General features: G+C 35.2%; 3 protein-coding genes across 13 annotated transcripts; 2 read left to right on the plus strand and 1 right to left on the minus strand.

Annotated features, from left to right (window-relative positions):
- Window positions 1–6950: 6950 nt before the first annotated feature.
- LOC123557830 (lymphocyte-specific helicase-like) lies at window positions 6951–38839 on the plus strand. 2 transcript variants are annotated; one of them, XM_045349549.2, is made up of 25 exons: window positions 6951–7059; window positions 7894–8013; window positions 9427–9578; window positions 16451–16603; window positions 17043–17114; window positions 17543–17620; window positions 17877–18177; window positions 19119–19214; window positions 19698–19789; window positions 20187–20240; window positions 20739–20876; window positions 21341–21523; window positions 22311–22534; window positions 23633–23758; window positions 24376–24478; window positions 25115–25276; window positions 25522–25592; window positions 26576–26708; window positions 27593–27676; window positions 28116–28235; window positions 29033–29149; window positions 29681–29840; window positions 30357–30469; window positions 31132–31228; window positions 32295–38839. In XM_045349549.2, exons 2-25 carry the CDS (start codon window positions 7902–7904, stop codon window positions 32330–32332), a joined length of 2979 nt encoding a protein of 992 aa, XP_045205484.2. In that variant the 5' UTR covers window positions 6951–7059; window positions 7894–7901; the 3' UTR covers window positions 32333–38839. The 2 variants fall into 2 exon arrangements, with proteins under 2 accessions (XP_045205484.2, XP_045205485.2); XM_045349550.2 differs by lacking the exon at window positions 19119–19214.
- Window positions 38840–42341: 3502 nt separating this feature from the next.
- LOC123558608 (F-BAR and double SH3 domains protein 2-like) lies at window positions 42342–158299 on the minus strand. Of its 10 annotated transcripts, none has more exons than XR_008371103.1 (25): window positions 158182–158299; window positions 157990–158087; window positions 153384–153429; window positions 131770–131855; window positions 119009–119023; window positions 115570–115714; window positions 113979–114115; window positions 110240–110303; window positions 107393–107521; window positions 106511–106633; window positions 102782–102877; window positions 101948–102088; window positions 99887–99973; window positions 80208–80259; window positions 74521–74633; window positions 72468–72617; window positions 70091–70174; window positions 69615–69729; window positions 66957–67178; window positions 66138–66340; window positions 65262–65394; window positions 58186–58213; window positions 56522–56565; window positions 52151–52191; window positions 48961–49053 (listed from the first exon to the last, which is right to left on the minus strand). XR_008371103.1 is itself a non-coding variant. In XM_053544184.1 (24 exons), exons 1-23 carry the CDS (start codon window positions 158203–158205, stop codon window positions 52159–52161), a joined length of 2340 nt encoding a protein of 779 aa, XP_053400159.1. In that variant the 5' UTR covers window positions 158206–158299; the 3' UTR covers window positions 48918–49053; window positions 52151–52158. The 10 variants fall into 10 exon arrangements, 6 of the variants coding, with proteins under 6 accessions (XP_053400155.1, XP_053400156.1, XP_053400161.1 ...); XR_008371101.1 differs by lacking the exon at window positions 52151–52191 and adding an exon at window positions 61421–61521 and having other exon boundaries at window positions 48990–49053; XM_053544184.1 differs by lacking the exon at window positions 58186–58213 and having other exon boundaries at window positions 48918–49053.
- Window positions 158300–167993: 9694 nt separating this feature from the next.
- Window positions 167994–181525, plus strand: LOC123557832 (E3 ubiquitin-protein ligase RBX1). The gene is made up of 6 exons (XM_045349551.2): window positions 167994–168129; window positions 174750–174777; window positions 176001–176051; window positions 178437–178507; window positions 179445–179530; window positions 180174–181525. Exons 1-6 carry the CDS (start codon window positions 168043–168045, stop codon window positions 180184–180186), a joined length of 336 nt encoding a protein of 111 aa, XP_045205486.1. The 5' UTR covers window positions 167994–168042; the 3' UTR covers window positions 180187–181525.
- Window positions 181526–227576: the final 46051 nt, after the last annotated feature.

Genomic DNA, 227576 nt, shown 5'->3' on the forward strand with positions numbered 1-227576 from the left:
AACAAAACTTAAGATGTAAATGACCCTAAATCTTTAGAAAAAGGAGGTTCGTACCCCTAGAAAACCCCTAACTGGCTTGTCTAGAGGTACGGATCCGTACCCGGGTCATTCAATTTTTTTTTTAGGAACTCCTGTTCCCCTATTGTTTTTTCTACTTTAGATGACAAAAATGAATATAAAGCATGTTAGTTACCTTTAGTAATACATATGTGACAAATATCAGTTGTTTATTTTAATTTTTTATTGCAATTCTAATAAAAAAATTCTTTTATCATGACCAGGGATAAGGAAACCTATGTGCCCTCAACTGGGCGTGACTTCAATAAACCGATTTAATGCAGACAGGCAATACTTATTAGCTAATTTCAGTGGACTTGTTTGCTTGAAATAAATTTATTAGCTACTTGCAAGTAACATCATATTTATTATCTTTCAAAGGGGTTTCATAGAAGAATATTATGTTGTTTTCATTTTAAGAACTTTGTCTTTTACAAAATAAAATGGAATATGTATATTCTAATGGTCAACATGTTTTATTTTTAGTGAGTATACTTTTTGTTTGTCATTACCGTAACTCTTATTTTAGCTTAATTGTTGTATAAAGATTTAAGAGCATTACACCCACTTGTAGATTTTGCGTACATGGTTCCACACCTTGAATTTAAAATACTTATTTAGACTAAATAAAGTAGTGATGTGACAAAATGTAAACAATTTGTCATTTCCGTAACTGTCATTTCCATAACGTGGTTGTTACGGAAATGACATTTTGTTATTAAAAACAGAAATTTCATTACAGAAAACAATTCTTCAATTTATGTTTTATAAAATTGTTAAAAAGTGTTTTTGGAAACCTTGCTTTAAAACGGAATGTTAACGTGAAAATATAGCGCCTGTTAACCGTGTTATGTCAGTTCCGTAACTCTGATTGCGAGCAGATCTCTCATTATCTGTGTAGAAATATTTTTCATTTTACAAAGTCTTTTAAGAGACACGTTTATTTTGCAAAATAATGTTTTCAATGATGTTGACAAATTAAAGTGTGTTCTAGTTAGAGGAAATTGTATCTGTGGTTACGGTAATGACAAAGTGTTTGGAAAAGGCAAACAAGAAACATATTTAAAATAATGTTAAAACGCTATTTTCCCACTATGGATTAGTTTTCTACTTAAGAATAACCATCTGTACGTGGCTAAACCAAAAGTTTCTAAATTCTATAGCTTAAAAATTTATCATTTTTTATCCCTAAAAGATAAAGAATTAATAAAATGACCCACACCTAAACACTTCCAATTGAGTTAGATGTTAGTCAAAATAATTCGACGTCCAGATTGTTTTATATATTTGTGACGGGGCAATCTGAGTGGGTAGCCTATATTGCCCATATGAAAAAAATATCTCAATACGGTGCTTTAGGGTATAGGCGGAGTTTAGTGTATAGGGGATAGGTTAATAAATTTTGGATTTAGACTTGAATTATTGTAGGCCTATAAGTTTTCATAACATTCTTTTAAAAGTCCGAGTAAAGTGAATTTATATCATTCCGCAATGTCTTGGACATGTTAAAATTATGATATTTTGAAAAGAATAGTTGTTTTCCTGTCTGATATACAGAAAAAACTACTAACTTATGTTTCTTTGAATTAGAATGCAGGAAAAATTAGTTAGCTATCCACTAAACCCTAAAGCACTGTATTTCCTAGGATCGCGTCAAATTTGTTGGACTAAGTTAGATACAGATGTAAGAATTATTGGTTATTGGTACAGTCAACTCTCCAATAAAGAATCACTGCCAATAGCGGATCACTTGAAAATAAAATATGAATCTCTCTTAAACATATTAGAGTATACAATGTTTTAGTATCCAGTAATATAAACTTATCCCTTAGCAATTATTACACAAAAGAAGATGGATCTAATCTAATGAGTTTGAGTTCCATGAGTAGATAACTCTTGCAATCATGTTTCCTGACTTTGATTTTAGCACTCTTGAATTCTTCGAAGTAGAATAATTTTGAGCATACCTCACAGTTTCTTAGATAAAACCACACAAATTTGGTACCATTTTGAAGAGTGAAACACACACTTTCATAGGAATAATATGATTATGAAATTTAGATTGACTTTGATGAAAAAAAGTGTCATCAAGCAGAGGTGGCCATTCAGCCAATAGAGGGTCACCCATATAAGGGATTATCCGAAGGATATTTATTCTGCTTAAAAATACAAATCGATGGTTGATTTGGTGTAATAATGGTTTGAACTGGCAAATTTAGATAAATGAATAAGGTTCTGTGCATCAATATTTTGATTTTAGAATTAGATATAGGGGGCCTAGTTGGTGCTAATTATGCTTAGAAATACAGCTGTGAAAACTAGCGCTATATTCCTTTTACCTAGTAACTCCCATTTGAAATGTAAATGTTGAGCGCAAATAACCAATCTGCGCTATTTACCAAACGCGCAGCGCATATAACAAATTTTTGTACGTTGGTTATATGCGCAACGATTTACCAATCGTTGCGCAGGATAAATTTAATCTGCGCGATTTACCAAATGCGCAGCGCAAATAACAAATGTAACTTTATATATCAGAAATTTGCATATCATGCAGTTGGTCAATTTATTAATAAATATAGATGTCAAATGCTGAATATCTTGGTACTTAAATTATGTGTCATAAATTTGTTTCTACATCAGTAAGTTCACGGCAGTCGGTCACCAGGTTTCAATACCTCCGATCTTATACAAGATGCAATAAAACCCAAACATGCGTGAAGGTGTGATTTCCTCCAGCTTGCACACGTCGTCCTCTGGTATGTTTTAGGCTATTTTTATAATTTTCTACTTCACCCGAGCACACACTTAGCAAAATATCGTTTTTATTATATTGAAATATCTTGAAATTTCACAATAATATTCTTTTTACCAACGGGAGCATATCTCTCAACATGTCTAAGATAAAAGATGAAATAAAAAAGTCACAGAATTAAAAGAAAAGTCTTACAGATCTTATCTATATTATTATTATTATTTTATAGTATAAAATCGATTGAATAAAGAGTAGGCCTAATTTTCATAAAAACGTAAACGAAATTTTATATTTTGTAGCTGCACAAGATATGTGTTCGGTGCCCTGCGCTAAATGAAAATCTGGAAATTACTCCGATAATTTAAATATCTTTTATAAATCATATTAACTTTTACTTAGATTTACGATTACAGACTAAAACTATAGTTTTTTTTACAAATCTAAATGGATCTATAATGTTACACCTGTAACTTGCGTGGGAGGTCGGTCCTGCGCTAATAGCAAAGTTTGAAATTACACTGTATTTCAAATATATTTCATTCATAAAACATACTATTTATGTAACTTTTAAATGAATACTGTAAAAGAATTATTAGAAAAAGAGTGATTTCTGTCATAACGAGAACGAAATATTACATTTTTTATCCGCACAAGATGTGTGTCTGCGCTAATAATAAATCTGGAAATTACTCTGATAACTTGAATATCTTTTATAAATCATATGAACTTTGATTTACGATTACAGACTAAAACTATAGTTTTTTTTACAATTCTTAATGGATCTATAATGTTACACCTGTAACTTGCGTGGGAGGTCGGTTCTGCGCTAATAGCAAAGTTTGAAATTACACTGTATATCAAATATATTTCATTCATTAAACATACTATTTATGTAACTTTCAAATGAATACTGTAAAAAAATGATTAGAAAAAGAGTGATTTCTGTCATAACGAGAACGAAATATTACATTTTTTATCTGCGCAAGATGTGAGTCTGCGCTAATAATAAATCTGGAAATTACTCTGATAACTTGAATATCTTTTATAAATCATATGAACTTTTACTTAGATTTACGATTACAGACTAAAACTATAGTTTTTTTTACAAATCTAAATGGATCTATAATGTTACACCTGTAACTTGCGTGGGAGGTCGGTCCTGCGCTAATAGCAAAGTTTGAAATTGCACTGTATTTCAAATATATTTCATTCATAAAACATACTATTTATGTAACTTTTAAATGAATACTGTAAAAGAATGATTAGAAAAAGAATGATTTCTGTCATAACGAGAACGAAATATTACATTTTTTATCCGCGCAAGATGTGTGTCTGCGCTAATAATAAATCTGGAAATTACTCTGATAACTTGAATATCTTTTATAAATCATATGAATATTTACTTTGATTTACGATTACCGACTAAAACTATAGTTTTTTTACAATTCTTAATGGATCTATAATGTTACACCTGTAACTTGCGTGGGAGGTCGGTTCTGCGCTAATAGCAAAGTTTGAAATTACACTGTATTTCAAATATATTTCATTCATAAAACATACTACTTATGTAACTTTCAAATGAATACTGTAAAAAAAATGAATAGAAAAAGAGTGATATCTGTCATAACCGCGCGGGTTACAGAATTAAAATTACATTTGTCTTTGCAAAAGCTACAACTTTAGTCTGTAACCATAAAACAAAATTAAATTTAGCATGGTTTATGAAAGATATCCAAGTTATCAGGATTATTTCCAGATTTTTTATTAGCGCAGGGCCGATATCCCGCGCAGGATACAGATGTAACAAAATATTTATTTGGCAAAATCTACAATTTCAGCCTGTAATCACAAAACAATGATAAAGTTAGTATGGTTTATAAAAGATATCCAAGTTATCAGAATTATTTCCAGATTTTTTATTAGCGCCGGGCAAACACATCTTGTGCAGATAACAAATGTAATATTTCGTTCTCGTTATGACGGAAATCACGCTTCTTTCTATTTTTTTTTCTACTCCCAAAACATATTATGAAGTTACATAAATAGTATCTTTTAGAATTGAAATATGTTTGAAATATCGGCGTCAGTTCATAATTTGCTATTAGCGCAGGAACAACATCCCACGCAGGCTACGGATGAAACATTATATTCAGATTTTCAAAAGCTACATTTTTAGATTGTAATCGAAAAACGAAATAAAAGTTAAAATGGTTTATAAAAGATATTCAAGTTATTGGAGTAATTTTCAGAGTTCTATTAACGCAGGACACACATCTTGCGCACCTACAAAATGTAAAATTTCGTTCACATTTTGACGAAACTAATAAGTTATTCTACCTGTCTCACTATAAAACATTAAAAAATGATATAAGTATAAAAGATCTGTAAGAATCGTCTTTTAATTCTACTTATTTTTGTTTTGTTTTTAATCTTGGTCATGTCAAGAGATACGCTCACGTTGGTAAAAAAGAATTGCGCTTTTTCAATATGATGAAAAAAGCGATATGGTGAATTGTGGTAAGTGTGTGGCAATTCAGTCTTTTATGTAAGTCTCCTTTATGTTCTATATCCGGTATAAAATGACTGCGTGTGATCGAATGAAATAAAAATACTTTAGTTATAAAAAGAATAGAGAGGACGATGTGGCTATCTGAAGGAAATCACACCTTCACGCATGTTTGAGCTTTATAGCATATTGTATCATACTGCAGATATTGAAACCTGGTGACCGACTCCCGTGAATGTACTGATGTTGAAATAAATTTATGACACATTTTTAAAACCTAGATTTGCAATATCAGTCTGTAATGGTTAAACAATGTAAAAGTTAGCATGGTTTATGGCAGTTATTCATATTATCAGAGTAATTTCCAGATTTTCTGTTAGCGCAGGACACATCTTACGCAGCAACAAAATTTCGTTCACGTTCTGGCGAAAATTACTCTTTTGTACTACAAAACATTAAAAAAGTATCAATACGATCTGTAAGAAATTATCAATATATATTTGAAATATCGGTGACATTTCAGGATTTGATATTAGCGCTGGATCGACATCCCGCACAGGCTACGGCGTTTAAAAGTTAAGAAAAATAAATAAAAAAATAAATGAAAAAACTTGTGTTATTAAATATACTTTGGAAATTTTGTATCATTTTAAAGTTTTTTAACATCTATGACAAATGACTCTTAATACCGTCGTCAACAGAAATTTTTAGTCCATAAACTACCAGGGACGTGAGTATCTCATTGAAATTACCGCATAAATACGCTCATTTACTTTAAGAAATGTTTTTCTTGTTCTTTATAAATTAAGCACAGTCAATTCACACCTTTACGCGTGCCTGATCACCGTCAGTTTTAAAATTAAACTGTTTTATGTAGGCCTACAAGTCTAACCCTCTAATGGTATTCAATTTTATCGGGAGATATCATCCATATGTTAAAAGCGCAGACTCATTTACCAAACGCGCAAGACAGTTACCCTGCGCATATAAGAAATATATAAGGTTGCCCGATTTACAAATCGTTGCGCAGATAACAAATTTGTTATTTGCGCTGCGCGATTTACCAAATGCGCAGATTGGCTATATGCGCTTAACATAAACATTCTGATTCTCATTATATTCTGCCTTGAAATGTTTATTTCCAATACCACAGTCATGCTTTGTCAAATAAAATACTATTTTAAATGAATAGAAAATATAATAAACTAGGTGACCCTCTATTGGCAAAAGTGACCCCCTATTGGTGAATCGGACAGGTTTAAATATTTCATCATAACTTCAGACGTAAAAGATAGATTCAAATAAATCAAACATTTAAATGAATGTGAGCAATAGTTTTAAGTGTTAGTAAGTTTAGATATCATGAAAGTCTAAACATTCTTCACCACATGCTATAGCCAAAGTGTTGATAGTGACCCGCTATTGGCGAGTTATCTGTACTAAAGACATTATTTTGTGCATTTTGTTTTTGAAGAAAATATCGAACAAAATGCACTGAAACGCAACCCCGGCAATATAGGTAAGGGGAGCATGCTCCCGGGTCCGTGTTCAGCTACGCCCCGCTTTTAGGCCTACGGAAACTGCCGACTGTCGGTATCGGTTGCTTACGTATCATGACGAAAATTGGCGCGCCGCCGATAGCGCGTTGAGGTGAGCCCGTTTCATAACCTCGCAGTTTCATAACAGATACACCGATTTCAGAGTCTGTGTTTTCTTTGCAAAGGAGAGGGAAGTTGCATATGTAAGTTTGATCAAAATATTATATATGCATGTCATGAAATAATTTTAATTCCTTCATGTCTTTGCAGGAAGATGATGTTTACAAAAGGTGTCATTAGAATTCGCGACCTTTACCAGGATAGTTGTTTGTATTTAATGCAGTTACTGGTACTGATGATAAACCCGAACAGAAAATGAGTTTTTTTTTTACCTGTAACTTCTTTTATTTTTTGCAAATTGACATCAATGATTGGTATCGAATAAAGCTTAACATTTGCTGAAAGGCAGTGGCTAGAGAACAGGAATCTGTTCACTAGACAGCGAACTTATTCGTCCCGAACCGGTTCTCTAGTCAAAGTACCGTGCATAGGCTAGGGAACCGGAATTTTATTTCTATGCATAAAACTGTCGAAATTCACTTTGTTTCTTTTGGTAAGTATCATGTGCATATTCTTATCTTAATAAGTTAATTATTTTTACCATTTCAGCAAGCTATGCCCTTTTATTTATTTGAAACAGCTGCTAAAGAAATGATATAATGATAATGAAGTTTTATCGGCATTTTCCGTCAGTCACTTTTATTGGCTTTAGCAAGTCAAGGAACTCAGCAATTTGCAAGTACAATCCAGTTCTGAAATACAAAAGAAAAGCATAAGTTTTGTTTTTAAGAGTTTGCCTGCGGTGTTTCTGGTTGTCAGATTGGTAAAGACCACTTTTCACTATATCGATCAGTGTTAATATATTTCAGTCTCTTACTATTTTTAAGTTTATTAATTTGAAAATTATGGTATTAAAACTAATATTGATATCTTATTGTAACTTTTCAAGACTTTACTCTGACTGAATTGCATTTCAGACTGAAACATGAGTACACTTTGTGAGGTTAGTAAGGAGTCCCCATGTAAGCCTAGTTTGGAAGAGGCAGCTGTTCCAGACGAAGATGCTCATAGCAGGGTTGGCTCGGAAACCGATCTAGGTATGAAGTATATGAGTTTAAACATTAGCCAGCATGCCCACAGGATTTTTAAAAAGTGGGTACCTGTACCCACTACTTTTGGAAAAAGTGGGTACAGGCTTAAAAAATCTGGGTACACTGAATTTTCCCAAAACATGAACATATGTACTGGTATGAAAACTAAAAGCAACAGATATTAGATAATGTTTACAATATTTATTCAGTAAACTCAGTCATACTGTATTTATATAGGCCTAGCCTGTTTACTATATGCTGCTAAGGCATATTAAAGAACAGTATTTAACTGTTACGAATGTCTAAGGCCTAAATGCTTCAGCAGCTTTTTCTCTGGCTTAGGCATTTGCTTACAGTAGTACTCGATGACCATTCTGTTGTGCACATTATCAACAGTACGCCTGCAGGAACTAATGCTGTATGATGCCTATTTTGTAGTGAAAACCCGGCCTTTCATATGGCACTGAGGTCAATTTAATATTTCCACCCAGAATGAAGTTTTTCATGCTCGTCTGCCATTTTTGTTAGTGATGTATTTGGAGTAATCTAGATTGCGCAGATGTTTGCCGCTGGAAGCTTATTGGTTTTCTGTTCAAAAGCAAGCGTTTCCCGGGTTTTAGGTTAGCGGCCACCAATTTTTGAGCCGAATTCGTTTATTTGCCGGCCACAACAAATATGCGTTCCTGCACGCACGGCCATCGAAAAATTTGCGTGCACATTGTGTTTTCTGCGTGAAAAATGCAGGATTCTGCGTGACTGGGCATGCTGATTAGCCTCGATAACAGTGCAAGCTTCCTTTGACTAGTTGAAGGCCTGCAACTCAGTGCAGTGTAACTTTCTTTTATCATTGAGACAATTCCAGCAAAAAGTAGTTTTTCTAAGGCCACATTTAAAAGTCTGTTTGCTGTCTCCTGACCCTACTTTTTAAAGTTGGGTAGGTAGGTAGGCAATTCTTTTTTTTTTTTTTTTTTTGGTGAGGGGATTATACTTTTACCAGAATATAATTATGATCATTTCTTACAGAATATTTCTTCTGTAAAAATAAGACAAATCTGTATATGTTGAATAAAAGGATGAAATTCATTTAAACTTTCTTACTTATTATTTTATTATTTTGCTTACTTGAAATATAATTGTGGCAATTGTCATATCGCAACTTAAAAAAAATTTGATCAGCATTGTCCAATAAAAATTTTTGGGGCGCCGCATTGTATGCGGGTAGGTAGGGAGACAGCAAACAAACATATTTTTAATTTTGGCCTAAGTATTACTTACATTGTATTTGAGCCTTGATACTTCATAGTACATGTTTCGTTTGTGTAAATCATTTCAAAAATTTCAGTCAGTGACAGTCCTATAATTGAGTCTTTGTTTAATACAGTGATAGAGATTAATTCAAAAGTTGTTGATTAATTTCAGAAATTTTAACAACGCGAGATGGAGAATCTCCCTTGACAGTATCATCTTTCCCGGCCAGTGAGATGATCACACAGAGTGTGATGGAGGAGGAGGGCAAACTGGAGAAAGAGGGAGAGGCAGAGGAGGAAGAAGAGTTAAGAAAAAGGAAAGAGGTGTGTAATAAACTTTAAAGTGTGATAAGAGATTCAAAATGAAGTAATATCAAAGGCCTGTTATATGACTACCTCTTAAATTCAGTGTTTCAGTCTCGGTAATAAAGGTAAAACCAGTAAGAACTACTTGTATTTATTTAAAATTTTAGCAAAACTGCAGGAGTCGCATTGTACCCCCCGACAACAAAGTTGTAAGTGGGGGTATACTGGTTTCAGGTTGTCTGTCTGTCTGTCCATCCGTCTGTCTGTCCGTAGACACAGTCTTGTGCGCACCAACTCTCATCCCCTTGACACAATTTAATGAAACTTCACAAAAGTGATCAGTAACAACAGTAGTTGTGCATGATGCATGTTAGGTTCTTTCAGAATTTTTTTTTTGCAGAGTTATGGGACTTTGTTTTTTGTTACTATACTATATACATAGACACAATCTTGTGCACACCAACTCTCCTCATCCCCGTGACACAATTTAATGAAACTTCACACAAGTATTCAGTAACAATAGTAGTTGTGCATGGTGCACGTTAGGTTCTTTCAGAAATTTGCAGAGTTACGGGACTTTGATTTTTGTTACTTTACTATATACATACAGTCTGCATATGAAATCTTGTGCACGCGTAATCTCCTGAACCCATGCACACAATTTAATGAAACTTAACACAAGTGATCAGTAGTAACCCTAGTTGTGCATGGTGCATATTAGGTTCTTTCAGAAAAAAATTCTGCACAGTTACAGGACTTTTGTATTTTCTTAATATACAATATACATACAGTCTGCATATGCAATCTTGTGCACGCATAATCTCCTGAACCCCATGCACACAATTTAATGAAACTTAACACAAGTGATCAGTAGTAAACCTAGTTGTGCATGGTGCATGTTAGGTTCTGGGATATAAATTAACACTCGCCCAGTGCGACCAGATTTGAAGCTGGTCGAGTCAATTTTCCAAAATAGTCGCCCAGCCGGCGAATGGCTTTGGATTCTCCTATTAATGTCAATATTCTGGGTTTTCTGAGACTGTCTTATTAATATGCACTACGTCACTTAAATCGACCAATCAAAATTACCGATATATACTACGACCAATCGGAATACGCGGATCATTTACTCCGTCACTAACAAGGGCTGCGCCCATAGAAATACAGCACTAGAAAGTAAAGGTTAAAGAGCTTAGAACGGCCGGTCACAGCGACAACACAAAATATTATCAGGATTATTTAAAGACCTAAAGGCCAATGAGGACTTTTAATGAAAAATGGGCTGTTAACAGACCGCGGCTGCATAGAACACCGACCGCAACATGGTTTGTACTTTTTGTACAAGTAATAATTTCTTAATTGCGAGTCCTGTAACTCGACAGTGTAACAAAATACTAAAATTCAGATGTCCATAAGCGTGCAGCCTCTATCAAAATGCCCATAAACAACCCAAATCCTCTAGTGCTGCAAAAATCATTCAAACTTTAAGTGCGTCTGTGTTTGAGAGGCTGTGTCCAATATTTAGAACATGTCATGCACTGGTTGATTACAACTTTCCATTTCAGTGTGAGTTTGATGAGTGTTCTGTAATTATATTTAAGAAATTGATGTATTTTAGCAGGAAGCAAGTTACAAGACTTACTATTAAGTATGTTGATCTAAACCGCTGTTAGTATATTTTTCCGCTAATAATAGCTGGGCCCCTAACTTTTAGGCGGGGATCCTAGAATTTGCCTGTAAGGAGCCCAATTGGCTAATAGGGTCTGAGTGTTAAGTTATATCCCTGAGGTTCTTTCAGAAAAAAATTCTGCACAGTTATGGGACTTTAGTTTTTTGTTAATATACAATATACATACAGTCTGCATATGCAATCTTGTGCACACCTAATCTCCCGAACCCTTGCACACAATTTAATGAAACTTCACACAAGTGATCAGTACCAACCCTACATGTGCATGGTGCATGTTACGTTCTTTAAGATAAATATTCTGCAGAGTTATAGGACTTTGTTTTTTGTTACTATACATATACATAGAGCCTTTATACTTACAGTCCACATAATTATGCAGTCTTGTGTGCGTCAAATTGCAATGTACTGTGTCAGTGCATGCGGGGGTACATTCATCACTTTCAGTGATAGCTCTGCAGGGTTAGACACTAACAGTGTCCCGGGAGCCCGAGGATCCCAAGTTTTGAGGAGGAACACCAACTTGTAAAAGATGGCGTGCTGTCAGGATACCTGTTTTTTTTTGGTCAATGATAAATAAAAATAAAGATTAATTTCTGTTTGAAAAATATTGTAAGATATTTTGCTAATAAACAGTTAAAATATGTATGTACCTAAGGTGGAAAGTTAGTGCTGGTCCCAAATAATAAAAAATCAACAGTCAACAGATGCTTACAGATTGCATGCATGTAAAACATCTATGTGATATAAACTTGAAATAAGAATTCTCGACTTGTTAGCTCGACTATTCGAAGAATAGTCTAGCTATTCTACTCACCCTGGCGTCGGCGTCACACCTTGGTTAAGTTTTTGCATGCAAGTACATACAGCTATCATTTAAAGGCATATAGCTTTGAAACTTATTTGTTCTTTTTCTAGGTCAATTACCAACCTCACTGGGTCAAGTTCCATAACTCTAACATGTATTTTGAGCAAATTATGCCCCCTTTTGGACTTAGAAAATTTTGGTTAAAGTTTTACATGTAAGTTACTATCTCCAAAACTAATGCAGATATTGAATTGAAACTTCACATGTGTCTTCGGGGTTATAAAACTAGTTGATAGCACCAAGTCCCATAACTCTGACCTTCATTTTGGCCAAATTATGCCCCCTTTTGGACTTAGAAAATTCTGGTTAAAGTTTTGCGTGCAAGTACATACAGCTATTACTAAAAGGCATATAGATTTGAAACTTATTTTTTCTTTTTCTAGATCAATTACCTACCTCACTGGGTCAAGTCCCATAACTCTGACATGTATTTTGGGCATATTATGCCCCCTTTTGGACTTAGAAAATCCTGGTTAAAGTTTACATGCAAGTTACTATCTCCAAAACTAATGCAGATATTGAATTGAAACTTTACATGTGTCTTCAGGGTTATAAAACTAGTTTATAGCACCAAGTCCTATAACTCTGACATGTATTTTGGCCAAATTATGCCCCCTTTTGGACTTAGAAAATTCTGGTTAAAGTTTTGCGTGCAAGTACATACAGCTATTACTAAAAGGCATAATTATAGATTTGAAACTTATTTTTTCTTTTTCTAGATCAATTACCTACCTCACTGGGTCAAGTCCCATAACTCTGACATGTATTTTGGGCATATTATGCCCCCTTTTGGACTTAGAAAATCCTGGTTAAAGTTTAACATGCAAGTTACTATCTCCAAAACTAATACAGATATTAAATTGAAACTTCACATGTGTCTTCGGGGTTATAAAACTAGTTGATAGAATCAAGTCCCATAACTCTGACATGTATTTTGGGCAAATTATGCCCCCTTTTAGACTTAGAAAATTCTGGTTAAAGTTTTGCGTGCAAGTACATACACAGCGTTCGACACTAACTTTTTTGCCAGGTATCCCGAAGGAATACCTGCTGGGAAATTTAGGAATCCCTGCTGAAAATTAGGAGTCCCTGATAACAAAATGTGGTAAGAACATGAAAAAACTAAAATCTAACAAACACAACTGTTTACAGTACTACATGTATTTTATTTCCACTTTATTTCCATTTTACATCAATGACAACAATAGCTTGTATGACTTTTGCTGTAAAAGAATAATGTCATTTCTGTCCAAGTCCTCTTCCCCCTCATCTTCACTACCATCGCACTCCTCTGCCATTTGTTGTAGTTCGTCTAAATGTATGCCGCCTAGTTCATTCCCCCTTATAACCCCCTTATTTGTAATCATTTTTTTGACATAAAAAAAATTCCAAAAAGTCTCCCTTAAATAAAAAAAAAAAAAATGTTCCGACCTACCTACCCTAATTTTTTGAGCATGTTACCAGATACAAAGATTTTTTAGGCCTTATTAATGCAACTCCCATAGACTATCTAAAACTAGTACATTGATCATAACAGATTTTCTTAAACATTTCATATTTTAGTTGTTTTATTTTGCACATTGCCTAAAAGTGGGTGGGGTTTAGTGTTTGCATGCTTTTATTATCAGCAAATTCTTCTAAATAAGAGCTGCTTTGGCAACAGTGATCATACTTTTCGTAAATGCAGACGTTTTATTGGCTTTTTATTTTAGTTTGTACTAGAAAAATCTTGTAAGAAATGATAAAAATGTTCGAAAATGTCGGTCTAGAAAACGAGTGACAAATACGAAAAACAAAAGTAACAGTTAAAGTTCTTGAAAAGATAACTGTTTTAACTTTATTTTCTCATCATACCACGTATAATTTCTGCTTATTTAATTTGTTTGCCCAAACAAAGCCTCGGCAATGATAATAAATTTGTTATAGACCGTAACGGCCGACCGGCTCATGTAATCGTATCGAGCACACAAAATAATGGTACAAACACGATAATCTAAGGCTGCATTGTTTATCAATTAACTTGTAAACATTGATCAATAAACACCTTTGATAATGACAAGGCATATTGTACTAAATACAAACCGCGAGATGAGCATGTGTCATTTGGCGCGTGGCGTGACTGACATCTGTCGGTAGCTAATTAACATACGACGCTCCGCCTACTGCCATATTTCCGCTTGTGCCGGCGAACAATATTGAAATTCTCTTGGATTCTGATTGACAGGGGGCAGAACTATCGAACTTGGAACGCTTCTAAGCAAATTTCCGCGAGTCAAGCCGACGCACGTGCCGTAATTTATGCGGGTAAAATACGAGTTTTTCTCGATTTTCGCGGGTCAAAACCCGGGACCTCGGGTCAACTGAACGCCCTGGGCTTAGCAAAAGACCGATGTTTGAGCGAACAAGACTGGGGAATTTCATTTTTTTAGAATCATATTTCATCTGAAAATCAAGAGTCCCGACGGAACACCGAAATTGTGAACTTTAGGATCCCTTGCGGATTTTTGGTGTCCTCGGGATCCCGGGACACCGTTAGTGTCGAACGCTGATACAGCTATTACCAAAAGGCATATAGCTTTGAATCTTATTTATTCCTTTTCTAGGTCAATTACCAGCCTCACTAGGTCAAGTTCCATAACTCTTAACATGTATTTTGAACAAATTATGCCCCCTTTTGGACTTAGAAAATTCTGGTTAAAGTTTACATGCAAGTTACTATCTCCAAAACTAATGCAGATATTGAATTAAAACCTAACATGTTTCTTCGGGGTTATAAAACTAGTTGATAGCATCAAGTCCCATAACTCTGATATGTATTTTGGTCAAATTATGTCCCCTTTCGAACTTAAAACTCTTTTGATATTTAACATTTTGGGAAATAATTTCCTGCTTCTGTGACAATATTTCGAATAGTCGAGCTTGGCTGTCTTACGGACAGCTCTTGTTTTGACATTTGTTGTGATTTTTTAGCTCGACTATTCAAAGAATAGTCTAGCTATTCTACTCACCCTGTCGTTGGCGTCGGCGTCACACCTTGGTTAAGTTTTTGCATGCAAGTACATACAGCTATCATTTAAAGGCATATAGCTTTGAAACTTATTTATTCTTTTTCTAGGTCAATTACCAACCTCACTGGGTCAAGTTCCATAACTCTGACATGTATTTTGAGCAAATTATGCCCCCTTTAGGACTTAGAAAATTCTGGTTAAAGTTTTACATGCAAGTTACTATCTCCAAAACTAATGCAGATATTGAATTGAAACTTCACGTGTCTTTGGGGCTATAAAACTAGTTGATAGCAGCAAGTCCCATAACTGACCTTCATTTTGGCCAAATTATGCCCCCTTTTGGACTTAGAAAATTCTGGTTAAAGATTTGCGTGCAAGTACATACAGCTATTACTAAAAGGCATATAGATTTGAAACTTATTTTTTCTTTTTCTAGGTCAATAACTAACCTCACTGGGTCAAGTCCCATAACTCTGACATGTATTTTGGGTAAATTATGCCCCCTTTTGGACTTAAAAAATTCTGGTTAAGGTTTTACATGCAAGTTACTATCTCCAAAACTAATGCAGATATTGTATTGAAACTTCACATGTGTCTTCGGCGTTATAAAACTAGTTGATAGCAACAAGTCACATAACTCTGACTTTCATTTTGGCCAAATTATGCCCCCTTTTGGACGTGGAAAATTCCTGTTAAAGTTTTGCGTGCAAGTACATACAGCTATTACTAAAAGGCATATACACATGTAGATTTGAAACTTATTTTTTCTTTTTCTAGGTCAAAAACCAACCTCACTGGGTCAAGTCCCATAACTCTGACATGTATTTTGGGTAAATTTTGCCTCTTTTTGGGCTAAAGTTTTACATGCAAGTTACTATCTCCAAAACTAATGCAGATATTGAATTGAAACTTCACATGTGTCTTCGGGGTTATAAAACTAGTTGATAGCAGCAAGCCCCATAACTCTGATATGCATTTTGGTCAAATTATGTCCCCTTTTGAACTTTAAACTCTTTTGATATTTAACATTTTGGGTAATATTTTCCTGCTTCTGGGACAATATTTCGAATAGTCGAGCTTGGCTGTCTTACGGACAGCTCTTGTTCATATATCATATTAAGAGGGATCCCAAAACTTGACGAGGACCCCAAGATTTAAAAGGTGGAGATTCCTTTGTGCACCCTGTTCAAATAAGTTAGTGTCTAACCCTGGGCTCTAGTTTGAAACTGAAATTCTTTTTAAAAAGATCAAATGTAATAGATAAACAATTTAACTGTAACAAGTCTTGAATTCATATTCATTGTTCATTACATAAATTTGATTTAAGTTATGGTTACATATGGAACAAGAGACAAAAGAAGAAAGGTATCGGCGACTTCAGTGTCTTCTCATGAAGAGTAATATGTATACAGAATATCTACTGAGACGTATGGAAAGACAGAGAGAAGAAGAGAAAAAGAGGAGAGAAAGAATTCTCAAGGTATAGAGATGATTAAATCTTCCTTAAAATAAATTGTTAAAAGTCTTTAAAAGTTTTTCACACAAGTAGTGTGTTTAAATGATTTGGACGAGGGCAGTTAGCTTTTAAGGAGACACAGCCAAAGTTTGGACAATCACTGCTTCAAATACTTTAAAATGTAGTAGACCTGTAGTGCCGAACAGCAAAATATGTATTCTCTATAGACTCAATTTGTAATTTGTGTATTTAGCTACCTTTACATCAAAAGGAATGGCTCATTGCCTAGCAAGAATATATAATCACACGGAAATACTATCTAGAGTGACATGTTATTGATATTATGGTAATATTAAGGTTAAGACTTTCATGTCTATTCTATTCTATTTGTTTACTTAAGATGAAGTATAGAAATTATTTATTTCACGGAATATTTTTAAAAACTTGTATTTGTAATAAATAGAAACTTGCCAAAGAAGAACAGAAGAAGAAAGAAGAAACATTGAAGACTCAACAAAACACAGAAATATCTCAGGTAAAAACAGTGTTTAAGACTTTGTACTGTAGCATAGTAGCATAATAACAATTCAGTGTATTGACTGAAATTGGAATTGATTAACATAAATTATGAAATCTGTTGAATATTGCAAACATTTTGCTTATTTATATAATATGTATAATGTTTTGTATTTGTTGTTTACCTTTAGCCTGCTGGCAGCAAGTCATTCTGCCTTTGCGACCAGTGCAGACCAAGAGCAGCTGATCATGGTCTGCACTGTTTGCTATTCAGTCAGTAAATGTTCAGTGAACACCCCTCCGAATAATAAATGGTATTGCCTAATGAAAGATAGACCAGTCCATTATAGAAATTTATAAGGGTAAGGGTTACAGAAGTTTTGTAAGAACATCCAAGAAGCCTCATGCTGAACAAGAAGAGCTTATTTGAAACTTGTTTTATTGTAGGATTCTGATGTTAAGGCTAAAAGTGATGTGGTTAAATCTGAAGGAAACGCTGCAGCAGCAGATACTGAAAGTAGTCCGGTAAGTCCCAAGAAAATTGAGTGTTCCCAAAACTTTATAAATTTTTAACCATTCCCAATTATTGCCTCATTGGGCTTCTTTAATTTAAATACATTTTTGAAATGAAATGAAAAAGTCTGAACTTGATTGTAATTGGAAAAAAGTGTTACCATTCAAATTACTGGATTGGAAAAAATGTTTAAAACAAAGGGGCTGCCATTTCTGTAGAAAAGTCTATAGAAGAGCCTAAAATCTGTATGTATTTTATGTGTTTCAGAAACCAGAACCGAAACCAGAACCAAGAAAAACTAGAGGAAAATTAAAACTGCGAGCACCTGTTCCGAAAAGCACACTTTCAGGGTCAAGTACTCCAGCAGGGTCACAGTCGACTCCAAATACTCCAGGCATAGAAAGCGGGAATACACCTAAAATAGAATCTGCTAAAGAGGAAAGTATGGACACTTGTACCTCACCTGCGTCCAATGTTGAAGGAATTACTGGTTCTCCATCATCAGATAAAGAGAACCGTCCTACAGGAAAACAAACAAGAACCAGTTTAAAACCACCAGAGGTAGAAGGTAAATAGTTTGCAATATTTCAAAAAGTGTTAAATTTGTATCAAAGTATAAATGTTACTAAATTGTAAACCATGCTTTAACTTGTTTTGCTTTGTTAAATTCAGCAGGGTTTTAGAATACTTGAAGTACTTATCTCTTCTTGGTGGACTTTTTGATACAAAAATGCCAAAGCAAATTGTGTTTGTCAAATGGTTGTTGGAATTTGAATTTCGAAACATGTGAGAAAGTGCTATTTTAGTGTACTCGTATTTTAGAATCATGCATACTGTTTGGTCTACTATTTGAAGAATTATGAGAGTTTTTCTTCTCAACTTGGTGTTGGAAACAGAATCTGGTTTAAATTATGCATACAAGATGATATCTGGGTAACCATTGCATATACTTGATTGAAACTTCACACAGTGCTACAGGGTCATTAAGCCTACTGCTCAAGATAAAAATGAATGGTTGAATTGAAACTACACAATGCTTGCCAGTCATTAGGCCTACTGTATTAAGTAAATTAGATAACTTTTGATCAAATTTGATTAAAATTAAGACCCTTGTTTGATTTAGAATATTTGGTTTTTAAGTTTGCATGCAGGTTGTTATCAGTGCCATAATAAAATTTTAATTTGAAATAGTAATGATATAGCTCATTTATAGCCCTTGTTAAACTTAACCCTTACCATGTTGGACACAATTGGTTCTGCCATTGTGACCAGTGTATATCATGATCAGCCTGCACATCTGTGCAGTCTGATCATGATCTGCACTATTTGCTATTCAGCCAGGATCTTTTTGGTAAGCACCCCTTTTAACAGTTAATGGTACTCTCCAAAATTGGAAGATGGACAAGTCCATTATAGAAATTTAGCAGGGTAAGGGTTTAAAGTTGTTGAATAGCCTGGTGTGCTGTCTTGAGGACACAACTCTTGTTAATCATATACTTGTTATAACAGATTTTGAGGAGACTTTGAGAGGGTATCTTGGAGAGAAATTAATGCTGGATGTAACTGTGAAAGAAGAACAGAACGATAACTCTGAAGATCCTCTTTGTTAGACTTTTAAAAAAATGTTCTGTTGTGTTTGATTTCTGCTGTGCATGTTTTTAAAGGCTGTCCAGCAGGAAGGTTCAGACACACTGTAGCAAGATTTATCTGGAGTTCTTTTTAATCAGAATATTTAAAAAAGTAGGGGTGTCAAATCTGCTGGATAACCTTGTTTCATTCGTTGTTTTTTTTTTCAGTTATTTGCAGACATTTGGCTCCTTTGCATGTTTTTATGTTTGTTCAGCTTTGTTTATTAGATTGAGCATGCATTCATATTTTTAGAACTGAAACTAATTTTATCTACAAACATTGAACTCTATTATATAATATGACTAAACCTTACAAAAACAGAAGAAAAAAAAGTAGTATTGCCATTTATATTATCTTAAGAATTTGACATGAATAAACTCGTTCCCAGGGAAATAGTTATTTTGATCAGAACAGCAAGCTTCTGTGTCAACAAAATTAATCTGAATATTATGATTACAGATGCAGAATCAAAGAAAGGTAGAAAGAGAAAAAACTTGGATTATAATGAACAATCGCCACAGAGTGCCAAACTACTTACACATTTCTTCCAGGTAAGTTTGTTTTCAAATGGTTCTTTTCAAACAGTTGTGTTCCATACAATTATATGTTACCAGAAACTTAAGTACATTAAAACATCATACAAGAAATTCCTGATTACTGCTTTGAGGTTCAATGATTCTGTGTTACACTGCTCATTTCTATGTTTGATATTTGAGAGAGAAAAAACTTAGGGGAAAATGGTATGGAATGAAATAAGATCTGATTAAAGATAAAAAGATTTTGGTTCTGATAAATCAGCTATTGACATTGGTTGTTCAGTAATAGACTTGATTTGTTCTCAAAGCTTATTTTGCGTCTTTAATTCGCTTATGAATTAAAATGTGGCAAAAAAATATATCTACATACTTTTAAATCATGTGTACAAATAACTGCGTTTACCTATTTTAGCCATCATCAAAGAAGAGAAAAGTTGAAGAGGAAGAAAATACGGAAATCAAAATAGTGAGTGAAATCTTTATACGTGTATAGTATGATAAAAATCATTATACATTAGACTGAAAAATGAATGTATGTTACTGTTGTATCAAGCTAGCTTTTGGAAGAAGGTTGTTTCTACCTAGGTTTCATGTACCTGAAATGAATACTGTAAGGAATTAGAGCTTCATAGCTGATCATACTTTTGGCAGTTATGCTACTTGTTGTTCATGACTGTTTGAAATCATGAGCTGCTCTACTGTCTTGATTATCATTTGAAATCCGCTGTACTGTATGCTTGGTTAGAAATTCTTGTAACATGTAAAAAAACAACAACACACAGCCGGATTATAATCTTATCACACATTGAAAAAAAATGTTTTGAGTCAAAATTTTGCAATGGATACTCTATAAAAGTCCTGTAAAGAATGGTAAAATATAGATTAACTTTCCAGTTGTAGTTTGTTCCTTCATTGTCAGTAATAGAAAAAAACTGAATGAAATATTTTTTATTCTTATGACTAGGAGAAGAAAGCAAAGAAGGAAGTGGAATTGTTTAAAGGCCATCCTGATATTGACACAGATGGTAAAATTTTACGTCCAGCTCTTTTGACAGGGGGAGAGTTACGTAATTACCAGGTAGAGGGACTCAATTGGCTCAAGGTATGCTGTGTATGCAAGTTATTGCAGAAATTACAGATTATTTATTGATAGAAAATGTTGTATATTTCTCACTGATTTTTGGATATTTTTTCCTGTGATGTCTGCCCAGTAGTGCTGCAGAAAGCTTGATGAAAAGTAATATTAGACTGAAGTTTGTGCGTGTAAGTTTTTTCCAGTGTGTACATTTGATCTTAAGTTTGATACCAACCCTGTGTAGGGTCATTCATGTGGTTATGATGTGGGGAAGTTGTCACTTGATTAAAAATAACCTGAACTTGTTGAATGGACAGGCACACTGTTACATTTTTATTTACCACCATCTTTGCATTGGAATGCAGTGAAAAAATAGTTTCTGATCTAGTTTACAAAAGTTACTATTCTTGGTGTATAAAATGTATTTTATGTGAGTAAAAACTTATTTTTAAAGGCATAATTGTGAAGAGTTGATATTCTGTTTATTTCAGGTGTTGTTTGAGAATGGTGTAAATGGAATGTTAGCTGATGAGATGGGACTGGGAAAGACTATACAGTGTGTAGCTCTGTTGTGTCAGATAGTTACCATGGGAGCCCATGGTCCCTTCATGGTGGTTGCACCACTGTCAACACTTCCAAACTGGAAAATGGAGTTTAAAAGATTTGCTCCACATGTAAGTGTTGTAGAGATTGTTAATTGACAGTCTGTATCCTTCTGTACAAAATTTGGACCAGTATTTCCAAGGATAAAAACTTTAATTTTGTATACCAGTCTGTGTATTCTCAGAATGCAGCCTTGTCCTTGGCTGATTCAGTATCGTGCTCAGAAACAGCCAAACTCGTGCTGTTCTCAACATCCAGTTGCCTAAACAGCCACTTGTCTTAAGCAGTCAGTCAATCAACTACCCAAATTGACTTTTATTTTATATTCATCTTGAGAAGCCATCTACCTTAAGCAGTCAGGTTGTGTTACTCCCTTGATTGGATGCTTTATACAGGTTTATCTGTACACTTGTATAATGTTGTTGGATTCAGACAGCATCAGTATGTTTCACAATATATGTCACAATCTTAATCCTTTTTCAATCGTTTTGAGTGTGAAAGTTGTCATTTGGTGATGACAAGTTGGTACATATGGGAGAAATCAAAGTACATTGACAATATTACAGACTAGTATAGAACTGAAATACCAGTGTTGCAATGGATCAGTAAAAGACCCTTCAAGAAAGTCAGTTCATGGTCAGAAAAAAGAAAAAAAGCAAGGAAACTGTTGTGATTATTTTTGAGTGCCTTCAAAGAAACAGAATTCTGGAAAGTCAGCAGATTTGTAAATTTGATAACTTTGAATGTGTCTCTCCTCGAAATAGACATTATTGTATGTCATATCATGAAATTTACAGAAATAATACCTGTGATTAAAAAAAAAAACAATAACACAAAGGGTAACTTGAATATTTTCAGCTACCTGTGGTATTTTACCATGGTTCAAAAGATGAAAGAGCAGCAGTAGTGAAACAGATCAGGAAGAAACATCGGATCATGGAAAACGTTACTATTCAGCCTGTTGTGATTACCTCGTACGAGATAGCAATGATTGACAGACCAGTGTTGAAGAACTTTGATTGGACGTACATGATTGTAGATGAGGGTCATAGGATCAAAAATAAGAATTGTAGATTGATCAGGTATACACAAAATGTGGTGCACAAAATTTCTTGATCTTTATTTATACCCCCATAAACGAAGTTTGAGGAGGTACATAGGAGTGAGCTTGTCGGTTGGTCAGTCTGTCTGTCCGTTGGTTTTCATGGTTTCTGGACAATAACTCATGAAAGGCTCGACAGATTTAAATAATCTTTGATACACAGGTGTAACATCATAAATACAGGTCAAGTTTGACTTTCTTACAAACCACCATTTTGAGCTTCACTATTCAGAGAATAGGGGTGCTATTCTACTCACCATGGCGTCGGCATGAGCTTTCATGGTTGAAGTTTTTCAGCAACCTTTGTTTTTCTTTGTTACTATTGCTTATATCTTACTGTAACTGTACATTAACATTGATCAGCATGTAAACAAAGTATGTGCAGGGGCTGGGCCCAATATACCGAAGGTCAAGTTCACCAGGGTGTTATACTTGGGTTATTTTTAAGGTTAAAGTTTTTCCGCAACCTTTGTTTTTCTGTCATATCTTTGTTACTATTGCTCATATCGTAGAGGTCTCTTATTGAGACATAATTCATTTACTGCCAAATTGATAAATAGCGGAGCATGCTGTCTTACGTACAGCTCTTGTTTGATGTAATTATGGCCCCTTTCCAACTTAAAGTTTGCCAAACTCATGGTGTCCTGACAATAACTCATGAAAGGCTTGACAGATTTAAATTATTTTTGATACACAGGAGTAACATCATAAAATATAGGTCAAGTTTGACTTTGGCTACAAACCACCAATTTGTTTTACGTAGTTGTGGCCCCTTTCCAACTTAAAATTTACAATACTTTTGTGACAAGGCCGTATTGTGGGGGTATTTTTCATCACTCCTGTGACAGTTCTAGTTATACTTAATTTATTATGATAAGAAACTAATTGAAATATATCTGTGATTTATACACCTTAAGACATGAACTATGTGATATAACAAAAAAGAAGGAATCATTTTGAATTGTGTACTGAATTCATTTTAAATTGCATACTGATGGTTACTTTGCTGAATAAAGGACTTTATCTTTGTCAAGCAAATTATTATAATTGTTAATGTTCTGATTTAATTGTTTGTTAGGGAATTGAAGCAATACAAGAACACTCACAGATTGTTGCTAACTGGCACACCACTACAGAACAACCTTAGTGAACTATGGTCACTGCTCAACTTCCTGCTGCCAGAGATATTTGATGATCTTGGAAGGTTAGTCGATGCCATGTAGACTGTGTTTTGGTATTTACTTTAATAATAGTACATGTATAATATTATTCTAATTCAATGTATGTAGCTCTCAACTGACTTCAGATGCCGCCATGGCCTAGTGGTTAAAATGACTTACTTCAGTTTACTCGCCACTTGTTGCTGTGAAGGTTGAAGGTTTTAACAAGGTTCACTACCCTGTCTGAAATACTACTTGGGGGGTGGGGGACTACTTGAAGCAACTACCAGAACAATTATTATCTATATGGATGTTTGCTTGTGAGCATGTTGATATTTGAGAATCAGTGATAAACACCTGATTTTTAACTTCAAACAAGTGGACTTCTTCAAATAGCTGTGATGTGCTCTAAGATTACTATGTGTTTAGATTTCTATGTTTGTATATTCTGCCAATATTGAAGAATTCATATGTTGAAAGAAAAGTTTATTAAGGATTCATTTCAGTGTATAAGGTACTGTGATTGCTATGAATGGTAGTATGCAACCAAACTATATAGAAAAGTAGTTCTTTTATTTACATCTTATCTGTTTGTATACTTAATAAAATTTGATCGATAATATATATATATTGGTAATATATTTCTGTTATTTGACTGTAGTTTTGAGACCTGGTTTGATGTTGAAATGATATCCGGCGAGGCAGCTGATGAAGCGATAATAGAGGAAGAGCGAAAGAGCAATATCCTTGGCATGTTACATCAGGTATGTACTCCCTATGTAGGGACCATACCTTTCTGTTATGTAAGGAAGGTATACTGACCTATGGAAGGTCGGTGGTTCCACCCAGCTGCCTGTGAGTGCCAAAAATCAAGCATAGAGGAGCACCTGACCTCCTCTACTGTTTAAAGTTGAGAAGTGCCATATGAGCTCAATTTGGTCATCATTTAGATACAGCACCGGATTATTGTGAAATCTTGTTTTTCCTTGACTTTCGCTGAAATCGCATGTTGAGCCTGGGATCTCTAACAACATTTTAAAATGCAGCACAGTGTTTTTCCTGGGATTCAAGCTGTGCTGTTGGTCAAATACCATTGTGTGAGGACACTATCTAGATGACTTGTGAAGGTTTGTGGTTTGCAAGGTGATTGTACCTTAACAACTTTCATGTGGTTCACCAGGGCTCATCCTCTGCCATCAAATGATGGAAAGTTCCCATATAATTTGAACTGTAAAATAATTTAACAGTTAAGGCAACAGAAGGCCTTGTTATTGTTGTCAGGAAAACTGAATATGAGAAATGTCTTGCTGTAATGATTGCCGGAATAAAGTCATAATATGACTCTCTTGTTTAAACTTTTTCATCCAGCTGGTAAGTCATAATGTTAATCTTTATTTCAGATTTTGACCCCATTCATGTTGAGAAGAGTGAAAGCTGATGTAGATTTAGAAATCCCACCAAAGAAAGAACTTCTAGTTTACGCCCCACTTAGTAAAGAACAGCTGGAATTTTATGAAACAACTGTAGACAGAACCATTTTCCAAAAGCTCAAAGGCAAAGAGGTATGGGTAATTTTCAGTTCAGTAGTTTTAGTAAAAAATAAACTTGCCCATTTTACTATTCACCTAAATTTAGTTTTGATTGGATTTTCCTATCCATCTAAAATTCAGGACTTTTAATTTTCTAATTCATCTTAAATTCAGTATGTTGATTTCTTAGTCTAAGTTAGAAGTCCAAAGCACTGTAGCAAGAAAGTAAGATGATGAACCATTGATATAAGTGTTATACAAGTGGGGTTTTTTTACAGGAAGAGGAAGAAATCCCAGTAGATTTATACTCTACAGAAAGACCAAAGAGAGGGCGGAAATCCATAACAAAGTAAGTCTTTCTTTGATGTTTAAAGGAGTGCTGTTGGGCATTTGTCCTCCCAGTAGCTCAAGAAAAAAAAACCACGAGGCTTCAATGTTAAATTTCCAAGCTTCACCTTAGTTTCTATGTTGAATTCCTCTTTCATGGATGACCTTTGTTGAGAAGTTGTCTTGTATTTGTGAAGATCAGATTAAGAATGGCAAGGGATTCAGAATTGCTAGTAAGGTAACCTGATAGCCTTATGTAACTGAAATTTGGTTGAAACACAACATTAAAATAAAAAACAAAAACTTTTAGCACTTTTGTACAAGACAGTTGTTCTTCATACTGTTTTTTATGCCCCCGGCATCTACTGATGCGGGAGGCATAATTATAGTGATTGTCCTGTCCGTTCATTTTGGACTTAGGTTGCTTTGTATCGACAAGGGTGCCACCGGGTGCATCAGGCGTTTATTGAACGCAGCTCCTTGTTTTTTAAAGCTATTATTAGGACACTCAGATTATTAAGAAACATTATTGACAAAATAAGTAACAGATTGTGTCAGTTACAAAGCACTAACTCTTAATAGTTTGATTAGGCCTGTAGCCTTTTAACACTTGAAATAAAAGTAATGTTTGAACTTGTAAAAAATATTGTTTAAAGATGTATTATTCTGAACTTTCAAGTTTAAAAAATATGAACAGCATCTACGTTCTTGTTTTGTGCAAAAACCACTATAAAAGATTTAGAATACCACATGTTTATAAATAAATATTGTATGAATATATAAACAGAAGTTTTTTGTTGTTGTTTTTTCAGCAAATGGTTGTAACTAGGTAACATATAATTGTGATGCAGCTCAGCATGCACAGTACATTTGTACAGTTAGACAATTTAATAATATCTTTGATTTGGGTTTCCTAGATTTTAAATCTGTATCAGATAGGAACTTAATTTTGTGAAAATTAGCAACTTTTATCTTTAAGTTAACTCCCAATACTTTCGTTTACAGGAAGGCAGAGCCTGTATCCTCTTTAAATGCTGAAGTGTCCATTAAAATGAACAATATCATGATGCAGTTAAGAAAAGTGTGTAACCACCCATACCTCTTGGAGTATCCATTAGATGAATTTGACAACTATAAGGTAATATATCAGTTATAATCTTTAGCCTGCTGGCGGCAAATAATTCTGCCTTTGTGACAAGTGCAGACCAAGATCAGCCATGCAGTCTGATCATGGTCTGCACTGTTTGCTATTCAGTCAGCAAATTTCCATTGAATACCCCTTTGAATAATAAGTGGTACTGCCCAAATTGAATGATGGACCAGTTCATTTTAGAAATTTAGCAGGGTAAAGGTTGATACTTTTACAACAGATTTTCTTGCATGCCATTAAATACTTATATGAACAAAAAACATATATCTATGCTAAGCACTGAACATAAGTATAGTTGCATAAAGTGAATACCGTTAAAGATTTTTAGCTCACTGTGGCAAAAGTCACTAGAGCTGTTGCAATACCATAGGTGTCAGCCTTTTGTGTGGACACATTGTTTATTTTGAGGTTTAAAATTGTGATCAGGGTGGCTTGCATTTGTGGATTTCAGATTTTAATGATAAAATGCAAGGAAAAATTTGCTAATTCATTGAGAAGAAATTTTATGGATTGACATTACAGCAAAGTCCAGGAATATTTGTCCTCCATGAAACTTGCGTTTTCATTGTGGCTGATTTAGTAAAACAGTTTTTGCTTAAAATAGACTATACTGTACTGTGAAAACAGTGTTTATTCATGAAGTTTATATTTTTGTTAATTCACAGAATGAAATTATGTTGAACAAGAAAAAGTTCAAAAATGCCCCTTTTAGCAGAAAACCTGAAATTATACAACATTATTTTACAGTTTCTTAGACCTTGACAGAAAAGAAAAATATAAATGTAGTATTAATCTTAAAGACAGGTTGAAACTACTGAGAACAAACTTGACATTGGAAGTGTAAGCTTACAGAAAATGTGTTTTTGTTGTAGATGGATGAAGACCTAGTGAAGAAGTGTGGAAAGATGATGATCCTAGATAAAATGTTGCCAGAACTACGGAACAGGGGGCACAAGGTTACATTTATTACGTATGATATACAACTTAGTATGTGGTAATGTAGGTTTTTTCACCTGGCATCATGCATGAGGTGGTTAGAATTATATGTTAGACCATAATGGTCATTGTAATCTAAATAGAACTCGTTGTGCTTCAGCAGTGTAGAGTTAGATATTTTGGGTGTCGTACATTGATGTAGTAATGCAGCTAATGAACTGCAGGAAAATTTCTGTGTTTTGAGATCTGTAAGATAGTAACATTAATATATAAGGACTTACAGGCTGTAGTTCAGAAGGCATGATCAGTCCTGAGAATATTTTCTGAGAAAGTGTTCAGAAAAAAGATAACACGTATGTGTCTGAGGAAACACAGCATAAATATTTGATGATTTCTGATCGTCCCAAATTCATCAAGGCATTGTAAAACAAGTTTTTCATTTTAATTGGTATTTTTCAGGTACTGATATTCTCACAGATGACCAAGATGTTGGATATAATAGAAGATTATCTGTGTATCAGGAAGATTGAATATTGTCGACTTGATGGTAGTTGCAAGATAGATGACAGACAGCAATCTGTAAGTATCCTTCATGTGACATAAGTAAGATAGGGCACAGTGGTTACAGTTGCTGACTTCAAACCAGTTACTCCTTTGTGCTATGGGCTTTAGGTGAAGAATTCTTTCATGTGAGAAAGCCATCTAGCAGGCTTATAGAATGTCTGTGGTTCTACCCAAAAACCAGCATGAGCCAGAAACAATGCCTAGAGTATTGGGTCTTCTTCCACCACTGAGATCCATACCATATGTATAAAAAGAATTAGAACCACTGTCTTACCATTATATAGCAGTAAGAGGAATCTGATAAGAGTGTGAACACTTGGTTTTGCTGTATCTCTCTGATTCCAGCAAGTATAGAAGTTTTGATTCCATACCACATATTTTTATTTTGATATAAAGGAGATATGAAATCAAGATGTTTAGTCCTGTTTCGCACCATTTCATCTGTATTATGGCAGTGCGTCGTAAAGCCCAGATCAAATCTACCATCAAAACTTTAAAAAGTTGACAACTAAATTGTGTTGTTACAACTCTAAACCCAGCTAATCAACTAAACTATAAAAAGATCTTGAATTTATTGAATTTCTATGTTTATAAATCGTCATAAATTTAGCTGAAATATTAGATTATATATATAGAGAGAGAGAGCCTGCTTGGGACCATTACAGAGTCAAGAAATTCAGGTGTATGCAAAGCAAAAAAATCATGCTTGTATCATTTGAACAATGTTTGCTGTGTGATATTTGTGTTTGGTTGGGTTTTTTTGAGATATGAAAAAATACATACTTAAATTTTGTTTGTATTTGAAACTTTAGATGGAGAAGTTCAATACAGATCCAAACACTTGGGTATTCTTGTTAAGTACGAGAGCTGGAGGTCTAGGTGTGAATCTCATTGGAGCCGATACAGTAATCATCTATGACAGTGACTGGGTATAACTTGACATTTATTTCTTAAACTTTATTGCGCTACATTTCTATAATGAACTTCAATTTGGACAGTACCATTAACTGTTATGATTTGAAAGTGTCCATTTAGAGGATAAAATAAGAGATATCTTGATGTATTAATGCTGGACTCTGACCTTGTTGCCATTGGTCAACATTTATGAGTTGAAGATCATCTGCAATATTTTGTAGTCTTGTGTAAGTGTTAAAATCTTCGTGACAGGACACATTACAATAAGGAATGTCACATCTTGATAATTATGAAAAAAAAAATAAGATGTTTTATCAATTGTGTACATCTGGGTTCAAACTGTGCTTGAGTTGTTTTGTCAGGAAACTGTCCAGCTGTCTTGTAGAAGGTTTGTGGTTCTAAAAAGGTGACAGAAATAATGCACAGAGGGTCTTTCTCTTATCATTTTAGCTAGGAAGTTGCTATATGATTTGAACTGTGCAGGTGTGACCTATGAACTAACATCATGTGCTTTACAGTAACAATATAACTGTGTTATATTACAGAACCCTCAGTGTGACCTGCAAGCTCAGGACAGATGTCATAGGATAGGTCAAACCAAACCTGTTGTGGTATACAGATTTGTCACTGCTAACACTATAGATCAGAAAATTGTGGAGAGAGCAGCTGGGAAACGTAAACTGGAGAAAATGGTTATACATAAAGGTAAGGAATTGTTGATAGCTCAAAATGTTAGGTCTCTTTTACAGAAGTGTTTGTATACCAATTTTATAATGATTGTATTAGCATCCATAACAATATTTTCATGGAACAACTTATTATATCAGATACTTAATATCCCAAGAGCAAGGAAGAATTTTGTTGTAGTTTTAAACTACTATCCAGGATATGAACATTTGATAGTTTGTATTCATCAGAGCTCAAATATTCAATTTTCAGTAATTCAGTTTATCATGAATCTGTGCTTCTACAAATTTACATGTCTCATTGCAGTTTAATATAGAGGCTGTGTAATAGAATATGTAGAATCTTGGGGCCTTTATAATGTAAAGATTTTATAGTTGGGAGCACTGATGAATTTTAGCCAAGGCTTTCTCCATTTGGTATTGTGTCTATTAACCCATCTTTGATGTAGATTCTTCTTGTTTGATTACAATTACTGGAAGACTACATTTACATCTGTTTGGAAGCTGTTAAGTTTACTGTAATTTTATTCTATAGGAAAGTTCAAGTCTGGTATAAACCAGGATTTTACAAGTGAAGTGAAGCCATTATGCCCGGAAGAACTGATGGAACTATTAAAATCTAAGGACCACTGTGGTGTAGTAGAACAGGTATCTTTCTATTATTCCATGTGTTATATTGTAGCCTAGGATGCTTTTGAATGTTATATCTATAACTTTGCTAAGTTTTTTTGTGTATGTAGTGCTTTAATATGGAGAGATGTGGTTTTCAACGTACATTTTGACAAATTTGATGCTCCATTGTGTACTGCCTGATGGTAAAAAGAGGAAGAGTGGTGAAAATATATTTCTAGATTTTGTGACCTGTAACCAGATTTAAGTTAATGATATTTGGCTTCTTAAATATGAGCACCACAATTGGCCAAGTGGCTGACTGTCAATCACAAGGCCCTGACTGCTGTGGTTTGAAAGCATTATTACTTGCAAGGAAGCCATCCTGCTGGCTTATGGAAGCTTATTGTATCTACACAGGTGGCTATTTGTACCTGAAATAACTGCAGGAGAGTCACCTGAGCACTGCGGTCTACATCACCATTGAAAACTTGCAGTTGTTATATAGCCACAATTGTGTCACTGTGACTCAAAAACCCAACAAAATGAGCAAAAACAGCAACTCGGAAGTAACTGAATGATATTTGTAAATCTGACCATTTTGGAGTGAGTTGTGTTTAGTATGAAAAAAAAAAAAGGTATATTTTTTGGCCATGATGTACTTTAAAACTTTATTGTAATGGGATACTGTTTGTACACAGGGTAAACATGGAGAAGTACTCAGTAAAGAAGACCTGGATGCATTACTAGACAGAAGTGATCTAATTGAGGAATTTAACAAATCAAAGAAGAACAAGGGTATAATGATTTATTGTATTTCTTCCTGTTTAATTGAACCACAGGGTTCAGTCATTTTAATGTTACATAATGTTTAATAAAATATAGATTTTAATATACTGCTGCATTAGAATTATCAACCTATATAGTATTTATGAATGATATTTAGGAACACTTGGTTCAAAATTTTCTTCTTACTGGCATAACTTTGTGTCTACTCCCAAGTCTTCTAAACCGCTGGAACAATTTTCATAAAAAAAATGTCATCAAGTTTTTACCTCATCAAGACTACGCAGAGCACATTAATCAGGTCATGAGTCAAGGATACGCTGCCAGGTCAAAGTTAAATTGGCTTCATTTCAGATTGGCAAAGTGGTTTTCAAATATTTAAACTAAACATAAATGTTCACTTTGATAACACTTTTAGAGCCAGTCATGACCCCTATCACTAGGTCTAAGGTCAAGGTCACACAGATCAATGGTCAAACAGTTTAACATCTGATAAATGGCTGGAAGGACTTTCATAAAATTAGCACCAGTTGTTTACCTCACCAAACAATGTGTAGAGTCCACAATCTTAGTCACTAGGCCAAAGGTCAAAGTCACACTTGGAGGTGAAGAGTCAGTCAGCTCTTTGATTTTGAAGTACTTACATATAAATGTTCACAATCAAGATGACAGTAGTTATGCTTGATCCAGGTCCAAATTCTTGGTCACATTTTTAGGTCAAATTTCAAATAGCCTTATTCAGTGTCTGCACCATATTTCATTTACCAACAGCTTCATTTCTTGGCCTGAAGAAGACATGCCGGTTGCAGACCTGGTCACTAGGTTTAGGGTCAAGGTCACAGAAGTCAAAGATCATGATCACAACATTTAACCTTCAAGTTACCTGCGTTAAAGCAGCCTTTAGGTGTATTAGGTGCTTTCAGTGATAGAAATTCTGTGAAAATAGAAATTCTTGAAATTTTCACCCATCTGTAAGTGAGTAGCATTAAATACATTCTAGAGTTTTCGGTTTAGGAATGTTTGATTATCTTTTAACTTTTGTATATCTGTTTAATTGTCTGGACATTTACCTTTACAGTAAAACAAGAGAAAGAAGAAAAACAAGAATCCAAGTAAACTATGATAACGAAGACATTATTGAAGAACTTCTCTGCAATGGTTACAGTGATATAATCAGTATCACCAATGTGGTTGGAGATGTAAACATAAAGATAACAAATATCAACACCAAATATAATGTGAACAAAATCTTGACCAAAGTTTGTTGTATGAATAGACCATTTTAGTAAAATCTCTAGTGATAGCTAGAGAATATATTTTCTGATAGTTTCACACTAAACTTTTGCTGATGTATGTGGGCCTTTTTTGAAAGGGATGAGACATATATACTTCCTCCAATTTAGTGCTTTATCAGATCAGTGACTGATTTGGGAACAAAATGATAGAAGTTAGATTGAAGTAAAATTTATTGTTTGTGTAGATTTTTAGTAGTAAACCAAAGGTATGTTGAAAATGGTTGTAAAAAGCATCTCAAACAGTTACAGGGGATCATTGTTGTAAAAATCTCGTTAAACTGTATCTGGTATACAGATTTTAGTTATAATAAATAGTAAAATAGAATTTTAAATAGATTTTTATTAGTGTTATATTATTTTAGTCTTTTATTAGCACATTCTGTAGATAAATAGATTGTTTTTTTGTTTTTGTTCCTGCATCATAGAGTTTGGAGCTTTCCAATTTGTCTCTGTTTGTCAGTATGGTCAAATTTAGATTTTAAGTTTTCTTTATTTTAGTAATTTCTATGTAGATTATCTCCTAGAAATAACGGTATTCTGAAATTGCAAGGTTGATGTGTGAATTTTTTGCCATGTCACACAAAATTTATACATTCCAAATTTTTGGAAAGAAATTTGAGTCAAGATTGTTTACCACAATTGTTGCTGGTTTAGTGAATAGTATAAATAAAGATAAGATTTTTATGCCCCCAAAGGGAGGCATATTAGTTTTCAACTGTCCGTTTGTTCATTCGTTTGTCACAATGTTAACTTTTTGCATGAAGGCACTTTACTCGCGAACCACTGCACCATGGACCTTCAAACTTCACATGCCAATAGTACTTATTGAGTACATGACCCCTATTCACTTCGGGGTCACCAGGTCAAAGGTCAAGGCGCTGCGGGGGCATTTGTCACCATTAGTGACAGCTCTTGTTAAAAGTTAATGTGATCCTGTCACATCAGGCTGTGATTCCACATCCACTGTAAGTTTGGATTGAATTAAAATTTCATAGGTGATGTGTTGATGTATGTAATGAACGAAAGCTTTGAGGCAATCAGTAGTGGATTATGCTTTTTTGTTATCTAAGGATGTGCCAACACCTTCCAGTGGATGCTGTTCTAGTTATATTTTCAGTGGTAGAGGGCACATAGAAAATTACTGTTTTATAAGTAAACCCCCACAATAGTTAGAAATATTAGTATTGTTTAGAACAGAGTGCTTCTGTTGTTGAGAAAACATGGTGCTATTTCAATTGTTTTATTGGTTTCTGTTTTATACTAATAACATTTGTTAACTTACTAGCTTTTGTTAAACATGGTTATGATTTTCTTACCATTTTGTTTATTTCTTTACAAGTATTTAAGTTGTCTTCTCCACTGAATGCAATGATACAGAAGATTTTGTTTGTTCAATTTGCAAAACATTAAAGGATTAAAACAGGGAGATGATGAAATTTCACTTTATTCTTAAAGGGTCATGCCTCCAGATTACAAAACATAAAATAGACAGTAATCAAAAATGAGTCACAAGTATTTCTTAAGAAGAAATTTTAATGTGCATTGTATAAAATACTGCTAAATTCCTTCCATATTTTATCAGATTTTGATAGTATGACTTGGGACTGTTGAGAGTTTTCTATGTATTTTATCAACCAAATGGGTGTTAATGGATAGTCTTCCTGTTTAAAACACACAGACTCATTTAAGAATGTCTTTTTATGGTAAATTACTATCTAATTAAAGCATTTTCCAATTGATTAAAAACATTTGACATGAATCTGGAGGCATGCATCTTTAAAATGTAAAAATTTGAATCTGACTGTTGTATTGAAAATGATAAACTGACAAAATTACAGATTTTCTGTTTATTTTTGCTTGTCAAAGATTGTGGAAGAACAGAGGTTGTAAAATTTAGAAAATGCTTGTAAATATATACATTCTCGTATGCTCTAGATCAAATTTTTAATTCATACTTGTTGATCATTACTATGTTTATAAATGTACATCATCCAGTAATTGTTACTTTCTTACACAATAATTTGTTTTTGCCACTAGCCAAAGTGTTCAGATCTTTAATCATCTGTATGATAGTTGCTTATGTATATGTTAATATTTTTAACCATCAGCCACTTATTTTTTTATTTATTTTTTTTTTGAGAACATTTTTAGCTCACCTGTCACAAACTGACAAGGTGGGCTTTTGTGATCATGCGGTGTCCGTCGTTCGTCCGTGCGTCCGTCCGTCCGTAAACTTTTGCTTGTGACCACTCTAGAGGTCATATATTTCACAAGATCTTCATGGAAGTTGGTCAGAATGTTCATCTTGATGATATCTAGGTCAAGTTCGAAACTGGGTCACGTGCCGTCAAAAACTAGGTCAGTAGCTCTAAAAATAGAAAAACCTTGTGACCTCTCTAGAGGCCATATATTTCACAAGATCTTCATGAAAATTGGTCAGAATGTTCACCTTGATGATATCTAGTTCAAGTTCGAAACTGGGTCACGTGCCTTCAAAAACTAGGTCAGTAGGTCTAAAAATAGAAAAACCTTGTGACCTCTCTAGAGGCCATATATTTCACAAGATCTTCATGGAAATTCATCAGAATGTTCACCTTGATGATATCTAGGTCAAGTTCGAAACTGGGTCACGTGCCTTCAAAAACTAGGTCAGTAGGTCTAAAAATAGAAAAACCTTGTGACTTCTCTAGAGGCCATATATTTCACAAGATCTTCATGAAAATTGGTCAGAACGTTCACCTTGATGATATCTAGGTCAAGTTCGAAACTGGGTCACATGCCATCAAAAACTAGGACTGTAGATCAAATAATAGAAAAACCTTGTGACCTCTCTAAAGGCCATATTTTTCATGGGATCTGTATGAAAGTTGGTCTGAATGTTCATCTTGATGATATCTAGGTTAGGTTCGAAACTGGGTCACGTTCGGTCAAAAACTAGGTCAGTAGGTCTAAAAATAGAAAAAAAATTGTGACCTCTCTAGAGGCCATAAATCATGAAAATTTGTCAGAATGTTCACCTTGATGATATCTAGGTCAAGTTCAAAACTGGGTCACGTGCCATCAAAAACTAGGTCAGTAGGTCAAATAATAGAAAAACCTTGTGACCTCTCTAGAGGCCATATTTTTCATGGGATCTGTATGAAAGTTGGTCTGAATGTTCATCTTGATGATATCTAGGTCAAGTTCGATACTGGGTCACGTGCCATCAAAAACTAGGTCAGTAGGTCAAATGATAGAAAAACATTGTGACTTCTCTTAAGGCCATATTTTTCATGGGATCTGTATGAAAATTGGTCTGAATGTTCATCTTGATGATATCTAGGTCAAGTTTGAAACAGGGTCATGTGCCGTCAAAAACTAGGTCAGTAGGTCTAAAAATAGAAAAACCTTGTGACCTCTCTAGAGGCCATACTTGTGAATGAATCTCCATAAAAATTTGTCAGAATGTTCACCTTGATGATATCTAGGTCAAGTTTGAAACTGGGTCACATGGCTTAAAAAACTAGGTCAGTAGGTCAAACAATAAAAAAACCTTGTGACCTCTCTAGAGGCCATACTTTTCATGGGATCTGTATGAAAGTTGGTCTGAATGTTCATCATGATGATATCTAGGTCAAGTTTGAAACTGGGTCAACTGCGGTCAAAAACTAGGTCAGTAGGTCTAAAATTATTGAAATCTTTTGACCTCTCTAGAGGCCATATTTTTCAATGGATCTTCATGAAAATTGATCTGAATATTCACCTTGATGATATCTAGGTCAGTTTCGAAACTGGGTCACGTGCAATCAAAAACTAGGCCAGTAGGTATATAAATAGAAAAACCTTGTGACCTCTCTAGAGGCCATATTTTTCATGAGGTCTTCATGAAAATTAGTGAGAATGTTCACCTTGATGATATCTAGGTAAAGTTCAAAACAGGGTCACATACCTTCGAAAACTAGGTCAATAGTTCAAATAATAGAAAAACCTTGTGACCTCTCTAGAGACCATATTTTTCAATGGATCTTCATGAAAATTGGTCAGAATTATATCTTGATAATATCTAGGTCAAGTTCAAAACTGGGTCACATGAGCTCAAAAACTAGGTCACTATGTCAAATAATAGAAAAAACGACGTCATACTCAAAACTGGGTCATGTGGGAAGAGGTGAGCGATTCAGGACCATCATGGTCCTCTTGTTTCACTCTTCACAAACCATTAGTTACATTTCATTTTTCACAAACCACGAGTTACATTTCATTCGTTACAAACTGTCAGTTACAATTTTGTTATATATTTGATATTCACAAGTTATCCGTTTCTTTGAGGTACAGAATGCTTATTCCACATTTATCTAATTCATAATTTATCTAGTAACTTCAAGAAAAAATTAACAGAAATCTAGTCTGCTTTGGTTATTGTAGAACAGTCGGCAATGTTTAATTTTGCAAGATGTTTATATGATGCAAGATACAGGTAGGTACCAATATGATACTAATATGTTATATATGGTAACATACTAATATGATGTGGAAAAATAGTTAAGTACTAACATGATGTGAGATAATAGTAAGGTACAACGTACCAATACCACTGCCTAACCATTTCACGATAGGGTCTGAAGACTTGGTTCTTAAGTCTTTAGTCCTGTTGGTGCACTATAGCCTGTACAAAAAAGAATTCGTGAAGCACGGCATTTTTAAGCTCGCCTGTCATTAAGTGACAAGGTGAGCTTTTGTGATCGCGCGGCGTCCGTTGTGCGTCCGTAAACTTTTGCTTGTGACCACTCTAGAGGTCACATTTTTTTGTGGGATCTTCATGAAAGTTGGTCAGAATGTTCATCTTGATGATATCTAGGTCAAGTTCGAAACTGGATCACGTGCCATCAAAAACTAGGTCAGTAGGTCTAAAAATAGAAAAACCTTGTGACCTCTCTAGAGGCCATATATTTCACAAGATCTTCATGTAAATGGTCAGAATGTTCACCTTGATGATATCTAGGTCAAGTTTGAAACTGGGTCACGTGCCTTCAAAAACTAGGTCAGTAGTTCAAATAATAGAAAAACATTGTGACCTCTCCAGAGGCCATATTTTTCATGGGATCTGTATGAAAGTTGGTCTGAATGTTCATCTTGATGATATCTAGGTCAAGTTCGAAAGTGGGTCACGTGCCTTCAAAAAGTAGGTCAGTAGGTCAAATAATGAAAAAACGTTGTGACCTCTCTAGAGGCCATATTTTTCATGGGATCTGTATGAAAGTTGGTCTGAATGTTCATCTTGATGATATCTAGGTCAAGTTTGAAACTGGGTCAGCTGCGGTCAAAAACTAGGTCAGTAGGTCTAAAATTAGAAAAATCTTTTGACCTCTCTAGAGGCCATATTTTTCAATGGATCTTAATGAAAATTGATGTGAATGTTCACCTTGATGATATCTAGATCAGTTTCGAAACTGGGTCACGTGCGATCAAAAACTAGGCCAGTAGGTATAAAAATAGAAAAACCTTGTGACCTCTCTAGAGGTCATATTTTTCATGAGATCTGCATGAAAATTAGTGAGATTGTTCACCTTGATGATATCTAGATAAAGTTCAAAACAGGGTCACGTACCTTCGAAAACTAGGTCAATAGGTCAAATAATAGAAGAACCTTGTGACCTCTCTTAGAGACCATATTTTTCAATTGATCTTCATGAAAATTGGTCAGAATTTTTATCTTGATAATATCTAGGTCAGGTTCAAAACTGGGTCACATGAGCTCCAAAACTAGGTCACTTTATCAAATAATAGAAAAAACGACATCATACTCTAAACTGGGTCATGTGGGAACAGGTGAGCGATTCAGGACCATCATGGTTCTCTTGTTTAAAGTTTCCTTTTGTTGGAATTTCTAGGTGATGAAGGCATGCAGCTTTAAAATGTAAAAAAAAATATTTTAAAAATGGCAATAACTAAAGAAATTACAGACTTTATATATATTTTCCTTGTCCAGTATTATAAGTTAGCATTGTAACATTTGTAAATGCACATAAACACACTTACTCCTTCATGTACTGTATCAAATTTTTGTATAACATTTCGTTGATTGCAAATCTTCCAGTAATTGTTACTTTCATAAACCATTATTTGTTTATTCAATAGCCACCAACAAATGTGTTCAAATTTTCATCATCATTACCTGAATTACTTAGAACTGTGAATATTTGCAATATTTTTGAACCACCAGGGACTGTGTTCACATTGTTGCTGGAGAAACATTTTTCTTTCTTCACAGACCATTGGTTCAGAGTTTAAGAATAGTTACTCAGTATTTTATCTAGTAACTTTGAAAAAAATAAAAGCTGGAAATCTAGTCTGCTTTTGTCTGTTTTATATAAGACTATCGATACAGTTTAGTGACTAGCAGTTTTATTAGCATTCACCATGATGGCAAAGAACTGCTAACAATATAGAGTGACTACATGATGTAGTCTGAAATAATGAAATTCAAGAATACATTTTGGTTTAATTGGCAGTTATAATTAGAAAAAGAGCATGTTTTAACTTTGCATTTTCAAGTTGTTATCCCCCACCGATGAAATCGGGAGGAGGGTATTGAAATGATGTCCGTGCATCCATCCGCAGCCATTTCTCAGTAACTAGCAGGTAGAATTTTATTAAACTTGAAATAAACATGAACCAACATACTGCAATGATGCCCGTCAAGTTTTTTTTTGATGGGTCAATTTCCCTTAGTTATTGCCCTTGATTTAATGAAAAATCCACGTCCGCAGCCATTTCTCAGTAACAAGCTAGTAGAATTTCATGAAACTTGAAATGGATATGAACCAACATACTTCAGTGATGCCTGTCATTTTTAGCTCTCGGGTGCTCAAAGGTGAGCTTTTGTGATCGCCCTGTGTCCGTCGTCGTCGTCAACAATTTGACTGTTAACACTCTAGAGGTCACATTTTTGGCCCGATCTTAATGAAACTTGGTCGGAATGTTACCCTCAATAAAATCTTGTACGAGTTTGATATTGGGTCATCTAGGGTCAAAAACTAGGTCACCAGGTTAAATCAAAGGAAAAGCTTGTTAACACTCTAGAGGTCACAATTTTGGCCCAATATTAATGAAACTTGGTCAGAATGTTACCCTTAATAAAATCTTGGATGAGTTTGATATTGGGTTATCTGGGGTCAAAAACTAGGTCAACAGGTCATATCAAAGGAAAAGCTTGTTAACACTCTAGAGGTCACAATTTTGGCCCAATCTTAATGAAACTTGATCAGAGTGTCATCCTTAATAAAGTCTTGGACGAGTTCGATATTGGGTCATCTGGGGTCAAAAACTAGGTCAAATCAAAGGAAAAGCTTGTTAACATTGTATAGGCCACATTTATGACTGTATCTTCATGAAACTTTGATAGAATGTTAATATTGATGATCTTAAGGTCCATTTTGAATCTGGGTCATGTAGGATCAGAAACTAGGTCACTAGGTCAAATCAAAGGAAAAGCTAGTTTACACTGTAGAGGCCACAATTATGACCATATCTTAATGAAACTTGGTCAAAATGTTAATCTTGATCTATAGCTTAAGTTTAAATCTGGGTTAGGTGGGGTCAAAAACTAGGGCACCAGGTCAAATCAAAGGAAAAGCTTGTTAACACTAGAGGCCACATTTATGACTGTATCTTCATGAAACTTAGAATGTTAAACTTGATGATCTTTAGGTCAAGTTCTAATCTGGGTCATGTCGGGTCAAAAACTAGGTCATGGTGTCAAATCAAAGGAATAGCTAGTTAATACTTTAAAGGCCACATTTATGACTATATCTTAATGAAACTTGGTCAGAATGTTAATCTTGATGATTTTTAGGTCAGTAGGTCAGGTGAGCGATACAGGGCCTTCATGGCCCTCTTGTTTTTTTAATTGGTCAGTTTTTTCTTTTTTTTAATTTTCCGTCAATATTTATAATCATCATGTAATATTTTGTACCCCCCACCCAACCAAAAAATAGCATTCATTTTCTGTTAAATTGATTTTGACTAATGAAATTATTTGCTTCTAAGTAACATCCTCAACTTTTTGCCGGATATATTTTTTTGCCATTCCTCACCACAAAACCCTTTCGGCGGGGGATACCAATTCATCAAATTTGCTTGCTGAACATACATGAATTTGCCCAACATATAATGTGCGTATATGTAAGTTTATTTATAGTTGCCATAGAAAATCCGTATGACCGACTACTCGATAAGACTTAATAATTATAGTTACCATAGAAAAGAAAAACCATACAATCGACTACTCTATAAGACTTAATAATTATAGTTACCATAGAAAAACCATATGATCGACTACTCTATAAGACTTAATTATTTTTAGCTCGACTATTCGAAGAATAGTCTAGCTATTCTACTCACCCTGGCGTCGGCGTCGGCGTCACACCTTGGTTAAGTTTTTGCATGCAAGTACATACAGCTATCATTTAAAGGCATATAGCTTTGAAACTTATTTATTCTTTTTCTAGGTCAATTACCAACCTCACTGGGTCAAGTTCCATAACTTCACATGTCTTCGGGGTTATAAAACTAGTTGATAGGACCAAGTCCCATAACTCTGACCTTCATTTTGGCCAAATTATGCCCCCTTTTGTACTTAGAAAATTTTGGTTAAAGTTTTGCGTGCAAGTACATACAGCTATTACTAAAAGGCATATAGATTTGAAACTTATTTTTTCTTTTTCTAGATCAATTACCTACCTCACTGGGTCAAGTCCCATAACTCTGACATGTATTTTGGCCAAATTATGCCCCCTTTTGGACTTAGAAAATTCTGGTTAAAGTTTTGCGTGCAAGTACATACAGCTATTACTAAAAGGCATATTGATTTGAAACTTATTTTTTCTTTTTCTAGATCAATTACCTACCTCACTGGGCCAAGTCCAACTCTGACATGTATTTTGAGCAAATTATGCCCCCTTTTGGACTTAGAAAATCCTGGTTAAAGTTTTACATGCAAGTTACTATCTCCAAAACTAATGCAGATATTAAATTGAAACTTCACATCTGTCTTCGGGGTTATAAAACTAGTTGATAGAATCAAGTCCCATAACTCTGACATGTATTTTGGGCAAATTATGCCCCCTTTTGGACTTAGAAAATCCTGGTTAAAGTTTTGCGTGCAAGTACATACAGCTATTACCAAAAGGCATATAGCTTTGAAACTTATTTATTCTTTTTCTAGGTCAGTTACCAACCTCACTGGGTCAAGTTCCATAACTCTTAACATGTATTTTGAGCAAATTATTCCCCCTTTTGGACTTAGAAAATTCTGGTTAAAGTTTTACATGCAAGTTACTATCTCCAAAACTAATGCAGATATGGAATTGAAACTTAACATGTTTCTTCGGGGTTATTAAACTAGTTGATAGCATCAAGTCCCATAACTCTGATATGCATTTTGGTCAAATTATGTCCCGTTTCGAACTTAAAACTCTTTTGATATTTAACATTTTGGGTAATAATTTCCTGCTTCTGTGACAATATTTCGAATAGTCGAGCTTGGCTGTCTTACGGACAGCTCTTGTTAAGTTGGAGGATTGTGCAAGATCCGGAAGATTCCTCAATTCCATAAGCTTCCTTGGTTTTTAAGCGGCACCCATCACTGGACTCCATCTGAATGTTAAGACTTGTGAATGATTGCTGTAAAGTTGCATTTTATGACGGGTATCAAATCTTGTGAAATGAAAAATGTCCACACAATGCCTTGTGAAATAGCTGGGGTTGTTAGACTGTTCTAACTCTGCCTAACTGGAGATGTGGCCAGAAACTAAAAATAAATTGATATGGAAACAAAACAAGCAAAGCACTTGAAATATTCAGTGTATATTTTGCTTATCACAATAATACCAACATTGCCATAAAATTCAACAAAACAACCACATGTCTATGAGAAAACATAACAGATGTGTCTATATACACAATGTATAATAACATGACATGTATCTATACAAATAAAAGCTATGACAATATATACGTAAAAAGAAACCTCAAAGATCTAATGCGAAACAATTGAATAAAACTTTTTGTTGCAATCTAGTTATATTATTCTCTGAAAATGAGAGGTTCACAGCTTAAAGTATAGTAAAATGATAAAATGGTATGTAAGCCCTTGACAATAAAATAAAGATAGTTATTTTCTTGAGAATTTTCATTCTCCAATACTTATTAGTTTGTCTGATTATATTGTGTTTTATCTCCTTACTTCAACTGAGCCTGGTTCAAATACAGTCTTAAGTTTAGGGTTTGCCTATTTGTTTCACTTTTTACACTACTTTTGGCTATTTAGTTTCTCTATTTTAGACAATGGTCACTAAAGTCTAGTACATGTTTTATTAAAAATTCTACAATTACAAGTCTACTGAACACATGATATAAACCAGATCTACATTTCAACCAAAATAAAAATTCTTAACCATGTTCCTAGCTAAACTATAAGTCAAACAGTAAAGAATCGGCATAATTATACAAACATTAAAACAATTTTTGAGGATGTAGAGCGAAAATGGACTATCTGAGGATGTAGGGCGAAAATGGACTATCAAAATACAAAAATGTACAGAAAAAGATTGCAGATAGTATTTCTATTCTTAGCCCTCAAAATATGTGCCGTGCCATGAGAAAACCAACATAGTGGGTTTGCGACCAGCATGGATCCAGACCAGCCTGCGCATCCGTGCAGTCTGGTCAGGATCCATGCTGTTCGCTTTCAAAGCCTATTGCAATTAAAGAAACCTTTAGAGAACAGCATGGATCCTGACAAGACTGCGCGGATGCGCAAGCTGGTCTGGATCCATGCTGGTCGCAAACCCACTATGTTGGTTTTCTCATGGCACGGCTCAATTATGTGTATTACACATGATGTAAAGGAATTTTTAAAACTATTATTAATATATAAAATATTTGGAATCATATTGTTAATATTGCTTTTAAATTAAAAAGTGAAATATATAAACAATAGGATTCCAAATATTTGGACCACAATGCCTCAAGATATCAATAAATGTGTGCATATAAGTGTGTAAAAATTCTCTACATGTAACGTCCATCTTTTATTCCTGTCTAGCAATTTTAATGAAGAACAAGTGACCCAGTATTGCAGTGGCAATACAGAAGTCCCCTACAGGTGGAAAGCGTTCAACAGTGACCTTGACCGAAAAGCATAGGTCATGTATTGACACACTGTCTCGTCATGGGGAACATTTCTGTATATCACTAAGATGATCCATCAATGCATAATAATTATATATTAAGTTTAATATGGACTGGAATCAATTTTTACTTGACCTTCAATAGTGACCTTGATCTTACCACAGGAAATTTTCCTATCAAGTTTGCAGGCACTAGGCCTAAGGTTTCTTCAATTACTGAGTGGAAACCATTTTAAGACTAGGTCACTGTGACATTAACCTTTGCCCTACTGACCCCCCCCAAAAAAAAACATTTGTCATATTCTGACCACATGCAAACATTCCAAGAAGTCTGACCACTGTAGGCCCAAGCATTCTCTTAACATTAATTGGAAACCAAATGGTTTATTTATGGATAGACAAGGTGCAAAATAAATAAGCCCAATACATTTTAGTCTTCTCCACCAATGTCCACTACAGAGAAGTTGTACTGAATGTAATAATATTTCAAAAGCATATCATGAACACATCCGGACAGATCTGTTTATACAAAATAGGTCAGATAAAGATTCCTTTTCTGATTAATACACTATATAAGTGTTCAGATCTGTTATTCGGCGATATATGACCATTTTGTGTCGATTCGCCGTAAAACCCAACTCACTCACTCACTCAGATCTGATACATAATTAGTAGCAGTGACAAAATATAAGTGTTTTATAAAGGTGCCAATGCTTTTAAACTTCCAAATAACCATGAACATTAAATATAAAACTTGGTTTAAAATTTATATAAAGTCTAGATTGTATACAAAGTTCATTCCTTGTGATAAATGAAAATAAGTGTAATCATAATGAAACACTGCCATTTTACTCCTACTTTACAACATTGCAGACCTACTTAGACGAAAATGTTAACGTAAGTTTGGAATCGGTCAAAATTTCTGTTTATTGGTACAAAAATAGCTGGATCTTTTCTTAACCATGGTTAAAATGAGATGTATTAATATTACAAAAAAATGGTTCAAAATAAGTTGAAACATTAATTTTGCTGACTTTGAACTTAATGCCCATGACTAATGGTTTTCTTTGTGAAATTTTACATATACATCAATATATACTGATAGTTTCGCTGACAAAAAACTTAGTTAACGACAAAAACTTTCAATAACAATCAGGCAATGGACCATTTTATTCACAACTTTTGATTCCTTAATTGGTTCAAATAGAAAAGTCTTGTACATCAAGAGCTGTGATTAATTTAAGAGATTATTAAAATTTTATATAAAAAAATAAAAGCTTTGGCTTACATTATCATGAACCAGGCTGCCAACTTAATATCAAAATACACTTAGATTAAACAGACCTTAAAATAATATCGCACATGAAATATCTATTTATAACATCTATATTCCTATACAAAACTTTCTACAACATATACAATAGATCAAGGTAACATAAAATTTTACGTAGAAAACAAAAACAGATCTTTAAGACTGTAAACATAAACACAGGTAAACATAGACACTGGTAAACATTAATATAAGACATAAATTTGCAGTAAACATAAACATAAGGTAAAATTCTTCGTTTCTACAGTTTATTAATATGGAATGATTTAAAATCTATGCATAGATAAACTAACGTGATAATGCCAGGTCCCCTTGACACATCAGCACATATAAAACACTGTACAACAATATAATAACTGTGTATATAAAACAAAATCTTTCTATGGTTGAACTGTACATTGTGAAAAGAGTATGACTTCTACAAGATACCCCAATATTTTCCTTTCAGTGCCAGTAGAGGTAAAACTCAACTAAAATGGTAAGTTTATAGGTCTCATAATAGATTTAATAAATGCAACATAAAATAAATATCCATTAATTCAAGAAGGAACAAGAAGAATGAGTTTAAGAAACACAAATGCCCCGACTGTTACAGGGTTAATGTAAGACTCCTTGCCTTCGGCCTGCACAGTACAGACCAGGCTCAAACAAGCCTCATCATATTAAACCTTTGTGTTATTTTCAACTAAAGTTATAGATGAGACAAATAGTAACTTACAAATATTGCAATTACTGTATAATAATACCTCACTTTTGGGGCCCAAAAAGAAAATTTCATTTGTGACTGGACATATTTTTGAAAACGTAACACTGCTATTGTTTTATACTGCTACCGTAAAAATACATAAAACATATCTATGATACAGTAAACATAATCATGTATTGTGATTTGTGGTAGTTTGAACAATGATAAAAAATGGTTACAGTAAAATCATTTATATTCATGGGGGGCTAATTTTCATAGAATTCATGACTGTGTCAATCCAAGAAATTAAGTCCCATTGAACAAGCAAAACTCCAATCTTGACAGGTGAAAATCCAGTCATATTCCAGTGAAATAGACTTTCTTGGCAAAACCAAGAAATTTCATGCCAACGAAATTAAATGATTTCACAGTAGTATGAAAAACACACAGTTTCATCTTCTAACACAACACTGACACATCAATGACTAGAGGTTTTAAGTATGGCATTCTATATGTTCTCTATTTTAGCACAACGTTTATAACACTAGTACATCTTTAACATTTAAAATATCCGAAAACCCTGTTGGACAGATACAAATTTGGTAAAATGGATGACTTCCACAAATTGCTTCTAAAAGAATATCTTAAAATGCCCACCAGATACAATGTTCTGGTCATGAATATACAAACAATTTTTTTTGTCTATTAATTCGCTGATCAAAGAAGAGGACTATTAACAGATACTCGGCAATTTCTGTGCAATTATGCATTCCCCATGTCCAAATTGAGATTTCTTCTTTGGTCATAAATGCATGGATTTCGATACCAGGTCCTGTAGGAAAATGCCAAAATTGTATGCAATGAATACAGGTCCGCTTCCTTAAGAAGCAAAGTTATTACATAAAATGCAGTTTAAAGCTATATTTTCCAAAACAGATCGTGTGTTACCTCTCCACTGAAGATCATCCATTACCGGAAGAATGAGGAATTTCCGGAAATGCAGGACAATTTTTTATAGGAGGAATCACGACATTTTGATCACATGAAAAAATCTGATATTACAGTTTTAGATTGCTGTCTGATAACCAAAAATGCATAATATTTGTACATTCCTAACCTCCTGAATTATTTAGGCCCACAGTCCACTGATTCCATTTCTCCCATATTCAGGTTATTAAAGCAAACATTAGGTGAGCGAGTAATGACTTGACAGCCACTTCTTGTAAAATTATGTCAATTCTAAATGTACAAAATGATTTTGGCAGTCATGACAATACAAATCTATAAACACAATGGACGTCCAAAAACAACACCACTTGCTAACAATACCTAATGTGGGATGAATTCATATACTTTTTATTGTACATTCTGTACAAAGGAATTATTTTCTAGCCATAAAACTGACTAAATGTGCAATGTAAACATAACTGTACAAAATTACTAAACTATAAATACAATGATTTGAGTCTAAATACATATTTACATAAATATCTTCACAATATTATGGCTTGTGTCTAAACAGATATAGAACGGACTAAATTCATGGCTCAAAGTTATGAAACAGAGTTTGGAAACCAGTCTGGATACTCTAGCATTTGATTGGTTGATTTTGGTAAACAATTTGAAATGGACCAATGGAGAGATTGTATTCTGAGACTGGATTCCATGCTCTGTTGTATAACCTTGTAGTCAGGTCTTGTGTCAGTCAGTGACTGCTCTGTTTTCTACAGGAGCATGCAGAATCTAATTCTATGAACAGTACCTAACCCTTATCATGCTGGATACGACTGGTTCTGCCTTTGCGACCAATGTAGATCATGATCTGCACTGGTCGCCATTCAGTCAGTATCTTTTTGGTAAACACCCCTTTTAACAGTTAATGGTACTGTCCAAAATTGAAAGACGGACAAGTTCATTATAGAAATTTAGCAGGGTGAGGGTTAAATCAACTAGAAGTGTAACATCAATCACCATCAATCAGTATTCCATTAAATGGATTTCTTTCAATATGAGCATGTCAAAAATGTCTTTGGGGTAATTATTGTCAAAAGTCAGGTGTATATTACTGATACAAACAATAATTTTACATGATGCTACTCAGTCAACAAGCAATGCCCAGGATATTCACATTTATTCTTATAAAATGTACTTGTGTAGAACAGGTATAGAATGTAACAAAATCTATTCTTTCATAAAACTTCTAAATAGAATTTTACAACTCTATACTAAAACTAACTAAAACTTTTAAACTGAAATTTCTTCATTAAATATTAAATATTTTCCTGATTAAATTATGCAAAATATTTTTGGTCAGGATTTGCCAAACATTTATTAAAATAGTATATAATTATTATAACCAATAAATTGTGCTATAAAAATACAATGGTCCCTTACTTATAAAATATCTTGGTCTCAATTTTTATTATGCAATCTATGAAAAAAAAAATGTTTTTTTATTATAAAGTTATAGCACAAAATACAAGAACAATAGGCTTTACAAGCTAAAAAAAATCTAACATGATTGTCTAGGAAACAAATATCAAAAGATGTTGTGCTATTTTTATGTATATTAGACAGTTTCAAAACTCTAACTTCAGATATTACATATGAAAATGATGCTTTTTTAACCCTTATCATGCTGGACATGATTGATTCTACCTTTGCGACCAGTGTAGATCATGATCTGCCTGCACATCCATGCAGTCTGATCATGATCTTCAATGTTCACTATTCAGTCAGTATCTTTTTGATAAGCACCCCTTTTAATAGTTAATGGTACTGTCCAAATTCAAAGATGGACAAGTTCATTATAGAAATTTAGCATGGTAAGGGTTAATCTACAATGCCTCAGACATAAACTTAAAATAAATATGCAAAATGCAATAAACAGCTTTTAACAGTAACCATTCCAATTACTGGTAAAGCTTCATGCTTTAAGTTTACATTCTAACCTATTTTAAGCAGCCACTAAAACGAGCAATTAAACCAGGACTCTAATAACAGGACAGGTGGCTGTTAAAAACAAATAAATTAAATTATATGTGAAAAAGACAACATGAAAATGTTGCTGCTTTTAAAACAAAAAGCTTCATAACAAAGGTGTCTGCTAACACAGCTTTGACTGTCAAACCACCACCTCCTTTTACGATCACAGTTTTTGAGATTGCCAACTTCATGAAAAATTATCAAAAGAAATGAACACATCAGACGAAAGATTCTTCACGATCATCATCAAATCTTGAATCGTATTCATCAACAATGATGTCATGTTGATTGTAGAATGCATCGTCATGGTAACTGTCAACTTGGTTACGGTTGTAGTAATTTTTCATGCCAAATCTCACTTTCTTGCGATGCTGAAAATCAATAAAGTAATTGTGTTTTATAAACAATTATAACAAAGAGAAGCAGAAGTGTCGTATGAGTCGCAGTAAACAACAGTTTCACGTGTAAACCCTCGAGATGTCAAATGTTTCTTTCAGATGCTTTAATATTCAACCTCATGGGCTAACTCCATCTTTCCTACATCCTTGGTATATTTAAGAAATAGTAAGTATCAAAATTAGGTTTATCACAGAATAACCCGAGTTTGGAGTTCTTATGCATATGAATATATCATGAAGGCAGAAGGCCTGAGTGATATATTTCTATGCATAAGAATGACAAAAGAGGTTTTTTTTTATGATAAACCTTACTTAGATACTTAATTCTTTGATTTTAACACGACGTACTTCAAATAACGGTAGAGGAGAATCAGAGGAGTATTTCCATCAAACGTAAATTACAACTGCGTGCTATGTCGCAGCATTTAGCCAAAACACGGTGCGCGCGCAGCATAGTTAAAGGGCGGTTTATTGCAGAATGCCCAGAGGGAGATTTTTCTCTACAAGTACGTAGGTTATTAGCTGGTCATGTTAGAATTCACAATAATCCATACAAAGCCCTCCATTATATAATTTTGTTATCATAATTTAAATCTATAACTGGTTTATTAAAACAATGGAATTCCCCTGATCTCAATAATATATAAATGCAATGTATGTAATTTTATGTAATTCCCCCAATGGAATATAAATTAAGCCTGAATGTAATTAAAACCCTTGGTAATAAATTATAAAATTTCACAAAAATTTAACAAGACCTGTCCATTACTGAATTCATTACATGGAAATTTATTCAAATCTCTGTACTTTCACATTACACACGTCAGATGTTTTCTATGCTATGTAATCCAACAGATTTCTTACTGTACAGTGATTGGTTACATTTTTGCCCATACATTTGATGGATACAAAGCTTTCAGGAAGTTATTCTCAAGTAGGTGCATATTGATGATTTATGAATCCTTATACAAAGGGATTACACATATTACACAAATTCTGCTGACTAAAAGATGTGGTACAAAACTAATTTTGTATGAAATACTACTTTGACCAAAATGTTATTCTAAAAAGTACAAGAGCATTCAAGCAACAAGGTATCATGCAAATCAAAAATTTAATCATCAAAAGAAATAACCCATTGTACACAGGTTGCATGCAAGTTATTAAAACAACTCATATCAGAGTGTGTGCATGGAAGGTAAACTAGAGCTATCACTAAAGGTGATGAATGTACCCTCCGCATGCACTGACACAGTACATTGCAATCTGACGCACACAAGACTGCATAATTATATGGACTGTATGTATATAGACTGTATGTATACAGTATAGTAACAAAAAATAAAGTCCCATAACTATGCAGAATATTTATCTAAAAGAACGTAACATGCACCATGCACATTAGGGTTGGTACTGATCACTTGTGTGAAGTTTCATTAAATTGTGTGCAAGGGTTCGGAAGATTAGGCACGCACAAGATTGCATATGTAGACTGTATGTACATAGTTTGTTAACAAAAAACAAAGTCCCATAACTCTGCAGAATATTTATCTAAAAGAACGTAACATGCACCATGCACAACTAGGTTGGTACTGATCACTTGTGTGAAGTTTCATTAAATTGTGTGCAAGGGTTCGGAAGATTAGGCGCGCACAAGATTGCATATGTAGACTGTATGTACATAGTATGTTAACGAAAAACAAAGTCCCATAACTCTGCAATTTTTTTTTTAAAGAACCTAACATGCCCCATGCACAACTACTGTTGTTACTGATCACTTGTGTGAAGTTTCATTAAATTGTGTCAAGGGGATGAGGAGAGATGGTGCGCACAAGATTGTGTCTATGTATATAGTATAGTAACAAAAATCAAAGTCCCGTAACTCTGCAACTTTTTTTTCTGAAAGAACCTAACATGCCCCATGCACACCTACTGTTGTTACTGATCACTTGTGTGAAGTTTCATTAAACTGTGTCAAGGGGATGAGGAGAGATGGTGCACACAATATTGTGTCTACGGACAGACGGACGGACGGACAGACAGACAACCTGAAACCAGTATACCCCCCCTTACAACTTTGTTGTTCGGGGGGTACAATAAAATTTAGCATTTACAGCTAAAAACATAAAAATGAAAAAGACAAGTTACTACTTCTTTTTACTTCTGTGAGTTATACTATAACTAAGTATACTTTTCTAAACAATTATTGAGAAAACTGCCAGTTATTAGAAAACATTGCTAATTATTATAACCTGGTAAAGCATATTTACTTCACAAAAGGCCCAGAAAATTCCCATTGCAGTTTGTCAATCTCTTCCAAGGCAGATCATTTTGCATTTGCCCTAGTGAAAACTGCCAAATCTTTGGTCACCATTCAAATTGCCAATCTTGAGGGTTGTTTTGTACATTAAGCATAGGATTTTACTTGGCATAATATTTGGGAAAACAATGAATCTCTAATCCAACCAGAAGACTTAATTCAGTATTACGATAAAATGTCAAACCATGAATGTAAGATTAATATATGAGCCATGCCATGAGAAAACCAACATAGTGGCTTTGCGACCAGCATGGATCCAGACCAGCCTGCGCATCCGCGCAGTCTGGTCAGGATCCATGCTGTTCGCTAACAGTTTCTCTAATTACAATAGGCTTTGAAAGCGAACAGCATGGATCCTGACCAGACTACGTGGATTCACAGGCTGGTCTGGATCCATGCTGGTCGCAAACCCACTATGTTGGTTTTCCCATGGTAAGGCTCAAATGTATTTTTGTATTTTTTGCTTATTTTGATACTTTTCTTCACCAGTTCCATCACTTTGAACTAACCATTCAAAATGCTAAATGTACATTTTTTTTTAAGTTCATCTTTTTGCAATATTTCAATAAAAATAAACTTCATTTGAAATATTAAGTTTTTGAAAGTTTGTCACTCTGAATGGAGACCAACAATGTATATTATCGAAAAAAAACTCCCAAAATTGTCTTATTTTGAAAACTAAGGAACTGTGTCAATTACAGATATATTTCAATTATTATTGCATGCATGTTTACAACACCTATATCATACCTGTAGAATTACACTATAGATTCCTGCTCATTGTCTGTACACTGTAGCAAGTTAGAGAGATGCAAAAACAACAATGTTAGATATACAACAAGCAAGCCATCAAACAATCTCATCTATCAAAACATTAAGTTAAAGCAGACTTGGTAACTTTCCTGGTGGTTTTAATTTTGCTAATATTCATTTATAAGCTCATTTAATCTGCATTATGGCATTTAAAAACTGTTGCCCTCCATTTATTGACCTCTGGCAACAATTCTTAAGTAAACTCTCATGAAAGTTAGATTTTACTGTTCCCCAAACATTTGTAACTTAAAGACTATAATTATACAACTTTTGTAGTGTGTAAAACACTGGAATAGAATAAGAAATTAATTAAAAAATTATATGAGCCGTGCCATGAGAAAACCAACATAGTGGCTTTGCGACCAACTTGGATCCAGACCAGCCTGCGCATCTGCGCAGTCTGGTCAGGATCCATGCTGTTCACTTTCAAAGCCTATTGCAATTAGAGAAACTGTTAACGAACAGCATGGATCCTGACCAGACTGTGCGGATGCGCAGGCTGGTCTGGATCCATGTTGGTTTTCTCATGGCATGGCTCATATATCCATACACAACATTCTTAGCTACATATTGCAGAATACAGCAAGCAGAGTTTGAGAAAATGATGAAAAGGTTAAACAAAAACAGAAAGATTTTAAATTCTTAGTTCAGGCATGTATTATCACAGTTTTTAGTACAGTGTACATGTACATGCTTATATACTGTAAATCATTTTTGATTGAACAGTCAAATACTATTCAACATGAATACTTTTAAAAACTGGAATTTAGTATATGTTTTTTTCACTTGTGAAGAAATTCTTTTAATTGTGTTTTCAGTTCACCTTTAAATATTTCTGTTCCAGAAAAACCTATAAGCATTTACAAGAACTTTTCAGCTATAGGGAAAGTTAGCATTTGGAAGTCAATTCGATCTTGAAGTTTGGCCAAGGAGTTGCTTTTTAATATTGAGGCAAAATGTCTGTATGAAAGAACATATTCTATTAACCAAATGTGTTTCACTTTAAACAGAGGAGACTAAAAGTGTGACATTATTATGAAACAAAATAAATGTTAACTTTGCACATCACAAATTTTAAAATTATTCCACAGCAACAATCAAACTGAGACCGCTATTATTTTGCTTGGTTGCAGGATTTTCTTATTGAATTTATTAACTATCACAACAGCAATCTTTAAGTGCTGTGTGCCAGCCATAAAAAGTCTCCCCATACCTGGATTCAGTGTTGTTATATTTTTGATTCTTTGGGATCCATTCAATATCTGGGTAATAGAATTCTGCTTAAGTCGGTGTAAGGGGGCGTGAGAGGTGTTGCATATTTCATTACCTCTCATGAACAGATTCAATCAAACCGAGCCGGCAATTATTTTGCTTGGTTGCATTCTGTGCTTTCAAAGGATCTTCTTATTGAATTTATTAGCAGTATGATGGAAACAAAAAACACACAAAGCAAATATCTGGTGGATGTTGTCAAAGATGTAGGTAGTAATCTATTATATCATGTTAAAGAGAATTCCTATAGTTTTTTTCCTTTCATAGAATTTTTTTTAATTCACATAATTTTTTATATGATAGGAAAATTTGTGCTGAAAACAATGAACAAATAAAAACAGTAGGTCACCAGGCTTGTTTTTGTGAAAAATTGTTTTGAGCACACCCACTGTTGCTGAAACTGCCAGCGATATTTCAACATTTTTATAATTTTCTGCTTTTTTATAAATACCAACCAAAATATACATCAAGACAGCACAATACGGTTTTTTTCTTTTTACAGATTTTATTATATACTTATTTGATATTATAGTCATATTTGTAATACTCTATCCTTACAATAATGGGTACAAATGAAAAAAAAAATTGTTTCATATTTACTTCTGTGAACTTTTTTCAATGAAAAAATACCCATAGTGAAGAATATGTTTTTAAATTTTGAAAAAACTGTTTCATAGATTTTTTTTTCCTGTTTTTCTTGTGTATAGATAATTGTATTGTGAGCATAAAAATGGCTAAAAATGTATGGGTCACCAGGCTAAATTTAATGTTAAGACCGCTAGAATACAACACCAGTCCTGTTCGGACGGAAAATGGCGCGAACCTGGCCAAATTGATTACATGTCTGTCTGCTGGAAGTTAAAAAAAAAGTTTAAAAAATTCTTAATTCCTTCTATAATTGAATACTAAATAACCTGAAAGGTGATATTGTCTTATCAATACTAAGTCAATTATCTTACATTATATGAACAACACTGTATTTGTACTATGCGATGTGAAACAAACACAAATGCAATCCCTGTAGTGATATTGTCAATAAACATAAACAGTTCAACATGATTACTGATAAAATTATCAACAAGAGGGCCTGATGGCTATATCGCTCACCTGTTTCATTGCACTTGAGACAGAAAGATCTCAGAAAAATATCTAAGTCAAAGGCCCAGAAGCAACACAGGAAGATTTAACAAGAAGAGAAAAAAAATTCTTACAAGGTACAGATATGTCAAAATACGCCTAAAAATTGGAGGTACCATCCATGTTGTACCACAGGAAAGTGGTCTCGGCTTTTCCCTACAGCTAATAATAAAAAAGTTACTAAAAATAAGCTATTTAAAGTAATGTAAAAGGGAAGTAATTAAAAAAAAATTATTGTAAGTAAACAAACGAAGGATCTGCCAAATAAATCTGTTGACATAAATGAAATTTCAGATCAGTATCTTCATTAGTTACGGAGATATACCCATTTTAATTTGAAATAAAGGGAGGTAATTTGACATAAAATCAGTCCATAGTTATCTACCCTGATTGGCTCAGTCCAACTAATAACAATAATGAAATTTCAAATAAGTCCTATAAGTACTTACTGATATAAATCCATTTTGATTACAATCAGGGGAGGTAATCAAAATAACTCTGGAATCTACGACTGGATCTGATTTGTCATGGAATCCAAGATTTATTGTTGCTGAAGATATTTTGGAAGTTTGTATCAAATAAAACCATAAATGAAGTCTCTATATGGCTGCAAAAGCCAAAATACCCAAATTCTGGACCTTTAAGGGGCCATAACTCTGGAACCCATGAAGGAATCTGGCCAGTTTCAAAAAAGGAATCAAGATCTTGTGGAGATACAAGTTGTGTGCAAGTTTGGTTAAAATCAAATCATAAATGAAGCTGCTATTGTGCAGACAAGCCAAAATAGCTAATTTGGCCCTTTAGGGGCCATAACTTTGGAACCCATTAAGGGATCTGGCCGTTCAAGAAAGGAAGCAAGATCTTATGGTGATACAAGTTGTGTGCCAGTTTGGTAAAAATCAAATCATAAATAAAGCTGCTATTGTGCAGACAAGGTCAAAATAGCTAATTTTGGCCCTTTCAGGGGCCATAACTCTGGAACCCATAATAGGATCTGGCCAGTTCAAGAAAGGAATCGAGATCTTATGGTGATACAAGTTGTGTGCAAGTTTGGTTAAATTCAAATCATAAATGAAGCTGCTATTGTGCAGACAAGGTCAAAATAGACTAATTCTGGCCTTTTCAGGGGCCATAACTCTGGAACCCATAATGGAATCTGGCCAGTTCAAGAAAGGAACCAAGATCTTATGGTGATACAAGTTGTGTGCAAGTTTGGTAAAAATCAAATCATAAATAAAGCTGCTATTGTGCAGACAAGGTCAAAATAGCCTATTTTGGCCCTTTCAGGGGCCATAACTCTGGAACCCATAATGGGATCTGGCCAGTTCAAGAAAGGAAACGAGACCTTATGGTGATACAAGTTGTGTGCAAGTTTGGTTAAAATAAAATCATAAATGAAACCACTATTGTGCAGACAAGAAATTGTTGACGCACAGACGCACTAACGCACGAACGGAGGTGAGCTAAAAATGTTATTTCATTCAAGATTTTTCATATTTAAGATTGTCTGTAACATGTTTCATGTTTCAACCAATGTTGACTTCAGTTCAGTTTTCCATAGAAAGTGTCGGCTGCGCAGAAAGATGCGCATAAAAAACTATAGGAATTCCCTTTAACACTGAAATTATATAATTCCATTATTGTGTTTTTAATAAAATCACTGTCTTTCAGATGTATACATTATACCATTCAAACTGTGGACATGCAATACAATGCCTTCACACCTGAACATTATACAATGATTTTATTTAGCTACAAAATCAAAGTCCAGGATTTACTATTTCTTAAATAAAATATTAGTGTGTTATTACTCAAGATACTTGTCAAATGTTAACTGCATTACTATATATAGTTGCTGATAACTTACAATGATTCATCTATGAAAAATATTCTTCTTACCTGTTCAACAACAACACTTTCATTTTCGTCTGTCTGTCCGTGTACTACAATAAAGAGAAAAGATATTAGTAATAATATACTATGACTATTTTCTAAACATTTTGTTACAAAGTTATGTAAAATATTAGGAATTCATTTACAAAACATAAGTTTCTTTTATTGTAAGCCCAGCACTTAAGTTCACTATAATGCATTAGAAATTCTGTAAGTTTTAAAATTTCTCTACAATCTTTTTACAAATATTTCCTTTCTATTAAGAGCAGATCTTTAACATTGCCTAAGCTGACATAAAAAAAAGAACATTCTCTGTCAAGCACATACTCTTGAAAAACATGGTAAGCTTGTCTTCAACAACAGAAAATGAGAGGAAATTCTGTATGTCCTATTTTTTCCAAATTTTTTCAATTCTAGTAATATAATCTGAGAATCAAAATTTATCAACAATCATGTGTTAAAGAAAAACATTTTCATAAATTACAGAACTAGATCTGTTTAATGTGAACAGATCTGTTACAAATTCTTCTTCAAGTACCTATATGATAAAAAACAGACTTTACAAGGATATAACAATAACATTCTAACATCAAGCTTGAACATTTCCATTCCTTTTACATTATTATAATATTACAAAGCTGTATTTCAGCATCATGCAAGTGCACTTTATTTCATAAAAGTGAAAGATTATACACAAATCACCATTGTTTAATTACCAAAGCACTGCACAGAACTTGTGAGAAAACTTGATTGCGTTTATCATTATATAATTTTACTTCATAAAATGTAGCATCAATTGTGAAATATGCAGATGCCAGGGAGCAAAAGGAACATAAAAGCTTCAGCCATCACCACTACCTCCTTTCACTGAAGCCAAATTAACCATTGATGTAAAATTTTCTTTTAAAATTTAGAAAGGTATATATCATTCAAAGAAGAATAAATCCTTAGCAATATATACTCCTGACAGAGAAAAAAGCTACACTTCTGCATTAAGAAACCTGGCCCCTTGTCCATTCAGAAACCTGGCCCCTTGTCCATTAAGCTAAGCATGACAGTCCATTCAAATATTAAAATTTATTCCAGCAGACTAAACAATATATTTTGCTTAAAGTACAGTATTTCCATTTCCCAAGTTCTGCACTTTTGTCAAAATACTGTATTTATATTTTGAATTAATAGAAAACTTGGTAAAAATACTGTGTTTCCATTTAACAGATCTATGAATTAACACAAAGCTTTGTCAAATCACGTTATTTCCATTTCCTAGATCAATGAATGAATACAAACCATAGTCAAACTACAATATTTCCATTTCCCTTAATCAATGAATCAATAGAAAGCTTCTTGGCCGAGTCAAAATATGAAATTTCCATTTTTCAGATATGTGAATGAACACAAAGCTTTAATCAAGCTACAATATTTCCATTTCTGTAGGTCTATAAATTCATACAAAAATACAGTATTTCCATTTCTCTAAGTTTTGTAATTTCATACAAAAGTTAAAACTTGGTCAAAATACAGTATTTCCATTTGACTAGAGCGGTGAATTAACACAAATCAGTTGAAATAAACTTTCAAGTTGCAATCAAGTTTTGCAAGTTGTTAGACAGACTGTAGAGTAATATAATACTAGCACTGCAAGAATGTTAGTCATAAATCTCTCATACCGTTTTCTATGTTTTAATGAAACATTAGCTGAAAGTTATAATATAACAAGGTATACATGTTAAAAGTATATCGTAATAAAATACAACATTGTTAATAATAAATCAAAAATGTTAAGATGCATGAAATGACAAACAAAAACATTACATACATGTACACCAACCACAATTACACAGTCAAACAGATTGTACTAGTGAATTATCATTTTTATCAAAATTCAACATGTACTTAATAACAGGTTAAAGCCAATTTCAAACATACACCAAAAAGAATCAAAACTGAACCAATGCCATTTTTTCTCATTTTGGAATCAGCTAGGGCATTCATAAATACTCTGAATTTTGATCCGAATCTCTCATTGAAAATGCAGAACTCAGCCAACTTGTGACCTTCTTCACCTTTTCGGACCAAGTTCAATAATCAAACAAGAATTTAAATTTGTCTATGTCTGTTTTCAGTTTACTAATCAGTTCCAATTCGGCAAATATGTTAAACAGCCCATTGATCATAATGTACTCTATTTGTCAGGTTCGGTTTCAGATCCAGTTCAGTGTAATGTGAGTAATGACCTTAATTAAACAAGAGGACCATGATGGTCCTGAATCGCTCACCTCTTCCCACATGACCCAGTTTTGAGTATGACGTCGTTTTTTCTATTATTTGACATAGTGACCTAGTTTTTGAGCTCATGTGACCCAGTTTTGAACTTGACCTAGATATTATCAAGATAAAAATTCTGACCAATTTTCATGAAGATCCATTGAAAAATATGGTCTTTAGAGAGGTCACAAGGTTTTTCTATTATTTGACCTATTGACCTAGTTTTCGAAGGTACGTGACCCTGTTTTGAACTTTACCTAGATATCATCAAGGTGAACATTCTCACTAATTTTCATAAAGATCTCATGAAAAATATGGCCTCTAGAGAGGTCACAAGGTTTTTCTATTTTTATACCTACTGGCCTAGTTTTTGACCGCACGTGACCCAGTTTCGAAACCGACCTAGATATTATCAAGGTGAACATACAGATAAATTTTCATGAAGATCCATTGAAAAATATGGCCTCTAGAGAGGTCAAAAGATTTTAATAATTTTCGACCTACTGACCTAGTTTTTGTCCGCAGTTGACCCAGTTTCAAACTTGACCTAAATATCATCAAGATGAACATTCAGACCAACTTTCATACAGATCCCATGAAAAGTATGGCCTCTAGAGAGGTCACAAGGTTTTTTTATTATTTGACCTACTGACCTAGTTTTTTATGGCACATGACCCAGTTTCAAACTTGACCTAGATATAATCAAGGTGAACATTCTGACCAATTTTATGGAGATCCATTCACAAGTATGGCCTCGAGAGAGGTCACAAGGTTTTCCTATTTTTAGACCTACTGACCTAGTTTTTAACCGCACATGACCCTGTTTCAAACTTGACCTAGATTTCATCAAGATGAACATTCAGACCAACTTTCATACGGATCCAATGAAAAATATGGCCTCTAGAGAGGTCACAATGTTTTTCTATTATTTGACCTACTGATCTAGTTTTTGATGGCACGTGACCCAGTTTCAAACTTGACCTAGATATCATCAACATGAACATTCAGACCAACTTTCATACAGATCCCATGAAAAATATGGCCTCTAGAGAGGTCACAAGGTTTTTCTGTTATTTGACCTACTGACCTAGTTTTTGAAGGCATGTGACCCATTTTCGAAACTGACCTAGATATCATCAAGGTGAACATTCTGACCAATTTTCATGAAGATCCCATGAAAAATATGGCCTCTAGGGAGGTCACAAGGTTTTTCTATTTTGAGACCTACTGAACTAGTTTTTGACCGAACGTGACCCAGTTTCGAACTTGACCTAGATATCATCAAGATGAACATTCAGACCAACTTTCATACAGATCCAATGAAAAATATGGCCTTTAAAGAGGTCACAAGGTTTTTCTATTATTTGACCTACTGACCTAGTTTTTGATGGCACGTGACCCAGTTTCGAACTTGACCTAGATATCATCAAGGTGAATGTTCTGACCAATTTTCATGAAGATCTTGTGAAATATTTGGCCTCTAGAGAGGTCACAAGGTTTTTCTATTTTTAGACCTACTGACCTAGTTTTTTGATGGCACGTGACCCAGTTTCGATCTTGACCTAGATATCATCAAGGTGAACATTCTGACCAATTTTCATGAAGATCTTGTGAAATATATGGCCTCTAGAGAGGTCACAAGGTTTTTCTATTTTTAGACCTACTGACCTAGTTTTTGATGGCACGTGACCCAGTTTCAAACTTGACCTAGATATCATCAAGATGAACATTCTGACCAACTTTCATAAAGATCCCATGAAAAATGTGACCTCTAGAGTGGTCACAAGCAAAAGTTTACGAACGCACGGACGGACGCACGCATGGGAACACGGACGGACGACGGATACCGCGCGATCACAAAAGCTCACCTTGTCACTTTGTGACAGTTGAGCTAAAAACAAATGTGAAGAAATTAAACACCACCTTAGATACAATGATTTTAAGTAGATGTTAGTTTTAAATTTATTGTCTGCAACTACTTAACAAGACAACATGCACTTTCTATACATTCATACAGTTGCTGAAAAATGTTTTAGTTTGAATCATGCCACACTTCTGCAACCTATATGAATGCACATGTTATAAAATCTATTGCTATTTTTTTCTGTATTGAATTTGAAGCTTCACTTATTCTTGAATAGCCAATGTTTTTGTGTAAAACTGTTTTTAAACTTGTCAAACTAGTTCAATTATATTTTGTGTTAATTAAAGTGTTTTCAAAAAAATGTACCTGAAATATACTACCAAGTGAGTAAGTTCAGAACGAAAAATGTTGTAAATGCACTGGGATATTTTGACCATTACTGTTAATTTGTTAAAACTGACACCCGTATAGAAAAGAGAAATTGAACCTACCACAAAAAGGCTGTATAAATTATTATACTTTACCATACTTTTAAGTAAGTTAAATGGCAAACATTATTAAAGCTCTGGCCCCCATGCACCCCCATACCCTGCCCGCATAAAAGTACTGCTTTTTATTAAGCAAACTAATCCAAAATTTAGCCATGCCAAAACATCCCAAACTCTTGATGGTATATCAACTAAGCATATACAAGATTTCTTCGCTGAGCCCTCACAACATATTTCAGATTAAAAAACTTGAGTACATTGTGTAGACTACAGTGAGATTAATACCTAGACGGCAGATTCGTAAGAAGTTGAATTAACTTTGTGAGATTTACTTCTGCCGTACGAATGACGACGGATATGTGTACGACGATGAGGCGCGTGCTCGACTGAAACACAAACATGCAAGTGATGTCATGATGCCAGAATGATACACAAAAGAGAAGGTATGAAAATAATTTTCTCGATACATGTACCGTATACCCCAGTACAAATGCCCCTGAGGGATTTAACATTGTGGCAATTTTTTGTTTTCAAAATCACTGGTAAATACAAACTATTCATCCAACTTAAAATGAACTGATTGTAACATTTATAACACTAATGGTACTGTGGTACAGTGTTGGTAATTCCCTTATGACATAAATCAATTTTTTTTTTATGGACTGGAGGAAGGGGTGTTTATACAGGGCATATGGTGCACATATAAACACGTACTGCTCTAGAAAACTTCATATTTCTATATGAAAAGGAAAAGCGAAAATGAAAATTGAACCAAAAAACTAAAGATGTACCTTACAATAGACATAGGTATTTTGGATTATTTTCAATTCAAAGTGGAGAAAAAGAACCTTTGTTCTAGGAAAACAACTCTGTTTATGGTATCAAACTCTGATGAGAAACCAGGATGTGTGTATATCCACAAGTTTGCAAAGACTTAAAATACTTTTTGTTTCTGAAGCAGGTTCCCTATGTATTGATAAGGTACTTCTCTGGTTTGGTTCAGCAAAAAATAATATCAAAACAGTTTAATGACATCTGGTTATTTTCTACATTTGAATTGTAAAATGTAATGAATAAATAAGTCTCTGAAAATAAGAAAAGATCAGATATAATGAAATCAGTCAATGCCACATGCAGGCTAGGTCTTTATGCCCAAAGATACTGGGAAATTAAGCCAATTTATGAGTCAGCCAACATGACCTATCAGCCAATAAAATATTGAAGCATTTTCATCATACACTGCATACAGTTTTATTTTAGTTTGATATGAAGTGATAAAACCTCTCCGAAACTGTAGGTAAACTTCACTATCCAAACACTATGTAATTATAACTGCGTATTAGGAAACTGCAAAGACTGCTCTCTTTGCACCAGCCAAATCCTGTTGATATATTTTAATTCGTTATGAACAAAAATGAGTTTGTTAATTCGGGTTTATTTTGTTAATTTGTGTTCATTACCATTTTTCAACACTATACAGGTTTTGCGATCAATGATACCATACCAGTACTAACTTGTTCTCAATACGTATTAAACTGACAACTTTCCCATATCAAGGATGCAAAACAAATGGCTTCAGATTATAACCTGTTGATAGGTAGTCTCGAACTATACTAGTCCAACCTGTGGCATAATTATCACTTTCGTTTGGTTTCAGTCTGAGGATGGAGTCATGGTAGGTAACTAGAGTCAGAGACTGAAACTCACAGGGTCTCAACCTATTTTTAAAAGTGGCATATAAAAATACTCAGGCATATATCATGCTTCAACAGTGTAAAACAGCATAACCAAACAAAACAACCATTACACTTTCACAGTGTACACTTAAAGCAACAAAACACAAATAATTTTGTTTAGAATTATTGGTCAATCCGTGCGTTTTAATATTTGACTGTTAGTTCTACTGTTGGGGTCCAACATTTAATGCTCTAGATTACTCTGTGACATGGGCTTAATGCTGTTGTTCGGAAGCACAGTTGAACCTGCCCCTGTATTAAGCAACTACTTGCCTTATGCAGCTAGTCAGCTAACTTCCCAAAATGACTTTTTGTTCTAATTTCAACTTGTCTTAAGCAGCCAGACTGCATCACTCCCCTGACTGACCCCTTAATACCAGTTTGACTGTATTTCATTATGTATAAGAAGTCAGCTAACATAACTTTTGTTCCTAGATTTGGTACCAGAGATGACCAGTACTGATCTATTCTCCATTAGTAACTGACAACTTCTCCACATGATCCAGAGATGCAGGAAATATGACTTCAGACATTTCTGTCTATAGTGAAATCATCACAGAGACCATTTGCCTTGCAGGGAATTCAAACTCATGACTTTGGTCTACTCAGTCTTTTGATCTACCTGCTGACCAAAGAGCAGGCATTCTGGATTTCAAACCAGCGCAACCTGGCTCTTTCTATGCAAGTAAGTATACCACTTAAAACTGAGACAGAGGTGAACAAAGTAATTTTTAACAAAATGTTTTAACTAAGACTGAGAAAAATTGATTTTTTTAAAGCCACAGATAGAACAAGGATTGATAAAAGCATCCAACTGGAAAATAACTTAAGACACTAATAAAACAAGAGGGTCATGATGACCCTGGATTGCTCACCTGAGTAATATGAGCTACATGTTTCAAATGTCAAACTGATCATAAAATATAAAGAAAGTCAGTAGGTCACATTCATGGTCAATGAAATTCAGTTTTACGATTTGTGTGCAAAACTGTGTATGTCATCAAAATTTCAAGTCTGTATCTTAAAAAACAAGAAAGTAGGTCAGTAGGTCAAGGTCACAGTCAAGTGACATCATATTACTTGGGGTCATCAGGTAATTATAATTAAACAGTTTTGGAAATAGGATCAGATGATTTTTTAAGTATTTTTCCTATATAACTCACATAATAACTAAGTGACCCCAGGGCGGGGCCTCTTAAAACCCCAGGGGCATAATTTGAACATTTTGGTAGAGGACTACTAGACATATCAATACCAAATATCAAAAGCCTAGGTCCTATGGTTTCAGACAAGAAGATTTTTTAAAGCTTTTTCCTATAAAAGTCTATATAAAACTTGGGACCCCCAGGGCAGGGCCTCTTTTCACCCAAGGGGTACAATTTGAACAATTTTGGTTGAGGACCGTAAGACAATGCTACAAACCAAATATCAAAGGTCTAAGTGTTGTGGTTTCAGACAAGAAGATTTTTAAACTTTTTTCCCTATATAAGTCTATGTAAAACTTGGGACCCCCCGGGCGGGGCCATATTTGACCCAGGGGGATAATTTGAACAATCTTGGTAGAAGACCACTAGATGATGCTACATATCAAATATCAAAGCCCTAGGCCATCTGGTTTTGTACAAGAAGATTTTCAAAGTTTTCCCTATATAAGTCTATATAAACCATGTGACCCCTGGGGCGGGGCCATATTTGACCCTAGGGGGATAATTTGAACAATCTTGGTAGAGGACCACTAGATGATGCTACATACCAAATATCAAAGCCCTACGCCATGTGGTTTTGTACAAGAAGATTTTCAAAGTTTTCCCTATATAAGTCTATATAAACCATGTGACCCCCGGGGCCGGGCCATATTTGACCCTAGGGGGATAATTTGAACAATTTGGTAGAGAACCACTAGATGATGCTACACACCAGATATCAAAGCCCTAGGCCCTGTGGTTTTGGACAAGAAGATTTTTAAAGTTTTTCCTTTCGGTTGCCATGGCAACCAGAGTTCTATATGAAATTCAATTCTTTGAACAATTTTGAAAGGGGGCCACCCAAGGATCATTCCTGTGAAGTTTGGTGTAATTCTGCCCAGTGGTTTTCAAGAAGAAGATTTTTTTACAAATTGTTGACGGACGATGGACATCGCACGACGGACGACGCATGACGGACATCAAGCGGTCACAATAGCTCACCTTGTCACTTAATGACAGGTGAGCTAAAAATACACACCAAGTTTGAAATACTGGGTGGTTCACAAAAATGACAATGGGTGTAACTATAACATACCAAGCTTGATAAACTACATCAGGTAAAAGTACATATAGGTAGTTTACAAAATGGATGACCGGGTGAAGGGTATTTCACACAATGGAAAATTATAAACACAAATGATTTACCTGTTCCGTTTGCTATGGGAGTACTTGGTGTTAGCGGTGATGGTGGGTGCTCTGATTCTGGTGTGGCTGCGGTGATCATGACTGGGGGTGGGGGCATGTAGTCTGGGGGCGACTGTAGAGGGGAGGGGAAATCCTGTGAAATATTAGTTCAGATAGAATGTTACATAAATGTGTTACATGTGTACAAATAAATATCAAAGCAATGATTATCAATATGTTCAAATGTAAAATGAGAAATGAAAGAATACTTGACTAAACAAGAAGAGCAAGAATCAACTATTCTACTTTTAAAGACACAAAATACTCTGTTACTGATTAAATACCATATTAGTGTTTTCAAATATACAAAACATATAAAATATTTATGGTGGTCATAACATATATCTACATAAAGGCCAACAGTAAAAGTTTATATACAATGAAACACCATTCACTCAAGCATTGACAGTTTGCGCATACTGGCTCATTCCGGGAATTCATTGAGGCCTGTGGCCAATTTCCATATATCCTCTAACTCTGGATCACTGGGAACTCCAGATAACTTGAGCAGTTTGGTCTTCCCCTTGCCATCTTGAGTGATCAGTGTTTTATTGTATGTATAGATTTTACAAGGAATACATTTTATTATTTGAATACACAGCTTACCACGAACACATTTTACAACAAAGCCTTACTGCTGAAGAATATTTAATGGCAAATACGCCATTGCCTGACTTGTGTTTTCTCCCCTTCCCTACCCTATTCCAGTCATTTTTTATCATATCTATCTATTTGTTACATGCTCTAACTAATGGAGTGGAAGCTCTTCTCAAAAGGAGATTAATATATACTGTCTACTCAAATTACCTCCCCTGAGAATTCATCTTATTTACTAACCTGTGGTGTTCCAGCAGATGCCAGTTCCTCTACAACAAGGGAGGGAAATACACCAACTATTCCATTTACCTCCCCTTCCCAGAACCCATCATCAATGCCATTTTCATCCTTCCGAACAATCTTGATAATTGTACCTTCAGCAAAGGAGAGCTCTTCCTGTGATGCTCCTTCGTAATCATACAAGGCTCGGACATAGCAGCCATCTGTTAAAGTTATGATAGCACTACCAGTGTTTATACCCAAAACCATTTAAGGGAAATTTTGAAAAATTAGGTTAACTGCAAACTTCAACCATTTTCTTTAACCCTTACCCTGCTAAATTTCTATAATGAACTTGTCCATCTTTCAATTTGGACAGTATCATTAATTGTTAAAAGGGATGCTTCCCAAAAAGATACTGACTGAATGGCGAACAGTGCAGATCATGATCAGATCGAATGTGCAGGCTGATTATGATCTACACTGGTGGCAAAGGCAAAATCAACTGTGTCCAGCATGATAAGGGTTAAAAGAAAACATATCCAAAGTGCACCAATGGCCAGAAACAGACAATACTTCATTTTTTTAAAATTTCTTCATGATTTAACAAAAAAATAGAAGTCCATATTCCTTTATTTTTGATCTGGCTATAGGTTTCCATTGTTTCTTTTTAAATTATTTTAAGATAGAAACATGCAAAAATACCCATTCTCTTTTCTCAAAACAGCTTGTTGGCAAAGTTACTTAAACATTCATGCAAAAGAAAAGGAAACTAAACATTCTAGACAAATCATGAAAGTTGATGCAAAGGAAGAATTTCTATAACTGAGATAACATTACCATCAAGAGGAAGGTGCATATTGTCCATTGAATTTGTCGTCTGCTGTACTTCAATGTCACCTGAGGAGTATGATGTCACTTCCTGTGTTTCTGGAGGAGGCGGAGGAAAATCATCTGGTTCCTCTATGGTAGGAATGGAGGCGGGGCTAGTAGGGGTCACAGGGGTCATAGGGGGTGGAGGAGAGCTAAGATCTGGCTCTTCAACACTATTGTGTACTTCACCTAAAAGAACAGGCTTTTTATCTAGACAACATGCCTGTGAGGGAAACATGCAACATTTTCTATGGAATCCTGTTTGTTCATATCCTACCATTGCTCATCACCTAATTATCAAAGCGTGATTGAAGGAAAGCAAGATGGTAGGGTAGTTAGATGACAATGGTAGGAAAGTAGAATGGCAATGGTCGAACAGTAGAATAGTGATAGTAGGATAGCAATAGGATAATTGGATGACAATTCTGAAACACTACCATCCTTATATAGCAATCCTGTCATCCTACTATCTTACAATCCTGTCATCCTACTATCTTACAATCCTGACATCCTACTATCTTACAATCCTGTCATCCTACTATCTTACAATCCTGTCATCCTACTATCCTACCATCCTGTCATCCTACTATCTTACAATCCTCTCATCCTACTATCCTACCATCCTGACATCCTACTATCCTACAATCCTGTCATCCTACTATCTTACAATCCTGACATCCTACTATCTTACAATCCTGTCATCCTACTATCTTACAATCCTGTCATCCTACTGTCATCCTACTATCTTACAATCCTGACATCCTACTATCTTACAATCCTGTCATCCTACTATCTTACAATCCTGTCATCCTACTATCCTACCATCCTGACATCCTACTATCTTACAATCCTGTCATCCTACTATCCTACCATCCTGTCATCATACTATCTTACAATCCTGTCATCCTACTATCCTACCATCCTGTCATCATACTATCTTACAATCCTGTCATCCTACTATCCTACCATCCTGTCATCATACTATCTTACAATCCTGACATCCTACTATCTTACAATCCTGTCATCCTACTATCTTACAATCCTGTCATCATACTATCTTACAATCCTGTCATCCTACTATCCTGACATCCTACTATCTTACAATCCTGTCATACTACTATCTTACAATCCTGTCATCATATTATCTTACAATCCTGTCATCATACTATCTTACAATCCTGTCATCCTACTATCTTACAATCCTGTCATCCTACTATCCTACCATCCTGTCATCTTACTATCTTACCATCCTGTCATCCTACTATCTTACAATCCTGACATCCAACCATTGCTATCAAATTATCCTATTATATAGCAATCCTGTCATCCTACTATCTTACAATCCTGTCATCCTACTATCTTACAATCCTGTCATCCTACTATCCTACCATCCTGACATCCTACTATCTTACAATCCTGTCATCCTACTATCCTACCATCCTGTCATCATACTATCTTACAATCCTGTCATCCTACTATCCTACCATCCTGTCATCATACTATCTTACAATCCTGTCATCCTACTATCCTACCATCCTGTCATCATACTATCTTACAATCCTGACATCCTACTATCTTACAATCCTGTCATCCTACTATCTTACAATCCTGTCATCATACTATCTTACAATCCTGTCATCCTACTATCCTGACATCCTACTATCTTACAATCCTGTCATCCTACTATCTTACAATCCTGTCATCATATTATCTTACAATCCTGTCATCCTACTATCTTACAATCCTGTCATCATACTATCTTACAATCCTGTCATCCTACTATCCTACCATCCTGTCATCTTACTATCTTACCATCCTGTCATCCTACTATCTTACAATCCTGACATCCAACCATTGCTATCAAATTATCCTACCACTGCTGTCCTATCATTCCATTATCCTACCATCATGCTATATTATCACTGCATTTTGTACTGCAACTGACAGTTAACAAAATGGCTGGATAGTAGGACAATAGAACAATAGGATGGTGATGGTAGGGTAATATGACAGCAATGTTTGGATGCCAAAAAGGTAGCATAGCAGAATGATGGGATAGTGATAGTAGGATAGCAATATATCATCCTAACATTGCCACACTACTATCCTGCCATTCCACTTTGATATCTAGTGAAGGTGGCAGGATATAAACAAAACAGAATTCCATTATTTTCTAACTGTAAAATAGCTAAATGGAGGGTGAAGATTCAGACACAAGAAATTCATCTTTGATTATTTCCAAGATACGGAAGTGAAAAGAAAAGATCAATTTATACATAGAAATCACATCAAGATTCTTTGCAGAGATATAACAAATATTGATTTGTGCAAATAACTCAGATTAAGTTTCGTTTGTCCGGGTTTATCATCTTTTTTTCCAGCATTATTTCAGGTTATAGAATGGCTATCAGTCACTGAACCACTGTTCCTTATTTCCATAGCAGTACTGGTTTATTCTCCACAAGTAAAGGAAAACTTCTCCACAGGAACCAGATTTGGAGTGCAAAATACTTCAAACATATATACTGTCTTTGATCAAACAGCCAAAGACATCAGACATTTACAAGCAACCAAAAATTGGTTTATTTCTTAAGTAGTGGATATCAAAATGCAGAAAAATTATACCCTCAATGTAGTTATTGTCGACAGCATCAACATTCTGTACGGTTGTGTTGTTATCATCAACAAACACGATATAGTTCTCCGGTATAAACCCTATTAAACCCGCAGAATTCTTTGCCTGCAAGATGAAAGTATCATTTTGAAGAAGTATAATTGGACCAATTTTTTTTCCTCACTCTTTACTATCAATCATATATTCATAGCAGATATTTTCTTAAATGAACTCGAATCTAAAATTGAATCTTGAGAAATTCAGACTATTATTTCTGCTTACTGTTACAGGTATGACTATGAATTTCAAAAGTCGTTTATTATGGATTTTGGCTGATTTTTTTTGTAAAATGTTCTTAATTTTGATATTACAAAATAAAATAAATATAATAAATATAAAAACTTATGGCACATACTTGTTCCTTTCAGAGTAAAACAACACTATTATCTTTGACCTACAGAATGTACAACAATATATCTGTACGTACCCTGACCCAGCCATCTCCGTCACCATTAGCAATAATCTCTAACTCTTCATTTTCTGCCATGTCAAGTTCATCCGCATTTCCTGCCTAAAAATTATAGGCATAAATTTATCAACAGCTGTCAAAAGATGTGTACAGTAAAGGATCTAATTATATCCAACAATGCACAATTTAATCATTAAATGAGCCATGCCATGAGAAAACCAACATAGTGGGTTTGCGACCAGCATGGATCCAGACCAGCCTGCCCATCCGCGCAGTCTGGTCAGGCTCCATGCTGTTCGCTTTTAAAGCCTATTGGAATTGGAGAAACTGTTAGCGAACAGCATGGATCCTGACCAGACTGCGCGGATGCGCAGGCTGGTCTGGATCCATGCTGGTCGCAAACCCACTATGTTGGTTTTCTCATGGCATGGCTCAAATATCATTAGATACTCATTTAAAATCTGAAAAGAAATGTTGTGATATAACGGTGGCATGTAAAATGTTTTTGTTAGGACTTGAGAAAATTTCTTTATATTTACAAAATATTTCAATGAATTATTGAACAGAGAAACATATCTGGCAATTTTGCAGTGGAAATAATATCAATTCTAATATGGCTAACAATGCTTTAATCATCACAACGATGTTATGTTGACGTCACGTCAAGTGATATTTAGCACCATGTATGCATCAAGAAATAGCGCTTTCAAATTTCATGAAATATTTTACTTAATAACATGTTTTAAACAAAATGTTACATTGCACAAATGTTTTGATTAATTTATACACATACTAAATTAGTTATTCGCTTTGCTGAATAATTCGCAATAATTTTCGCTCGAACTGAATTCTGCCGCAAGACATATTACTGTTTCCGGTCCTGGCGTGTTTTAACAAATACCTACTATTGGCGCCATGCTTGCGCGAAGAAATAATTCCATCATATTTGATATAAATCTTACAATAAAGAACATATTAGAATTGAAATAATTTATAGCAAAACAGTGCTTTATCACTATTTATACACTCGGGTGGATATGCGCCCTCGTGAAATTATTACGCCCGACATATAACCACCAATCGTGTATAAATAGTGATAAAGCACTGTTTTACTATTAATTATTTCTTACATATATATTTTCACAGATAAGGAACTACAAAATGGGTACAATATGGTTAAAATCGTTCACAAAGACCTAAAATTGAAAGAAAATGTGTTTGTTTCACATGTAAAATCAAAATATCTTACACTCATGAACACCATACCTTTAATTTTCTCTCATGGCTATGCTGGATGAGAAAATATTGTATCTGGGGTTCTTTTCAAAATAATACAGAAACAAATATCCTTTATACATTGTGGAACGTTAGTATGTGTCTGAGGAGATACTGTGAAATCATTAATATCAGCAGGAGACTAATTTTTGTGGATTTCGTTGTTGAGTCAATCCACGAAATTTAATCCAAACAAACAAGTAAAATTCCCATTCATTTTATGTTCAAAAGTTGAAATCCACAAATTCATATCCCCACGAAATTGCTGTTTTGACCAAAACCATGGAATTTTATGCCAACGAAATTTGATGATTTTTCACAGTATGAAGGAACTGTCCTTTTTTATTTTGCTGGGTTGCTAATTATTGTGATTATTAATATCACATTAATGCAGTTACACATCTTATGGCAACTTTCCAGCTTTGGGTATTACATAAAGCCTAAACAGTCACTTCAGTTGAACCACTGACATATAGGAAGCCAGCTGGATGACTTCCTCACATTTCCTCACATTAAACAATTCTTCCAGCCAATCACAGTTTTAAGCCACAGCAGAGAGGGAAGTAATTCCATGTTAGCAACCTTAACCACTTGACCCGGGGATGGGGGGGTCAAGGGTATTTTCCTTTTAGACTGTCTCACTCATCCCGGTTTTTCTTGATGTGTGACTTCTGATATTAACAAATGTCATACAAAGCCCAGTAGTAAGAAGCTTTAAAGGGCTGTTAAGCTAACTGCCTGTTAGATTTTGATTCAAAATACTAGTCTTGGTGGGAAACACTAGTACAATGTTTTCATTTGTTTGAGTGTTCAAAATCTTTAACCCATACATTTGTTTTTCAAAGTTTCCTAAAATTTCCAAATATATATTTCTAAAAGTTAATCGACCATTAGCTTAATTGCTTGTTAAAGTTTTTGAACAACTGGGTCTAGATTTCATTTCATTTTTAGGGGGGCACTTACTTCAATTACTTCTATTTCATTAAAATGTCTTTTCTCACACAAAAATGATTGCAAGGGTGCTTTTATCCCACCTATGTTTAAAAATGAGTGTCATAGAATCTTGTGTAGGTGGATTAATCTTACGCACATATTTTGAGTTAGAGTAAAATAAACTTACATGGAAGTCATAAATGGATCTGCATTTGATAGGGTATTGACTAGAGTTACTCTTCAATGAGAAGTCTCCAACGGTTACATCAAATGTTTCATCCAGAAAATCATCATCTTCATCATAGTGTGTATATGTTGGCTCCTGGTCATCTGTATGCTGTAAATACAGAAAATAAAATCACCATGGTTACACGGTTATACTGTTATTAATGTCACTTTCAACTTCAAAATACCAGGGATTATTAACAATCAACATCTTCAAAATTAAATTCAGTGACAGACTGAATTCTAAATGCAAATGAGGCTGTTGTTTCATAAAAACATTCTATTACGTAAAAAGTTTTGTTTAATAATTGCTTCACTTCATTTTTCAACTGCATTTGAGCCGCGCCATGAGAAAACCAACAAAGTGGCTTTGTGACCAGCATGGATCCAGACCAGCCTGCGCATCTGCGCAGTCTGGTCAGGATCCATTCTGTTCACTAAAGGTTTCTCTAATTGCAGTAGGCAATAAAAGGGAACAGGATGGATCCAAACTAGACTGCGCAGGCTGGTCTGGATCCATGCTGGTCGCAAAGCCACTAAGTTGGTTTTCCCATGGCACGGCTCATTTAATAGCTGTCTTTTTAACCTATCTAGTGCTCCTAGATTCCATTTCAACATGCTTTCTGCAAGTAACTGACAACTTCTCAACACCAATCAGAGTAGAGAATAGATGATTTCAGAGGATCTGTTAATTAACAAATCGTCATGGTGAACATCAACCTTACTAAAGGACTGAACTTATGACCTCTAGGCCTAACAGTACTAAAGGAACCAGAATGTGAGCCATTTGGTCTAGTCAGGTAATGGCAGACAGATTATGGAACAATTTTTTTGCACTTTGGATGGCCATAGAGGAATAAAGTAGGGCTAGGTTTTGCTCAAATTTCACTGTAGATGTTTCATGACATTTTGGCAGAATAATGAGAAAATTGTATTTGGAGTGAGTGAGTTGGGTTTTACGGCGAATCGGCACAAAATGGTCATATATCGCCGAAGTAGAACTCAATTTTCAGATAATTCTACAAAATGAGGTAAAGATTTATAATCTAAAATGGGCCTGGCTAAGTGTGAAAACACTGTGAACATAGTACATCTTATATAGAATCTATAGGGAACAGTATTTATATTATACAAGATTTATATAGCAACCTTTTCATGATAAACACGTCCAACAAAGGCAGCCACTCTGGGCACCAAATTCATCCTCCACCAGTACAGACACTGAATGATCTGACCAGACTGAGGGATAGTCCCCACAGCAGAGAGAGAGCAATCTGTTAGATATAGGCATGTCCAGCTAACTTAACCTAGCTCTTTGCCAATAGATAGGCTGGTTCCTTAATGTGCCCAGTGTGTAGGACCGAAAAACATAAAGCAGTTTTTCTTGGGAAGGACCAGTACTGGCCTCTTTAGTTAGGAGGGAGACACTCAAATGTATCTCTGAAATTTCCATTTCCTGGACTGGGATTCAAACTCCAGACCTCTAGACTGACAGTGAAGCATGTTACCACTAGACAAAAGGGCCATCTATTTAGGGTGTAAGAACCTCTAGACTGATAGCCTTGTTATCCAGCAACTGCGGTAACTACAGGCAGGCATGCTTTAAAAGGATCCCAGATTTCTTACCAGTTTTAAACTGTTCTTCACAACGCGCAACTTCCACTCATAATCAGGATAGAAAGACTATGGGCAAAATCAAGTGACTTAGTATCGGACCTGATTCTGACCAGAAAATGATGATATTAATGTTCAGTGTCTTCTTATAAATAACTTTCTTATATCAATTATAAATAGCACCACTTGCATTAAGACACAAACAGCTAATACATCATACAATTCCCCCAAAATACATATGTGTGGGATTTCCTTCTAGGTAAATAAATAATGACCACTGCGAAATGGCAGACTCGAATCCATTAATGATAAATTATCAGCCATTGAAGATGACTTTTGTAGTTTGATATTTTTCTATTGACTGAACATAATGAATATATATGACTGTGTTTTATTGTTACCCCTGAGCTGTCCGTTTTGATTGAAGTACGACTAGGGGTCCTTGGAAGGTCAAATTCCTCGTCAAGTCCGAGACTTTCTCCATTAGCACTCGATAACCAGTCATCAACATTCACTGAAATATAATGTAACACATATATTTTCTTGCATACCAGACGGGGATTTCCGATGTTTTTACCAGTGCTGGAAAAATCCATCTTACACCCCCAGGTGACTCTTGTGCTGTAAATGACGCATTACGAACTATATACTGTATAACAGGTTATTTTTACTACTGTAAAAGTTTACGGATTTGGGGTAAAAACACATGATTTGATTTTATACAATTTTAAAATTTATGAAATCACAAGATCTACCTGTTGACTTGACTTTATGTGGCAAATTTATACAAGGCCAATATTTACGAATCTGATTTGGCCGTAAAAAAATAGTAAAGATTAGCAGCAGGTAAAAAATACGCGTTATATGGTATATGTAGAAGATTTATGTAGTAATTTATATCTTATTTTGAAAAACAATCCAATACCTTGACAGTTCCTCTTTGTTCCTCATAGTATATTTCTCTATCAAAAAACGTTATTTTATCAAAAATTCATAACACTACGCTGCAACTGACAAAACAAAACTGGAACTAAACATTATTTGTCGTTGAAACTTCATGACGTCTTTCCTGTTTACGGACACTGGTTTGCTGCGCTTTGTTTAAATATGCTGCTATAAGAAATAGTTCTAAAAAAGAAAGCTGTTTGATTGATTTTATCATTATTATCATTTCTTGAATATGGTATGCAAAAAAAAGATTCTATCACTGGTTGTAGGTGTAGATGGGAATATCCGGCTCTCGGGTAACTGTTTACGCGGTAACTCAGCAGAGCCTCGTTACCACCTAAACACCCGTCCCTAGATTTGCCACCTAATGCCACTCTTTGCCACTTATTTCCATGACAAAAGGGTGGCAGTTGGTGGAAATAGGTGGCATTAGTTGGCGTTTGGTGTAATTCAGCTCTTTTTTCACCTAAGTGGTAAATTTGCCACCAAAAGCCACTTTATTTTGGTGGCATTTAGGTGGCATTAGGTGTAAATTTGAACATAGTTTTTCTTTATGGTGGTAGAAAGGTGTAAAATTGGTGGAAAGTAGAACATAGTTTTTTTTCATGGTGGAAATCGAGTGGCGTTTAGTGGAAAATAGGGACTTAGCAAATTTTCTTGGTGGCAAATAGGTGGAAAAAAAACTTAGAAATTTTTGTGATGTTTGATTTAAAAGAGAACTGTAAGACATTGGATTACCCTGTACAAAAATCTTCACATGGACTCAGGTTGGAATCAAGGTATAATGGACTTCAGGCCTAATTGACACGGAACCTGACTTTGCTAAAACTGCACATTGACAACAGCTCGTAGAACACAAAATGCTCCCCGCCCCATTTGATGCGTTCAGTAACTGTACAAGAAACAGAAATCATTAGGTCACTGTGCACTGGATGTTTGATGTACTACCTTTAAATCAATAATTATGGGCCATTTACCAGTCATAAGTGACTTCTGTATGAAATGTGATCTTAGACCAAAGCATTCTCTAGTTATTGGGCAAAAAAAGTTCTAGTGTTCTGGGTCAATGTGACCTAGACGTTTGACCATTGACTGACCTCAAAATCAGTAGGGGTCCTCTGCCGGTCATGATTAACCTCCCTATGTAGTTTCATGATCCTAGGTCAAAGAGTTCTCAAACTAACATCCGGAAACAGCTTAACTGTTCCAGCTCACTGTGACCTTGACCTTTGACCTACTGAACTAAAAATCTATAGGAGTTATCTGCTAGCTATGTTCAACCTTCCCATTCACTTTCATGATCCTAGGCTCAAGAGTATTAGAGTTATCATCTGGAAACTGTTTAACTGTTCCAGGTCGCTGTGATTTTGACCTTTGACCTACTGGCCTCTAGGTCAATATGGGTCACTGCTGGTCATGACCAACTTACATATAAAGTTTCATGATCTTAGGCCCAAGCATTCTTGTGTTATCATCTGGAAACCAGTTGGTCAACATACCAAATGACCGACAGACTGACAAACATCTGCAAAACAGTATACCCAGGCTCCTTCTTCAAAGGGTTTCATTAAAATCAGAATAAGTCTATGCTGACTCTAGCTGGACAAAAATAATATTCAGAATGGTATACAGAAAATTTGAATTTTCGTTCTTTTGTGAGACAGAATATTTATTGCTTATTATAGCTTTGCATTATATTCAATGAAAGACAGAAAAGGTGGAAAATAGGTGGCAACTAGTGGAAATTGGCTGTACTAGCTGAATCTGAAAAGATCATTTTTAAATGTGTCTGCAGTGTATTATTTCTGCATGAGAGAAAGTTGGTTAAAGATAAGATTAATGATAGATCAAGTTACAAGCTCCCACACAAATGTATAGAAACAACCCCAGGTGGAATTTGGGTCAGTTAAGATTTATATATGCAGGCAAACATCAGGTCAGATGCAAAGAAATAGTTCTTGTATATTCTCTTCATTAATTGAAAAAAAGAAGTGTTTATAAAAAGGATGTTTTTACAATAGCTTTTCAACTTAAGGATTTGACACCTTCTTTAGCTGACCAAGAAAATGTGTGGAATCAATTTATCTGTGTAGTAATACCAAATTTTGAAATCTGGCATTTGATGAGTCAGCCTGGGAGAAACTGGAAACACATTGTGAGAGGTAACAATATTATACTGTTTATGTTTTTTTTTTAATTATTACTGTCTTTAACATTGTCTTAATTACTCTTAACAAATACTTGAATTTGAAACAACATTTACCAAACTGCTTTGAATTTAAGTCAAAAAATCTCCTTCTATGTCTTAGGAAGTTTGGCAGATGGATAAATCCCAGATATATTTTCTGGAATATAGCTCAATCATGTTTATAACACTGTTTGTAAAATTGTATCATTTTGTAATTTTTTACATTATTGATTAGCACTTAGGATACAATATGTACTTTAAACTGTTCATACCAGGTACCTTCTGTGAAAAAAGTGCAACTTTGTGACATGATATGCCTGCCTGACTGTATATACCTGAGCAGCACACAGCTTATTACTGCATAAAAGAAACATATCAAGATAATTTTGAATCAGGTAAATATTATATGTTTTTATAAAAGCTAATGTTTAAATAACCCTTATTTTTTAAAGAAATACACCAATTAATAGAAATTCCTGGCATATTATATGATAAATATTAATTATAAATGTGATGAAAAACCCAAGTGCTATTACTACCTTTTGCCAAAGGCAGAGGGATATTATTTTTGGCGTTGTCCTTTCTTTTTTATCTGTCCGTCGGATTAAATGAAAATGCTTGTAATTGGAATAATATTTTTATAGCTTTGTCTATAGAATCACTAAACCTCATGTAATTATTATAAGCTCATTAACACTGCTCAATTATTTACCTAATAAAAGAAGAATTTCCCCTTGATTTGGTTAAAAATAGGGATTTTTCCTGCACCTATTGATGGATCTTCATGAAACTTTACAAAAATGTAGATCACTACAGGACATGTGCATGTGCAATTTCCATCAGGATCACTTCAGTAACCAAAGTTATTGCCCTTTAATTGTTTTTCAATCCATAAATTCCTACCTAACAAGTAATCCATTCTCAAGTTCTTGTTATTGATTCAAGATGCATATATTTCCACAAAACAATGTAACCGTTTGAGTGAATAGAATTTTTTCTACAATGTAGATTTTGATGAAACTTCTCATAGTTATAATAAGGATGTTGCATATTACTGTGAAATCATTTTTATTTTCGGGCTAGAACCGATGGGTGAATTTAAGACCGCGCTGTTTTTTATTTTTTCATTTATAAATTGAAAATGTGCGAATTAAAGCCCACGCGAAACAGTCCTTTTTTTACGTTTGCTTGAAATTTGATGCCAGCGAATTTAAATGATTTCACAGTTTTTGGCATAGATTAAGTTTGTAGAGTTCTTTGTTATGTCAGTGAGTTACAGTTTAGTCTTTTGATTTCATATATTTTCTAGAGGAAATTTACAATTTTCTGCAAAATTATTCAGAATGTTAGAAAAATATATCTATTAATAGATGACATTGTATGGTTTGCTGTTACAGACTGTGTGCTGGAAAAATGGCCCTACATCTAAAGTCCTGAGTGAAATTTGGAGAGTCATTTGCCATCTACTTAAGCCATCCTGGAATATGAAAAAATAAGACTGCATTGACAACATCCTGATCCTCGTGTTCAGATCTTTTGTGATTTCTTGTGAAGAATCTTTGATTTTTCATAAAAATAAAAAATATATTAATATAATTTGATTTTTGCTTACTACTGAGTTTTTTCAGATTCAGCAGGTGCAGCCAATTTCCACTTGTTGCAACGTATTTTCCTAATATTGCCAGCTATTTGGTGGCATTTAGTGGAAAATAGGACTGCCACCATAGTGGCCTTTTGGTGAAATTTTGTCTGCTTACTGCCACCTGTTAGGTGGCGATAGGTGGAAGTAAGTGGCATTTAATGGAAAATATTTTTACACCATAATGGTGGCATTTTAGTGGTAATTTGTCTAAATACTCCACTTACTGCCACCATGAAGGTGGCTATTGGTGGAATTAAGTGGCAAACAAATTTTCCACCATAATGGTGGCATATTGGTGTAAAACTGTCTAAATACTCCACTTATTGCCACCTAAAGGTGTACACAAGTGGAAAGAGGTGGAATTTAGTGTAAAACGGGTTTGCCACGGTCCTGTTCATTTTTTCACCATTTTGGTGTCATTTTAGGTGGCATTTTGGTGGAAAATTGTCTAAATACTCCACCATTGAAAAGGGTGGCATTATAGTGGCAAATCTAGGGACGGGTCTAAGTTACCCTCGAGGCTGGAAATTCTCATCTGCACCTACAACCAGTGAAAGAATCTTATATATATTCTTACAGGAGTACCGTCTTACAGGATTTTTGTTTCTTTTTTTCGTTTTCTTTCACATCAACACAATGCAAGTCATGTGCAACTTTGCAGCAAAAAAAGACCCCATGTGCCGCTCTGCAAATTATTTTCAACTTGGGTGGACACCATGGCAGAGTCACAACCTTCATCAAACCAACTAAATGGCTTGCTCACAGAAAGATATCAGCAGAACCACAGAGGCTAGGAGCAAATGATTTGTAGTCAGTGTCCTAAATCACTCAGCCACTGAGGTCCATTTTTTTAACATAGGTTTTGCTTCAGATATATAAAATTTGAATGCATACTCAAAAGATTATTTTCCTGGTATTAAAATTTGCCCAGGGCCAATATTCCCCCAACTTTTAACTAAAACTTGAAGAGTTTGAAATGCTAAATTTTCATTTTGCTCTGGTATTGTCTGATAGACAGATTGCAAGGAAACTTGGCAGGAATCTTTATTCTGCAACTAATGATGGCTCAGTATAATTTTCAGAAGTATAAATATGCTACAGACAAAGTTACCAAACTGAATATTTGCCGTTCTTCAGAATGAGTGTAAATTTCAGAATTGAAACACTGATGAATATGTGTCCAGATTCTGCCTCTGGAATAACCACCAGCTAGCAATACTTTCCTGTACAATCTGTGTTACTACCACAAAATGATTTTGCCTGTTGATCACAGTTAAAGTATGAATAAAGTACCCCTAGTAAAGACATACCTCCAGCTTGCCTGAGAGCTTCTATTCTTGCTTCAGCTTTTGCTCTTGCAGTCTGAAAATATATAACAGTTTCAACATATTAAGCAGTAATGTAAGATATGTCTGTTTTGTTGGGTTTAACATCATACTGACACAATTATAGGTCATATGGCAACTTTCCAGCTTTTATGGTGGAGGATGACCCCAGGTGTCCCTCCGTGCAATATTTCATCAGAGGCGGGTACCTGGGTAGAACCAGACCTTCCATAAGTCAGCTGGATGGCTTCCTCACAGAAAGAATTCAAAGCCAGGAGTGAGGCTCAAACCCACATCGGTGAGGGGCAAGTAATTTAAGTCAGCAACCTTAAACAATCGGCTGCGGAGGCCTCCTAGTTCTGTAAGAATATCTGTTTTAGGTACACAAGGAGTGATCCAAAATTAACCACAATTTTTATCATCACTCAAATTCAAGAAAAAACAAGAGCTGTCCGTAAGACAGCCAAGCTCGACTGTTCGAAATATTGTCACAGAAGCAGGAAATTATTACCCAAAATGTTAAATATCAAAAGAGTTTTTAAGTTCGAAACGGGACATAATTTGACCAAAATGCATATCAGAGTTATGGGACTTGATGCTATCAACTAGTTTAATAACCCCGAAGAAACATGTTAAGTTTCAATTCCATATCTGCATTAGTTTTGGAGATAGTAACTTGCATGTAAAACTTTAACCAGAATTTTCTAAGTCCAAAAGGGGGCATAATTTGCTCAAAATACATGTTAAGAGTTATGGAACTTGACCCAGTGAGGATGGTAACTGACCTAGAAAAAGAATAAATAAGTTTCAAAGCTATATGCCTTTTGGTAATAGCTGTATGTACTTGCACGCAAAACTTTAACCAGGATTTTCTAAGTCCAAAAGGGGGCATAATTGCCCAAAATACATGTCAGAGTTATGGGACTTGATTCTATCAACTAGTTTTATAACCCCGAAGACACATGTGAAGTTTCAATTTAATATCTGCATTAGTTTTGGAGATAGTAACTTGCATGTAAAACTTTAACCAGGATTTTCTAAGTCCAAAAGGGGGCATAATTTGCTCAAAATACATGTCAGAGTTATGGGACTTGGCCCAGGGAGGTAGGTAATTGATCTAGAAAAAGGAAAAATAAGTTTCAAATCAATATGCCTTTTAGTAATAGCTGTATGTACTTGCACACAAAACTTTAACCAGAATTTTCTAAGTCCAAAAGGGGGCATAATTTGGGCAAAATACATGTCAGAGTTATGGGACTTGACCCAGTGAGGTAGGTAATTGATCTAGAAAAAGAAAAAATAAGTTTCAAATCTATATGCCTTTTAGTAATAGCTGTATGTACTTGCACGCAAAACTTAAACCAAAATTTTCTAAGTACAAAAGGGGGCATAATTTGGCCAAAATGAAGGTCAGAGTTATGGGACTTGGTGCTATCAACTAGTTTTATAACCCCGAAGACACATGTGAAGTTTCAATTCAATATCTGCATTAGTTTTGGAGATAGTAACTTGCATGTAAAACTTTAACCAGAATTTTCTAAGTCCAAAAGGGGGCATAATTTGCTCAAAATACATGTTAGAGTTATGGAACTTGACCCAGTGAGGTTGGTAATTGACCTAGAAAAAGAATAAAAAAGTTTCAAAGCTATATGCCTTTAAATGATAGCTGTATGTACTTGCATGCAAAAACTTAACCAAGGTGTGACGACGACGCCGACGCCAGGGTGAGTAGAATAGCTAGACTATTCTTCGAATAGTCGAGCTAAAAATTATGTGCAGCATATCAAGTTTTGTGAAAGAAATACCACAACAGACTAGTTAATTCTGGACCATCCCTCATAGAATGCAATACTATAATTTGAATGGATACGAGATAATGAAATGTCTAACACTCCTTGTGCCAGCTAGAACTGGCTTTTGCAGAACTGTAACATATAAAAGGTTGAGTGGACTCCATGATCCCAAAAGACCAGAAATAGCTACTGGTCTGAGTAATCTAGAGTGTTCCTTTAAGGCACTGACCTCCAGATTTTGGCTAAAAAAATTTTTCTTTCATACTGAAGTTTGATCATATTATGAATATTTGAATACGAGTTTTTGTTTCTAAACTATTCCAAAAATGCCAAATAAAAAAAAAAAGATGACCACGTTGGTAACTGAACCCTGACCGCTGTGGCAATAAAAAAGTTTTTCGCTGTCGCTACCAACAGCGCTATGGAGGATTTAGTGTTCAATGCGTGTTAAATATACATATTTTGATTGAGGCAGTTTACCTCGAAGCGTTGCAAACGTACAAACACTTTTCGGTTTTCATCGTAAAAATTAGTAAAAACAACTAATTCTCATGTGTTTCAGTAACATATAGTCTGTCAGCAATTAACTTTCAAAGCATTCTTAAGAAATATAGCATTTTTATCTAACAATTTTTTTTTTGTTGTTGTTGAATGATGTGCCTTTAAAGCTGCAGACATTTTATTGTAAACTCTCCAGCCATTTGTATACATCTTTTTTATTAGCTTATAAACACAATATTTCCTTTTTAAGAAAGATACCGTCTGTAGTATTTATGGCTTTTTCTGTGGTTACCAAAAACAAGAACTCCAAGGGGTGATATGTCTTGGGTTATAATGTGGCTGCCATACTTTTTGTTACGAACATAAAATAAAGTAATTTCTGTTTATTTCCCATTTTTGGTAATTGTTATGTCTAGATTTGCCAAAGGTTTGTATATTTGATTAACCTATTACAAGGTATCCCTGAATTAATACTTCTTTATTCCATCCCTTTTAGTTCTGATTGTGTACTAAGTTCATATGCATCATTTCTATAAATCTAATTATGACTCTGAATCATTCTCTATCTGGATACCTCCTTCAACGGTGTTTTTAATATAAAATTAAAAGCACAATAGAATTTTTAGACTTGTACAATAATATACAACATAATTTGATAGTTTTCTTTAGTAAACACTATCATTACATTAAAAACAAATAAAATCTAAAAGAAATCAATTTAATATTCAAATGTACTGCTATTTTGCATGAATATTTTTCTCATTAAAAAACCAATATTCAGTACAATACACAAAATTACTGCCTTTAATTATAATTTTATAATATTCAGACAATAATTTTCAAACATAATGTTTATTCCAAAAGTTGAGAAAAACAGTTACTCAAACACTAATTAATTACTTCCCTTAATTGATGTTCATTAAACTGATAATGAGTAATAGATCATCCAATTAAATCTAAATTTTACTGTAGAAGATAATTAAGACAGTCAATTAATTAATGAGATACTGGAGTAGAATTTCTGAAAAAGTAGATTTTAAATTTTAATTAGTTTTCTATAAAATGCTGTAAAATCTCAATCAAAATCATATCACTTCAACCATCCAACAGTAACATGTTCAAGAAACAAAGGTATTTACTACTTGTATCATCTTATAATAGTTGTAAATTATCAATTACTTATTATAACATTTACATGATGTTTTTGTTGCTTTTTTTTTTTTTTTTGTTTTTTACAATTACATCAAAATGAACTATTTACATTTATAATATAATATAAAATAACCTATTTTTTGTATAAAACTGAACTATTTTTGCATTTTATAAAAATGAATTACTTCTTTTTTCAAGTAAAATTCAAATTAAATTAAATGTTTTATCAATTGCTACAAACTCCAATCCCTAATGAGATCACTTTACAACCATTTGGTAAAACAAATTCAAGAAATATTTAACGTATTATTTTAAGATTCTAGGTGCAAAAAATAAGATCAAGGAAACTATCTTAATACCTGTAAGTCAAATGAACGTTTTCTGCCCAACTCTAAATGAAACAGTACGCATGGGAAATAACCATTCATAGCAGCAATTTTCAAATTAATAGCACAAAAACAGTTCAGAGAGTCACAAGGAATTGGTCTATTACCAAGTACTTACTTGTGCTGATTTCTACAAATTATTAGCAAATGTCTGTGCTGGGAAATAACCATTCATAGCAGCAACTTCAAATACAGATCATAACAACAGCTGTGAAAGTCAACAGAAAGAGACAAATGTATGCCTTTATTACCTAGTACTTACTTGTGCCGATTTTTACAAAATTATTAGCACATGTCTGTGCTGGGAAATAACCATTCATAGCAGCAACTTCAAATACAGATCATATCAACAGAAGTGTAAGTCAACAGAAAGGGAAAATCTATCTTTTTATTACCTATAACTTACTTGTGCTGATCTACATTTAATTATTAGCACATGTCTGTGCTGGGAAATAACCATTCATAGCAGCAACTTCAAATACAGATCATATCAACAGAAGTGAAAGTCAACAGAAAGAGACAAATGTATGTCTTTATTACCTAGTACTTACTTGTGCTGATTTTTTACAAATTATTAGCACATGTCTGTGCTAGGAAATAACCATTCATAGCAGCAATTTCAAATACAGATCATATGAATAGCAGTAAAAGTCAACAGAACGAGACAAATGTATGTCTTTATTACCTAGTACTTACTTGTGCTGATTTACATTTAATTATTAGCACATGTCTGTGCTGGGAAATAACCATTCATAGCAGCAATTTCAAACACAGATCATATGAACAGCAGTGAAAGTCAACAGAAAGGGACAAATGTATGTCTTTATTACCTAGTACTTACTTGTGCTGATTTACATTTAATTATTAGCACATGTCTGTGCTGGGAAATAACCATTCATAGCAGCAACTTCAAATACAGATCATATCAACAAAAGTGAAAGTCAACAGAAACAGACAAATGTAAGTCTTTATCACCTAGTACTTACTTGTGCTGATTTTTATCAATTATTAGCACATGTCTGTACTAGGAAATAACCATTCGTAGCAGCAACTTCAAATACAGATCATATGAACAGCAGTGTAGTCAACAGAAAGGGAGAAATATATGTCTTCATTACCTAGTACTTACTTGTGCTGATTTACATTTCATAGCAGCAACTTCAAATACAGATCATAACAACAGAAGTGAAGGTCAACAGATAGAGACAAATGTATGCCTTTATTACCTAGAACTTACTTGTGCTGATTTTTATAAATAATTAGCACATGTCCGTGCTGGGAAATAACCATTCATAGCAGCAACTTCAAATACAGATCATATCAACAACAATGAAAGTCAACAGAAAGAGACAAATGTATGCCTTTATTACCTAGTACTTACTTGTGCCGATTTTTACAAATTATTAGCACATGTCTGTGCCGGGAAATAACCATTCATAGCAGCAACTTCAAATACAGATCACATCAACAGCTGTGAAAGTCAACAGAAAGAGACAAATATATGTCTTTATTACCTAGTACTTACTTGTGCTGATTTACATATAATTATTAGCACATGTCTGTGCTGGGAAATAACCATTCATAGCAGCAACTTCATATACATATCATATCAACAGCAGTGTAAGTCAACAGAAAGGGAAAATCTATCTTTTTATTACCTAGTACTTACTTGTGCTGATCTACATTTAATTATTAGCACATGTCTGTGCTGGGAAATAACCATTCATAGCAGCAACTTCAAATATAGATCATATCAACAGCAGTGAAAGTCAACAGAAAGAGACAAATGTATGTCTTTATTACCTAGTACTTACTTGTGCTGATTTACATATAATTATTAGCACATGTCTGTGCTAGGAAATAACCATTCATAGCAGCAACTTCAAATACAGATCATATGAACAGCAGTATAGTCAACAGAAAGGGAGAAATATATGTCTTTATTACCTAGTACTTACTTGTGCTGATTAACATTTAATCATTAGCACATGTCTGTGCTAGGAAATAACCATTCATAGCAGCAACTTCAAATACAGATCATATCAACAGCAGTGAAAGTCAACAGAAAGAGACAAATGTATGTCTTTATTACCTAGTACTTACTTGTGCTGATTTACATTTAATTATTAGCACATGTCTGTGCTGGGAAATAACCATTCATAGCAGCAACTTCAAATACAGATCATATCAAGAGCAGTAAAAGTCAACAGAAACGGAAAATTATCTTTTTATTACCTAGTACTTACTTGTGCTGATTTACATTTAATTATTAGCACATGTCTGTGCTGGCAAATAACCATTCATAGCAGCAACTTCAAATACAGATCATATCAACAGAAGTGAATATCAACAGAAAGAGACAAACGTATGTCTTTATTACCTAGTACTTACTTGTGCTGATTTTTACAAATAATTAGCACATGTCTGTGCTGGGAAATAACCATTCATAGCAGCAACTTCAAATACAGATCATATCAACAGCAGTGAAAGTCAACAGAAAGAGACAAATGTATGTCTTTATTACCTAGTACTTACTTGTGCTGATTTACATTTAATTATTAGCACATGTCTGTGCTGGGAAATAACTATTCGTAGCAGCAACTTCAAATACAGATCATATCAACAGAAGTGAAAGTCAACAGAAAGAGACAAATGTATGTCTTTATTACCTAGTACTTACTTGTGCTGATTTACATTCAATTATTAGCACATGTCTGTGCTGGGAAATAACCATTCATAGCAGCAACTTCAAATATAGATCATATCAACAGCAGTGAAAGTCAACAGAAAGAGACAAATGTATGTCTTTATTACCTAGTACTTACTTGTGCTGATTTACATTTAATTATTAGCACATGTCTGTGCTGGGAAATAACCATTCATAGCAGCAACTTCAAATACAGATCATATCAACAGCAGTGTAAGTCAACAGAAAGGGAAAATCTATTTTTTATTACCTAGTACTTACTAGTGCTGATTTACATTTAATCATTAGCACATGTCTGTGCTGGGAAATAACCATTCATAGCAGCAACTTCAAATACAGATCATATCAACAGAAGTGAAAGTCAACAGAAAGAGACAAATGTATGTCTTTATTACCTAGTACTTACTTGTGCTGATTTTTTACAAATTATTAGCACATGTCTGTGCTGGGAAATAACCATTCATAGCAGCAATTTCAAATACAGATAATATCAACAGAAGTGAAAGTCAACAGAAAGAGACAAATGTATGTCTTTATTACCTAGTACTTACTTGTGCTGATTTACATTTAATTATTAGCACATGTCTGTGCTGGGAAATAACCATTCATAGCAGCAACTTCAAATACAGATCATATCAAGAGCAGTAAAAGTCAACAGAAACGGAAAATTATCTTTTTATTACCTAGTACTTACTTGTGCTGATTTACATTTAATTATTAGCACATGTCTGTGCTGGCAAATAACCATTCATAGCAGCAACTTCAAATACAGATCATATCAACAGAAGTGAATATCAACAGAAAGAGACAAACGTATGTCTTTATTACCTAGTACTTACTTGTGCTGGTTTTTACAATTTAATCTTAGCACATGTCTGTGCTGGGAATAACCATTCATAGCAGCAACTTCAAATACAGATCATATCAACAGCAGTGAAAGTCATCAGAAAGAGACAAATGTATGTCTTTATTACCTAGTACTTACTTGTGCTGATTTACATTTAATTGTTAGCACATGTCTGTGCTGGGAAATAACTATTCATAGCAGCAACTTCAAATACAGATCATATCAACAGAAGTGAAAGTCAACAGAAAGAGACAAATGTATGTCTTTATTACCTAGTACTTACTTGTGCTGATTTACATTTAATTATTAGCACATGTCTGTGCTGGGAAATAACCATTCATAGCAGCAACTTCAAATACAGATCATATCAACAGCAGTGGAAGTCAACAGAAAGAGACAAATGTATGTCTTTATTACCTAGTACTTACTTGTGCTGATTTACATTTAATTATTAGCACATGTCTGTGCTGGGAAATAACCATTCATAGCAGCAACTTCAAATACAGATAATATCAACAGAAGTGAAAGTCAACAGAAAGAGACAAATGTATGTCTTTATTACCTAGTACTTACTTGTGCTGATTTACATTTAATTATTAGCACATGTCTGTGCTGGGAAATAACCATTCATAGCAGCAACTTCAAATACAGATCATATCAAGAGCAGTAAAAGTCAACAGAAACGGAAAATTATCTTTTTATTACCTAGTACTTACTTGTGCTGATTTACATTTAATTATTAGCACATGTCTGTGCTGGAAAATAACCATTCATAGCAGCAACTTCAGATACAGATCATATCAACATAAGTGAAAGTCAACAGAAAGAGACAAACGTATGTCTTTATTACCTAGTACTTACTTGTGCTGATTTTTACAAATAATTAGCACATGTCTGTGCTGGGAAATAACCATTCATAGCAGCAACTTCAAATACAGATCATATCAACAGCAGTGAAAGTCAACAGAAAGAGACAAATGTATGTCTTTATTACCTAGTACTTACTTGTGCTGATTTACATTTAATTATTAGCATATGTCTGTGCTGGGAAATAACCATTCATAGCAGCAACTTCAAATACAGATCATATCAACAGAAGTGAAAGTCAACAGAAAGGGACAAATGTATGTCTTTATTACCTAGTACTTACTTGTGCTGATTTACATTTAATATTAGCACATGTCTGTGCTGGAAATAACCATTCATAGCAGCAACTTCAAATACAGATCATATCAACAGCAGTGAAAGTCAACAGAAAGAGACAAATGTATGTCTTTATACCTAGTACTTACTTGTGCTGATTTACATTTAATTATTAGCACATGTCTGTGCTGGGAAATAACCATTCATAGCAGCAACTTCAAATACAGATAATATCAACAGAAGTGAAAGTCAACAGAAAGAGACAAATGTATGTCTTTATTACCTAGTACTTACTTGTGCTGATTTCATTTAAATTATTAGCACATGTCTGTGCTGGGAAATAACCATTCATAGCAGCAATTTCAAATACAGATCATATCAAGAGCAGTAAAAGTCAACAGAAACGGAAAATTATCTTTTTATTACCTAGTACTTACTTGTGCTGATTTACATTTAATTATTAGCACATGTCTGTGCTGGGAAATAACCATTCATAGCAGCAACTTCAAATACAGATCATATCAACAGAAATGAAATCAACAGAAAGGACAAACGTATGTCTTTATTACCTAGTACTTACTTGTGCTGATTTTTACAAAAAATTAGCACATGTCTGTGCTGGGAAATAACCATTCATAGCAGCAACTTCAAATACAGATCATATCAACAGCAGTGAAAGTCAACAGAAAGAGACAAATGTATGTCTTTATTACCTAGTACTTACTTGTGCTAATTTACATTTAATTATTAGCACATGTCTGTGCTGGGAAATAACCATTCATAGCAGCAACTTCAAATACAGATCATATCAACAGCTGTGAAAGTCAACAGAAAGGGAAAATTGTATGTCTTTATTACCTAGTACTTACTTCTGCTGATTTACATTTAATTATTAGCACATGTCTGTGCTGGGAAATAACCATTCATAGCAGCAACTTCAAATACAGATCATAAGAACAGCAGTAAAAGTCAACAGAAAGAGACAAATGTATGTCTTTATTACCTAGTACTTACTTGTGCTGATTTACATTTAATTACTAGCACATGTCTGTGCTGGCAAATAAAAATTCATAGCAGCAATTTCAAATACAGATCATATGGACAGCAGTGAAAGTCAACAGAAAGAGACAAATGTATGTCTTTATTACCTAGTACTTACTTGTGCTGATTTTTATAAATTATTAGCACATGTCTGTGCTGGGAAATAACCATTCATAGCAGCAACTTCAAATACAGATCATATCAACAGCAGTGTAGTCAACAGAAAGGGAGAAATATATGTCTTTATTACCCAGTACTTACTTGTGCTGATTAACATTTAATCATTAGCACATGTCTGTGCTGGGAAATAACCATTCATAGCAGCAACTTCAAATACAGATCATATCAACAGAAGTGAAGGTCAACAGAAAGAGACAAATGTATGTCTTTATTACCTAGTACTTACCTGTGCTGATTTATATTTAATTACTAGCACATGTCTGTGCTGGGAAATAACCATTCATAGCAGCAACTTCAAATACAGATCATATCAACAGAAGTGAAAGTCAACAGAAAGAGACAAATGTATGCCTTTATTACCTAGAACTTACTTGTGCTGATTTTTATAAATTATTAGCACATCTCTGTGCTGGGAAATAAACATTCATAGCAGCAACTTCAAATACAGATCATATCAAAAGCAGTGTAAGTCAACAGAAAGGGGAAATCTATCTTTTTATTACCTAGTACTTACTTGTGCTGATCTACATTTAATTATTAGCACATGTCTGTGCTGGGAAATAACCATTCATAGCAGCAACTTCAAATACAGATCATATCAACAGCAGTGTAAGTCAACAGAAAGGGAAAATCTATCTTTTTATTACCTAGTACTTACTTGTGCTGATCTACATTTAATTATTAGCACATGTCTGTGCTGGGAAATAACTATTCATAGCAGCAACTTCAAATATAGATCATATCAACAGCAGTGAAAGTCAACAGAAAGAGACAAATGTATGTCTTTATTACCTAGTACTTACTTGTGCTGATTTACATATAATTATTAGCACATGTCTGTGCTAGGAAATAACCATTCATAGCAGCAACTTCAAATACAGATCATATGAACAGCAGTGTAGTCAACAGAAAGGGAGAAATATATGTCTTTATTACCTAGTACTTACTTGTGCTGATTAACATTTAATTATTAGCACATGTCTGTGCTGGGAAATAACCATTCATAGCAGCAACTTCAAATACAGATCATATCAACAGCAGTGGAAGTCAACAGAAAGAGACAAATGTATGTCTTTATTACCTAGTACTTACTTGTGCTGATTTACATTTAATTATTAGCACATGTCTGTGCTGGGAAATAACCATTCATAGCAGCAACTTCAAATACAGATCATATCAACAGAAGTGAAAGTCAACAGAAAGAGACAAATGTATGTCTTTATTACCTAGTACTTACTTGTGCTGATTTACATTTAATTATTAGCACATGTCTGTGCTGGGAAATAAAACCCTTCATAGCAGCAACTTCAAATACAATCATATCAAGCAGCAGTAAAAGTCAACAGAAACGGACAATTATTTTTTATTACCTAGTACTTACTTGTGCTGATTTACATTTAATTATTAGCACATGTCTGTGCTGGGAAATAACCATTCATAGCAGCAACTTCAAATACAGATCATATCAACAGAAGTGAATATCAACAGAAAGAGACAAACGTATGTCTTTATTACCTAGTACTTACTTGTGCTGATTTTTATAAATTATTAGCACATGTCTGTGCTGGGAAATAACCATTCATAGCAGCAACTTCAAATACAGATCATATCAACAGCAGTGTAGTCAACAGAAAGGGAGAAATATATGTCTTTATTACCTAGTACTTACTTGTGCTGATTTACATTTAATTATTAGCATATGTCTGTGCTGGGAAATAACCATTCATAGCAGCAACTTCAAATACAGATCATATCAACAGAAGTGAAAGTCAACAGAAAGGGACAAATGTATATCTTTATTACCTAGTACTTACTTGTGCTGATTTACATTTAATTATTAGCACATGTCTGTGCTGGGAAATAACCATTCATAGCAGCAACTTCAAATACAGATCATATCAACAGCAGTGAAAGTCAACAGAAAGAGAAAAATGTATGTCTTTATTACCTAGTACTTACTTGTGCTGATTTACATTTAATTATTAGCACATGTCTGTGCTGGGAAATAACCATTCATAGCAGCAACTTCAAATACAGATAATATCAACAGAAGTGAAAGTCAACAGAAAGAGACAAATGTATGTCTTTATTACCTAGTACTTACTTGTGCTGATTTACATTTAATTATTAGCACATGTCTGTGCTGGGAAATAACCATTCATAGCAGCAACTTCAAATACAGATCATATCAAGAGCAGTAAAAGTCAACAGAAACGGAAAATAATCTTTTTATTACCTAGTACTTACTTGTGCTGATTTACATTTAATTATTAGCACATGTCTGTGCTGGCAAATAACCATTCATAGCAGCAACTTCAAATACAGATCATATCAACAGAAGTGAATATCAACAGAAAGAGACAAACGTATGTCTTTATTACCTAGTACTTACTTGTGCTGATTTTTACAAAAAATTAGCACATGTCTGTGCTGGGAAATAACCATTCATAGCAGCAACTTCAAATACAGATCATATCAACAGCAGTGAAAGTCAACAGAAAGAGACAAATGTATGTCTTTTTACCTAGTACTTACTTGTGCTGATTACATTTAATTATTAGCACATGTCTGTGCTGGGAAATAACCATTCATAGGCAGCAACTTCAAATACAGATCATATCAACAGAAGTGAAAGTCAACAGAAAGGGACAAATGTATGTCTTTATTACCTAGTACTTACTTCTGCTGATTTACATTTAATTATTAGCACATGTCTGTGCTGGGAAATAACCATTCATAGCAGCAACTTCAAATACAGATCATATCAACAGCAGTGAAAGTCAACAGAAAGAGACAAATGTATGTCTTTATTACCTAGTACTTACTTGTGCTGATTTACATTTAATTATTAGCACATGTCTGTGCTGGGAAATAACCATTCATAGCAGCAACTTCAAATACAGATCATATCAACAGCAGTGTATGTCAACAGAAAGGGAAAATCTATTTTTTATTACCTAGTACTTACTTGTGCTGATTTACATTTACTTATTAGCACATGTCTGTTCTGGGAAATAACCATTCATAGCAGCAACTTCAAATACAGATCATATCAACAGAAGTGAAAGTCAACAGAAAGAGACAAATGTATGTCTTTATTACCTAGTACTTACTTGTGCTGATTTACATTTAATTATTAGCACATGTCTGTGCTGGGAAATAACCATTCATAGCAGCAACTTCAAATACAGATCATATCAACAGCAGTGTAGTCAACAGAAAGGGAGAAATATATGTCTTTATTACCTAGTACTTACCTGTGCTGATTTACATTTAATTATTAGCACATGTCTGTGCTAGGAAATAACCATTCATAGCAGCAACTTCAAATACAGATCATATCAATAGAAGTGAAAGTCAACAGAAAGAGACAAATGTATGTCTTTATTACCTAGTACTTACTTGTGCTGATTTACATTTAATTATTAGCACATGTCTGTGCTGGGAAATAACCATTCATAGCAGCAACTTCAAATACAGATCATATCAACAGCAGTGAAAGTCAACAGAAAGGGAAAATCTATCTTTTTATTACCTAGTACTTACTTGTGCTGATTTACATTAATTTTAATTATTAGCACATGTCTGTGCTGGGAAATAACCATTCATAGCAGCAACTTCAGATACAGATCATATCAACAGAAGTGAAAGTCAACAGAAAGAGACAAACGTATGTCTTTATTACCTAGTACTTACTTGTGCTGATTTTTACAAATAATTAGCACATGTTTGGCTGGGAAATAACCATTCATAGCAGCAACTTCAAATACAGATCATATCAACAGCAGTGAAAGTCAACAGAAAGAGACAAATGTATGTTTTTATTACCTAGTACTTACTTGTGCTGATTTACATTTAATTATTAGCACATGTCTGTGCTGGGAAATAACCATTCATAGCAGCAACTTCAAATACAGATCATATCAACAGAAGTGAAAGTCATCAGAAAGAGACAAATGTATGTCTTTATTACCTAGTACTTACTTGTGCTGATTTACATTTAATTATTAGCACATGTCTGTGCTGGGAAATAACCATTCATAGCAGCAACTTCAAATACAGATCATATCAAGAGCAGTATAAGTCAACAGAAACGGAAAATCTATCTTTTTATTACCTAGTACTTACTTGTGCTGATTTACATTTAATTATTAGCACATGTCTGTGCTGGCAAATAACCATTCATAGCAGCAACTTCAAATACAGACCATATCAACAGAAGTGAAAGTCAACAGAAAGAGAGACAAACGTATGTCTTTATTACCTAGTACTTACTTGTGCTGATTTTTACAAATAATTAGCACATGTCTGTGCTGGGAAATAACCATTCATAGCAGCAACTTCAAATACAGATCATATCAACAGCAGTGTAAGTCAACAGAAAGAGACAAATGAATGTCTTTATTACCTAGTACCTACTTGTGCTGATTTACATTTAATTATTAGCACATGTCTGTGCTGGGAAATAACCATTCATAGCAGCAACTTCAAATACAGATAATATCAACAGAAGTGAAAGTCAACAGAAAGAGACAAATGTATGTCTTTATTACCTAGTACTTACTTGTGCTGATTTACATTTAATTATTAGCACATGTCTGTGCTGGCAAATAACCATTCATAGCAGCAACTTCAAATACAGATCATATCAACAGCAGTGTAAGTCAACAGAAAGAGACAAATGAATGTCTTTATTACCTAGTACCTACTTGTGCTGATTTACATTTAATTATTAGCACATGTCTGTGCTGGGAAATAACCATCCATAGCAGCAACTTCAAATACAGATCATATCAATAGAAGTGAAAGTCAACAGAAAGAGACAAACATATGTCTTTATTACCTAGTACTTACTTGTTTTGATTTTTATAAATAATTAGCACATGTCTGTGCTGGGAAATAACCATTCATAGCAGCAACTTCAAATACAGATCATATCAACAGCAGTGAAAGTCAACAGAAAGAGACAAATGTATGCCTTTATTACCTAGTACTTACTTGTGCAATTTTTCATATTATTAGCACATGTCTGTGCTGGAATAAACCATTCATAGCAGCAACTTCAAATACAGATCATATGAACAGCAGTGAAGTCAACAGAAAGTGAAAAATATGTCTTATTACCTATACTTACTTGTGCTCATTTTTAAAACTTATTAGCAACATGTTTGCACTGGAAATAACATTCATAGCAGCAATTTCGAATACAGATCATTCAACAGAATGAAAGCCAAAGAAAGGAAAAATGTCAATGTATGTCTTTATTACCTAGTACTTACTTGTGCTGATTTACATCTTTATTAGCACATGTCTGTGCTGGGAAAATAATCATTCATAGCAGCAATTTCAAATACAATCATATGAACAGCAGTGAAAGTCAACAGAAAGAGGAAAATGTATGTCTTTATTACCTAGTACTTACTTGTGCTGATTTACATTTAATTATACACTTGTCTCTGCGGCAAATATATTCATAACAGCATATTTCAAATACAATCATATGAACAGCAGTGAAAGTCAACAGAAAGGGAAAATGTATGTCTTTATTACCTAGTGCTACTTGTGCTGATTTACATTTTAATTATTAGCACATGTCTGCTGGCAAATAACCATTCATACAGCAATCTTCAAATACAGATTCATATCAACAGAAGTGCAAGTCAACAGAAAAGAGAAAACATATGTCTCTATTACCTAGTACTTACTTGTGCTGATTTACATTTAATTATTAGCACATGTCTGTGCTGGGAAATAACCATCCATAGCAGCAATTTCAATTACAGATCATATCAACAGAAGTGATAGTCAATAGAAAGAGACAAATGTATCTCTTTATTACCTAGTACTTACTTGTGCTGATTTAAATTTAATTATTAGCACATGTCTGTGCTGGCAAATAACCATTCATAGCAGCAACTTCAAATACAGATCACATCAACAGAAGTGAAAGTCAACAGAAAGAGACAAATGTATGTCTTTATTACCTAGTGCTTACTTGTGCTGATTTACATTTTATTATCATAGCACATGTCTGTGCTGGGAAATAACCATTCATAGCTGCAATTTCAAATACAGATCATATGAACAACAGTGAAAATCAACAGAAAGTGAAAAAGGTGTCTTTATTACCTAGTAGTTACTTGTGCTGATTTACATCCAATTATTAGCGTATGACTGTGCTGGGAAATAACCATTCGTAGCAGCAATTTCAAATACAGATCATCTCAACAGCAGTGAAGTCAACAGAAAGGGAGAGATGTATGCTTTTATTACCTAGAACTTATTTGTGCTAATTTCTATTTTATTAGTAGCACATGTCTGTGCTGGAATACAACCATTCATAGCAGCAATTACAAATACAGATCATATGTACAGCAGAGAAAGTCAACACAAAAGGTAAGAAATGCATGTCTTTATTACCTAAACTTACTTGTGCTGATTTGCATTAAAATCATTAGCAAATGTTTGCACTGGGAAATAACTATCCATAGCAGCAATTTCAAATACTTATCATGTGAACAGTCATGAAAGTCAACAGAAAGTCAAACAGGGAGCAATGTATGTCTTTATTACCTAGTACTTACTTATGCTCATTTACATCTAATTATTAGCATATGTCTGTGCTGGGAATTAACCATTCATAGCTGCAGCAATTTCAAATAAATATGTGAACAGCCATGAAATAAAGCAGAATGGGAGAAATGTAGGTCTTTATTACCTAGTACTTACTTGTGCTGATTGACATATAATTATGAACACTTGTCTGCACAGGGAAATAGTCATTCATAACAGCAATTATTTCAAATACATTTCATGTGAACAGCAGTGCCAATCAACAGAAAAGGGTAGAAACACATGTCTTTATTACCTAGTACTTACTTGTGCTGATTGACATATAATTATGAACACTTGTCTGCACAGGGAAATAGTCATTCATAACAGCAATTATTTCAAATACATTTCATGTGAACAGCAGTGCCAATCAACAGAAAAGGGTAGAAACACATGTCTTTATTACCTAGTATTTACTTGTGCTCATTTACATTAAGTTATTAGCACATGTCTGTGCTGAGGAATAACCATTCATAGCAGCAACTTCAAATAAAGATCATATCAACAACAGTGAAAATCAACAGAATGGAGAAAGATTAAGTCTTTATTACATAGTACTTACTTGTGCGATTTAAATATAATTATTACACATGTCCTGTGCCGGGAATACCACTCTAGCAGCAACTTCAAATCCAATCATTGACAAGCAGTGAAATTCAACAGAAAGAGAGAAAGATTAATGTTATGTCTTTATTACCTATACCTTACTTCTGGGCTGATTTAAAATCTAATTATTAGCACATTGTCTGTGCGGGAAATAACCATTCATAGCAGCAATTTCAAATGCAGATTTATATGAACAGCAGTGAAGTTCAACAGAAAGGGAGAATGTATGTCATTTATTACCTAGTACTTACTTAGCTGATTTACATATAATTATTAACAAGTACTGTGCTGGGAAATACCAGTCACAGCAGCAATTTGAAATACAGATCATACTACAGCAGTGAAAGTCAACAGAAAGGGAGAAATGTATGCCTTTATTACCTAAACTTACTTATGCTCATTTGTTTAAACGTAATTATTAGCAAATGTCTGTGCTGGAAATAAACATATAACAGCATCATTTTTCACCGCAACAAAACAGAAAGTCAACACAAAAGGCAAGAAATGCATCTCTTTATTACCTAGTACTTACTTGTGCTGATTTACATCTAATTATTAGCACATGTCTGTGCTGGGAAATAACCACTCATAGCAGCAACTTCAAATGCAATCATATGAACAGCAGTGAAATTCAACAGAAAGAGAGAAAGATTAATGTATGTCTTTATTACCTAGTACTTACTTGTGCTGATTTAAATCTAATTATTAGCACATGTCTGTGCTGGGAAATAACCATTCATAGCAGCAATTTCAAATGCAGATCATATGAACAGCAGTGAAAGTCAACAGAAAGGGAGAAATGTATGTCTTTATTACCTAGTACTTACTTGTGCTGATTTACATCTAATTATTAGCACATGACTGTGCTGGGAAATAATCATTCACAGCAGCAATTTGAAATACAGATCATACGAACAGCAGTGAAAGTCAACAGAAAGGGAGAAATGTATGCCTTTATTACCTAGAACTTACTTGTGCTCATTTGTACGAATTATTAGCACATGTCTGTGCTGGGAAATAAACAAATATAACAGCAATCATTTTCACCTCAACAAAACAGAAAGTCAACACAAAAGGCAAGAAATGCATCTCTTTATTACCTAGAACTTACTTGTGCTCATTTACATCTAATTACTAGCATATGTCTGTGCCGGAAAATAACTATTCATAGCGGCAATTTCAACAAGAGGGCCATGATGGCCCTATATCGCTCACCTGAGTACCATTGCTCTTGATGATAAGATCAAGTTTTGACATAGATCACATAGGCATACACATTAAATATCATCAGGATAAATATTTTCTTTTAACTGTCCCTTTTGACCTATGGGTCACATACTAGTCAGGGCCAATCTCCATACCAAGTTTGAGGGTCCTAGGCTCAGTTGCTGCATTTTTGTACCAGCATGACTATTCCTTACCCTGGAAGACTTAAATAACATTTAAAACCAATCTCATTAGATGCTTCTGAGGTATATTTATTTACATAAAATTAAGGGAGGTCATTTGTCATAAATTCAGGCAAAAGTTATCTACCCTGATTGTCCAAGTCCATGTGATGGCAGAAATGACATTTCAAATCAGTATCTTCATTGGTTACTGAGATACACCCATTTTAATTTAAAATAAAGGGAGGTAATTTGAAAAAAAATCAGTCCATAGTTATTTACCCTGATTGTCTCAGTCCAACTAATGACAATAATGAAATTTCAAATGAGTCCTATAAATACTTACTGAGATAAATCAATTTTTATTAAAATCAGGGGAGGTAATCATGCATTAGTAGCATGTAGAAGATACAGAGTACAAGCTTTTACAACAATATATTAGAAAGTAAGTAAAAGTAGAAATTTCTTACCTTGGAAGACATAAATAACATTTCAAACCAATCTCATTAGAAGCTGCTAGGTACTAATGACAATAATGAGATTTCAAATGAGTCCTATAAGTACTTACTGATATAGATCCATATTGATTAAAATCAGGGGAGGTAATTAGATATAAAATAACTCCAGAATCTATGACTGAATCTGATAGATACATCATGGAATCCAAGACTCATTGTTGTTGAAGATATTTTGCAAGTTTGTATCAAATCAAACCATAAATGAAGTCTCTATATGGCTGCAAAAGCCAAAAATAGCAAATTTTGGACCTTTAAGGGGCCATAACTCTGGAACCCATGATGGGATCTGGCCAGTTTTCGAAAGGACCCGAGATATTATGTCAATACAAGTTGTGTGCAAGTTTTATTAAAGTTGATAGAAAATGTGGTCTCTATCGTGTTCACAAGCCAAGAATGGTAAATTTTGGCCCTTTAATGGGCCATAACTTTTGGAACCACAGATTATGCAATACAGTTGTGGCACGTTTGATTAAAATGTTGCAACGAGGTTCTATGTGTTCACATAAACTGAGGTGAAGTGGTGATTGCAGCAAAAAACTGAAGCCCACAAAATTAAAAGATTTCACAGTAGTCCAATAAAATTCAACCACTTCCATCTATGCCTGTAGCAGTAGCAAAGAAAGCAGTATTCTCATGATTATATATACTCCTCTGCCAAACTAGAGAACAGGTTTTTTGTTATATGACAGATAAGGAATTTCCTATCCAACTCTACTTTAGGATATTTGCTTTTTTAAACACAGTCAAGTGTCCTCTAACTACTTAGTATTTCTGTCATAAATCAACTCACCTCTGATTGTCTGATATTTTGTAGTAGTTCCTCTGTTTTTACCTCGGGATCTTGTGATACTGCTTCAGAGGATCCTGAATCGGAAACCTGCAACAAAGTGTCAAATGGAACTCGACTTTTTCTTCGATTTCGGACATTCTTCCTGTCCAACATAAGCACGAAATGGTGAACAAGTTTCGCAGCAAATGACGTCATGGTTTGTGTTTAGTTTTAATATATGAACATGAAATATCTTTATGTTGTCAGTATCTTTCTATATAATGAATACACTGTTAAAAATAATCCCAAAATTCTATTAAAATTGATAGTCATTTCAACAGAAATTAACATCCAGATAAATTGCCAACATTCCACTATAAAATCAATGTACCATTTTTAAATAAATAATAAATATTTAAATATTAATTAAATATATTCAAATGACTATGACACATCAGTAATCAATATATACATATTATTAATGAAACACATTTGGTATTACATTAGCACCTTGAAAGTCAAATTAATAAGTCAAAATATTCCTATATATCTCTTCATCTTATAACATAAAAATACAGATCAAATCCACCTAAACTCAAGGGCCACATCTTTCTTTGAATGACTAAAATGAAGCATTCATTCACTGGACTTTCAACTAATCTTTGAACCTAAAGAAATCGTTTTACTTACAGAGTAAAAACACACTGCATTTTTGTTTGTAACTGTAAATACCATCAAAAGAATTGACAATTAATCACAGGCAATTGTTGTGAACTCTTCTAAAATAAGTTTCATCTGGAGATAACAAAATGATTTGGCTGTTTAATAGTGATGTTATCTTCAAGTTATCATCAGATCACTAGATGTGCTGAACTGTAGCTGACAATGGAACACTTGTGCATAACTCACTGTAGCTCAGATACTGATCATCAAAGAAACCTAACACAAGCACCTGTTCTTTAATTGATTTAACTGATAAGATTGACTGACATAATAGTGATTAATCAACATTCTACATTTTCTCTTCTCCCTAATTTCAGGTTATACAGTATATTTTGCCAATACAATTTTCATTATTTATTCATCTATAAATCCCAATGGGGTCATAAAACTGTTTTCCTGACCATAAAGTAGGTTAATTGTTCATGAAAATACTATCATATTTTGTAAGTTTACTTAAGGTTTCATTTTTAGGAGGGAAGGTAGTGGTTGTGGGGGTTTTAGAGTCACAATGGCACAGGTTAGGTCATATGGCGTTTCTGATGGTGAAGGAAGACCCTAGATGCCCCGCTGGACTATGTTTCCATCATGGGTGGGCACCTGCATAGAACCGCTGACCCTCTGAAAGCTAGATAGATGGCTTTGTCACATGAAGAATTCTACAGCCAATGCAGGGTTCTAAACTCATAGCAGAGAGGAGCAAGGGATTTAAAGCCAGCAACTGTAAACAAAGTCAAGGAGGCCCCTCTCAGTTACACAGAAGTGTTTAGTTATCCTAGCAAATGTTCCAGCCACATCCTGCACGTATATCAACTAGAGCTATCACTAAATGTGATTAATACCCTCGAAATACCACTTTGTCAGAGAAAGAATGACACTTTGTCCAAAAAAAAAATATCTGCGAAAACCTTGAGAGAGAATTGGGGGCATATTTACACTTTATATTGATCAAATGTTGAACTTTTCATTGGAATGCCTTAAAAATACTTGGAAACATTTCAATCTGCAAAGTTTTTGCAATGAGGGGATAGGGGAATAAATCTTGCACATCTGTCACAAACATTATAATGTAAAAAGTTTCATTAGGATCCCTTTACATACATGTGGAAAAAGTCTGTTCCACAGTCCTTTTGAAAGGGAGATGGGGACCTCAGACTCATTCCCTTTCAATCCCTTTCCAATGCACACACCTTTATCAATCCTAAAACAATATGTCACAGCTATGTGCATCTACACTTCATTGAAAACCCTTAGAAAATGTAAAAGTAGCTGGTAAGCTAAGAGAAAGAATTCTGACGGAATTAATCTTGAGACAATAAATCCAACAATTTATATTTTGAGAGAGTATGATATAGATAATACCTTATCTCCGCTGCTTATTGCTTTCAAAGCTTTCTGATACTCCTTTATGGCTTTGTTTTCTTTGGCAATTTTGGTAGCCCATTTTCTGGCTTCTTTATCTAGATGATGGGCAGCACTGTAGTCCTTTGAGATTTTATTGCACTGAAATAATAATTTACTAAACAGATGAATACTGTGTCTTGTAAAAAATCTCATTCTTTACATTATGTGGCACTTTATAAAAGGACAGCAGACATTTTTTTTGTACTCGCACCAACATAATTTTGGTCATATGGCAACTTTCCAGCTTTTTGAGGGTTAAGGAAGACCCCAGGTGCCCCTCCAAGCATTATTTCATCAGGGGCAGGCACCTGGGTAAGAACCACTGACCTTCTGTAAGCCTACTGGATGGCTTTCTCACTTCACATAAGGTGCCTAAATGTATTATTTCTGTTTATTAAGGAATTTCACTTGTCCTGCAAGCAGAGGTCATATTCATATTGTATGATATACTTAAGTATATCATTTCTATATATAAATGAACTTACAGTATTCTGCAAGCAGGGGTCAAATTCATATTGCATGAGGTGCCTTAACTAATCATTTAATAATAACAATTATATTATTCTGCATGCAGGAGTCAAGTACATATGACATGAGTTACCTAAAGGCACCATTTCTATATACTAAGGAATTTTATCCTGCAAGCAGAAGTCAAATTCATATTGCATGAGGTGCCTAAACATAAAATTTCTATATATTTAAGAATATACATTATTCTGCAAGCAGGGGTCAAATTCACATAGCATGAGACCTATTTCTAAAGGTATCATTTTCATATTATAAGGAATTTACCTTATCCTGCAAGCAGGGGTCAAATTCATATTGCACGAGGTCCGTAAATACATGGTTACTATATAAGAAACACTTGAGGTCAAAATTACGATTTATCTGAAATATAAAAAATACAAAATATTATTTTGTGTACAACACAAAACAAGAAATTTACACATGGAAGTCTGGTAGCTTATTTGCTCCACCTTTTAGCTCTCGTATATAAGAAACTCATACATAATGCAATCATGTTTCTCTGGTACCAACAAATACTTATCAATTCTGTATTATATAATTATAGGTATAGAAACATAATGTGAAAGTATATAAACATAATCTGATATGATATAATTACAGGTATACAGACATAATTTGAAGGTATATAAGCATAATGTGGCATTATATAATTATAGATTTATACATATAACGTGAAGGTATATAAACAGTGTTCTGCCGAGGATCAAAAATGGTGGAGACGCATGTCCCCTTGGTATGAAAAGTGTGGGGACATTTTCAAAATCTTGGGGACAACTTTTGACCATATGTCATTGAAATAAATCAGTAACATTACTACAATTGAAGTCTTTATTGTAGTCCAACCATTGGTACTCTTTAGATCAAACCTCCTGAAATTTGGAGTCATTTTTCTTTTTGACTTCATCTGATTTTCTGCACCCTTTGTGGTTTGATTTTGTGATGAATTTTCAGTTTTGGAGACAATTAAGCAGTCAACGGACTCGCTTTCAATTTCACCTGCCGAGACAGTGGGTGGAAAACTGTAAACAACAGTGGGTGGAGAACGGTAAACAACATCTGCGTTTGTGTGGTTTATGGGGCTGTTTATGAAGCAATATAAAGTTCTAGGCCGTAAATCATTAGACTGAATGTTTTTCTTGTCTACAGATACAAAAACATAGCTTAAAATTGTTCATTGTTTCTTGTCCCACACGCATATTCATCCCCAAAATTTTCATAACGCGACATCTGTTGCATCTAGACCACCTTTAGTGCTACAATCGTAATTTTAACTTGAGATTCTCGCAATATTGCAGCCTCGGCAGAACACCAGGCTTTCAAGTGACCTTTGATGAAAAGCTAGGAGCCTCTGATATAGAGAAAAGTAGGAATCTGATCATAAATAGTAGGAACTTATGAGAACAAACTCGGGCCCAGATCCAGAAAATTTTTATTTGGGGAGGGGGGAAGGGGGCACCAGTTTTAGAACAAGTGTCATCGGCGAGGTGCATAGTGCCGAGAGGGGGTAGGTATGGAAGGGGGGCCTCCGTCCGTGTTGGGGAAGGGATGAGGTACTGGAGGGGTACACCTCTCATTTTAGGGGTGGGGGGTCAGGGGGTTGTCCCCATGGAAAATTTTGAGGTATGGGATGAGGTATCCTAGTCATTTTAGGGGGATCAGGGGGCTCTCCCCCTGAGGTCCCCATTGTACATTGCTACCTGCAACCTCTTATGCTTCAATATCAAGGTTGGTATTCAACTCACATAACGAACTGTCAGCAGGTTTCTGCATGCATAAGAGGTCACCAGCAGCATGTCAAAGATCTCTAAAGTCTCACCAGTACACCATCAGTCCTTATATTATGTAACAAAATTCATTACAACATTTGTTAACATATTTCTTATCTTAGATAAAAAAAAAAGTAGGAATAGAAAGAGTTTTTTTCAAAAAAAAGTAGGAAAAAAGTAGGAACAGACCTAAAAAGTAGGAAAAGTAGGACTACTTGAAAGTCTGAGAACACTGATAAACCTAATGTGACATTATACAATTACAGATACATACACATAATGTCATCATCACATTAAAATACTATACAAATAAATAATTTACTGTAGTATATTAATTTAATGCCTCAAAATACATTCTCTCCTAAACTACTAGGTTTCCTTCAACTGCCAAAAAAAATGGAATGAAAAACTGAACTGATACAGACATATTTTATGTTCTCATGATGTAACATTTATTGACAGACACCTCAAAGCTGTTGGTTTATTTATAATTGCCTTTCAGCATTAATAACACATGACTCAGTAAATTGCTCAATGCCCAATTCAGTCATGTTTCCTAATATAAGGCATGAACAATATGAGATGCTTAGGAAGTGGAGAATTATTGATGCACAAAGAATTCAAAGACAGTAAAGAACTAGATGTGTGTCTACAGGACACAGGTGGACCCAACTCCTGTCACTGTACATGGTTTCAGGACACTAGGTGAAATATCTTTTGAGATGTATGCAACAAACTTTTAAGAACTACATGTGTATATGTGTATTTTTCACTAAGTGAAGGACCATAACTCTGGCCTAGTTAAGTGAAATCCCAAGGAAAACACCAGGAGCTGGATTATATTCCTACATGGTTTCAGGACTCAAGGTGAAATATTTTTAAGATATATGCAACATATACTTTTAAGCACTTTATATGTATTTCTAACTAAGTCAAAGACCATAACTCCAGTCTGGTTGAGTGAAATCCCAAACAGAACACCAGGTGCGCAACTTTCACATGTTATATAACAATCCCCTGATGATTTTTGACTCTTGACTCTAAGTCAAATATGTTTTGAGATACATGTGACACAATCTTGTATCCCATTTATGCATATTTTTGACAATCAAGGGCCATAACTCTGGTCTTACTGATAGAAATCCAGAACAAAATCCCAGGTGCAAAACTTTACATACTGAATAATATTCCTATGATGTTTCATGACCCTAGGTCAAAAACTTTTTGAGATAAATATGACACAACTTTTATGCTTTTTATGCATATTTTTGACTAAGTCGAGGGCCATAACTCTGGTCTGGCTGAGTGATATCTCTAACAAAACCCCAGGTGCACAACTTCACATGCTGAATCATATTCCTGTAATGTTTCATAATACTGGGTCAAATACTTTTTGAGATACATGCAACACAAACTTAGGCCCTTTTTATACATATTTTTGACTAAGACAAGGGCTCTAAGTTGAAAACTGTGGTCTGGGTGAGATAGATCCAAATTGAACCCCTGGTGCACAACTTCCCATGCTGAATAACAATCCAATGAGATTTGATGACTCTTGGTTTTTTGAGATATGAACAACACAAATTCGGACGGACAGACGGACAACGGACTGGACGGACGAACAATGTCAACTTTAAGTGCACCACCCCCCACCCCCAAAAATTTTTGGAAGGACAAAAATCATCAAAATCATCATTATCCTCATCTTCTTCATCAGTGTTCACTATGGTCATCAACAGTAAATAAGTTACTGTCATCAGAATAATCATTTTAAATGAAATCTGCAAGTTTGTCACCACAACCAGCATGACAATCATCGCCATAATCATCATCAACATAATTCTCATAATCATTATCATCATCAACAACATAACCATCAACAGAACCACCACTGTCATCATCATCCTTGTCATTAGCATCATCAATAATGTTACTACCACCACTGTCATCATCAGCAGCAGCATAAACATCATCATCAACAACAACAACAACAACAACAGCATCACCAACAACAAAATCAACATCAACAATAACAACATAAACATCATCATCATCACCAACACAAACACCACTGATGCCATCATTATCATTATCATCACCACCACCACTACTGTCATTATCAACATCAGAAGCATCATCATCAACATGATCAACCAAAATAACAAAAAAAATAATCATCATCATCATAATCACCATCTGGAAGTAGCACTCTACAACAAAAGCTTACCATTGCAGTCTGTTCTACAATTCTGTTACAACATCTGTTCTCATAACAACTAATTTCCTGGGCTGTATTACCATATATGGCAAAATACTCCTGAATACGCTCAAATATCTCACCATCTAAAACCTAAAAAGGAAAAACATCTTAAATTTCATCTCAAAATCATTAACCATAAAGGAACATTCTGGTCTGTAAAAAATGTATTAAATTTATAAGGAAAGGAGGCTATTAAAGAGTCATCAATAGCACATTAAATAAATTGTATATATAAAGTCACTAATGCTGTTTTCATGTGACTGTATCTAATTTTACCGAAAGGTTTTATTTAAGCATTAATTTGCATTAACAAGTTCGGATATTTCCCATGTTTCCGTTATGTAATAACTTGAGCCTTTGAAGTTATAAACTCTTCAATGCAGTTCTGCATAATCTATAAATCAATTAGGCAGCACTGATATTCCCTTGCCAAAAAAAATGTCATAACAGATTCTTATCTAAGGACAGATTTTTCAAACTACCATCAAGTTAGACAAACAAAGGTGACATATTTACGCTTTTTTAAGTTGAGCAAATGACAAAAAATTATCAACATCTGTAGCCACTTCATAAAAGTGAGTCCATATTAATCTTATATACTGCAGTCATTTAATTTTGTGGGCCTGTAATTTTGTGGTTTTCGCAAAAACGACTATTGCTCAAGCTATGAATTTGTGGACTTCCGAATTTGAACATTAAATAAATAGGAATTAACATGCTTGTTAAGAATAATCTTGTGGAATCACAACCAAAAAATCCACAAAACTTTGTCCCCCACAAAAATAAATGATTTTACAATAGTCAGGAATATACGTTTTATTATCATTCCCGGAAATACTGGCCACTTACCTCCATCAAATGTGGAAGATCTGTGGTGAAATATCTAACTTGATGTGCGTTGGCCGCCGCCATGCATAGTAAATATTCATTTCTTGAGTCTACAGACTTTGATTCGCAAGACTCCATGCGTGTTTTTAACTGTAAAAAGTCATAAATTCAAATTTTGTAGTAACTATTGCACAAAAGGAGATGTTTGAATCTAACTTATATGCAAGTAATTCGATTTCTGAATATAAAAGAGAAATAAATTCCTGTTTTATGTTCTTTCTTTAAAATAATTTCACAATGTAAAAAGAACATGCAACTGGGAGATTTTTAAATATTAAAAATCTTAGCTCACACAGCTTAGCTTCAGCCTTTTATATACAGTCTAACCTGTACTAACGGTCACCTCCGATCAACGGTCACCTCCGTTCAGCGGCCATTTTATGACGCCCCCGACGGATTTTCCTCTATTTTATCACTTTATTCAGCGGCCACCTGCCGTCCGCGGCCAGCGGCCACCGAAATTGCCTCCCGACCGCCGTATTTGACCCCTTTCAGCGGCCATTTTTCTTCCAAAACCAATTATTTTTAGGCAATAATCGCCGAAGATACCCGATTTTGAGAAGCACGTGGTTGCTAAGTTTCGCGTGACTTCACCATAAGAACGTCAAAATGACAAGAGGTTCTCAATTAAAACGGATAACCAAAGGTGTAATCCCCTTTTGTTATGATCAAATGGCCATGCAGTAGGCCCTAATTATCGGTAATTAACGTGTCACCTCGTGTCGTTGTTCACAGTTTGACCTCGGTTAAAGATAATACTCGATAACTAATCAGTAGCATAATATTTGTGATTTTTTATACTTTTGTCATCAAAATACTATTAAATTTATACGACATTGTGTTTGAAAAAAAAAATAAACCACTCTATCTTTTACGAAACGTAACGGCAATCTTAGATTTAGCGTAGACAATAAGCGCCGAGAGTAGCTTCCCTTACCAAAATGGCGAAAATTGTAAACAAACTTGTTTTGAAGTTGGAAAATTGTCTATAACAATTTTTGTAGTAAAAAACCACGCCTGAGTTTTAGATTGCTAAGAATACCATTCGTATTGCGAAGGCAAATGCACGTCATTGTATCCTGGTAAAATAATAATAGAAAACCCAAAAAGAAATGGGCCTAAAGGCTATAGACTGGTGAGAAGTCTGAAAAATACATATACTGGCTGCACCTCCGATCAGCGGTCACCTGGCTTAAGCGGCCAAATTGTCTGCTTCCCTTGGCTGGCTGCTTAAGACAGGTTAGACTGTAGATACTTTAAACGGCATCTAGTGTGCCAAGTTACACGGTGGCCAACCTACATGGCTTTTCGGTGACGTACACATTAGGAAAATAGCTCAATTGGAGTAACATTTTTGTTTATAACTTTCTAATTACTTGATGGATTTCAATAAGAAAAGTACCAGGCACTCTCAATAGCTTGTTTTTGAAGTTTATATGCACACTGATCTTTGTGCAATGTGTTTAAAGAAAGTGATAAAGATGTCTGGCTGACGCTTTCCGTGGAGGAAAGCACTCATTCTGCTTGTCTTTGATGCTTTTTTTCTTATTACAATCCAAGTCATAAGGAAATTATAAGCAAAATGTTAGCTCAATCCAGCAATTTTTCCAGTATCTATGGTGTATGGTACTGAAAAGTCACATGGGCTGGTGATCCTGAGTTAGCTAAACAAGCAGAGCACAAGATTTCTCATCAGCCAGTCTTCGGGAAAACCCTTAATGTTTTTTTTACTGACTATAAGAGAAAATACATTCTTGGCCTTTCCTCCTCCAACTAAACTTCTTTTTCAAGAGGAGTTGTAAGTTGCTTGCAGAGAACAATTTTATACTGGTTTGGAATACAGAAACACTGGCATGATTGAAATATGGTGTTCAATAAAACAAAACAATTCAAAATGTATTCCATTTTGAAAGTGTTAGTTTCTTCCATACAACTGTCTGGGTATAAAATTCTGTTTACTTTAAAAACAATATTGTTCTCCTTTCAGGTAAAAAAGATAAGGTAGACTAATTCTTGTAATAATTTATAATTTTCTAATATTCCCAACCTTTGATTTATGAATTTTGAACTCTCTGGGATATTAAACAATAATATCTCATAAAACATAACCAGGTTTGTGGTACAAACTCATAAGAACGCAATTAAGGCTTCTGACTAAACAAATCACTACACCATTAATACCTGCTGATTTGCTTTATTTATCAATTTGCCAACTAAAAATTAATTAATCTAGGAAAAGATTCCACTGTCGATGAAATATTTGTTTCTTACAATGCCCCAAAAATAACATAAATATAGAGCTATCCAACTGTTTGGTTAATAGAATTGTCTTCGGAATCCTTTTTTTATAAACATGCGAAATGATTAGTAATTTGACAGAATTACGAATCATAAAGCAGCAATAATCATCATGCACAAATCAGCGAAATACTATATACCTGAAATTTCTCATTGTTTAAGCTCATGAAAGTGACTTGTTTGAACTAATTTTTGGCCATAAGTGATCCATTAAATTATCAGTATCTTGACCTCATAAGGGGACAAACAAAGTGCTCGAGTTATCCAGTGTTTTAATGTAGAAAATATAAGGAAAACGGCTGGCTACCTCATGAACTGCTAGAGTTTGCCCTTGTGCCAAATCCAATGATGTTAGAGTGAGCACTGTTCACAGTATATCTGATTTTAACCACAACTAATAAATGTTCAGGGGTTTCTTTTGTGCTTCTCTGTCAACACAAAAATGTTGACTGATTTCCAATGCCCAATTATTAATAGTTTCGAATACTGGCAAAAAAAATGAACAATCACCTTTGCATAGTTTTTTTGTAGACTAGCTAATGACTGAAATATCCCTTTGGACTTCCTATTCAATCTGAAACAAATAATCAACATAAGTGTTATTCATTAACAAATCACCATGATCAAAGATCGACAAATTACATTATTCATCAAAAAAGCAACTTATCTGCCATTATAGTATTTGCATTATTTTCACTGCGGTTTCTTATCCAATGCCATTTAATGAAGACAATACCTTGTTGTTGTTTTTTCAGGTAAGTGAAAATAATACAAATAATTGAACGTTAGCTTTTTTGATCAGTTTATAACTGAATTTTCAATACTAAACTTAGATTTGTTGGTATTCCTTTAGGCAGCAATAGCAATACTTAAAACATCTACAGTCACGAAACTAGTCTGAAATACTTAGTTCCAGCGAACAAATAAAATGTATATTTATTTAATTGTTACATTGTGAAATCCTCTAATTCATGTTGCCGTTTAATTTGGCAGAAAATTAAATGGTTTCGCAACAAATTTCTCAGTCAAATCTTTTACTGTATCCTGGACAAATTTAAAACGCAATAGATCTCAGATTATTATCATTCAGACTGTCGTTTCTGATCAGTCTTTAGATTGGGGAGACAATGTGAATAATTCCCCAGCATCCCACTTTTGTCATCTATGACAGGGCAATCAGAGACCACAGCTGTTTGACTGACAGTTTAAGTCTCCTATTCGGAGATCTGGAAAATGGATTATTGCTTGATCCACTAAATTTGTAACAGGGTTTTCGGTTTTGGCTGTGACTTCTGGCTTTATTTTTGTTTTCAGATTTAAGTTATACAATATTTTACAGAAGCACTTGGGTGGAAGTAGGATCTTTTGGATTTTAAGATATTTCTACTATTATAAATGTCAACTTTATAGTGAAATGTGTACTTATATATCCCTGTATAAATTCTAGCACATTAATTTATCTTTTTTTTTTTTTTTTAAATTTAGTAAAGAAAATTAACTAGTAATGTTGTTTTTACAGTAATAAAGATATAACAATTTGTTTTCAAATAAGATCAAAATGGACACTGAAAAACGTTCTAGGGTCCAAAATGGCTGAAATCTGCAATGAAATATTGCCTTTCAAAACTGTTTCTGAATGACAGATTCAAAATCAATCAAGACATTTTGAAAATTTAAACAAGAGGGTCATTGGCCCTAAAGCGCTCACCTGTACAAGGCTTCAAGTACATTTGTATAATGTAATGGTACAAGTACAGAGTTAGGTTTCTTCTATGTTAGCCTGTATTATATACATGCCACACAATTTTTAAAGTTTCCACTATATACATATAGGGAAAAGTAACCACGCTCTCTGGCAGCCATGTTTTTTGACAAATCAAAATAATCAGAGGGTCACAGAAGGACCATTTGTGTAAAATTATTTTAAAATCTCGGCAGCAGTTTCACAAAAGAAGATTTTTTAAATTTCCACCATATACATAATTATAGGGACAAGGCAGTCTGAAAGACAGCTATATCCCCCGCCACTGCTATGGATAGTGAAAGGGTAAACCTTTGATTTTAGCTGTGACCTTGACCTTGAACTGACATGGCTGACTCATGAATTCTGCACAACGTCTTGATGAGGTGATCATTTGACCCAAGTTTCATGAAAATCCTTCAAGGGGTTTAGGAGATACAGAGCTGAAACCTTTGACCTTCAGTTGTGACCTTGACCTTGAGTTGACATGGCTGACTCATGAGTTCTTGATGAGGTGATCATTTGACCCAAGTTTGATGAAAATCCTTCAAGGGGTTTAGGAGATACAGAGTGGACACAAATGGAAGGCTCAAACCTTCGACCCTTAGTTGTGACCTTGACCTTGAGCTGGCATGGTTGACTCATAATTTCTGCACATCGTTCTGATGAGGTAATCATTTTAACCAAGTTTTCTAAAATTCCTTCAAGGGGTTTAGGAGATATAGTGGACACGAAATGGAGGGCTCAAACCTTTGACCCTAAGCTGTGACCTTGACCTTGAGCCGGCATGACTGACTCATGGGTTCTGCATATCGTCTAGATGAGGTGATCATTTGACCCAAGTTTGATAAAATTCCTTCAAGGGGTTTAGGAGATATAGAGCGGACAGAAAATGGAAGGCTCAAACCTTTGACCTTGAGTTGTGACCTTGACCTTGAGCCGACAAGGCTGACCCATGGGTTCTGCACATCGTCTTGATGAGGTGATCATTTGACCCAAGTTTCATGAAAATCCTTCAAGGAGTTTAGAAGATATAGAGCGGACACAAAATGGAAGGCTCAAAACCTTTGACCCTAAGTTGTGACCTTGACCTTGAGCCGGCATGGCTGACTCATGGGTTCTGCACATCGTCTTGATGAGGTGATCATTTGACACAAGTTTTATAAAATTCCTTCAAGGGGTTTATGAGATATAGAGCGGACACAAAATGGCAGGCTCAAACCTTTGACCTTGAGTTGTGACCTTGACCTTGAACCGACAAGGCTGACTCAAGGGTTCTGCACATCGTCTTGATGAGGTGATCATTTGACCCAAGTTTCATGAAAATCCTTCAAGGGGTTTAGGAGATATGGACCGGACACGATTTTGTTACGGACGGAAGGACGGACGGACGGAAGGACGGAAAGACGAAAGGACGGAAGGACGGACGGACGCAGACCATTCCTATAATCCCTCCGCCACGGCGGGGGATTAAAAAGTGACCATGCCTCCTGGCAGCCATGTTTTTTGACGAATCAGAATAATCTGACTAATCTTGGTAGAGGGTCACACAAGGACCATTTGTGTAAAATTATTTTAAAATCAGGCAAGCAGTTTCACAAAAAAAGAGTTTTAAAGTTTCCACTATATACATATAGGGAAAAGTATCTTGCCCTCTGGCGGCCACATTTTTTGACGAATCAAAATAATTTGAACAATCTTGGTAGAGGGTATCACAAGGACAATTTGTGATAAATTATTTTAAAATCAGGGCAGCAGTTTCACACAAGAAGACTTTTTAAATTTCCACCAAAAAAACTCTCGTTCTCAGAAAACGTGAATCAGACAGTAAAGAAAATTCATGAGTGAGACCCCAAACTCTTGATACTATGAAATAATTTTATTTCATCTGCATTAGTTTCTTGGTGCCAGCTATTTCAACCTTTAGCCTGCTGGCGGCAAGTGATTCATCCATGCAGGCTGATCATGGTCTGCACTGTTTGCTATTCAGCTAGAAAATTTTCCATGAACACCCCTTTGAATAATAAATGGTACTGCCCAAATTGAATGACTAACCAGTCCATTTTAGAAATTTAGCAGGGTAAAGTTTAAGATGATATGAATTTGTGGAAACAAACAAACATAGTTTTACAGTGCAACAACCAAATTATTCACCCCAGAACTGTGAAATTATTAATATTTCTGGGGGACTGATTTTCATAGATTTAATGGTTGTGTTAATTTACGGAAACAAACAAAACAGCCATAGATTTTTTTCTTCAAAAGTTGAAATCCATGAATTCATATTGTAATGAAATAACGGCTTTGAGCAAAACCATGAAAATTTATGCCCTATTTCACAGTATATTCTAATGCTTTCAGAGTATACACTCCAGTTCTCAACAAATGGCATTGGTATTTGTTAAAAAGCTGAATTAGACCTAAATGCATTTACAAAACACAGAAATCATGAAAATTACGAACATTACATGCATTAGGACTTTGAAAAGACATTGATAAAGTTCTTACTTTTCTTCAGCATCTTTGGCTTTTGCCCTGGCATCATAAGCTTGAGTTTCATCAATGTTGTACGTCTTCTGTGTTTTACACATCTCTATTATAGTCTGACCTACCTCTCCTTGGATTGTAGTCATCTGTGGCAACACCTGAAAGCATACAGTATTCAACAGTATTGTAAACCTAAGTAAACAGCAAATGACAGTATTCCCAATGGTGTTCATTCTGGAGAAGTTGCACTGTATTGTACTTTGAAAACAGAAATCCAGAAAAAATACAGTTCAGACATTTACAATTCAGAAGGGCATTATAGTGTAAATGTGACTCGCAATTCATGATGCTGCACTGAGTGAAAATGTGACCCTAGCAATTTATGAGCTGTGAAGTGTAAATGTGACACTGGCTATTATGATATTGTACAGTGTAAATAAGACACTGGCATGATATCTATGACAGTATTCACTTTAAAATGAACGTGTCTCACCAAATACATGACAGTGTACAGATTAAATGTGACACTCAGGCTACTCATGACACTGCACAATGAAACCTATTCAAATACAAATTTGAGAATTCCTATAGATGACATTGTGATCATTTTTGCATCACTATTTTAAATCTTTTTTGGTTGTGTTTGCAAATATGGCACTTAAAGCAGACACCACTTTTCACAAACAAAGATGAGGGACTTAAAATTGAATACCGGTAAGCCAAAAATCTCTATTTTTCGCTTTCTATGCACTTTATGATGCAACATGCAAATCAAAGTCAGTAGAATATATACAACTATAGTTACTATACTTTATCAAACTCCATTATTGAAGAGCACCTTTATCAAATGAAAATAAAGTGGAATATTCAAAGCAAATTGGCACCAAATTTGATAAAGTTCTGCATGTCATTTACGACTGGAAGCAGACCATACAATACTTTATCAATCTTCATAATTGAAGAGTATCTTTATCAAAAGGAAATGAAAGATCCAATTCAAAACAAGTTAACATGGAATCTGATGACTGTATGGCATGCAACAAATGAAAAACAGACAACACAATACTTTATCAGTCTCCGTTATTGTAGGTTTGATATAAAACAGTATGCAACCTCATTACAAGCTTCCAGCAAAACTGCACACTGTTTATTTACTTCAGAATAAACTGCATTTCCATGCCACTTCAGATTATAAATCATGCTATGAGAGTCATTATATCCTATGTATTTAGTTTAGTACTTCAACATGAGACAGGGCTCCAGTTTTCTTGAACTGTTAGTTTAGATGTTCCCAGCAGTGTAACCAAAGGCTTTTGTTTTTCAAATTTCTTGGCTTGTCTGCTTTTCTCTATTTTTCCCAATATAGTTTTATGACCTTCTTCCACTTTCTCCAATCTTTAAACTGATTTCTTTATTTAGACATTTTTCTCAAAAATTCTCAAAAAATATATAATATATTAACTGCAACTATTACCAGATTACTACTTCCTCCTCATACATCAGTCGCCTCACTTTGAAACAAGATTCCACTATTTCTGGAACTTTCTTATCTGTTCTGTAGAGACATTAAACTAAACTGACACAATCTTCTAAAATGGGTATTTTCTCTCACCTTTTTCATGCACTGTTGTTTGTTAGTTTTGAGCGGTTTTATTGGCTCTGCTATTTTCTCGAGATAGGTTTCTGCTGCTTGCAGCCTCTTCTTTGCTAAAACATCTGTCTCTTCCAGAATTACTCTCCATACTGCCATAGCAGTTCTGCCAATTGAAAAATATCCATATTTAAAGTTATATGGTGTTAAAAAATAAAATATCATGAGAGGAAAAAAGAAGAAAACTTTGTACAGATCTGCAGTTGGGATAAGAAGATCATTTCTGAGAGCAGTCAAGAAAACATTGTATAGTCTTATGTGAATAAATCTGATCTTACAGCATAAGAAAATAAACAAAACAAGTTAAAAGGCCTATCCTAGTTTTTTAAAACTATTTTCTTCTATTTCTGTATTAAAAATAGTTTAACTTGAAGCTGATTCACCTGAAAATTCAGTAATTTCATAGCAAAACTAATTCGTATTAATTCAACAGACAGTTCTGTCAAAAGATTATAAGGCATGTCATCTCGAATCATCAGGTGATCATGAATTAGGACACTAACAGACACTTATATACTAAAATTATCACACAGTGACCCTTGATATTTCACTGCTATTAAATCTGCTATTTTTTTATAGTAGTACTTTCATGCTATAATTCTTTTGAAACAAATGAGCCGCACCATGAGAAAACCAACATAATGCGTTTGCAACCAGCATGGATCCAGACCAGCCTGCGCATCCGCGGTCTGGTCAGTATCCATGCTGTTCGCTTTCAAAGCCTATTGCAATCAGAGAAACCATTAGCGAACAGCATGGATCCTGACCAGACTGCGTGGATGCGCAGGCTGGTCTGGATCCATGCTGGTCACAAACACACTATGTTTGATTTTCTCATGATGCGGCTCAAATACTTGTTTATTTGAAATGGTTCTGATATAAATGAAGCAACTGAATTCTTACTATCATCAAAAACTGTGTCCAATTTAACGACTATAATGAGCAGTAATTTTGTATATCTTACAGTAAATAAATGCAAAGAAAAAAACAAAGATGTAAAGACTGCTAGAGAAATGATAAAACTCCCACTTATATATACTTTATCTTTAGTACCATTCAGTGACACGTTCAGTGTAAACTAATATCTGCTATATATTTCTTCACATAAAAGCTGTAATTTGTACTGTATTTTCACTATTTTGTCTACAGGATAAGGTCTAATTCATAATGTTTCGTAAAACTTATATTGTGAAAACCTAGAAAAACTGCTACAGTTGTAGAATGGATATTTTACAAAATGGGTTTCTATCATTATTGCTACTTTTGTATAGAATTTAGCATAATACGACAATCTGGAAGGTGCAAATTGTTGTGAAAGAGAATAAGATTGTCCGCTATCATATTCTGATATTAAAACCGACTTATTATTATTAAATTATTAAAACCACTCTACTGATAATTACATCACTACTTTATATAAATTGCTTGTCAATTATAAGATATAGTATTATATGACTGCATACTTGCTGAACTAATGTCAAAACTTTTTACAATAATATCTGTGAGGTCATATAACAAAACACTCCTTCAATTACTCAAAGCAGAAAATGTTTTCAGTCTAGAGGCCACTGTGACCTTGAACTTTGACCTACTCATTATCAAAGCAATAGGATCATCTGCTGACCACATGCAATCATCCTTTGAAGTTTTCTTCACTTACTGAGCAGAAACTGTTTTCAGTTTCAAGGTCAGTGACCTTGATCTTTGACATATTAAGACCAAAACAATAGGGGTCATCTACTGACCACAAGCAACCACCTCACTGTGACTGTGGCCTTGACCTTTGTTCTAATGACCACAAAACAACAGGGGTCATCTACTGACCACAGTTAATTAACCACTGTTGGCTAATGCATACTTTAGTTACTGAATGGAAACTGTTTTCAGTCTCAATGTCACTGTGACCTTGACCTCCCAAAACAACAGGGTCACTTACTGACCACAGGAAATCATCCTATGAAGTTTGACAATTGCAGGCCAAAGTGTTCCTTAGTTATTGTGACCTTGACCTTTTACCAAGTGACCCCTAAAAAATAGGGTCATGTGCTGACCACAGAAAATCATCCTATGAAGTCTGATCATTGTGAGATCAAGCATTTTCTAATTACTAATCAGAAACTAAATGGTTTACTGACCAACTGACTGACCAACAGACGGACCAACCAACAGTCAGTAAAGAGAACAATACCCCCTTTTCCCCGAAGGGGGCATAAAAATTGTGATTCAGTGTCAGGTTTATTAAGCAAACCAGTACTGTGTCTGAATATAAATGCATACAGTATTACTGTACTAATTCTTTATTTACTTTATTTAGGAAGTGAAAAATTTATATAATAAAATATGAATTAACTGACTGCTTTATCTTATATCTGGAATTCCCCAAGAGCATGACTAAAATCTCATAATTAACATATTAAACAGTTTTTTATTTTGTTGGAATTATAGGTCATATGGCGGCTTTCCAGCTCTGATGGTGGAGAAAGACCCCAGGTACCCCTCCGTGCATTGTTTCATCACAAGCAGGCACCTGGGTAGAACCACCGTCCTTCCGTAAGCCAGTTGGATGGCTTCCTCGCATGACCAATTTAACGCCCCTAGTGAGGCTCAAACCCACATCGATGAGGGGCAAGTGATTTGAAGTCAGTGACTTTAACCACTCGCAGTAATCATGATTGGATGATATTTCATAAAAACAATCATGTAATATGTGAACACTGGGTGATATATCATTTATAACTGCTTTACGTTTATCATGAACTACAGCAGTGATATAAAGTCACGCAACACTGACTGTAAATGAAGAAATTTTTTAACAATAATTAAAACAAATTATCTTAAAAACATTGTATGTGAGGTGACGCAAGCATACATTTGCTGTGATAAACAAACCGCAAAGCAATCTTTATTGATCATACTATACTGTAACAGGTATTCCGTATAATAAATCATAAACCCTTAACAGAAATATAGTAAGAACTGATCTACCACAGTATATCCATAAATAAATGCCCCAACCACAATATAAGTAGTATTCACTTATGGCCTCTTCAAAACAATTTAATAATACTTTTTTGTAAATTTGGAGGGGGGGAGGGGGAAGGGGCATATATAGGGTAGGGGCATGTATATAGGGATATACAATTACATTTTGATCTTATTTCAAAGTGCATCATAAACTTCACTATTTCAGAAAGTAAGCTAAGTTACTGCAAACAGGAATTAACTAATAAACAAAATAAAACTGGAAGCAAACAGCTGTATAGTTCTGCAGGAAAAAAAGTGAAATAAAATCCAATCAACAGAAATAAACACACAAAAACTTCTTTAATTATCTACAATTGAAAAAACAATTTATATACATACAATGTGACAAAATGTAAGTTTAAACAATGTAAGTTACCTTCCCTTTCCAAAGCTATAAAATACAGTCAGTGGTTTAAGAATCAGGGTCGTACAAAAAAGGAATATCTCCAGGAAATTTCAATATTGCTGAAAATTAGGTACCGAGAAGAACATCTCTTTATCAAAAATATCAATTAGTTGTGCTACAGGGTACATCATTACTTAAAGAACATCTGATTTTACCAAAAGGCCAAGCAGTCACAAAAGCCTTCAATCATACTTATTGCTCACTGCCAAAATACAGGTCTCCCAGCTGTTTAAAATGCCTAAGGACTGCAAGAGAAACTTTACCAATGATAAAAAATATCCAAACAATATTTTCCACCACTTTAGCTTACTTAATGAATACTTATCATCCATCATCAATCAACTTAAATCAGTCACTTTCTAAATTAACAAGAGCTGTCCGTAAGACAGCACACTCGACTTTTCTCAGTGCTTGACTCTGAATTAGTCTTAGCTTTGCCAGTTAGAACACTTTATAAAACTTTACCCAAATTTTCTAAATTAAAACAGGGCATAACTCCGTCAAAATTCAACGACGAGTTATGGGGATTGTTTCTCCTGGTGTAGACTTTGATATTTTAAGTTTCAAGTCAAAAGCTTTGATAGTAACAGAGATATTTGACTTTTATCAAAACCTTTAACCAACGCCAATGCCAACGCCAATGCCAGGGCGAGTGCAATAGCTCTATTTTTTCCTCAAAAAGTCGAGCTAAAAAAGAGAAACATTTAAGAAACAATTCTGCAAGTCTTGGTTTACATTTTCATATACATCATGTAATATCTATTCTTTCTTTTTAAGGGATTAATAAATAATGCTAAAAGATAGATGTTCTGTAAGTATCCCATATGGCACTGTCTGACATTATGACAGACAATTGTTTTCTATTAATACCATTAACTGACAATAGAGGAAGAAACAAAAGACATATTATCTACATTTTGTATTCTGAGAAAGGCAAGTCAGAAAACATTTTCTGCTACAAAGGGTTGGCGAAGGTGAATATAACTTAGAATTTGTCTTAAATATGCTAGCATAATTGAGCCGCGCCATGAGAAAACCAACATAGTGGCTTTGCGACCAGCATGGATCCAGACCAGCCTGCGCATCCGCACAGTCTGGTCAGGATCCATGCTGTTCGCTAATAGTTTCTCTAATTGCAATAGACTTTGAAAGCGAAAAGCATGGATCCTGACCAGACTGCGCGGATGCACAGGCTGGTCTGGATCCATGTTGGTCGCAAAGCCACTATGTTGGTTTTCTCATGGCGCAGCTCATATCATTTTAGCTAATTTCGACTAAGACTGTTAGACTAAAGGCCTTAATCTAAGCTGCCATTCAGACAATAACAATATGGTAGAAGGGATACTGATTCAAGCCCATGTTGCCTTAGTGCCAAAAATTTGTCTAATATAGATCTACATGCTCTTATTGACTGAAAAATTACGATCAATCTTCTATAGAATTTTGACTTTTTTTTTTGCAAGATTCATTTTTTTGTAATACACTCACAAATACCTAGTTAAATTCACCTTTCTTTTGCCGCCAAAAATATATATTATGACAGAAGTTGGGGAGAGGGGTATAAGACTAAAGGAGAAAAGAATGGGGAACATTTCCACGGGTTTAACAAATCATTTAGAGGTGCAATACCCTTGAAACAAAAAATTGTGCTGAATTGTCACTTAATATCTTACTTTTCCTTCTGTCTAATTAAATAGGGAATGGAGATAAAAAAATTATTAAACAATTGTAATAAAATGTAATTTGACATAAATAATTTGTATATATAATATTCTGATAATACAGTCACATATCCTTTAGAGCCTTGAATACTGTTTAAAGAGAATGCTTTAATCCTGCTGTGACGAGTTGATAAAAGATATTGTGTCTGAAATCATTTTGTCCTCCACCTCTGATTCATGTGGGGAAGTTGGCAGTTACTTGCGGAGAACAGGTTTGTACTGGTACAGATTCCAGGAACACTGGTAAGGTTAACTGCCTGCTGTTACATAACTGAAATACTGCTGAAAAAACGGTGTTAAACTCAAGACAAACAAATAAATATCTCCAGCTGTTACTCAGGCAATGCATGCAGCATCTCCTGAATAACCTGTACCACAAATGATACATGCCTGATGCAATTTAATGTATATAAATTGTGTTTTCCCAAGTGATTCTAAATACTTTTTTAATGATTTAGAAACATCATTCTATTTTCACCCAAAAAATCTACTTTATCCCAAAACTATTTTATACAAATACTCTAATTTGAAAGAAAATTTCCTACATATTAGAGTGCCAATTTCCAAAATCAATAAAACTGTATGCTTACTCTCCATTTGTGGAGGTTCTTTTATTCAAAAAGCTCATCAATGTTTAACTTTAAAAAGCAAAGCAATTCTCATGATGTGTTATTATTACAAAGCAGGAACATTATTGGTATGAGATCAATATCTATTAGTTTTAGACAAATGGTACAACTTCTTTAAAATTTTCAGGCATCTTAAATTACTTTCTTTAATCTAATCTTCTGGTACACCATTTCCAACAGTAACTTCAGTAAATGCTCCAGAATCATGATTATTTTTGGAGGAATATCCACAAATTTATGTCTCAATAAAAAAGCCATTTATTTTATACCCAAGAAAATAAATACTGTAAAACACCTTTTATTCGTGAGACTTTAATTTTCGCTAATATTCGCGAGGTTAAGTACTCGCGAATTCAAAGTGACCGCGAAAAATAGCTTTACCTGTTCGTGTTTATCCGAAATTCACTGATGTCCGAAATAGTGTCTGAACGATAAATGTTCGCACTTACGAAATTCAGTTAGTATGATTTTGCGTGATTCCACCATGGTTCAACAAGTACGGTTAAATGACTATATTATATACAAAATATACATGTATACAGAAAAGTATAATCTTTCTTATTTAATAGTAAACATTTATCCAATTCATGACGTATCGATCAGCACAAGGGAAGAAACTAACGGTGTTACTGTACATGACCGCTCAAACAAAGTTATCTTCCATTACAATACTATAGTACATGTACTAAGTACTAGTAATTCTAAATTAAGCTGTGACGTGAATTCCAGCCTGAATCCAGCCACGCTGTACAATATCAGTGTCATTCTCAATTTTCTGCATGGTTTTAACAAGCCATTTAGCTTGCAGTGGTTTCACAGTGGACAAGCGCAAATAACATTTACAGAGTCAATGTTACTATCCTTTAATTGGACGGCGATTTCGTTAGCATAAAACTCCTCAAAACCATCTTTCATGTACAACTTGAAATTGGCATACATACACGCAATTATTTTTCACGCCTAACGAAACAGTTTCCCTTTTCAAAAGACGAAGATAATTATTATACAAATTGTACCATTGTTTAACAATTTTACAATGGTTTACACTTTTTTCAAAACTGAAAAAAACTGTGAAAAGTTTGCAATGATTGGGTGCATAATAAATGTTCAAAGATCAAGCGTTCATTGTAAATATGGAGTCCCAGTCGAGCCATGATATTTTCTAGTTTAAACTTATTTATTTCACTTGTTTTGAACCTTTTTCTTCCATCGTCCATGAGCTCACCGGCACGTAATTACATTGCAATTATAGCCGGTTTCAAACCCAATCTGATACTTCTAACATTTGTAAATGTTACGGATATTAAAGCTACGTAATAACAAAAAAAAGGAACAATCTATTGACGACTATACAACAGTGAGCACATATCAGATATTAAAGGCATTAATCTGCTATAAAAGAGTGTAACACGCACTAGCAGACCGGAGAATAAACCTTTAACAGTGACGTCATACAGTACCATAATTGCAGAAAGTAACCAAATGCAGTCGTACTTCCGGTTTTCTTCCGGATTCACATTCGCGAATTTAAAATTACGATTTTAACATCGCGAATTTAAGATTTCGCAAAATAATAAAATGCCAAAAATCGGGACAAATTCGCGAAATAAAGATCTCGCGAATTTAAAGTGTTTAACAGTAAATAAAAACATTTGTAATGATAGAAATTTATGATATAAAAGATGTTAATCTGCTGACATGATAAACTTTGAATACATGTAAAGGACGCATAATTCACTGGATTACGCTTTTGTATGACGTTTAGCCAAAGTTGCACAGTATGTAACAGTTACTTAACCCTTAACCTGCTAATTTCTATATTGAATTTGTCCATCTTTCAGTTTGAACAATACCATGGGTGTTTACTAAAAGATACTGACTGAATGGCGAACAGTGCAGATCATGATCAGACTGCATGAATGTGCAGGCTGATCATAACAGGTTGCAAAGGCAGAACAAATCATGCACAGTATGTAGCAGTTACTTAATGCTACCAATTATCCACGATACTGTACCAGCACAGATCTGTTCTTGTTACAATGTAAAATCATTTCATTTAGTTCATTAGTTTAACCAGCTACTAAATCCTGAACCCATCATCTCCAGAATAGAGCAAGTATATATACAGTGCATGACATATGGTCCGTGGGCCAAGGTCAAAAAATTTGAAAGTCGTAACCCAGAAATTAGGCAAAGGTTGAGCTATACCATGATGTTATACTATCATTTAGGAAACTTTTAAGGGTGGATGTCGGTCTGAGCGACATGTCAGTAAAATTTAATGACGATTTTAAAAACGTTGGTGTCTAATAAATACGATTTAGCATTGCATAGGGATATCGCCGATTTGGATGGTAAAAGAGACATTTATGCGACATTTCTTATAACAAATCTTATCTTTTAATGTCTGAAATAATCAATAATTTACTTTTGTTGTCAAAGAATGCTACGATATGTATTATATACTGAATAAAATGTAAAAAGTAGGGGTTGATGTACCCCACCCACCACATTAGTACATATATTTATGCGGGAAATCTTTAGAACTTTTAATCCTTTATAAAGGAACAGAATCCTAATGTTTACAGTAATGAAAACGAAATGAATGAATAATTAACTAAAATTTCAGACACCTTTACACTTTAATATCAGTTGGCTAAACCTATTGTTTATGTTTTATTTCTGGGCGAATTGCATACTGACAGACGTATTCTTTGCTAGTGCAGTAAAAATGATGAAAGTATTGCAAAAACTAAAACGACCGCAAACGTTTTATGGAAGTTCCCTATGGAGAACATCAAAATGGAAGCAGATCCAGCAATATAAGTCTTTATTCAAGATGACAGCTATTTCAAATTAATCCAAAATTATTATACATATGAGTTAATGCAACAAAAGTTTTTATATTTTGATGACTTTAGTTCTCTTCTAGCTTAGGTCTTCTTAGTAGTCATTTTGTACGTAGTTATTAAATCACCTAAAATTTATGTTTGTTAAACTACCAACAAATTAGGTTATTTAGTTACGCAGACTATACAAATTTAGACGGCCACCACTTTCCAAATTTCCAAATAACTGCTTTAAATTTGATCACACATGCACATATGAAAGAGGCGTAGCTCTTTAAAAGTCAAAACTATAACACGAATCACTTGATATTGATTGAAACATGTTACAGAGGATTTTACCGCTCACAAAATGACCACCTGAAATCAGCTACATGTACAAATATTGATGAGCTACTACTGTTTAGATATTCAGTATTATAAAACAAACCAAATAAGTTTCCAAGGATTGAAGTTTGGTTATCCAGATCAATCTAATAAAGATACTGTTCTGTCATTTTCAAACTGGTCGCCAAAAGTAAGTTTGCAAACATACATATGGATAAGATTTAAGTAATCATTGCTGTAATAGAAGTTAAAATAATTTCAATTGAAAACTACGTTACCAATATGAACTACTTCTATTGTTTTAATCAAGATGGCGCCATTTTCAAAATGCGTACCATAAAAGACATAACAGTAATATGATTTAAATACTGATTTTATTTCTTTTAAATCTAAACATGTTACTCTCAATTTTCATTCAAAGGATTTTGAATGTAGTTAAAATGTAATATTAATTTGTATCAGAATGGCTGCCTGATAATGTTACATATACAGTGTATCCTAGTGGAATAATGAGAAATGGAGAATGGAACATATCATGAAATTATCACTTTCTTCTGAGGTAATGAAAAAGATCATTGTACAAACACTTATGTCTTTTAAAACATTTTAAAGGATTTATAATGTTCAATGGAAAACTACATTACCAATATGAACTACTTCTTTTGTTTTAATCAAGATGGCGCCATTTTCAAAATGCGTACCATAAAAGACATAATAGTAATATGATTTAAATACTGCTTTTATTTCTTTTAAAACTAAACATGTTACTCTCAATTTTCATTCAAAGGATTTTGAATGTAGCTAAAATGTAATATTAATTTGTATCAGAATGGCTGCCTGATAGATGTTACATATACAGTGTTTCCTAGAAATGAGCATATACAGTTCTAAACCTATCAAAGCAATTTAAGATGCATATATATTGATGTACCTTTAGGTTGTGCTTGAAAGTTTTATCTGTTTTGTTTGAAATAGAAATAGTCAGATATATCATACATCATTCAACAAAATCCTTTCAATGCGTATTCCTCTGAAATAGTGCCAAACTGTTATGAATATATCTGTAGTAATGCATTTGCTTGACATAATGAACAGGTAGTACAGAGCTTCGCAGCTATAAATTGAGCAAGTCCTGGAATCAAAAAGTCGTGTATCGTATCTGTTTTTTTTTTTTTTTTAGTTGTATAAGCAATTATTATTGGTATTGTTGTAATTAATATTTAAAGTAACGTATGTTTCAATCCCTTTAAGGATGTAGCTTAATGATTTTACTACGGAATAAAGCACATAACTGAAAAGAGTTTTTACAGATATGTCATGAAGATATCAAATTACCACTGGCGTTTTCCAAGCAAATAGTACAGACTCTGTAAGTATGTATGTGTATGATGAACTTATTCTGATACTGATACCGAAAAGTGACTTCCACGCAACCTCTCATATCAAAATTTAGAGTATATTTCTGTCATATGGTGTACATAGGTGTTATAATGTGTCCTCTTGTGTAGTTCTGAAACATACGTTACCGAAATTAGATTAAGGTAGTTACTAGACTTAATGGTTGAAACACAGTTACATACCAAGTTAATCTAAATGTAACAGTTGAAATACACCAATTTTTGAACGAACTAGTTTCTTTGTATTTGTTAATAGTTTTGAAAATAGAATATTGAATTTTAGTAAGAACGCAGAACTGACAATAATGATACCACAATCAGGATATGAACAAGGAGTCTTATCTATGTTTCCGTTAAGGGAATGTAATATGAATTCGTAGTTCAGTAATTCCGTCCCACATTTTAAGTGATATTTGAAAATCATCATGGTCAGAAACAGAACTATTTTAAAAAGCATGTTTACAAAAAGTGTCATTTGTTTCACTACATGTACCCATGTTGTACTGTATATGTATGATGCTCCATAAGTTCAAAATGTGCCGTGTTTATTTACTTCAGGAATTATATCAGCAACTTTGAACACATAATGCATATAAACCGATAATTTCAGTGATGAATACAATCTTACCTTCCGTAAATATCAAAACAACGCATTAAAATATAAAATCCTCTGTCTTGAAACCGCCTAAGTCCATCGAAACCCCAAAACTATAATAGCTTTAATGTTACTTAATGTAGCTTTAATATTACTTAATGTTCTGTGTAATCTTGGTAACGTATGTTTCATAATATATTATTCATTTCATCTTTGTAATGCTGTAAAAACTGACTGAGTTGGTGCTTTGCGATGCCAGTAAGCATGATTTATGTATTAGCCTAGAATAATTATATACGAAATATAAAATTGAATAGGTGACCTTTAAAACCTAGGTAGGAGAGGTGGTCTAGTGGATAAGGTGCCGGCCGCTCAATCCAGTGGTTCTGGTTTCGAGCCTCACTAGGATCACGACCATGACCTCTCATATGGCACCAGTATTGGTTTCTCCAGGAAGCGGACTCAAAGAGTGGTTTCAAAAGGCTTGAAGCTTTCATTACAATCGAGCTATAACAAATAAGTATAAACTAAAACCTAGGTAACGTACATTTGATTCTTAGATACCCTCACGTTCTGTATTTATTTTGAATGAAAGACAAAAATATTCAGACTGCGTACAAACTGTAACCAAGTCTATTGTTAATTATCAATATGCTATCTTTTGAAGCAGAATCCATAAAATGCTATTAAATCTATGCTATCTTTACAGTGATGCTGAAAGAGGCACCGTTGTTTTACTGTAGTTTGTCGACATCCTATAATTAAGAATAGTTACAGGGTTAAGTCCAACAAAATTATAACGGTCATGTGTGCATAGTTTATTTTAATTAAAAGCATACAAATGCAATTGCTTGAGTATTTTCAATGTTGCAAATTCTTCAAGGTGGAAAATTTGAGTGGCGGCTGTTACGTATGTTACATTTTAAAGTATCTTTATCAAATAAAGGTTAAAATTATACATGTAAGCTTACTTTGACATCTAAAATAAAAGAAAATTATTGGTACCCAAAACCTTTCTGAATGAAACACAAATAGGCTTGATTTATTGAGAAACAGTATGTGATTTATATGTATTACATTTGCATGCACGTTGTCTATAACCTAAAGTGATTGCAATATTTCATATTCTCTCATGAAAATATGTAAAATTGTGAATCTTAACACAATTATTTGATGATGTCTTATTAAAAAATATAGTAATTTTGATAATTTTATGAGATATTCAAAATGGCAAAAATGTAGCTCGGGTGGGTGGGGTATTTTGACCCCTAAATTTTGGTAGAAATCGTCAAAATTTGGAAAACTTTGTTACAGTGAAGCTTTAATTGATTTAGAACAGTTACATAAGCAAAACTCTAATATCTGAAAGTCAGTATTGAAACAATCTGTTAAGAATTCGTGTGTAGCCAACAATACTTTCAAAGAGAGAGAATTCCGCATTTTTCATACACAAGGTTTACTAAAATGTGTATAATTTTTATTTGACATACGGAGGAAAGCGACATCCGGTCTTAAACAATCCCGGAATGAATGTATTAATGGCTGAAGTGGATGAACCTTTGCCTAATTTCTGGGTTACGAAATCGAAAAACTAGAGGACTTTCAGAAACTGGCCCACAGACCAATATTCAGACATGAAAAAAGAACACCATGAAAGGCAGAACTTTTACAGTTGGTCTGGCGCATAATTCTAGGAAAAGTTTTATTTTGCTTTTTCCAATACATCTAGGAAAATCACAGAGACAGTGCTTTTCTGTCCCCTTCTTAAATATCAAAATGTGATAAACAAAAAAGTTGCATGAACATTCCTCTTCAAAATGAGAAAAATATTCTCAGTGTCGTCATTATGTCTTTCAGAAGCAGATCTGTAGAACATAATATAATTTAATGGCTTTTCTCTGTCATATGCTAATTTATCATATAAAATATAGATGTAAACTGATTCCACTGCTATTTGGTATCTGCAATTTGCTGGCATGCAGATAACACGTATGATATAAGAACAGGTTCTTTTTCAAAAAAACATTAAGTTTTTTGTGTTCCATTTTAACCTTTACCCTGCTAAATTCCTAAAGTAGATTGGTCCATCATTCTATTTGAGGCAGTACCAATTATTATTCAAAGGGGTGTTTACTGAAAATTTACAGACTGAATAGCGAACAGTGGAGACCAAGATCAGCCTGCACGTCACATCTGATCTTGGTCTGCACTGGTCACAAAGGCAGATCTCGACTCATTTGCCACCAGCAGGCTAAAGCTTAAAACTTGCCTAATCTTCATCTAATATTGTGAAATTTATTAATTATTTCATTTTACTGGAATAAAAATTTTCAGCAATTTTGTGGAGACATGAATTTGTGTATTTCAAGTTATTATAATAAAATTTACTAATGGGCATTGTAATTGTTTGCTAAGACTTAAATTTCTTGATATGATTCAGTAACAAAATACATGAGGCATCAAAGTCTGAATAGAAAATCATAAATGATTTCAAAGGAAATGAAATTTTTAAAATGAATGGATGAGTTGGTTTTTATGACAATATGATGCAGTAAGGAAATATAACTCATACATATCATTCATAACAATGACCGAAGTCCTAATTTTATACAGCATACACATTTGACTTAAATGCTTAAGAAATAATATTGCTGTAAAATCCTTAGGTTTTAAACCAAATTAAGCTAAAAGTGATTTTACAAAGACGAAGGAAATCTATATTCAAAAGTTGGAGAAAGTTTTGTATCCATAAAGTAATAATGTAAACTGGATAATGTTTGCAATAATTTTATTTCACCTGTTTGACAAAACCATAATAAATTAATTGATTCAATATCATCTCCCCCACCCCACCCACTCCGGCTATTCATGCAGCACGACCGATTTTATTACATTTTTTTTAAATGAATTTTTTTTTTTCGATTTTCTTTTAGATAGTAACTTTGTATTTCGATAAGTATTTTGAACTTTTTTTTTGTAATGACAAACTCTACTGAAAATTTAAATGAAAAACAATATTCTGCAGAACCCCTCCACATTTCTAACAAAAATATGGATGATAATTTACCAATTAATTTGTAATGGCCTTAACTTCAAATAGTTAAGAAATAGCGCTTTATAGTACTTCTGTAAATAATGCAGCCAATTATCCAAAGGGTTTTGAATTCATGTTTATCTCTCTTTAAAAAATATTAACAGGGAAAAAAATGCAAATATTAAACAATCTACAGTAAATGAGAAATAGCAAGCAGGTTTTTGAAGCTGTAAACAAGACAAGGAAATCTTATAACACAAAAGAAAGCTGGAAGAGTTTTTTAAGGAATACTGATTCTCAATTTTTAAAGCTACCAGCTTGCAGTTAATGAAAATTTTTAAAGTTTACATATAAGATGAACATGAGACTAGCCTTTTTTTACAGAGAAAAATACCTATAGAATGAAAATATTACTAAACATCATCTTGTACAATACAGGATATATCTGAACAGGTACCAATCCATAAATCACACTATGGCTCTCCTGTCAGTTAATCTAATAATCGTTTTCTTCTAAAGGGTACTTGTCCATGTATATCCGGCATACTGTACAAAACATTTTGTTTAAAAACCTAATAGTAATATAACAAGAGCTGTCCGTAAGACAGCCAAGCTCGACTATTCGAAATATTGACCCAGAAGCAGGAAAATATTACCCAAAAAAGTTAAATATCAAAAGAGTTTTAAGTTCAAAAGGGGGAATAATTTGACCAAAATGCATATCAGTTATGGGACTTGCTGCTATCAACTAGTTTTATAACCCCGAAGGCACATGAGAAGTTTCAATTCAATATCTGCATTAGTTTTGGAGATAGTAACTTGCATGTAAAACTTTAACCAGAATTTTCAAAGTCCAAAAGGGGCATAATTTGCCCAAAATACATGCCAGAGTTTTGGGACTTGATCCAGTGAGGTTAGTAATTGATCTAGAAAAAGAAAAAATAAGTTTCAAATCTATATGCCTTTTAGTAATAGCTGTATGTACTTGCACGCAAAACTTCAACCAGAATTTTCTAAGTCCAAAAGGGGGCATAATTTGGCCAAAATGAAAGTCAGAGTTATGGGACTTGATCCTATCAACTAGTTTTATAACCCCGAAGACACATGTGAAGTTTCAAATCAATATCTGCATTATTTTTGGAGATAATAACTTGCATGTAAAACTTTAACCAAAATTTTCTAAGTCTAAAAGGGGGCATAATTTGCTCAAAAAACATGTCAGAGTTATGGGACTTGACCCAGTGAGGTTGGTAATTGATCTAGAAAAAGAAAAATAAGTTTTAAATCTATATGCCTTTTAGAAATAGTTGTATGTACTTGCACGCAAAACTTTAACCAGAATTTTCTAAGTCCAAAAGGGGGCATAATTTGGCCAAAATGAAAGTCAGAGTTATGGGACTTGCTGCTATCAACTAGTTTTATAACCCCGAAGACACATGTGAAGTTTCAAATCAATATCTGCATTAGTTTTGGAGATAGTAACTTGCATGTAAAACTTTAACCAAAATTTTCTAAGTCTAAAAGGGGGCATAATTTGCTCAAATAACATGTCAGAGTTATGGGACTTGACCCAGTGAGGTTGGTAATTGATCTAGAAAAAGAAAAAATAAGTTTTAAATCTATATGCCTTTTAGAAATAGTTGTATGTACTTGCACGCAAAACTTTAACCAGAATTTTCTAAGTCCAAAAGGGGGCATAATTTGGCCAAAATGAAAGTCAGAGTTATGGGACTTGCTGCTATCAACTAGTTTTATAACCCCGAAGACACATGTGAAGTTTCAAATCAATATCTGCATTAGTTTTGGAGATAGTAACTTGCATGTAAAACTTTAACCAAAATTTTCTAAGTCCAAAAGGGGGCATAATTTGCTCAAAATACATGTCAGAGTTATGGGACTTGACCCAGAGAGGTTGGTAATTGACCTAGAAAAAGAAGAAATAAGTTTCAAAGCTATATGCCTTTCACTGATGGCTGTATGTACTTGCATGCAAAAACTTAACCAAGGTGTGACGCCGACGCCGACGCCGACGCCGACGCCAGGGTGAGTAGAATAGCTAGACTATTCTTCGAATAGTCGAGCTAAAAATATTTCAGTAAAATGTTTGAGTAGATCTATTAGCAAAACATTAACCACAGCTAAAGAAGATCTTATATCTGAACATATATTTAAGACAGCATACCTATGTTCTCTACCATCTTCTGTTGACAGATCTGGCATAGCCTGAAAATCTCTCTTCAGCAACTGCCCTGTTAACTTAAGTAAACCCTGAAAAGAAACAAGAATTTTTGAAAAATTAATATTTCTATTTATTCATCATAATAATATTCATGGGGGCCTCAGTGGCCGAGTGGTTAAGGTCGCTGACTTCAAATCACTTGCCCCTCATTGATGTGGGTTCGAGCCTCACTCGGGGCATTGAATTCTCTCCATGTGAGGAAGCCAACCAGCTGGCTTACGGAAGGTCGGTGGTTCTACCAAGGTGCCCGCTCCTGAAAAAATAATGCACAGAGGGGCACCTAGGGTCTTCCTCCACCATAAAAGCTGGAAAGTCGCCATATGACCTATAATTGTGTCAGTGCGATGTTAAACCCAACAAATAAATATTATTCATATTCAGTTTTCCTTTTCTTAAACATTTTGAGCCTCTGTGGAGCCCCACACCTCAGAGCACAAACTTAAATGCCAGGGATATATGCACCAATCCATTGGTTTGTAGTAGCAGAAAGGTCAGTAAATCTATCAATGTGCCTGACCATGCTTAAATTATGCATAAACTCAACACTCCAATATGTCATCTACTTTTTCAACTGGAGCTGGAAAGTCAATATTGACTGTAAAGACCAAATAAGACAGACTGATGTTTGCTTCCCCTGAAAATTTTGTTTACTGCTCAGTGAAAAAAAACATCACTACAAAAGACATAGCATGTTGATTAACAAATAGACTTGTGAAGCAGTATTGATTACAAAAAGCCTCTTGGTCCTTACCATCAATAATTAACTCAATTGTTTCCGGAAAAATGCTACAAAATCTTCTTAAAACAGACATAATACTTCCATTTTATAAAATCACATGAATTTCCTTCTTCTTGCTACTGTGAGTACTCTAGAAATAGCAGGAGAAACAGGACGACTTCCTTACAGCTACGTAAATTTTTTCAGTTTTTTGACAGCATTTACTGTGCAAGAGTCATCCTGCACCTGAAAGTGTAAGCTGAAGTCATTGTGCCTGCACTGGTGAAAGCAACCAGGAACTCTCATCCAGAAATGGAGAGACTGACCTTTGTCCAAACAATGGGTCTGGTTTGGGAGGTCACAGTGTTGTCACCACTCACAGAATCACACCACACCTTCCCATAAGAAACAAGATTTGCTCTTTTCCAAAGCATTTTTAAGATTATTTCTATACAAAATCATACGTCAATAATGTGGAATAAACTATATATTATATCTTCAAAGAAAATATTTTGAAAAGTTGAAACTCTTTTCAAAGACAATTTTAAAAAACACCATCAAACAAATTTAAAGGAATTTCTTTCTGTGAACCCTATATTGTAAATAAATTGAATCAAATTGGCATCAAACCTTGGTAAATCAAATTAAGCATTGGAGTAAAGCCTTGAATTAAATTTATAGATTCTTAAAAGGGATATCTCCAGAACAAAATAATCAATGATGTTTCATCACAAAATGCTTTTTTTATTCAAGAAAGTATTTTAACACAGGAGTATAGGTTTTTAAAGTTTATAGTAAATGTTAAGAATTTCAGAAAGTAACAAGAGCTGCCGTAGGACAGCAACACTCGACTATTCAACAGCCTTGTTAATTGAATGAATATAAAAGTCAAACAGGAGTGCTAGAATGTCACAATATACGCCCGTCACAGCAAATTTCTTTACTCTAGCACCTGTATTTGCCGATGGAATTTTAATTTTGTGGTTGTTTAGTAATCATTGTAATTCTTTTGTTTTTCTAAGTCCACAAAAAAACTCCTTACCAGGTAGAGATACCTTAAAATAAACCTAAAATTGGAAAGTAACATCTATGTTGTACCACAGAAAAGTGGTCTTGGTTTTTCCCTATGGTCAATTATAAAAAAGTTACAATATAAGTTATTTATAGTAACAACTAAGGGAAGTTAATCTTAAAAAAAAAAAAAAAAAAAAAAAAAAAAAAAAATCCCCAAAAAAATTGTAAGTCCGCATAAAAATCCTTACCAGGTAGAGATTGGTCAAAATACACCTCAAAATTGGATGTAACATGCATGTTGTACTACAGAAAAGTGGTCTCGATTTTTCCCTATGACTAGTAATGAAAAAGTTACAATATCAGCTATTTATAATAACAACAAAGGGAAGTAATTCTAAAGAAGGGAACTGCACATGACACTTTGTCTCATGATGGTGTTTAATTGTGCCAAGTTACATCAAAATCCCTCCATGCATGAAGAAGAAATGCTTCGGACAAAGTCATTCTTGTATCAGACCTTTGGCCTCTAAGTGTGACCTTGACCTTAGACCAAGGGACCTGGTTCTTGCACATGACACTCCGCCTCGTAGTGGTGAACATTTGTGCCAAGTTATATCAAAATCCCTCCATGCATGAAGAAGAAATGCTCCAGACAAAGTTTTCATTCTTGTATCCTTTGACCTCTAAGTGTGACCTTGACCTTAGACCTAGGGACCTGGTTCTTGCGCATGACACTCCGACTCATGATGGTGAACAATTGTTCCAACTTTCATCAAAATCCCTCCATGCATGAAGGAGATATGCTCCGGACAAAGTCATTCTTGAATTTGACCTTTGACCTCTAAGCGTGACCATGACCTTAGACCTAGGGACCTGGTTCTTGCGCATGACACTCTGTCTCATGATGGTGAACAACTGTGCCAAGTTTCATCAAAATCCCTCCATGCATGTAGAAGATATGCTCCGGACAAAGTCTGTGGACGCCGCCCTCCCACCCATCCGCCCGCCAGGGGCGTTCCCATAATACGTCCCATTTTTCAAACGGGCATATAAAAATGGGACCTGAGCAATGTAAGTCAGTTTATCACAGTGCATAAGTGTGTGAAGTTTTACCGGTAATATGAGGTACCAGCTTACATACAACAAGAGGGCCATGAAGGCCCTGTATCGCTCACCTGACCTATTGACCTAAAGATCATCAAGATTAACATTCTGACCAAGTTTCATTAAGATATGGTCATAAATGTGGCCTCTTAAGTGTTAACTAGCTATTCCTTTGATTTGACCCTGTGACCTAGTTTTTGACCCAACATGACCCAGATTCGACCCTGACCTAAAGATCATCAAGTTTAACATTCTGACTAAGTTTTATTAAGATACAGTCATAAATGTGGCTTCTAGAGTGTTAAAAAGCTTTTTTGTTGATTTGACCTAGTGACCTAGTTTTTGACCCCACCTGACCCAGATTTAAACTTGATCTATAGATCATCAAGATTAACATTCTGACCAAGTTTCATTAAGATATGGTTATAAATGTGGCCTCTACAGTGTTAACTAGCTATTCCTTTGACATGACCTCCTGACCTAGTTTTTGATCTTACATGACCCAGATTCATACTGGACCTTGAGTTCATCAACATTAAAATCCTGACCATGTTTCATGAAGATATACATAACATTTGGACCAAGTTTCATTAAGATATGGTCATAAATGTTGCCTCTAAAGTGATAACTAGCTTTTCCTTTGATCTGACCCGGTGACCTAGTTTTTATCCCGACATGACCAAGATTCAAACTTGACCTAAAGATCATCAAGTTTAACATTCTGACCAAGTTTCATGAAGATATAGTCATAAATGTCACCTCTATAGTGTTAACAAGATTTTCCTTTGATTTGACCTAGTGATCTAGTTTTTTATCCCACCTGACCCAGATTTAAATGTGATCTATAGATCATCAAGATTAACATTCTGACCAAGTTTCATTAAGATATGGTTATAAATGTGGCCTCTACAGTGTTAACTGGCTATTCCTTTGACTTGACCTGCTGACCTAGTTTTTGATCTTACATGACCCAGATTCATACTAGACCTTGAGATCATCAAGATTAAAATCCTGACCATGTTTCATGAAGATATAGTCATAAATGTGGCCTCTAAAGTGTTAACAAGCTTTTCCTTTGATTTGACCTGGTGACCTAGCTTTTGACCCCTGATGACCCAATATCAAACTCTTTCAAGATTTTATTGAGGGTAACATTCTGACCAAGTTTCATTAAGATTGGGCCAAAATTGTGACCTCTGAGTGTTAGTAAGCTTTTCCTTTGATTTGACCTGGTGACCTAGTTTTTAACCCCAGATGACCCAATATCAAACTTGTCCAAGATTTTACTGAGGGTAACATTCTGACCAAGTTTCATAAAGATTGGGCCAAAATTGTGACCACTAGAGTGTTAACAAGCTTTTCCTTTGATTTGACCTGGTGACCTAGTTTTTGAACCCAGATGACCCAATATCAAACTCAAGATTTTATTAAGGGTAACATTCTGATTAAGTTTCAATAAGATCAGGCCAATATTGTGACCTCTAGAGTGTTAACAAGCTTTTCCTTTGATTTGACCTGGTGACCTAGTTTTTGACCCCAAATGACCCAATATCAAACTCATCCAAGATTTTATTGAGAGTAACATTCTGACCAAGTTTCGTTTAAATTGGGCCAAAATTGTGACCTCTAGAGTGTTAACAAGCTTTTCCTTTGATTTGACCTGGTGACCTAGTTTTTGACCCCAGATGACCAAATATCAAACTCATCCAAGATTTTATTGAGAGTAACATTCTGACCAAGTTTCATTAGGATTGGACCAAAATTGTGACCTCTAGAGTGTTAACAGTCAAATTGTTGACGAAGACGGACGGACGACTGACGGACGACGGACACAGGGCAATCACTAAAGCTCACCTTTGAGCACTTCGTGCTCACGTGAGCTAATAAAACTTTAACCAAAAAAATCCAAGTTAAAAAGGGGCATAACACAGTCAAAATTCAAATCAGAGTTATGGGAATTGTTTCTACTTGTGCAGACTTTGACAGTAATAACTTTTTTAAGTTTCAAGTAAAAACCTTTGATAGTAACAGAGATATCTGACTATCAAAAACTTTAACCAAACAATTCTAAGTTAAAAAGGGGCATACCCTTACTCTGTCAAAATTCAAATCAAAGTTATGGGGATTGTTTCTCCTGGTGTAGACTTTGATAGTAAATAACAATTTTAAGTTTCAAGTCAAAAGCTTTGGTAGTAACTGAGATATTTGACCTTATCAAAAACTTTAACCAACGGCGATGCCAACAACGACGCAGGGACGAGTGCAATAGCTCTACTTTTTCTTCGAAAAGTCGAGCTAAAAACTCAGTATCTTTAGTCTATCACAAAATAAATGCAGCAGAAATTCCTCCTCCCAATTTGCAAGAATTATTCTTTTATATTATATATAAATGGATCAATCACCATTGAGTGACGCCAGTGCTTTCAGACATCAGACTCTAGCAGACATGACAAAGCTGTAGGATCAAATTCAATCATTTGTCAAAAGATGATCTATTTACATTATTGATATTTTCTAGGATATCCCCAGATTTCCTTCTTTCATGATAAAATGGTACGCTAAGAAGGCCATTAGAACAATTCAGATTTTTTTCATTTTCAGTCTCTGCATACCTTTACCTACCGTATAATGGCCCAATATGAAAGCCCCATCCCTAATAAACAGCCCACCCAATATTTTATACCAAATTTTAAAAGAAATCTGTTTCATCTTTTTCACAAGTAAAAACTTAAAGTAACTGCTGGAATGAAAAAAAAATATTGAGGAGCATTAAAGTGAACAAGAGGGCCATGAAGGCCCTGTATCGCTCACCTGACCTATTGACCTATAGATCATCAAGATCAACATTCTGACCAAGTTTCATTAAGATATGGTCATAAATGAAGCCTCTAAAGTGTTAACTAGCTTTTCCTTTGATTTGACCCGGTGACCTAGTTTTTGCCCCCACATGACCCAGATTCGAACTTGACCTAAAGATCATCAAGATTAACATTCTGATTAAGTTTCATGAAGATACAGTCATAAATCTGGCCTCTAGAGTCTTAACAAGCTTTTCCTTTGATTTGGCCTAGTGACCTAGTTTTTTAACACACCTGACCCAGATTTAAACTTGACCTATAGATCATCAAGATTAACATTCTGAACAAGTTTCATTAAGATATGGTCATAAATGTGGCCTCTAAAGTGTTAACTAACTATTCCTTTTATTTGACCCCCGTGACCTAGTTTTTGACCCGACATGACCAAGATTCGAACTTGACCTAAAGACCATCAAGTTTAACATTCTGACTAAGTTTCATGAAGATATAGTTATAAATGTGGCCTCTAGAGTGTTAACAAGCTTTTCCTTTGATATGACCTAGTGACCTAGTTTTTGACTCCATCTGACCCAGATTTAAACTTGACCTAAAGATCATCAAGATTAACATTCTGACCAAGTTTCATTAAGATATGGTCATAAACGTGGCCTCTACAGTGTTAATTAGCTTTTCCTTTGATTTGACCCGGTGACCTAGTTTTTGACCGACATGACCCAGATTCAAAATTGCCCTAAAGATCATCAAGTTTAACATTCTGATTAAGTTTCATGAAGATATAGTCATAAATGTGGCCTCGAGAGTGTTAACAAGCTTTTCCTTTGATATGACCTAGTGACCTAGTTTTTGACCCCACCTAACCCAGATTTGAACTTGAGCTATAGATCATCAAGATTTGACCAAGTTTCATTAAGGTATGGTCATAAATGTGGCCTCTAGTGTAAACTAGCTTTTCATTTGATTTGGCTTGGTGACCTAGTTTTTTATCCTACATGACCCAGATTCAAACTGGACCTTAAGATCATCAATATTAACAATCTGACCAAGTTTCATGAAGATACAGTCATAAATGCGGCTTCTACAGTGTTAACAAGCTTTTCCTTTGATTTGACCTGGTGACCTAGTTTATGAACCCAGATAACCAAATATCGAAATCGTCCAAGATTTTATTGAGGTAACATTCTGACCAAGTTCATTAAGATTGGGCCAAAATGTGACCTCTAGAGTGTTAACAAGCTTTTTCTTTGATTTGACCTGGTGACCTAGTTTTTGAACCAAGATGACCCAATATCGAACTCGTCCAAGATTTTATTTAGGGTAACATCCTGACCAAGTTTCATTAAGATTGGGCCAAAATTGTGACCTCTAGAGTGTTAACAAGCTTTTCCTTTGATTTGACCTGATGAGCTAGTTTTTGACCCCAGATGACCCAATATCGAACTCGTCCAAGATTTTATTGAGGGTAACATTCTGACCAAGTTTCATTAAGACTGGGCCAAAAATGTGACCTCTAGAGTGTTAACAAGCTTTTCCTTTGATTTGACCTGATGACCTAGTTTTTGATCCCAGATGACCCAATATCGAACTCGTCCAAGATTTTATTGAGGGTAACATTCTGACCAAGTTTCATTAAGATTGGGTCAAAAATGTGACCTCTAGAGTGTTAACAGTCAAATTGTTGACGACGGACGGACGGACGGACGGACGGACGGACGGACGACGGACGACGACGGACGCCGGACACAGGGTGATCACTAAAGCTCACCTTTGAGCACTTCGTGCTCAGGTGAGCTAATAAAAAAGCAATATGTTTAATACACACCAGTGAAAATTATCAACACAATGGAAAGGCCAGAGAATTCATTCCAATGGGGTAAAGTAGCATAAAAGACAAGTAATCATTCACATTTTATCAATTAAAAGAAACTTTTTAAAAGCATTTCTGACACATTATCATATCTGTACTCTATATTGTCAATAATATTAAACTTTACTGCTGAAAATTGCCTAGCTTTGTTTCACGTCTAAGTAGTGAAAATGCATTCTTTATTCTCTTAGCTGTGATGAGTGGCAACAAGCATAAAACACTGATAATCTTTGCTGATTTATCTTGACAGAAGAGTCAATCTGACACATCTATTTCCTCCTCATCCTAGCCAATGTCATCAATAACATCTAACTTTATTATGATAAAATCACAGCTTTTACTTATTCCTCACTTTACCTGTATCATTTCCTATCAGTCTATAGAGAGGTAGGAGATAATCAATTCAATTTTCAGTAAGGGAATCTGGGAGAAATCAGACATCATTTACATTTTTATCCTCTGTTTTCTCCATTGAAATCATCGCTAATATAAAACTTTATTACAGCAAATCACAGTTTTTACTTTCTGCAATGTTTCAGTAAAGGGATACAACTATTTCCAGTAATCTCAGATCAAATTTTATTACAGTAAAATCAGAGATTTTATTTACACCATGCAGACTGTAAATCTGCTAGACATAGTCTAGAGTAGAAAAACATAATGCGCCATCCTCTGAATAGCAAAGTTTTTCGTACAGACCATCTTCACATGAAGGATGTTGGCTAAAAGTTTGAAGCAAACTGTATTCAGAATGAGGTGGTGCATCCGAGCAACTTTGAATCGATTCCTTCGAAAAGTGTATGAGGACCTGAACACACCAAATTTCTTTACTATGGCCTGTTTTGTGAAATTAAGAAAGGGCTATATAATTCTAGAAAAATTAGCCACAGAAAAAAATTATCTATGGTCATCTTCACATGTCCTTCATCTGTGAAACTCAAGCATATCCTTTTAATAGTGTTTGTGGAGTTGGACATACATGATTTTTTTCTTTATTCTATACAGCAACAAAATATCCTTCTTTTATGGTCTTATGATCTGCAAATCAAACTTGTTCATCTGTAAAAGTTTGAAGCAAATCAGGCAAATAGTGTGGGAGGAGTTGGACACATAAGATTTCAGGACTTACGTACATACGGACAGCAGCTTGAACGCTATATGTTCATAACTGTTGAAAGCTTACTGTCTGATAAAATTTACATATTCATTGCTTTCAATCAACCTTTTACTCTTACTGAAAACTAGAGTTATCACTGAAGGTGATGAATGTTCCCGCCCCCCCACCCCCCGCACGCACTGACACAGTACATTTCAATTATGCGGACTGTATGTACTGTGAAATCATAAATATTTGTGGGGGACTAATTTTCGTGGATTTCGTGGTTGAGTTAATCCACAAAATTTAATCCAAGTGAACAAGTAAAATTCCCATTCATTTTATGTTCAAAAGTTGAAATCCACGAATTCATATCCCCATGAAATTGCCTTTTTGACCAAAACCACGAAATTTCATGCCCACGAAATTAAATTATTTTACAGTATATAGAGTCTATGTATATAGTATAGTAACATAAAAAACAAAGTCCCATAACTCTGCAGAATATTTTTCTGAAAGAACCGAACATGCACCATGCACAAGTAAGGTTGGTACTGATCACTTGTGTTAAGTTTCAATAAATTGTGTGCAATGGTTTGGGAGATTAGGCGCATACAAGATTGCATATTTTTAGCAGACTCCATGTATACATGCAGCATAGTAACAAAAAACAAAGTCCTATAACTCTGCAGAATATTTATCTGAAAGAACATAACATGCACCATGCAAAACTAGGGTTGGTACTAATCACTTGTGTGAAGTTTCATTAAATTGTGTGCAAGGGTTCGGGAGATTAGGCACGCACAAGATTGCATATGCAGACTGTATGTCTATAGTACACAAACAAAAAACAAAGTCCCATAACTGTGCAGAACTTTTTTCTGAAAGAACAAAACATGCACCATGCACAACTAGGAATACTACTGATCACTTGTGTTAAGTTTCATTAAATTGTGTGCATGGATTCAGGAGATTAGGTGCACACAAGACGCAGCATATGCAGACTCTATGTATATCATATTGTAACAAAAAACAAAGTCCCGTAACTCTGCAATTTTTTTTCTGAAAGAACCTAACATACACCATGCACAACTACTGTTGTCACTGATCACTTGTGTGAAGTTTCATTCAATTCTGTCAAGGCAATGAGGAGAGATGGTGCGCACAAGATTGCATGTGCAGACACAATGTATATAGTATATTCTAACACGACCAGCGAATAACCTACATACATGTAGAGCAAAATCTATCTCGGGTTATTCTACAATAAACCACTCGCTTGCAATGATGTCATCTGATCCAGGTGCGTAGCACAGTCGTAAAAAGTAGTTACCATTTTTTCTAACATTGTTGATACTAGTATGTCGTGTTAGAATCGAAACAATAAGTTCCCAAGTGTGATTAATTGTAGAATAACCTTCGTGATACATTACGCATAAGAACTCAAAACTCGGGTTATTCTACGATAAACCACGTTTGGGAACTTATTATTTCTTAAGTAACAAAAAAAGAAGTCCCGTAACTCTGCAAATTTATTTTCTGAAAGAACCTAACATGCACCATGCCCAACTACAGTTGTTACTGATCATTAAATTCTGTCAAGGGGATGAGAAGAGTTGGTGCGCACAAGATTGTGTCTATGGACAGACAGACAACCTGAAACCAGTGGGGGGGGGGGGGGGGTACAATAATCTCTTAACTTTAATTTTGGTAATACAATCTCCAATCTATAACTGGAGAGAAACATCAACATATCAATACAATTTACATATTTTCCTGTATTCAGCAGTTATCAACAGTTTTATCTCTTCAGATGATAAACAAGGTTTCATTATTCCGATAACTTCAATTCTGAGATAGATAAGATAAAAATGTTCTGAAACAGAAACTTCTTATCAAGGAATCAATCAAGGAAAGTTCTTCCCCACATATTTCAGTCTCTTAAATGAAATATAGCTGTTCACTATCAAACTGTAAAAGAATCAAAGTATTAAAGGAACTGAAAGGCTGGTAAAAAGTTACATAGTACAAGGTATTGAAAGGCTGGTGAGCTTTGAATATTGTTGCAAATGTCACTTAAACATCAAAATAACTAAAATGAAATCTGTATGGGAAAGACAGGTATGAAGCACCTGAAAAATAAACAGCTTTCTTACAAATCTAAAGTGAAAGTATTACAGAGTGGAATGAAGCCCACAAAATATTCTCAGCTAAAGATATATCTATGAACAGATGTCTAGAGTTATCACACATAATTATGTCTTAACCCTTATCATGCTGGATACATGATTCTGCCTTTGAGACCAGTGTAGATGCACTGTCATGATATTCAGTCAGTATCTTTTTGGTAAGCACCCATTTTTACAGTTAATGATACTGTCCAAATTTAAAGATTATTATTGGACAAGTTCATTACAGAAATTTAGCAGGGTTAGGATTTAAGAAAACGGTGCTATTTAAAGTCAACAAAAAGAAAAAATGTTTGATATATATCATATAGTACAGCCTGACAAATGGCCAAATCTCAAGCTGCTGTTATCTACGGTGGAAGGGCAGTATAAATCAGTAGTTTATGAAGCTGACTTTACGTTTTAAAAAATACACATGTCCAGTTTCAACTAGAAAATAGTTATCAATATTGATGGATTTTTACATAGAAACTGGACAGGTACAAAATAACTGGGAGCTGAAATGCAAACCCCCACACAATATTATATTGAGGCAGGCTGGAAATATTTCAGTCCTGACTTGATATCAATCCTGGGACCTCTCACACCTTAGGCATACACTCTACTATGTTGCTATAAAAGCTAGTACATACAGCAACGCAGTGTAACTGCACCCTATTATACTCTACCCTACTACAAATGTAAATTAATGTTGAATTTATTAGGTAAACTTTAGTTGCCTGCAGACAAGGAGAAACCAAGGTCAAATATTTGTTTGAACCATTGAAGAATATTCTTGTGCAGTAAGTTCATTTAAGCTAACTCTCACCACTGCTATTGTGTCAGTCACTGAAACCCCAGAAAATTTATAGCAAGTGCCTTTATGCTTCACCCTGCTATATTTATAAAATGGACTGGTCCATCATTAAATTTTTGCAGTACCACTTATTATTCAAAGGGGTATTCACTGAAAATTTACTGGCTGAATAGCAATCAGTATAGACCATGATCAGCCTGCACGTCCATGCAGACTGATCTTGGTCTGCAGTAGTCGCAAAAGCAAAAATCACTTGCTGCCAGCTGAGACTATGCATTCCCGAATGCCTGTAAATTTGTATTTCCAAGTATATTTATCAATAGAAATGTAACGGAAAAGACCGCTCATGCTTGTACCACTTAACATTCATGCAAGGTCAGGTAGCACATCCTAGTTGCTGTCTAGGAGGCTAACATGATATTATTTCAAAGTCTATCAGTGCCACTGTTCTTAATTTTCTAGTGTTTCCCTCACCATGACAAAATAACAGTTTAGTGCTCTGGATTGGATCCTTCTTTAACTGTAAGAACTTCTATGGACAACTTTATTAACTTTCAAAATATTGCAAACGTTAGTTATTTCAATGAGGTCTGAAATGTGCAGTATTATTTTGAATTTGTAATTATCAACACTTCTATAAACTTAGTTTCATTTGATTTCAACTATTTCTTCCGTTTAAAAAAATATTACACTTATCGTACTGAGATTTACTGAAACGAAAACTTTAACATGTTCATTCTCTTTGATATTGTATTTTTAGTCACAGGAATGCTTTTGGTCATATCGATATTGAGATGCACAGAAATAGTCTGGCAGAACTCTCCAGAAACTGTCCAGCCTATAAACAACACGAGTAAATACCCAGTCTATAATACTGCACCCAAGAACCATTGATTGCTCTAAATTACTGGGTTAATTAATGATTCTTTAATTGTAATGATTTCTCCCCAGCAACTAGAACACTATAATGATTGCTCCTTATTACACAGAACACTTATAATATTGACCAGGATGTACTTGCTGTTTCTATACCATGTAACTGTGGGACTTATTGATCATGGGTTTTACTATTGATGGTATGAAAGGACTGGTACACTGTAATTACATCTTAACTTGAGTTAACAAAATAGAGAAACAGTTGTTTTTTTTCAGGGAATCAGTCTAGAGTATCATGTGTTTTGGTACTGAGGACATTGCTTAACCTTTAGTAGCCGCAAACTCTAGTGGCCATGTTTTTGATATATCCAAACACTTGAAAAAACTTGGTAGACGGTCATCCAAAAAGTTTAAATATTGGAATAACAGTATTATAGAGGAGGAAATGTTGTTGAAGATGCTCTGGTGGCCATGTTTGTTAACTAAGGCCAGGGTTTTTTAATTTCTTGTTACTCAGATTCTGGGCAGAAAAATGTTGACAGGAGGAGGGAAGAAAAAAAAAAAGGCAGTAAAACAACAAACGATAAGTGATCAAAAGCTTTATCGGATGACTCCTTTGTTCAGCAGCACTTTGTTGCTCCTTGGGTCACCGATATATATTTCTTCCCATGTCATATTTTATTTCCCAAATGCATGTCAAATTCACAGTCAATGTTGCCATTGTTATTTACATCTGGTTACATCTAGCATATATTTGAGACACTGTAAAGTTTTTCATGCTTTCATCTTCTTGGCCTTTACAGAACTTGTGTTTCATTGTTTAATTGTCGATATACCGGATTTCGCTTTTTCATCGCATATTGTAAATAGTTCAAAGATAATCATAAATTTCACACATTTTCACACAATTGCTGACAAATACTGGAGTTGTTATCATCAGAACTCAGCAAAACATCAATCATTGCCCTTAAAATTTTTTGAAATTTTTGAAATTTCATTTTTTTTTTTTTTTGAAAATGACAGAAAATAGGGAGGGTCTGAGTAATGAAAAATCAATGAACTCTGGCCTAAATATAAGGAACAAATATGTCATCTTGTTAGGGGCCACCAAAAGACAATTATAATTGTTTGAAATTATTTCAAAATTTGACAAGAGCATTTTACAAGGTCCCACTACATATATAAAGTGAAAAGTGACCACATTCCCTGGCCAGCATGCTTTTAGTCAAATGGGAAAAAAATGAACCAACTGTGATGGTCGCCCAAGAAAAGTTCATATGAAATTATTTCACAGCTGGACCAGCAGAGTCTGACAAGAACATTTCTGAAGCAACTATGCTTTTTGATGAATCATATAATCGAGAGGAATTGCTTTGAAATCAGCACATTGTCTGATTCCACTTTTATACAGGTAGGGAAAAGTGATAAGGACCCAGCAGAATAAATGTTTTTAATGAATTTGAATGATTTAAAACAAACTTGGTGGAAGAGTCTTACAAGAAGTCAAAATCAGAACAGGTTACAAGGAGATATGATTTGAAGACTTCTACTTTTAGCTCTGGCCATTTGGCACTAAATTAGCACTGAGTGGAAATGGAGTAACTTTTAACATCCATTAGAAACATCAATGTCAAGTTTTATCAACTTTTGTTCCAGAGATGTGGTTTGAAGAAAATATGACAGACAATAACAATGAATTATCAAAAAAGATCACACTGAACACCATTTTGGCACTGGAAAACTCCACCCGAAGGGATGGTTGCTCTACATGGTGAGCTGAAGGGCCCATTATTGCTTTGGTGAGCTGACAAGGATCCATTCTGTTGGTGAGCTGACAGGCCATTACTGTCTGTGAAATGAAGGGCAATTACTGCTCTGTGAAGCGAAGGTCATTTACTGCTATGGTGAGTGAAGGTCCATTATTGCTTGGTGAGCTGACAAGTATCCATTTCTGCTTGTGAGCTGAAAGATCCATTCCTGTATGGTGAGCTGAAGCCCATTATGCTTGGTGAGCTGAAAGGTCCCATATTGCTCTGTGAGCTGAAGGTCCAATTAATGCCTGGTGAGTGAAGTGTCCATTATGCTCTGTGAAGCGAAGTCCTATATGCTCTGTGAAATGAAGCGTCCATTAATTGCTCTGGGAGCTGAAGGTCCATATGCTCTAGTGAGCTAAGCTGTCCCACTATTGCTCTGGTAGGCTGAAGCTTCCATTAATGCTCTGGTGAGCTGAAGTGTCCACTATTGCTCTGTGAGCTGAAGCGTCCATTAATGCTCTGGTGAGCTGAAGTGTCCATTAATGCTCTGGTGAGCTGAAGCTTCCATTAATGCTCTGGTGAGCTGAAGCATCCACTTTTGCTCTGTGAGCTGAAGCGTCCATTAATGCTCTAGTGAGCTGAAGTGTCCACTATTGCTCTGTGAGCTGAAGCATCCATTAATGCTCTGGTGAGCTGAAGTGTCCATTAATGCTCTGGTGAGCTGAAGCATCCACTATTGCTCTGTGAGCTGAAGTGTCCATTAATGCTCTGGTGAGCTGAAGCATCCATTAATGCTCTGGTGAGCTGAAGCATCCACTATTGCTCTGTGAGCTGAAGCGTCCATTAATGCTCTGGTAAGCTGAAGCATCCACTTTTGCTCTGTGAGCTGAAGCATCCACTTTTGCTCTGTGAGCTGAAGCATCCACTTTTGCTCTGTGAGCTGAAGTGTCCACTATTGCTCTGTGAGCTGAAGTGTCCATTAATTCTCTGGTAAGCTGAAGCATCCACTATTGCTCTGGTGAGCTGAAGCATCCATATTGCTCTGGTAAGCTGAAGCATCCATTATTGCTCTGTAGCTGAAGCATCCACTTTGCTCTGTGAGCTGAAGTCCACTTTTGTTCTGGGAAGCTGAAGCATCCATTTGCTCTGTGAACTGAAGCGTCCATTATTGCTCTGTGAGCTGAAGCTGTCCATTAATTTCTGTAACTGAAGCATCCATATTGCTCTGTGAGCTGAAGCTCCATTTATGCTCTGTAAGCTGAAGCATCCATATTGCTCTGTGAGCTGAAGTGTCCATTAATGTTCTGGTAAGCTGAAGCGTCCATTAATGTTCTGATAAACTGAAGCGTCCATTATTGCTCTGTGAGCTGAAGCGTCCATTAATGTTCTGATGAACTGAAGCGTCCATTATTGCTCTGATGAACTGATTGCTCTGAAGAGCTGTCAAGGATCCGTTATTGCTCTGTGAGCTGAAGCGTCCATTAATGTTCTGATTAACTGAAGCGTCCATTATTGCTCTGATGAACTGAAGCATCCATTATTGCTCTGGTGGGCTGAAGGACTGCAGCTACCTCTTCATTTTTTTCTGGAAAATTTTTACATGTATTTCCTTTCATCAAAGAATGTCAGGTCATCGTACTTTTCCTCTGTAAGATGAATTTTTTTGAAGAATGTTTGTTCTCAATTCATCTTTTTCCCCTCATTTCTTATCATGACCAGAATACATCATCATTTAAGTAGACACATTTTTGGCAAACCAACTTTATTGTACAATACTATAAATATTGATCCACTGTCCCAAGTTTGGCATGAAAATAAATGAATCTTTTAGTTTGGTCAATAATTTTATATCATCTTGGTCAATAACTTTGTATAATTTATATTAATCAACAGAAACTGTTACAGATCTGTCTTTCCAGCAAATAAATCATCAAAAAACAAGAGCTGTCGGAGGACAGCAACACTCGACTATTCAACAGCCTTGTCAATTGAATGAATACAAAAGTCGAAAAAAGGGGCATAATTTTGTAAAAATTAGAGAATGGGTTATGGAACCTTCACAGTGCTTATCAGCTCATAAAGTGAACAAGTGCATGAAGTTTCAATCATTTCCCATAAGTGGATACTGAAATACCAGCTTACATACAAAAACTTAACCAAAAACTGCTAAGTCGAAAAAGGAGCATAATTTTGAAAAAAATGCAAAGTAGAGTTATGGGACCTACACAGTGCATGTCAGATCATGACAGTTAACAAGTGTGTGAAGTTTCAATCCGTTCCTATTAGTGGGTACTGAGATACCAGCTTACATACAAAACCTTAACCAAGAATTTCTAAGTCGAAAAAGGGGCATAATTTTATAAAAAAGCAAAATAAAGTTATGGAACCTGTGCAATGTAGGTCAGCTTATCACAGTGAGTAAGTGTGTGAAGTTTCAATCCATTCCCACCAGTGGTTATTGAGATACCAGCTTACATACAAAACCTTAACCAATAATTTCTAAGTCGAAAAAGGGGCATAATTTTGTAAAAAAGCAAAATAGTTATGGAACCTGTGCAGTGTAGGTCAGTTTATCACAGTGACTAAGTGTGTGAAGTTTCAATCCATTCCCACAAGTGGTTACTGAGATACCAGCTTACATACAAAACCTTAACCAAGAATTTCTGAGTCAAGAAAGGGGCATAATTTTGTAAAAAAGCAAAATAGAGTTATGGAACCTGTGCAATGTAGGTCAGTTTATCACAGTGAATAAGTGTGTGAAGTTTCAATCCATTCCCACAAGTGGTTACTGAGATACCAGCTTACATACAAAACCTTTACCAAATCGGGACGCCGACGCATGGGTGAGTCCAATAGCTCTACTATTCTTTGAATAGTCGAGCTAAAAATCATATCCTGTCTGATCTTTGTTAGTTAATTTTCATTGCATCTTGTTAGATCTTTATCACCAAAATTTGATCCTGCCTGAAACACTTATATATAATATGTGAATTGTTTTTCTCAAATCTGACTAAAGAAACACTTAATAATTCATTACCTGCTGTTACCTGCTGCTATTCAAAAGCTTTAAGTCTTTTGATATAAATGGAAGAATACAGCAAAATATGCATTGCAGTATACTGCATGGAAAGATCCATACTAAGTCATTTTATAGTCCTATTATTGTTGCATTATTTTACAAGCCATGAGCCAATAATTAACTACGGTATTAATTCTCAAAAACAGCAAACCTTGGAATCATAAACAGGGCCAACAAACCTTGGATCTATAAAAGAGCTGACAAACCTTAGATCTATAACTGGGAAAAAGAACCATAGATCTATAACAGGGCTGACAAACCTTGGATCTGTAACAGGTCAGCAAGTCAAACCTTGCCTCTATAACTGGGAAAACAAACCACAGATCTATAAAAGAGCTGACAAACCTTGGATCTGTAACTAGTCAGACAAACCTTGAATCTATAACTGGGGAAAGGAACCATAGATCTATAATAGGGCTAACAAACCTTGGATCTGTAACAGGTAAGACAGACAAACCTCGACTCTATAACTGGGAAAACAAACCACAGATCTATAAAAGTGCTGACAAACCTTGGATCTGTTACTAGTCAGACAGACAAACCTTGACTCTATAACTGGGGAAAGGAACCATAGATCTATAATAGGGCTGACAAACCTTTGATCTGTAACAGGTAAGACAGACAAACCTCGACTCTATAACTGGGAAAACAAACCAAAGATCTATAAAAGAGCTGACAAACCTTGGATATGTTACTAGTCAGACAGACAAACCTTGACTCTATAACTGGGGAAAGGAACCATAGATCTATAATAGGGCTGACAAACCTTGGCTCTGTAACAGGTAAGACAGACAAACCTTGACTCTATAACTGGGAAAACAAACCACAGATCTATAAAACAGCTGACAAACCTTGGATCTGTAACTAGTCAGACAGACAAACCTTGACTCTATAACTGGGGAAAGGAACCATAGATCCATAATAGGGCTGACAAACCTTGGATCTGTAACAGGTCAGACAGACAAACCTTGACTCTATAACTGGGAAAACAAACCACAGATCTATAATAGGGCTGACAAACCTTGGATCTGTAACTAGTCAGACAGACAAACCTTGGATCTGTAACAGGTCAGAAAGACAAACCTTGACTCTATAACTGGGAAAACAAACCACAGATCTATAAAAGAACTGACAAACCTTGGAGATGTAACTAGTCAGACAGACAAACCATGGATCTATAACTGGGAAGACGAACCATAGATCTATAACAGGACGCTACAACAATAGAGCTGACAAACCTTGGATCTGTAACTAGTCAAACAGAAAAACTATAGATCTATAACAGGGCTGACAAACCACAGATCTACAAAAGGGCTGACAAACTTTGGATCTATCAACTGGAACACAAGCTATAAACCTACGACAGGGCAGAAAAAAACATTCGATCTGTAACAATGTAGACAAACAGGGCTGACAAACTTTTGATCTGTTACAGAGCAGATAAACCATACATCTATAAAGGGCCAACAACCTTGGATCTGTAACAGGGAGGACAAATGTTGGATCTATATCAGGGCAGACAAACTGGGCTAACAAAACATTGATCTATAACAGGGCAGACATTAACCTTGGATCTTTAACAGAGAAGATGAATCATGGCTGACAAACACTTGGATCTAGAACAGGACTGATAAGCCTTGGACCTACAACAGGGCAGACAATCCATAGTTCTGTAACTGGGCTGACAAACCTAGGATCTATAACAGGGCAGGCAATCTATAGTTCTTTAACAGGACTGACATTATTATCCTTGCACCTAAAACAGAGGCATTATGTAAACATACGTTTGTCAACATTGTAACAGTTCAATATACCAGAACTATTTATAAGCAGAAATACATTAATGTGCATGCACAATATATAAGTTAACCCCATCTTTCAAAGCATTAGATAAATTATAAAAATCAATCTGTTTTCTCCACAAAACTACAACACCTCATATTTCACCAATGAGCTTAATTTTAAGGAAAAACTTTGCTCCCGAGCCGTATTTTGCCAATCATGTCTACTGAGAGTCTTGATGTAGACACAAGTTTGGCAAACAAACTTGTACAATACTATAAACATTGATCCACTTCCCTAACTTTGGCAAGGAAATAAATGAATCCTAGTTTGGTCAATAATTTTGTATCATCTATACAGATGAATAGAAACAGTTAAAAGATCTGTCTTTCCAGCAAATAAAGCGTCACAAAATCATATCCTGTCTGATCTTCACTATATCCAGATTGATCCCCAATAATCTTCATTATATCTTGTTTGATCTCCATCTTTTTTTTAGCCTGTCTGCAACATTTCTACATCTTTCCTTAACCTTTAGTCTGCTGGTGGCAAGTGATTCTGCCTTTGCGACCAGTGCAGACCAAGATCAGCCTGCACATCCATGCAGTCTGATCATGGTCTGCACTATTCGCTATTCAGTCAGTATTTTCAGGGAACATTCCTTGGAATAATAAATTGTATTGCCCAAATTGAATGATGGACCAGTCCATTTTAGAAATTTAGCAGGCTAAGGGCTAAATGCATGTTTTATGCTGAAGCTTCTATAAACTGTAAAATCATCAATATTTGAGGGAGGCTGATTTTGTGCATTTCCTGGCTGTTTCAATCAGTGAAATTAACCCTTACCATGCTGGACACGATTGATTCTGCCTTTGCGACAAGTGTAGATCATGGTCAGCCTGATCATGATCTACACTGTTCACCATTCAGTCAGTAGCTTTTTGGTAAGTACCCTTTCTAACAGTTACCGGGTAATGGTACCATCTAAATTGGAAGATGGACAAGTTCATTACAGAAATTTAGCAAGGTTAGGGTTAAATCCCAACAAACAAGCAACATTCTCATTCATTTCATCTTTTGACATCAACAATTTCACACCTCACTAAATAGTTGTTTTGGGCAAAAAACCAAGAAACATTTCTATCCATTAAATTAAAATGATTTAACAGTAATTTCTACTGTGAAAATGATTTCATTTCAATTGTCTTGATGAGGTGATCATTTGACCCAAGTTTCATGAAAATCCTTCAAGGGATTTCGGAGATACAGAGCAGACACAAAAAGGAAGGCTCAAACATTTAACCTCGAGTTGTGACCTTGACCTTGAGCCGACATGGCTGACTCATGAGTTCTGCACATTTTCTTGATGAGGTGATCATTTGACCCAAGTTTTATGAAAATCCTTCAAGGGGTTTAGGAGAACAGACACAAAATGTTACGGATGGATGGAGACCATTCCTATAACCCCCACCACTCCTGGCTGACTCTGGCGGGTGATTAAAAATCTAAAACGCTTAATCTTCCCAAAATCCACTGATTTCAGAGAGCGATTTTACAGACAAAAAACAAGTTTGATGTATAATAAAACAGGTGTCTGATAGCCAGGTGTATATATTGATTCTTCTCAAGATCTTAATTAGATTTTAATTGTGTATATGTCATTCTGACAGCTGCTGGCTCCAATACTGCCAGTTAAAATAGCAACACACACATTGAATACAAATATTTCAGTTTTTGCAAATATTTCAGTTTTCTTTAGTATACTGCATGATTTCTTTTATAAATTACCAGTCTACAGTTCAACACTGGTATGCTACTTTCAATTGAGAAAAAAATCTTATTTCTAAGGTCATGTAACTAAACATTTATTGAATGGCTTGCCAGTCAATAAGTGTATATATTATGCAATGATATCTTTTGTATGTATATATAATATTATGCAAAGAATCTGCTGTCATCCTTTGCCGAGCCCGTTCTATGTACAGTGAAATCACTATTTTTTGTGTAGATTAATTTTTGTAGATTTCGCACTTGCTTCAATGCACAAAATGAAATCCATACGAAAAAATACAATAATCCATGAAATTCCTTTCCAAATAAACCAGGAATCTAATGATTTCAAAATGAATATATCTAAGTTTGAAATCCACAAACTGAAGTGTGACCCAAATCGAATATCATCACAGTCTTCACCTCAGCCCAAATTCTTGATACCAATACAGTTAACCACTTTATGTACCAAGGTGGGGAATTAAATATATAGAACTGCATTGATAAATGAGGTCTATGTTTGTCAAGTGACACACAAATTCAATATTACCTATGATCTTTATTTTTTTGTACATGTCATTATATTTCCTTACAAGCATTTTTCCATGTAAGCTGTCAAAGTAGTGATTTCTGACATTTCAAGAAGGAAGTCATCAACTTTCACAAGGACAAATTATAATTTGGTAAAACACTAACCTGGGCATATTCTTTCTCTAGAACAGATCTCTGTCTTGAAAATGTTCTGAAAGTATAAGAATTAAAAATTAATTACAAGAAGGGAGGTAATTTGAGCACTACTCAAGATATGGAGTTACAGTTCTTGAAATTCACACTTCCATCTATATTTCAAGTTACACTGAAGCATCATCTTGCATTTTCCCCCTGACAGGACAGTGCAAAATATTGATCAAAGGCAGTTAGATAAATTATTATCCTTTACGTTAAATAATAAATGATATTTACCACTTACTGTCCACCTTGCTGAAAATGATACAACACATTATTTATCCTTTAGCCTGCTAAATTTCTATAATGGACTGGTCCATCATTCAATTTGGACAGTACCATTTATCATTTGAAGGGGTGTTTACTGAAAATTTACTAACTGGATAGCAAATAGTCAGACCATGATCAGACTGCACGGATGTGCAGGCTGATCTTGGTCTGCACTGGTCGCAAAGGCAGAATCACTTGCCGCCAGCTGGCTAAAGGTTATGGATGCATGCAAAAGAAATTCATGGTATTCAAGAGGAAACCAATCAAACAAAAATTTACTCTATTTTAGAACTCAAACATAAACTTCTCTAACAAGGAACCAATTAAATTGCATTAAGGAATGTAAATTTGACCATTTAATTGAAATTCTTCAACAAAGATCTAATTCTGCTGCTTTGAGTGATTAATCAGTCATCAAAATTCTTCAGTCTAACCTTGGGATCAGAAATGCTTCTTATTTTAACTGTTAATTAACATTTAACTTCTTACAGAAAAAAAATCAAACTATAAAACTAAATTTCAGAGAAGCTGGTTTCATTCTATGTTATATGTGGCAGGGGTCTGATAAACATGATTGTCAGGATCAGTTATCAGCAGGGGAAAGGAAATAAAGTATTTTTGGAAACTAATTAAAGGTTTTGAAATAACTTCCCATTTCTCTTCCTGCAAGTGATTAATGAGTGTGAGCAAAGAGGAAGTGACTAAAAATAGCTAAATGAAAATCTTACAATCTGGCATGGGGTTTAGTTCTATATACTAGTACTGTAATTAAGAGCTTGCGGGGTTTTCATCGACCAACAGGAAAAGGTTTTTTTTCTTCTTTTTTTAAATTATAAGCTTTAAACCTGTGAGAAGGGAAAGGAAAATCTTGATGTAAACTCAATGATTTTTTTTTTGAAAGAAATTTTTTAAGTGGAAGACACCTGTCTGTAGATAACCCCATGACAGAATGGGTGGGGGAAGTCATGGCTTTAAGTTTTTGTTTTGTTTGTTTCGGGTTTAACGCATTTTTCACCAGTATTTCAGTTTGTAACGACTGCAGTTAACCTAACCGGTGTTCCTGGATTCTGTACCAGTACAAACCTGTTCTCCGCAAAGTAACTGCCAACTTCCCCACATGAATCAGAGGTGGAGGACGAATAATTTCAGACACAATGTCTTTTATCAAATTGTCACGGAGAACATACGCCCCGCCTGGGGATCAATCTCACAACTCCGCGATCCGTATTGTGCAATGTGGGCGGGCTTTAAGTAGGACCCTGTGATTTTTTTTCTTTTGAGAACATTTTCAAAGCAACTTCTAACTACAAGAATGATTTTTGAAAATAAAGAAAGGAGCCTTACTGACTAAAACATAATTTATATCCAAAAATAAGAGTAAAATGCCAGGGATAGCTGTACTGTAGAAACTTTGACTGTGTTTACATATTATCAGACAGTCTGAATTATTTAATGTTGCAGATGAAATCAATTATTTCATGAAGTGTGATAATCAATCTGATCAAAATCATTATCACACTATTGCCCTTACAAATATACAGAGCAGAGGGGACTGATCAAAATCATTATCAAACTATTGCCCTTACAAATATACAGAGCAGAGGGGAAGAATAAGGGCCCTAACATAACACCATAGAAAAACAGGGCACTAGACAAGTTTTGGGGACAGGTACCCATACCCTTAGAAAGGGGAATTTTTTGTCGTTTTAAGACAAAAAGGGGAAGTTTTTAGCCATATATATGTTACTACTTTTCACACTTATCAGCTGTGTTCAATCATTCTTAACTAATGTAACTATATTGTAGCGGTATTTTTCCTTAAAGGCACTATAATACCAACTTGAAAGAGAGTTCATATAAGGTTGTGTGAAACACCTGTTATCAGGGGAATTTTTTTCTGAGAAAGGGGAAAAAAACATATTATTTTATGAGGGGAATGGTACCCATATTCGGCCCCAAAAATGGCCAAACGAGTGCCCCTGAAAAATGACAAAAATAAGAGGGTGAGGAAAGTTTAAACACAAAGATAACAACATATTTATAGATCTTCGGTATAAAGTAAAAATTATTTCTAATAATGATTGAGCCAATTCTAGTTTACTTGGTAGAAAGCAATACATGTGTATGATTTTCTCTTTTCTGTTAATTTCTCATTTTCATTTATCAAACATCTATGACACTCTAAAGGGAAAACTTCTCTTTGTAGAGAGAGAGAAACAATACAGCGCTAAATTAAAAGAGAAACAGAGTCAAATAATTATATTTGCTTAAAAAAAAATAAGTAATTTCAAATTCTAAATTTGCTTTAAGGCAAAATAAACAGATTCCAAAGGTGATTCCCTGGAATTCTCATTCTGTATTAATAAAACCATCCCTGATCCCTGAGAGCTAATTTGAAATGTCACATTTAGTATGATTTACTGACACAATAACAGGAGAAATTAATAATATGGTATTAATTTATATGTTTTAGTTTCAACCAGTCAAAGGATTTTCTGCATTTTTTTAAATTCTTGAATCTGTATGTGCAAGCTTTTATTTTAGATCAATAAAATCCATGCTTCATTCTGTTTACTGAAGAAAAAAATAGATTTCAATTAAACTGTCATTTCTGAGCCAAATATTTATGATTAATGCTTTAAAATTTGAAAAAAAAAAATTTATATTGCCTGTTTTGAAATTCTTTTGTAATTTTTATGAGTCCATGATTACAATTTGGTGAATTGCAGAACAAGTTCAAGTGATTCTGTAGTTACGTTCTGATTTTTCACACAGACATTAAGTGATTTTTAAGCAGTACCAACATATAATACCACTTAGTACTCAGGTTTTGAACTCAGAAGACTGGCAGGTATACATACTAAAATTTATCATTTTGTTGCACTCTGTCAAGTCTAAGACATCCCTAGAAATAATTTATTTACATATGGAAAAACATCAAAGGCAAAACACATCTTGCAGCATAAAATCAATCCTGAATGCATTAACAATGAAAGCCAGTCAATAAGTTTAAAAAAAAAAATTTATTCCATGACTGGAAACAAAGATGCCATATGTAAGTGTTCACTCTTGTCAGGACTGGTGACATGGTTTAAAATACAAGACAAAGAAGTAACAGTGTATCAAACCAAAATTCAGGGACTGCCAAAATATTATGGATTTCTGTAAAACGATGCTGAATGAAGCATCTCTTGAACAAGGCTTTCACACTGACTTAAGGGTTCGTAATAACATTTCAGCTGTAATGTCACCACAGTTCTATTAATTTAATCAGGCTCAGAGGTCTATCCACTGACAACGCTCAGAAAAACACAATCAAACGCTGAGAAAAACACAATCACTTTTTGTACAACTTTCTACTTTGACTTAATTAGTAGTGAATTTTCTGTTTTCAAACATTTTCAACTAATGAATTGTAGAATTTACACATAGTGGAGAAAAAACCTGTAATTCTGTAAAATCAAAAAATTTGGGAAGGATAATTTTTGCTATATATGCTAACTGTCCTTATTCAATAATATGAAATTAATCATTGTGAAAGTTTTTTTGTTACTTTAAAAAACAGTTCTTAATGTTTCACAAGCCAGTCTACCTTGCAAGCTATTTTTAATTTTTAAACTTAAAGTTTAAGTTAAACATAAAAAGAAGTGATATTTTGAAACTGAAAGCCTCATTTTCGGAGTTTGCATTAATGGAACCACTATTCCACTTAATAGCTATACATAGCTTATGTTGTCTTAATTTTTATGTAACACCGACTTTAAATAAAATTTGCATCTTGTGTATCTTGTATCTAACTTCTTCTTCTGTTGAATACTACACTCCCTCATAATAAAGAACAAATATAAATAACCAGTGTTGGAAAATTCTGATGTTATGTCACTTCTGCACTATGTAACCCAGTTGCCCCAGGAAAAGGTAAAGAAAGGTAAATTTTATTTACCGTCGCTTTGTGAAACAATGAACATAAGCTCTTTTAACATAGAGCTTTCGAGCGACCCTATTTTAAGAACAGTTTAAACCAATTATACCTCACCCCCAGCGTGCCGTAAACCATTTATGTACAGCTGGGTCGACTGAGACAATCGTGATAAAGTGCCTTGCCCAACGACACACCACAATGAATCAAACCCGGGGCCTTCACCACCTTACTTTTACATCTTACTTTCAGCCCTCTCGACCAAATTATGCATCCAAATTTGTAGGCCAACAGTAATTGGATTTTTACTGGTGGTATACAATTTATGACAAGTTTATATAATTTACTAAAATTTGATAATGACAAACCAGAAATTAAGTAACATACCTTATATCTTCTAGTAAGTCACATTCTTGTTGATGCTTTGCTTGAAGTTTTGACAGTTGTTCAGTGTGCAGTGTTTTCAACTGAGCACTGGGTTTCACCTGAAAAGTAAGAGTGCAGGGTGAGTGACAAAGTTGTCAGTCGTTCAGTTACTTAAAAACAAATATTCCATAATTAAATTTTATCTAAACATACCTTTCTAGGTGGTGGCTGAGGCATATTTTGCAATTGTATCCAGAGTAAAATTACATGTAATCCACCATTGACAAATCATAACACGGCTATTCCAATGAACTCCCTCGTTAAATCCAATCAACAAAAAATGTTTATCACTCGGTGCTACGATAAATTATGCGGATCGTGTTAAACTATTTAGCATAATTATCCCCTTAACATCACTTTTTCAAGAGAACAATAAAATGATTTCACATGTTTAGATGGAAAGATGAAATTGTCAGAAGGATATTTTGAACGTAATCCAGCCTGATGTCTCCCCTACATCAAATTCTAACTTCAAAACATTCTACCCCCTCCTCAAGCATTTCAAACATGATTTGGCATCGCTGCAACCCTTAAAATTACCAAACCAAACTCCACTCCAATGAAACATCAAAAGCAACAGCTCTAAACAAGCAATTTCTCTCGGAATTAAGCCCAAAGTTCTCTTTGAAATTAGCATCCGGTTGCATTGTTCTTAAAATAGGGTCGCTTTAAAGCTCTACAGAGCTTGTGTTCATTGTTTCACAAAGCCACGGTAAATAAAATTTACCTGTACCTTTAAGATGAAACTCCAAGATGTACCTAATAAAGAAAAACTCATCATCTGAAGATAGACAAAATAACAAAGGAAAATGTAAGGTATCTATGTAAATGCACTCGCATAAAAAAGCTCAAGTCAAATTTTAACACTCATAAAGCATGCGGGCCAAATATGATCAAACAAAAAACGTGGAATGCCCATCACACTCAAAACACTTTCAAAGGAACTACAGTCCTTGAAATTATCTTTCAGAAATCCATTGATGAAGGATCTAGATACATTTCCACTTGAAAAAAAATGCAAATGTAACACCAAATTTTCCTAGAAGGGCGACAGGTAAGACTCAGCCAACTACAGCTCAATACCCCTTAAACGTGAACTTTGCAAAACCGTGGAGCATATGGTATCGTCATCAGTTACAAAAGACTTCACAAACTTTGACATTCTGTACCACCTTAGACATAGTTTTCGAGATAAAAGATTATGCTTGCAAGTGACCTCGTCTGATCAGTGTACAGCAAACAACATGCTGACATGATCCTATTAGCTTTAAGCAAGCAAAGTCCTGTTTAAAATGCACAACTACGGTACAAGCGGCAAAACATTAACATGGGTTAAGAGATTCCTTGACAACCGGTTTCAATCCGTAATCTTAAACAGTACCAACCCAGAGCCCATATCTGTCTCTGTTGGAGTTCAAAAGGGGCCAGTGCTTGGGTCCCTGCTCAACCTAGCATACATAAATTACCTCACGCAATTACCCAGAATAAAGTTCGTCTATTTGCAGATTACATTGCTATATATGTCAGTTATTTCTGTCAAGTAATCAAAGACCCTCCAAAATAACCTTAAAATATTAGAAAACTGGTTGGACTGGGATATGGAATTCAATTCCTCAAAATGTCAAGTTATCAACGTCACAAGAAGGGAAAAAAGGAAACATCATATTCCCTCACAATACTACCTGGATAATACACTATTAGAATCTATTACAAAAGCAAAATACATTGCCGCAAATATTTCGAACGATCTCTCGTTGGACATCAAACCACAGCTGGAATATCGCGCCGAAGTCTGGTTACACACAACCCCAAATAAACCAAACAGGCAAGGTTCGAAGACAAGCAGCGCTTTGGGATATGTCCGACTTGACCGCACTTCACTTGTCACTGAAATGCTATAAGTCTACAATGACACAGGTAAGATGTCTGGCGCATAAGCTTCCGACTTTAATTTACGTATTAAAAATAGTTTTAGATAATGAATACCAAGCAAGTGAGCCACCAGAACATTTCACGTTTTTTGTTATGGCGCAGCCTCAAATTGAATTTAACGCCGCATCATAACAAAAACGACAAGTTATGTCTAAACCAAGAAAGTACAGTATATAATTCCTCTATTAAGGCTGTACCTCATAAAATGGTTAAAGAAAACACAGTCACGATGATTTGTTCCTGACCTGGTTTAAGGCGTTGTCCCACTGTGTTTCTTTATTTGTTTGCTTGTTTAATTGCCAACGGTTTATAGTTGTCTCATTAGCTCGACTATTCATAGAATAGTAGAGCTATTGGACTCGCCCATGCGTCGGCGTCCGCGTCTGCGTCGGCGTCCGCGTCGGCGTCCGCGTCCCGATTTGGTTAAGTTTTTGTATGTAAGCTGGTATCTCAGCAACCACTTGTGGGAATGGATTGAAACTTCACACACTTATTCACTGTGATAAACTGACTTACATTGCACAGGTTTCATAACTCTGTTTTGCTTTTTTACAAAATTATGCCCCTTTTTCAACATAGAAATTTTTGGTTAAGGTTTTGTATGTAAGCTGGTATCTCAGTACTCACTAATGGGAATGGATTGAAACTTCACACACTTGTTCACTGTCATGATCTGACATGCACAAAGTAGGTCCCATAACTCTATTTTGCTTTTTAACAAAATTATGCCCCTTTTTCAACATAGAAATTTTTGGTTAAGTTTTTGTATGTAAGCTGGTATCTCAGTATCCACTAATGGGAAAGGATTGAAACTTCACACACTTGTTCACTGTCATGATATGACGTGCAGTGCAAAGGGTCAATAACTCAACTTCGCATTTTACAAAATTATGCCCCTTTTTCAACTTAGGAGTTTTTGGTTAAATTCTTATATGTAAGCTGGTATCTCAGTACCCACTTACGGGAATGGATTGAAACTTCATACACTTGTTCACTGTCATGAGCTGATAAGCACTATGCAGGTTCCATAACCCTATTTTGCTTTTTTTTTACTAAATTATGCCCCTTTTTCGACTTTCTTATTCATTCAATCGACAAGGCTGTTGAATAGTCGAGCGTTGCTGTCCTCCGACAGCTCTTGTTTTTGTTTTGCATTGCCTTTCTATTTTGTTTTTGATATCCGTTATTTACGCGTCTATACTTACACTGGGATAGGGATTTATTTTATAGGGACTGCGTTCATAGGTCATGGCTACTTCTACCGGAACTGTGTCCTTAGTGGAATCCCTTCCCCCATCATGCTGGATGACATTCCAAAGGCGCAAAACAACATATAGAGTTTCGGTTTAGTTTAATTATGGACGCCTTTCTCTGAAAAGCGACTTGACTGTAACGAACAAACCAACTATCACGGCATCTGATTTACGTCACAAATTTAAATCTACTGGACTGATATATAGTTTGGAAATTATCATGGTAGTATGTCGATGCTGTACTAGTAGTCGTAAAAAGTGCATGATAAAATAAAAAGAAAATGTCAAACTGGACTAGCTCTGAAGCTAGTACTAGTACTTTATTTTGAATGAAACCACTTAAACCGAGAAACCACAGTAATACTCCCTTGTGCGGATGTTGTACGAGCTAGTATAGTGCCCTTCAGCTTAAAACGGAAATGTACGGTCTCGTGTCAAATAAAACTTCACAAAATGATATTCACAGGAACTTGTACATGTACATGTATTTCTTATATTAGTTCCACTGTATTGTTTATATTTCACCAGCATTTATATGAAATATTTATACAGCTAATACGTTATCCTATTTTTCGTTCTTTAATACTCTGGTAAATCTTTTTTCTGAAAATAGCTGACACTTGTATGTCTACAAAGAACAAACAGAATTTAAAATTGCCTGCGACGCATTGACGTCAATGGGAAACTCAAAGAAACCATGATGAAAAATAAACTCAGATCTGTAATCTTATAACACTTCAATGCAAATGTGTGTACAATTTAAATTTGTGTTACTTTGTAGCAGTATCATTTCTCAGGTATCAAGTTTAAAACAAATATGTAATAATATTAGTAACAAGGTTTGTAGGTGATCGGGTGCAAAATATACACTTTCGTGGAATTCCATATCAGGTGAGAACGAATTCGGTTACAATGTGTCCAATATACTACATTTCGACTTTATATATCTTGCTTAATTTTGGACATTTCTAGCAAACTACAGTACAAACTCCACATACTATTAGACATTTGCGAATTAAGTCTACGTGGACTGTGAACACCTAAGGCGATCGATTTTTCAAGGGGACCGTCTCAACATGATTATTTTAAATTATGTGTAGTAGGAAAACATTTCTATAATGACCGTAAGGTCTGGCTAATTATGTCACCGCACAGGATAAGATTAGGATTTATCTGTCCGTCCGTCTGTTCGCCAGAGAAATGTTTTGTTATGCATATCGCAAAAAGTATTTGATCTAGCGTCATAACACTTTCCTGAAATGTTCTTTAATATAATAAGTTGCGCATCCGCGACAAAGTTGAAAAGATGAGCTAATCTGATCGCAATGTATCCGTATTCCAGTGTCGTCGTCGTCCGAAATGAAAACAAATCTAAACTGGGTCAGCTGTGAACAAAATTTAGGTAAAACGTGAAAACTGTAGAAAACGTAATCTTTTGCGTCTCCATTCTTTTGTTGTTTTTAAACGCCCGAAGGAACGTATTTTGGGATACCCCAGGTGCTCATCTGACCGTCTGTGTGTCCGTCTGTCCGTTAGCAATTTCGTGTCGACTCCGGTCCGCTTTGTAACTCGTGAACCCTTGAAGGATTTTAAACAAACTTGATACAAATGTTCTCCACATCAAGACGACGTGCAGAGCGCCTGTATCAGGTGGCTCGCTTTAAGGTAAAGGTAACACTAAGGGGTCGAGGTCGTATTACATTGTTTCGTGTCCGCTCTGTAACTCTTGATCTGTTTGAAGGATTTTACATAAATATTGCACATATGTCCATCAGAGCGCATGTTTTGGATGGCTGGCTACAAGGTCAATGTCACACTTAGTGGTCAAAGGTCATATAAATTTGTTTCGAGTGCGATCTGTAACCCTTGAACTGCTTGAAGGATTTTAAAAGAAAACTTGGCACAAATGTTCACCACATTGAGACGACGTGCACAGCAAATGGCTCGCTTCAAAGTAAAGGTCACACTTAGAGGTTAAAGGTCACGTGACTTTATTTTGTGTTTATGTTGCTTTGCATTGCGGTGCTATTTTTCTTATTTGGCAGATTCCTTTTTTGTTCACTTACAATATTTTTTATTAAATAACTCCCCTTTTAGATTACTATAAATAGGTTATTTTGTAACTTTTTTATTATTTGCCGTAGGTAAAAACCCAGACCACTTTTCTTTGGTACAACATGGAGGGTACCTGCAAAGTTAAGGTGTATTTTGACACATCTGTACCTGGTAATGATTTAAGTGGACTTAGAGTTTTTCGGGGAATTTCTTCCCTTTGTTGCCTTTTCCTTAGGGCTTCAATAGTAAAGTTCTTTAAATTTTCTCCCGTCCTCTGATATTTGACTTTATCAAAAACTATAACAAAAATTCCAAGTTTAAAAGGGACATAATTCTGTCAAAATTCAAATCAGAGTTATGGCGATTGTTTTCCTGGTGTAGACTTCGATAGTAAATAACTATTTTAAGTTTTAAGTCAATAGCTTTGATAGTAACAGAGATATTTTACTTGATCAAAAACTTTAACCAACAATTCTAATTTAAAAGAGGGTATTATTCTATCAAAATTCAAATCAGAGTTTTAGGGATTGTTTCTCTTGGTGTAGACGTTGACAGTAAATAAGTATTTTAAGTTTCAAGTCAATAGCTTTGTTAGTTACAAAGATATTTGAGTTCATCAAAAACTTTAACTAACGGCGACATCGACGCCGGAGCGAGTGCAATAGCTCTAGTTTTTCTTCGAAAAGTCGAGCTAAAACATGCACATCCAAATTTATATCACCTATCGCATAGTGATGATATAATATAATCGAAACCCTATTGCCGTTATAAACTATTTTTCCTACATAATATAATCAAATTATGTTGAGACGATCCCCGTGAAAAATCGATCGTCTTAGGTGTCCACAGTTCACGTAGACTTAATTCGCAAATGTCTATTAGTACGATCACCGATACGATACGAAATATATGGAGTCAATACAATTGCGTCTCATTACTATCAGGAATGTCAGAAACTTGTATAAGGCGGGATAGAAGTTTTTTTTAAAAATCCCTTAAATACTCCGTTAAGTTTCAATGGAACCTGAAATAAACGTTCAAATTTAATATCGGGTATGAGACGTCATTTGTGACGTCAGCCTCATGTATGTCGTTGGGTTTAAAAGTTCTTTAGATAAATTAAGATATTTATAGGTTATTATATTTGTATCGAAAAGTATGCATGAGTTCTGCAGCGGAAATATTACGCGACTTCAGGAGCGCAATATTATTCTGCGAAAGAACGAGTGCATATTTCTCTATGCAAATCTAATAACTTTTTTATTGCATTATCATACTACACATTATATAAATGATATAAATTTGTTCTTCAATCTGAGTAAAACTGAAAATATCGTCGTTAAACAACTTTTAAACGTGACGACATGCATGAAACTGACGTCACAAATGGCGATATGAAATTTGGACGTCAATATGGAAAACTTATTATTATAATTTCAATTTCGCTTAGGCTTAATTACAGATATATATGAATTATATAGTAAGTTGAAGTGTTGATCTGCATATGTAATAACAAAATTATTAAATTTGCATCAAGAAATATGCACTCGTTCTTTCGCGGAATAATATTGCGCTACTACTTAAGTTGTGCAATATTTCCACTGCAGAACTCGTGCGTGCATATTTCTAGATATAAATCTAATAACCTATAATTATCAGGTCTTTGCACCAATAGTGATTTATTTTTGAGTCCTGTACTGCTCACAGGTTTCAAAATTAAGCGGAAGGTCATTGTTTACACCTTGCACGTTAGAAAATCGGGGAATGTTTCTGGAAATAGACCCTTTTCCCATTCCGTGGTTACATGCAGAATTATCTGCACATTGTTATCCAAAACGAGGCGCAGACTGCTGGGTGGAGATATTGATATATCGTAATATTCGTTCTTTCTAATTAAATATCGGACAAAATTGAATTCCATTCTTGGCTTTATTTATAAGACTTCTTCACGCATTGCCTGCCGGTTGGTTCCAAAATGAAATGAATGAAAAGTTCATTTCTACACATATTCATCATATTATCCTTTTTACGTTGCAAGTGAAAGTAAAAGCTTAAAACTCGCACTAAAGAGCTAAAACAAACAATGAGAAGATGTGTTTGATTAAATGGTTAAAAATGACAGTCAGCGCTCTATAATGTAATTTGGTATTATATACATAATGATTCAATTAATTCTAATATGATAAAGATCTTGACAGCATGTGGGACGGTCCTTCTTGATTGACATCAGGTCGGTTTTCTGATTACAGTGACCAATTTCCAAGTATTTATTTAAAGCAGGAAAATATCTCCAGATGTACGCCTCTTTTAAAAGTACTTTCATTTGTAAGTAATTATAATAACTAAAGAGTAAAAGTCAATAAGTCGATTAAGCGAATCTAGGCGATGCGTTTGTAGAAGAAAACTCACGCAGTGTATAAAACAGCCAAAATATGGTAAAAGCTATGTTTAGATGTATCTGCACTTAGAAAATCGTAACATACTAATAGAATATCAAATTATTAACTTTAAGATTTCGAATAAAAAACTCAAGGCAAGCCTAAAACTATTTTGATTGGAGGGAAACACATCTACACATTGTTGTTAATTAAAATCATACTGCTTTTCAAATACATGTAGATACAAGATCACATAAAATGGAAACTGGTAAAGTTCTTTTGGTCTGTTATATTTTAGGGTGTCATTTAAAGTTTCCGTATGGCGCTATATATAGTCAAATAACTGCTTGCATTTAGATTGTCAACAACCTAGAATATTTTGCAATTATGCGAAATAAAACTTTCAAAACCTTGTCTAAAATAGCGGCTATTATATAGTACTGGCACTATAATGACGTCATGAACTATATAAATAATGTCAGGAAATACCTAAATCTATTTGTTTCCACTATCTATTTTGAACGTGATATGCAAGAAAAATGATCTAACATGTCTGCCTGTGTAAGACAGCTGTTTTTCCCAACCCCCGGGACAGATTGCATAACAAAACTCGCTAAAGCTCGGGTTTCCATTCCACACTATCCCTCGGGTAGAGAAAAAGCCATCTTACACAGGCAGGCATATAAGATCCTTATAGTCTCCACTACCTATTTTGACGTGATAGGCAAGAAAAAATGATCTAACATGTCTGCCTGTGTAATACATCTGTAATCCATCCCTCGGGACAGCTTGGATAAAAAAACCAGTGTATTATTACATGGCCATGGGCGATGTGTATATCCTTACAAAAGAACTGAATAATTGTTTATAAACTGATCTGTCTCCTTTTCAGTTTTAACCTTTTCTCTTTCTAGGATAATATTTAAAAGCTGCTTAAAAGTATTCATTCTTGTTTGCTATTGAATATATCAAATAAAATATTCTCAACAATTTCAGATCAACTGTTAACATAAATATTTTGACAGTGGCTAGAGAACCGGAATCGGTTCCCCAGACAGCGAACTTATTCGTCAGGAACCGGTTCTCTAGCCAAAGTACCGTGCATAGGCTAGGGAACCGGAATTTTATTTCTATGCATAAAGCTGTCGAAATTCACTTTTGTTTCTTTTGGAAAGTATCATGTATGTTATTATCTTAATTAATTTTACCATTTCCGCAAGCCATGCCCGTTCATTTATTTGTGTTTACTGTGTCTCCAAAAGTGTACTTGCCGCATACTGACCGCCATGATAAAATAAACAAGTACATTTTTTACAAAAAAGACCTCCAACAGCTCTTGTTTATTGGAATATTTGGGTTCATCACTATAATTTGACTTCAAACTTTTAATAATTTTAATTTAAAATAAACTTGCTTTTTTAATTATAAATATAGTTGTGCTACATTTTTACGACATTTCTAGGCTGGCACAGACGGTTGAACCAGAGGGCTGGTGACTCCGCCATTCTATGTCCTGACAAAGGTGTTGTTCGAAGAGGCAGAGGAATCAGGAAATTCGGTGAGGTTGGTGTCGGAGTTGGGCCTGCGTAGGATGCAGCGGGAAAAGAATAGATCCATGCAAGCCAGGGTATTCGCAGCTTGGGACAGGTGATTATGTTCATGCTATTAGTATTTCACTGTCGTGATAAAAATGTTTCTGAATTTTATAACGTTAACGTTAACATTTTGACTTGATACCGTTACAAACCAGTACTCAAAGTGATCAAAGAATCGAAGTTTTAATGGCAATTAAATTAGTTTGTACATCTATAAACCTGTAATGACACAAATACAAATCAATATTATTTTAGATCTAAATAATTTAAACATAGTACATGTTTAAAGCAAATAAAGTTTAAAAACGGCAAAGTGGTTTTCATGCATTCATTCGTACTAATATTATTCAAATATGGCGGACACGGTATGCAACGAGTACACTTTGAAGACAGTAAACGCAGATAAATGCATAGGCATGGTAAAATTAATTAAGATAATAATGTGCTTGACACTTACCAAGAAACAAAGTGGATTTCGGAAGCATTATGCATAAAAATAAAATTCCGGTTCCCTAGCCCATGCACAGTATTTTGGTTAGAGAACCGGTTCCGGACGAATAAGTTTGCTGTCTAGGGAACCGATTCCGGTTCTCTAGCCACTGCCAAATATTTTTTAATTAAAAAGATGAATTAGGAGTTGCTTTATAGACTACTGTAATGTGTTCATTCTGCAGAGCAGTGTAATTATTACTGCCAATGTTGTTGATGTAGAGTTTCGTTTCCGTGTCTGACCATTTCGCATTTTCAGACACGTCTTTGTACATTGCATTTCCGGGAAAGAACGAAACGACAACAACAAAAATGGCTGCTGCTATGGATATCGACGAAGAAGCCCAAGCCGGTGTTTCAGGCGATAGAGCTGGAAAGAAACGTTTTGAAGTGAAGAAGGTGCAGATTTGAAATGTTTTCTTTACACTTACTTCGGTCTCTAATTTAAAATGATGAGAGAAAATGGTCGATTTCAAAAGCTAATTTATTCGTCATATATTTTCGCGACTTTTTTGTTGAAAAAAAATGACTAATTCCCATAAATAGTTTATATTTTCGTTGGGAAATGGGCAATATTTGGTTAAAGTCCACTCTTTTTATGGAATGGACAATTAATTAAAGGAAATGGGTCTTTTTTTTAACAGACCATTGGGAAAGTGCATGTGTCGGTATCAAGTCAACTCTTCCCCCTTTTGGTTATTTCATCCCCTCTCCTGGAAAATTGGGTCAACTAGTCGCCATTTTAGTCTTTTTGTCCCCCCCTGCATATTTTATTTAATTTCGTCAATTCTTTTACTTAGTAATCCCACAATTTATTTTAGAAATAGTGATATTGGAATAGTTTCTATTAACTAAATTAGTCTAAATATAGATGATTTATAAAACAGCATATTAACTGTTTATCAGTATCAACAGATTAGCGACTGAAACATAAAATGAAACAAAGGTTAATTTGACTGCAATAAACACGTTAATTTGTTGGTACTTAATACTTTTGTTTTATGAAATTATGTTATATTAAAGTAGTTCTAGTGTTAACTAAGGCCAGAGTTTTTTAATAACGGGTTACGGGAGCGCCGGTCCTAATTCTCCAAAATAATATAAATTCAAAATTGCGATTTTATTTTTATTTTCCCAGACGCTTGCATCTACTTTCCGTGGTGGAAAATAAAACAGTGTCTTAGTATTAACCTACACTAAATATCACAGCGCGTACAAAGGACTTCCGATATTCTCAAAGGACGACAACGTCAATACACCGTGACATAACTTTACTAGAATGACGTGACTAGCTCCGCCCCATAACTAATCAAAGCGGTTTTTGAAGTGTGTGACAGTGTGAAAGTATCGTTACTGATAGAGAACGTCTGTAAATATAAACCGTTATCCAGATCAGCTGACATGTTTAGAAGGTGTTAATTGCAGACAACAAAATGCTTGGATTAAATTGGCGAAACGAGCTCCTAAGTCGGAAGACAAAGTAACTTAATTGTGGAAAATATATCGATAATTTCAGCACAAAAACCTCAGCAAGTAACTATATTTTAGCAAATGACATTTCACATCCAGTTTAAATTAATACATTTTTTCCGACCGGTAATAAATTTGCTACTTACTTTGGATTTTCATCAATGAAAAATCCTTTTACAGTATTTTTAGAAGAAAAAAACAAACATTCAATTTGTCTCCTGACCTATTAAAAACTGATATCTTTACACATTTCCACCAGCACATGGCAGCTGACATCAAAAGGAGTGTGGGCAAAATTTTCCTTTATTGATTTTCTTTGATGTTGGGTATTGCAAGGTAAATGACGTAATTTGACATAATTCTACTCAAGTAAAATGTACTTCAGATTTTTTTAAGTGGATTTTAGTTTTGTAGCTGAACAACAGTAAGTTTGGTGATTTTAATAAAATGCTGACTGTTGCTATAAATTTAAAAAACAATAACATTTTTTTTTGTTAAAGAAGATGTTTTCTAATAAATCTAGTGGTCCTTTTCTCTAAATTCTATTACTTTATGCACTGTTCTGAACCAATTAGTATGGTGATGATAGTAATGATTATGGTGATGATGATGTTGATGGTATTGAAGGTAACTGTACAAAGTGAAAATATGTACATAGGACTCCAAGAAAATTTAAGAGGGACTTCAAAATCTGAATGTTAGGCAGTCCTGACTCCATGAAATTGAATCATAATGGAAGCCCTGCATGGGTACTGAACTCCATGTATGGACCAATTACTTTTAATATTTTAGAACATTTGAAACTGAGTAATATTACAAAATCTTGAACTATTAAAGAAAAAATATGTGTAAGTTTGAATGTAGTACCTTTGCTGATTGTTTTTAGCTCATCTGATTTTTTGAAAAAAAATGATGAGTTATTGTCATCACTTGAGCGGTTGTCGGCGTCGGCGTCTGCGTCGGCGTTGCCTGGTTAAGTTTTATGTTTAGGTCAGCTTTTCTCCTAAACTATCAAAGCTATTGCTTTGAAACTTGGAAGACTTGTTCACCATCATAAGCTGACCCTGTATAGCAAGAAACATAACTCCATCTTGCTTTTTGCAAGATTTATGGCCCCTTTTGTACTTAGAAAATATCAGATTTCTTGGTTAAGTTTTATGTTTAGGTCAACTTTTCTCCTAAACTATCAAAGCTATTGCTTTGAAACTTGGAATACTTGTTCACCATCATAAGCAGACCCTGTACATCAAGAAACATAACTCCATCTTGCTTTTTGCAAGAATTATTGCCCCTTTTGGACTTAGAAAATCAGTTTTCTTGGTTAAGTTTTATGTTTAGGTCAGCTTTTATCCTAAACTATCAAAGCTATTGCTTTAAAACTTGCAACACTTGTTCACCATCATAAGCTGACCCTGTACAGCAAGAAACATAACTCCATCCTGCTTTTTGCAAGATTTATGGCCCCTTTTGGACTTAGAAAATATCAGATTTCTTGGTTAAGTTTTATGTTTAGGTCAACTTTTTCTCTTGAACTATCAAAGCTATTGCTTTGAAACTTGCAACACTTGTTCACCATCATAAGCTGACCCTGTACAGCAAGCAACATAACTCCATCCTGCTTTTTGCAATAATTATTGCCCCTTTTGGACTTAGAAAATCATTTTCTTGGTTGAGTATTATGTTTAAGGCAACTTTTCTCATAAACTATCAAAGCTATTGCTTTAAAACTTGCAACAGTTTTTCACAATCATAAGTGGACACTGTACATCAAGAAACATAACTCTATCCTGCTTTTTGCAAGAATGATGGCCCTTTTTAGACTTAGAAAATCATGGGTAGGACAATATTTCTATTATACAAAAAAAATCAGATGAGCGTCAGCACCCGCAAGGCGGTGCTCTTGTTAGAATTTGCAATTTAAATTTTAAAGTCTACCTCAAATTACTTTCAAAGTTGTAGCCAGATATGGAGTTCAGTAACTTTTAAGAGTCCCCTCACACTTAACAGGCTTGGGACTGTCTGACATGTATTGTGTAAAATGGCCCATGTCGGAGCATAAATAAAAAATGGAGAAATCATAAAAGAAAAAAGTGAAAAGCTATTTCCGTCTTCCTTAACACTTACAGTGGTACAACCGATTTGTTTTGCCTTTGCGACCAGTGCAGACCTAGATCAGCCTGCACATCCATGCAGACTGATCATGGTCTGCACTGTTCGCTATTCAGTCAGTACATTTTGAGTGAACACCCCTTCGAATGATAAATGGTATTGCCCAAACTGAATGATGGACCTGTCCATTTTAGAAACTTAGCCTGCTAAGGGTTAAAAGGTCAGAAACACAATATGCATAGGATGTGACAACAATACTACACTACACTATATATAATCACACCAACACCAGAAACAGAATACAATGCCAGGTGTGTTAAGTCTCTATTTAAAGTATTTATTAGCAAGCTATACATATGTTTAAAGCAGGCAAGCAACATGCAAAAAATTTCAAGTATTTAATAGTTTCTACAACATAATATTATAACATACAACATGGAGGCTTTAATAAAGAAAGTGGGAATAAAATGCTTCATATTGGGAAAATAACTTGTCTGATTTATCTAGACTGTGTTGTGAATCTACATTTGCCTGAAACAACAATTTTTTTTAACCCAGTGGCACTTTTTACAAAATAAAATTTTTTGTGTTTGTTTTCATTTTATTTTTATTTTTTCCGATGCTAACATTTTCCTACTTTATTTTTATTTTTATTCCCTCCTCCTAATGCTCATTTTTGGAAAATCTCCCGTAACCCAAGTTATTAAAAAACTCTGGCCTAAGTTACAACGGTTGTACCTAAATCCCCGTACTGTACACCCATATTCGGGGTTTTTGTATGGAGAATGGCGGAAAAGTGCGGAAATCGCAATCTATTTTTAGAAATATATTTTGCCGTTATTCTTTTATCACAACTACGAAATAATGCCGTTAATATGGTAAAACATATTAATAAAAACCTTTTAAATTTGACCGACGTTCAGTACCAAGTGGTGCGGTCAGATTTCAAAAGCGCAGTTTTGTACATTAGAAACTATTGGTAAATTATCGAGAGTTATTTTAGAAAAGTTATTAAGTGTATTTTTGAGTTAATGTATTATAGTGCAGCTTAGCAAGAAAAATTCCAAACTCGTAATTCCCTATGAAAAGGGTTTAAAAATGCGTGAAATATCATTAAGGAATTCTGTAAACACTTTATAGCATGTTCTTGTTCATGTTGAAAATGAAATGTACAGAAAGGAACTTGTAGAAGAGGCAATGTAATTACTTTTCATCTGATTGGTAATGTATTTTTCTATCAAAGAAGATAAAACAACATTTTCTTGCATCTACATAATCAAATCAGTACATATAATTCTCACTTCGATATTAAATTAAAGCTTAATACGTTTATTATTTTAATTAATTATGTTTTATCATATTAACGTTATTTTTTCATAGTTCTGATAAAAGAATAACCGCGAAATGTATTTCTAAAAATAGATTGCGGTTTCCATACTTTTCCGCCATTCTCTGTACAAAACCGATTGTTCCCGAATATGGATGTACGGTACGGGGATTAGGAACAACCAGTTATAATATCCATTTTCAATAAATTTATATAAACATGAGTCTGGCTGGTTTTCTTCCTTTAAGTATAGTATTTGTGCCAAAAGATTATAGAAAGAAAAAATTACCTGTCAATCAGGATACCATGCTGCTTTAACACTTATTTGATTATACAAGGGGTACCATACTTGAAAAGGTGTTAATGATGATTAATCACTTATACAGTCGATGCTCGGACTGATTGAAAGGTGTTAATAGTTATATAGTCCCAATCCGTGACTCTAGTTACATGTACCTCCCCTGAGGTCCGTCCACAGAGTCACAAGCAGCCACTTTTAAAAATCGGTGTAATTTAGGAACTTCAGTCTTTCTGACATGATTGCAAGCATAATGATGATTTAATGGCGAAAAGAAAAAACATTTCTAAATAGCAAATTAATTCTTGTGCTTCTCTCGTAAAATACACAATATGTCTGGTCATGAGCACTTCCTAGTTCCTGAATAAAGTCACCCACTGACCTATATTATCGATTTGTTTTTTGCCATTGGTGACGTCACAGCTTTATTACGTCACTATTGGCGCATTTCATTCATAGTCAGGTACCGGTACCGGATGAGCGCAACATCTCAGACTAATTCTAAATATATTAGTGCAATGTTATTTCAAATTTTGTACATTTACTACGATCTTAAGTTGAATTATAAATTATAATAATAAAATTTGAAGACAAAACAAATATTGGGAGAGAACTATTCTCATGTGCTTGTTCCTTTACGAACACTCGGAATAAACTTGGTGAACAAATCGAGTACGACTTCACACTGTGCTAAATGCTGTACGTACGTTCATGCATGTATAAATCTATTTGATAGGTGTTTTCTATAGTTTTTTATGCAGAACATGTCAAATAACATTTCTGTTCACGAGATAAATGTATTACCTATAGCAAATTAAAATATTTCTTTTGTTTTTCATACTGTGAAGCTTATAATTTATGTTCATATTTTAATCACTAATGATTACGCCTGTGTTCGGACGTGGTTGAGTTGGACGTAATATCAGACTGAAATGAAATGAAATGAAAGTGATAATTACGTCACAAGTTGGACTAATAGTTATCAACTGAAAGTTGATTGGGCTGATTGAGGGTATGATCGGTTTTAATAAAATTATCTTTCCAAAAGTTTATGAAAATGAAAATACATGTAGGTAATTGCTAGAACGAAGATATAAATCACAAGAGGTACATGTGTATCTCTTTCACAAATGAGAATACACTTGTAAAGACAAAATAGTGATGGTACACATTCTGTAATATTTCACATAAAATCAGTTTAATTTTAAGTAAAAACAAATATTTTTTTTTTATAAAACTTGTGTTTAATACAGTATTTGTACATGTATTTAAAAAAATCACGATCAGAATAATTACATTCTAGCAAACTTTACGCGTTAGGCTACAAAACTCTGCACTTTTACAGTACAATCAGGTACTTAATAAAACAAAAAAAAAATGTAGTTTTAAAGTAAATTTTTCATATTGTTATGCAGAATGCGTTTTACATAACACATATTTTACATTATAATTATATTAATCATTTTTTAGCAAAGTTCAACAAAAATAAAATAGAGGGGACGAAAAATGGGGGACAAAATGACCAATTTGAAATCATCAAGGGGGACGAAATGACCAAAATGGGGACAAATTGACTAGGGGACGAGTAGACTGTAAATCCATGTGTCTGTCTATTTTGGGGAAAATTAGTGATGTTGGATTATAATTTTTTCTACAGTATTAAGAACTAAATATTTTTTCATACAGTCTTTTCAGTGTACACCCCTTTGAATAAAAAATGGTACTGTCCAAATTGAATGATTGACCAGTCCATTTTAGAAATATAGCAGGGTACAGGTTAAACAGATTTTAATCAGTAATTTTTTTATTTTTCAGTGGAATGCAGTGGCACTGTGGGCATGGGGTAACAAAATCTTTCATTATTTATTGTGTGTGAAATGATAAATTCTAATGTTGGATTATCAAAGTAACTTAGAATTTCTTGTAAAGTTTATCAACATTTATAACCTTATAATCAGTCAGGGGTGTAACTGTTTAAAGTTATCGCAATTTATAACCCATTTGAGTTATTGCTTATACTTTCATAACTTGTTTCAGTTATCATAAAATATTACAAAGCCCTCCTGTGCTAATTCCTCATTTTGAACGAGACTAATGCAATTATTTCCTGAATCCTTGAACTTTTATCTTTCCAACTATGCAGTAAAAATTTTTACTGCAAGGCTGATAAAGGTTTACGCAAAAGTTTTAAAGCTTTAAAACTCTTAACATCCCATTATGCTTATCAGGTCATAATCAGACTAAAAGAGAATTTGATTAACCACGGTCTGCTACTAATTTCACTTTAAAGGTCACTTTGTGAGAACAGCAAAAAGACTTTTTTTGAATAACTTGCCTGAGTTAACTATATTTTATAACTAATACAGGTTATAAAATGCTTGAAAAAGTAACTGAAATAGGTTATATAACTTAAAACAGTTACACCCCTGACTGATAATTGAGCTGCGCCATGAGAAAACCAATATAGTGGCTTTGTGACCAGCATGGATTCGGACCAGCCTGCGCATCCGCGCAGTCTGGTCAGGATCCATGCTGTTCACTTTCAAAGCCTATTGCAATTAGAGAAACCATCAGCGAACAGCATGGATCCTGACCAGACTGCACGGATGCGCAGGCTGGTCTGGATACATGCTGGTCGCAAAGCCGCTATGTTGGTTTTCTCATGGCGCGGCCCATATATGTTTTTGAATCACTAATCATTATTTCAAGAGATAGTATTAACTTCTATATTTTAGTTAGATTAAGAATTAAAATTTCAGAACTCCTTTATAGAATATTGTAGATTATGTAATATTCGCAATGGTTTTATTTTTACCTGCCTTTAGTGGTCTGATCGTGTCACTTACTTTGCTGGCTGGTTAATACAGGTCTTACTGTGCTTTGGTTGTGTTTATAGTACATGTGGATGCATTTGACGCTCATACATTTTAAAACATGTGCATGTATTTCATACTCTGTTTAAAACTAAAAAATTGTGATTCATTTCTTCAGTGAGTTATGTCTTGATAGAAGTGAAACAGGACTGAGGTCAAAGATGTACGAAATGTTGTGTATTATATTTTCCAGATATTGTGGTGGATAACTGTGCTATTTGCAGAAACCATATAATGGATCTGTGTAAGTAAAATAACATGACGTATAACTAGTGCCGTGTAATTGAAATAACAAGACGGATAATGCTATGTAAGTGAAAAAAACAAGATGGATAATGCTTTGTAAGTTATCATAAGGGTTAGTGCTGTGTAAGTTAATAACATGATGGATAATGCTATGTAAGTTAAATAACATGATAGATGATGCTATGTAAGTTAGATAACTTTTAAGGTTAAAGTTTTGATGCACTTTCGCTCTTTCTCTGTTATTACTGAATGGATTTGATTCAAACTTAAAATACTTGTTTAAAATCATCACCCACATCATATGACACAAGATGCATAACTCTGGTACAAATTTTTAGCTCGACTATACGAAGTATAAGGAGAGCTATCCTACTCAACCTTGGGTCTGCGTCTTTCCGCGTCCCCACCTTGGTTAAAGCATCTGACATAAGGGCCATAACTCTGACACCAATATTTCATGATTTATCTCCCCTTTTCACTTAGTTTTTAAGGTTAAAGTTTTGATGCACTTTCACTCTATCTCTGTTATTACTGAAAGGATTTGATTCAAACTTAAAATACTTTGACACATTATATGACACAAGATGCATAACTCTGGCACCAATTTTTCATGAATTATTCCCCCTTTTTACTAAGAATTTCAGGTTAAAGTTTTGATGCACTTTCACTTTATCTCTGTTATTACTGAATGGATTTGATTCAAACTTAAAATAGTTGTCCAATTTTTCATGAATTATACCCCCTTTTACTTAGAATTAAAAGTTAATTTTGATGCATTTTCACTATAACTCAGTTATTATGAAATGCATTTGATTCAAACTTGAAGTAGTTGTTCCACATCATCACCCACATTATATGATACAAGATGCATAACTCTTGCACCAATATTTAATTAATTATGCCCCCTTTTTGCTTAGGCTGTACTTGTATAGTGTTTTGATACACTTTATCTGTACTTCTCTCATTACTTAATTGTTCTTTAAATTCAGTGAGTAACAACAATTTATCTTTACTTGAAGTACACAGCCGACACACATTTAATATTGCATTGTGGTCCAGTAAGTTAATCTTAACCTTTAGCCTGCTGTCAGCAATTGATTATGCTTTTGTGACCAGTGCAGACCAAGATTAGGCTGCACATCTGTGCAGACTGATCATGGTTGGCACTGTTGTTCGCTATTCAGACAGTAAATTTTCAGTGAACACCTCTTCGATGAATAAATGATATTACCAAAATTGAATGATGGGCCAGTCCATTTTAGAAATTTAGCAGGCTAAAGGTTAAAGCATCTTAGTAAATATAAAATCCTCTCAAAAATGTTAGTTTGTAGTTTGGAAATGTGGCCTTTGATGATATAAATGACATTATGTATTGACATAAGACCTTTTTATGCCCCCAAAGGGAGGCATATTAGTTTTCAACTGTCTGTCCGTTCGTTAGTTAGTTCGTCACAACGTTAACTTTTTGCATGAAGGCACTTTACTCACGAACCACTGCACCCACGACCTTCAAACTTCACGTGCTGGTAGTACTTATTGAGTACACCACACCTACTGTGGGGTCACCAGGTCAAAGGTCAAGGTCACAGGGGCCAACGTTAACTTTTTGCATGAAGGCACTTTACTCGCGAACCACTGCACCCAGGACCTTCAAACTTCACTTGCTGATAGTACTTATTGAGTACACCACCCCTACTGACTTTGGGGTCACCAGGTCAAAGGTCAAGGTCACAGGGGCCAACGTTAACTTTTTGCATGAAGACACTTTACTCGCGAACCACTGCACCCAGGACCTTCAAACTTCACATGCTGATAGTACTTATTGAGTACACCACCCCTACTGACTTTGGGGTCACCAGGTCAAAGGTCAAGGTCACAGGGGCCAACATTAACTTTTTGCATGAAGGCACTTTTCTCGCGAACCACTTCACCCAGGACCTTCAAACTTTACATGCTGATAGTATTTTATGAGTACACCAACCCTATTGACTTTGGGGTCACCAGGTCAAAGGTCAAGGTCACAGGGGCTAACGTTAACTTTTTGCATGAAGGCACTTTACATGCGAACCACTGCACCCAGGACCTTCAAACTTCACATGCTGATAGTACTTATTGAGTACACCACCCCTACTGACTTTGGGGTCACCAGGTCAAAGGTCAAGGTGCTGCGGGGGCATTTGTGACCATTAGTGACAGCTGAGTTGTTTACATACAAAATTTAAACCATGATTTGAGTGGAGTGGAAAATCCAAGACAATTTAGAAATGTTGAGAAGCAATGATGTGTTTTTACAAGTACTGTATACATGTTTTCATTTCTACGGTCTTTTTGCTAAATATGCATTGACATAAAATCGCATTAAGAAATTTATTTCCTTGTACAGGTATAGAGTGCCAGGCAAATCAAGCTTCAGCAACAAGTGAAGAGTGCACTGTGGCATGGGGTGTCTGCAATGTAAGTACATTGTACTGTAAAATCATTTAATTTCAGTGGCATGATGTTTCGTGATTTGGGCAAATTCAGCTATTTTATGGGGGAATGATTCATGGATTTCAAATCTTGATGATAAAATAAAGAGAAAATTTTCTTATTCATCAAAATTTACTTTCATGGATTGACACAGTCGTGAAAATTAGTCTGTCACAAATATTAATATTTACATTCGCCGTATTCCTTTCCATTGAAAATTATGATGTTCATTTTGTATGAACAGCAAAAGGAAAGGTGCCAAAATTGCGACAGTGCTGCTTAATGATAACGGACCGCTGTGTTGATGACATCTTCGGTCTACATATAGTCAAGGAGAACGTTCCTTAGATGACGTCGCAGCTGTTCCATCTGATGAACAGAATGGCCAGGAAGCTGATTTTAATGATAAATGCAACAAAATGTATGCAGTTTATAATATAACCTTGTTTACAGGTGGAAAGTAAATGTAAGAAATGAATTAAAATTTTTCGGAGTTCATGCAAAATGAGCGACAGAGTAAATTTAATTTTTTTGGAGTTCATGGGAAATGAACGAGAGAATAGGACCGGCAAATTAAACATGAATCACTTACGCGATTCATGGATTTGCCAACCTATTCTGCTGTTCATTTTGCATGAACACTGAAAAAAAAAAATTCATTTCTTAAATGAATTCAAAGTGCATTTATACAGACAAATACTTTGCCTGTACCCACTATAGGGTAATGAAGGTTTCAGTGATTGGAGAAGTAAAACTTTAGTTTATCTTCCATGAAATCTAGTTATGTTTTTTGTCTTGTGTCAATAGTTTTAGGCTCTTACTTCATCAACTATTGCTATGTATTTCTTCTCAAATAGACCAGCAGAATGCTGTGAACTGAAGAAGTAATTATACAGTAAATACTTACCATTTGTATTTACAGCATGCATTCCATTTCCATTGTATATCACGCTGGCTGAAGACTCGTCAGGTCTGTCCCTTAGATAACAGGGAATGGGAATTTCAGAAGTATGTATATCACTTCATAAAGAAGAATTTTTTTATTTATTTTTGTTGAACTTGATAGATAATCTTGTTTCGCCAAGAATTTCACACTAATTAAAACAGAGCAATTATAACACCTAGTTTTGTAACTAAATCAAAAGAAAATATAAGAATTTTCAACTTGACCTAGTTTTAGTTGTTTCGGAAAGACTTTGTGTGTATATAAGAATAGTCACTACCAGTTGCACAATAAGGCCGCACTTTGAGAAGAATGTTGATAGTTACAGTGAAATACCGTTTGCTAGAGATTGCAAGGGAATTTGGAAAATACTCGAGTTACCCAGGGGTTTTGAGCAATCCAAATATGAAAAATATAAGGAACATAATTGGGGACCAAATGAATTGCCAGAGCAAGCCCAGATGCTCCAGACGTCAAAAGCTCAAGCGAGCGGTGTTTCATTTAACTGGGAGGATAGTGGAAGTTACCCCTGGATTGGTATTTTGATGTCTTTACCACCAGAACATTGTCCTCACCAGAAAGTCTATGCAATGAGCTTTTCCCTGTTTGTGCATTCTTGTTAAGAAATAAATAGAAAACATCATTTTTACCATGCTACTATCTTGTCTGGTAGTAAAAGTTATCTTTGAATTTTTCTTTTTTTCCTAGGTATGGTCACTAACAAGGCTGCTGTGTGTGATTGGACAAGACGTCATGTTATGGATTTATTGCATAGAATATTTAACTACACGTTTCTAGGGCTGAATGGAAAACTGTCATAACTCATGCTTTATTTAATGTGAGTTACATCAGTTTTTTGTTCAGTCCTTGATTTGTAAGCAGGTAGATCTGTTCTGCACTAAGCCATTTAATCAAACACAACAGTGAAATTTGTTGTGTCACAGCGGATACCATATTGACTATATCAAGAATGAGTTTGTTGTAAATATTTAACTGTGATGTTACACATCGTTTGCTTATTTCTTCAAAGCCATAAAGATTTTATCATTAAATACAAATGTTTATTCTTCCAGGGTTATTTAAGAAAAAGCCTTTTGTTTTGTTTCTTCCAGCTACATTTTTGAAAAAACAAATAGAGCAATTACTGGTTCAAATGATTCTTACTTGATAAAAACAAAAAAACAACAAGTATGTTGACAAGTTTTATGTTTGTTTGCTTTTTTAACTGTTATGTATTAATTTAACAAATGTATTTCAAAGACAGAACCAGAATAGAGAATGGTTCACAAGCGTATAGGATTAATACTGTCTTGTCAAGTTTCTTTTCAAGTATATCATGTATTTGGGCAACACAATAATCAACCCAATGCTTCATATGAATAATATATGCTTAACACCAAAAAAAAGGCAGTCAGTTTTCTTTAACAAGTCACGGTTTATGATCCAAATGTCAGCATATTATATTTTATTGTTGTACACAACCTTTTAGTGACATTAAATTAAGACAAAAATTTTATTCCGACATATGTTATAAAAATATCATTGTGCTGGTGGAAAAAATTGTATACTGAAAGTTACAGGTCACTGCTATTTCATCAAGTGGAGATGATGCTTTTTTTTTTCCTTTTAAAAAAAACACACGATCCTCAATACATGTTGTAATGATAATTCTGAAGTTTCTTACCAAGGTAATGACAGGGATGGAAGTCACCAGAGTAGAAATGATTCAGTAATTTAATGAATACAATTGTAACAATGTAATGTCTTATGTGATAATTGTGTGTTACATTTGTACTTGATTTTTTTGCAAGATATTAATGTTTTCATACAATGTGTCAAATTTCCAATAATAACATCAAGATTTAGGCATACTGGTATTTGTTCATTAATCAGCATCAAATTTTATATCTCGATGAAAAACTATTCAATAATATTTTCAAGACAGTAATTTAATATGTGAATGTATACATTAAGACTGACACATTGAATTTATTTGTTTGTTTCATTTTGACATGTTGGTGCATTATCCAAATTCAAAATAAAGACTTTCAATCTACAAACTTAAAGTAGTTGTTCCACATCATCACCCAGATCATATGACACAAGGTGCATCACTGTTGCACCAATATTTCATGAATTACCGTATATCCCCCTTTTGCTTAGAATTCTACTTATTCAATATTTTAATACACTTTATCTTTATCTCTCTTATTACTTATACTTTTGACACAGACTCAAGCTATTGTCCAATATCTTATCCACATTGGAGTCATTAAACACTCCAGTGACAGCTCCAGCTTCCTCAGATGTGCCCAGTTTCACTATCCAGCATCTAAATAGTCGAGTGCGCTGTCTCCTGTGACAGCTCTTGTTAACATTATTTCAGTTCTGACAGCAGGCAGTTAACCTAATGTACATGGAGTCCCAGCAAAACCTACTTGTTCCTTAATGTTTCTTGCATACTGGATAGAGTTTCCAGTGTTTTTGCTGTTGCCGGGAAATACAGTTACACCCAGGATGTAAGATGACTCTCGTGCTGTAAATTAAATAGAAAGTACAGTAAGTTTGTGCAGTAATTTTTTTAAGTGTGCCTTAATACTCTGGTCTTTATAACACATTTCTCGATCCATAAAATATTACTTTACAAAAATAAAAACTTCACTCTGTGCAGCTGATGAAGCAAAACCTGTACTCAACGTATGTGACTTTCCTCCACTTAAATTTAAATTTACTATAAAGAAGTTCATTCATTTTGTATCATTTTTACTTTTGTTGAATATGGCATGCAAGGAAAAGACTCACTGGTTCTCTAAATGTGACCTTGACCTTTGAGATAGGTACCTAGTGTTTGCATGCGACACTCGTCTCATTGAGCTAAACATACCAAGTAACAAAGAGGGTCATGATGAGCCTATATCGCTCACTTGTTAAATATGCTACATGCAATATATGTAAGGTCTGTGCCATGTGGTTTCAGAAGATTTTAAGTTTACTACTACGTATGTCAATGTGACCCCAGGGGTCATGATTTGAATAAACTTGGTAGACGAGCATTGAAAAGTTTTTATATGCAGATAAATGAAGTTCTGTGGCTAGCACCGAAAAATAGCCAATTCAAAAGTTACAGTCAAACCTGTGTTAAAGAGTACCTCTGAATAAAAACCACTGTTTGAATAAAGACCAGCCTTGTGGAAACAGCACTATTCACCAATAGTACTTCTTTCTGTCAACAAATACCACTTTTCCTTCTTCCCAGAGATGGTCTTTGTTCACAGGTTTGACTGTATTTCCCACATGACCCAGATTCGAACTTGACCTAGGGATCATCAAGATAAACATTCTGATCAACTTTCATGAAGATAGGGTCATAAATGTGGCCTCTAAAATGTTAACAAGCGTTCCTTTGATTTGAGTGGGTGACCTAGTTTTTGACCCCACATGACCCAGTTTCAAACTTGACCTAGAGATCATCTAGATAAACATTCTGACCATGTTTCCTGAAGACAGGGTCATAAATGAGTGTTAACAAGCTTTTCCTTTGATTTGAGCATGTAACCTAGTTTTTGACCCCACAAGACCCAGATTCGAATCTGGCGTAGGGATCATCAAGATAAACATTCTGACCAAGTTTTATGAAGATAGGGTTATAAATGTGGCCTCTAGAGTGTTAACAAGCTTTTCCTTTGATTTGAGCGAGTGAACTAGTTTTTGAATCCACATCACACAGATTCAAACTTGGCCTTGGAATCATCAAGATAAACATTCTGATCAAGTTTCATGAAGATAGGGTCATAAATGTGGCCTCTAGAGTGTTAACAAGCTTTTCCTTTGATTTGAGTGGTGATCTAGTTTTTGACCCCACATGACCCAGTTTCGAAATTGGCCTAGGAATCATCAAGATAAACATTCTTACTAAGTTTCATGAAGATAGGGTCAAAAATGTGGCCTCTAGTGTTAACAAGCTTTTCCTTTGATTTTAGCGGGTGACATAGTTCTTGACCACACATAACCCAGTTTCAAACTTGGTCTAGGAATCGTCAAGATAAACATTCTTACCAAGTTTCATGAAGATAGGGTAAAAAATGTGGTCTCTATGGTGTTAACAAGCTTTTCCTTTGATTTGACCTGGTGACCTAGTTTTTGACCCCCCATGACCCAGTTTCTAACTTAGAGACCATCAAGAAAAGCATTCTGTGCAAGTTTGTATCAATCAAAGCATAAATGAAACCTCTATATGGCTGAAAGGGCCAAAATAGAAAAGTGTGCCCCTTTCAGGGGCAGTAACTCTAAAACCCATGATGGAATCTAGCCGGTTTTCTAACGGAACCGAGATCTTATTGTGGCTTAGATTGTGTGTAAGTGTGGTTAAAATCGAATTTAAAATGTCACTTCTATCGTGTTCACAAGGTAAAAATTAACAAATTTGGGCTCTTTCAGGGGTCAATCTAGAGTGTTAACAAGCTTTTCCTTTGATTTGAGCGAGTGAACTAGTTTTTGAATCCACATCACACAGATTCAAACTTGGCCTTGGAATCATCAAGATAAACATTCTGATCAAGTTTCATGAAGATAGGGTCATAAATGTGGCCTCTAAAATGTTAACAAGCGTTCCTTTGATTTGAGTGGGTGACCTAGTTTTTGACCCCACATGACCCAGTTTCAAACTTGGCCTAGAGATCATCTAGATAAACATTCTGACCATGTTTCATGAAGATAGGGTCATAAATGAGTGTTAACAAGCTTTTCCTTTGATTTGAGCATGTAACCTAGTTTTTGACCCCACAAGACCCAGATTCGAATCTGGCGTAGGGATCATCAAGATAAACATTCTGACCAAGTTTTATGAAGATAGGGTTATAAATGTGGCCTCTAGAGTGTTAACAAGCTTTTCCTTTGATTTGAGCGAGTGACCTAGTTTTTTGAATCCACATCACACAGATTCAAACTTGGCCTTGGAATCATCAAGATAAACATTCTGATCAAGTTTCATGAAGATAGGGTCATAAATGTGGCCTCTAGAGTGTTAACAAGCTTTTCCTTTGATTTGAGTGGTGACCTAGTTTTTGACCCCACATGACCCAGTTTCGAAATTGGCCTAGGAATCATCAAGATAAACATTCTTACTAAGTTTCATGAAGATAGGGTCAAAAATGTGGCCTCTAGTGTTAACAAGCTTTTCCTTTGATTTTAGCGGGTGACATAGTTCTTGACCACACATAACCCAGTTTCAAACTTGGTCTAGGAATCGTCAAGATAAACATTCTTACCAAGTTTCATGAAGATAGGGTAAAAAATGTGGTCTCTATGGTGTTAACAAGCTTTTCCTTTGATTTGACCTGGTGACCTAGTTTTTGACCCCCCATGACCCAGTTTCTAACTTAGAGACCATCAAGAAAAGCATTCTGTGCAAGTTTGTATCAATCAAAGCATAAATGAAACCTCTATATGGCTGAAAGGGCCAAAATAGAAAAGTGTGCCCCTTTCAGGGGCAGTAACTCTAAAACCCATGATGGAATCTAGCCGGTTTTCTAACGGAACCGAGATCTTATTGTGACTTAGATTGTGTGTAAGTGTGGTTAAAATCGAATTTAAAATGTCACTTCTATCGTGTTCACAAGGTAAAAATTAACAAATTTGGGCTCTTTCAGGGGTCAATCAGGGGGCGTAACTCCGGAACCTATGATTGGATCTGACGGATTCATCATGGAATCCAAGATCTATTGCTGTTAAAGATATTTTGCAAGTTTGTATCAAATCAAACCATAAATGAAGTCTCTATATGGCTGCAAAAGCCAAAATAGCAGTTTTTGAAAGGAACCGAGATATTATGCCAACACAAGTTGTGTGCAAGTTTGATTAAAATCGATTGCAAAATGTGGTCTCTATCGTGTTCACAAGAAATTGCGGACGGACGACGACAACGGACAGGTAAGCTAATAAAACACTATATATGCACAAAATAAAATTGCAAAGGGCCAAAAATCTTGTCTTCCTCAACCAATCTGAATGAAATTTGCAGGGCCGCATTGCAATATAGCATCTACCATTTATACTGTGTTTTATTGAAATTCTTCCAACCATGTCTGAGATATGACTCCGGACGACAGAAACTGGACTATTTGTGTACTATATATATAAGTACAAAGGGCCATACATCTTGTCTTCCTCAAGCAATCCAATTAAAACTTGGAGGGCCGCGTTTCTTTATAGCAGTTACCATTTCTATCATGTTTTATTGAAATCCTATCAATCAGTTCTGAAATATGACTCCGGACGGACAAAAAAAAATCGAATAAAAACACTATATATGTACTATACACATGTATATATATAATTGCAAAGGGCCATAAATCTTGTCATCCTCAACAAATCTAAATGAAACTTGCAAGGCCGCATTGTCCTATAGCAGTTTACCATATCTAAGTTTCCTTGTTTTATTGAAATCTTTCCAACGATGTCTGAGGTATGTCTAAGGTATGACTTCGAACGGACGAAAAATGGAATAAAACACTATATATACATGTATAATTGGCCATAAATCTTGACTTAATCATGCGATCTGATCCAAACTTGCAGCTACCATGTTTTAAATAAATACTCCCAGACGGACGGACAACGCCAAAACTATTTCCTTCAGTGGGATAAAAAAAGAAATAAGATATGCAATAAAGTTAGACAAATTCTGGTTAAATTAACAGTAATAAAGCAGAAATGATAATAATAATTGAAAGACAAATCTCGTCTTTGCTTTTAAAGATATTCCAATTCATTTTTTTTGTGTGTTTGAGAAAATGAAAAGTTCGGAGAGGATGATAATCTAACAATTAATTATGTAAGGCCATAGATATGAATACATTGTTAAATATGTTTATAACCGATCATTTTATCATAAATTTAAATTAATCAGTTGTGCTTGCAATATATTCGGTATTTTGTTTCGTGTTTGATATAGAAAATACATTTTTATATCAGAACATCCGCTTTTATCAAATTTATTTTCAATGTATTATCGACAAATCATCAAAACAACTGCACATAAATTAAAAACGACAGTGAAAGACGAGAAAAGATACAAAAGTTACAAACACGTGTTCAATCAGCTTAGAGATTTGAGCCGCACCATGAGAAAATCAACATAGTGGCTTTGCGACCAGCATGGATCCAGACCAGCCTGCGCATCCGCGCAGTCTGGTCAGGATCCATGCTGTTCGCTTTCAAAGCCTATTGCAATTAGAGAAACAGTTAGCCAACAGCATGGATCCTGACCAGACTGCGCGGATGCGCAGGCTGGTCTGGATCCATGCTGGTCGCAAAGCCACTATGTTGGTTTTCTCATGGCGCGGCTCATTTGTTTAGAACAAAGATCAGACGTACATCATGTTTGACCAACGGGTATGTCCGTTTCCAGTCAACCAATCATTCTGTCAATATCGCTAAACAAGTCTCCAAGATGTTTTTCATACAATAAGTAACTAGAAATGACCAAACAACAGCAGATGGTGTTGACCATTATTATGATGATGATGATGATGACGATAATGGTGTTGTTTATGTTCTCTATGAATATCATGGTGAACACATTCTTCAGATGTTTTATGACACATATTTTAAAGTAAGTTCATTCAATAGGGCAAACATGTAGAGCATGCGATAATACAAAGTTGCTCAAGTTACATAACTGTTAACCTTTAGTAGTGGTAGTTTAACACTTGGTGCATAAAGGCCTTTTCAAACATACACCTGACCGAAATGCGTTTTTCACATTATAACCGAAAAGTGGTTAAACCGAAAAAAAAATGCACGAACTGAAATTCTAGTCAGGTTATCGAATTCGGTCCGAAAAAAGAAGAAAAAAAAAAAGAAAAAGAAAACGGTCAAAAATCGTCCAGGATCCTCATGCAATTATTCCTAAACAAGCTTGCAGTATTCTCTAAATTTGTTTCTCTGTTTCACATGTACCCGTTTTATTCCGGTGCCTTTGTTTGATTTACATATCATTATCACCCATATAAAAGTTTCTTTTTATAACGCTGTGCTTCCAGAGGTTCGGGCGTATGCGTGAAAGGCCTTGCCGATTCCGAAACGAAAAAAAAACAACGCATTTTGGTTCGGTGTACACGGGAAATGGCCTTAATTACGAAATTGGATGGGAACAATGTTCGGACATCGAATTTCATAAATAAGACATATTTTGAACGTACGGAAAAAATCCACTCAGTCCAATTTTACCAAGGCGGACAAATTTCCCCTTCATTTTTTTTTTCAAACTGAACCTAATTTTCATATAATGACGTTTAAATGTTGAAGAAAAAGTTATTTAATATTCAAATTGATATGGATAGCTTTATAATTTTAACGAAAAAATTGTGTGTGTGCGTGTGTGTGTGTGCGTGCGCGTGCGTGTGCGTGTGCGTGTGTGCGTGCGTGTGTGTGTGTTTGATGGGGGCGGGGTCCGCCTTGTTCAAACTGAACAGGGGAATTTTGTTTCCGTCTGGATTTTGTCCTATATTTCTTATTTTCTATATAGTATTGATAATGTATTGGTCCCACTCCGGAAACCAAATTTGTTGCAGTCAGTCCACAAATGGATGCGTTTTTGAATCATGCGTGATTTTCGTGAATAAATATTAAAAATTTGCGCTATTACATGTTACGTTTATGCCCCATTAAATTGTTATAAGCCTGTTTGAAATAAAATTAAAAAAGGCCATGCATGTCTCTTTGGTATGTACAGTGCACTGACGTGTATTAGAGTACGCGGTAACTTCCTAGATTGAAGTGGTTTTTAATATATTCAAAAACCTATAAAATAGTTCGAATTTGATGCGTTGTCGTTTTTATAGTTTATCACAGTAGACGCGGCTAAATTGGTCCAACGCGTGCCGAGATGGTGCTTTGTCAACATTAAAAACAAGTCTACCCATGTAAGCCTTAAATTTACTTACATTATAAGACTAAGTATGGGTGGACTTTTTAAATTTCGGATTTAAATTTTAACAAACTCAGCATGTGACAGTCCCCTATGATATTAAAACAGATTAAAAATATATTGTAAAAGTAATAGAAATAGTCATACTAAATTGTTTTAAGGATCTCTGAGATATCTTTGAGCATATTTAGGGCAAATAAACAGAATGTGAGATCTTCAAAAATGTAAATCATCTAAACAAAACATGTTTCATTAACAGTTAACCATTTTCGCACAGCTTCCGGTTGATAATTCATCGGTCCAAGTCCACTTTTGAAAACGATTTTTCCATCCATAATAATATACAGCCTTTCTGGTAGTGCCGCATACAATTCTTGGGAGGCATTTTCCATCGATTCTACCACTAATTCACCAACGAGCCCCTCGCTTTTCAAAACACTCGCAGACGTCAATCTTTCATCAATAGTTCTGTGTTGCAGACGACTAAACTTTTCATGATTTAATAAAGCCCATTCGTCCAGTGGATGCGCCTCAGAAATGTAAACTGTCACAAAATCCGCGATACTTCCGAAATCTTTGACAAGTTTATTATATTCCTCCAGTTTGGCCATAAACGGCAGTCAGGAGCAGCTGCCAAAGTTAACTATTAACGGACGACCTGATGTTTGAAAATCCAACAAGAGTTTCTCCGTATTTTCTAAAGTGAACACTGTGATATTAGGAGCCTCGCTCCCAACTTTGTTTGAACACGCGATATCCGTACGATTGTCTCTCAACATTGTCCGAAAAGCTTGGAATCCAAGATTTACCGAGAACCAGTCTTCATAATATACTGGATCTATTTTTTCCGTCTTCACACCAAAACATCGATGACATAAACGAAGACAGTGGACCACGGTAAACATTATCATCATCATGAAAAAAATCAAAACTGATTTTATTATTGCTAAAGTTGTTACAAAACAGCTACAGGAAAGAGTTGTTTCATTTTCTGCCATACTTGTTAATGCTGTAAAAGCACAATGCTAAATATATCAAACTGAGTCAGTCTCCGTTGACGTTAACTCCGCGACTGTGAACGCTAAGTAGTCAATGTAAGCTGTATTGACAGCTGTGTCGATTACTTTGAAAAAAAGTGCAAGACATGCGTGAAGTTAGTGCAATATATATACCCTTGAATATTGCACAGCGTCCAGTCCCGCCAATATGTCCAACAGCGATTTTTACCGAAGTGTGTAACTTACCTTTATATTACGTTGACTGTGAAGTGAAGAGTCCCATTTATAGCTACACGTGTTCGTAAAACATTGTTATACTGACTGATTGATAAAAGATCTCAGCTAATCTCGATAAACATAAACTCGTACCACACCAGTTTTAACGGTAATGTCCGAGATAGGGATTTGGTGGCGTAACGACAAAATTTAATGGCAGCTGTAAACTATCACGGTTTAATGTCGAAATAAGATATCGTAAGAAAAAGGAGCACTAATCAAATTAAAAATTACTAGAAAGCATGCGTTCTATTTAGCTTGAAATAATTGAAAATCAGAGGTTTACTTACTTGCATTTTAGGATTGTAAACGATTTAATTCATTTAAATACGGAGTCACATAAAACAGGGAGTTATGTTTATACCATTATGGAAGTAACAGAAAATCATATTTCTCTTTTGTGCCATGCTTGGTATAGTTTGCGCAGGTCATGGTTATTTACATGTGTTTATCTATTACTGATTTACCGCTAACCGTTTACCAGCCCCACCACAGACAGAAGAGCGTCTACTGTTTTCGACTGCTACCTGTCTCTTACTTAATATTATTATATACCTATATAAATTCTGTCAAAATTTCGGCTTGTATTTCACAAGTAAACATGAACAGGCAGAAAAAAATCCGTATTGTACCTTCTGTATTGTATGTTGCCGGACTACTTTCATTAATATGCATGACCTGACACAGTTCTGTACTAGAAAAGCGCACAGTAGCTAGATCTGGGATTTTGTACTCGGCTCTCGTGGATTTTGCAAGGTCGAATCACACTCGACGCTTGCGCGCCTCGTGAGATCCGGTCTCAGAAGTCCACTCGAGCCGAATACAACATCCCAGATCGAGCACGTACTTATCGGACCGTTTGTACATATCGTACAATGAAGTAAGTATCGGAACATGACGTAAGTAATGGTATATTATTAAACCATTTTGAGCACCTGTTGAAAACGTGGACTAATGGTGCAGAAAAAAGTAAGGCAGTGTCTAATAATAATACAATAAAAAAGTTCACGGCGTGTTCTGAATTTAACAAATATTAGAGAACGGGGATGATGTGATACATGCTTACTCAGCAATTCTGAAAAATGTATCGTCGGAAAGACTGAATGTTCACATCGTATAATGCACAATGAGTTCTCTAACACAATTTGTGTTTTACGCGTGCTATACGCATGTTACAGATCGGTAATTCTCCGCAAAATTTTATCCGTAACCTTGGATCGAAGTATTAAGGAAAATACATGCATTACGGTGGGATCAGACTCCCGACCCTGGACAGAAATAGTCGGGGCAAAATACATCTTTTTTTCAGAAAGCTAATTTTCATTTATATTAAATAGATATTATATTGACCGAATATATTCTATTTATGCAAAAAAAGAAAACGTCCTGATTATATATATATATATATATATATATATATATATATATATATATATATATATATATATAATCGCTTCCTGTACTTAATAAACCGATATCGGTCACCGATATATTACTTTCCACTTTCCAAACATAACTCCCTGTTTTATGTGACTCCGTATTTAAATGAATTAAATCGTATATATATACTACTATGCACATATGTTTCAAGCTGGCATTTTTAATGCATACGAATAATAGAAAATTAATCCCGACTTTGGTTCGGTCAGTTAGATAATGTGCATGAAATTCCTTTGAATGTCATTAGTCTTAAAGGTCAAGGATATATTTGTACTTCTTTCTCATATACAGCAGCTCATATTTGTGATCACACTCTTTTAGCACAGTCGGCGCTTTGTATTACTCAAACATTGTACGACACAATTTTCCAAGATCTATGACCAACATACGATAGATGGATGAATTTTTTTTAATTTTTATTACTTCTCAGTTCGCACTCTATAACTATTTTAAGACCCAGAAAAAATATCCTTCCTCTTCCCACCACGGGAGCAGACTTACCCCTCTCTGAAAACATTCGTACTACTTTTAGTCGAGCCCGGTTGCGGGTTGTTTGACATAGTAATCCAAATGGGAGTTTAGCGTGCAACATTGCGTGCATCCATCTGGTTTGGTCCGGACTCCCAATATGTTTGTTCGGGAAGAAATGTTTGCCTCAATGATATGGCATATTGCACGCAAGACCCAGTTTCTATCACAACGTTACACTGTGAGGCTCGGGGCGTAGTGTGTGTGTGTGTGTGTGTGTGTGTGTGTGGAGTTGGAGGTGTGGGAAGGGAGGGGCGGAGGAAATCAAAGACAACCATACGGATGGATGCATTTTCAATAAGTACGTACTATGGGAGGGTTTTTATGAATGGGGTTATTTCCTCTTCCTCAGGTTCTTACTAATTTCCATTCAGTATATTAAAGCTGTTGAGATCAATTACATAATTTCGCAAAGAAAGAAACTGACCAGACGTTTAAAACAGCATTAACAGCCTTTAACGTAACCGTGATTAAGTTCTGTAGGCTTAATTGTGTCTTAAATTTAGTTGAGTGTTTTATCCACCTGTAAATGACCTTGATGAATAAAAAGTTAAAAGGTTAAAAATTCGGTAAAATTTTTTGTTGGTCATAGGCCTTTACCTAAATAATTTTTAAATACGGTCAGTCGGTTTATACATTTTGAAAATTCAGCAAATTCGCTTCCTGCACTTAATAAACCGATATCGGTCACCGATATATTACTTTCCACCAATCAAACTACCTAAATAACATTTCAAACTTTAGTATCATAATTTAGACATGAGTGCATATATGTATGACTGAGCGCTTTTAACCGAGTTTTGCTATTTTCCGTCGACCGGCTAAATTGCATGAATATTGTGCCGCAAGATGAACGTAAAAGTCATGAAACAGTATTATTTATATTAATGAGCTACGAGTATAGATTATTCTAGCATAAAACTGCTGTTATTGTCACTTTTCGGGGGTGTTTTAACAGGAGAGAAAACGTGTGTTAACAGAGAGATTCTCGCGCTCACGTGCTGTTATAACACCTTTTTACATATGCGCGTTCCGTGGCAAAGCGTAAACGTCATTCGGCCCAAAAACGGATAAATTAAAACAAAATGACGTCAACGTAAAAAACAACTCAGACATTCCCGCGCATTTCATGGAAATTTAATGACGTTGAGGTAGGACGTATTCATTTATTAGTATTTTTTCCGCGTTTTATGCTAGAATAGCGTTAGCGCATGTTCATTTCGTGTTAAAACATCTGCAGAATCCCTCGGGATACGTTGGTACCCTCGCCCTACGGGCTCGGGCACCAACCAATCCCTCGGGATTCTGCAGACGTTATAACACGAAAAAACATGCGTTATCCCTACATTATAAATGCTGTTCAAATAGCATTACGTTCTGTTTTTATGCCCCCCCCCCCCCCCCCCCCCCCCCCCCCAGGCATATAGCGATTGGACTTTCCGTCCGTCTATTTGTCAGTCCGAGCAAACGAGAAAACATTTGTTGGGTACTGAGGACAACAGGTAACTGTAAAGTCTATTCATTCAATACTGCTTATTGGGTATTTTCTGTCGCTTGTGGGTACTTTTTAACAAAAGAAATACCCAATAAAGGTCCGTTCGTAACAATGTCCGTCCACCCGTCCGTCCGTCCGTCCGTCCGTCCGTGCGAATCAGATTGCATTTGGCCCACATTAATGACCCGATTAGGTCATACTCAGTCAACAATCCTTGTGGCAAGACCTACAAAACTGACTTATATATAAATGACATTGACCCTCATATGACCTTCACCTTCAAACTTAAAACCTTAATAAACACCATTTTTGGTCCTACAGTCAACATAAATGACACAATTTAGTTCATACTCACATTCAACAAATTTTGTGGCAAGACCTAAACACTGACCTATATATGCATGACCTTGACCATCATATGACCTTCACCTTCAAACTTAAGACCCCAATAAACAACATATTTGGTCCTACAGCCCTCATTAATGACCCAATTTAGATCGTACTCACACTCAACAAACCCTATGGCAAGACCTACAAATTGACCTATATATAGGTGACCTTGATCTTTAGCCCTCCGTACGAACCGGATTGCCTACAGCCCACATAAATGAACCGATATTAAAAACGGAGCTCCTTGTCAGTTTCTTGTTCTTTTTTTCATGACTAAGGCCCTTTTCTGCACGAGCTCGCGAAATCATCTTTTAGTTACATTTACAGACTTCTTAATTTCAAAAGTTCTACATTAATGTTAGAAGCAATAACTTATTAGTAATATGGCCATAGACATATGTTGGAAGTGTTATGTCGTGCCAGTATCGCCAATATTTCAGATGCACGTGATTCTTGGCCCATGTCCATATTCGTCGTCTTTGCTTGCCTTACACACTATTCTGTACCGTACTATTTCTTGCCTATCTATGTAATAATTTCTTGATGCTAGCTGATATATAGACTGGTGGGATAAGGAAGTGAAGCTGACGTGAATCAAAGATTCTGTTATATCGAGACTTTAGATAATCGCGAACACGAACGCGTACACGGATATTTTGTGAACGACTTCTTGTTCATAGACGTCTAAAATACGTAGGTTGTTCGTGAACTGAACGAGAAGTTATTGCGAATAAGATACTATTTACAACTTTAAGTTTAATCTAACATAACTTTGCACGCTCAAATATGTTAAGTTTTATGCGTTTGGTGTTGATAATCTATAGTTATGAACCTGTTCCTTCTTCACAAACTTCCCCGTGTCAACATCTTCGATTGAGCTTATCGTCGCAGACACAGTTGAAATGAGCTGTGGACGCATGTAACAGCTCCCAACAAAGTTAATACCAGACTAAAGTTGACGTAAAAGCTTTGTCACGAAAGGCCCGAATTAGCAAATACTTAGGATGACCGAATTTAAGATAGTATGTTAATGTTCACTGGTTCGGATCGCTGAACAAGCGTGTAGGTGGAATATTTGTTTTTGGGTTTTACGCCGTTTATCAACAGTATTTCAGTTATTTTAACGCGGGCAGTTAACCTAACCAGTGTTCCTGGATTCTGTAACAGTACATACCTGTTCTCCGTAAGTAACTGCCAACTTCCCCACACGAATCTGAGGTGGAGGGCGAATGATTTCAGACACAATGTCTTTTATCAAGTCGTCACGGAGAACAGACGCCTCGCCCGCGGATCGAACTCACGACCCCGCGATCCGTAGATCTGCGCTCTCCCTATCGAGTTAAGCGGGGTAGAATAAACTGTACAGTAAAACACGAGTTTCTCATCATCTAATATTATTTCATTACCAATAAAATTGTCAAGTACCTATTTTGGCAATCAAAAAACCCTTTACAACCGATATTGAGAACAGCGGTGTTCCGTGAGATGGGGGCGGGGTGTGGGGAAGAGGGGTGCGGTTAACGGCTGAGAGAAATTACCTTCTGCATGTCCATGTGCTGCATGGGTAACTTGTTCCTTGTCAGCTGTAGAAATGTATCAAAGTTCAACCGGTAAAGACAGCGTCATCATTCGGGAGTCTGATTCCCGGAAAATCAGTAACCCCACAAAATAATATAAGCACACGAGTTGCTTTACGGATATTAACATCCGTAAATTTTCTAAGAGATCGGAAAGTTGACACCTAAGTTATTTTAATAAGTTATCGGTTTTTGTTTGTTTTATACGAAAAGAAGAAGAGATAAACTGATAACAACACAATTTGTTAATGGTGGCCTTATATGTTACCGAATACTAAAATGTACTAAAATTTGCCTGAAAACAGGAAACTGTGTCTCTCTATTAACATTGTTTTACCTTGGATACTTGAATTTATTACAGTAGTGATCTTTAAAAGATGTATGACTCTTTTTCTTCGTTCACCTATTTGATCAGCAGAGCCTGCAAAATTGGCAAGCTTTTAACCAGAATGAAACCTAAACCTCCCAGTCAGCTGTTAAACAGCTGATAGTAGACTGATTGACAATCAGAAAAAAATAAGTTACTCGACCTTGGTATATGTTTGTCTGATATTTATGTCGGATTTTAGTGAATCAGCTGGTTTTATTTTTCTGTACTAAGGTTCATGGATACTTCGTACTAGCACATGAATTAAAACCAGTTTACAATAATTTGTAAAGCACGAGATATAAATAGTAAAAATTCGGTCTTGCAATTTATTTCCATACAATTAATGCGTGGTACAATGGTACACATTTATATACACTTATGACCGGTAGAAATATATCTATATAAAACAAACTCTTATAAACACAGTTAAGTAATATAATAGGCCTACCGCCCCACCCACCCAAGCGCGCGCACAAAATATTAATCAAAGTTTCTAAATCGCAATAAGAAACCTCTTAAATCATATAAACAAAATGCTTTCTCTTTAAAAAAAAAGTTTGAATTAGTCGAAGTGCAAGATGAAGGACGGTCTAATTATAATCAAATAAATATTTGACATCAGGAGCGTGCATCATTTCTGTTTGCATCAAACTCAAAGCCAGTTTAAGGCCATGAAGTCACTACCGAATCTAACAGATTGTCATTGAATCAAGTGCCATCATAATGAATGCATGACCTCTGTAAAACGTATCAAGTGTAAGAAACAAAATTTATCACTTATCGGGAGATCTTATAACTAATCAAGTAAATAACAATATAAATTGTACGTTACTTTATTAGTATTATGCTACTAGATAATTGTTTTCAATTTGGTCGTAACCTTGGAGCCATATTTCTAAGCGAGAAGGGTCTACCGGCGTATGGCCGAGGTCCCCTAATTTGGCTAACAGACTCAGGTCTGTATTCGGGTCTGGCGAATCTTTGGGTGCTGTTATGAATGCCCTTATATTGCTCACTCGATGACCAATTTCTGCAAACAACAGATGAATGTGAGCCTAAACAGTTTTTACATTTGTGCAAATATTGGCATCCATATTTGGAACAATACCCTTTGTTATTAAATTCATAACAACGCTTATCCTGCAAAGAAGTACAGTTACTGGTAATGGTGAGAAGCCACAGTTCAGCGTCCACAAATGACCATCTCATATTTGAATATTTTGAGATTTTTTGACGGGAAAGTCTATCATATTTGACCCAGCCTGTCGGATTCTGTTTTGCGGCCGATCGAATAGAGCTTAAGTATTGAAGGAGTTCCCTAGCTAATGAAGGCGTTTTTAACAAAATAATGTTCATGTAGACTATAAAAGCATCAGTCCATTTCTCAATATTTAATATAGTTTGTTTATTCGAAAAAGTAGAATTAATCTGCAACTCCCCATTAACAAGTTTTATGGTTTGGGACTCCGGTTCATGTTTATCAATTAATGTGTAATATTCATAAGTTCTATAAATTCTCCTTTCCAGACTTTTTCCTTTAAAGATTGGTTAACACGCAAAGCTATATCGGTGCAGACAGAAGTCATAAAAAGGTTATTACCTGATCCTTGAGTCGTACTGGTACTGGACTCAGCAACAGGCTGTTGAATAGATGTCACGGTAGACGAATGATTGGTACTATCTGAGCGGACATAATCCAGGACCGGATATGTAGTGCCATGATCAAACCTAGGAGGCTGGGAAACACTGGCATGGTTACTGTATGTTGCCATTCCTGTGTATACAGGATTTGGATGAGTGTACTCCTGATTAGTGTATACACTGTCAATGACAGGAGGTTGCTGGCTGTTGAGTATAAGCCCTGTCCGTAACAGGAGGTTGCTGTGTGTACAGTTTAGTATAAGCCCTGTCCGTAACAGGAGGTTGCTGTGTGTACAGTTGAGTATAAGCCCTGTCCGTAACAGGAGGTTGCTGTGTGTACAGTTGAGAATAAGCCCTGTCCGTAACAGGAGGTTGCTGGGTGTACAGTTGAGTATAAGCTCTGTCCGTAACAGGAGGTTGCTGGGTGTACAGTTGAGTATAAGCCCTGTCCGTAACAGGAGAATTTAGAAAAGGGATCTGAGGTTATGTGGCCTGCATATCACAGGAACTGCCAAAAGACAAAATTAAAAAGCAGGCACCATATCCAAGGGGTGATTATACATTACCCAAAGCTATGAAAGCGGGCGTATTGGAACCACCCAGGCCGAAATGTTCAAGCTGATAAAAAGTCGTGCTGAGCGATCTGAGAAGATCGAAATATAACAGCCCTAAAGCAACATTTCCGCGCAAAACTTTCATGTAAAATTTCTAAAACACAGTTTTCGACAAGTGTCATTTTTTTACAGAGGTAAAATACATTTTTGGCCAAAAAATATGACATTATGAAAAATCTAAACATATCATATTACCTTCCTCAAGAGAGCTTTAGAATAATGTACTGGATCTTGCAAAGTAAAGCCACAATGCATAAGAAACCAATTCCGGATTAGGTGGATCAAACGGTAGATCAAACAGTAGATCAATAATAATGAGCAAGATAGGATTTCTCGGGCAGAATGACATGGGAAGGTTGGCCTCTTCCTATAGAAATACAAAGTATTTTGGACGTTACATTTAATCAAGGTCCAGTGTTTACGTTTTCATAGGAACTGGAGCATCACTATCCTCCAAACCCTAATGAATACCAACAACAAGTGTTTATATGGGTAATTAGCGGCAGCCTTACAAAACATACTTTGCAGAAGGTTAAATTATTCAGCAGTGTCTGAAATCTGTGACTAACTTGATGGATTATCTGCAGAGTCCATTAACCATTTTTTTACACAAATATTTTTCTTGTGTCATCAATCAAGAATAACCTTCAAAAATGAACTGCAGAATTTTGTACTTAAAAGCAAGAGGGTGGTAACCAACCTACGTCGCTCATCTGTTCTTTTTCCAGGTTGTTCAGTTTTTGGTATGGTTTGCAGAAATGCATTCTATTTTAGCAGCAGTTTACTTTCTTTAGTTGTTTTTAAATTGGGGATCGCCCTTATAAACTTAAATGCTGGTGGGCTTAACCTGATATACATATTTTCATGAATATAGGCTTTGTCATTATGGCCAAGACTTAATTTTATGAAAATGAATTTGAATGATTTCGTTTAATATGATGGTGTACTGTCAAGGTGAAATTCACTATGAACCCAGCCAATGTGATTCATACAGCGAGGAAAACTACAAGACATTAGGGCCATTATTGAATTGTTCACTTGACCTAGCTCTTACCCTGGTAACCTAGTATCTCACTGGACCTAGATCTCATGACGACAAACATTCTGACCATATTTTATGTAAATCTGGTAGAACGTTATTCAAGCTTTTCAACGATTTGACCTAGATACCTAATTTTACAATCTAGTTGATCAAGTTTTCAACTTCAGCTAGATTTTATAAAGGCAAACATTCTGACGAAATTTCAAATCAGATATAAAATGTTGCCTCTACAATGTTAACAAGAATTTTCAATAAATTAATCTAGTAATTCAGTTTTATATCTCAGGTGGCCCAGTTTTGAACTTAACTTAGATTTCGTAAAGACTAGCATTGTGACACATTTTCATGAACACTGGGTAGGTGTGGCTTTGATTTGACTTTGTGACCTAGTTTTTTAAATCATATAACCCTGTTTCAAATGACCTAAATTTTATAGAAACAAAGAGTCTGAAAATTTTTATGAAGATCAACTGGAAAATATGTCTGCAAGACTGTTAGCGAAGTGTTTCGATGATCTGATCTTGTGACCTATCGGATAACCTGGTTTCGAACTTGCCCTATATTTCATAGAGATAAACATTCTGACATTTTTTATGAAGACCGTGTAGAAAATGTGGCCTTTTGAGTGTTAACAAAGTGTTTTCAATTATGTGACCTAGTGACCTAGTTTTTGAACACCAATAACCCAGTTTGTATTTCATTACAGAACCACTCTGACAAAGTTTCATTTCGATTGAGCAAAAATGCTCGAGTGTTAACAGTAAAACCGTTGACAACAACAGAGGACAACGGACACAGAGCAACCACAATAGCTCATCCTGAGTACTTTGTGACTGGGTGAGCTAATGACATCACAATAAACATGGTTTCAACAAAACCTTAAACAAAAACAATGGAACTAGCTTTATTTTTGTGCAAAAATATGCAACAATTGGAAATTTCTCTAAAATATAACACATAAACAATCAAGAGATCTATGAAAACTATGCAAGCACACTGTTAGAGCACCAATGTAAGTACAGAAAAACAGTTCACAGAAAATATGTTGCTGTTGGATGATGCAGTAAATATAATCTAACATTTTTCTCCTATTTTGCTTTATTTTTGGTAAACGTTCTTGACTTAATTTGCATTCACAAGGTTAACAACATCATTACTTCTTAAACAAAACTAGTGTAAGATTCACATCTTTCTTAACATGTTTTTCACCAATTTCCTCTAATTCCCACCCTAATTTTCATAAGGGGAGCATAAAATAATCAATTAATTACTTAACAAAACAGAAGTAGGTCACCAACCCCAAAATCTCTGTGCCAGAAAACAACGGAAAAGGAAAATTACAGTAACTATTACTTGTAGTTTTCTTGCTTCTTAAACCAGGAGCATTTAACATCAGGCCACCCAACCTCCTCCACACACACAAGGAGGAAATAATTTTTTATGCGGTCTGACAATATGACTTAACATAAGTACATTGAATATAATAATCTTTTCAAAAACCCTTGGGGGGGGGGGGGGGGGGGGGGGGGCGGGGGTAGCTGTGTAAGTGAATCCTGTTGTAACCTCGAATGTCGAAAATCCCGTGCAAAGACTTTAAATACCTTATTATACGCCTCAGTACACATCATAGTGGACAGCAAATCTACTGATGTGCTGTCCACAAATGGTCCAAAATCATTAATTACAACTGAACGATGATAAATACATTTATGTTTTCTTTCATTCCATTCAGCAAAACATAAATAATTTATCATCTAACTAACCTAATTAATATCCTATGGGATATTAAAGAAACAACAAAACACGACATAGGAGTGGTCAACAACAGGTTCACTTTAATGCATCTACAGAAAAAGAACGGGAAGAGAGAATCAATTACAAATACCCCCTCCAACTTTAAATCATAGTGTGAACTGAACAAAATTTGTAAGTAACGGAAACTTAATTCCCAAATTCAAAGTGACGGATCTCTTAATTTCATTACACTCCCTTATATATAAATCTTTGGCATTTTCAGAGATCCACCTTCCATGCTTTTTCAGCAGTCTGTCGCAAATAACATGTTTGCTAGCTGAAGTAGCACCCCCTGACCTATAGGAATGTAAACCAAAAAGCTGACTGTTCAAACCTATAAACAAAAGATTTTGTGACATAATTTCTCTGGCTCTTGAATATGAAATGGGCGAACCTTTCCGTAAAATATGACAACGCCTTTTCTTGCAAAAACTGACTTTTCTGAACAAATAATCTTGTGAATTTTGTGCAAAATCTCTTGGACATGTTGCCTTATTTGTTCTGGAAATAATAACTGTGGAACCCTTGTTCAACTGATCTGTTTTAGAACATGGAATGAAAAGTTTTGCCTGCAATTCGTCAATGTAAATATCGGAGCGTTTAAGTTTTATCGCCTCTTCAAATCTAAGAAAACCCGAAAAGCTAAGCAAAGACAAAGTAATAAATCTCATGTCCATTAAACTGGGAACTGATCCAAAATAAGGTACATGTACTATTTTTTCTAAATCGTCAGAAAAAAATAAATAGGCTCTTTCCTAACGGATGGCCAGGCGCGTAGCTACCTATACGCCAGTACGCCCGTGAATCCACGTAATTTTGTCGGTTTTTTACACTCTTTATCCTAGATCTAGACTGAATGTAGTAAGTAGATCAGTATTAAGATTTCTTCAATTACCATAAATTGTAAAATTTTAATCGATAAAATCAACAATAAGAGCTTGAAATATTGTATAATTTTCTGCAAACCATTTTTTTTCGCCGGGGGGGGGGGGCTTCGCCCCCTGGCCGCCTTACCAGGGCTCTACCCTCGACCCGATGGGGACCTAGGCGGTCCCCAGACCCCTCGCCTATTTGGTGAATCCACTTTCTTTACGCCTTCCTACGCGTTTGTTGGCCTACCAACTTCACGTAAGATGCCACTTTTAACATTTTTCACTAATTCCTTCAAAACCGGTCATCTTATGAGCACAAGAGATAGCACAGAGAATTAAATTGATTTTCGACTCGGATGGATGTGAACCTACAACAGACGACAGATGTAACGCTACATGAAAATCAAGTACGGGAAGGGGAGACAAATCGTACTTTTTACACCATTTACAAAACAAATTAAAATAATATCTGTAACTCTTCATAGTTGCAACTACTTTAAAGTGAAATTCTTCATATTGATTAATTCTTCATGTAATTCTGTTGATAAGGACGACCTTTCCAGATTCTGCCAGACTCCCACTTTAGACCTTGAGCTGACAATAACCCCCCATCCCCCCCTCTAGGGATATTTCTACGTTATGATTTTCTTAAAGCCTATAATATGAGCTATCATTCCAGAAATTCTGCCATCTGGCAGTCGGGTTCTTTTTACGTTACAGCCTACTTTATACGTTACCATTAATAATTTCTAGAAAATACTGACTGGTACTACAGTTAGCGACAAATGGTTTACTAGCCGCACAATATGTCAATATATAAAGACAGAATGTACAGATTTACATTTTGCAGGTAAAATTGACACTTATAGGCATGTGCTTTGCGTTATCAAATATACGTTACCAAAAACTGTAACGAAATTAGAAAATATAACTGTGTGATTTTATATTTTATTAGGAGTGTCAAAAAAGAGGTTGCGGTTATAACAGATGAAAGCTTGACATAATTATATCAGTTGTAAGATATTTCTTATTATTATGAAAAAATAAGCAGTAATGTATAGTAAAGAAGATGAAATAATATAATGTTGATAATATGAGTTTCAAATTTATAATAATCATTTTTTTTTTAAAAAGTCAAAAATATTTTGGGTTATTGTAAATTTATTGTTATTTTTTTTAAACAGATATGTAACACGTACAAATTCCATAAATGTGTACTATATATTTTAAAACATACAAATATATTACAAAATATAAATCTATGTAACGAAAATTACTTATTACATAAATCATATATAGTTTTCTTCAAACTGAATTTACAATCAAGATTAACAAAAAAAAAAAAATTTTTCATGTGAAATGAAACTGATTTCATTGAGTTGAAAATGAAATAAATAAATAAATAAATAAATAAATAAATAAATAAATAAATAAATAAATAAATTACAAATGTGTGGAATGATTTGCAGAGAGTGAGTGCTCAAACTTGCTTCATATATATGGCACCTTCGAATTATTCAATCAATGATAATACTACAGTCCAGCATATGATAAAAACATCAGTAGATGCAAATAATGAAGTTTGCCAGAAATATATTATAGTGACATGTGATTCGGCTGTTGCTAAGAAGGTATATTCTTTGGTTCAGCAGTCTAGAGATGGACTTGGTAACGTAATTGTTAGAATGGATGTGTTTCACACAGTCTGCTCCATACTTGGGCCTGTAGGAAAATTAATGAAGGGCAATGGTCTTACAGAACTTGTAATAGAATAAGAAATTTGTTTTAGTGGTTCACTTGATAAAGTATTACCAGGTAAACGCTACAACCATACCTTAAATGCACACAGGACTACAATGAAAGCTCTTGAGCGTTAATTAATGCTTCTACGCAAGTTTGAAGAGACAAAACCCAAAAAGAAAGTATTTTAGAAGAAACTAATATTACAGAAACGGACTGAAAGTCCATGCAAAGGTGTTTGAAATAATAACTCTCCTGACTTTAAAGAATATTTCAATAGACATGGGCAGTTCAAGTCAAAAATCAGAAAGGGTGAACGTGGCATAAGCTGCTCAATTTTGGTTAATGTATGTAGACATAATTCAGTTGATGTTGTTGCTCATCAAAGCATCACAGATTAATGCTTTTTTTTACATACAGCATCTGTGTAAAAACTGTGCACTTTGTTCTTCGCATTTGATCGCAATAATGATGCCCGCTACCTCCTCGTTTACCTGTTGACATTGATGAGTATTGATCCAGATGCAGGAGAGCTACTCAGAAATAATAATTTTAGTGTACATAGGTCTTCTGTACCAGCATTGAGAAATGCTGTATATATCACTACAGAGAAGACAAGTAACAGACATGCAAAATCAGAGGTTGGCATACTTGGTTTCAGTAGAAACTATGCTGCATATGTCCAATGGTGCATGACACATCATTACAGAACCAGTATGTTGAAGCAACATTTCAGAATACAGAAGTACATGAATGGACATGTCCCAACACAAAAAAAGTATAACCTACTCTAATACGCAGGAGTGAAGAAGTTAACGGGGTTATGATGGCAAAATATCCTTCACGAACCCATTACTGGCTAAAAAAACAACAAAGATGAAAATTACTGTTGGTTGTCTGGTATTCCTGTGAAATCAGAAGTCACTTATGACCTTAAGGCAACTGAAATAGGTGAAAAGACAACGGATGGATTACCAAAAGAAGATTGAGTAAAAAAATCAGTTCCCTTTCCAGGCCCCATTAGGAGTAGAAAACTCAAAACATTTGCCACAGCTGAAGTTAAAATACTCAAAACAAAATACTAAAGATAAGAGCAGAACGTTACGTGTTTGGACAGTTGATACTTTTGGCTGTTCAGCACAACCTAGATCTAGAATTGACACTTTCTTTTCCTCTAGGACCTATCCCCTGGCCGTTATAGCCCCTGCGACTGGAATGCCAATGAAAACAGACAAGTCAAAACTACTTCACTATGTAAAGGCTGCAGCTATCCAAAAAAGACATTGTTTTGTTGATTGATAGTGAAGCCTTGCTGCAAAGCTTAGTAAGTAACCATCCCTGCAACATTCCAAGACGTAGCCGAAGTCAACTACCTAAGACAGGTTGTGTCGATTTTGTAACTGGCACTTACAGTCCTTAGTTGATCAAATCATATCAGCGTGGAAGACGTAGATATTTTCCTAAATTCTTAGTTGTCAGGAGTGAAAACCAAAGTACCATGTGACTGAAAAGCATTCATGTCAAATAGCGAAAAAAAACACAGTTGATCAATCTAATTTTTTAACAATGAAAATGTGATTCCAATGCACCAAAGATGAAGAAGAAGACAACTGTATTATGTCAATGGTGAAAGGTGTAATTTACTCACATGTGAAGATGGGAACAAAGTTCAAGCTCGACCTTATATACCACTGTTTCTATACAAAGGAAGAAGCAGACACAAGAATAATATTCATTGCATGGATATCAGTACTACTAGCACTACACGAAAGGCGAAAATCCAAGTTAGATCCCCAGATACAGACGCGTTTGTGTTACTGGTGATATCTTCAAAAATACGAAATACTGTGTTTTTTGTTTGTTTTTTTTTTGTTCTTTTTCTTCTTCTTTTTACCCTGGAACAGGCAATAAGATTCGCCATTTAAATGCTCACATCATCTTTATAATCAAAGGAGAAAGAATCTGCTCAGTTTTTCCTGCAATACACTGTCTGACTGGTTGAAACAACCAGTGCTTTTGTTCGCACAGCGAAAGTAACACAGCTCAAATTAGTAGAGAAAAAAAACAGGTGTATGTTGCAACATTAGCATAAGTAGTTTACATCGCTGATCAGATGACCTCTTAATGGCATCGAAAATATTGTCTGTGCAATCTATGGACTGAAGAATACAATAGCATCAGCAAAATTATATTATGACAGGTTTCTTGCAAAGTATCGAGTACGTGCTTGCAATGTCCCGAGCAAATATAAAGGCATGGGCATGAGTCTATTTCCGCTGTGCCAATTGTCACTTAAAATGCACGTAACACGTGTGAAATATAAATTTACCCATTTATACCAAAAGTAGATGAAAGTGTATAGAAATTTGGATCAGAAAATCTATTTGAATATGACTGGTGTTCCGATAATATAGTGCTTCGAGAACTAGCTGAAATTATAAGTGACACACCTGCAACATGTGACTCTAATGACTCTGATGATGACTATGAAGAAGTAGAGATGACCAATATAATTGACACCATATATGAAACAAACATTAATTATGATGACTTAGGTGACTGAACCCCGCAACTTAGTTGTTTCTCAATTTAGATTTGTGTGAATTTATTTGGTTAAACAGATAAGAGGTTGTATGCGTGTATTTTTCAGTTACTAAAATAAACATTCAGTAACGTATCGTAACGTAGGTTACAATGTCACTGCTGTGCTGTATTCATTTTTATATCAAACTAAGTCAAACTTGATAAGATACTCGCATTATTTAAGTTTGAACATCATTATAAGGTTTGCATAAACAATATGTTGCCTGAGAAATGAAAATATTATATCGTGAATTTTAGTAACGTATATAATGGTAACGTACTTGTTCTTAAAACGGCTGAACGATGAATACCTAAATACTAATGTAATGTGTATCTGAAAACACTATAATTTAGACATATCTGATACTTTCTGACAATTAAACCTACTGAATTAACTGATATGAGAATTTTTATAAAACATATGGTAACGTAAATAACAAAATAAATTGATCGATTGAGAGAACAAAACTAAATGGGAACATTGATAACAGCATATTCTGCATATTACTAAACCCACTCTCTAATGATTTTGGTTGTTTCTACCATATAACTCACCACATTCCAGTTTTATAATTTATTAAATAATTGTTAAGGTAACGTAAATAACAGGCTGTAACTCATAGAAAACCCGCTTGCCAGATGGCAGAATTCAGAAATATGATCTACATACAAGGGGCTTCAAAACTAATTGGGTCTACAAAAATCCCTGGAGGGGGGGGGGGGGGGGGGAGGGTTTCACTTTCCAGCTCTAGGCCTACTTTAAACACATCTGTGAAATGTATAAGAAAAAACACATCCATTCAACGATATTGTAACTTAATAGATCCTAACGTGAATGTTTTTTAAACACATGTCGGGTACTGTCCTCTCGGGCGGATCGTGGCATCTTACGTGAAGTTGGTACCGTTAGGAAAGAGCCTATTTTGTCTGACGATTTAGAAAAAAATAGTATCTTATTTTGGATCAGATCCCAGTTTAATGGACATGGGATTTATTACTATGTTTTTGCTTAGATTTTCGGGGTTTCTTAGATATATATATATCGGCCAGTAGTATTCAAACTCCTCGATCGGATCGAGAACTCATCTGCGACTAAGTTAATTTTTTTTCACAACTTTGCAACCATTGCATATCAGCATATCAGGGAGAAAGTATTTTTGTCAGCACTGTCCTCTCGATCGGATCGAGACTTCGTCTGCATAGGATGCATGACGGCCATGTGTAATCATAGGGATCCACTGAATATTTAAATCAATGTTCCACTTGACGCATTAATTGAAAATACCGAGGGACTGTAGCTGAAGTTCTGTACTGCCTGACTCCACGATTTTAACACACGACTGGGAATCAGAAAACCACTTAACACTACAGTTTTGTAATGAACTGCCGTACGCTCTAATAGCCAAATAGACAGCCCTAATTTCTCTAAAAGTAGAACTTTTACTCTGTTCTTCCTTGTCCCAGACACTGTTTTTGCAGTTAACAATGAAAGAACCGCATGCATGATAAGTGACTAGCGTCTGAATAGACTATAGTCTGTACTGGTTTGTAAGAAGAAAGCTTCCTTACGTTTAGCCTTTCCAAATTCTCAACCCAAAAATTTACTTCTGAAAGCAAAGGGCGATTGAAAGACAGCTTGTACAAAAAATCCCATGATTTTCTAGTTTCAATTTCTTCATACAAATATCTAGTCATGAGCCTAGCTACATTACCTATAACGGGCATCACTGAAATAATTTTTCCAGTAAACTGTACCAGACTCCTAGCAGAAACGTAGGGTAATGAATCGTGCAAAAGTTTCAATGATATAAAATCAGAAATCCTTCTTTGCGGTATAGATATGCAGTAGTCTCTGCTATTCCAAAAAAAATCCCGATCCATTCAAGCTCTTGTACCGGGTATCAGAAAGACTTCTCTTTATTGATCAAAAAACCCGCTTGTTCAAGAGTGCACTTCACAAAATTCGAGTCCGTTAACGTTAATTCTAAATTTTTGTTACACCCCCAACCGTCATCAAGAAACATGACTATTTTGATACCAATTAGTCTCAAATACTTAACGATTTCCCTTAATATCTTACTGAAAACGAAGGGGGTGCTAGTAACACCAAATGGGAGCACGGTAAAGCAATAATTCTTTCCCTTTATTTGAAAGCGTAAAAATGTCTGGTGAGCTGGGAAAATGTCTATATATGGTGGTACCCCTTACTCAAGTCAAACTTAAAACAGAAAGAATTTTGAGTGAAATATTCAAGACCTACTTTCCAGTGGCTAATTCCGCAAAGTACCATAAGCCCTTTCGAGTCTTCAAAAGAAAATTTTTCTTTCCTAATGTGTTTGTTTAGTTTACGAAAATCTAGGATGAGGCGTTTTTTTCCTTTTTTTATTATGGAAACTGTTAAAGGGTTTATAATATGTGGAGTGAACGGTGTCTCAACTATACAACGATCTTCTAACAGTTCTGTTACAGCCGATTCAACGAAATCCATATTATCTATAGCCGACTTATTATTTAATGAAAATGAACGCTCTGGTACAGTTAGAAATGGTAACTTATATCCAGTTTTCAGAAAGTCAGTGATATTCATTAGCACCTATGCTCTCCCAAAATTGTACAGGTCTCTTTAACCGACCTTTAACATTATCACATTAATTATTTTAAGTCTGAATCAATTCCATTTAGTAATAAGCAAGATATGAGCGAGAGTAGATTACAACATTAAACTGCAATTTAATTAAATGGGATGCATAATCCATTGGCACCAGAATTACCGACCTTGTATCATATGATACAGGTGACCATGTAGAGCAATTTAAATCTGAAGCAAAGCAGTTTAGTAATAACTGATGTAAAGTGAAAGTGCATCAAAACTTTAACCTAAATTCTAAGTATAAAAGGGGCGTAATCAATTAAATGCTGGTGCCAGAGTTACAGACCATGTGTCACATGATATTGGTGATGCGGAACAACTGTTTCAACTTTGTAATAACAACAGTGATAGAGTGAAAGTAACCTGAAATTCTATGCAACACAGGGGTATAATTAATGAAATATTGATGTGCAAGTTGTGACCTTTGTGACTCGGGTAAGGATGTGGAACAACTATAAAGTTTCAAGAAAATCCATCAAGTATAACAGAGATATAGCGAAAGTGCATCAAATAAATTTACCAAGTTGCCAATGTGGATGTGGACACCTGGTTAAGTAAGAGAGCTGTCCATATAGTCAAGTTAAAAATTGAAAACTTCGATCTGTAAAACCAGTTCATTTTGGGTTCACAGGAGATAAACCTTAAATTAATTGCATTAATTCACTAAATACAAAGAGAATTTTATTTTCTTTTCAAATTCAGAGACAGTAAAAGAATTAATATATTGTTTTTTACCTTTTCAACATTCTTCTGAGATTTTTTTTTTCAGTAAAGTGCAAAAAAGCACTATTGATATCACATACATTTAGCAGCAACGTTAGTACATGATCATGACAAAGCTAACAAATATGAACTATAAACAACTAACATCATCAAAAATAATACAGAATTTCACACAGAAACAAATCATTGTGTAACAACTTAAACAGCAGTGTCCGAAAATTTGGTAACAGATTCTACTGTAAACTAGAAATCTATCTTGGAGACAAACCTTATCTAAAGTTACATATTAACAAAGGTATATCTCCATCTTTTTAGCTTTTACAGTGGAAAAAGTAGAACCAAAGTGCCCCTATTGCCTATTTTCAGACACAGACAGGCTTCTTGGTAGGACCATCAACCTTCAGCTAACAACCAAATGCAAAACTAAACCAAAGTTTAAAACCCCAGACAGGTAACTACCCAACAACACAGAACTACAAACTACTGATTATTATAACCTGAACCCTAGGTAGGGAACTACCCAACAACACAGAACTACAAACTACTGAGTATTATAACCTGAACCCCAGGTAGGGAACTACCCAACAACACAGAACTACAAACTACTGGGTATTATAACCTGAACCCCAGGTAGGGAACTACCCAACAACACAGAACTAAAAACTACTGGGTATTATAACCTGAACCCCAGGTAGGGAACTACCCAACAACACAGAACTACAAACTACTCAGTATTATAACCTGAACCCCAGGTAGGGAACTACCCAACAACATGGAACTACAAACTACTGATTATTATAACCTGAACTCTAGGAAGAGAACTACCCAACAACACAGAAATACAAACTACTGAGTATTATAACCTGAACTCTAGGAAGAGAACTACCCAACAACACAGAACTACAAACTTCTGATTATTATAACCTGAACTCTAGGAAGAGAACTACCCAACAACACAGAACTACAAACTACTGATTATTATAACCTGAACCCTAGGCGGGGAACTACCCAACAACACAGAAATACAAACTACTGATTATTATAACCTGAACATTAGGCAGGGAACTACCCAACAACACAGAACTACAAACTACTCAGTATTATAACCTGAACCCCAGGTAGGGAACTACCCAACAACACAGAACTACAAACTACTCAGTATTATCACCTGAACCCCAGGTAGGGAACTACCCAACAACATGGAACTACAAACTACTGATTATTATAACCTGAACCCCAGGCAGGGAACTACCCAACAACACAGAACTACAAACTACTGGGTATTTTAACTGAACCCTAGGTAGTGAATTACCCAACAACACAGAACTACAAACTACTGGGTATTATAACCTGAACCCCAGGTAGGGAACTACCCAACAACACAGAACTACAAACTACTGGGTATTATAACCTGAACCCCAGGTAGGGAACTACCCAACAACACAGAACTACAAACTACTGGGTATTATAACCTGAACCCCAGGTAGGGAACTACCCAACCACACAGAACTACAAACTACTCAGTATTATAACCTGAACCCCAGGTAGGGAACTACCCAACAACATGGAACTTCAAACTACTGATTATTATAACCTGAACCCCAGGTAGGGAACTACCCAACAACAAAGAACTACAAACTACTGATTATTATAACCTGAACCCCAGGTAGGGAACTACCCAACAACATAGAACTACAAACTACTGGGTATTATAACCTGAACCCCAGGTAGGGAACTACCCAACAACACAGAAATACAAACTACTAAATATTATAACCTGAACCCTAGGTAGGGAACTACCAAACAACGCAGAACTACAAACTACTGATTATTATAACCTGAACCCTAGGCAGGGAACTTTCCAACAACACAGAACTACAAACTACTGATTATTATAACCTGAACCCTAGGCAGGGAACTACCCAACAACACAGAAATACAAACTACTGAGTATTATAACCTGAACCCTAGGTAGGGAACTACCCAACAACACAGAAATACAAACTACTGAGTATTATAACCTGAACCCTAGGCAGGGAACTACCCAACAACACAGAACTACAAACTACTGAGTATTATAACCTGAACCCTAGGCAGGGAACTACCCAACAACACAGAACTACAAACTACTGAGTATTATAACCTGAACCCCAGGTAGGGAACTACCCAACAACACAGAAATACAAACTACTTAGTATTATAACCTGAACCCTAGGTAGGGAACTACCCAACAACGCAGAACTACAAACTACTGATTATTATAACCTGAACCATAGGCAGGGAACTTCCCAACAACACAGAACTACAAACTACTGATTACTATAACCTGAACCCCAGGCAGGGAACTACCCAACAACACAAACTACAAACTACAAGTATGTTACTATAACTGATCCCAGGTAGGGAAAACCCAACATACCAGAACTACAAACTACTAAGCATTATAACTTGAACCCTAGGCAGGGAACTACCCAACAAGACAGAACTAGAAGCTACTGAGTTTTATAACTTGAACCCCAGGTAGGGAACTACCCAACAACACAGAACTACAAACTACTGAGTATTATAACCTGAACCCTAGGTAGGGAACTACCCAACAACACAGAACTACAAACTACTGAGTATTATAACCTGAACCCCAGGTAGGGAACTACCCAACAAAACAGAACTACAAACTACTGATTATTATAACCTGAAGCCTAGGCAGGGAACTATCCAACAACACAGAACTACAAACTACTGAGAATTATAAGAAATTTATAACCTGAACCCAAGGTGGGGAACTACCCAACAACACAGAACTACAAACTACTGATTATTATAACCTGAACCCTAGGCAGGGAACTACCCAACAACACAGAACTACAAAGTACTAGGTAGTATAACCTGAACTATAGGCAGGGAACTACCCAACAACACAGAACTACAAACTACTGATTATTATAACCTGAACCCTAGGTAGGGAACTAATCAACAACACAGAACTACAAACTACTGATTATTATAACCTGAACTCTAGACAGGGAACTACCCAACAACACAGAACTACAAACTACTGATTATTATAACCTGAACCCTAGGCGGGGAACTACCCAACAACATGGAACTAAGAACTACTGAGTATTATAACCTGAACTCCAAGTAGGGAACTACACAACAACATGGGACTAAGAACTACCGAGTATTAAAAATTGTACCCCATGGTAGGGAACTACCAACAACACAGAACTCAAACTACTGATTATATAACCTGAACCATAGGCGGGAACTACCCAACAACAGAACTAAGAACTACTGAGTATTATAACCTGAACTCTAGATGGGGAACTACTCAACAACATGGAACTAAGAACTACCGAGTATTATAAACTGTACCCCAGGTAGGGAACTACACAACAACACAGAACTACAAACTACTGATTATTATAACCTGAACTCTAGGCAGGAACTACCCAACAACAAAGAACTACAAGCTATTGAGTATCATAACGTGAACCCCAGGTAGGGAACCACCCAACAACACAGAACTACAAACTACTGAGTATTATAACCTGTACCCGAGGGAGGGAACTATCCAACAACACAGAGATAAAAAATACTAAGTATTATCACCTGAACCCCAGGTAGGGAACTACCCAACAACAACTACAAACTACTAAGTATTATAACCTGAACCCTAGGCAGGGAACTACCCAACAACACAGAACTACAAACCACTGAGTATTAAACTTGAACCCAGGGGGAACTACCACAACAAAGGAACTAAAACTACTAGTATTATAACCTGAACCCCAAGGAACTACAACAACAGAACACAAACTACTGAGTATAATAACCTTAACCCATGCAGGGAACTACCCAACAACACAGAACTACAAACTACTGAGTATTATCTCCTGTACCCCAGGTTGAGAATTACCCAACAACACAGAACTACAAATTACTAAGTATTATAACCTGTACCCCAGGAAGGGAACTACCCAATAACACAGAAATACAAACTACTAAGTATAATAACCTTAACCCCAGGCAGGGAACTACCCAACAACACAGAACTACAAACTACTGAGTATTATAACCTGAACCCCAGGTAGAGAATTACCCAACATCTCAGAACTACAAATTACTAAGTATTATAACTAGAACTCTAGGTAGGGAACTACCCAACAACACAGAACTAGTAACTACTGAGTATTATAACCTGAACCCTAGGAAGGGGACTACCCAAGAACACAGAACTAGAAACTACCGAGTATAATAACCTGAACCCTAGGTGGGGAACTACCTAAAATCACAGAACTACAAACTACTGAGTATTATAACCTGAACCCTAGGCAGAGAACTACCCAACAACACAGAACTACAAACTACTGAGTATTATAACCTGAACCCTAGGCAGGGAACTACCCAACAACACAGAAATACAAACTACTGAGTATAATAACCTGAACCCCAGGCAGGGAACTACCCAACAACACAGAAATACAAACTACTGAGCATTATAACCAGAACCCTAGGCAGGGAATTACCCAAAAACACAGAAATACAAACTACTGAGTATAATAACCTGAACCCTAGGTAGGGAGCTACCCAACAACACAGAAATACAAACTACTGAGCATTATAACCAGATCCCTAGGCAGGGAATTACCCCAAAACACAGAAATACAAACTACTGAGTATAATAACCTGAACCCTAGGTAACTACCCAACAACACAGAAATACAAACTACCGAGTATTATAACTTGAACCCTAGGCAGGGAACTACCCAACAACACAGAAATACAAACTACTAAGTATAATAACCTGAACCCTAAGTAGGGAACTACCCAACAACACAGAAATACAAACTACTCAGTATTATAACATGAATCCATGGTAGGGAACTACCTAAAAACACAGAACTGCAAACTACTGAGTATCATAACCTGAACCATTGGCAGGGAACTACTCAACAACACAGAATTACAAACTACTGAGTATTATAACTTGAACCCCAGGTAGGGAACTACCCAACAACACAGAACTATAAACTTCAGAGTATTATAACCTGAACCCGAGGCAGGGAACTACCCAACAGCACAGAACTACAAACTGCTGAGTATTATAACCTGAACCCTAGGCAGGGAACTACCCAACAACACAGAACTACAAACAACTGGGTATTATAACCTTAACCCTAGGCAGGGAACTACCCAACAACACAGAACTACAAACTATTAAGTATTATAACCTCAACCCTAGGATGGGAACTACCCAACTACGAACACAGAAACTACAAAACTAACTAGAGTATTATAACCTGTACCCAAGGTGGGAAATACCCAACACACAGATTACAAATTACTAGTATTAAAACCTGAACCCAGGCTGGGGAACTACCCAACAAACAGAACTACAAACCACTGAGTATAATAACCGGAACCCTAGGAGGGGAACTACCCAACAACATGGAACTAAGAACTACTGAGCATTATAACCTGATCCCAAGGAACTAAGACCTACTGAGTATTATAACCTGAACCCAAGGTGGGAAACTACCCAACAACACAGAACTACAAACTACTCAGTATTATAACCTGAACCCCAGGTGGGGAACTACCCAACAACACAGAACTACAAACTACTGAGTATTATAACCTGAACCCCAGGCAGGGAACTACCCAACCACACAGAACTTTAAACTACTCAGTATTATAACCTGAACCCCAGGTGGGGAACTACCCAACAACACAGAACTACAAACTCCTGGGTAATATAACCTGAACTCTAGGCAGGGAACTACCCAACAACACAGAACTACAAGCTACTGAGTATTATAACCTGAACCCAAGGTGGGGAACTACCCAACAACGCAGAACTACAAACTACTGAGTATTATAACCTGAACCCTAGGCAGGGAACTACCCAACAACACAGAACTACAAACTACTGAGTATTATAACCTGAACCCTAGGCAGGGAACTACCCAACAACACAGAAATACAAACTACTAAGTATTATAACCTGTACCCCGGGTAGGAAACTACCCAACAACACAGAAATACAAACTACTCAGTATTATAACCTGTACCCCGGGTAGGAAACTACCCAACAACACAGAACTACAAATTACTAAGTATAATAACCTGAACCCTAGGCGGGGAACTACCCAACAACATGGAACTAAGAACTACTGAGTATAAAAACCTGAACCCAAGGAACTAAGATCTACTGAGTATTATAACATGAACCCAAGGAGTGGAACTACCCAATAACACAGAATTACAAACTACTGAGTATTATAACCTGTACCCTAGGGAGGGAACTACCCAACAACACAGAAATAAAAAATATTAAGTGTTATCACCAGAACCCCAGGTAGGGACCTACCCAACAACAAATACAAAATATTAAGTATTATAACCTGAACCCCAGGTAGGGAACTACCTAACAACAACTACAAACTACTAAGTCTTATAACCTGAACCCTAGGTAGGGAACTACCTAACAACATAGAACTACAAACTACTGAGTATTATAACCTGAACTCTAGGTAGGTGACTACCTAACAACATAGAACTACAAACTACTGAGACTTATAACCTGAACCCTAGGCAGGGAACTACCCAACAACACTGAAATACAAACTACTGAGTATTACAACCTGTACCCCAGGTAGGGAACTACCCAACAACACAGAACTACAAACTACTGAGTATTACTAGGAAGAGAACTACACAACAACACAGAAATACAATCTCCTGAGTATTATAAACTGTACCCGAGGTAGGGAACTACCCAACAACACAGAAATACAAACTACTGAGTATTATAACTAGAACACTAGGCAGGGAAATACCCAACAACAGAGAACTACAAACCACTGAGTATAATAACCGGAACCCTAGGAGGGGAACTACCCAACAACATGGAACTAAGAACTACTAAGTATTATAACCTGATCACAAGGAACTAAGACCTACTGAGTATTATAACCTGAACCCAAGGTGGGGAACTACCCAACAGCACAGAACTACAAACTACTCAGTATTATAACCTGAACCCCAGGTGGGGAATTACCCAACAACACAGAACTACAAACTACTGAGTATTATAACCTGAACCCCAGGCAGGGAACTACACAACCACACAGAACTACAAACTACTCAGTATTATAACCTGAACACCAGGTGGGGAAGTACCCAACAACACAGAACTACAAACTACTGAGTATTATAACCTGAACTCTAGGCAAGGAACTACCCAACAACACAGAACTACAAACTACTGAGTATTATAACCTGAACCCAAGGTGGGGAACTACCCAACAACGCAGAACTACAAACTACTGAGAATTATAAGCTGAACCCTAGGCAGGGAACTACCCAACAACACAGAACTACAAACTACTAAGTATTATAACCTGTACCCCGGGTAGGAAACTACCCAACAACACAGAACTACAAATTACTAAGTATAATAACCTGAACCCTAGGCAGGGAACTCCCAACAACACAGAACTGAAAACTACTGTGTATAATAACCAGAAACCTAGGCGTGGAACTACCCAACAACATGGAACTAAGAACTACTGAGTATTATAACCTGAACCCAAGGAACTAAGACCTACTGAGTATTATAACCTGAACCCAAGGAGGGGAACTACCCAACAACACAGAACTACAAACTACTGTGTATTATAACCTGAACCCTAGGCAGGGAACTACCCAACAACACAGAACTACAAACTTCTGAGTATCATAACCTGAACTCTAGGCAGGGAACTACCCAACAACACAGAAATACAAACTTCTGAGTATTATAACCTGAACTCTAGGCAGGGAACTACCCAACAACACAGAAATACAAACTTCTGAGTATTATAACCTGAACTCTAGGCTGGGAACTACCCAACAACATAGAAATACAAACTTCTGAGTATTATAACCTGAACCCTAGGCAGGGAAGTACCCAACAACACAGAACTACAAACTACTGAGTATTATAATCTGAACCCTAGGCAAGGAACTACCCAATAACACAGAACTACAAACTTCTGAGTATTATAACCTGCACTCTAGGCAGGGAACTACCCAACAACACAGAAATACAAACTACTAAGTATTATAACCTGAACTCTAGGCAGGGAACTACCCAACAACACAGAACTACAAACTACTGAGTATAATAACCTGAACCCTAGGAGGGGAACTACCCAACAACATGGAACTAAGAACTACTGAGTATTATAACCTGAACCCTAGGTGGGGAACTACCCAACAACACAGAACTACAAACTACTGAGTATTATAACCTGAACCCCAGGCAGGGAACTACCCAACAACACAGAAATACAAACTACTGAGTATTATAACCTGAACCCCAGGTAGGGAACTACCCAACAACACAGAAATACAAACTACTGAGTATTATAACCTGAACCCTAGGCAGGGAATTACCCAACACACAGAAATACAAACTACTGAGTATTATAACCTGAACCCTAGGCAGGGAACTACCTAACAACACAGAAATACAAACTACTGAGTATAAAAACCTGAACCCTAGGTAGGGAACTACACAACAACACAGAAATACAAACTACTGAGTATTATAACCTGAACCCTAGGCAGGGAACTACCCAACAACATAGAAATACAAACTACTCAGTATAATAAGCTGAACCCTAGGTAGGGAACTACCCAACAACACAGAAATACAAACTACTCAGTATTATAACTTGAACCCCAGGTAGGGAAATACCCAATAATACAGAACTACAAACTACTGAGTATTATAACCTGAACCCCAGGCAGGGAACTACCCAACAACACAGAACTACAAACTACTGTGTATTATAACCTGAACTCCAGGCAGGGAACTACCCAACAACACAGAAATACAAACTTCTGAGTATCATAACCTGAACTCTAGGCAGGGAACTACCCAACAACACAGAAATACAAACTTCTGAGTATTATAACCTGAACTCTAGGCGGGGAAATACCCAAAAAATAGAAAAACAAACTTCTGATATTATAACCTGAACCCTAGGCAGGGGAATACCCCCACACAGAAACTACAAACTACGAGTTTTAAATGAACTCAGGGAGGGAACTACCCAACAACCAGAATACAAACTTTTGGTATTATAAAAACCCGCTCTCTAGGCAAGGAAATCCCCAAAAACACAGAATACAAAACTAAGATTTTAACCTGAATTGGGAGGGAACACCCCAAAAACACAGAAAATAAAACCCCTGAGTATAAAAACCCGAACCCTAGGGGGGAACCCCAACAACATGGAACTAAAAATACTGATATAATGACCTGAACCCCCGGTAGGGAATAGTAACAACAACTACAAACTACTAAGCTTTAACTTGAACCCTGGCAGGGAACTACCCAAAAAAGAAGAACTGGAAGTACTGATTTTATAACTTTGAAACCCAGGTGGGGGGTACCTAACAACAAGAAATACAAACAAGAGTATTTAAAAACCGAAACCCAGGCGGGAAATACCAACAACACAGAAATACAAACTAAAGTTTTATAACCCAACCCCAGGCATGGAACTACCAACAAAAGAAATACAAATACTCAATATAATAAGCTGAACCCTAGGTAGGGAACTACCCAACAACACAGAAATACAAACTACTCAGTATTATAACTTGAACCCAAGGTAGGGAAATACCCAACAATACAGAACTACAAACTACGATATTATAACCTGAACCCAGGGAGGGAACACCCAACAAAAACCGAAAAAACCAAAATACTGGTTTAAACCGAACTCTAGGGAGGGAAAACCCCAAAAAAACAGAATACTATTTGGTATCATAACCTGAACCCCCGGTAGGGACTACCCAAAAAACACAGAAATAAAATATAAGAATTTAACCCGAACTCTTGGAAAAGGGAATTAAAAAAAAACAAAGGGAAAAACAAAAATTCTGAGTATTATAAAATGAAAACCCAGGCAGGGGCTACCTAACAACACAGAAATACAAAAATATGATAAAAAAACCTGAACCCTAGGTAGGGGAACTACACAAAAACACAGAAATACAAACTTTTTATTTAACCTGAACCAGGCGGGAAAAATACCCAACAAAATAGAAATACAAAAATTCTGATATTAAAAACCTAACCCCAGGCAGGGAATACCAAAAACACAACTCAAACTACGGAATTATAACCTGAACTCTAGGGAGGGAACTGCCCAACAAACACAGAAACTACAAACTTCTGATATTATAAAACCCGCACTCTGGCAAGGAACCCCCAAAACACAGAAATACAAACTACTAAATATTAAAACCCGAAATCTAGGCAGGGAACTAAACCCCCCTCCCCGAAATACAAACCCCTGAGTAAAAAACCTTAACCCTGGGGGGAACCCCAACAACACGGAACTAAGAACTATGGTATAATAACCTGAACCCCCGGTAGGGAACTACCTAACAACAACAAAATACTAAGCATTTTAAACTTGATCCCTAGGAGGGGGAAAACACCCAACAAGACGAAAATAGAAGTACTGGGTTTTTTTAACTTGAAACCAAAAGGGAGGGGACTACCTAACAACACAGAAAACAAACACGGAGTATTATAACCTGAACCCTAGCAGGGAACTACCCAAAACACAGAAAAAACAAACTACTAAGTATTAAACCCGAAAAATAGGCATGGAACTACCAACAACACAGAAATACAAACTACCAATAAATAAGCTGAACCCTAGGTGGGGCTACCAACAAAAACAGAAATACAAACTATCAGATTATAACTTGAACCAAGGTAGGGAAATACCCCAAAATACGAACTATAAACCTGGTATTAAACCTGAACCCCAGGGAGGAAATCCCAAAAACACAGAACAAAACTACTGTGTATTAAACCCGAAACCCAGGCAGGGAACACCCAACAACACGAATACATACCTCTGAGTTCTAAACCCGAAAATCTAGGCAGGGAACTACCCAAAAACAAGAAATACAATCTTCTGAGTTTATACCTGAACTTTAGGGAGGGAACAACCCCCAAAAAACACAAAATAAAAGTTCTCAGCATTATAACCTGAACTCAGGCAGGGAACTACCCCAACAACATAGAAAAACAAACTTTTGAGTATTATAACCTGAACCCCCAGGGAGGGAACTAAAACCAAAAACACAGAAAAACAAACTTCTGAGTATTTTAAAAATGTATCCGGCGGGAACTACCCAACAACACAGAATACAAACTACTAATATTATAACCTGCCTCAGCGGGTACTTTCCCCAAAAACAGAAATACAAAAACTGAGTATTTTAACCGAAATAGGCAGGGGAACTACCCCCAAAACCAGAACTACAAAAAATGAGAAAATAACCCGAACCCGGAGGGGGAATACCCAAAAAAATGGAACAAAACTAATGAGTTTTAAACCGTCCCCAAAGGTGGGGAAAACCCCAAAAAACAGAACTCAAAAAACGAGTATTATAAAATGAACCCCAGGCAGGGAACTGCCCAACAACACAGAAAAAACAAACTACTAAAATATTATAACCCAAAAAACCCCCGGGAGGGAACCCCCAACAAACAGAAATACAAAATACTGGTATTATAAAAAATGAACATGGCAGGGGAAATTTCCCCAAAACTCAGAAATACAAAAAAACTGAGTAAAAAACCCAACTCTAGGTAGGGAACTACCCCAAAAAACAGAAATACAAACTACTAAGATTATATCCTGAACCCAGGCAGGGAACTACCCAACAAACCCCGAAAACAAAATACTCAGAAATAAGTGAACCCAGGTAGGGGAAATACCAAAAAACACAGAAATTCAAAAAAATCGATTTCAACTTGAACCCCAGGTGGGAAATACCCAAAAATACAGAACTACAAACTATTAGTATTAAACCCGAACCCCCGGCAGGGAACTACCCAAAAAACACGAACTACAAAACGTGTATTAACCCGAACTTAGCAGGGAATACCCAACAACACAAAAACAAACTTCTGAGTATCATAAACCTGAACTTAGGGGGGAACACCCAACAACCAGAACTACAAATTTTGGTAAAAACCTCAACCCTAGGAGGGGGAAATACCCAACCATGGGAAATAAGAAACGGTACATAAAAATGATCCCCAAAGGGGGGGAAATAACCAAACAACACAGAACTACAAAAATACCAGTATTTTAACCTGTACCCAGGTTGGGGTACCCCAAAAAAACAGAATACAAATATGAGTATTATAACGAACCCCTGGGAGGGAAACCCCCCAACAACACAAAATCAAATACTGAGTATTATAACTGAACCCCAGGGAGGGAACTACCCCAAAAACACAGAAATACAAAATACTGAGTATTATAACCGAAACCTAGGAGGGAACTACCCAAAAAACACAGAAATACAAGCTATGAGTTAAAAACCGGATCCCTAGGTAGGGGAAAACCCAAAAACACGAAAAACAAACACTAATTTTATAACCTGAACCCTAGGCAGGGAACTACCCAACAACACGAAATGCAAACTACTAGTATAATAAGTGAACCCTAGGTAGGGAACTACCCAAGAACACAGAAGTACAAACTACTCAGTATTATAACTTGTACCCCAGGTAGGGAAATACCCAATTATACAGAACTACAAATTGATATTATAACCTGAACCCTAGGCAGGGAACTACCCCAAAAACACAGAGCTCAAAATACTGTGTATTTTAAAACCTGAACTTAGGCAGGGAACTCCCAAAAAAACCCCGAAATACAAAATTCTGAGTATCATAACCCAACTCTGACGGGGGCTACCCAAAAAACAAAAAAATACAAACTTTGAGTATGATAAAACCCGAAAATTAAGGGAGGGAAATACCCAACAAACAGAAATACAATTTTCTGAGTATTATAACCCGAAAATTTTTGGGAGGGAAACCCAACAACAAGAACTACAAACTTTGATTTTTTATAACCTGAAAATAGGGAGGGAAGTACCCCCAACACAAACTACAAACTATTTAGTTTATAACTGAACACAGGCAGGGAACTACCCAACAACACAGAATACAAAAATTCTGAGTATTATAACCTGCACTCTAGGGGGGAATACCCAAACAACACAGAAAACAAACTACTAAATATTTTAACCCGAACCTAGGAAAGGGAAATCCCAATAACACAGAACTACAACCACTGAGTTAATAACCTGAACCCTGGCGGGGAAAATACCCAAAACATGGAACTAAGATGTACTGAGTATTATAACCTGAACCCGAGGTAGGGAACTACCTAACAACAACTACAAACTACTAAGCATTATAACTTGAACCCTAGGCAGGGAATTACCCAACAAAACCCGAACTAGAAGCTACTGAGTATTATAACCCCGAACCCTAGGTGGGGATACCTAACAACACAGAACTACAAATTGAGTATTATAACCTGAACCATAGGCAGGGAAAAATACCCCAAAAACACAGAAATAAAAACTTGAGTTTATAACCCGAACCTAGGCAGGGAATACCCCAAAAAATAAAATACAAATTCTGAGTATTTAAAAAGAACCCCCGGAGGGAACCCAACAACACAAACTACAAACCACTGATATTATAACCTGAAACTCGGGAAAACCCAACAAAACCCGAAAATACAAACTTTGAATTATAACCTGCACTCTAGGCAGGGGAAATACCCAACAACACAGAAATCAAACACTAAGTATTAAACCTGAACTCTAGGAGGGGAAAAACCGAATAACACAGAACTACAAGTACTGAGTATAATAACCCGAAAACCAGGAGGGGAACTACCCCAAAAAATGGAACAAGAACTACTGAGTATAATAACCTGCCTAGGTAGGAACTACCCAAAAAAAAACTACAAAACCCCAAAGCATTATAAATTGAACCCCCGGCGGGAACTACCAACAACACAGAGCTGAAACTACTGAGTATTATAACCGAACCCCAGGGAGGGGACACCTAAAAACACGAAAAACAAATACTGGAATTATAACCTGAACCCCAGGCAGGGAACACCCCAAAAACACAGAAATACAAACACTGAGTATCTAAACCCGAACTTAGGCAGGGAAATACCCAACAACATTGAAAAAAAATTCTGAGTATTTAAATGAACCCTAGGAGGGGAAATACCCAACAAACAGAAATTTAAACTACTGATTTATTTAACCCGAACACTAGGCAGGGAAGTACCCAAAACACAGAACTACAAACTTCTGAGTATTATAACCCCCTTAGGGAGGGAATACCCACAACACGAAAAACAAGCTACTAAGTATTATAACCGAACTCTAGGGAGGGACTACCCCCAAAAACACGAAAAAGAAATTTTTGAGTATTATAACCTGAATTAGGCGGGAACTACCAAAAAACACAGAAATCAAACTTCTGAGTATTTTAACCCGAACTTAGGGAGGAACTACCCCAAACCCCCACCGAAATACAAACTACTGAGTATTATAACCTGAACCCTAGGGAGGAAACTATCCAACAAAAGAACTACAAAAAACTGAGTATTATAACGTGTACCCCGGTGGGGAAAACCAACCACGAACTACAAACTACTGAGTATTTTAAACCCGGACCAGGTAGGGAATACCCAACAACCAGAAATCAAACACTTTTTATTATACCTGAACCGAGGCAGGGGAATACCCAAAAAACAGAGAACTCAAAAAAATGGTATTTTAACCTGAATCTAGGCAGGAAACTACCCAACAAAACGAAATACAAAAATACTGAGTATTATTAACGAACCCTAGGCGGGAATACCCCAAAAACACAGAACTACAAAATACTGGGTATTATAACCTGAAACCCCCGTTAGGGAACTACCCAACAACACAGAACTAGAAAACTAAATATTAAACCTAGCCCAAGGTAGGGAACTACCTAAAACACGAACTACAAACTACTGAGTATTAAACCGAACCCCAGGTAGGGAACTACCCAACAAAAACAGAATTTCAAAACGATATTATAACCTGAACCCCCCGGGAGGGGCTACCCCAAAAACACAGAACTAGAAACACTAAGTATTAAAACTGAGCCCAAAGGTGGGGAACTCCAACAACACAGAACACAAATACTGGTATAATAACTGTAATAACCTGAACCCTAGGCAGGGAACTACCCAACAACATGGAACTAAAATTTCTGGTATTATAACCGAACCCAGGTGAGGAATACCCAAAAACACAAACTCAAACTACTGAGTATTATAACCCGTACCCCAGGCAGGGAACTCCCAACAACACAGAACTAATAACTACCGAGGGATTTAACCTGAAACCCTAGGTGGGGAACTACCCACAACACAGAAACAAACTACTGGATTAAAATGAACCCAGATGGGGGAAATACCCAAAACATGGAAATTTAAAAACTAATGAGTTTATAAAATGAACCTAGGTAGGGAATACCCCAAAACGGGGAAATAAAAAACTATGGTATTAAACCTGAACCCTCGAGGGGAACTACCCCAAAAACATGGAACTAAGAACTACTTAGTATTATAACCTGAACCCAAAAGGGGGCTACCCCAAAAACAGGAACTACAAAATACTGGTATTATAACTTGAACCGTAGGTGGGGTATACCCAACAACGGAGTAAGAATATGAGTATTTAACCTGAACCCCAGAAGGGAATACCCAAAAACATGGGCAAAAATGGAAATTATAAACCCGAACCCTAGGCGGGAAAATACCCAAAAACAGGAACTAAGAACTACTGAGTATTTTAAAAATGAACCTAGACGGGGAATACCCAACAAACAGAACTACAAACTACTGGGGTAAACCTGAACCCTATGGGGGTATACCCAACAACATGGAAGTAAGAACTCTGAGTATTTAACCTGAACCCTAGATGGGGGAACTACCCAAACAACAGGAACACTGAGTATTTTTAATCGAACCCCAGGCGGGAACACCCACAACATGGAACTAAGAACTACTGAGTTTTATAACGAACCCAGATGGGGAATACCCAAAACATGGGAAATAAGAACTATGAGTATTTATAAACCCGAACCTAGGGGGGAAATACCCCAAAAACATGGGGAAATAAGAACTACTGAGTATTATAACCTGAACCGTAGGTTGGGTTTACCCAACAAAAGGGAAATAAGAATACTGAGATTTTAAAACCGATCCCTAATGGGGAAACCCAAAACATGGAACTAAAACACTGGGTATTATAACCTGAACCCAGACGGGAAAAAACCCAAAAAACACGAACTACAAATACTGAGTTTATAACCTGAACGTAGGTGGGGAAAATACCCAACAAAACAGAAAAATACAAACTATGAGATTAAACCGAACCCTAGGTGGGGAACTACCCAAAACATGGAACTAAAAAAACTACGAATTAAACCTGAACCCCAGATGGGGAACTACCAACAAAAATGGAACTAAGAAATACTGATATTTGAACCTGAAAACCCCAGCGGGGAAATACCCAACAACAGAACTAAAATATGGTATTATAACTAACCCCAGGTGGGGAACTACCCAAAAACATGGAACAAGAAATATGATATTTTTAACCTGAAACCCCAATGGGGAACTACCCAACAACAGGGACGAAAAAAGTATTATAACCTGAACCCAGGGGGAACTACCCAACAAAACAGAAAATACAAATTTACTCAGTTTTATCAAAAAGACCATCAGCCTTAAGGGAGTTCTGCACGTTTGATAAATTGTAGCGCCATTTTTCCGGAAAAAATAGAATAAAGACTGGGGTTCGGCGACGGGAAAAGAAAAACATTTTTTTAATTAATTGAACCGTGATAAATTTTTTACAATGGGATGTTTCTATATTTAAAGTCAAAATATGAATTAAAACTATCACTCTTTTTAAAAAATTCAAAAAAACGTCTTAAAAAATTTCGTGAAATGTCCCGGGTTTACTTTAACATGATCAAAAATCTCAAAAAAAGCACACGGCCTTATATTTTTTTCATCAAATTATGACCATGTCTTTATTTCAACTGTGAGCAGTTTCATCAAAATTACATTGTATAAAATTTTTTATTCGCGAAAATTTTTTGAAAGTTATATTTTCCCCTTTGATCCCATTATGAAAATTGCGTGAGGGCCCCCATTTTTCAAAAACATCTGCAAAAAATCAACACACGACCTTCTTTTTTATTTGCTTAATTTTTTAGGGATATTCGAAGTTTTTAAAAACTGTTTAAAACAAATTCTACATTGTAGAAATAATTTTGTCCAAACGTGCAGAACCCCCTTTAAATGAAAACAATATGGTAAACCCCACACAGTTAAGGTCTACAATGCCTACTCTCTGAAGAATTCTCCAAACATAAGTAAAAATAAAGGCACAAATTAGACTCAGACCCTAATTTTCCCCTAAACTATATGATAACTTTAAATTTAAAAAATCCATGATTTTTTTTTCAAAGGGGGCCATGATGGTTCCTATATCGCTCACCAAAATTTTTTTGCTTGCTTAACAAATTTCTTGATAAAAACTTTAGAAAAAAAAACTAGTAGTTGGTCTTTGTAAAATTTTTCAAGATAACTATGAAATCTATTTAAAAAAAAATCAAAGGGGGTTAAATCTCTTTGCGTACTTCAAAAACAAAAAGTAGGTCAGTAGATCAGGGTTAACATATTTTAAGAAGAGTTTGAAATCTGTATCAAAAGTTAACATGTGGTTCAAAATTTCTAAATGTACCTTTAAAAAAAAGAAAGTAGATCAGTAGGTTATATTAAGCTATTCAGAAGGGGATTTAAATCTGTATCAAAAATTATACAGGTGGTCCAAATTTCTATCCTGTAACTTCGACAAGATTTTTTCAAAAATGTTTTTCCCTATACAAGTCCATTTAAACCATGTGAATGGATAGGGCCAGTTTTAACCCCAGGGGATAATTTGAGCAACCTTGGTAAAAGACTACTACACAATGCTACATACCAAATATCAAAGCTCTAGACCATGTGGTTTTGTACAAAAAGGTTTTCAAAGTTTTCCTTATATAAGACTATATAAACCATGTGACCCCCAGGGCTGGGCCATATCTGACCCTAGGAAGATAATTTGAACAATCTTGGTAGAGGACCATTAGACAATATTACGTACAAATCATCAAAGCCCTAGGCCCTGTAGTTTTGGACAAGAAGATTTTCAAAGTTTTTCCCTATATAAGTCTTGAGAAATCATTGACCCCCAGGGCGGGGCCATATTTGACCCTAGGAGAAAAAGTCGAAAAATCTTGGTAAAGGACCACTAGATGATGCTACATACCATATATCAAAGCCCTAGGCCCTGTGGGTTTTGGACAAGAAGACTTTTAAAAATTTTCCCTATATAAGTCTATAGAAACCACGTGACCCCCAGGGCGGGGCAAAATTTGACCCTAGGGGAATAATTTGAACAATCTTGGTAGAAGCCCACTAGTTGATGCTACATACCACATA

Source organism: Mercenaria mercenaria, chromosome 5 (genome assembly GCF_021730395.1).
Source record: "Mercenaria mercenaria strain notata chromosome 5, MADL_Memer_1, whole genome shotgun sequence".
NCBI classification, from domain to species: Eukaryota; Metazoa; Mollusca; class Bivalvia; order Venerida; family Veneridae; genus Mercenaria; species Mercenaria mercenaria.

Bases quoted from the DNA above. Each gene is read 5' to 3' on its own strand.
- LOC123557830 (XM_045349549.2), top strand. From the start codon at position 7,902: ATGAGTACACTTTGTGAGGTTAGTAAGGAGTCCCCATGTAAGCCTAGT. The intron at 18,178-19,118 runs GTAAATAGTTTG...TTGTTATAACAG, and splicing joins AAAACCACCAGAGGTAGAAG to ATTTTGAGGAGACTTTGAGA. The intron at 22,535-23,632 runs GTATACACAAAA...ATTGTTTGTTAG, and splicing joins AAGAATTGTAGATTGATCAG to GGAATTGAAGCAATACAAGA.
- LOC123558608 (XM_053544180.1), bottom strand. From the start codon at position 158,205: ATGCCTCAGCCACCACCTAGAAAG. The intron at 114,116-115,569 runs GTGAGAGAAAAT...GTATGCTTTCAG, and splicing joins AACAACAGTGCATGAAAAAG to GTGTTGCCACAGATGACTAC. The intron at 99,974-101,947 runs GTATTATCTATA...ACTTTGTTGCAG, and splicing joins CAATAAGCAGCGGAGATAAG to GTTTCCGATTCAGGATCCTC.
- LOC123557832 (XM_045349551.2), top strand. From the start codon at position 168,043: ATGGCTGCTGCTATGGATATCGACGAAGAAGCCCAAGCCGGTGTTTCA. The intron at 168,130-174,749 runs GTGCAGATTTGA...TTTATTTTTCAG, and splicing joins AACGTTTTGAAGTGAAGAAG to TGGAATGCAGTGGCACTGTG. The intron at 178,508-179,444 runs GTAAGTACATTG...TTGTATTTACAG, and splicing joins TGGCATGGGGTGTCTGCAAT to CATGCATTCCATTTCCATTG.